The sequence below is a fragment of the Hibiscus syriacus genome, unplaced genomic scaffold, assembly GCF_006381635.1.
Source record: "Hibiscus syriacus cultivar Baekdansim isolate YM2019G1 unplaced genomic scaffold, ASM638163v2 tig00112206_pilon, whole genome shotgun sequence".
Lineage (NCBI taxonomy): Eukaryota > Viridiplantae > Streptophyta > Magnoliopsida > Malvales > Malvaceae > Hibiscus > Hibiscus syriacus.
Genome location: NW_024063267.1, coordinates 1,647,040 through 1,925,778, shown reverse-complemented (window position 1 = coordinate 1,925,778; position 278,739 = coordinate 1,647,040). Strand labels below are relative to the sequence as shown.

General features: G+C 34.6%; 30 protein-coding genes, 1 long non-coding RNA gene, 4 other non-coding genes and 7 pseudogenes across 41 annotated transcripts; 21 read left to right on the top strand and 21 right to left on the bottom strand.

Annotated features, from left to right (window-relative positions):
• Positions 1-1,099: 1,099 nt before the first annotated feature.
• LOC120175477 (ethylene-responsive transcription factor ERF113-like) lies at positions 1,100-3,820 on the top strand. The gene is made up of 2 exons (XM_039182104.1): positions 1,100-1,362; positions 2,963-3,820. Exons 1-2 carry the CDS (start codon positions 1,239-1,241, stop codon positions 3,544-3,546), a joined length of 708 nt encoding a protein of 235 aa, XP_039038035.1. The 5' UTR covers positions 1,100-1,238; the 3' UTR covers positions 3,547-3,820.
• A 21,036-nt stretch (positions 3,821-24,856) lies between these two features.
• On the bottom strand, positions 24,857-25,273 carry LOC120175539 (protein NRT1/ PTR FAMILY 6.1-like). Its single transcript, XM_039182143.1, has one exon. It carries the CDS (start codon positions 25,271-25,273, stop codon positions 24,857-24,859), a length of 417 nt encoding a protein of 138 aa, XP_039038074.1.
• Positions 25,274-26,065: 792 nt separating this feature from the next.
• LOC120175462 (probable beta-1,4-xylosyltransferase IRX10) lies at positions 26,066-27,713 on the bottom strand. Its single transcript, XM_039182091.1, has 4 exons — positions 27,587-27,713; positions 27,109-27,497; positions 26,783-27,024; positions 26,066-26,709 (listed from the first exon to the last, which is right to left on the bottom strand). The coding sequence occupies exons 1-4, from the start codon at positions 27,678-27,680 to the stop codon at positions 26,196-26,198; spliced, it is 1,239 nt and encodes a 412-aa protein (XP_039038022.1). The 5' UTR covers positions 27,681-27,713; the 3' UTR covers positions 26,066-26,195.
• Positions 27,714-28,749: 1,036 nt separating this feature from the next.
• On the bottom strand, positions 28,750-29,136 carry LOC120175584 (probable indole-3-acetic acid-amido synthetase GH3.13). Its single transcript, XM_039182183.1, has 2 exons — positions 28,999-29,136; positions 28,750-28,917 (listed from the first exon to the last, which is right to left on the bottom strand). Exons 1-2 carry the CDS (start codon positions 29,124-29,126, stop codon positions 28,812-28,814), a joined length of 234 nt encoding a protein of 77 aa, XP_039038114.1. The 5' UTR covers positions 29,127-29,136; the 3' UTR covers positions 28,750-28,811.
• A 5,441-nt stretch (positions 29,137-34,577) lies between these two features.
• Positions 34,578-35,510, top strand: LOC120175590 (ethylene-responsive transcription factor LEP-like). The gene has a single exon (XM_039182190.1). It carries the CDS (start codon positions 34,578-34,580, stop codon positions 35,373-35,375), a length of 798 nt encoding a protein of 265 aa, XP_039038121.1. The 3' UTR covers positions 35,376-35,510.
• A 1,764-nt stretch (positions 35,511-37,274) lies between these two features.
• Positions 37,275-38,832, top strand: LOC120175538 (protein indeterminate-domain 12-like). Its single transcript, XM_039182142.1, has 3 exons — positions 37,275-37,487; positions 37,617-38,016; positions 38,094-38,832. The coding sequence occupies exons 1-3, from the start codon at positions 37,382-37,384 to the stop codon at positions 38,830-38,832; spliced, it is 1,245 nt and encodes a 414-aa protein (XP_039038073.1). The 5' UTR covers positions 37,275-37,381.
• Positions 38,833-39,956: 1,124 nt separating this feature from the next.
• LOC120175612 lies at positions 39,957-53,027 on the top strand (annotated as a pseudogene).
• Positions 43,352-45,714, bottom strand: LOC120175614. Its single transcript, XM_039182220.1, has 2 exons — positions 44,996-45,714; positions 43,352-43,769 (listed from the first exon to the last, which is right to left on the bottom strand). Coding segments are annotated over exons 1-2 (609 nt in total). The 5' UTR covers positions 45,604-45,714; the 3' UTR covers positions 43,352-43,768.
• LOC120175613 (prohibitin-1, mitochondrial-like) lies at positions 48,603-51,388 on the top strand. Its single transcript, XM_039182219.1, has 6 exons — positions 48,603-48,618; positions 49,583-49,769; positions 50,026-50,142; positions 50,401-50,571; positions 50,661-50,873; positions 50,998-51,388. The coding sequence occupies exons 2-6, from the start codon at positions 49,593-49,595 to the stop codon at positions 51,187-51,189; spliced, it is 870 nt and encodes a 289-aa protein (XP_039038150.1). The 5' UTR covers positions 48,603-48,618; positions 49,583-49,592; the 3' UTR covers positions 51,190-51,388.
• A 6,653-nt stretch (positions 53,028-59,680) lies between the features above and the next one.
• Positions 59,681-60,360, top strand: LOC120175384 (glutaredoxin-C9-like). The gene has a single exon (XM_039182012.1). The coding sequence runs from the start codon at positions 59,753-59,755 to the stop codon at positions 60,227-60,229; it is 477 nt and encodes a 158-aa protein (XP_039037943.1). The 5' UTR covers positions 59,681-59,752; the 3' UTR covers positions 60,230-60,360.
• A 3,673-nt stretch (positions 60,361-64,033) lies between these two features.
• LOC120175662 (protein N-lysine methyltransferase METTL21A-like) lies at positions 64,034-82,429 on the top strand. The gene is made up of 3 exons (XM_039182265.1): positions 64,034-64,044; positions 68,121-68,125; positions 81,456-82,429. The coding sequence occupies exon 3, from the start codon at positions 81,505-81,507 to the stop codon at positions 82,192-82,194; it is 690 nt and encodes a 229-aa protein (XP_039038196.1). The 5' UTR covers positions 64,034-64,044; positions 68,121-68,125; positions 81,456-81,504; the 3' UTR covers positions 82,195-82,429.
• LOC120175661 (zinc finger protein MAGPIE-like) lies at positions 73,787-75,594 on the top strand. The gene is made up of 3 exons (XM_039182264.1): positions 73,787-73,889; positions 73,961-74,348; positions 74,421-75,594. The coding sequence occupies exons 1-3, from the start codon at positions 73,817-73,819 to the stop codon at positions 75,268-75,270; spliced, it is 1,311 nt and encodes a 436-aa protein (XP_039038195.1). The 5' UTR covers positions 73,787-73,816; the 3' UTR covers positions 75,271-75,594.
• A 1,193-nt stretch (positions 82,430-83,622) lies between the features above and the next one.
• Positions 83,623-87,255, bottom strand: LOC120175668 (receptor-like protein kinase HSL1). Its single transcript, XM_039182270.1, has 2 exons — positions 84,666-87,255; positions 83,623-84,587 (listed from the first exon to the last, which is right to left on the bottom strand). The coding sequence occupies exons 1-2, from the start codon at positions 87,238-87,240 to the stop codon at positions 84,193-84,195; spliced, it is 2,970 nt and encodes a 989-aa protein (XP_039038201.1). The 5' UTR covers positions 87,241-87,255; the 3' UTR covers positions 83,623-84,192.
• Positions 87,256-108,516: 21,261 nt separating this feature from the next.
• On the bottom strand, positions 108,517-109,368 carry LOC120175537. Its single transcript, XM_039182140.1, has one exon. The coding sequence runs from the start codon at positions 109,366-109,368 to the stop codon at positions 108,517-108,519; it is 852 nt and encodes a 283-aa protein (XP_039038071.1).
• A 5,635-nt stretch (positions 109,369-115,003) lies between these two features.
• LOC120175536 (protein E6-like) lies at positions 115,004-115,711 on the top strand. Its single transcript, XM_039182139.1, has one exon. It carries the CDS (start codon positions 115,004-115,006, stop codon positions 115,709-115,711), a length of 708 nt encoding a protein of 235 aa, XP_039038070.1.
• Positions 115,712-117,810: 2,099 nt separating this feature from the next.
• LOC120175375 (nuclear cap-binding protein subunit 2-like) lies at positions 117,811-120,356 on the bottom strand. Of its 2 annotated transcripts, none has more exons than XM_039182004.1 (8): positions 120,207-120,356; positions 119,906-120,129; positions 119,687-119,825; positions 119,439-119,472; positions 119,155-119,265; positions 118,527-118,580; positions 118,333-118,439; positions 117,811-118,127 (listed from the first exon to the last, which is right to left on the bottom strand). In XM_039182004.1, exons 1-8 carry the CDS (start codon positions 120,222-120,224, stop codon positions 118,047-118,049), a joined length of 768 nt encoding a protein of 255 aa, XP_039037935.1. In that variant the 5' UTR covers positions 120,225-120,356; the 3' UTR covers positions 117,811-118,046. The 2 variants fall into 2 exon arrangements, with proteins under 2 accessions (XP_039037935.1, XP_039037936.1); XM_039182005.1 differs by having other exon boundaries at positions 119,906-120,097; positions 120,207-120,341.
• Positions 120,357-120,501: 145 nt separating this feature from the next.
• On the top strand, positions 120,502-121,788 carry LOC120175387 (protein NUCLEAR FUSION DEFECTIVE 6, mitochondrial-like). Its single transcript, XM_039182016.1, has 3 exons — positions 120,502-120,752; positions 120,839-120,960; positions 121,575-121,788. The coding sequence occupies exons 1-3, from the start codon at positions 120,607-120,609 to the stop codon at positions 121,592-121,594; spliced, it is 288 nt and encodes a 95-aa protein (XP_039037947.1). The 5' UTR covers positions 120,502-120,606; the 3' UTR covers positions 121,595-121,788.
• A 2,493-nt stretch (positions 121,789-124,281) lies between these two features.
• On the bottom strand, positions 124,282-126,132 carry LOC120175650 (nicotianamine aminotransferase 1-like). Of its 2 annotated transcripts, XM_039182256.1 has the most exons (8): positions 126,042-126,104; positions 125,841-125,995; positions 125,420-125,759; positions 125,111-125,329; positions 124,959-125,018; positions 124,730-124,885; positions 124,551-124,644; positions 124,282-124,473 (listed from the first exon to the last, which is right to left on the bottom strand). In XM_039182256.1, exons 1-8 carry the CDS (start codon positions 126,087-126,089, stop codon positions 124,346-124,348), a joined length of 1,200 nt encoding a protein of 399 aa, XP_039038187.1. In that variant the 5' UTR covers positions 126,090-126,104; the 3' UTR covers positions 124,282-124,345. The 2 variants fall into 2 exon arrangements, with proteins under 2 accessions (XP_039038187.1, XP_039038186.1); XM_039182255.1 differs by having other exon boundaries at positions 125,841-126,132.
• A 6,794-nt stretch (positions 126,133-132,926) lies between these two features.
• On the bottom strand, positions 132,927-133,635 carry LOC120175653. Its single transcript, XR_005521266.1, has 4 exons — positions 133,513-133,635; positions 133,376-133,435; positions 133,145-133,300; positions 132,927-133,065 (listed from the first exon to the last, which is right to left on the bottom strand). It is a non-coding gene; the product is annotated as an uncharacterized LOC120175653 (long non-coding RNA).
• A 1,218-nt stretch (positions 133,636-134,853) lies between these two features.
• On the top strand, positions 134,854-149,967 carry LOC120175651 (annotated as a pseudogene).
• Positions 149,968-149,983: 16 nt separating this feature from the next.
• On the bottom strand, positions 149,984-157,003 carry LOC120175652 (annotated as a pseudogene).
• A 2,541-nt stretch (positions 157,004-159,544) lies between these two features.
• On the bottom strand, positions 159,545-160,093 carry LOC120175535. The gene has a single exon (XM_039182138.1). It carries the CDS (start codon positions 160,091-160,093, stop codon positions 159,545-159,547), a length of 549 nt encoding a protein of 182 aa, XP_039038069.1.
• Positions 160,094-162,161: 2,068 nt separating this feature from the next.
• Positions 162,162-162,820, top strand: LOC120175533 (early nodulin-like protein 1). The gene is made up of 2 exons (XM_039182137.1): positions 162,162-162,327; positions 162,432-162,820. The coding sequence occupies exons 1-2, from the start codon at positions 162,162-162,164 to the stop codon at positions 162,818-162,820; spliced, it is 555 nt and encodes a 184-aa protein (XP_039038068.1).
• Positions 162,821-162,977: 157 nt separating this feature from the next.
• Positions 162,978-163,050, bottom strand: TRNAF-GAA. The gene has a single exon. It is a non-coding gene; the product is annotated as a tRNA-Phe (tRNA).
• A 4,452-nt stretch (positions 163,051-167,502) lies between these two features.
• LOC120175575 lies at positions 167,503-168,395 on the top strand. Of its 2 annotated transcripts, none has more exons than XM_039182170.1 (2): positions 167,503-168,143; positions 168,239-168,395. In XM_039182170.1, exon 1 carries the CDS (start codon positions 167,564-167,566, stop codon positions 168,113-168,115), a length of 552 nt encoding a protein of 183 aa, XP_039038101.1. In that variant the 5' UTR covers positions 167,503-167,563; the 3' UTR covers positions 168,116-168,143; positions 168,239-168,395. The 2 variants fall into 2 exon arrangements, with proteins under 2 accessions (XP_039038101.1, XP_039038102.1); XM_039182171.1 differs by lacking the exon at positions 168,239-168,395 and having other exon boundaries at positions 167,549-167,605; positions 167,642-168,232.
• Positions 168,396-174,674: 6,279 nt separating this feature from the next.
• Positions 174,675-177,883, top strand: LOC120175392 (mannan endo-1,4-beta-mannosidase 2-like). 2 transcript variants are annotated; one of them, XM_039182021.1, is made up of 6 exons: positions 174,675-174,849; positions 175,007-175,370; positions 175,784-175,981; positions 176,744-176,866; positions 177,097-177,308; positions 177,463-177,883. In XM_039182021.1, exons 1-6 carry the CDS (start codon positions 174,815-174,817, stop codon positions 177,866-177,868), a joined length of 1,338 nt encoding a protein of 445 aa, XP_039037952.1. In that variant the 5' UTR covers positions 174,675-174,814; the 3' UTR covers positions 177,869-177,883. The 2 variants fall into 2 exon arrangements, with proteins under 2 accessions (XP_039037952.1, XP_039037951.1); XM_039182020.1 differs by having other exon boundaries at positions 174,989-175,370.
• A 3,619-nt stretch (positions 177,884-181,502) lies between these two features.
• TRNAF-GAA lies at positions 181,503-181,575 on the top strand. Its single transcript has one exon. It is a non-coding gene; the product is annotated as a tRNA-Phe (tRNA).
• On the top strand, positions 181,565-184,967 carry LOC120175364 (putative ubiquitin-conjugating enzyme E2 38). Its single transcript, XM_039181994.1, has 7 exons — positions 181,565-181,714; positions 182,581-182,718; positions 182,824-183,345; positions 183,426-183,489; positions 183,793-183,932; positions 184,047-184,358; positions 184,588-184,967. Exons 1-7 carry the CDS (start codon positions 181,661-181,663, stop codon positions 184,834-184,836), a joined length of 1,479 nt encoding a protein of 492 aa, XP_039037925.1. The 5' UTR covers positions 181,565-181,660; the 3' UTR covers positions 184,837-184,967.
• Positions 184,968-188,344: 3,377 nt separating this feature from the next.
• Positions 188,345-195,366, bottom strand: LOC120175363 (annotated as a pseudogene).
• Positions 192,249-192,329, bottom strand: LOC120175688. Its single transcript, XR_005521268.1, has one exon. It is a non-coding gene; the product is annotated as a small nucleolar RNA J33 (small nucleolar RNA).
• Positions 195,367-200,201: 4,835 nt separating the features above from the next.
• LOC120175365 lies at positions 200,202-200,912 on the top strand. The gene is made up of 2 exons (XM_039181995.1): positions 200,202-200,389; positions 200,702-200,912. Exons 1-2 carry the CDS (start codon positions 200,267-200,269, stop codon positions 200,801-200,803), a joined length of 225 nt encoding a protein of 74 aa, XP_039037926.1. The 5' UTR covers positions 200,202-200,266; the 3' UTR covers positions 200,804-200,912.
• Positions 200,913-202,907: 1,995 nt separating this feature from the next.
• Positions 202,908-203,720, top strand: LOC120175396 (annotated as a pseudogene).
• A 7,898-nt stretch (positions 203,721-211,618) lies between these two features.
• On the bottom strand, positions 211,619-212,766 carry LOC120175449 (annotated as a pseudogene).
• A 290-nt stretch (positions 212,767-213,056) lies between these two features.
• On the bottom strand, positions 213,057-215,135 carry LOC120175455 (annotated as a pseudogene).
• A 603-nt stretch (positions 215,136-215,738) lies between these two features.
• Positions 215,739-215,811, bottom strand: TRNAF-GAA. Its single transcript has one exon. It is a non-coding gene; the product is annotated as a tRNA-Phe (tRNA).
• Positions 215,812-216,663: 852 nt separating this feature from the next.
• LOC120175654 (protein STABILIZED1-like) lies at positions 216,664-220,034 on the top strand. The gene is made up of 2 exons (XM_039182258.1): positions 216,664-219,901; positions 219,987-220,034. The coding sequence occupies exon 1, from the start codon at positions 216,690-216,692 to the stop codon at positions 219,792-219,794; it is 3,105 nt and encodes a 1,034-aa protein (XP_039038189.1). The 5' UTR covers positions 216,664-216,689; the 3' UTR covers positions 219,795-219,901; positions 219,987-220,034.
• A 2,528-nt stretch (positions 220,035-222,562) lies between these two features.
• Positions 222,563-223,794, bottom strand: LOC120175655 (ethylene-responsive transcription factor ERF054-like). The gene has a single exon (XM_039182259.1). The coding sequence runs from the start codon at positions 223,768-223,770 to the stop codon at positions 222,568-222,570; it is 1,203 nt and encodes a 400-aa protein (XP_039038190.1). The 5' UTR covers positions 223,771-223,794; the 3' UTR covers positions 222,563-222,567.
• A 4,127-nt stretch (positions 223,795-227,921) lies between these two features.
• On the bottom strand, positions 227,922-242,178 carry LOC120175656. 2 transcript variants are annotated; one of them, XM_039182261.1, is made up of 7 exons: positions 241,649-242,178; positions 241,349-241,569; positions 241,059-241,278; positions 240,588-240,673; positions 240,380-240,471; positions 240,050-240,291; positions 227,922-227,933 (listed from the first exon to the last, which is right to left on the bottom strand). In XM_039182261.1, exons 1-6 carry the CDS (start codon positions 241,736-241,738, stop codon positions 240,059-240,061), a joined length of 942 nt encoding a protein of 313 aa, XP_039038192.1. In that variant the 5' UTR covers positions 241,739-242,178; the 3' UTR covers positions 227,922-227,933; positions 240,050-240,058. The 2 variants fall into 2 exon arrangements, with proteins under 2 accessions (XP_039038192.1, XP_039038191.1); XM_039182260.1 differs by having other exon boundaries at positions 241,059-241,281; positions 241,352-241,569; positions 241,649-242,134.
• Positions 232,635-233,312, bottom strand: LOC120175532 (NDR1/HIN1-like protein 13). The gene has a single exon (XM_039182136.1). The coding sequence runs from the start codon at positions 233,310-233,312 to the stop codon at positions 232,635-232,637; it is 678 nt and encodes a 225-aa protein (XP_039038067.1).
• Positions 234,734-247,780, top strand: LOC120175531 (protein EPIDERMAL PATTERNING FACTOR 1-like). Its single transcript, XM_039182135.1, has 2 exons — positions 234,734-235,108; positions 247,769-247,780. The coding sequence occupies exon 1, from the start codon at positions 234,734-234,736 to the stop codon at positions 235,103-235,105; it is 372 nt and encodes a 123-aa protein (XP_039038066.1). The 3' UTR covers positions 235,106-235,108; positions 247,769-247,780.
• Positions 247,781-272,093: 24,313 nt separating this feature from the next.
• Positions 272,094-273,140, top strand: LOC120175447 (transcription factor MYB4-like). Of its 2 annotated transcripts, XM_039182077.1 has the most exons (4): positions 272,099-272,307; positions 272,408-272,537; positions 272,631-272,726; positions 272,757-273,140. In XM_039182077.1, exons 1-4 carry the CDS (start codon positions 272,175-272,177, stop codon positions 273,121-273,123), a joined length of 726 nt encoding a protein of 241 aa, XP_039038008.1. In that variant the 5' UTR covers positions 272,099-272,174; the 3' UTR covers positions 273,124-273,140. The 2 variants fall into 2 exon arrangements, with proteins under 2 accessions (XP_039038007.1, XP_039038008.1); XM_039182076.1 differs by having other exon boundaries at positions 272,094-272,307; positions 272,631-273,140.
• A 3,220-nt stretch (positions 273,141-276,360) lies between these two features.
• Positions 276,361-277,700, bottom strand: LOC120175569 (putative cyclin-D6-1). Its single transcript, XM_039182164.1, has 4 exons — positions 277,522-277,700; positions 277,039-277,432; positions 276,838-276,968; positions 276,361-276,748 (listed from the first exon to the last, which is right to left on the bottom strand). Exons 1-4 carry the CDS (start codon positions 277,675-277,677, stop codon positions 276,470-276,472), a joined length of 960 nt encoding a protein of 319 aa, XP_039038095.1. The 5' UTR covers positions 277,678-277,700; the 3' UTR covers positions 276,361-276,469.
• Between the last annotated feature and the right edge of the window lie 1,039 nt (positions 277,701-278,739).

Genomic DNA, 278,739 nt, shown 5'->3' with positions numbered 1-278,739 from the left:
ATCTTGACTCGGGTCGGGTGGACAAAAACCCGACCCATGCCATTCCTAATTTGTACATATATCTTAATTATTAAATAAAAATGTAAAATAAAGTAAATGAAAAGCAATTGAATCCCAACCACATATTAATATATGTTTTTATTTAGGTAGACCAAAGACTCGCGTGCATATGAGAAACATGTGCACCGTCGGTTGCCTACTTGCCTTTATATCACTATTTACTTTATTTATTTGTCTTTTGTTTTAAAGTGGATTTGTAAATTCAGTGTCTGATATTGTCTTAACACCGCATTGATTTATTCCTTTATTTTTTTGGGTTGATGTAAAATTTAATACATGCAATCATTTTTAAAGTTTGAATTGATATGCACAATTTTTTTTATCTAAATCGACAATTTATGCCTTTCCTTATTCAAATTTATACTTGAATTTAATTTATGTCGCGCATATCGGTACCAAATTGAGCACCAAAATATATGACAATAATCAAATTATTGTTTCAATTCAGACAAAAAAAAAGTTCAAATTTGAACCATAGGGAGAAGTTCAAGTATCAAATATTATATTACCCCTTTTTCGAAAGGTTAAATGGTATACTTTTAGTAAAACTTAATTTTAAGGTTTTCAATTTGATATTTAAATTTTTTCTTGGTCCAATTAAGTACCTAAACTTAGTTTCATGATTCGAATTGGTACTTGATTTTTTTTTATTTTAGTTTAAATATATATAATTAAGTACTAATTTGGAAGAAAATGGTGCATCAAGTTGAAACAGAAAGTTAAGTTCAAATATCTTAAAACCAAGTTAGACCAAAATATTAGGACCAAAATGAACCTTAAACCTAAGTTTAAACACCGGAATACATATTTACGCTTTTAGAATCTGTCCTTGTAGCGCTGGAGTTGAAGTAAGAAAGTCCAAAACAAGTGTCCAGTATCCGATCCATCAAAACCCGAAAATGTCCTCTTCTAAATATCGTCCCCCTATTTCCCCTATTATATAACTTAACCCCAAATATATTGCACCCTTACTTCAATCTCACACTCTCTTTGATCCTCTCCTGTCTTAATTCCATTCATAACCATTCTTCTGACATCTTCCAACTGTTTACATAGTATTATCAGCTTCTGTTTTGCAAAAAAAGGTGGATCGAAGGCATGGGAAACGTCCGCTTCCATCCGAAACATCGGAGGAGCAAAGCAAATCAGCAGCATCTCCATGGCCTGAACTATCGGACATGACGGCCGTGGTCACTGCTCTTACTCGAGTGATGGGAACCGATGAACAGCAGCAGCAGCATAGCTTCCCACAATCATCACCGGCACCCTCATCAGCGCCACAATCTGCAGTTCGAGATCAAGGTATATACACATCTATGGCCGACTATACCTATTTAAGTTAGGTCGCAATTAGGGTTTGCTGCCAAACAAGTTTAAAAGATTACGTGTTAAAGATGGCCTTGTGTTCCTTTTGTCTGTCGGCTTTCTGATGCTTTAAATTGTTTTGTTCGTATCAGCCTCGATCTATCTCTATATATAGTGAAAGTGAGAGAGATCTAGGCAGAGGCTCGTCAAGTGATGAAAATGGAAACTAAAAAGGTCTCCACGCTAGGGTTAGTCAAGTTCAATGTATCCTGCGGCTAAGTCCAAAGCCTACTTTCCGTAAACAACCCTCTTTCTCTTTCCACCGATAAGATAAAAATCAGTGTACTGTACTGCGTTTACACTATATATATTATTCTTATCTATTTACTATTGGATAAATGGTAAAATCAACGAGATAATGTTATTGAAAAAAAAAATTCACGTGTTCCAATAATTAATTGTTAAGATAGGGTGAAATTTACAGTTCGAACATATGTCGTCAGGCGTTCCTGGTGACCAAGAAAGACGTCATGTCGTCCCTGCGAGCTGTGGTGAACTGCTGCACTTTGCATGCTTGAAGGTCGTCATGCACGTCCTGTTGAAATGGAAGTCGTCATGTTTCAGATAAAAGCCTAATTACTTAAATAGGAAATCATTGTTACTTAGGGAAATTTAGGTAATTGCCATGCGTGAAGGTCGTCACGTTGAAATGGAGGTCGCCTAATTACCGATATAGGTAATGCAAAAGCTAACCACAGTTCGCAGGGACGGCATGGAGACCTCTTTAGTCGCCCGGAGCGCCTGACGACATACGTTCGAACTGTAGATTTCACCATATCTCAACAATTAATTGTTGGAACGCATTATCTCATGAATTTTTTTTTTCCAACAACATTATCAAGTTGATTTTGCCCTGGATAAGCTCTAGGAGTTTCCGTTACGTGGGATGCTTTCATTTCTATTTTGTAGTTTCTTCTTTGACCATGGAACATATCTACAATTCCTTCGCCTTTAAAATGTGCCTAAATTTGAAAGTAACTGCTCATATGAAATCTGGGTTTCGAGATTCTTGTTTTCTTGTGGTGCTAAAACATTTGGAAACTTGTTAGCTGATTATTGGAAGAAGGAAAGTAGTGATATAAATTACATTGAAACAGTCATGATTGCATGTAGCTTTCCTTTTTTTTAATGCATTTGCAAAAGGTGCGGTGATAAACCATTGATCAGAAGTAGTGCAAATGCTTGTTTTTGAATAATATTTGTTTAGAATCTTTCTTAATTATTGATAATGTGTATTTTTTTACGAAGCAGCTATTTAAACTAGGGACTATAGGAACAACAATATTCATTCTATCGCTGAAGTTGGTATTTGTATGTAACAAATGTTTGTTTTTGTTTATTGAGTTTGGTTAACTTTAGTCCAACATTTCGACAACTCTAGAATTAAGAAAAGGAATCAAAGTTTGGTGACCAAGTTGCGACAAAAAACTACTTTCATACACATTAGAGCACTGCCTTGCAGAACTCTTGTATTTGTAAATACAAAGATATAAATTCTTTCTTCTTCATATGCATTGCCTGTTTTTTGTATGTGAAGAAAGCACAAGGAAAAGACATTACAGAGGAGTGAGGCAAAGGCCATGGGGAAAATGGGCAGCTGAAATCCGTGACCCGAAGAAAGCAGCCCGAGTATGGCTTGGCACTTTTGACACAGCTGAAGATGCAGCCCTTGCTTATGATAGAGCTGCTCTCAAGTTCAAAGGCACCAAGGCAAAGCTAAATTTTCCTGGACGAGTCCAAGGGAACCGAGAGGTGAGCCATTTAACCGGTCCTGGTGATTCAAGCACGGTCCGTTCCGAACAAAATCCTACACCGGTGGTAGTCGAACCTTCATCATGGTTGACTAAGGATTCATACCCTCACTTGTTTCAGTATGCTCAGCTGCTTTCAAGTAGTAATGATGCTGATATCTCGTATTACACCTCAAATCTCTTCAACTTCAATCAAGAATCTTTATCTCCTCAATTCTCTTCAATGTCAGCATCATCCACATTACCATCACAGTACTACCAGCCGGACCTTACAAGATTGTCGACCAATTACGATGGCTCTTCGAGTCCTGATTATTATCATCCTCAGCAACACGGCAAGGACTTCGATCCGAATAACAGAAGCGAGTAGACAAATTTAGCTTCTCAAGTTTTTCAAGAGGGAAATTGCAGCAAGCAAGGAAAAAAGTACACCCCATTCAGAGTCCCTCGCTCCCGATCTCTATGCTCTTACTAATTAATTTTTCTTTTATTCTTGTCACATGCATGATTTCAACTGGTGCCACCCTTTGTAAAAGAAATAAATATGTACACTGTAATTCAGAGATACGAATAGGAAGTGGGAGTATGATTCATGTTTCTATGAGCACCATAAGTTTCAAGTTTTATGATTTGTTTTCTTCTATTTTTATTGTTTTCTTAATGCATCAGAAGAATTAATGGAGGAGGAGAGAGACCTACGATGGTCGATCTTCTTATGTTAAACTAGCTGGAGACTTTCCTTTAATTAATTAAACTAAGATGTAATTAGCATCCCGATGAATTATTTACTCCAGCAAGTTCAAAATGTAGTTTTTGACTTGTTGACTGCAGGAAGCAGATATCTTAGCTCCTCGGTACTTGATGAAGTTCAAAGTTAGCAAATTAAGCAATCAAAATTCTTAGTTATCGATTCGATTGACATTATAATAGAAGTTGGACAGACATGCCATGACAGCTTTTGATCAAATGTTTGTTTAACTGGTTAATAAATTCTTGATTGAATAAAGGTATATTTTTTATTAATTAAAGAAGTGAGAGGACTTAAAGCTTCAACTTAGAATTTATAACCTATTCTTTATTTTTAGCTACCATCTCCTTTCTGTATACATATATAGCATAGGGTAAAAGTATAGTAATGATGATAAAACATCGAGGGAACAAATATATCTTAATTTATACCAACTTCAGCGTTGGATCGCTTCCTACTGTGTAAATAGATATAGGAATGGATATAAAAATACATCATTCATGAAGTTTTACTGTTGGTGCATGTGTACGGAGAGCACAAAATGATTTCCGATGGAATAGGAATAGAAGGCCTATCAATCAAAATCAAGAAGAAAAGTGGTGGTCACTTCATATATGATAATCTGCCGGAATAGATTGATGGCGCCTGCCTTCATGTTGCCTTTCGTCTTTATCAATTAATCACCCTCCCCTTCCGTATTGATTCTCATCACAGCCTATATCCATTATATGGGTCCATTTTATCGGAAAGAAAAGGATAATATTTATTGAATTCAATCACTTGATCAGAATCAAAACGACGTTTTCCACTAACATTATCACCGTCGTTTCACAAACTACACCGTAAACTACTTCTGTTTTTTTTTGGATTTTAGAAATGAGAATATTAAGAATGTTTTTGTTTCCAGATTATTATCAATTACAGTTTTTAATTATTGTTTTGCATGTTATTGGCAACCTTAAACTCTATCTACATGAATAGCGGTGACTTGGATTTTGTCCCATCTCCTCTTTTAACAAAGTGGGCAAGTGATTCGAAAGATGTCAAAATATATACTTTTCTAGTCTTAAAAAGTTTAAAGTGGGTCCATATTAGTTGTTAAATAATATATAAAAATGTGGTCTTTGGAGAATTTCGAGTTCTCTGCATTCTTTGGAACATGGCTGATGTGTCCGTATAATATAAGGTTTTTATACATTATTCGTGTTGACTTATTGATACCTTATTTATTATCTGCGAAGATTTTCAATATCGTAAAAGAAGTTAACGATTATAATTTCGAAATGGAAAAGATATTTTATGCATGAGGACCCTTTAATCCACTTTTGAATAAAATAGAAATGTGTTTTTCGTTTGAAAATGACATGGGGGTTTCAATGATGAAATTGACCATTAAACAAAACGCATGCAGAAGCTCGAGTGGGCCTTGGTCTAATTGTGGAAAAAAAACTATGTTTGGTGGGGCATCTTGTTCCTCCAGAGCCCAATAACCCACAAAACGACAATAATAATAATGGGATTATAGCATGAATGCCCCCTGTACCTTTTTTTAAATTCAATGTATACATCTACCCTTCTCATATCAATGGACACGTGTACTTTAGTTTTGTCCTTCAATATTGTATTTATGAGTTTTCATTTTACAAGTTCATTTATAATAACAGGCATAAATATATAAAATCACCTCTTAATCTTTACAGAAATGATTACGTTGCTTCCTTTCTTTTCCCAGTACTTCAGATCTTAATATTTTAATTTTCATATAAATATCTTATACTAAAAGAAAATTCAATTGATTAATGATTAATACAAGTCACTAAAATAATATTTTATTATATTTTTAATTATTAATGTGATAATTTAATATAATAATATGAGATATGTCATATAATTTAATATAAAAATGTAATATATGTCACGTCATTTAAAATGATAATGTATTATGTGTCACATTAACAGTTAGACACATATAAAAATATTACATTATGAACATACGTATATCATTAGTGAACTTATGATTTCCTTCCAATATAAAGGGTGTTTAGTAAACAACTTTTGGAAGAGTTTTTTTAGCTTATTTGAGCAAAAATAGTTGATTGGTAGTCAAATCCTCTATTTTTAGTGTTTGGTAAATACCTTTTTGAAATAATTGATTGTGCAAAATAAACTGAAAATGAAAACGCTGGAAAATCCAACGGTTTGGGAGAACTAATTGCAAAATAAGATGTTAAATGACATATTTAACCTTATTATTTCCATAATTACATCCTTACCGTAAAATCTAATATAATGAAATAACCTCCATCCTAATCCACTTGGTTCTCTCATCAGAGTATTCTCCATCTTCAAACTGCAACATCAAACAACCAAACCATGGAGATTGTTTTGAAGATAATTTCACCCATTAAGGTCCTTTAGTTAAGAAAATATAGCAAAACATGAAAGTAAAAAAAATATAGTGTTGATATTTTATACAAGGTTAATAGTATGTATCCATCTCATAATGTTAATATTTGTAAATATTAAATTTAAAAAACTAAATTTAAAAGTTTAAAAAATATTCACTAGTTTTCTTAAAGAATTTTTAATTCTTGTCAAAAGTATTTTATCCGAATAATTTTACCGAATAAAGACTAAAGTATTATATATATATATATATATATATATATATATATATATATATATATATATACTTATTAACTAAATATATCATACCCATATTTATCATTTTATCCATATCAATTATCAATTATCAACTATAAGATAAATTTTATCAAATATTTCTATATAAAAAGTTAATAAAATCTTTCTAAAGTCAACTAATTAAATCAGTTGGTCAAATCAACTATTGAAATCAACTGTCAGCTATTAAATATCAGTTGTTTACCAAACAAACCTAAGATATTTAAACCAAAAATTAAAATATTAAAATATTTCAATAAAAAATAAAAAATAAAATAATAATTTATACAAATAATTATAGATAAATTTTATCATTATGTCTACTAGATAATTAGAGTAGAAGAAGACATTAGATATTTAGAAAGTAGAAATATCACATAGAAAGAATCAATAAAATACAGGGGCATCAATGTGATTCTCCCAAAGAACAAATGAAAAGGAGAAGCTTCCTCCTTTTTGAAAGCCCATTAAATAACAAATAGAAAGAGAGCATCGTAACGTAACGTAAGCCGCGTGAAAAATGACGTGACATGTGGCTCCACTTCCCAAGGCCGTGAAAAAGTCTCATTTCAAGTAGTGGACCGAATACAATGCATTTTCACCATCCTGACGTGCGCTACCCTACTTTCGGCTTCTGCATGTCAATTCTTGCGGCTCCTCATATCACCCATTTCCTCCCTATTTTTCGGCCTTTTTCTCATAATATCACCTCATAGGCGTTTTTCCTGATATATCATCTATATATTATATATTTCTTTGTCAGACACCCTTCACACTACTTTATCGATCAAACACTCTTTACAGTAAGGTGCATTTCTTACAGTGCGATTTACTTTGATATGGTGTCACGTAGGGTAAGGCGCGCCCCCTGTAACACGTTTTACGTTGATATGACGCCACGTGTGGTAAAGCGCCCCCTGCAACGCGCTTTATGCCGAGTTGGATACACGTGGCTATAGCGCGGCCTATGAGGCGCACCTTACTCCACGTAAGGTTATACTGCGGTGCAGGGGCCGCGCTTTTCAATTATCACATGCTCAATTATCAGACATGCATAATGCAAGGCGCAGAGTAGGGACCGCGCCTTGCATAATTTACCCGAACTTCTCGACTTTAAAGCATCATCTCTCGGCTATAAATAGCCCTATCCCTGTATACTCTCTCACCAACAATCCTTTCAACCAGTAAATAACACCCGACAATCTTCTTATATTTGATTCAGAAGTTCGTTCGATCTTTCGTTATAAAGTAATTTTGTTATATTATTTTTTTTATAATTATATATGATTATTTGAAGAAAAAAATATTATATTAATTGTTTTCAATTAATTTCTGTGTTTGTAAAATTGGAAAGCGGGAGCATACGTCGAAATATTTTTGCGGTCCAGGTAATAATATAAAATTATATTATTTAAATTATTTACATTCATGTGTAAAAAATTTATTGTGTTATATTTTCGTTCATATATTATTTATTTAATCAGGTTTGTTTCAGTTGTTTTTTTGCAGATATAATATTGTCGCACTTTTAAACTCTAAGAATGACGCGACTTTCAACTATTGTTTGTTATGATAGAGAAATTCGAGAAGATGAAACCAGCGTTGTTTTCGTATCAAATGAGCGTGTTAAAATATCATTCAAAAGAAACATAACTCTTGAGGAACTGATAACGAAGATTTCAAGGAAGGTTCATGTTGGAAGTAGTAGAAGAATGTCGTCGTAGCAGTACAGATTTCCAACATCATTGTTGTCATTAACTTATACAGCGTTCGAACTATCGAACAATGATGATGTTGAAATGATGGCTGATTCTCAAAGTAATTATTCAGACGCCGATATTGAGATGTATGCAAAGTTTGTTTAAGTGTGTACTGTTCGGGGTCAGTCATTAAGCTCCCACAATGGGCTGGCTGAACAAGTTGATCAAGTTGACAGCTCGATTATAGTAATGTGTAATGATTTTAACGCCATAATGGGAAATCCGCATCATGGTGCCGTCACATCAACTTCAATGGGGAGACATTCATCCGCAACTCTTTACGATATGTACCGAGGTGGGTTCACAACAATCTGTATGGCAACATCGCGTCCAGTTCAAGGGGAAAACATTCATCTGTAAATTTCTTTGACCTTAATATAGAGATGACATCGACGCAACAATTTGTGCAGTTTCCATTTGACACGATGGCTTCAAGCTCCAGGGGCAGGCATTCCACTGCGAGCTTTTTCAATCTCAATGTCGATATGCCTTCTAGTTCAAGGGGAAGACGTACAAGTAGTAGGTTCTTCGACCTAAATGTAGAGAGCACAGAGGAACCATCATCTCCACTAGAAGAACCGCTTCGTGAGCCTGGTGCTGAGACTGGACTATTCATTCACCCAGAATCATCGCAATTCAACTCCGATGATGATGAAGATGAAGTTTCCTCAAATGTGGCACAAGCTGACCCTCCAGCACACATGTATGAAGCTTATTATGGTGTAATGTACGGGTTAGAATTTGCGGATATGCCTCATCTCGGTAACTATAGATATTACTCATCAATAAATAATGGTGAATTATCTTTAGGCATGAAATTTTCAAGCAAAGAAGAAGCGATGATGGCTATAAAAAATTACAATATCATTGTGATATGGATATTCGAGAAAGATCTAGACAATATAGAAGATGTGGGCATTGTAGAAACCCAGGACACACTAGAAAAACATGTCCACTTCTACTGTCATCAAGTAACAATTGATGAGGAACTGATGTAGTTGTTTAATTTGCATTTACTTCAAGTCAATGTCATTCGATCTTACAATAAGTGACAAACTGAAGAAAGTTATCAAACACAATTATTAAATATTATCATAACAATAACAATTTGGTATTTGAATATAATTTTAAATACAACAAACTTATAATAAGTATTAAATGGTAAATGGTAAACAAATTACAATAACTGATATTAAATGGTAATAAACAAAATTAACCAAAATACATTAACAAAAAGTCCAAAAAATTTAACAAAATAAATTAAAATAAATCCAACCAAATTAATGAAATAAAGTAAGTATTAAATAATAAATAAAAAAATTACAATGAAAAAGTCCAATAAATAACTAAATACAAATATAATAAAAAAATAAAATCTATTGATGTCTGTGACGCGAATGTGTTCCGCAGGTCGGTGGCTGTCGGTTTCGATGAGGATTTCTTTGAATCAATGGTTGTGACTCCTCGTTGTCATCATCATCACCAACATCGTCGTCGTCGTTGTCTTCGTGAGTAGCTACATTAGGTTGATGAGAAGCTGATGACGATGAAGCACCTCCATAGAATAAGAACCCTGGAGGTGTATGACTGACTATCCCACCGGCTTGCGAAAACTGGGAAAACTCATAAAACTCAGACATCGCTGAGTATGAAAACTGTACAGAAGGTGTCTGTGCTGCGGCCATGTAACATCCTAAATGACAGGTTAGTGACTAAATTGTAAACATTCAGAATTTGGTGATTAAAGTAGAATAATTATATAGTTTAAAAATAATTGTTAGTAAATATGAAATGAAATTAAGGACAAAATGGTCATTTACAAGGAAAAATAATAATTAAATTTTTTTTGGGTTATATTATAACCACGTGATGTTTCCAGATTCCTCTCATCTCTTCTTCCTTCTTTCTTATCTTCTTCACTCTTCTCTTCTTCCAAACGTGAAGACCCAAGTTTAAGGTAAGAATCTGAACCTTGGTAGTTTCTTTGATTTTTTAGCTTGGAAATTGAAGTTTGGATGTTATATAAGCTAAAGGAAAGCTTATATGACATTAAGACAACAAGATAAGTGTTTTAGAGATAAATTTGGAAAATGAGTTTTTAGATGAAATTTTGATATGGATGAGTTTTTGAAGTTTGAATAAGATTTTTGACTTGTTATCAAGCTAACTAAGAAGTATGAGGTGTTAGAATTCAAAATAGAACATGTTGGAATTTGGGTTAGATTCTTAAATTCTACATGGAGAATTAGATTTTTAAGTTTTAGAAGTATTTAATGGATAATAATTAGTTTAAGTAAGAGTATGCAAGTTAGGAAATAAGAAAGGGGATGATATATGAGGTATTAAGCTGAAAAGAGTGGATTTTCGGGCATAAAAGAGGATTCTGGGCAGAGTGCATCGATGCACATTCATAGTGCATCGATGCATCAAGTTTAAAACCCAGAAATTATTTGAAGGTGTATCGATGCATTGGTAATGCATCGATGCACTCTTTTAAAATAGAAACATCGAATGCAATTAGTGCATCGATGCATAAGTCATGCATCGATGCATCCCAGTAATAATACAACATCGAATGCATTTTATGCACCGATGCATCAGTAGTGCATCGATGCATACCTTCATTAAAGGATGAAATTGGCTTTTCTCTGAGTCTAAGGAATGATAGGTTAGAATATATTAATTAGTATACTGATAAGTATCATTGAATTACTATGTAGATATCGAGCCTAAACGAGTTCAGGAACAATCGAAGAGTTAGGATTGAAACAACGAAAGCGAGGCCAAGGTGAGTGCCTATTTTAAGGGTGGTACAATGGAATAAGACTTGTGATAAGTCTAATCCTATGTTGATTTTTATAGAACAATAGTTATGAACATGCATACATGATAATTATTATGATACATGCATAAGGTATATATGCTCATATGATTTGATAAATGATATATGTGAATAAATTCAAATGTATATGTGATATGATAAGTGACATGAGCACAGGAACATATGAAATATAAGAATGATGCCCATAGTATACGATATGAGAACTATAGGTATAGTTGGCATGCCAAGAGTCGAGGGTTTCATAGGTCCTTCGGGACAACTCATAGGTCCTTCGGGACAAATTCACAGGTCCTTCGGGACAAATTTCATATGCCACTCAGTGGGACTTATACGAGCTGTGGTGACAGCAATAGTGCACAACCTCAATTTACTCGAATACCTTGAGTTCTCAGTAATGTACATGGGCTTATAGAAAATTATCAAAGGTAATTGCATTATTATTGCTAAATGTTATATCATTGAATGGATAGATTACATGTTCATATTTATAAGGAATACATCATCATTATATTCATATGCCTCACTAAGTCTATGACTTAGCGTGTAAGTGATTTACACGTAGGTACAGAAAAGTAAGAAGATCGATCTTAAGAGTAGCAACGCAGCATACCATCATTAGGGGATCAAATCAGAAGTGAACAACAAAGTATGTATTTTTGTTGTATAAAGTATGTTGGCATGTAATAAGTTGTTAGTTACGAACACTCTGATCGACTTTTATAATGTTTTGAATGTAATTATGTAAGTGTATAGTAATGAATGGTTGAATTTGTTTACGAATTTTAAGTGCATTGTTTTGTTTGTTTCGGGTACTATAGCAGGTTACTGTTCACGGTACTGTAGCAGATTATTGTTTATACATATATTATTGTTCGCAAATACATTTTTTTACCTCAAAATTTTATACTGAATATATTTAATAATATGTTATCTTATTTTCCTAAAATAAGTTCAAATGTTTTCATATTTTATAAGGAAAATTATTTTAAAAAGGTAATGTCACATCTCGGACTCGTACTCGGGTCGGGTACGGGTTAGGGGTGTTACATTTAATGGTATCAGAGCAAGGTTTAGTCGATTCTCGGTATAAACCAGAGTCTATAGTGTTTTATAATGTATACATGCCAACATAATAGCGAAAACTTCTGATTTGGTATGGTAATGAGTATGTTGTTTTGCTAATAGAATGATATGTTTATTTTTAATAGATGTCCGGACATGATAGTTCTCGAAGTCAAGCAGGAGATGATCAACCCGCTGAAAGTAGTAATTCACCTACCCTGGCCAGGCAAGGTGAAGAACAGACACCTTCTAGAGTGCCTGTAGCTGATCAAGATATGTTATTTAGAACGTTAGATGCAGTATTGATGCGTTTCCAACCTCCTGTTACTTCAACTCCAAAAATGAATGTTGCAAAGGAGTTGAAGGGTTTAGGAGCTCCAGAGTTTAAAGGTGAAGCCGATGAAGGTCCTGTTGCTGCGGACCTTTGGCTTAATGATGTGAAAATTATGTTAGAAGGACTTCATTGTTCTGATGTGGAGAAATTGGACGGGATGGTCTCTTTGCTGCGTGGGCAAGCGAGAATTTGGTGGACAAATGTCACTTTGAGGATGACCAGTGATCAAGTGACATGGTCTCTATTCCTGGAAGAGTTTCGGCATAAGTATATAGGAGACCAATTCATCAAACAAATGAAGCAAGAATTTTTAAATTTGAAACAAATGAATCGCACTGTATATGAGTATGAGTGTGAATTTAATAAGTTAAGTCGCTTTGCAGCAGAGTTGGTGCCTACAGAGAAAGATTCCTGTGAGTGGTTTGTTGAGGGCTTACGTCCAAGGCTAAAAGAAATGTTGATTGTATTGAATCTGTCCTCATTCCAAGAAGTAGTAAATCGTGCTAAAGCTCTAGAGAGAGCGCAGAATGAACGGTTTGGGGAGCAGAGAGCTCCACCATCCAAAAGAACTGGAGCTTCATCAAGCTCTACACTACCAAAGAGAGGCAGAGATTTTGGTTTTCGACATCAAACAAGATCTGAATCGGTGGCATCCTCTGCTAGAGGATCGAATCAGGAAAGAGCTAGACGAACTCAATCTGTGGGGACTGGTGATGGGCGAGCACAACAGAGTCAAGTTGGGCAGTGTCAGATCTGTGGAAGAAACCATAGTGGAATATGCAGAGTTAAAACAGGAGCTTGTTTTCGATGCGGGGAAACATGACATTTTATGAGAGATTGTCCTTTGAGGGTAGAAGAGTTTGTTCCATAGGAGAGGTCGGTTTCAATGTCCCAGATGGGACGGGGTAGAGGAAGAGGTAGAACTCAACATGAATCCTCAACTCAGCAGGAAGTTCGCTCTACTGCTCGGGTGTATAATCTCAAAACCAATGAAGACCGGGATGATCCGGAGATAATTACAGGTACCTTTTTACTGTTGGATAAACATGTTATGGTATTGATTGATCCGGGGTCTACATACTCATACAGTAGTAGCAAGTTAGTTAGAGAACTGAACATTCAGCTAGAAGCCACCAATAATGAAGTAATAGTGACAAATCCATTAGGGCATAGTGCTCGTGTGAATTTGGTATGTCGAGGATGTCCCCTACGGATTCAAGAAAATGATTTCCCTGCTAATTTGATAGAATTACCCTTCGATGAATTTGAAGTGATACTGGGAATGGATTGGTTGTTTCGTTATTATGGGAACGTGGATTGTAGATTGAAAAGAGTTACGTTGAAAAGTCCGGAAGGGGTAGAAGTCGTGGTGTTTAGTGAAGGGTGGAATCCATTGGCAAATGTAATCTCCGCGATAACGACAAAGAAGTTACTACTACAGGGATGTCAAGGGTTCATTGCTAATGTGTTGGATATTAGAACCAAGGAGAAAAGAATTGAAGAAATTTCCATAGTCACAGAGTTTCCCGATGTATTTCCTACTGAATTACCAGGGTTGCCTCCAAGCAGAGAGGTAGAATTCCAGATTGAAATAATGCCTGGAACTGCGCCTATTACTATGGTTCCATACAGAATGGCTCCAAAAGAATTGCAAGAGTTAAAGATACAATTAAAGGAGTTGTTAGATAAAGGATTTATAAGACCAAGTGTCTCACCGTGGGGAGCTCCGGTGTTGTTCGTCAAAAAGAAGGATGGATCAATGCGTCTTTGCATTGATTATAGACAGCTTAATAAGGTGACCATCAAGAACAAATATCCACTTCCCCGAATTGAGGATCTGTTTGATCAATTAAAAGGAGCTTCAGTGTTCTCGAAAATTGATTTACGTTCTGGTTATCATCAATTAAAGATTCAAGACAAAGATATCCCAAAGACGGCATTTAGAACGAGATATGGTCACTATGAGTTTATTGTGATGCCGTTTGGAGTTACTAATGCACCAGCTACTTTCATGGATCTCATGAACAGAATATTCCAATCCTATTTGGATCAATTTGTGGTGGTATTTATTGACGATATTCTCGTGTATTCAAAGTCCAAAGAAGAACATAGTTCACACTTGAAGAGGGTGTTACAGATTTTGAGAGAAAGGAAGCTTTATGCCAAACTCTCCAAATATGAAATCTGGTTGAAGGAAGTGACTTTCCTTGGGCATGTGATTTCTGCAGAAAGAATTCGAGTGGATCCCCAAAAGATTAAAGCTATTTTAGAATGGGAGATTCCAAAGAATGTGACAGAAGTCCGGAGTTTTCTGGGGTTAGCTGGTTATTACCGAAGATTCGTTAAAAACTTTTCGATAATAGCATTACCCCTAACCAAGTTATTGAGGAAAGAGGTAAAATTTGCTTGGACTCCAGAATGTCAGGAAAGTTTTGAAAATTTAAAGAAGATTTTGACAGAAGCTCCCGTGTTGGTTCAACCTGAGTCTAACAAGAATTTTGTGGTTTATAGTGATGCGTCCCATAATGGCTTGGGATGTGTGTTGATGCAAGAGGGCAAAGTGGTGGCATATACGTCAAGACAATTGAAGTCACATGAGAAAAACTATCCAACGCATGATTTGGAGATGGCTGCAGTAGTATTTGCTCTTAAGATTTGGCGTCACTACTTGTATGGTGAAAGATGCTATTTATATACAGATCACAAGAGTTTAAAGTACTTGATGACTCAGAAAGAGTTGAATTTGAGACAGAGAAGATTGGTAGAATTTCTCAAGGACTATGATGTTGTGATTGATTTCCATCCGGGAAAAGCAAATGTGGTAGCAGATGCCTTAAGCCGAAAGACGTTTACAGCCTTACGAGCTATGGATGCTAGACTATTATTGAGTGAAGATGGTGCTATTTGTTCTGAATTGACTCTCAAGCCATCATGGCTAGATCGAATTAAAGAATTGCAAGCTAGGGATGAAAAGTGTTCAAAGAAGCTACAACAAACAAGGAATGGAGAGTGTACAGATTATAAGATGAAAGCTGATGGGAACCTATATTATCATGGGAGGCTAGTGATTCCAGATGATGATGAGTTAAAGAATGATGTATTAACGGAAGCTCACTGTAGTCCATTAACGATGCACCCAGGAGGAAACAAAATGTATATGGACCTCAAGAGTCGATATTGGTGGCCAGGAATGAAGAAAGATATTACAGAATTTGTGTCCAAATGTTTGACTTGTCAACAAGTCAAAGCTGAGCATCAGGTTCCTTCAGGATTATTGCAACCAATGACGATTCCTCAGTGGAAATGGGAAAACATAACGATGGATTTTGTAGCGGGGTTACCTTTAACTCCAAATAAAAGAGATTCAATCTGGGTGATTGTAGACAGATTGACTAAGTCAGCCCATTTTATTCCGGTACGAACTGATTTCTCTATGGACAAATATGCCGAGTTGTATATCAGAGAGATTATACGGTTGCATGGTATACCTGTTTCTATAATTTCTGATCGAGATCCTCGATTTACTTCGAGATTTTGGAAGTCTTTGCATGGAGCATTGGGAACTCGATTGAATTTTAGCACAGCATTTCATCCTCAGACTGATGGATAATCTGAGCGAATGATCCAAATCTTAGAAGATATGTTGAGAGCTTGTGTAATTGAATTTAAAGGATCGTGGGAAAAATATTTGCCACTTGCCGAGTTTGCCTACAACAATAGCTATCAGTCGAGCATTAAAATGGCTCCCTATGAAGCTCTTTATGGAAGGAAATGTCGTACGCCTTTGAACTGGTACGAGCTCAAAGATAAAGAAGTGCTTGGTCCTGAGTTGATTCAGGAAGTAGAAGAAAAGGTCCAAATAATTCAGAGTAATCTCAAAACTGCAGCAGACAGACATAAATCATATGCAGATCTAAAAAGGAAAGAAATTGAGTTTCAAGTTGGAGATAAAGTGTTTTTAAAAGTGTCTCCATGGAAGAAGGTATTGAGGTTTGGTCGAAAAGGAAAATTGAGTCCTCGGTTTATTGGACCATATGAGATTGTAAAGATAGTAGGACATGTAGCATATCAGCTAGCTTTACCACCTGAGATGGAAAAGATACATGATGTCTTTCATGTTTCAATGCTTCGAAGATATAGATCTGATCCCTCTCATATCGTGACACCAAAAGAGATTGAGGTTCGACCTGACTTGACTTATGAGGAAGAACCTGTTCATATATTAGCTTACGAGGTGAAGCAACTAAGGAATAAAATTATTCCTTTGGTCAAAGTGTTATGGAGAAATCACAAAGTAGAAGAAGCAACATGGGAACGTGAAGAAGATATGCGACATCAATACCCCCATTTGTTCGTGCAATGAAAATTCGAGGATGAATTTTCTTAAGGGGGAGAGATTTGTAACATCCTAAATGACAGGTTAGTGACTAAATTGTAAACATTCAGAATTTGGTGATTAAAGTAGAATAATTATATAGTTTAAAAATAATTGTTAGTAAATATGAAATGAATTTAAGGACAAAATGGTCATTTGCAAGGAAAAATAATAATTAAATTTTTTTTGGGGTTATATTATAACCACGTGATGTTTCCAGATTCCTCTCATCTCTTCTTCCTTCTTTCTTATCTTCTTCACTCTTCTCTTCTTCCAAACGTGAAGACCCAAGTTTAAGGTAAGAATCTGAACCTTGGTAGTTTCTTTGATTTTTTAGCTTGGAAATTGAAGTTTGAATGTTATATAAGCTAGAGGAAAGCTTATGTGACATTAAGACAACAAGATAAGTGTTTTAGAGATAGATTTGGAAAATGAGTTTTTAGATGAAATTTTGATATGGATGAGTTTTTGAAGTTTGAATAAGATTTTTGACTTGTTATCAAGCTAACTAAGAAGTATGAGGTGTTAGAATTCAAAATAGAACATGTTGGAATTTGGGTTAGATTCTTAAATTCTACATGGAGAATTAGATTTTTTAAGTTTTAGAAGTATTTAATGGATAATAATTAGTTTAAGTAAGAGTATGCAAGTTAGGAAATAAGAAAGGGGATGATATATGAGGTATTAAGCTGAAAAGAGTGGATTTTCGGGCATAAAAGAGGATTCTGGGCAGAGTGCATCGATGCACATTCATAGTGCATCGATGCATCAAGTTTAAAACCCAGAAATTATTTGAAGGTGTATCGATGCATTGGTAATGCATCGATGCACTCTTTTAAAATAGAAACATCGAATGCAATTAGTGCATCGATGCATAAGTCATGCATCGATGCATCCCAGTAATAATACAACATCGAATGCATTTTATGCACCGATGCATCAGTAGTGCATCGATGCATACCTTCATTAAAGGATGAAATTGGCTTTTCTCTGAGTCTAAGGAATGATAGGTTAGAATATATTAATTAGTATACTGATAAGTATCATTGAATTACTATGTAGATATCGAGCCTAAACGAGTTCAGGAACAATCGAAGAGTTAGGATTGAAACAACGAAAGCGAGGCCAAGGTGAGTGCCTATTTTAAGGGTGGTACAATGGAATAAGACTTGTGATAAGTCTAATCCTATGTTGATTTTTATAGAACAATAGTTATGAACATGCATACATGATAATTATTATGATACATGCATAAGGTATATATGCTCATATGATTTGATAAATGATATATGTGAATAAATTCAAATGTATATGTGATATGATAAGTGACATGAGCACAGGAACATATGAAATATAAGAATGATGCCCATAGTATACGATATGAGAACTATAGGTATAGTTGGCATGCCAAGAGTCGAGGGTTTCATAGGTCCTTCGGGACAACTCATAGGTCCTTCGGGACAAATTCACAGGTCCTTCGGGACAAATTTCATATGCCACTCAGTGGGACTTATACGAGCTGTGGTGACAGCAATAGTGCACAACCTCAATTTACTCGAATACCTTGAGTTCTCAATAATGTACATGGGCTTATAGAAAATTATCAAAGGTAATTGCATTATTATTGCTAAATGTTATATCATTGAATGGATAGATTACATGTTCATATTTATAAGGAATACATCATCATTATATTCATATGCCTCACTAAGTCTATGACTTAGCGTGTAAGTGATTTACACGTAGGTACAGAAAAGTAAGAAGATCGATCTTAAGAGTAGCAACGCAGCATACCATCATTAGGGGATCAAATCAGAAGTGAACAACAAAGTATGTATTTTTGTTGTATAAAGTATGTTGGCATGTAATAAGTTGTTAGTTACGAACACTCTGATCGACTTTTATAATGTTTTGAATGTAATTATGTAAGTGTATAGTAATGAATGGTTGAATTTGTTTACGAATTTTAAGTGCATTGTTTTGTTTGTTTCGGGTACTATAGCAGGTTACTGTTCACGGTACTGTAGCAGATTATTGTTTATACATATATTATTGTTCGCAAATACATTTTTTTACCTCAAAATTTTATACTGAATATATTTTAATAATATGTTATCTTATTTTCCTAAAATAAGTTCAAATGTTTTCATATTTTATAAGGAAAATTATTTTAAAAAGGTAATGTCACATCTCGGACTCGTACTCGGGTCGGGTACGGGTTAGGGGTGTTACATTTAATGGTATCAGAGCAAGGTTTAGTCGATTCTCGGTATAAACCAGAGTCTATAGTGTTTTATAATGTATACATGCCAACATAATAGCGAAAACTTCTGATTTGGTATGGTAATGAGTATGTTGTTTTGCTAATAGAATGATATGTTTATTTTTAATAGATGTCCGGACATGATAGTTCTCGAAGTCAAGCAGGAGATGATCAACCCGCTGAAAGTAGTAATTCACCTACCCTGGCCAGGCAAGGTGAAGAACAGACACCTTCTAGAGTGCCTGTAGCTGATCAAGATATGTTATTTAGAACGTTAGATGCAGTATTGATGCGTTTCCAACCTCCTGTTACTTCAACTCCAAAAATGAATGTTGCAAAGGAGTTGAAGGGTTTAGGAGCTCCAGAGTTTAAAGGTGAAGCCGATGAAGGTCCTGTTGCTGCGGACCTTTGGCTTAATGATGTGAAAATTATGTTAGAAGGACTTCATTGTTCTGATGTGGAGAAATTGGACGGGATGGTCTCTTTGCTGCGTGGGCAAGCGAGAATTTGGTGGACAAATGTCACTTTGAGGATGACCAGTGATCAAGTGACATGGTCTCTATTCCTGGAAGAGTTTCGGCATAAGTATATAGGAGACCAATTCATCAAACAAATGAAGCAAGAATTTTTAAATTTGAAACAAATGAATCGCACTGTATATGAGTATGAGTGTGAATTTAATAAGTTAAGTCGCTTTGCAGCAGAGTTGGTGCCTACAGAGAAAGATTCCTGTGAGTGGTTTGTTGAGGGCTTACGTCCAAGGCTAAAAGAAATGTTGATTGTATTGAATCTGTCCTCATTCCAAGAAGTAGTAAATCGTGCTAAAGCTCTAGAGAGAGCGCAGAATGAACGGTTTGGGGAGCAGAGAGCTCCACCATCCAAAAGAACTGGAGCTTCATCAAGCTCTACACTACCAAAGAGAGGCAGAGATTTTGGTTTTCGACATCAAACAAGATCTGAATCGGTGGCATCCTCTGCTAGAGGATCGAATCAGGAAAGAGCTAGACGAACTCAATCTGTGGGGACTGGTGATGGGCGAGCACAACAGAGTCAAGTTGGGCAGTGTCAGATCTGTGGAAGAAACCATAGTGGAATATGCAGAGTTAAAACAGGAGCTTGTTTTCGATGCGGGGAAACATGACATTTTATGAGAGATTGTCCTTTGAGGGTAGAAGAGTTTGTTCCATAGGAGAGGTCGGTTTCAATGTCCCAGAGGGGACGGGGTAGAGGAAGAGGTAGAACTCAACATGAATCCTCAACTCAGCAGGAAGTTCGCTCTACTGCTCGGGTGTATAATCTCAAAACCAATGAAGACCGGGATGATCCGGAGATAATTACAGGTACCTTTTTACTGTTGGATAAACATGTTATGGTATTGATTGATCCGGGGTCTACATACTCATACATTAGTAGCAAGTTAGTTAGAGAACTGAACATTCAGCTAGAAGCCACCAATAATGAAGTAATAGTGACAAATCCATTAGGGCATAGTGCTCGTGTGAATTTGGTATGTCGAGGATGTCCCCTACGGATTCAAGAAAATGATTTCCCTGCTAATTTGATGGAATTACCCTTCGATGAATTTGAAGTGATACTGGGAATGGATTGGTTGTTTCGTTATTATGGGAACGTGGATTGTAGATTGAAAAGAGTTACGTTGAAAAGTCCGGAAGGGGTAGAAGTCGTGGTGTTTAGTGAAGGGTGGAATCCATTGGCAAATGTAATCTCCGCGATAACGACAAAGAAGTTACTACTACAGGGATGTCAAGGGTTCATTGCTAATGTGTTGGATATTAGAACCAAGGAGAAAAGAATTGAAGAAATTTCCATAGTCACAGAGTTTCCCGATGTATTTCCTACTGAATTACCAGGGTTGCCTCCAAGCAGAGAGGTAGAATTCCAGATTGAAATAATGCCTGGAACTGCGCCTATTACTATGGCTCCATACAGAATGGCTCCAAAAGAATTGCAAGAGTTAAAGATACAATTAAAGGAGTTGTTAGATAAAGGATTTATAAGACCAAGTGTCTCACCGTGGGGAGCTCCGGTGTTGTTCGTCAAAAAGAAGGATGGATCAATGCGTCTTTGCATTGATTATAGACAGCTTAATAAGGTGACCATCAAGAACAAATATCCACTTCCCCGAATTGAGGATCTGTTTGATCAATTAAAAGGAGCTTCAGTGTTCTCGAAAATTGATTTACGTTCTGGTTATCATCAATTAAAGATTCAAGACAAAGATATCCCAAAGACGGCATTTAGAACGAGATATGGTCAAGAACAGATTATTGTTTATACATATATTATTGTTCGCAAATACATTTTTTTACCTCAAAATTTTATACTGAATATATTTTAATAATATGTTATCTTATTTTCCTAAAATAAGTTCAAATGTTTTCATATTTTATAAGGAAAATTATTTTAAAAAGGTAATGTCACATCTCGGACTCGTACTCGGGTCGGGTACGGGTTAGGGGTGTTACAGGCCATGGGTGATGAGGCTGAACCTGCTAAAATATGGGTATATGAACCCCAAGTTAGATCTACAAACATAGACCCATAATATCCTCCAGGAAGGGTCATAAAACTCTGTGACGGTGGTGGCGGTGGGGGTCATAAAACTAGGTGACAGTGGCGGCGGCGGCATCGGGTAAGGGAATGGTAATGGCGACATCACATATGACTGCGGAAGGTAAGTCACTGTAGATGATGGCTGTTGTGAAGGTTCTGCTGGTGCAGCTGAGGATGAACCGGAAGCACCTGCTCTCCGTCCACGAGTCGATGATCAATGGTGCTGTATCGGTGAACGTCTCTATCGAAGTCGCTGAAAGGTCCGCCCTCGTGCATCCTCAAAAAGTAGAAATGATTTCCCGTTACTGTTGAACCACTCGTAATAACCGTCAGCAACCATCAAGAGGTCAGTAAAAATGGACTCTCTATGGGGAAGGCGCCAATGTCAATCCTCCCACAGCACGACCCACTCGTGATGCCTCACCAGCCAATCTATATCGGTCTTGCCGCGTCTATCTGTGCTATGCAGCTCATTCATATTGCGAGGTGCTTCCGGAATTGGTTGAAAACAACCAAATTGCCGAAGCACGCGATCAGTGGAGTGCCACTCGACAATCGCATAACAAATCAAAGGGATCATCACAATCCAAACATCTAATGGGCCCCTCAACTCAGGTGGGATCATCATCCTCACATCATCATTAGAATATGACACCCATTCAAACTAAAACAAATATATATAATTTTTATCAAAATAATAATCTAATTATACAACTATAATCTAAAATCGATTTTTAAATATTAAAAGACATATATGTGTGCCAACCTTCTGATCGATTATCACCATAATTTTTTTAAATCATCAGGTAGCTCTTGATGATTTTTTCTATCAGTAGACCACATATTCAAGGAAAATAAAATTTATTATACATTGTATAAAATGATTAATATACGAAATAAATTTTATAATTACCTCAAGAGTAGTGGAAATACGAATGAGTTCTTGACAACGGGACATAAAAAAGGCAATTGATACCATGCCCAAGACTGCAGCAGTATGAGACATCCGCCGATAACATTTTTTTGTAGTCAGTGGCTCGACACATCTCCGTGTACAAGAAAGCCAAAACTGTCGAGCCCTAACTGAGTGATCCGGCCAGACGAAAGTCGTCAAGATGTCGCAACCACATACAGTGAACTTGGTTGCGCGATTTGTCCGGCATCAGCAACCCTCCTATCAGCTGCAGTATGCATGTCCGTGCATACATTTTAACTTCATCATCAGAGGCGTCCTCGCTCAACTCCCAAAAATTGACATCTAACCAATTTAACGGTATCCGACCACCGTTAAAACTTTCCGGGACACGTCCTAGATAGTCCCGGCACAAAGCAATCCATGAACCGTGCGCCATCCCCGATATCACATCTCCATCCACCGGAAGCCCCAGGTGCATAAAAACATCCTCAAGTGTAATCGTGCACTCTCCAAACGGAAGATAGAATGTGTGGGTTTCTGGCCTCCACCGCTCCACTAAAGCATAAATAAGGTTTGCTTCTATCTTACAGTGACTCTCATATATACCTATGTGACCGAATTCAACCTCTATAAAATACGGCAAGACACGACTAGGTATCACTAACTTAAGGTTCCTAAAAAAAAGATCTAATACATGGTCTCTCTCCTAAAATTAAATAATTACAAAAATTAATTTTTAAACTAATAATCATGCATTAAATAAATAAATAAATTATTACTAAAAATTTAAATTATATTAAAACGTTAAAATGTTACCGTATCAGCAAAATGTCGCGATATATTATTTCCATCCAAGCGAAGTAGACCTCCTTCCATTTTATATCTGTAAAAAAAATTAAATAAAATATTAAAAAAATTAAATACTTAAATAAATTAAAAATAAAATATTAAATATAATAAAATAAACCTTAAACAGTTAAAATAGAATATAAGAGTATTTGAGAGAAGTTGAGATGATTTGGTGTGATGAAAGTGATTGTGAAATGGGGTATTTATAGGGAGGGGGTGGGGTGTGAACGGTCAGGGGTAGGTGGGTAATTAAACCTAAGGCGCATCGCAGGGGGCGCGCCTTACTGACGCGTGTCAGATTTAAAGGTAAAGCGCGGCCCATGCCCAGCGCTATACCTTACGTGGCGCCAGATCAACGTAAAGCGCACTGCAGGGGGCGCGCCTTACTGCAAAGGGTGTTAGATCGGAAAAAATAGTTTGAAGGGTGCCTGACAGGGAAATATAAAGTCAAATGGTGATATATCGGGAAAAACGCCCCCTCATACCCATTAATTAACTATATGAACTTATGCCACGTAAAGAAAAATACGGATCGTCATACGTACAATCGCTAAACTTCTTACATATACGAAAGATGCGAATCATAAAACATGTATTTCAAGAAAAATATTGACATGACATCACATGAAATGAAGCGTTTCAATGGACACACCTTCCAAGGTCCACATATTTCTCAAAACATTTTAAAAAATATACTTTAAAAAAATTTAAAAAAATAAAATTATAAGAACAAAATCGTAATTAAATACATATTAGTTTCATAAGTTGAAGATTTTAATGGGTTAACTCATATAGACTTATTAGTGTGTTTATGTTATGTTTGTGGGATAAAAGTTAACCCTATTAAGCTATCTATTAATGAACACATGAATTGAGAGGCCATGGTAGGGTTACTTGAATTATTTGTGCAATTCTAGTGTTAAGCTAAGCTTCTTTAAACACACAGGGAGAATGAGCCATCAGCCTGGGCTGGTAGCAGTTGAAGAACGCAGAAACCTCTGAAAACCCAATGTAACCGACCCGAAAATGACCTTAGGGAGAACTAAGATAAGATAATATAAGATGAGCCGATGCCGCCACCCTTCTGGTGTGGTATTTGTTGTGTAGATGATGAAGAATTGTAGTACATTGTGATAGTGTAACATACCGGGCATAGGGAATGCATAAACATACAAGAAAAGGTAACTGACATGAATCTAAAACTTGTGGAACCCAGTTTAGAGCATTTGCTCCATTCACAAACCCAAAAAAATAACATAAATTTTAGATCCTTATTTAGCTATCCTCATTCCTCAGCAGGGATGTTTTGTTTGGTTTGCCTGACCTCGAAGGTCTGCTCTGTCCTGTACTTGTACCTATGTGCTGAATACAAGAAAATGCAGAATTGATTATAGAAAGAATTGTAAGCAGCCAGTAAAAGTAATCAAATTTCGCTTGGTTTATATCCTGAGATAGCCTAGATAGCTGCTTATTCTCCGGATTCCTTGTAGCCGATTTGGCGATACTGTTGATTATACTGGCAACGAAACAACCCAAACCGCCGAATAGAGCAGCACACGCGGAGCCTATACTCTTCATTGCATCCGGAGCTTCCTCGTAGAGGAATTCCACTAGGCCGACAATCGAAAACACTTTGGCTATACCGATAAGGCAGTATGGGATCAACAACCAGTATGCACTTAGATCAGGCATGGGAGTTAGGAAATTAAATTCGTAGCCATGTGCTATAGCGTAGCCTCTTCGAAACCTTTCGAAAGCCCTGGCCCAGGCCACGGATAAGATGGAAATAAAAAACCAATGCCTACTCCCTGGAGCTGAGAAGCACCATGTGGATGACCAGTGATGCGTCGTGATATAGGAACGAATACGGGGTAGTGGAGACACAGTATCGGTGCATTAAAGAAACCCTGAGACTTTACCCTCCACTTATCATGCTTCTACGCAGCTCCAAAGCTGATTTTAGTGCAACATCCCGAAGGGTCATATTGTGGCGACATCAACAGCAATCGCAAACAGGCTTCCTTACATCTTCAAGGATCCAGACACATATGATCCCGACAGATTCCGTGTTGGGAGGGAAGAAGACAAGGTGGCGGGGGCTTTCTCGTATATTTCCTTCAGAGGCGGCAGGCATGTTTGCCTTGGCGAACCGTTTGCTTACCTTCAGATAAAGACTATATGGAGCCATTTGATGAGGAACTTTGAGTTGGAACTTGTGTCACCTTTTACTGAGATTGACTGGAATGCGATGGTGGTTGGCGTGAAAGGAAAGGTGACGGTTCGCTACAAGAGACGCAGCTCTCTATTGATTAGGAAGAGATTATGCTTCTGTTGATTTGCAGTTTTAACTCATTTTCTTTAGCATGTTGCTTATTTTGTTCTGTTTTCAAACTTTGGTTTCTTTATGGGAGCAGTCTCTGGATTCTATTTTCTAATTGTTTTTAGGCCATTGGTATAAATACTCATGATCAGTTTGAGGCTTCATAAATGTATATATATCCAGATATGTATTTCCATTATGTAAGCTTCTATACAAAACTTCAGAAAATTTCAGAATTCAGTAAAAGGCAATGAGGTGGTTTGGTGAAACAATGAATGTCAAAGAACAGTTGCATCACCAAGGTTTTAAGTCCCCCACCGGTCCTGCTGTCCAGTTCAAAATCTTTTCACCTGGCTTCAAGTAGATACTCTTCTGATGCGGCAATTTCCGAGCTAGGCCGTTCAGTATTTGATGGAAAGCATCACCCGGCAGTGCAGGTTGTGGGAACAACATGGCCCGTTTCATGGATGGATTAGCGAGAAGCCTCTGTTTCCTTAAAATTACTTCCGGCGGTATTGACGTGAGAATCGTATCCAACTTGGGAACATCTTCTTCTGCAACAAACACTCCGATTTCCTCCCAGGGGATAGCATCAGCGAAGGGTAAAACTATATCATCAGCTATGATAACAGGAATGCAGCCAAATACCACAGCTTCGACCAGCCTCGGACTCCAGGGTGCCCACCCTAGTGGGCACAAGCAGAATACAGCTCGTTGCATATCCTCGTAGTAAGTCGTCGGATGTTCGGTGGAGATGTCGAAAAGTGGATTGTTCTTAAAATTCTCCCAAACAGCTGCCCGTGCGCCTCTGCCAATCACCATCGGAATCGGTGAGGGTTAACAATCAACCTAATAGACTCAAAGCTGCAAAAGAAACATACCTTGCATAGTAGCCACCTTCTGGATCATTATTCACATCATAAAACAATCCGCGAAAGTAAACAAAGATAGATCGAGGAGTATCGAGCGGAATCTTGCGGGCCTGCATCTTTTGAGGGGGAGCATAAGGAGGAATCGTGATCGAACCGTCGTTCAAGCACACATGGTTCCGTTGTCCGAAAGTCTGAACCAAGGTAGCACGCTGGAGAATAGGAAGGATCCCCCGCTCGATAGCTTTTTCTTCCTGTGGAAAGTTCATAATTAAATATCATAAACAACATTACAAATTTAAGCACCAAAACAGCAAAACTAGTACAGAATCAGTCACCTGATAATGAAAGCATGGTCCGAAATCATGCGGCACGACAAAGAAATGGTCGGCACCCTCGGTTCGATTCCAGTAAGGCCAGCTAGAGGAAATAAGCTGAACTGCACTTCTCACCATCCGTGGGGACTTGAAGGGCAATGGCAAGCCTGTAGGTGTAAGATCACAAGTGGCGTAGATAGGGATATAAAACCAATCAGCTTCCTCTGGATTTAGAGTTCGAACAGGACTGGATAAAAGAAACCTGTGCATGTAAATCTCAGCAGCAAACATGTGCGAAAGACATCTAGGATCTTTCTGAAGGATTTTCTTGTTGTATTTGCTCGGAAGCTCGTATACGTAAACTTTTAACTTTCCTACAGGATCATCTTCCAAGACATCACCAGCACTTCCTACAATATTCAAATCAACAACAACTTTTAAGTAACAGAAACAGCAAGTCAAGGAGAAAAAATGAAAATGAACAAGATTTGAATCTAACCAGAAATTCTCTCGGTCCGAGGGTTGCGCTCCGCGGCAATGCTTGAAGCGAAAGCAAGAGCAATAAAAAGAAAACCCCACGACCATTCCCTCATTTTTTTGCAGAATCTGAAGCACAGGGAAGACAGATGGATGAAGAAATGAAGAACATGCATATTTAAGAGAAATGTAAATGTGATGTGTTTCATCAAAGATGGTGGGACGTCATTAGGGGTAGTAGTTGGGTGAGTTTTCTTAGAGTTGAGGTTTTATTAGTTTGGGGGGGTGAATAAAAACTGAAGATTTCCGGTTGGGGAATTGAAAGTGAAAATTGGGAGGCATTGCTTCAAGGAACAGAGTTTTAAAGTGTGATGTTTGAGCTGTTGTGTAGAAAAGAAGGTAGAAATGAAAGCAGAGTTTGTTTTGCCGGTTCAACGTCCGTTAGCGTCATAGAAACTAAGCATGTCGAACCGTGTCGTGTTTTCCAGTAGAAAAATGGGCCTCCATATCCAGATAATTAAGACATTTTGGGCCTATTTCTCTGCTTTAGATCTCTCATCTGGGCTCAATTTCAAGCCTCTTTGAGAATCACAAGTCAGTCATACATATTATTGAGTATCATTTTAATGAGAGATGACCCCGAAGTCATTAAATTATGTGATATATTTTATTTTGTTCATCGGAAAAATTATTAATTAAGTTTCATTTGATTTCAATCAAGTCATCGACCGTTAATATTAATACAATTACTCACGTAAAAGTTAAATAAATGTATAATGATAAATCTGATTTTTATTGCTTATATATTCTATCAATTTGATCATTATTATCATATTTAATCTTTATTATTTATATATTTTATCAATTTACTCTTAATTTTTGTACCCGGAAAGGGCTGTAATTTTTGTTCTAGTTTTCACCCTGCCTTTCACCGACTCTTAAAACCTCTCGTCGTTGTACTAAACCGCAAAGTATTTGACAAAACATGCTCTGCTTGCTGTCGGAGGACTGGTGTACACATTGAACCGGTTGAAGGGTCGGTTCTTGAAATTACTACTCTTGTAATAACTTGTTAAAATCGGCCTCGCCATTAGACCAGAAGGAGTTTTGGTATCCGGTTTAACAAACAAAAGATACATTGCTTTCCCCTTGTCCAAGCCATCTACATAGATGCGATTATCATCTTTTTCATGAGAGAAACGACAATAAAGAACATAATATGTCAAAAAGAAACAGAAATAAGAATTTCACTTGTTCATCACGGGCACAAGCAGATTATAAAAGAATGTCTTCCTGTGCAAGTCTTCAGCAGTTGAAGGCATCATCTTCGGCCGCCCGCCCGAAGTACCGGAGCTTCATCAAAGAAAGATAAAAATGATTATTGAATTCTATATCATACATGATCTTATAGATAAAGCAATATATTATATATACCTTGTGAGCAACTCAATAATTGGTTCATCAGAAATGATGTTGGAGGAATCCCCATTGGCGATTCGCTCGATATAAACTTTGATATCTCCATAATTCACCACAGGAACTTTATTCTTGAAAGCCTGCATGTCACACTGTCCATTAAGGAAGGAAGCCCTTGAGATATTCCGTATGCGCATTTCGTGTTATTATTTCCTCCAACTGCTGTATTTGGTGAACATTTTGAGTCAGGTCCTCCAGGATCTTCATGCCGGCTTCGTTGTCGTTTGGATCATAATCCGGCAACATGGCTGGCCACCGGCAAGGATTACCTCTCGGCATTTGGTTACCGTCTTTGGTTATTCTAGAACATGTCCTCAATTGATGTTTAACCTACGAAAAACAGCATAAAAAACACACACACAATAACTTAGTGTCTTTGAAGAGACAAGAGATGACAGTCTATAAAGCAACCTTATCAACTTAAAACCAGACAATGAGAATGGTAAGAGAAGACCAGAGGCATGGAACATACCGCTGTGGCATGCACTCATATTTAAAAGGCAAGGCCGTTCTCTTTCTCTCTCTGAGAGCTGGAATGTGTTCCTAGGGAAGTGCTGATGAGATGAAGGGGGGAGGGGGGGGGAATGATTAAATAACAGATTCTTGGAGGCTTTTTAGAAATGCCGTATAATAAAAAATGGGTAAACTACTCTCATTCACCACTCAACTATATTTCCACTACTATTTTGGTCATTAAAACTTAAATTTTCTTTAATTTAATAATTATACTTTTAAACTACTCATGTTTCATCGGCTTACTTTATCAATATTTTTACGATGTGAGTTGTTTTATTTAAGAATTTTGTGGTAGGAAAGGGTAACGAGGGTGAGACCGTCGAGGGTCGAGTCTCCTATCGCCTAGCGGGAATTTTCTACATATATAAAGACTCAAACTTGAGACATTACTTAAACGATATCAAACTGCTTATTACTTGAACGAACCCGTTGATATTTTATAATCACTTTAATAAAAAAATTACTAAAAAGAGTTACTGATATTCGACTGCTACATGTGAAATCACTAGGTATTCCTCATAGTGGGTAGATTTTAAAGTCCAATATACATGGACTTGTCCGCATTTGGACCCTAAAGTTCGATAAGAAACCAATTAAAGGCTATTGCATTTAGAACCAAATAGATATCCGTTGCTATCTACATATTTAGTCATCCGACTATTACAATTTTTTCATTTTAATCACTCAATTATTAAAATCCGCTAGACGTCAAACCAATTAACTGCAACTATTACAATATTGCAGTTAAAAAGATAACGAAAATGATGAGATGACCTGATTAATCATGTATATAATTATTAAGTATTATATATTTTATCAATTTAATCTTACTTTAAAATAATTTAACAAATTAAATTATTTATATTTGTCAAATCTATCAATTTAGACGTCAAATCCGCTAGTAAAATTGCAGTTCAGAAAATAAAAAAAATGAAATACCACCAATACACCAACCGCACCATTATTTATGTTATCTTTTTAATGGTCAGTGATAAAAAATAATTAAAATATTTTTTAATAGTTTAAATACAAAAATAGAAATATAATAATAATAATTAAATGATTAAATAAATAACTTACCCTGTATTTTATTCAACCATAAACAGCTCGTATCTCGGTACTAAAAAATTAATTGACCCTATTCTCATATGTAATGAGGTGAGGAAGATGTAAGGTAGTAGGCTGCCCGCAACGTCAGATTGAGAGCAACTTCCGTGAAAGACCTCCAGCAGTCAAAATTATTATTTAAAAATATTATAAAAGTATCAAAATCCCCAAAAGGCGTAGCTTATGTTTTCAGTTTACTTGTGCTAAAGGGAGGGATATACCCCATAAGCTAGTAGCTACAGTATCTTCACATCTCTAGAACATGGATACACACTTGACCATATCAGCCTTTGTTCTCAAAGGAAAAACTATATGAAAAAAAACCCCTAAGCCTAGTTTCAATTACGACTAAAAGAATTCTAATTTATCTTATAAAATGACTCAACTTGTTCTTTTTAAGGAAAATTATAGTATTCTCAGTCAATGCAACTCATCTCAGTCTCCCATCTTTGAATAATTACACAAATCGACAAAGCATTATTCTATTTATTTTCATAAAACCATCATTAATATATTTGATAATGATTTTTCAATTCTCAAACATTAAAAAACTATCTCAAGTATCAATTTATTAAGTTGGTTAATACTATTAACATTTAAGAAACTGTTTTTTTATTAATATGAGCTTTGTGATAAGTACAAGGCAATATTTGTTTAAAAATATCTTTCAATCATTTGATATTAAACACTTATACCTCTGATATTTCTAGTGCTTGAACCTGAAACCTTAAGAAATAACAATAATTTATTTACCACTAAGGTCAGTCGTAAATGACATGATATGGATAATTTTTTTTTTCTATAATTAATAATCCTTGGTAACTTAGATTAGGTATGAGGATTTGACCTTTTTTTCAAGTAGGAATAGGAAACATGATACAAATCCTATTACTCTTAAACAAATTAACATATAGAGACAAAATAATGGGGCTAATGGAGTCCGGAAACCGAGAATGAGGAAAGACCATATTAATTCAATTGGAAAATGGACGACAAATTAGCAAAGTGGCAATTATTAGATGGTGAGAAGATAGTGCATGCATGCTCCATATCCAAATCCCAAGGCATTTTCACGTTAAATTTGGCGCCCCTTGTTATAAAATATACATTGTCTCTCCTCAAAAGTCTTTGCATATTTTTGACCTAATAGTGTGCCAAGTATATATTGGAATCAAATCGAGCCAAGTACTGCAAAGGATAAAGACTAAAACGAGGATAAATTACTTCTACATGTAATGTGTAATTTATGCATAGTTTCAATAATAACACAGTTCATAATGCGCAATCAGATAAATTAATTCCACATCATTCCAAAATTTAATAGGGATGGTTGGTATGACATCAATAACAACACATTTCATAATGCTGTCATATTTTTTTTGACTTGTCATCATAATCAAATATGTTAGATTTGTAACGATGATACTTTGGTTATGACATTATAATATAAAGCAAAATACTGGTACCGTCTATATATTTTACGTGGGTCCAATTAGGTCAAGCATACTGCTAATGCTGATTAATTACTATGTAAATAGATAGGTCTTCCTAGTGAATTGTTTTGTTCAGAAAAGCATGCCCTATGTGTCCTTCCCACATGCCTCCCCCCTTCATTTCATTTAAATGTGTTGATATACATGCTAATGCCGATGCTCCAATGCTTCAAAAGCAAAAATATCGAGAAAAAGCACACATTTTTGGTTTAAAAAAGCTGAGAAAGAGTGTGGAACGTATCATTATATTTGGGATGCACATGGCTGAAATTATATGATATTGGGGTTGTTTTATTTATTTGTGAAAAGCTCAGTTGCATTAGTCGTAGGGCACCATGACCTTTTCTACGTGTTTAGAGAACTACAAGTAATATATAGATATATTTTCTGTACATTGTTCGTATTCTGACGAAATAAAAAGCTTTGAGACTCGTATTATATGACCGAAAGATGAAAAGGTGAGGGAAAAGATACATGTGGAAATGATGGGTACTGACAAGTGAATCAAGAATGATGATTATGGGAATGATATTTGGATTCTGATCATATTGATCATGGTGCTGCTGCTTATAAACCTTTTTCGAATGAAGTTATAGGCGGAGTCATGTAGATTTTCAAATAAAGTGATAAATATTAAAAAGAAATTTTGTTATATCTCTTTCAAAATTCATCTCCATCTCAAATTTTTCAGAAGATTTAGAAATATCTTTTAAATTTTAATTTCTCATACATATTTCTGAAAGACGTGTTGAAAACGTCTCCGAAAGAAGACTAAAATACCTACCATCCAGGAAACTACGACAACTTAGAATGACTTTTGATAGGTCCAAATAATCTACCATAGCTAAATCTACCGACAATTAATCATATCCACATAGTTGTCAATTTATGAGTAATTATTATGATTTTATGTTTGATACAAATACTAAAAATCACTATAAAATCTCTCGATCAAGACCGAGAGAAAGAATAAAATCTTCTTTTCTTCATTTATCTCTCTCCTACCTCGAGACAAAACCTTCACACCAACCAACTACTATCTAACCACAAATAAAAAGAGGTGAATCACCTATAACCGTCAAAATCTACTTGTTTCCATCAACAATAATATATTAACTCTTTTTATCCGGTGTTCGTTATACTCAATTTTAGTACTATCATTTTAAGTTTAAATTCAAATTCTCTTTTTAAAAATATAAAATATTTTATGATTATATATAATATTTGTTTACTTACAAATATAATATATATAATACCAACAACAAACACGTGATTTTTAAATTAGGAGTTAGATTTATAAAATTTTAAAAGGAGATAAACATATGAAAAATAAATAAATTTTTAATATAAAATATAAAAAAAAATAAAAATATATAAAATTTTTGAAAATTTTAAAGTGATGTTATAATATAAAATAATTTTTATAATATTCAGCATAAATATGTTTTTTAAGTTAAAACTCACACCCTCTAGCTCGCGCATGTTATAGTCTTTGGGGAGAGATATTATAGTCTCGACTTTGATGATTGGAAGTCAATGAAAATTTGCAAGAAAGTTTATTGAAGCAGCACTTGTCAATCATGGTGATTATATTAAACCGGTGATGAGCCCATGATTGCACTTCCTGCAGGAGAAATCAACAGGATGCTCAAACTCATGGTCCAAAGGACATGATTGAACTCCAGGTAGATGAATCGTGAGTTGTAATGATCATAAAATCACCTGAACACTCCCTAATCAAACCCCATGATTACAGGTCAAAGTTATCAAATTTCTTAAAATTATTCAAAAAATTTAATATAAACATTATGACCATAAACTAAACTGTATTAGATATTCTATAACAGCTATAAATGATAAAATAAACTTTAATAAATAATATTTTATCGAAAGGATTTTGAATAAAAGAAATGCATACGAATGGAATCGAATCATGTCAAGCGTCCCTTTTTTCTTTACCTTGACATGACCACTAACATGCTTATATGATTTATAAGTTATATATGATCTTAACCAAATTAATGCCATTTGGATGCCGTTTAGTGCAAGCACCTCATTAGAAACAATAGCAGAGGTATAATTCTCGAACATCATGTATATCATTAGAAATACTAGAAAAGTGCCTTTTGTATTGAGCGACTCATAAATCATAATGAAGGGCAACTGTGCTCATGGGAGTTTACGAGGGTCCAATCAGAAGCAAGGCCCCACACTAGGATCATAGTGCTAGCGTGGGAGAGATTGTTCTTTGCTCACTCATATTCTAGGAATTAGAAGAACTAAACTTTAATTTCCCCCCTATTTAAACACAAATGCAAATGGCTGATAAACAAGCCCCAAGTATTATTGCTCTATTCCATTCCCAAGAACTAGAAAGGCAGCAGAAGCACAAAAGTTACATATTTTCTTTCTTTTATCTTCATGGATTTCAAAAACTCAAAAACCAACTCTCCTTCTCCTTCTCCTTCTTCTAAAACCAAAAGAAAGCAACAGCAACAGCAACCTCAGCAGCAGCTGCAGCAACAAGAGATACGATTCTTGGGAGTAAGGAGGAGGCCATGGGGGCGATACGCAGCGGAGATAAGAGACCCTTCCACGAAAGAAAGGCATTGGCTCGGCACGTTCGACACTGCCGAGGAAGCCGCCTTAGCCTACGACCGTGCCGCTCGCTCCATGCGTGGCTCCAAGGTTCGAACCAACTTCGTTTATTCCGATATGCCGGTCGGCTCATCGGTCACCTCCATCATTTCTCCTGATGAAACACACCATAACATGTCATCCATTTTCCCCATTAAACCACCTGTTAACCAACAAATGGATACTAACTGCCAGAACCAGCTTTTCTTCACTCAAGACCCTTTCAATGCCTGGAACCAAGAGAGTAGTGATACATTAGTGTCTTATAAGCCCATTACTGGGGTCATGGATACCGGAAACGGTGGTTCTCAACAGTTTAACGACGACTGTGAGCTGCCACCTTTGCCCCCCGATGTCTCCTCTACTTGTTACGCATCTGAAGTTGCTGGTTCAGATATGATCAGTTATGATTCGTGGAGTGGTTCGGGCCTTCTTGGGTTTGACACGGGAGTGAGTGAACCATATTTCGGCTTTAACTCTTACGAGTTCATGCAGCACATGCACATGCCCTCGGTTCCTGATACGGTAACTGAAGAATTTGATTTGGGTTCATCTTCATCATCCTCGGGTTACTTCTTTTAATAGCTGCAATAGTTAACAAATGGTAAATTGCAACTACAACTTCTGTCTTATGTTATTGAAGAACGTGTGGGTTTAGTTTTGGGATTTTGTTGTAATATGACTTTCGTTTATTTTTAATGGTTTTGGTGGTAATTAAGTACCGGTTTCTTGGGGGGTTGTTGGATTTGGGTCCAGTTTGTGGGGGAAATGGTCCTGCTTCCAAGCCTTTTTCTGTGGTTCATGTCATGCCTTTTTGGTCGAGGTTGTGCGGGGCCAGATAAAATCGCCCTTTTTGGTCGAGGTTGTGCGGGGCCAGATAAAATCACACCATCAGAAGCAGTAATTTTTTTGGTTAACTTTTGAATCGACCTACACATGTTCTTAATTAGGCATTGTTGTAATTGGTGTTAAGGAATTTATGGACGAAAATACGACACTAACACGAGAAAGAACAATAAGAAAATCAATCAGAATATTACCTAACTCACCCAACTCCTACAGATTACGTATGCCTTCACTGTGTCCTTTTAATCTTCCTTCATAATTAGTTTCCATAATTACAATCCCCATCCTTCCCCCATTGCTTTTATTTAAACCTGATCCAGGCTTCATCCCTACCAGCCACTTGCTGCACTTGACATCGGATAAAATGGCTTTTAGAGCAACGGTATATGTGCTTCTAACATTGGCCTCCTGCTGTTTATTTTGCTCTACATGATATGATAAAATGAATGGTGTTGCAGGGTTACTGGAAATCAATGATTACCTCATTGGAAAGGAATTCGAACCGATCCTTTGCCTCGTCGATGATGACAAATCAGAAGGCGAAACAATATTCCACTGCCTCGAAAAGCAGATCCAAATCATCGCCCTGCCAACAAGTCGGTTTAAATTTTAATCAGGATTCTTGTTTTGTTTTTTTGAATCAAGAGGGACATGGTGAAACATGTTGTGCAGGCATTGGGACAACATGCCGATTTATATGGTGATGGGAATGGTTTCAGTGTCGGTAATGATCGCGGCTCACACGGCGAAGCAGCAGTTGAGGCATCGCCCTAATGTGGTGATCACCAAGACGAGGAGGGAGTCTATATCAGAGCTTGACAATCCTGGTCAAGCTAGTGCTTCTGGCCATAAGTTCTTGGACAAGTCTTTCCTCAGAAAAGTGGCTCACCTTCAGGACCGCAAACATTAAACCTTTTCACCACATTAATCATTTAAATTTTTGGTTTGGTATTCGATCTATTAATCGATTAATCCGAATCAGATAATACCAAATCACTACCAAATGAGCTTCTTCTTCTAGGTGTTTTCACTTTGTTAATAGCTTTCATGTGTTGGTTCTAGCTCTTTTCGGCTAATTGTTAATAACTACCAAATGTTTTGTTTATAATTATAATTGTAACTTAAAATAAATAAATAAAATAATCTTTCCGGCTAATTTGTTGGCGTCTCGTACAGTAATAACATTGTTAAATCCGAAATCATGAAACCTCAATCCATGGATATGTCCAAAGACAATTGCAACAATCAAGAATGACAAACACAAACATGCCGGTTTGTGATGCTTGGTGGATCATGATGGAAGCAGGTAGATAATTAATATTACATGCATGATATCATGATATCATCTTAATAAGTTCCAACAGAAGGCAAAACTTTGTCTCTTTATTTGGAATTTCTCCTTTGGAAATGGCTTCACCTGCAATAATCTGGTTAAAATGCAAACAGTGGCTAGTAGGCGCTACTAATGATTCAGTTCTACAAGTTCACTTACTTGTCAACCACACGACAAACACACCCAACTTTCAATGTATATTTTATTGATAGGTGACGTTTACAGAATTATTTGATGGAATGATGTTGCTATCAAAGAATTCTAATTCTGGTTTAATTTTGAATACATGGACCATGGTGTTTGATCGTGATTGGTATGGAAAAACTTTCTTCTTTTTGTCTGCTACCTTATCTGATTCATATATTATCAGCTGCCTGTTAGCATTCATCAGTATCAAGTCCAGCTAAACATGTCAAACTTTGTGCAGGATTTTGGAGAAGATGAACATCACAGCACTGTCGTCTCGCAGTCGTCTAACGAGAGTCCGAATCCTCTTGAACATCCTATCCCCACAAGTTCGAAGAGAAAACGAAATCTTCCAGGGAATCCAGGCAATCATGCATGCCCTATCTTTATCTTTGATTCAGATACTTCCGGGAACTTTAATCACCGAGTTATTATTCATTTTTTTGGAAAATTTTCAGATCCTGATGCGGAAGTGGTAGCCCTGTCGCCGAGGACTCTAATGGCAACTAACAGGTACTTATGTGAAGTCTGTCATAAAGGATTTCAACGAGACCAGAACCTTCAGCTGCATAGGAGGGGACATAACTTGCCTTGGAAGCTAAAGCAAAGAACAAATACTGAGGTGATGAAGAAAAGGGTTTATGTATGTCCTGAGCCAAATTATGTTCATCATCATCCGAGCCGTGCTCTAGGCGACTTGACCGGCATTAAGAAGCATTTCTGTAGGAAGCATGGAGAGAAGAAATGGAAGTGTGATAAGTGCTCTAAACGATATGCTGTTCAATCAGACTGGAAGGCACACTCGAAGATCTGCGGTTCCCGTGAATATCATTGCGATTGTGGCACGATTTTTTCGAGGTATGTAGCATATTACTCTGTAAATGATCTGAGGGGCTTGTAATTATTTTTCTTTTCAATCCATTTGTTTCTTATAGGAAGGACAGCTTCGTCACACATAGAGCCTTCTGCGATGCACTAACGGAGGAAACTTACAAGGTGAACCGTAACTATGCTACCACAGGAGGAATTTCGCCACAAGAGACGATGCCTAGTTCCGATTCATGTTCCAATGCCAACACAAAGACGAACCTGTCGATTTCGAACGAGAAAATGAACATGTCCAACAACAATTTAAATCAAACGTTCAATCCAGGAACATCCCTGTCTTCTACTTTTGCAATAGGGTCTGCTTATACATCCGCGACGGCCTTGTTACAGAAAGCTGCAGAAATGGGTGCTAAGATCAGTGATACTACAATCGCCCCGGTACTATTCCGAGGTTTTACCGGATATTCTACCAGTACCATCATCTCAACCGTGATGGTCCAAGACGGTTCTTCCATGGTTGGTAGTCACATAGAAACGAATGGTGCCAGCACCAATGTCCTGTGTCTGGGAGAAGAAACATATAACAAAAGATCTCACAATACTCTTGCTCCGACCGCCTTGTTCCATACTCATTTTCTACAGGCAGAGAATGGAAAATCTGCGAATCTGTTGGGAGAAATGTACATGGAAGGCGGCGAAAAAACGACGGTCAATTTCTTAGGTGTGGAGCCAACAGGGGATCAGAATGTGGATACAGAAAGAAGGTATGACGGAAACGTAATGAACTTAGGGTACTCCAATGAGCAGCAACAGCTAAATCTGAACAATTTGCATGCAAACTGGTAAACTGCTGATTGTTGAACTGATATTTTCGAGTTGTCAAATTATTAGTGATGTTCTCGTTTCAGTATTTGGTTGACATAATCGGAAAGAAATAACCATTTTAATTGAATTTAGCAGTACAAGGGAGATGATGTAACATACATTGTTTCTGCTAATACCATTTTAACCAATGATGTTCTCGTTTCAGTATTTGGTTGACATAATCGATCATCCCATTACCATTCACCAAGTGGAGTCTGAGATAATTAATTACAATTATAGTATCACTTTGTCAAATAATATATATATATTAAAAAATAAAAATATTTATATAAATATATACCGCCCTCAAATTCATGTCAAAGAGAACATAGATAATAAAGTCCTATTGGTAATTCAACTAATAATTACAAATACAGTGAAAAGCCAGGATTTAAGCTTTACGAGAGGAGAACAAATTCGTGTTTATCAATGAGCCTTTATTCCCCCACTAGTAAAATCAATATTCAATTTCATATGCTCCTGAAACTAGAACTGGATTCCATCCTTTTAATTGATCACAACAATCATAGCCATAAACTGAAACCAAAAATGGCTAATCCTGATTTAACTGTTCTGGTCCTCAACCTTTCTCCTACAGCCACTCTCGGAGACCTCAATGCATATTTCTCCAACTGTGGCCATGTCGAGAAAATCAAGCTTCTGGGGTAATTACTTCAAACTTCTACACCTTAATTAATTGCTCCATATCTTTTTTCCTTACATTTTGGTCATTTTGAGCAGTGCAAATAGAGATCAATCACAGTTAGCTCTGGTATCTTTTAGGCAGCCATATGCTTATCAAGCAGCTCTTCTCCTTAATGTAAGGGAAAAAATTACGTTCAAGTTAGCATTTTTTTTTCGTTTGTATTTGATGTGTGGACTAGCACTTGGTTTGCACTTCGCAGAATGCTGTTTTTGCAGGCCAGCCAATTTGAGTTCTGCCCAAGAAGGACGATGCGGATCCTCCTGTCTCATATAGAACAATTCCTATTGTTTCTGAGGTAACTTTCTTTTCCATGCCAAAGAAAGTTTATCTGTTTTTATTTGTATCTTATACATTCGATGCAGCAACATTTAGAACAACACCACCAGAGGAAACATTCCGGTACTTCGAGCCGTGGCGGATGCGCTGCTTTAAATGCTTCTAATGTATTGGTCACTCTTAAATGCTTGTTGCTTTAATGCAGAGATTTGCTGCATTCCTGGCCCCTCTGACGATAGGTCGTGTGAGTATTGCATCCTGTGCCGTTTATCTATCAAAGGTATCTTCAGTGTTTTTCTTTAAGCATCTGATCTGATCCTTTTTATTGGCAGATGAGCATTGCAGGCAACTGATATCATTTCTCTTGGTTTTAGGTCGGTTTAACGATTGCCATTAGGTGTGCGCTAACAAGGCCGGCCTTTTCTCTTAAACCGAATGAACCTGAGGCCTTATTGCTTGATTACCCTAGTCATCAACGACGACTCTTGCCTCTTCTTGCAAAGACGTACGTATATAAGGCGCAAATGAGTTCTGCTATGTCCGCACATATATCACTTCCGTTCAAATCATGTCACGTAATAAATTACAGACTTCTGCCGCAGGTACGCTATGAGTTTTGCGTCGAAGTACTTGAAAATATTGTATGTGAAGAGGACTCCTCAGTCATACAAAAGCATTCATGTATTTTCAAGTTCGTTCAAAACTACTTTTACTTGGAGTAACCTGCACATACTTCAGGTGAGCAACAAGATGATCAAGACTTTATATATATATATATATATATATATATATATCTTAACAGTAAGTGTGTTATCAAGGTTCCATTGTCGAATGCTTCAGGAATGCCGTAAAGCTTGTGGAGGAAAAGGATTAAGTTCTGAGAATCATGTCGGTCAAATGAAAGCTGAATACGACGTGCAGGCCACTTTTGAGGGGGACAGCAACATTTTGATGCAGCAGGTAAATATGGGTTTCTAGTTTCGTGGCCATTGTGTTTCATTCCTATTCACGTAGATCGTACGCATCATTTAACTCAGGTCAGCAAGGCTCTACTTGCTGAACATGTGGTAGCTAAGAAGAGAAAGAAGGCTTTCAAGGGTCTAGGCTTAGAACACATGAATAAGCCCTGCCCTCTCATTCCATCACAGCTTACTTGCACAGCACTCCATTCGAGTAAATTCCAGGTAATATAACCAGTTTTTCCATTCTTATTCTTCCATATTAAGATTTGTGAGTATCTGACCGTTGGCATATGTCGGATGCCTTGTGCTTAAGGGAGAGAGATCTTTTGAACCGATTAGCAGTCGAGGTCTCGCACCATCAAGCCAAGGGACTAAGTAAAGAGCATGCTTTCAATATGGTGAGGAAGTAGTTATGTTTATGTAAGTTGGCTAGTCTTTTCTTCACCTTTTAGTCTAATTCTCTCAATCACTTTTGTACAACAGAGTTATCAAGTAGCAGAGGACTTGAGCAAGCTTTCACGGACCGAGCAATATTCCAAACGTTTGCCGAGGCAGAAGCAACTTTAGCTGCCGGTCCATTGAAGGTGAACATAACATGCGCATCCACTTGTTGTCCAGTCTAAACTATTAAAGTGCATTAGTCGGTGTTGAGTCTTCATTTTGGTTCTTGTGCAGGATGTGCAAGGCATGTTGAGATCATTGTATGGACTAATATGTCTCAAAGATTCCGTATTTCTCCGATACGGGTACCTATCGGTGGACAACGGTGCTCTGGTGGGGAGAGAAATAAAGAAAACATGTGGCGAAATTCGGCCACATGCACTTGCTTTAGTGAGTTCCTTTGGCATTCCTGATGCTTTTCTGAGCCCTATAGCTTTCAACTGGATTGATGCAAATTCATGGGCTTCGGTTCAGCACTGATAGGGTGTTCTCCCTACCAATTCCAGCACTGATAGACCTACTCATTTAGTAATAAGCGAGCCTTCATCGGACGTTATAGCCAATGCAGTAGTGGTGTGTACACTTTATTGTTTTAATAAATATATAGGTTACTATTGAAAGGCTGTAAGACTGTGAATGAAATGAGAAAATCAAGTTACTCGAGTTCGATTCAATCAAACCTCGTTTAATATTTGATTTAAATAAATTCAACTCGAATTCTTAACGAATTAAAATGAGTTACTTGATACCCGACTTCAAAATTTTGAGAATAACTTGAAAAAACATTAAAATGTTAAAATTTTAAATTTTTAAATTAAAATATTAATAATATTAATATTTATATGTTTTTTTAAATACAATATAAGATTTTAATATATCTATTCAGAATTTTTTTTAATCATTGACAACAAACATAAACACAATTACTTGAACTCAAGACCTCTAGAAAAAACAACATTCGTTTTAACCGTTTAAACCACTTGATAGGTTATTATCAACCTGATGAAGTCAAACATGTGTTTTTAAAATATTCACATATTAACATTTAAAACAAAATAATTAATGTTATTGATCAATTAATAACATTATAAAAATATAGTATTAAATTATGTCAAATTAAAGTATAGGGACTAAATATTAAGTGTTAGGACAATAGGGGACGAAGACCAAAATTTGGTCCGAATAAAATAGTTTCACTTCCACAACCACGATTACTCTGGACGTGGCTGGCATGAATCAAGGAAGCAGGCCCTCAACCCGCTGGGAAATACGAATGACACTTATTTGAATACGATATTTACGGTTGCAATGTGTTTGCTTTATATAGACTGGAGCTGAAGCTTGCCAATCAAAAGAAGAGTCCGAAAGCAAAAGTTCCAAAGGATTCTTGCTGATCTGCAGAAGAAAATGGGAAGGCTCACTACTGAAGGTGAACAAGGAACTGCCACCGCAAATGTTGATTCTGCCCAAGATTAAGACTGACAAGTTTGAATTATGGTTCTAATGTTCAGAACAGAAGAAAGTAGACTAGATTGTTGTGCAGTTAGGATCCAATGTCCCATCTCTATAGATAGAGATCAAATATTGCAAAGTCATTCTCTGAAATTACTTCTCCTTTTAACCCTTCTTCGGTTACTGCTTGGTGGCTTCTATTCTAAAGGGAGACATCTAGTGCATCACTCATAAACTAGATATGGAATATACTGAGAGGGCAGTTGCATCAGCCCCATTTGCTTGCCTTTCATGGATTCTCCTATTAAGCCACCCTTCACCACCACCATTGTCAAATTTCCAAGGCAAGCTTTTCTTTTTAGGGCAAAAGCAGTGCAACAAGCCAATATGTAGGATACAAAGGATGAGGAAGAGAAAGTTACAAAAAAGTAGAGCCAAGAATCTCTCTTTCTCCCTGTTTTGTTTGATTTTGAAGCAACAAGACCTAATATTTGCATTCCAAGTAATGTATACTTCCAATTTAAGAAGCAACAACATGTGATACTTGTATTCCAAGTAATTTATGAAGATATTACTTCAGTGGGGCAGCCATCTTCATTGCCTTGCCCCCCCCCCCAAAAAAATCGGCAATCAAATATTTTTATCTACCAGACTCATTGCAAAGAAGCATTGAATAAAATTTTATGACATTGAAAGGATCTTCAAAGTACAACCAAGACAAATAACAAGGAGAGAAGCAACATTTAAGCCCCTCCATAACAACAGTTAAAGTGGTTGAACACAAAAAACAACATAAGCGTATTCTACACTCCATATGAACCTATTCTTATCAGTCAGGTAAACTTCTGAGCGCTCAAGGGAGTTTGGTCCCTCGATCCTTCTTATTAATTTAGCATATTACTCATGATGGTCCTGTCATTTGAGTTTTAGAAACACCTAAATGAATCTTACCTTGCACAAAACGAGATTCTATCGAATTTCCTGAAAAATAATGCAATTTACTATGGGACAGAGACAGCAGCCATTCAGAATAAAGCATCCATCTACGCCTTCAAGAAAGTTACAAGTTCTTCAGAGTGGTTCTGCAAGACGGCAATCATTTAGTTGGCAACTTGAAGATATAAACGAAGTTAAATGCCACTAATAACAAATTTCAATCAGAGCTACTTGTACCAAAAGACAGGTGATATCTCAATTTGAAGGCTAAATGTAGGAGAAAAACAGAAAACAAAAAGAAGAGCGTCAAAGTGCATAACGAAAGAAAGAGAAAATTAGAAACCTGGACAAGTTCAACTGCACAGAATGAGAAGGATGCCAAATGCTCAAACTAGTCGAAAGGAAATGGGTGAAAAAGAAATAAAATTCCTTTCCAGGTTCAAGCACCAATAATAACTTCATTCAGCAAGCATAAAACCTCAACAAGCACTCTAACGCCAGCAGATTTCAAAAAAATCTAGACCAAAATGATAAAAATATACTCCATAAACACATGACCAACATAACCTACCATCTTTCCCCCTTTTCTTGGCAAGAAGTGAACTAACATTTCAGCAACTCCATCAAACAAAAAAGCATTCTACGCCCACAAATTTCAAAAACATCTAGAACAAAATGTTTTACAGCATGTTTAGCTCACTTGTTTAGGGAGTAATGTTTGTAGATCCTTAGATGTGCACTCTAGGTTCAATTCTGACGAATGGTTAAGAACAAGGGAAAGAAAATAACGGGAGACAACAAGCTTCCTTCAAAAAAATTCCAACAATTTATTGTTTGTTTCCACCAGTAAGTCAAAGATAAGCTATAAAACTATATACACAAGAATTCGCACACTTGCAATAGAATAGCCAGACTCGTAAGGAAAATCATCAAAACATGAAACTCAAATACACAAAGATTTAGCAAAGCCTTGTATCTTTCATCATCTTTTACACCCTTTCTGATATTCATTTATTTTACCAATTACTTGAAAATGCTCCAATCGGCCCCAAAATGCAATCTCAAGGAATCCATTTTGACCAATCCAACTCGGTTTCAACTACATGGATACACAGCACTGGCTGCTTACTACATTGTTGATTCAAACTAGAGAGGGGACCAGAGACCAAGTCGATGCTCACAAGTACAAAATAAAATCAGAACAAAGTACATATCAATCGTAAAAAGAAAAACCATAAATGTAAAACCAGTTTTGATTTTCCAATGAAATTAAAGCTGATAAATTGTTTTTTCCCCTTTCAAAACTAATGTGAAAAAACCCGTTTTCCAAATTATAACACACAATGAAATCAGGAGGAGAAATCAAACATACCATCCACTAGAACTAGGGCGGCTTCCACTGGATCTGGGACGAGGAATCAATCCCAAATCTGATTCGCCGCCTCTTTTGATTTTCTCGTAACCGCCTGATTTGGGTCGCATAACTTCACCATAGTAACCCGACGACCCAAAATGCTTTATCCCCTGTTCTCTCCCTCGAAAGACTTTGGGTTCGGGTTTCTCCTCTCTCCCCGCAAAACCCGGCCTAAGATGAGGCGGAACGAACCGACCTGACTTCGCCGATCCAGAAACGAACACACCTTTCTTCTCCGGACCGGTAATTGAAATCCCAGAACCGGGTCGCAAAGAAATCTGATCAGATGATGGATGCTTATCCGGGACTAAAGACGATCGAGGTTGGGGCTGTTTGGGCAGCGTTGGAGACAAGACAGGGGGAGTCGAAACAGGCTTCGGGGAAGGACGGGTCAGGACGAGCATGCGGCCATGGGTTTTGACATTGCTGGCGGATGAATAAGAAGCAAAAGACGATTGGCTTTGGGGATTGGTTTGGGGATTCTTGTTGGAAGAAGAAGAGGAAGTCAGGTTTTTCTCGATGACATGGTTGAAATTGATAGAGGTATATTTGTTGGTTCTTGCCATCCACCACTATCTCCTCCAGCTTCTTTCGCCCCTTTCGTTTCGTTTATAGTTTCGATAGAACCCAATTTACAAGGAAACTTTTCGTTTGATGGGAAACAATTAACTTGAAGGTGGTGTTTTTATGATTACAAATGCTTTTATATATTTATTCTCGAAAGGATGTTTTCTTTTCTTTTTTCTTTTTTATGTCGGCTTTCGTGCTGCGAATCCGACGGCGATGTCGTTGCCGGTGATGTTCGTACCAAACATGGTTTTTAGAACCGGATCGATTAACGAATCGGTCATGTTATCGGTTCATTAGTTTAACCGGTCGAACTAGTCCGACTGATCAGAAGAACCGGACGACGTCATAATTATTTAAAAAAATTAAATAAAAATACCAAAAATATTTAATAAAAAATATTTTTTTATATCATAACATATATAAGTTAAAAACCATAAAATCAAGTGAAACAAAATGATTCAAATTAACTACAACATAATATTTATGGTAAAACATATTAAATAATAAATATAATTATATAACTATAATTAAAAAATAAATTTGGGGTTAAAAAAAGCATAACAAAATTATATAACTATAATTATATAACTATTCTTTCACTTCAATCAAGCTCGAATTTTAGGCTTCAATCGAGCTTTTAATTTTTTTTTGAGTTCAAGCCTTTTTGAGTTCAAGTTTTAATATTATATTTTGAGTTTGAGTTGAACTTGATAATTTTTAGCTTGTGAGTTTGAGTTGAGTTGAGCTTACTTTTAAAGTTTTCAAGTTCGAGTCGAGCTCAACAATTCTCGAGTTCGACTTGACTCGTTTAACAAACGACGTTGTTTGATTTATTTATTTTTAAAAAAAAACAAAAATCCCGGTTTTTTCCGATTTTTCCCAGTTTTTTCCGGTTTTCTGCCGGTTCGATTCGAACGGTTCAGCGGTTCTGGCCGGTCCACTAATAACGGTTCAACCAGTTTAGATTGAACCGGACTAAACAATAATTCCCGATTAAACCGATTGAACCAATCGATCCGGTCCGATTTTCAAAACAGAGGTAGCAAGGGGGAAGCGTGAATGCGCGGGGCTTTCATGTGGATAGATCTCAGCCGCTAAATCGCTTTTTAATTAATTCACTTTTTATTTAAAGTAAATTATATAAATGATCCTCAATTATAGTATAATATTTTGTTAAATCTCTTAATTATGAAAATTTATAAAATGATTTTTCAATTAATTTTTATGTTTGTTGCCCATCTATTTGTTTTATTTGGTTGAAACAATTTATCACGTTGAAGATTATTTTGTATGTCCTATATAGATTTGGTAATGTTCGACATGACATAAAACGTATATATATATATTATTTGCACTGATAAATATGTATTTTTAAAATAGTATTTAATATATTAATTTTCTAAAGAAAGCGATGCATTGCTCAGTGCATGAGATTGTTAATTATCTCTGTTTTGAAAATCGGATCGGACCGGCCGGTTCAACCAGTTTAATCGAGAACCATTGTTTAGTTTGGTTTAATTTAAACCGGTTGAACCGCTATTAGTGAATCAGCCAGAATCGTTGAACCGTTCGAACCGGACCGGCAAAAAATCGGAAAAAACCGGAAAAAACCGGGATTTTTGTTTTTAAAAAAAAAATTAAATCAAACAATATCGTTTGTTAAACGAGCCAAGTCGAACTCGAGTAATGCTGAGCTCGACTCGAACTTGAAAACTTTAAAAGTAAGCTAAACTCAACTCAAACTCACAAGCTAAAAATTATCAAGTTCAACTCAAACTCGAAATATAATATTGAAACTTGAACTCAAAAAGGCTTGAACTCAAAAAAAAAATTAGAAGCTCGATTGAAGCCTAAAATTCGAGCTTGATTGAAGTGAAATAATAGTTATATAATTATAGTTATATAATTTTATTATGATTTTTTTAACCCCAACTTTATTTTTTAATTATAGTTATATAATTATATTTATTATTTAATATGTTTTACCATAAATATTATGTTGTAGTTAATTTGAATCATTTTGTTTCACTTGATTTTATGGTTTTTAACTTATATATGTTATGATATAAAAAATTATTTTTTATTAAATATTTTTAGTATTTTTATTTAATTTTTTAAATAATTATAACGTCGTCCGGTTCTTCCGACCGGTCGGACCGGTTCGACCGGTTGAACCAGTGAACCGGTAGCATGATCGGTTCGCTAACCGATCCGGTTCTGAAAACCATGTTAATTATGCGTGAGATGCGGTTCGGCAACGACTTCCAGATGAAAATGTTAATAAAAAAATAGTTGAACTTTATTCCCATATGTAATGGGGTAAGGGGAGGTAGAATAATAGGCTGTCCCCAACGTCAGATTGAGAGCAGCTTTCGTAGGAGACCTCCGAATTATGTAATGTCTTTCGTGAGACTCGATCCTACGACCCCAATATTAAAAACTTTGTGCTCTACTAACTGAGAAAATGTTAATAAGCTAAACTCAAATAATAACAAGTTGTGTATAGTAGATTCAGGTTTAGATTTTTAGGTTTATTTGTAATTGTTTGATTGCTCTGAGATAAATAAAATTTGTATTTATTTAATAACTAAAAATAATTTATCTCTAAATTATTTTGAGTTTATAAAAATGTTCATAATTAGTATTTATCAAAAGTTTAGGAATTAAAATAAAATTTAAATTTTTTACTAGCATATTTTGTCATCAAACTAACAAATTTCACGTCTTAATAAAAAAAATTATAAGGGACTAAAATTTTAAATTATAAATTAAGCTAAGAAAATAATAAATATTAAACAAAAGTACCGATCTTATAGTTTACTCAAAATAATATCTCGATCTAAAATTTTTAAAAAATTTAATTAATTAATTAATTTAACTCTTGTGTTTAACTAACTCCACTACCGGGTCGGATCCATAAACCATAAACCCAAAATATAAAACCCCCCTATATTTATCCTTCTTTGACCCCCGAATCGCTCTTTTCCTCTGTTCAGCTGACCATTTTGCAGGTATTCCGATCTGCGCCTACCTCCTTTCTTTCTCATTATTTTTTCAGAGAAAAAGTTTTAGATTATATTTTCTCCGTTTGCTTGCTTAGAAATTTTGGGCGGAAGTGTAGAAATCAGCTTTTTGTTGCTAAACTTAGTGGTCTCTTTTGTATTTCTTCTATTAGCTCATATCTCTCGTTCAAGACAATGCTAGCCGTCGCTGTCTAATGCGGCAACATCTTGTTCTTTTGGAACTAGATTGTAAAAGAAGTAGTCAGCTTTGAGGGTCTTACTCTATTTTTTTTTTACTTTTACTTTTGTGGTTTGGTTTGAAATCCTGAGTGGGTTTTGTTTTTTTTTTCCCTATGTCGTTGAGGGGAACATATTTGCATTTTATGTAACTACAAATTCGTGTGGACGTGTAGATGGCCATGTTGGAATAGATATGTTAACGTGTTTGACCGAATCAGATTGAAATGAATGGAAATTTTCTTTAAATATTATGTCTATATAGATTGTTTAGCAACAAATTGTATGAATCAACATGTTTTGGCTGTTATGTTCTTTTTCATTTTATAAATGGCAGTGTTATGTTCATTGTGGAGGCAATATATTGTATTTTCATGTTGAGGAAACGGTTTGGCTTCTTACCCTCCTTTCTGAAAGATATGGCTTCTTATACTTTCCAGTCTCCACTACAGAGTTTTAGGTGTCAGCTTTATTTTGGGTTGCCACTTGTAAAGATGTATGTGTATGCTTAGTTGCTTTTTCTAAGTTAGAGTTGCTTAAACTATTATCTATCCCGCATTGGGTTAATGTTGACTTAGGCCCTCTTTGTTTATCACGTGGATCTTTTGTTTCTTAGCTGTTGTTAATTGGTTGATCCTTAATTGTCTTATTCAAAGTTCCAAATTTATTTGATGCTTTGTATTTGTTTCCCCATCGGGTTTTTCTGTAATTTGACATCCAAGGTTCAATGTTTCAGCATCGACAAAATGAATCTCAACAACCTCAAAGTTCCTAAGATGCCCGGAGGTGGAGCTCTTCCTGCTCTGCTTAAGATTGGAGTCATCGGTGGGCTTGGTCTCTATGGACTTGCCAATAGTTTCTACAATGTTGACGGAGGGCATAGAGCCATTGTTTTCAATCGGATATTGGGCATCAAAGATAAGGTCATCATTCTACCAGTTGGCATGTTTATTGGAATGTATCTCCTAACCATTATCTGCCGTTTGTGGATATTATCGTACTCTGCTTATAAACAATGTATATGGCTTCTATATGGAGTTGATTAGCTGGTAGCATAATGCTATTCTTTCTTGCATGACTAGAACTCTTCTCGATGTCCTATTAACGTTCTTGTTTACATTTTCCCCTCTTTTGCCTCTGTCTAGCAGCATGTCATGCAGTTAACTCTTGTTTCTGCAGGTTTATTCTGAGGGAACACACCTTATGATACCATGGATTGAGAGGCCTATTATTTATGATGTCCGTGCAAGACCTCATCTAGTTGAGAGTACTTCTGGTAGTCGTGATCTGCAGATGGTAAATCTAAGTTCCAATTTTCAGTAGGCTTTTTTCCCTATAATTTCCTCATTGCGGTTTAGTTCTCTAAATCTAAAATGACATCAACTGGGCTTATCAACTGGGCTTTTTTCCCAATTTTCATGCTTTTCCCATGTTGATGCTACAACATTTGTGCATTTCCGATGTTATATTAGGTGGAAATTGAAAATAGAAAAATGTTGTAGGATGTAAAGCCTTAATTACACACCAAACTTGCTTCTGAACTATCCTCTGCAGGTCAAGATTGGGCTTCGAGTTCTCACTCGCCCTAGGTCAAATCAGTTAACTGAAATCTATCGAACCCTTGGTGAGAACTATAATGAGAGGGTCCTTCCTTCAATCATTCATGAAACTTTGAAAGCTGTTGTTGCTCAATACAATGCTAGCCAGCTCATTACTCAGAGAGAGGTACATATCCTGTTATGCATTTTCTATGCACTAATAATAGAATAAATCGTTTGAATTAATCATGTGAAGTTGAACTATTCTGGTTTTAGAATGTTAGTAAAGAAATTCGGAAAATTTTGACCGAAAGGGCAGCTAACTTCAACATTCAACTCGATGATGTGTCCATTACAAGTCTGACTTTCGGGAAGGAATTCACAGCTGCAATTGAGGCTAAACAGGTGGCTGCACAAGAAGCTGAGAGAGCTAAGTTCATCGTGGAAAAAGCTGAACAGGACAAGAAAAGTGCTGTTATCCGAGCACAGGTGAGATACATATAAATCGTAGAATGTCAGTTTCTGCTTCTCCCTGAAATTTGTGAGAATTCGTTTTGCCTTGTATGGGTCGATTCTTTCTCTTGTAAAGTAACTGTTTTTTTCTGGTATCCAGGGAGAAGCCAAGAGTGCCCAACTCATTGGTCAAGCAATTGCAAAGAATCCAGCATTCATCACATTGAGGAAGATCGAAGCTTCTAGAGAAATTGCACAGACCATTGCGAATTCATCCAACAAAGTCTTCCTGAACTCGAAGGATCTATTGCTGAACCTTCAGGAGATGGATCTTGAATCCCACACAAAGTAACTTGGTTTTCTTACCTTCATTTCATGCTTTGTTCAATAATTCAATTGTGGGAATATTATTATACAACCGAATGGTGACAAACTCTAGGGTTTTATGTCTTCTCATTGAAGTTGGAAGGATTTTTATTTTGTCTCAAGGATTAGAGTTTAAACCCCTATCAGTTGATATATGTTTAGTTGAGGTAAAGAGCTATTGGTTATATGTTTCCCTTCTATATTATCTTCATTACCTTATATCGTATCTTTGCCAATACTCTTTGAACTACTGCTGCCATGGCTTGAATACAGGTAGGGTTGCACAGAAGTCGGATTTCAATCCGATCCGGATCGGTTTTTATCCGATCCGGTTTTTTTTCTCATAGAAAAAAAACCGGTTTATAAAATAACCGGTTCGGTTTCTAACCGATTTGGAGGGCCGGATATCCTAACCGGTGTAACCGGTTTCAGTTTAAAAAAATCCGGTTTTTTTTAAAAACCGATTTTAATATTATTAAAATTACATCGTCATCAATTGCAACAAAGTTTACGATAATTTGTTGAAAACATTTTGATATTTAGATATAACAAATTAAGTTAAATGAATTTTAAGATTTTCTAAATGATTTTCTAAGTATATTCGATATAATTATTCGAATATCAAAACATTACTCCAAATATTTCAAAAATCATTTTTAATCCTTACTTAAGTGTAAAATTAAGTTTTAATCTTAAAACAATTTCAAAATAATCTTTCAAAGTATTTCGAACCATTTCAAAGCCAAAAATTTCAGATTGTTCAGAGGGAACCGATTCTCCCCCAAGGAGTACCGATTCCCCCCTGAATGGTTTGGTTCCGAGATTTCCAGAATGCTCGGAGGGAATCGATTCTCCCTATTCAACGGTCGAAATATTTGAATTTTACACTTAGGGAACCGATTCCCTATGAGAGGGTACCGATTCCCCCCACGCTCCAAGCATTTTTATTAAATGTTTTCACACTTAAACGGCTATATTATCTTCATTAATTATCCCTAACGTTCAGAAGTGATTCAAGGTGTATTTAAGCAAGCTTAGAAGTCATTAATCAAAGACAAGAAACATCAAGCAACTAGAATCAAGAGAGAATCAAAGAGAAAACATCAAACCTCAAGTTTGAGCATTTCAAGCATATTTTCATTCAATATTCATTTTTGTTTTCAAGAACACATATTGTGCTCAATTGTATTCATCTTTGAGTGTTCTTTTCTTTGTTCTAGAATTGTGCAAACAATCTACCTTGTAAGGATTTCCTTGTAAGTTTGCAAATTTGTATTGTTCTCTTTGGGAGAGAGTTTTCTCAAGAATTTGGGGTATAATTCTTGAGGGTTTGTAAGGTTGCTCTTTGTCATCAAAAGAAAGACAAATTAGTGAATTTGTGGAAAATCCTTAGTGTGGATAGCTAAGGTAGTGGACGTAGACTTTGATTGAGAAAGTCGAACCACTCTAAATCGCTGTGCAAATCTTTTCAATTTTCTGCAAAACCTTCCACCGAAATTTTAATTGCCAATTCACCCCCTCTTAGCCGATTCTGTCGATCGATTAACTCAACATAATTGAAATACTTAAATACTTCCAAGTTTGATAAATTCAAATACTTAAAAACTTCCAAGTTCGATAAATTCAAATACTTAAAAGCTTCAAGTTCGATAATTGAAACAAAGTTTACGATAATTGAAATAAAGTTTAAAAATAAACTACATTGCCACTCTTCTTCATCATCTTCGCCTTTTTCGTTTGGAGGGGATATTCCAAGTTCGACTTCTTCAATGTGTAAGTTTGCTTTCAAATCGGCATCAATTGCATCTTCTAGGGTGGTGATATGTTGCTTACGAGCCGCTCCATCCAAATAATCCTTTAAACAAATGCATACTTCCACCGACTCGGGACTTAGTCTTGATCTCCGTTGCGATATAACCATGCCACTAACAGAAAAAGCGGATTCCGAAGCTACCGTAGAAGCTTGGACGATTAGTAAATCACGGGCCATGGCGGCTAGAATCGGAAATTGTGCTTCTTTTTCTTTCCACCAAGCCAAAATATCCAAACTTTCAAACTCTTCAAATGTCATTTTTGATAGAAAATCGCATGACATGTAATTTCCCAACTCGCTACTTGGGGTGGTAGTACGTGATCGTTTGGATTGGGAATTTACAAGAGTGTTAAAAGATTCAATTTATGTTACTTGGACGTCTACTAGATGATTCCGCATTCATTCTCATTTGATCGTGTATTACACTACTTGATCCGTATTTAGTTAATAAATTGCAAACATGTCTCGAAAACATTTGTTAAAATAATTTATTTGGTTTTGGACAAAGTTGGGTTCATCATCGGTTAGATTAAAAGCAAACGTAATTTGTTCAATTAGTGTTTCAACCCCGCCAACATTTAACGTTGGGTTTAAAGCGGCGGCACAAGTAAAAATGAGGGGAATCTCCTTAAAATATTTTAAAAGTTTTTCCTTCATTGCAAAGCCAATTTCTTGAAAAACTTCGGTTTCAAATTCAAAGTCATTTAGTCGGGTAGCCAACAAAATATTTGATTAAGAACCAACGGGCTAGTAGGGTAATAAACACCGGATAAAAAGTTGTTGCATTTTTAAAAACCCTAAGCAAATCGGTTATTTTGGCTATAGTTTCTCAACTCGAATCCGAATAAATGTTTGGGACATGACCCCTCTCGAAAAGCCGATCGTGAAATGTTTGCAATGTTTCCCTTTGTCTTAAGGCAGTATGCATCATCATCCAAGTTGAGTTCCAACGAGTTGGACAATCCAAATTAGGACCCAAAGCTTTTTTTTAACGGACTTACAAAATCGTTTATAATCGTTTAGTCTTTTGTTGTTGTTTACAAAACCGATTTATCATTGTTAAATTCTAATCTAATCGGCTCAATAACCTCCAAACCGGCTTGCACAGATAAATTAATTATGTGTGCAACGCAACGGGTATGAAAACGCACCGTCTAAAATCGGTGAAAGTAATATTTTCAATCTTGAAACCGCGTTTGTATTATTCGATGCATTATCAAAGGATATAGAAAAAACTTTATTTTCTAATTTATAAAGACAAATTACCCTTTTAAAAGTGTAAATAAAGTAGCACCGGTATGCGGCTCACCGAAAAAACGCGATTGTTCTTTTCATCATTTGCCAATTATCTTGATCTAACCAATGTGACGTAACGGCTAAAAAAGAATTTCCGGTATTATGAGGGGAACTCCAAACGTCACATGTAAGCGACACACCATAACGGTATTCTTGGAATCCTAAAATCATTTTTTCCCTCGTCGTACGCTACATTTTTATAGCATCTCTTCTAAGGGTAGTACGACTTGAGTATAACGTGGTTGCATTAGTTTTTGAATTGTTGTCGTGAAATCTTCATCATCAAAGTGGTCGAACGACAATGCTTTTGTAATCACGAACTTTGTAAACGCTTCTCGTAATTTTTCGTTGTCGTAAATAAAAACACCACCTTGTGGTGTAAGATTCGATTGACTAGGATCCGATCTTGAGCGAAGTGCCTTGCATGATTTTGTCAAATGGTTCTTCAACGTTGTGTTTCCTTCCGATGCAAGAAACTTTAGACAAAGTTTACAACGCGCCCTCTTCGAGCCATTTGACATCTCACATAAATCGTAGTGATCCCAAATATCTTTGTTTCGAGTGTGTTCGATCACTCTCACGACTTCAAGGTTTCCCCCGACGGAAGATTCAACCGTGTTACTCATGATGAACAAAAAATTACAAAAATAAGATGAGAGATGTTTAGGTGTTGTGTAATAAGATTTGAGAAAGTTGTAATCAACCAAATACATCTCCAACCTATTTATACATGTTTAGGGTGGTAAAATGGTAATTTTTTAAAGAAAAAAACGGTCAAAAACGGTCACAAACCCCCCCCCCAACGGCTATATTAACGGCTAGTTTTTTAAACTCAGATCGGTTTTTTTCGGATAAAAACCAGTTTTTTAACCGGTTTTTTATCCGGTAAAAAAACCGGTCTAGGTTTTTTTCTCCAAACCGGTTAAAATAACTGGTTTAAAAAAATCCGAACTGGTTAAAAAAAACTGATTTTTCCCAAATCCGGTTTCGGATATTTTTTTTCGTAAAATCGGATATTCGGATTTTTTGTACACCCCTAAATACAGGCACGCTTGGGTAGGTGATGTGAACCCAGGCTAAAGGGCCAAATAGTGGGCTCATAATCGATATATGTTAAATTTCGATATTTTATCAGAAACTTTATTTTATCCATTCAAATTCAATTTGAATTGATTTAATTAAAAATATTACTTTATATTTTTCCTTTTACCATTAAATTTTATTCATCTAATTAGGTTAAGGAATGTTCGGTTCATGGAAATGTAATATTACTTTACAAATAATATTATAAAAAACAATAGAAGAACACTTGACATTATTAAAATATATAAATATTTCAAATATTTTATAACATTATAAAATCAGAAAAATAACATGTATAATCCTTAAAAATGTATAAAAATATTAAAGTATAAACATCGTTAACGGATAAGCTGAAGACTTTAAATAAATAAATTGTTAAATCTAAAGTATCACTTTCTTGAACATATAAATCTTAAATTTATATATTTTAAATTAGAATTTAATTATATTGTTAACTTCTTAAAGTATAATTTTTTTTAATTTTATAGCCCTTTAGTATTATAGGACGAGAGAAATTAAAGACTGAGATTAACAAAATTAAATAAAAAATATATTCACTGAAAAAAAAATAAAATATTTGATTTCCTTCGATCTTACACATACGTAGGTAAGCATGACTCTACTTTTACCAGAAGGAGGCGGCCAATAAATGAATCCGAGATGTTCAAAGTCGACCTAAATTTTTACAAGTTTAAACTGGCTTTGATTTTATTTAGAAGGAAATCACTGCAGTATCAACTCTCTCATTCTTGATCTAGTCCTAACTTCGTACACGCGTACGTATCTGTCTCAATGGCCGGCTGGCTGTTTCTTATTAAACTGAAATTCTAGAAGGGAAGAATAAATTGTTTTCTTTCTATTTTTTCTTCCATCATTTATTGGTCAATAACCAACTGGATGTACATACTGCTGATATCAAATGTGGTTATATGCGTATCTTATTTCTTTATAATATTTAATCTTAATTAATTAATATATAAATCAATATTTAAAATTAAAAATAAATTTTAAATTATATTAAATCAATAGTAGAAGGAATAACATTCCAAACTAAAGACAGGGGTCTTGCTTCTCACGTGGCGGGCCATACACTCGACGTCATAAAACACGTTTGCTGATGTATGCTACCGTAATCCAGTTACGGCTGCCACTTGGCTGACGTCCTCCATTCATCATTTAACTCACCGACTAGCCCCAGACGTGTGGGTCACATTAATATCCATCAACTATTTTTTCTCACATGGTACAATGGTAGGGTCGTTTGTTTACTGTTGAATGGAATTGTTTAGCATTCAGCGTGTTTGATTCTCACATCTGAATGAAGATTGTGCTGAACGATTCAGTATTAAAGTACATTATGAATTATTCAGAACCATTATCAAACATGTCAAATTCAGAATTAATTCATACAGAGCCTTTGAATCATTCAGGTCATTAAATCATTCAACGCTTAATCATTCTGATTTAATTAAACAACCCCTTAGTACATAAATTATTAATTTTGATTTGTTTTATTATTTAAATTTTTAATTTTATAAAACCATACTTAATATTTATTTATTTTATTTTATTTTAGTATCAAGCATTAAAAATTTAACGCGTTTAAACTTAAAATAAAAGTTTTTATTTGTTTTAGTATATGAGCATTCAATGTTTTTCAAAACTTAACTTTAAGTATAGTTTTTTTAAAAAAATAAAAGTTTAGGTACCAAAATGAATTAAAATTGATAGTTTAAGTATTAAACATGTTATTTACCCATATTATTAATCAAATATATATTTTCCTTTTTATAATTATTTATATTTTAATTTAGCGACGTTTAAAAATCATGATTATATGTACTTATCGCATGCATGGATGCATTATGCGTATTATTGTAGAACAACATACCGGAGGAACGCAACGATTGCGTAAGCTTACGCAAGACAAAAGGCAGGACAATTGATATTTATAACGAAGAAGCTTCTCCTGTCTACGTACATTGTTTTCTTCTTCTTCTTTGATTTAGGGTATACGTCACGGCCTGCTGACCACTCCCCTTAATTCCACAGTTTTCTTCGTTTCTCGTACATTAAAATCGGCTTTCAACTCTGCTTTTGACAACCAATAATTGGACCCATTAATATTCCCAAACCTTGTTTCACATCGGAGTTTTAAGCACGAAGAAACGGTCACCCTCTTCGAGACAATGCACCTAGGCTTTCTCATGATGATATGAAAACATTTTGGCTGAAATGATAAGTTAGTCGCTGAAAATTATATATTTTATCATATTTTAAAATAATTAAATAAATTTAGCTATTTATATTTAAATTTTTCATAAATTTTATTTTTTATGACACCATTAAATCAATTGAGTCTATTAAATTAAAACAAATATTGGATAATTGTATCATGTCATAAAATAGTAATAAGTTGTTAATAAATTATTCTTATAATAGAAAAGTAATATACTATTTATTGGAAAATAACAAAAATTTTAGGATAAGAACAAATAATAAAATTAGGTAATTTTAGATATGAATGGTTGAAGGGTTAAATTTACTTGTGATTCCTTAAAATTACTAATAAATTGAAGAATAAAATTAATATAATAGCAATCAATTTTACCATTTCATCTAATATTTGATGACAAGTGACGAGTAAAATTTTAGTTAAAGTGATGTCGTAACCGTTTTTCGGTTGGGCCCCGAATTTGAGCTTCGACTTGAAATAATTGGGTTGGGAGTCGTCACCGATCATTTATTTTATGAAAAATTGGTTGATCGGATACCTTATTTCTTACCTGATATGCGTCGTACCAAAGATGTGTCGGATTCGGGAGTCAGTTACAGTCAATGAAAGGTTAACACCCTTGAACTACCCTTTCGGTACTATGTAATTTCCAATTGTCTTTAATTAAGAAAATTGAAAGTTTAACTTGAAAGGTAAAATAACAATCCCAAATACTTACCCTTGATAGTTTTAAAAGTGTACCCTTTAGGAAGTCAAGAAACATGTTAGATAAAAATGTAGTAAAAATGAATAAAATAAAGAATGTGAAATAAAAATAAATGCAATAAAGTAGAAAAAATAAAACAGATAAACAAGATGTAAGCAAGATAAATAAAATAAAATAAAGAGGCACAAAAACAAATATAAAAAATATATATAAATAAAATACATAAAATAAAGAAGATAATAATAATAACAATACAAAAATAAAAATAGAAGATAAAAAAAATAAAAGATAAAATGAAATATATAAAATAATAAATATATATAACATATAATTATAGTAATAAAATATATATAAATAATAATGATATATGAAAAAGAATTAAAAGTATATATATATAAATAACGATAGAATATAGAAAATAAAAAAAATAAAAAAATAGTCAAATGAAGATAATTAATATATATATATATATATAATAAGAATAATAAAAATATATGCATGTAACAACAAAGGACTATTATAAAAGAAAAACTAAAATTGAGGCCAAATTTAAAAGACAATTAACGTTGATATTGCGCATTAGGGGGAAATGAATGTTTTAACTTTAAGTTTTTATTCTTTATTTTTCGAAAATCCAAATAATTTTCTAAGATCAGGCCTCGAGATTACTAGATCTACAAGATAGATCTTTAAAAAACATTCCCGTTCATCGGACAAAAATAATTTTATTTGGGTTTGACTCGAGCAAAAATAATGGAGAAACACACATGAAAGACTTAAAGCGATAAAGGTACAAGCTTTTACCTTTTCTATTTATTTTCCTCTTCGAGAATCACGTTTTTTGCTCCGATTTGCTAGTAATTTCTGTTGTTTATTTCGTATATCCTCTTACAAATGTGGAGGATTACATGTATTTATAGTAAAAAAATAAACTAACAATAGAATCCTAATGCAACTAGACTCCTTGCTCGGTTGTTGCACGTTTTGTTGGTGTGGTTGTTGCTTTAAAAGATATGGTGGTGGAAGAGTCCTCTTAAGAGATGAACTCTTGCTAGCTCTATCTTTTAAGAAAATTGATGTCTACAAGTGACGTATTTGTAATTTCTAAAAAGAAAGTGATCTATTTATTATCAAATACTTAAGCGACCTGAGTTGTATTTTTATCCAAATATTTTTATTTATTAAAACATGACATCCAATGAACGTCATCCATTAGGCTAAACCACCACAGACGCGTCAGCCTAGCTGCCGTTGACGCCAGACCCTTTCAACATCTCAAACTCATTTCCCCTCCTTTTGCCTCCACTTGCTTATATATATACATATGCACACACAATTATATATATGTATAATATTTATATCCTCTCTTCCATCTGCCATATATTTGTTTCGATACATACAATTGATTTTTCAGGATGCAACAAGCAATTCCATACAAGTCTTGGCCTCTGCCATGCATCAACACCACTTCCCATGGCGCCCCATCATCATCGACAACAACAACGACAGTTGGCCAGAACAGCAACCTCGTACTGAACAGAAGCCGAGGAGGAAGAGGCGGCAATAAAGACGTGATCAAAATCGTGTCGGAGAACGCCGTGATTGTGTTGGCGAGGAAGGGTTGTTGCATGAGCCATGTAGTGAGGCGTTTGCTGCAGGCTCTGGGCGTAAACCCTGCGGTTCACGAGATCGACGAGGAGGACGAGGCCGGCGTCTTGAATGAACTGGAGACGATGATTTGTAAAGGTAACGGAAGTGATCAAAAAATGGTTCAGCTTCCGGCTGTGTTCATCGGCGGGAGGTTGTACGGGGGATTGGACAAAGTTATGGCTACTCATATCAGCGGGGAGTTGATCCCTGCGTTGAAAGACGCCGGTGCCTTGTGGCTTTGACCTGTGTTATACGACGTTTGATTGGATAATTATTAACCCAATTGGGAATGCAACTTTGTTGCTAGAAAATACAAATATTGGTACTGATTTCCAGTTTATTGATTTTTGTTGAAAATGGTTCTCAACTGCAACTTTTGTGTTTTGTTTGGTGCTAGAGATGGGATGTTTGGCCATTGCGATCACATGGAGGTTACGGATATCTCTATGTTTTGGTACGACTGAACACCTAACGCTGACTGCGTTACCACATGCATGTGTCAATTTCGTCGTGTTCCTGCAATTCTAATCAATCAAGAAAACATAGATAAGGTGCTACCTAAATTCCTAATTTATCCCAAACAAGATCAATGGAAGAGCATTTTTTTTACTTAATCAATGGTAATGACGGACTAATCCAGATAGGATTTTGTAAAGATTTATTATGGGATGACCCTTCCAACTTAATTTACTTTACACACAAACGCTAAAATTCAAACCTTGACATTTCTTAAACTCAATTAATAACTGAGTACATGAAGTCCATAATTACAATCATAGAAAATACACAAATAATTGGACAACATTACAAGTTTTCCTTAATTAATCGTAGCTACTAAAATTAGGGTTTTTCAAATTTAGATAGTCAAAGTGAATGTTTCCTTAAAATTTGATGACTATTACTGTAGTTAATCCTTCAATTTATGAAGGGATAACTACAGTGATGGATCCATGTTTTCTTTAGATTAAGTGTTTATCTAGAAAATTAATTTTTTTTAAAAAATTATTTTTTCTATTAATTATTCATTTTATTGATTAAACTCACTTTAAAATTTTATTTGTATCAATCATCATTTTTATCCGTAAGATATTATATTATTATATTTAATTACAATAAACAACAAGAGGAAAAGTAAAAATCAAAATACAGCTTCTAAGACATTGAATGCTCGGGTGTTCCTGACTTCCTGCCATCTCAACTCCCCTACCTTCGCTATGGCTACCATCTTCCTACCATCACTGTGCTACCATTTCCCTGCAATCTCAACTCCACTGCTGCAACCTGTCCTAACAGCTCCCAAATCAGTTGAAGTTACCAGATCAACAATCACACGCAAAAGAGGAAGAAAGAAATCAAATGTAATATGGGTTGCTATAAAAACCCAAGAAAACCAATGAAAGAGAGGACCCGATTTTGGGAGGAAACAATACAAAGAAAAATCTTTCCCTTCATTTTTTAGAGAAACAATACAAAGAATCCCTTCCCACTTTTTAATCAAAGATATCAAGAACCAAGCAATCAAAACCTTACTTTTCAAAGGTATTCTGGTTTTAGCCATCTTTTAGTGTTCAAGTTTTAATGCATGCAAGTTGATATCGAAAATAAAGAAAAAGGAGAGAAGAGTGTTTTCATTACCTTAGTCAGAGGAATCCTCGTTGTCGGATTCAAGGGTTAGCCTAAGAGGTGGAATGTTTGTGTTCCTAAGCGGTGGTCGGCAAGTGGAGATGACGCCGGAACAAGACGGATAATCGACAGCGTTGGGCTTTAACAAATGCGGTCGAGAGAAGCAAAATTAAAGGGCAAAGGGATTTGGAGAAGAGATAATCGGCTAGGTTTCAAATGGGAAAGAAAGAATAAAAATTAGGTTTTGTAGTCAAACGTTTTAAGGTATTTGCCTTTAGGTCATTGAAGTTTTAGCATGAAATTCCATTTTGGTCACTACCTTGCAAATTGTATAATTAGATTAGGTTTAGTCCCTAAACTTTTGGTATGCTTCAATTTAATCATTTATTTTATCAATTAACCTTATATTTGTAAATATTTTTATGCATATACATATATAAGTAGTAAATTTTGTAACTATTAGCTTTTTTCAAAAGAGATTACATTCAATATCTTTCTAGACGTTGGAGGATTTCGAGGTTATTTAATGAGAGAACATATCTTTGATTTTTTTTATATAAAAAAACAATGTCATGAGAATTTTCAAACTTTGAGGAATATTTCTAAATTTTCTTAGATGTTAGAAAATTTAGAGATATTTTAAAGAGTTGTAAGTTCTGAGATTTTAGCATGATTCATGAAAATCGAGGTGTCTTCTTAAATGAGATTAAATTTCAATATTCTTATAAACGTTGGAGAATGCTCGAAATCACCTATGAAAGACTTCGCCATCGAAATTTTACACATATTAATTTATGGATTTTTTAGAGTTTTCGATTGTAATTTTGATTCTCTTAGCTGTTAGAGAATTTGAAGTTATTCTCAAGAATTTAAAAATTCCTTATTATTCTATAAATACATTAATTGCATACATGAGTCCAGATAAAATATTTGTGGTCAAGTAAGCGTCGTTTTTACGGGCGTAGTGAGGATGCTAACCCTTCCTCACACATAACCGTGCCACCGAACCTAATTTTAGTTTTTGTAGACCTTAAATTTTTTGGTTTTCCAATCACACCTTAAACGGATTGGTGGCGACTTCTAATATTTTTTAAGTATAAAATCAATTTTTTTATTCGTCTGGTAAAATATGATGCATACACATGTTTAGAAATTTTGTATTGTTAATATATAGTATTCATCTTCAAAAAATTATTTGAATCCAACTCTGAACAAAAACAAAATTGTACGTATTTTTTTATTAAATATATAATGTTATATATGCATTTTTATTAAATGTGTAACGTTATACATGAATTTTAATTTTATTCAAACGTATACATAGAACTTTAATTTTATTTAAGTTTTGGAAGCAAATATATATACCATTTTAAGTTTCCTCCCCCCATATTTTTTTCACTTTATTTCCTTTCTTGTCTAAGCTTTTCACATTTGTTCTCCATTGTCAGGCACCAACCACCTTTATATACAGGTGACCAATGCGTCGGTCTTCGTCGTTGACCACCGTTTGGGACAAAAAATACATCAACAAAATCGTATTGTGCTCCTCATCATGAATCCAACCTTTGATTACTCGAATACATCGTCGATCAACATAGATCTAGCGAAAACCAATCGATTTTTTCGAAACAAAATATTTCATTTAGTCGCCAGCAACCGTCCAATGGAGCCATCTTCACATTATGTTGCTCCTTGTTGCCATTTCAACCTTTTCACCGCACGGATCTTCCAACCGATGTCTAGGTTGTCAAGACCTTTCTATTTTCTCTTCTTCTTGTTTCGACTTGTGTTGATATTGAAGTTGTTACTTTTGCTTTTGCATTTATGTTTGTTGCTTTGTTCCTTAGCTACCCATTTTTTTCCTCATTGCAAAGCATTGTATTATTTTAAGCTATCATAATTTTGTTTTGTGATTTTTAAATTTATATACGTTGTTTTATTAGTTTGGATAATTTCTTAGATTGGTTAGTAGAGTTTACCTCAATTATAATGCAATCAGGAAACATAATTTCATCTGATAAAATTCAGTTTTCAACACCTCCAGCTGGAGCTGGTGTTGTTTGTGCCGCCGGAGGTGACGGAGCTGCTGCCTTCGGAGGAGAAATCCATTCAACAAAGGAGACATAGTTGGAATTCCCCGTTCCATATACAAAAAATTTTTTTGTTATTGTTTACTTAAAAAATATTTTTTTGTTATACCACATCATCCTATTAACACGTCAGTAAAATTATCTTAGGTGGAAATAGCTGGAGTCCACGTAAGCATAAATTAACGGTTCTGTTAGTTAAAACGGTCAAAGGTAGACATTGATGAAATTAAACAACTTTGAGACAAAATTGATGCGAAAATACGACAGGGGTGAAATTGATAAATTTGGTCTAATACAGGGGCAACTGTGACCCTGAAGCCTTACATTTTTATATATAGGGTAAAGTACACAAATGATCCCCTAATTATATAATATTATTAAGTCTTTCAACTATTAAAAGTTATAAAATAGTCACTCGATTATGGGGTTTTGCTTTGTGGAATCCTCGACTATTAAAAGTTATAAATGATCTCATGACTATTTATATGTTCAAAACTCGTCCTTTTCTACTAAAAAATTGATGATTGTTCGAGATGGTCGTTAACTTGCTAACTGGTATATGATAAAAAAAATTATTTTATGGATGTCTATTGGCACAACCATTGCTTTCAAGCACTGGCTTGACAACATAATGTTTTAAGCACTAGCTTGATGACATAATGTAAACAGAATCTGGATCTACAAAATACAACTCAAACAATATTGAGATCAAATTTTATCATATCATAGTGAACAATTTAACGTCTAGCACATATAGCCGCTAATTTTTTAAAGTAAATGATGAGTTTGGAACATATGAATAGTCAAATGACTATTTTGTAACTTTTAATAGTCAGAGACTCAACAAAGCATCACTTAATAGTCAAAGGACCATTTTATAACTTTCAATAGTCAGAAGACTCAACAGAACATCGCCCTATAGTCAGAAGACCATTTGTGTACTTTACCCTTATATATTATATATACAAATAGTTATATTTATTTAATATAAAAAATAAATAGATTTATGAGTTAATTCCACTAAACATCCTCAAACTATGTCTTTCATTCTAAAGTGAACATTAAACTTTTAAACATTATAATTTCATCCCTAGACCATGACTCTAATTTTAAATTGATCCCTAAACTTTTGAGCATTCCAATTCATCCCCAAACTATGACCCTCATTCTATATTAGTCCCTAAAATTTTGAATGTTTTAATTTCTACCCAAACCTTTTAAGTGATTTAAGGAATGCTATTGAATCATACAAAAGTTTAGGGGCCAATTTAAAATGAAAATAATAGTTTGGGGATAAACTTAGGACGTTCAAAATTAAGAGGTATAGTTTATGGATGAAATTAGAATGTTTAAAAGTTTGAGGACCAATCTAGAATGAGGGTCATATTTTGAGGACATATAATACAATTAACTCTAAATTTATTTTACAAATTCGTATAATTGAATCAAAATTAAACTTTTATACATACAATTAATTTAAAATAAAAATTATATCTATGTATAACATTATATATTAGATACATAGTTTTATATTTATTCCTTGTATAATGAATATTCTCTTCATAACACCATTCATTATTGTTCACTTTAAGGACTGCACTTCTTGGATATATTGCTATATAACTCGTGTCTCAATTAAATCAAATAGATGTGTTTACCCTCTCAAGTACAAATGATAAGATTATTCTCTTTAAGTGTTCATCGAAACAACTTACAAATCTTAAATATCAGTCCCTAATATTTGGATGTGTTTGAATCTCATCCTCAATGTAAAGCAAGACTTGTCGAAGATATTATCTTAAAAATAACTTATTTCCTCTTTTAGTCCTGATATAATAATAACTTTCTACGGGGATGAGTTCGTACTGTTCTCTTGAATTGTTTTAAATTAAAATAAACCCAGAAAATCACTCGAGAAAGAAAGAAGACAGTCGAAAATTGATTCCGACTATAACCTCTACGTTTCATTCTTAAAATTAAATTAATATAACTTGTGAAACGAAATTCTATAACAAAGGAGATATTAACCAACACAATTAATTATCTTAATCATTCTTGTACTACATATATGGCATGATAGATATAACAAAGATCAATAACTTTTTCCACCAAATTACCTTTTTAATTATTGATTAGTGCATGCTTTTCTTCCATTTGATACAATTGGTGGTGGTAGAGTGAGTGGAAGATGGTCCTCTTTTTGGTTGCTTGAATTCTTTGAAAGGAAGAGGCTTTGAATGGAATGAAACAGTCTAGGACCGTCCCAAATGATGTGGAGGTCTTGTACTATTTTTTTTTAAAATGAGGTCCTTAAAATATTTTTATAATAAAGATTAATATATCAAATTTAAAATTATAAAGGATCTACAAGGTCTTTTTTTATACCAAAATTCATCATGAAAAATGATTAAATATATTATCAAAATCTTCGTTCATAACTTTCTCTACCATTTTTTCAAGAACTAAACGAAAAGTTTATTTTTTTTCCATTTAAACGAAAATGTTGTTAAAGCACAAATGTTAGACATAACCGAGCCTAAATGACATTTCTGTGTAGGGCACTCTAAATTTTGGAGTCCTATAACATATCACATGTTACGCTTGTCATTGGACGATCCTATCGTCCCATCTACAAATCCATTACACGATTGAATCAATTATTGTTGTATGTGGAGTAAGCAAATTTCCCAACCAAATAATATCATCCCACACACATCATGCCTTCTTTAATGTCATTAGTGGGAACTTTTAAGTGCCACAAGTTTGACGGCGGCCTTGTTTAATCAAATACTTAATTCAATATAAGCATGATTTAAGCTCTCAATACTTAAATATTATTAATTAGTTTTTGCTTAGCCACATATTATTTGCTCTATCTCATACGCACTCACTTTCTTATTCATGTACATGGAACATTATTAATAATTTATTGATTAAAGAAAAATGAAACGGATGGATTGGTCCCTACCTATATTATCTTTCCAAAAAAACAAAGTTTTATAGCCATAGACGAGAGGTACACAAATGATTGAAACGTTAGTTGATACATAAAATTTTAAGAACATTAAAACCATTTTCTTTAATTCTAATATCATAATTTAAAATTTTGATTTTATCATTGTTGATAAGTGGTCTTTTTATATATGAGAGAGTGAAGGGGTGTGTTAAAAAATTTAGAATTCGGATGGGGTGGTTCTTTCCAAAGAGTAAATCTTGTAGGGTCAGGTTTAAATTTATGGTAAAAGATCTCTGATCCACTCGATCTAAGATAATAATATGATTATCTCTTATATATTTAGAGATAATAATAGTAATATCTCTCTTTATATATATTTTTTAATTAGATCCTATTATATCTAATAAAAATGAGAATTATATATATTTGTATTGAGTTGGATCAAATACAAGTTTTTACCTTAAAAATTAAATCAAATTTTAGATCAAATAAAACCTTCCTAAACTTAAATCAAATCAAATGACTAATGAAGAGATAAAATACTTGAATCGTATTCATTTGGATCGAAAATCTGATTCGAGCCTTACCCATCCCAAGTATGCTAGCTTTAGGTTTTCTTTACAAAGCCAAAAAGAGAATCTTTGATCTTCTTAGATGACATTAATTGCATGAGTGATTGTTTTTTTTATGGATAAAAATTTTGTGTTGTTTAGAAGAATGCAAACTATAGGTCCACTCAACGAGAAATTATTAAATAGTTCTGGTTCATCACATCATCTCTGGTTCCAACCAATAGTATTTGTTCATGTAAATTTTTTTTAAATGAATCTTCACATTTTTCCTCTAAACAAAAAATGGGTTGATATTTAGAAATTATTTTTAAATTTTAATCTCAATCATTAAACTCAATTAATCTAACAATCCAAAAAGAACTTGTAAAAATTAAAAGTATTAGACCATGTAACTTATATATATATATATATATATATATATATATATATATAAAAGTAAGATCTACTTACAATGTAAAATAAAAAATTACACTAATTTAGGACCATTTAATTAGTATAAATTAGTACGAACTAAGCGACTTCAGTGGTAAAGAAATTGTTGTTCTTTGAGGTCCTAGGTTCGAGCACTATAAATGGCAAGAGTATGAGCGTTCAATGTCAAATGATTGAAAAATTATCTTTAAATAGATACTATATTGTTCTTATCTCGGATTAATTAAAAAATAAATAATAAGTATTTATTTATTTTTCCATAAAAATCTCTCTTTTCTAATCTTTAATTTCAATAATCAATTTATATTTATTTGATAATTTTAAATTTATTATAATATTTTTTAGTTTTATATTATGTAAGAAAATATTCCTCCCTTTTTTATTAAAAAATATTCCTCTCTCCATATGGTATATAAAGACTCGAAAAATTATTTCAGTTATTTGAAATTATAACATAAAGTAAGTGTCACTAATATACTAGAATATTCATATATGATACGGGGCTACAATTTTTTTTATTAAGCTAAGGTGATTATAAAATAATATATGTCCTAAATACGAGTTATAAAAAGCTAGATTAAATGTAACGAGACCATATAGGTTGTGTCATACGTACCACAAATTATTCAAATAAATAAATAAGATTAAAGATAACTGTGTTTGGGAGAAAAGGTATATATATATTCTCCAACTTTTTATAAGCCAAAGCATGTGTAATTCTGTAATGAACGGCTCCTTAGATCCAAATCTGCCCTTCCTTAACACGTGTCTTTTATTTATTGGTTTTCAAAAGTAAAAAGAAGAAAAATAGCAATCTTAATTACCCTCCAAAAAACTCAACTTAATTACTTAATAAGATCCTGTTGTATATATCATAAATATAACATCAAATATATTAATAATAATAAGTAATGTAATTTTTTTTATTAATTTGGGTAAATGTATGGTAATATACGTTCAAAGAAAAACTTTCACTCTTTCAACATTGATCATTTACACCTTTGATATTTATGGTGCTCAAACTTAAGTCCTCAAAAATAATAACAATTCATTTATCGTGGAATTAACTTTTAGATACGAGACCCTATCTCAATGGTAATAAGAGTCAAGTTTGAAATTGAGTCAAATCAATTTCAGTTTTAAAAATAAAGGGTTATCTACATGGATGATCATTTTTGTGTTTTGTTCACTTTTGATCACCGATTTAAAAAAAAAAATAAGATATGATCACTTTAATTTTTATTTAATTAAGATATGGTCACTTTCGTTTTAATTTAATTAAGATGTGGTCATCGTAGGTTAATTGCTGTTAAAAATTAATAGAATATGTGACGTGATAGTTGGTATAATCACACATTTGACCCATGTTAATTAATATGCTCTCAATTTATTCATATTTTAAATAAATTTTAACATAAAATATTTATTTTTAAATGAAAATAAAAATATAATATTTTTAAATTAAATTAATAATAAAACATATTTAATAAGTTAATATAACAAATATTTTTACGTTAATATATATAAATATTATGAGTTTAAGTATTTATATATTAAGATACAAAATATATATACCATGTTGTCTACTTTAGACCAAGCAATGGTCTTGGATTAATGGTTGAATACATGTTTAGTCTCCTAAGTAACCAAGGTTTGAATCTTTTGTGCCTCAATTTGCTTTCCTTTGTTTTCTTTCAACCAAAGGTGACACATGTCACTCTTTGATTGATGAAAATAAATATATTAAATTAAAATAAAGTTAGTTCTCCAGCCTAATGGTGACACGTGGTATGACATGTGATCTCATTCGATTGGAGGATTAAATTTATTTATTAAAAATATGATTAAATTGAAAGAATATGTAAATATCAGGGATCAAATATGTGATTATATAAAAATATTTAACCATTATTAATGGTAATTAACTCAGAGTGACTGTATCTTAATTAAATAAAAACGAAAGTGATCATATCTTATATTTTTTGAAATCAGTGACCAAAAGTGAATAAAACACAAATATAAGTGATTATCCGTGTAGTTAACCCAAAATAAAATACATATAGTTTGAATATTTTATTAAATTAAGTTTTATTCTCAACTTTTTTTTTGTTGAATGACATTTTTTTAAAATTTTCGTTAGTTTGAATATTTGTTACTATAAACCTTTTCTCCCAAGTTATTGAATTCAAATACTTATAAGGTTCCTGTTAAATTTGAAAATAAATAATCCCACTCATTCCAATATTTAATTCTAGTATGATTCATGTATAGAAATAGTAACATTTCATCCATTCAAATTCGATTCGAATATAATATTTTTTTATTTGTCATCCAACGATATTCAAATTTAAGAAATATCAAGTTGACTCGTTTTATAAAATAAAAACTCACATCTGACCAAATATGACTTTATATATATATATATATATATATGTATATGTATATATATTTATATAATTCTCATTTTTATTAAGTAAAATAGAGACTTAACTGAAAAATATAGATAAAATAGTAATATTATAACAATTATCTCTAAATATATAAAAATTAATTATACTATTATTTTCGAATCAGTTTTAATTAAATATTTTTCACTCAAAATCTAAACATTATCTTATCTTATAAAAACTCTACAAAACACCTCGTCAAATACGAATAAAATGTCTATCCGTATTCTTATCACTTAATATTTTTTTTTTTCATTCACGAAACTCTAACTCCATACTAATATTAAGACAATAATTAGTAGTACTCCCACCTTGATTTTCAAAGTAAAAAAACAAAGAGACAAACATGGTCTTGCCTTGGTTACAACAACAATTTGGTCTTCCCCAAACTCTTCCATCCATTTACAACGTTTGTAACACAAACATGTAATTAATTAACGTAAATCTAGTGTTTTGAAAATCAGACCGGACCGATCGGTTCAATCGGTTCAATCGGGAATCGTTGCCTAGTCCGGTTCAATCGGGAATCGTTGCGTAGTCCAGTTCAATCTACACCGGTTGAACCGTTACTAGTGAACCGGCCGGAACTGCTGAACCGTTCGAACCGGACCGAATGAAAACCATAAAAAACCGCCAAATTTTTTTTTAAATTAAACCAAACGACGTCGTTTGTTAAACGAGCCAAGTCGAACTCGAGTATTGCTGAGTTCGACTCGAACTTGAAAACTTTAAAAGTAAGCTCAACTCGACTCAAACTTACGAGCTAAAAATTATTAAGTTCAACTCGAACTCGAAATATAATATTGAAACTTGAACTCGAAAAGGCTTGAACTCAAAAAAAAAAATTAGAAGCTCGATTGAAGCCTAAAATTCGAGCTTGATTGAAGTGAAAGAATAGTTCACTCAATGCTCACAAAAAAACTCCATGATTTTGAATGTCAAATTACCTCTATTATTTATAAAAGTTAGTTGAGATGCTCTTCTATGTTTCTTAGCCATGTGTGATTGTTTTGTTCTCATATTTTTACTCTTTAGACTTTTGGGATGCTCTTCTATGTTTCTTAGCCATGTGAGATTGTTTTTAAAAAAAAATTAAACCAAACAATATTATTTTGTTATGATTTTTTAGCCTCAAATTTATTTTTTTAATTATAGTTATATAATTATATTTAATATTTAATATGTTTTACCTTAAATATTATGTTGTAGTTAATTTGAATCATTTTGTTTCACTTAATTTTATGGTTTTTAACTTATATATGTTATGACATGCTTTGAATATAAATTGTGATATAAAAAATTATTTTTTATTAAATATTTTTGGTATTTTTATTTAACTTTTTAAATAATTATGACGTCGTTCGTTTCTTCCGACCGGTCGGACCGATTCGACCAGTTGAACCAGTAAACCGATAGCATGACCGATTCGCTAATCGGACCAGTTCTGAAAACCATGCATAAATCTGTGAGGTTAATTTTTTCTTTTTAAAATTAGAAGCAGAAACCGAGAGATCAGACAGGGAATCTAACAGACATAAAAATGGGTGTTGGAGAAGGAGCTAAACTCCAAAAACTTTTATGCTAAACAACCACAGACAGGATGCATTGCCATAACATGATTGCACAATTATGATAATCAAAAGCAGATCAAGACTTCACCACTGCCCACACTTCCAAATATTCACTGTCCTGTCTTTCACCCGAAACCTTCTTATACATGCCTGTATTTTAACTAGGGTTAATACCCAATTTAATCCATGTTTACTATTTTGGTACCTAAACTATTAAATGTTTCTGAGTTTGCCCAAAAATATAACAGCTAAAAACAACATCAATGTCAGCCAATAATAACATAACATTCGTCTGATTATTTATATTTCATAGATAATATCATTGTCACATTCTTATTCTTATTTATTTGAGAAATTAAATTTTAATATTCTAATTTTTTGGATAAATTTTTATAATTAATTGATGATTAATTAATTATCAATATTTTTATTAACGTAACATAACAACTTTAAGAGTTATTTTAAAAGTTAAATGTCAAGAGTTATTTCTAATGATTATGCGCTTTTCAGTCTTAATTTTAAGGTTTAAATGGTTAAATAAAAATAATGTCACGTCTTGAAGAGATAAATGACATTATTCTCACATCAAAAAAGAAAAAGGAGGTCATAGAATTTTAAAGCCGTGGTATTGTATCAAATGTGTTTTTAAAAAAAGATAATGATATTTTGATAAGTGGTGTCAGAGTGACCCTATAACTATTATTTTTATGTCAAATATCTCAATAGATGTGATAGACAGGATGAATAACTGTGACGATAACATATCATAAAATTTAGTGGGAAAAATGATGTATGAGAAAGACGAGAAACTTTAATCCTACAATGGAAGCATGACGTTGTATATTTTATCAAACATGTATTTTGAGGAATGGGTAATGATCGTGTGATTAATGATTTTGGATCCGATCTTGCACGGGAAGCAAAGGCTGGAACATTGCTAATAAAGCCAAAATCCTGGTTTATAGGGTATACAACAAAAATACTTTCTTCGTACCAAATTAAGTGCATGCAGTATACATTCACAGTCCAAAAGAGACCTAAGAATTTGAACTAAAATTCCACCAAATGAAAAGCAAAGATACACAGACTGCTGAAACCCTAAAACTAATATTCTAGTAACAAAAACAACCACTTCCTATTCATGATTTCATTTCAGCCATCAATAATTGAAGTAACCCTAAAACTAAGCCATTTTTAGCTAAATCGAAAGACCGAATAAGATGTTTATTTTAGTTTCGTGGAAGACGAGGAACAAATAAAAGTGTTTGATGACAAGTTTGACATCTCCTCTTTGCATGTCACACTCATGCATTTAGGGACACTTCTTTCGTTCATTATTGCTTTAAGTTAATCTCTTTGCATGTTAGATTACCCTAGGGCTCCTTCCATCTCAATCTAATGTATATAATAATTTTTTTTTCAAATTCGATAAAAAAATGATATTATTATTTATTGTATGGCACGATTCGTCTCAGCATCAAAGTCGATATTCAGTTATATGCTAAGACCTAAAAAATTTATAGTACATTGTTGGTCCACGAGTCGTGTACTCTTCGAACATTTCTTCAAGCTCGGTTTTTCGGAATATATGAAATTGCATATAAATACGGTAGGACGTTTTTATTACATATATAGAAGGGAATTAAAGAATTGCAGACTGGAAGGCAGCATAGATCAGAAAGATGATAAAAAAAACAAAAAGCAAACAAATTATGCGATAATGATTTCAAATGGAAAAGCATGGAGATTAGCTTTCTTAGGACCTCATCATAACTTTAACTTTTCACCGCCTCTCATTAAAAATATACAAACACACACATATATATATATATATTAGTGCTATATTCCACTCAAAAGCAAGTAATTATAATTAAATCAGTACTGCATATTTGAGAGAGAGAGAGAGAGAGAGAGAGAAGAGGTTCATTCCTTTGCATATATCAGCTTATGTAGTTAGGATTGAGAAAACCTGGAAGGGTTTCTCTTAGTCACACATTAATATATATATATATATATATATATATATATATATAGAGAGAGAGAGAGAGAGATACATATATAGTTCATTTTGGTTGACTTATCTTAGTTTTTCTGGGGGGGGGGTTTCGACAGAAGAATCGATTTCAAATGGTTTTATCATGAACCCTGTAACTGGATCCAATCCTCCTGCTGTTGTTGCAAAGAAGAAGAGAAACCTTCCAGGAAAACCAGGCAAGTATCCTGTGTAATTTTCTATTATGAGGATCATCTTCATGGTTTATTTATTTTATGTTTGATACCAGATCCTGAAGCTGAAGTGATAGCCTTGTCCCCGAAGACTCTGATGGCAACCAACAGATTCTTGTGCGAAATATGCGGCAAGGGTTTCCAAAGAGAACAAAACCTTCAACTCCATCGACGAGGCCATAACCTCCCATGGAAGCTGAAGCAAAGGACGACGAAAGAAGTGAGGAAGCGCGTGTATGTTTGCCCCGAAAAGACCTGCGTCCATCACCATCCTTCGAGGGCTCTTGGGGATTTAACCGGCATAAAGAAGCACTTTTATAGGAAGCATGGGGAGAAGAAGTGGAAGTGCTCCAAGCGATACGCTGTGCATTCTGATTGGAAAGCTCACTCGAAAACCTGCGGCACCAGGGAGTACAAATGCGACTGTGGTACCCTATTCTCAAGGTAATCCACTAGTGATCTTTGTGTAAGACATACCCTATTTGATACATGGATTGCATACTTTTCTTTATGCAGAAGAGATAGTTTCATCACGCATAGGGATTTCTGTGATGCCTTGGCCGAGGAAACAGCTAGAGTAAATGCAGGTTCCGGCATGCATAGCTTGGCCGCCGATAATTTCAATTACCAACTTAGGGGGAATCCACTAGATACAGGGATCCCACAACATTTCTCCACTGTTTTCAAACCAATTTCAAGCAATTATGAAGCAGTAGACCAAACTAAACCTGGATTTTCCTTGTGGACGGGGCAAGCATCTCAGGGCCATGACTCATTTGGTTCTTTGAATCCGGGATTGATATATGGAGATCCGATGGTTTCGATATCGAATCCTCCTGTATCGGATTATCAGCTAAACTGGGTGTTCGGAAACAAGGTGCCACCGAGTAATGCTGAAGATCATCTGCTAAAATGCACTTCACTTCCTTTGAGTAATGTCAAGGAAAATGGACCTCAGTTTGTGATTGTTCCTTCATTGTTCAGCACCCAACACCAGTCTCATCAAACACCAGTTTTCAGTATGTCTGCCACAGATTTGTTGCAGAAAGCTGCCCAAATGGGTGCAACATCGACCGACACGGCATTCCTAGGAAGCTTCGGGACAAAGTGTAGCAACAGTCTAGTTCAAGATGGGAACAAGTACAGTGATCTGTATGTTTCAAACACGCCAACAACGACAACCCAAGGAAGAGATTTAGTAAACTCAGCAGACGATATTTCCACTTTGAACCAATTGCAAATTTACCCCGTGAAACGCCGGCGTATGCAGAATGAAGACGGCGGAGGAGGAGGAGAAACAAGAGATTTTTTAGGTGTTGGAGTAAAGGGCATTTGTCACCCATCTTCAATCAATGGATGGAAATGATATTTGGCACATGAAATTTAATGACTTTGCAGGGAAGAAAAGTGTTACTAGAGAAAGAACCTACTGAATAGATGAAGGATGAGATCCATGCATATTCTCTTCAACCTTTGAAAGCCAACTCATCCCTTTTAAAAAATTAAGGCTTTTTAACTTTGATAAGGGGGGATGTGAAGTAGTGGGAACAAAGCGAAAACGAACCCTTTTGGAGCTCCATTATTGCATTAATTGTTTCATCTCTATTGTGGTTGTTGTCCTGTCATGCTAGATTAAAAAATATTTACATATCCATAAAATAAAAAAAGCTTTGATTATTCTAGCTATTTACAAAGCAAACTTTCAACTATTAGTTGAAATAATATAACGTTTATAAGAGAAATAAGATTGTAGTGATTTTTAAGTGTTCATTTTTTTATGGCGATATGGAAATGATGACAGATGGAAAGAAAGAGGGAAGGATGAGTTAAAGAATTTGATAGAAAGATTGCGAGCTCCTCTTTCTCCGATCTTGTATTTTTACACAACCCTTAATGTTGGTATTATGATTAAGGTGAAGATGACTATTTGTAAGTTGACATAATAAGTAGATTTAACTGTCGGATAATAAATTTAACTAGTAAATTACATCATCTTGTCAATGGTCACGTCAATCATTGATTAGAGGATATGGAGTTTTGGACATTTCGAAGAACTATGAAAGCTTCAAGTTCGAGAGAAAAGAGAATTGTAGTATATGTGTGACTTTCGAAAGATATTCGAAGAATATACAAAATATAAGGTAGCTATTCCCTTCACCAAACCATGTATATACATAGTTGTACCTTAACAAGATTAGCACTATAACAAACAAAATTCAGAGAATCAAAGCATCAATGTTATCCCCGGTACCAAACTGAGCTTGGGACAAAGTCATATTCATGCATAGGTAAAATGTGTAAGGGAAAAAGAAAAAAATTGTCACTTCTCTGCCTTTTTTTCTTCAATGCCAAAGATACAATGGGGTCGGTCACAAGTAAAGACATGCGAAACACAAGTGGACAATGGATAAGAGTTTTACTTTGTGGCTTATCTGTGATTCAAACAGGATACTGATACTTGATAATGCAGTATTGCAGGCCCCATATTTTGACCCCTACTACTCACATTTTCAATTTTAACTTGTAAATATTTTATAGATACTGAAATTCCAACTTTAACCTATTGATACATACCCGTAAGAGCGACTTCGACAGCAGTGAGTTCCAGGTGACTTCGAACTCTTTCTATATACGACAACTAAAGGCCATGAATGCACGAGCTTTTTCATTTCCCTTTCTTTCTTCATGGTTTTACTATGTTGCTTGAGGTTGAGAAAAAAAAGGTATGGAATTATTGGCCTATATATATATACTCTCTCTCTCATGAAAGTCCCACTTTCATGATTATGTAATGCCTTTAGACTTTACTCTTTTCTCTCCTGTTCTCAATAACAATGGGGTCAGTCACAAGTAAAGACATGGGAAACACAAGTGGAAAATGGATAAGAGTTTTACTTTGTGTCTTATTTGTGATATACTTGATAATACAGTATTGCAGGCCCCATATTTTGACCTCTAGTGCTCACATTTTCATTTGTACTTGGTAAATAGTTTATAGATATTGAATTCCGAACTTTAACTTACTGATACACACTCGTAAGAGTGACGCGACTATATTGAACTCTCGATAACTTCAAATTCCTTCGATGTAAAACAACTAAAGGCCATGAATGCTAGAGCTTTTTCATTTTCCTTTTTTCTTCATGGTTTTACTAAGTTGTTTGAGGTTGAGAAAATTAGGTCCTGGAATTATTGACCTAAATATATAGATACTCTAATGAAAGTCTCACTTTCATGACCATGTAATGCCTTTAGACTTTATTCTTTTCTCTCCTGTACTCAATAACAACTTTTTGCATCCAATAAGAGAAACAATATGAACCTTCATTGTCGAGCTGACTCTCAATTTCTACATTATTTCATAAAAAGAGGATCATTGTCATTAATATTTCATAGGTACAAAAGTAAAAGAAATATAGTACTAGCATGGAAGATAACAAAAGGCATCTTGATCCTCAGCTAACTTCTAAATCAGGCTTAATTTTGAATGTTAATCTCATTGATATATATGTTTACTGCAATAGAACAAGATAATGAAGTTGTAAAGTCAAAGTGGGCGGCTGGCAAGGGAATTCAATGGGGCGGCAGACAAATGGGGTTGTTAATTTTGTCAAAGTTAGGCATGCCATTTTTCTTGAATTTAAGCAATGATTAATTACATTTTAGTTATTACACTTTAGGGTATTTTCAAATATTAGTCCCTAAGCTTCAACTATAAATACCATAGCCCATTTAACTTCAAAATCATCCCAAAATTCTAAAAATAATTTCTTTCTCCCATTACTAGAGAGCTTTCTTGTGAGTAGTGAGTGTTTTGTAAACACCTGTAAATTTTCTTTCTTAGTAAAAGATCTGTAGCAGTACGGAGACGTAAGCAAGTTTGGTTGAACTCCTTTATCAATTTCGGGTATTATTTTTCCGCTTTTATTTCGCATTCTCACTAATCTGGTTATAAGGAAATTACTTATACTCGGTTTATTTCCCAACAACTGTTAATCAGAGCTTTTGGTTGTGATTTTTTTCAATTTTTTGCGAGGTTACTATTCATTACTATTCATGTGAATAGTGAATTTCGTGAAGAGTAAAAAAATTTCGGCGATACGAATTTATCGACGGGGGTGTTCTAATACACGATGGTTCGCAAGAATTGTCAGAAACGATCCAAACGAAACCAGATTCGAGTGGGAGCGATGGCTGCAAACAAAGGGAAGGTGAAAATTGAAAAGTTCGATGGTGCGGACTTTGGCTTTTGGAAGATGCAGATCGAAGATTTTCTGTACCAGAAAAATCTATATCAACCCCTCTCAGGAAAACAACCAGAGGGCATGAAGAATGAAGACTGTGCTTTTCTCGACAGACAAGCCCTCGGAGTTATTCGACTGACATTATCCCGCAATGTTATTTTCAACATAGCAAAGGAAAAGACCACGGCGGGTCTTATGGCGGCTTTCTCCAGTATGTATGAGAAGCCATCGGCCTCAAACAAAGTTCATTTGATGAGGCGATTATTCAATTTGCGGATGGCGGAAGGGGCATGCACAACACCTAAATGAACTCAACACAATCACAACCCAGTTGAGTTCAGTGGAAACTAAATTCGATGATGAAGTTTGAGCTTTAATTCTCTTATCATCTCTACCAGATAGTTGGAATGCTACTTTTATAACAGTCATCAGCTCGTCGAGAAACAACAAATTAAAATTCGACGGAGAGAATCGGGTGAAGCATCAACCTCCTCAGCCTTGCACACGGAGTCTAGAGGGAGAACTTCATAAAGAAATTCAAATCGTGGCAGATCCAAATCCATAAGGGGAAAATCAAGAACGGGAAAGAAAGATTTTATCTGTTATAATTGTGGCAAGAAGGGTCACTTTAAAAGAGATTTCCGAGCACTAAAGAAAGATACCGGCGCACAAGAATCTGCAAACATGACAGAGGAGACAGGTGACGCCATGATTCTAAGCGTCAACAGTCTGATTGAATCATGGATCTTGGATTCAGGGGCATCTTTCCACTCCACCCCATGCCGAGAAATCATGGATAACTATGTCAGTGGTGATTTTGGGAAGGTTCATCTAGCTGACGATGAAACCTTGAAGATCGTTGGAAAATGAGACATTCGACTAAAGCTGCCAAACCAGACCACCTGGAAGCTGACACGAGTGAGACATATTTCTGGCCTCAAAAGAAATCTGATTTCTGTAGGACAGCTTGATGGAGAAGGTTATAGTACAACCTTTTCAGGCTGTGAATGGAAGATTACCAAAGGAGCACTCGTCATTGCTCGTAGTAAGAAGACCGGTACTCTCTATGTAACCTCAAATTTAGAAAATATCATTATTACAGCAAATGCTGATGGAAAATCAAACCTATGGCACCAAAGGTTTGGTCATATGAGCGAGAAAGGGATGAAGACACTTTTGTCAAAAGGGAAGATGCCGGATCTAAAGAATGTAGATGTCGGACTATGCGAGGATTGCATATTTGGCAAACAAAAGAAAGTCATATTTGCAAAGATTGGTAAGACACCCAAGGCTGAAAAGTTAGAGTTGGTCCATACTGATGTATGGGGACCATCTCCAGTTCCATCTCTTGCAGGCACATTATATTATGTCACCTTCATCGATGATTCTACAAGGAAGGTGTGAGTTTATTTTCTGAAGAAGAAATCGGAAGTTTTTGATACCTTCAGAAAATGGAAGGCCATGGTGGAAAATGAGACTGTTCTGAAAGTCAAGCGGTTGAGGTCTGACAATGGAGGAGAGTACATAAATAGGAGATTCAGAGATTTCTGCGCAAACAATAGGATCAAGAGAGACACAAAGTCAGGGACTTTGATGTTATCACAGGCTGAGTACATCAACAAAGTACTCTCCAGGTTCAACATGCAAGATGCTAAACCAATAAATACACCTTTAGGTGTTCATTTTAGACTCTCCAAAGAACAGTCACCAAAGACGGAGGAAGAACGTACACACATGGTGAAAGTGTCGTATGCCTCAGCAATTGGAAGTCTGATGTATGTCATGGTTTGTACCAGACCAGATATTGCTCATGCAGTGGGAGCTGTTTGCAGGTACACGAATAATCCGGGCAAGATACACTGGGAAGCAGTCAAATGGATCCTCAGATATCTGTGAGGTACCACAAACAAAACATTTTATTTCAAAGGTGGAGATACGATACTGACAGGCTATGTAGATGTTGACTTAGCCGGAAATATCGACATCAGAAGAAGTACTACATGGTATGTCTATACTCTAGGAGGAACTGCAGTGAGTTGGGTTTCTCAACTACAGAAGATAGTTGCTATCTCCACAACTGAAGCAGAATATGTCGCTGTTACGAAAGCCAGCAAGGAGATGGTTTGGCTCCAAAGTTTCTTGGAAGAGTTAAGCAAGAAATAAGAAAACAATGTCTTGTATTGCGACAGTCAAAGTGTTATTCATCTAGCGAAGAATCCGTCTTTTCATTCCAGGACGAAGCATATACAATTACGATATCATTTTATCCGGTCTCTTCTGGAAAATGGGATTTTAAAACTTGAAAATATCAGTGGAGCTCAAAATCCGACAGACATGTTAACAAAGACAGTGACTACGGACAAACTGAAGTTGTATTCAGCTTCAGTTGGCATGCTAGAATAACAAGACCAGAAATGATGTTGCATTGATCAAGGTGTGAAGACAGATTAAAACCGGTCTTCAAATGGGAGATTGTAAAGTCAAAGTGGGCGGCTGGCAATGGAATTCAATGGGGCGGCAGATAAATGGGGCTGTTAATTTTGTCAAAGTTAGGCAACCAATTTTTCTTGAATTTAAGCAATGATTAATTACATTTTAGTCATTGCACTTTAGGGTATTTTCAAAGATTAGTCCATAAGCTTCAATTATAAATACCCTAGCCAATTTAGTTTCAAAATCATCCCAAAATCCTAAAAATCATTTCTTTCTCCCATTACTAGAGAGTTTTCTTGTGAGTAGTGAGTGTTTTGTAAACACCTGTAAATTTTCTCTCTTAGTAAAAGATCTGCAGCAGTCCGGAGATGTAAGCAAGTTTGGCTGAACTCCGTTATCAATTTCGGGTATTATTTTTCCGCTTTTATTTCGCATTCTCACTAATCTGGTTATAGGAAAATTACTTGTACTCGGTTTATTTCCCAACAGAAGCAACCGAACACTTTTTGTAGGCTAACTAAGGTAAGTTAAAGCTAACACTTTTGATCTTTTATTTTATGCCATTAGTATTAACCTTTCCCCCTATCAAATAATCTTCTTCTTCCTCATCTCTGCTTTTTCTTTCTTTCTTCTTTTACAAGTTTTACAAAAGGCAGCTAAAAGAAAAGGAGTTGATTCTGTTGATGTCAAAGTACGGTAATTTATTTTTTAATTTTTTAAAGTACAATAGCTAAATCTCAGCTTTACTAAGTACAAGGACTGACAGCATATTTTGACCAATAAAGAAAATTGTGGAGATTGAGCCCAATTATCTCATTGGGTCGAAAACATGCCAAGCCCTTTCAAAGAATTCACATTAAAACAGTAAATCCAGAGCTTCGAGTTAACTCGGCTGAGAATTTGAAGCAGAGAAAGAAGCCGAAATGAAATTCACGGACTCACCGGTTATAGAGCTTCAAGTGCGCGATTCCCATCTCTCTATCCAACAAGACAATGGCTCCTTCCACGTGGGCACCTCCGTCTGGCCTTGTTCGCTAGTCCTCGCCAAATTCGTGGAGCGCTGGGCACCGCCGTCGCCCGCTACGACCGGCGCTAATAACCCTTATTCCGAACTCCTCGATTTCCACAGCTTCCGCCGTCGTGCCATCGAGCTAGGAACCGGATGTGGAGCCGCCGGCATGGCCTTCCACCTACTGGGTCTCCAGGACATCATCCTCACCGACATATCCCCAGTCATGCCCGCCCTCAAACACAACCTCAAACGCAACAAACCCATTCTGGGGAAGAACCTGAAGACGTCGGTTCTTTATTGGAACAACAAGGATCAGATCAGGACCGCTAATCCTCCGTTCGATTTGGTGATCGCGGCCGATGTAGTCTACATCGAGGAATCGGTGGGACATTTAGTGGGGGCTATGGAGGCTTTAGTTGCCGACGATGGGGCGGTTCTGTTAGGGTACCAGTTGAGATCACCGGAAGCCGATCAACTGTTCTGGGAAATGTGTGAAAATGTTTTCGTGATCGACAAGGTCCCGCATCAGGATTTGCACCCTGATTACGCTTATGAGGAGACCGATGTTTATGTTTTCAGAAAGAAGAAGAACAGCAATTAGCCTGGTAAGTTTTGGACCGAATATGTATGTACACTACTGAAATTTGGCAATCGGGTATAGAAATTATCCATTTTTCTAGTGAATGCCAATATAAGCATATATAATTGAAACTTCAATAATTGCTCCTTAGACTGTTTGCAGCAGAAAAAAATGTGGGCATTGGACTTTGCAATCTTTAGTTGAACTTGTCATTTGATTATGCAAAGTCCTGAACAGGATTTTGTCTCTTGTCGAATTATGTTTTTAGTTTTCCCCTTTTTAGTTCATGCTGCATGATTCCTGTAGATGGAAAGTATGAACCTTTGTGTGTTTGTATTGGGACTTACCAGCAAATCCATTCCCTATGATTTTGAACTAGGTGAAAAACTGATGATGCAGTTTCACTATTTTTTGGTTTCGGTCTAGTTATACCTTTGAAGACACAACCTCACCTCCGGTAATATAAATCTCCACCTATTAAAATCACCTCTGGAGGGATTCACCAGAGGGAAAGAGTCTTGGACGAGACTCTTGGAAAGACCTTTAATAAACTCGAGAGATTTATCGTGACTAAATCTTCTAATGGGCGGATGCAGTTATAGACCTGTTGACCTATACATAACAATCAAACAAGCAAAATATAAACCCCAATAATAAACAAGAAAGGGTACTTCGACTATTCACTTCTTCCACCCTAGAGTAACTCCTCTGGTACCTTGCCTCCATATTTATAATCTTTACAAATCCGGCCAATATCAATCGATCACCGGCTATCGCTCTTCGTTCAAACTAGAAAGAAAAAACTGCCAACGGTTGATTTAACCTACTTGTTCCATCAACAAGCCCGGAGAGCAACCTTTACCGCAGCTTTAAGCTTTGTTTCAGAATCTCTTATTACTTCACCAATTGTCCCTCTTTCCGTTCCTTTTTTGTAAAAAAGCCGCTTCATAATTAATCTTAACCCAATCAGCCTCAGGCACTACCCACTGCTTCCCCTCATTGCTCTTCACATTACTCACCATTTAATATGGAATGTATTAAAATCTTGTATAAACTTAACCCTAAAGTAACTCGATCTACCAATAAATACATGATAGACCCATATTATGAGGCATATCATGCATGCATAAATATAAACATGCAAAAGCCAAAAACTTGATGTGGGAGAATCTGGCCTGGATAATTGAGGGAGCATAGCCTATAATCAGATTCAGGCAAGGTGCCCAAATTAATAAAATCTCGTCAACAATCTGCAATTCATTCAGCTCAAATGTCTGCATGAATTTAGGGGAGAAAGAGGCTCTTATCAGCACCGGGTGAGAATTAGGTAGGATTACTAAACTATCCCATATTTATTGAACTTGTTTTTCTTTCTTTAAAAATTGTAATTATGCTTAATTTAATGAAAAAAATTTAACCTATCCATCACCAGGATCATGGAAGTTTGGCTGGAATTAAATGAGCTACTTTTTAGCTACTTTTTCCATTGATTGAGCTAGTAAATGAGAACACACCTACAAAAACTCATAAGTCCAGGCACTGTCACTCTCAACAACAGACTTTTTTGCTACCCCAAACAATCCTAGACAGAAATAGATGCCTTGCTTAGGTCCATAATCATTCATTACAAACGTATACAATCAAAAGGCACCCTATCATTTCCTTATAGGAACCACAGCCATGAAGGAGACATTGAGAGAGACAAAAGGGCCCAATTCACTTATGAAGGGCAGCAACGTCGATCAACGGACCACTCCAGCATCTGCTACCCGATATCCTCAGTCCACCAGCAGAGCTGTACTCATCTGATATTATTCGAAACCATTGCTGCCAAAAACAAATATTTTACAATTGTCCAATGTCTCGCTGGTGGGTCTAACACTAAACTACTTGGTATTGTTTACTTTCGGAAGAGGGCACCTCTCTTGTCACTGCATCATTCCCTCTCCCCCATGAAACCCTTCAGCACGAGGAAACTTAAATTTTAGTGCGATCCACTACTAGATTCAACTAATTGAACTATACTATACTAGCTTGATCAGAGGCTTCCTCGTCGTAGCAGTAATATGGGGAGAGCTTTCCATCCTTATTGGCTGTGAACTTGTCCTCTCCGCCGGCCTCTTGCAGCAATTTGACCACCTTCCGCATCGAAGGGCGGTTAATTGGGAGAGTGTTAGTGCATAGGATACCAATATCGAGTACCCTGCAAATTTGTTCCTTGTAGGTAGAGTCTAGTCTGGGGTCAATTACTTGCTCCACACCCTTTTGGTTGTAGGTAGAGCAGACCCATTTCACCATGTCTTTCTCCCCGAATTCTGGATCCGTCGGGGTTTTACCAGTAACCAGCTCGAAGATGACAATCCCGAAACTGTAGATGTCACTCTTCTCGTTCACTCTTAGGGTATATGCATATTCTGCATACGAATGAAAAAATGAATAAACAAAGCATCAAGGAACAAATAACCAATCAACAAAAGCAACAAGGAACAAACCTGGTGCAATGTAACCATAGGAGCCTGTAATCACAGACATGGATTCTGCAGCTTTGCCAACTCTTTTAACAATCTTTGCAACTCCGAAATCTGCAACTCTGGCACTGAATTCTCCATCTAACAATATGTTGTTTGACTTCACATCCCGATGAACAATCGGAGGAACACAATCATGATGCAAATAGGATAATCCGTCAGCTGCATCTAAAGCAATCTTGTACCTAGTAGGCCAATCTAACAATCCCCCCTTGCTGCTATGCAACAAATCCCCCAAGCTCCCATTTGGCATGTACTCATAAACTAAAAGCTGTCCATCTCCAGCATTGCAACAACACCACAGTCTCACAATATTTTTGTGTCGGATTTTTCCCAGCGTTTCGACTTCAGTTTCAAACTCGTCCCTCTCTATATCAGCAGCACTCAAGGAATCCCCTTTCTTAACTCCTCCACTGATTTTCTTCACAGCCACTGCGTCACCATTACTAAGCAGAACTTTGTAAACTTTTCCGGAAGCTCCCCTTCCTATCACATTCTCTTCCTTGAGGCAACCAGCAATCTCGTACTCACTAAAACCGATCTTATGAAATGATCTCCACTTTGTTACAGTAACTCTTTTCTTGATCTTTTTGAAACTCCGGTACTTCATGAAGAACCAAACAACCCCTAGAACAAAAACCAGGCCAGCAAGTATAAAAATGGAGGTAAGAATCCACGTAGAGTTCTCATTCTTAGATCGACTTATCTTTGGACAAAGACCATCCAAGTCACCATGCAATCCGGGATTCCCGACGAAGCTGTTCCGGTAAATTTCCTTGGCATAAAGAGGGGGGATCTCTCCTGAAAGCTGATTATTCGACAGATTAAGCACATTCAGTTTTAAATTCTGCAACTCTATTGGAACTTCCCCAGAAAATGAATTACTTGAAAGATCAAGATAATTAAGTACAGGCAAGCTACCAATATCACTAGGAATACTCCCAGATAGCCTATTGTTAGCCAAATTTAACTCATTCAAGTTCTTCAGCCCCTTAAATCCTTTGGGTATCGTTCCATCGATCTTATTTTCACTAAGATCGAGCTTAACCAAGTTGCTCAAGTTCACCAAAGATCTAGGAACCTGACCCGTGAACCCGTTTCCACTAGCAGACAACTCTACTAGTGCCTCCAATGACCCGATTTCATCCGGCAATGATCCGGCGAGTCGGTTGTTGGAAATTAACAGAATAGAGAGATTATGAGCACTTGAAATCGTCTTTGGAATTTCCCCACAAAAGGAATTTTCAGCAAGCTCGAGCAAAAATACTTTGGGTAGTCCCCAAAACTGGTCTGGAATTTGACCAGAGAAACGATTGCGCTTCAACCGGACCCGGTCTAAACTAGTGCATCTGCCTAGACTTTCTGGAATTTTGCCTGAGAATGAATTGTAAATCAAAATGATGTCCTCTAGCTGCCCTTTTCCGCACAAGTTCTCTGGAATTTCTCCAGAAAACCGATTATAAGACAAATCCAAACTTTGTAATGGCGAGTTTGCACCAAGTTGACTCGGCAGTGATCCGCTGAGTTTGTTGTTGAACAATTTCAGTTCGTGCAACGTTTCCGACATAGCTATGCTCTCCGGTAAAGTCCCTTCAAGCCTGTTGTAATAAAGATTCAATGACTCAAGCTGTAATCCGCATAAGCCAGCCGGAATTGCGCCGGTTAACTCATTCATGGACGCGTCGAACCGCTTCAACGTAGTTAAATTCCCCATTTTTAACGGCAACTCCCCGGATAGAGAGTTGTTATACAACTCAATTTGCTCAATGCTTTTCAACTCCGAAATTGAACTAGGAATCGACCCAGTGAGCCGATTCAAGGACAAATCAAGGTTTTGAATGTGAACCAACCGGCCGAAACTCGAGGGAATTTGGCCGACAATATTACAACCCGCGAGAAAAAGCTGCTCGAGATTTGTTAAATTACCGAGTACACTCGGAATATGAGTAGGAAAAAAGGGGTTATAAGCAAGGTCCAACTCTTTGAGAGTCGAAATGTTTCCAAGGACAGCAGGAATGGTTCCGTCGAGGAGATTTTCCGCCAAATTTAGATACTCGAGCCGTTGAAATTGTCCGAAACTCGCGGGAATCTCGCCGGAGAAGTTATTCTCGAAAAGGATTAGCTTTTGGAGTGAGGGAATCGTGGCGAGGGAGTGAGGCAAAGACCCAACAAGGAGGTTCTGTGAGAGATCGAGGGTCGTTAGATTTCGACACTCGGAAATACCAACGGGTAGAGATGAATTAATGGAGTTATTGCCGAGAAAGACGGAGTGAAGAGAAGGGAGACGACAGATAAAAAGCGGGAAGGGCCCGGCGAGTTGAGAGTCGGGAAGGGTAACCGATTCGACTCGTCGAGTGAGTGAGTTGCAGGAAATGCCGCGCCAGTTGCAAGGAGTGTCGTCTCGGTTGTTCCAGGAGGACAGGGCATGGGTTGGGTCGGAAAGGCTTAGCTTGACTTGCAGCAAGTAGAGACCTTCCTGGTTGAGAGCAGAAGCATGCGGCAAAGAGTTGAAGAACATCAGCAAGAATACCAGAATCATTGTTTCAGTTTCTGGTTTGGTGGAGTGTGGAATTCAATCTACGGAGGGATTGTATGGAGGAAAGGATTTTTTTAAGGGAGTGAAAGGTTGGGCAGTAAAGTGGGTCCTTTGCTTTTGGGGAAGATGGTGTGCTCAGACCGGGAAAACGCCAATAATGCAGTTTCTGTTTAAAAAGTTGTTTGACGAAATGGTTCGTAAATTTTAAAATTCCGACACTCAAAAGAGGTTCAGTTTTAATCACATTGCTTTTTGGCCCATACATAACCTTTTTAATGTATGGCTTAAACTAAAAGTAGCACTCAAACTATATCATTGTTTTCTTTAAGTACTTGAATTATATTTTAGTCAAATTAAGTCCTTAATTTATTTGTCTAATCATTTTAAGTATTTAAACTATTTTTTATCAAAACAAGTCCCTAAACTATGCTTTTTTTATATTATTTTTTGGGTCAAAACAAATACCTAATTTTATATGATGTATCCAAATTTTATTGATCTAAAAATATTTTATTAAATTAAAAAAAATGACAGGACTTAAAATGAATAAATATAATAATGTAAGGGCTTAATTTGATCAAAAATAGTTTAGGTACTTAAAATAAAAAGAATACGTAGTTTAATTGCTCACTTTCACTTTAAACTTTAATTTATTGATGATTCAATAAAAAATTATAATATTTTTGAAGATGTGTGATTACTCTAAAAATTTATAAATATAATAATTTTAGTTTATCTTCATCAATCATTCACGCACCAATTTCACTTTCCTTCAGAAATCGCCATCTGATCATAATTCTACTTCTTTGGGGTTCGATTTTCCTTCACAAAATTACTGTGCACGTACAGTAATTATGGTCACTCCATGTTTCAACAGGAATTCGCTTGTTGCCTAAACGTTATTGATCTTATGAACACCGCTATGGTAAGATCCTCCCTCTTTGGGTACATGTTCATGGAAAGCAGTGTATTATTTACATGGTTAATATGTAATACCTAGTAATCAAAAAATAATTGTTAATTATGATTTTAGGAAAAATTAGTTAAATGATCAAAATAGAAAGGTGGAAATATGTGGTTGTCAAATAGCTAATTTAACCCAAAAAGTAGGAAGAGTAATTGCAGGAGGTGACTGTGTGACGCCAAATGGGCCACGTGTAACAAATACGAAAATTATTGGACATTGGAAATAAATAAAAGAAAAGGCTTAATTACTAAGTGTATAAACTTATCGATTTTCTAAAAATAAATGCTCATTTGTTTTTTTTTATTCATACACCTCACGTAACAAATATTATTACTTTAAGTGTATCGTTTGTAATGATTGTTAAATTTTGCACTTAAAAACATGTGTTAATTTGTAATAATTTTAAAACTTTTATTTAAAATTAAAAAATTGAAAATATTTTTATATTTAAAAAAACCCAAGAATTTTAAAAAACTTTGAAAATCTTATTTTAACCTTTAAACTCACGTCGACTACTGTCATTTGTCATCGATGAACCTCCACCCGCCAACTGAGGATTCCATGAAAAGCCACCGGAAAAAAAGACAATCGATGACCAATCGGCGTGAGTACACTGAGGAACCTTGACACTACAAATCGTGATCTCATGCGATCTCAATGACCATCAACAACAACAATGACAACGTCTGGCTAGGAAGATAGCAAAGACAACATCATTTGTAGGGATGGAAATTTCACCCGCATCCGACGGGTTCTGACTTGATCCGACCCAATCGGGTCAGATTTAAAAAAAATCAGGTCCGGGTTGTATCGGGTTGGATTTGGGTAGAGGGTGAAAAACTTCGATCCAACTTGACTCGAGGTTAATAATAAAATTTTTAAAAAAATTTATTATTATTTTTAATTAAATCCTTAATTTATATCAGGTCGAGTCGAGTCAGATAAATACTCTAAAAAATAAAGTCTGGTCGGAGTCGGGTTAAGGATATATATTTTTCAGGTCAGGTCAGATCTGCACGATATAAAATTTTTGAGATGAGTCGAGTTTGAGTGGAGGTTGCATATTTTCGGGTCATGTCGGGTTGACAAAAACCCAACCTTAACCCGGCCTGTTGCCATCTCTAGTCGTTGGCAATGGCCAGTAAGGACGAAGTCGACTGGCAGAGGTTTTTTGTAATTTAAAAGAAATTATGGTTATTTTTTAATATAATAATATTTTTATTATTTTTTAAAAAAAATCTTAAAAATTAATATGACATATGTCACTCAACGGAGATTTTTAATAGATGTTACAATCAAGACATTTAAAATTGTAGCATTATGTATCTGGATGAATCGAAAAAAATTTAAACATCTATTTAAAATTTGGACACTTATTTTTTATTTAAGTAAAAAAAACATAATGATAAATATCAGTGCTAAAAAGTCTACTCTCCGGTCAATGTGGAAGGGATACGAACAGATAATCTATGATTGAGATATGAAATCATCCAATCCAATCCATAGGGGGTCCAAAAAGCTTCAACACTTGTAAGGTGGGGTCTCATTTCCATCTTCTCGGTTGTCCAGTGATGAGAAAGCTTCACCTCACTAGAATCAATCACATCGGTTGTCAAGCAATTTTATCAACTTCAAATAAACCAAAACGACCATATTGGTTGAATAGGTCAAACTTGTCTTCCTTTATAGTGTGGAATTTTGTTCCATAATGCGCATGAAATAACAGTTAATTCCTAACTATGGTAGTGGGAATCATTGTCCTTGCTCCTTATTGTTGATGCAAGTGAAGTGAGAAATTTCCAAGCACGTGGATTTTGCTAAGGCAAGGGCCCCAACCAGTTAAGGACAATGCATCCATTCCTTCCCCCTAGAAACTCAAAAGCACCTTGGAAGAATTTTTTTTTTTTACAGAATTTGATACTCCAAGCGTCAGACAGCACAACCCAAGGTAAAATTCCCGAAAAATCATCGGGTGTTCGATATATTTATCGATCTAACACCGGTCAAATTATATTTTTCGATCTAACACCCGTAGCAGTAAAGCGCGCCCTATACCCTGCGATATATGTTGATTTGGCGCCACGTGGAGTATAGCGTGCCCCCTGCAACGCGCTATACGCTGACATAGATTACCTGTGGGTATAGCGCGGCCCCTGATCCGCGCTATACGTCATGTAGGGGTATAGTGCAGATCAGGGGCCGCGCTATCCTGGTTATCTGACACGTGGGATATAGCGCGGTACAGGGGGCGCACTATACCTTTAATTACCCACCCGTCCACACCTCAATCCTCCCTATAAATACCATCATCCTCAATCACTTTCATCACACCATATTCTCTCAATTTCTCTCAAATACTCTATCTGTTTAAGGTATATTTTATAATATTTTTAATATTATGTATTTAATTTATTTAAGTATTTTACTTTATTTAATATTTTACTAATATAATTCTTTTGCAGATATATAATGGAAGGCAGTCTACTTCGCTTAGATAGAAATCATATATCTCGACACTTTGCTAATACGGTAACATTTTAACGTTTTAATTTAATTTAAATTATTAGTAATAATTAGTTGATTTATTTAATGCATGATTATTAGATTAAGAATTAATTTTTGTAATTATTTATTTTTAGGAAAATGACCACGTATTAGATCCTTTTATTAGGAATCTTAAGTTAGTGATACCTAGCCGTGTCTTGCCGTATTTAGTAGAGGCTGGATTTGGTTAAATAGGTAGATATCAGGGTCACTATAAGATAGAACCAGACCTTATTTCTGTCTTAGTAGAACGTGGAGGCCGAAAACCCACACATTCCATCTTCCGTGCGGAGAGTGCACGATCACGCTTAAGGATGTTTCTATGCACCTGGGGCTTCTGGTGGATGGAGATGTGATATCAGAGATAGCTTCCGGTTCTTGGACTACTTTATGTCGGGATAATCTAGGACGTGTCCCGGAAAGTTTTATCGGATGTAGGATACCGTTAAATTGGTTAGATGCCAATTTTTGGGAGTTGAGCGCAGACGCCTCTGAGGATGAGGTTAAGATGTATGCACGGGCATGCATATTGCAGTTGATAGGAGGGTTGTTGATGCCGGACAAATTGTGCAACCTAGTTCACTGCATGTGGTTGCGACATCTTAGCGACTTTTGTCTCGCCGGATCATTCAGATGGGGCTCGACAGTTTTGGCTTTGTTGTACAGGGAGATGTGTGAAGCCACTGACTACAGGCGTAATGCTATCGGCGGATGTCTCCTACTGCTTCAGTCTTGGGCATGGTATCGATTGCCCTTTTTATGTCCCGTTGTGAAGAACTCATTCGTATTTCCTCTACTTCTGAGGTAATTATAAAACTGATTTTGTATATTAATAATTTTATACAGTGTATAATAAATTTTTTTCCTTGAATAAGGGGTCTACTGATAGGTCATAAGCTACCTGATGATTTAGAAAAAATTAGGGTGCTAATCGATCAGAAGGCTGGCACACAGGTATGAATTTTAATGTTTAAAAATCGATTTTAGATTATAGTTATATAATTAGATTATTATTTTGATAAAAATTATATATTATTTGTTTTAGTTTGAATGGGTGTCATATTCTACTGATGATGTGAGGGTGGTGATCTCACCTGAGTTGAGGGGTCTATCAGATGTTTGGATGGCGATGGTCCCTCTGATCTGTTATGCGACCGTCGAGTGGCACTCCACTGATCGCGTGCTCCGGCAGTTTGGTTGTTTTCAACCAATTCTAGAAGCACCTCGTAATATTGACGAGTTGCATAGCTTAGATAGATGCGGCAAGAAAGATACAAATTGGCTAGTGAGGCATCATGAGTGGGTCGTGTTGTGGGAGGATCGATATCGGTGCCTTCCCCGTAGAGAGCCCATTTTTGATGACCTCTTGATGTATGCTGACGGTTATTATGAATGGTTCAACAGTAAAGGGAAACCGTTTCTGCTTCTCGAGGATGCACGAGGGCAGACCTTTCCGCGACGTCGACAGAGACATGATCCGACACAGCACCATCGTCCCCCGACTCGTGGACGGAGAGCAGGTGCTTCTGGTTCATCCTCAGCTGCACCAGCAGGGCCTTCACAGCATCCACCGCAGCCATTTATGATGCCGCAGCCATATATGATGTCGCCATCGCCTTTCCATTACCAGATGTCGTCGCCTTCACCTGGTTTTATGACCCCACCGCCGCCACTGTCATAGATGACCCCACCTGGAGGCTATTATGAGTCTATGTTTGTAGATTCGACTTAGGGTTCATATACTGGATATTTGGCGGGTTCAACCTCATCACCCATGGCTGCATCACAGACACCTCCTGTATAGTTTTCACACTCAGCGATGTCTGGGTTTTCCCAGTTTTCGCTGGCCGGTGGGACAGTCAGTCATACACCTCCAGGGTCCTTTTTCTATGGAAGTTCTTTATCGTCATCAACTACTCATCAACCTAATGTATCTTCTCAATACGACGACGACGATGATGACAGCGAGGAGTCAGAACCAGTGATACGAAGAAATCCTCCTCGAGACCGACAGCCACCGCCCTGCGGAACACATTCGCGACGCAGGCATCGATAGATTTTTTATTATATTTGTATTTACTTTATTTTTTTAATTGTAATTTTTTATTATTTCTCATTTAATACTTACTTTATTTTGTTAAATTTGTTGGACTTTTTCTAATATATTTCAGTTAATTTTGTTTATTACCATTTAATATCAGTTATTGTAATTTGATTATCATTTACCATTTAATTCTTATTGTAAGTTTGTTGTATTTAAATACCAAATTGTTATTAGTTTGATAAAATTGAATGATTGTGTTCGTTTTTTTAATCTTCATCAGCGATTATCGAATGACATTAACTTGAAGTAAATGCAAATTAAAATACAAGAATTATTATTTGATAAATAAATACATCATTTCCTCATCAATTGTTACTTGATGACAACAGAAGTGGACATGTTTTTCTAGTGTGTCCTGGGTTTCTACAATGGCCACATCTTCTGTCTTGTCTAGATCTTTCTCGAATATCCATATCGCAATGAATTCGATTGGATTTTGGACGACCACGCTCCCTCAATAAACTCAGATTTGGTACAATCGGAAGCCAATCTTGAACCTCATCAGGGACTTTGTCATTACCTATAGGGGGAAACACAAATTTATATACCTTAAAAACTTCAGATAGTAGGTATACGGGATCCACAAAATGGTTATAGTCTTGACGTGTATGCGAGTAAGTTGCTATCACATGAGAGCATGGATACTTCAGAACTTGAAAAAACCCGCAGTCGCACGTTCTATCCCTTAAATTTACTCTTAACGACACATTTGTGACACGAAACATTTCATGCCTTCTAGAGAAGCTTGTTACAGACATTCCATTTGATGCATCAAATTTTTCTGTAGATCTGCAACTAATCTAGGGTGATAGACATGACCGCCTTGCATCCAAGTTTGATCTTGACCCCCGAGCTTCGCAAAAAGCGCCCCCAAACGAAAATATGTAGTTTTTACCAAAGCCGCTACAGGTAAGTGACGTGCACCCTTTAAGGTTGAATTGATTGCCTTAGCCAAGTTAGTCGTCATGTGTCCATATCGATATCCATCATTATATGTGTTCGTCCACATTTCTTTATCGATGAGACTGATATAATCTTATCCTTCCTCGTTCTTCGCCCACAAATCTTGAAGCATTAATTCAAACGTTCGAGGAAGTAGTTCGTAACCTGATCAAAAAATGTATAACTTACTAACTTGCTTTCTTTGCAAAATTAAAATGATCAAAAAATGTATAACTTACTAACTTGCTTTCACTTACCCATGCGTACAATTAATTGACGCTCATCATTCTTCTTGTACCTTCCATGATAGTTCGCAGCAATGTGTCGGAGACAATACCTATGTTGGACAAAGGGTGGTTTCCATATTGGACCTAAAGACTCCATTGCTGCTTTGATCCCAGCTCCGCGATCTGAAATAACACAAATGTTTTCCCTCGTGATAACATGTGCACGTAAATTTCAGAGGAAAAAAACCCAAGAATCTGTATCTTCTCCTTCGACAAGAGAAAAAGCAACTGAAAGAATGTTGCGATTACCATCTTGGACAACTTCCAATAATAAAACTTGCTTGTATTTTCCATACAAGAAAGTCTCGTCGATCTGGACCACAAGCTTGCAGTATTTGGCAGCATTAACGCACTGTGGTTAACTCCAAAAAACCCGGTAGAATTGGCTTCGATCGCGAAGAACTCGATCATTATGGTATACATAGGAGGTTTTGAAGTCCACAATTGTCCCAGGATTCAACGTCCGCACCAGCCTAAACCAACCTGGAAGTTCATTGTAAGATGCATCTCATTCGCCATGAAGTTTAACAATGGCATTTTGTTTTGCCAACCAAGCTTTTTTATAGGAGACAGTGTACCCATACTACGATTGTATAGCTGAAATCAACACTGCAATAGCTATATGAGAGCTTGCTTTTACCATGGGCATGATGGCTTGGCATATCATTTCAGAGTCCAAGTTGGGATAATCTTTGTTGACCCCTCCAGCACAACATGTGTGAGGACCGTTGTATACTGTTAGTTCTCATATGTTGTTTTTCCTCTTCATTTTCAATACGCGAACCATCCAATTACATCCGTTTTCGCGTCGGGCACAGTAGCATACATATTTTTTGGTCGTCGATCGGTTGACTCTGGACTGAACAGAATTATGGATATTGTAATTTTTTATAGCCATCAACGCTTCTTCTTTACTTGAAAACTCCATGCCTAAAGATAACTCACCATTATTTATTGATGAGTAATATCCATAGTCACCGAGATGAGGCATATCCGCAAATTTTGGCCCGTACATTGCACCATAGTCAACTTCATACATGTGTGCAGGAGGGTCAGTTTGTGTCACATTTCCTGGAACTTCATCTACATCATCATCATCGGAGTTGAATTGCGGTGATTCTAGGTGAATGAATAGTCCGGTCTCAGCACCATCCTTACCAGGCTCACGAAGCGGTTTTTCTGGTGGAGATGATGGTTCCTCCATACGCTCCACATTTAGGTCGAAGAACCTACTACTTGCATCTCTTCCCTTTGAACTAGAAGGAATATCGACATTGAGTTCAAAAATGCTCGCAGTCGAATGCCTCCCCTGGAGCTTGAAGCCATCGTGTCAAATGGAATCTGCACAGATTGTTGCGTCGATGACATCTCCATATTAAAGTCAAAGAAATTTGCAGATGAATGTCTTCCCTTTGAACTGGACGCGGTGTTGCCATACAGATTGTTCGTGGACCCACCTCGATACATATCGTAAGGAGTTACGGATGAATGTCTCCCCATTATGGCATTAAAATCATTATACATTACTGTAGTCGGGCTGTCAACTTGATCAACTTGTTCAGCCAGCCCATAGTGGGAGCTTAATGATTGACCCTGAACAGTACGCACTTGAACAAAATGTGCATACATCTCAATAGTGGCGTCTGAATAATTACTTTGAGTTTCAACCATCATTTGAACATCATCATTGTTCGAAAGTTTGAACGGTGTATAAGTTAATGACAACAATGATGTTGGAAATCTATACTGCAACGACGACATTCTTCTACTACTTCCAACATAAATCTTCCTCGAAATCTTCGTTATCAGCTCCTCAAGAGTTATGTTTCTCTTGAATGATATTTTAACACGCTCATTTGATACGAAAACAACGTCGGTTTCATCTTCTCGAATTTCACTATCATAATAAACAATAGTTGAAAGTCGCGCCATTCTTTGAGTTTAAAAGTGCGACAATATTATATCTGTAAAAAAACTAACACAAACCTGATTAAATAAATTATATATGAACGACAATATAACACAATAAATTTTTTACACATCAACGTAAATAATTTAAATAATATAATTTTATATTATTACCTGCACCGTAAAACTATTTCGACGTATGCTCCCGCTTTTCAATTTTACAAACATAAAAATTAATTGAAAATAATTAGTATAATATTTTTTCAAATAATGACAATAAACAATAATTATAATTAAAAAATTATAACGAAATTACCTTATAACGAAAAATCGTATGAACTTCTAAATCAAATATGAGAAGATTGCCAGAATTATTACTCGTTGACGGAATTGTTGTATTAATTTATAAGTTGAGAGGAGAGATGCGAGGAGATGTGAGAAACTTAACTGGCGGAGGAGGGTATTTATAACCATATAAGGCGCGGTACCTGCACCGCGCTATATGTAATTATTCAGATAAAAGATATAGCACGGACTAGGGACCGCGTTAAATATAATTCACCCCTATGTGGCGTATAGCGCGACCCCTGATCCACACTATACCCCTACATGGTGTATAGCGCGGATCAGGGGGCGCTATACACACATATAACCCATGTCAGCGTATAGCGCGGTACAGGGGGCGCGCTATACCCCACGTGGTGCCAAATCAGCATATAGCGTGGTTGAGGGGGCGCGCTTTACTGCTACGGGTGTTAGATCGGGAAATATAATATGACCGGTGTTAGATCGGTAAATATACCGATCACCGATGATTTTTCGGGAAATACACCACAGCCCAACGCCACTCATTTTCCCAATGCTTCTACCGCTTTGCTTTTTGAATTTTGACCGTAAACGAACGTTGGCTTTTTTCTCCTAGGATAAATTATGTGTTTAGTATATAGACTATCAATTTTAATTCATTTTAGTACCTAATCTTTTATTTTTTCAAAATCATACCTAAAATTTAGTTTTTGTTTATTTTAATATCATGCTGTTAAAAAATTACAGAACTTGATACCCCAAACGTCAGACAGCACAGCCCAATGCTTCTACCCCTTTGCTTTTTAAATTTTGACCGTAAACAAACATTAGCTTTTTTCTAGGGTAAATTATGCTTTTAGTATATAAGACTATCAATTTTGATTTGTTTTAGTACTTAAACTTTCATTTTTTTTTCAAAATCATACCTAAAGTTTAGTTTTTGTTTATTTTAGTATCCCGCCGTTAAAATATTTAGTTTTTGCTTCATTTTAGCACTCCGTTCAAAATTTAACGTTAAGTTTCGAAAATATTGAAAGTTTTGGTGCTAAAACGGATAAAAATTGATAGTTTAAGTACTAAATGCGTTAATTCTTAACGATGAGATACTAAAATGAAAATTGAACATTAAATACTAAAACGGACCAAAATTAATAGTTTAATAACTAAATGCGTAGTTAACCCAATAAGAAAAATAAAATTTGAAAACTTTACCCTTACAAATTAGAATTAGAAGCTAAACATTCCACTAACATCGTAACAAAAGAAACGATACAAGATTACGAAAGATATAACTATAACAACGATTGGGACGTAGATAAGATTTTATGTTATTGTTGAGTTAATCGATTGACGGAATTGGCCAAGAGGGGGGTGAATTGACAATTAAAAATTTGGTGGACGCTTTTGCAGAAAATTGAAAGTAATTGCATAGCAATTTAGAGTGGTTCGACTTTCTCAATCAAAGTCTACGTCCACTACCTTAGCTATCCACACTAAGGATTTTCCAACAAATTCACTAATTTGTTCTTTCTTTTGAGGCCAAAGAGATAACCTTACAACACACTCAAGAATATACCCCAATTCTTGAGAACACTCTTTCCCAAAGAGAAGATTACAAATTTGCAAACTTACAAGGAAAACCTCACAAGGTAAGATGTTTTCACAATTCTAGAACAAGAAAAGAACACTCACAAATAATTACAAATGAGCACAAATGGTGTTCTTTTAAAGCAAAAAGAATATTGAAAGGAAAATTGCCTTGATTTGCACAAACTTGGTGTTTGATGCTTTCTCTCTTGTTTCTCTATAATTTCATATTGATCAAGGGCTTCAGAACTTGTTTAAATACACCTTGAATCACTTCTGAACGTTGGGGATGATTACTGAAGATTATATAGCCGTTTTAGTGTGAAAACAATTAATAAAACAGCTTGGAGCGTGGGGGGAATCGATACCCCCTATGGGGAATCGGTTCCCTAAGTGTAAAATTCAAATATTTCGACCATTATACAAGGGGGGAATCGGTACCCCCTGTGGGGGAATCGATTCCCTCCGAGCATACTGGAATTCTCGGAGCCAAACCATTCAGGGGGAATCGGTACCCCCTTAGGGGGAATCGGTTCCCTCTGAGCAATCTGGAATGTTTGGCTTTGAAATGGTTCGAAATACTTTGTAAAAATTATTTTGAAATTGTTTTAAGATTAAAACTTTATTTTACACTTTGAGTAAGGATTAAAAATGATCTTTGAAAGATTTGGAGTAATGTTTCGATATTCGAATAATTCTATTGAATATACTTAGAAAATCATTTGGAAAATCTTAAAATTCATTTAACTTAATTTTTTATATCGAACTATCAAAATGTTTTCAACAATCTCCCATTTTTTGATATAACAAAACATTTTAGTAATTTTAAGATTTTGAAATCAAGTTTTGAAATTACTCCCCCTTACTTTAACACTTCTCCCATTTAGCATTTAGAAAACACATTTAACACTTCTCCCCCTTTTTGTTAAATCAAAAAGACATTTTAAAGAATTTAAACAAGTTTTTGAAGTCATTTAGCCAATTGATTATATATAACATAAGCTGCTAAGATCACAAGCAAGAGAAACGTTAGCCATTAGTTTCATAATCAATATTCATAATTAATGTGAAATGGAAAAATTGGTCATATATCTAATCATGAAGTAAATGATGCAATAATGAATAAATTTAATCACACCAAATAGATAATTTCTAACCATTCATAAATCCAAACAAATTCAAAAGTCAATTAATCCACAAATTCAAACATTCCAAAAATATTCAAAATGTTAAAACAATAAGTTTGGAGTTCAAAGCAAAACATAGAATCACATATCCGGATCAGGAGGAGGAAAACGAGCTCGCATAGCGACCATTTCGTTAGTGAGGTCATTAATACGTGCGTTGGTTGCTTCATTATTTGCACGCATTTTCTGAAGAATTTCTAATTGTTGAGCTCCCATTGTGGATAAATGAGACTCTATAGAAGTAAAGCGCGAATCCATAGTAGCGTATCGAAAATTGAATGTCTCCATAAAGGATTGGAAATATGGAGGCATTGGATGTGTTTGCTCTTCGGGCTGTTCCTCGGGCTACTCAGGCTCATCTTCCGCTTCATCGATGTCTCGCATTAATTGCTCAAGCTCGAGATCTTCGTCAGCTTCGGGTGGAGCTTGAGAAGAACTAGCTCCCGGAGTATTTGTAGAAGATCGAACACATTCACATGTTTCCTTATCCTTAATCCATCCCGCTCTCGTTAAGGAAAGAAGGTTAATTTGTTTCTTAAGGGGAAAACGGCATCTAGACCGACTCTAAGCCCAGCTTTGGAAAACAGATTACTCAAGATGCAATCGTAAACAAGAGATGAACAGAGTTTTTTGTTAGGAACAAGATTTACGATTTCAACAATTTCAGCAAAAATAATCTGAGGAAGGTTGATTTTAATATTGTTTTCGAAACAATGTAACCACCAAATATCTAAGGCTCTAAGAGCAGAATAACAACCTCCAGATGGTCGAAACCACCAAGAAATCATTAGATGAAGAAAATGTTCATGAAGGTCTAGAACACTTGCACTATCCCTTCTTTTATAACGAGATCCTAAAACCTATTTTTCATTTGAAATACCATCATTATCTAATCCGAATGTATTGGCTATGTAAGCCGAGTCAATATATAAGAATTGTCCTAGAAGGTAGGAACGAATTCCTATGGTTTCGGTTTCAGTTTGGTTTTTAACACAAACGGCATTAGAATAGAAAATACGAACAAGTTGATGGTAAACGATGGGTTCAAGGTCAAAGAGTTTATCAAATTTCCACTCTTGTAAAAGATGAAGATATTTAAAATTGATAGCTAACATAGCTTGACGAGAAGGAATACGTTCTTCCCGGATTTTGTAAGAGTCAAAATATTGATAATACCAAAAACGATGATTTCTAGGACCAGGATGATTGAAACACGAATTTTGGATGGTCAAGTTAGGATCAATGGGATTAGGATTAGAAATTGGAATAGGATGAGGATTTGGAGGTGGATTTGGTTGACGGTGTGAACGACTAAGTGATGACCTCGCACGTTTAGGATTGGACATGGTTTAGGGAATCGAAATAGTATGGATAACCTGCAATTTAGAAAACACATGTATGCAATTCAATCAATCCCAAAACTCAATTGAGTCCTCAATATTTCAAGGTTCTCTAAATCAATCTTAATGGGAAAAGTTTTTGAAAACCTTTGAAAAATATGGTTTTGAGAAATAATATATACATAGTTTTCATAACAACAACATAATTCAATCAAAACACAATAATTTGAAAATCAACATTGTTTTTTGAAATTTTAGAAAATTTTGGAAAATTCTTGTGTTTTTTGATGAAATTAGTTGTGATATCTAGTTTCTAATCACTAAATAATCAATGCCCGATCTAAAGTTCAACCTAAAACTAATTAAAAACTAGTTCTATGATCATAAATTGATGAAATAGAAGTTTTGGAAAAATACCTTGAAGGAATTCGGATTTGAGTGAGATTAGATGAAGTTTGCACGTTTTTAATGATTCCAACAGGTTTAGAGGATGATATTTGAAGTAAATTCCGATTAAAAACGTTGATTTGAGGCAAGAATGGAGATTTGAGAGAGTATAGGGAAGAAATGACGTGAAGGAATAAGAGAGTGTTTGAGCAAATATTGGGTTCTGCCCGTGTTAAAACCAGAACCCTAGGGGGGTATCGATTCCCCTGTGGGGGGAATCGATTCACCTTCAAAGGGGGAATCGATTCCCTAAAGGGGGGATCGATTCCCTCTGCACCAAAATGCTAAAATCCGATTTTAAACATCCAAAATGCTAAATTAATTTCCTCTAGTGGTATTGGCAACTCATATATTGAAAATTAATCATGTTCAAACAATTCAATTAATCTTTAAACGATATTTGAACATAAAATTAATTTTTCATCAAGAATCATAAACTCCCCCTAACTAATAGCAATGAATGCAATCAAAAATTACTATTATAAGCATTTTTCATTTATTATTAAAAGTGCTAAAATTATTTTAAACACTCAGTGAAGATAGATTGGTCAAACCTAATTCTCTCCTAAGTGTCCAAAATCGTTCCTTGTCTAAAGGTTTTGTAAAGATATCCACTAATTGGTGCAAAGTATCAACAAATTCTAGAACTACATCTTCCTTAGTGACATGGTCTCTAATGAAGTGATGTCTTATTTCAATGTGCTTAGTTCTAGAGTGTTGGATGGGATTTTTAGTGAGACAAATAGCACTAGTATTGTCACACTTGATAGGAATGGTACCTACTTCAATTCCATAATCAAAAAGTTATTGTTTCATCCATAAAACTTGTGCACAGCAACTACCAGCTGAAATGTATTCGGCTTCAGTGGTAGATAATGCAACACCATTTTGTTTCTTTGAAAACCAAGAAATTAGCATATTTTCAAGGAATTGGCAAGTACCGGAGGTGCTTTTCCTATCTAATTTGCATCCTCCATAATCCGCATCAGAAAAAGCATGCAAGCTAAAGCTAGAGTCTCTAGGATACCAAAGTCCTAAACTAGGAGTGTCTTTAAGGTATCTAAAGATTCTTTTAACAGCTAGTAAATGTGATTCCTTAGGACATGATTGAAATCTAGCACATAAACAAACACTAAACATAATATCTGGTCTACTTGCAGTTAGACAAAGTAGAGATCCAATCATTGACCTATATAATTTAACATCTACACATTTACCTCTTTCATCTAAGTCAAGCTTTGTTGAAGAGCTCATTGGAGTGTCATGAGGTTTCCTATTTTTCAGTCCAAACTTCTTGAGCATATCTTTGACGTACTTAGCTTGATTGATGAAGATGCCATCTTTTCTTTACTTGATTTGGAGTCCCAATAAAAATGAGAGCTCCCCCATCATGCTCATCTCAAACTCACTTTGCATTAGCTTAGAAAATTCTTGGCAAAGAACATCATTAGTAGAACCAAATATTATATCATCAACATAAACTTGAACTACTAATAAATCTTTACCTTTATGCTTCAAAAACAATGTAGTGTCAATCTTCCCTTTTGAAAAACCTTTTTCAATTAAAAAATTTGACAATCTTTCATACCAAGCTCTAGGAGCTTGCTTTAAACCATAAAGAGCTTTTGTCAATTTTAAAACATGATCCGGAAATTTTGAATCTTCAAAACCTGGAGGTTGTTCCACATACACTTCTTCTTTTATAAAACCATTTAAAAATGCACTTTTAACATCCATTTGATATAATTTAAATTCATTGAAACATGAAAATGCTAATAACACTCTAATTGCTTCCATCCTAGCTACGGGAGCGTATTTTCATCATAGTCTATGCCCTCTTCTTGAGTATACCCTTGAGCAACAAGTCTAGCTTTGTTTCTCACTATATTATCACTCTCATCAAGCTTATTCCTAAATACCCATCTAGTACCTATAGTAGATTTATTACTAGGCCTTTCAACTAATGTCCATACTTTACTTCTCTCAAATTGATTTAACTCTTCTTGCATAGCCATAATCCAATGTTCATCATTTAATGCTTCTTTAATATTCTTAGGCTCTATGCATGAGATAAATGCAACATAATTACAAATATTTCTAAGAGAAGATCGAGTTGTTACCCCTTTTGATGGATCACCTATAATTTCACCATCCTTGACATAGTTGTACTCTCTTGGATAAGATACTTCCCTTTCTTCAATGGTTGGATTCTCAAGAGGATCATGAGTTTCCTCATTTTTTGTTTCTTCCTTTTATGATGGTTCTCCAACGTCATGTCTAACGTCATTTGTATTTATAACACCTACATCATCATTCACACAAGAATCCTTCCTCAGAAGGGGATTATCATCGAAAACAACATGTATAGACTCTTCTACAACTAAAGTTCTTTTTATTAAATACACGATAGGCTTTAGAATTTAAGGAATAACCCAGAAAAATTCCTTCATCACTTTTAGCATCAAATTTGCCAAGATTTTCTTTACCGTTGTTTAAAACAAAACATTTACATCCAAAATGATGAAAATAACTAATGTTAGGCTTTTTATTTTTGAAAATTTCATATGGAGTTTTCTTTAAAATTGGCCTAATCATTACTCGATTTACAACATAACAAGCGGTATTTGTGGCTTCCGCCCAAAAATATTTTGGCAAATTATTTTCACAAAGCATGGTTCTAGCCATTTCTTCTAAAGTTCAATTTTTCCTCTCAACAACTCCATTTTGTTGAGGGGTTCTAGGTGCTGAAAAATTATGGCTAATACCGTTAGAGTTACAAAATTCAATAAATCCAAGATTTTCAAATTCAGTTCCATGATCACTCCTAACACTAGTTATAGAGTAACCTTTTTTCATTTTGGATTACTTTTGAAAACGTGATGAATTGTTCTAATGCTTCATCTTTAGTATTTAAAAATAGAACCCAAGTATATCTAGAATAGTCATCTACCAAGACAAATGCATATTGTTTTCCACCCAAGCTAGTAGTTCTAGTTGGCCCAAAAAGATCTAAATGGATCAATTGTAAAACTCTACTAGTTGATACATCATTAATGGATTTAAAAGAAACTTGCTTTTGTTTTCCTTTAGCACAAGCATCACAGATTTTATCATTATCAAATTTAAGCTTAGGCAACCCTCTTACTAGGTCTCCTTGAATTAACTGTTGCAAAACACTCATGCTAGCATGTCCTAGTCTCCTATGCCATAACCAACTATCATGTTCATCCTTAGCAACTAGGCATAAATTAGTCATATCAAAAGAATCTAAATGCACCATGTATATGTTTCCTATTCTATGACCAACAAGCATAATCCGATTAGATGCAATGTCAATGACTTTACAACCATTAATTTCAAATAAGACATTGAATCCTTTATCGCATAATTGACTAATACTCAATAGATTATGCTTTAATCCATTCACATATAAAACATTTTTAATTTGTATGGAAGAGGTATTACCTATTGTACCAATACCTTCAATGTGACCTTTTGAATTGTCTCCAAAAGTCACTTCTCCTCCATTTTTGGCATTAAGCTCAATGAACCGGCTTTTGTCTCCGGTCATGTGTCTTGAGCATCCACTATCAAGGTACCATGAATTTGAATTTGTTTCCCGTGCCTTGTAGCAATGCTCCTTTCCCTACAAACATAGATTAATTTTTTTATTTTTGGTACCCAAATTCTTTTGAGTCCATATTCATTAGTTTCCAAAATCCTAGTCCCCTTAGGTATCCATTTGTGTAGGATATTTTTATCTTTAGTAGTAATAAGTTCTTTAGGAAACCACATACTTCTAACGATTTTTCCATTAGAGGTTCTTTGGGGACCTCTATGATTGTAGTTTCTAAAACTTTTTCTAACAAAGTTGGATTTTGAATTTCCACCTTTTTCAAAATGTTTTGTTCCAACTTTATCAAAAGAAGTTTTAAGATCATCAATTTTCTTTTAATGATCATCATTGATCTTTGAAAGTAAATTTTGCAAATCTAAATTTTTCTTTTCAAACTCTTCTAGTTTGATTTGCAAATCTTTGATTTTACTTTCAAGATCATTGTTGGTCTTGGATATGAGTTTGTTTTAATTTTTCAATTTTGAAACATCATTTTTATATTTTAAAAATAATTTCTCATAATCCGAAGCCAACCCATTATATTCCTCTAATAACTCATCATAGGATAAATCATCAAAATCGGATGAGTTAGAGGTTACCTTAGAATCTTCCCCAAATGCCATCAAGCACAAGTTAGCTACTTCTTGTTCCTCTTCATCGAAACTTTCTTCATCACTCCATGTAGCCACATGAGCCTTGTGCTTATTCTTTGATTGACCCTTTTTCTTCAATTGTGGGCAATCATATATTTGACATGCCCTGGCTTTTTGCATTCGTAGCAAAATGATTGGGTCCTTCTCTTTTGGTTCATTTTTGAGGCCTTCATTTCGTTTGAATTTTCTTCCTCAATATGGTCTCATCATTTTTCTAAACCGTTTCGCAAACAATGCCATTTCCTCGTCATCGTCATCGTTATTCGAATCACTCTCATCTTTTGTGGATTTGAGAGCAACTCCAATGTTTTTCTTCTTCTCCTTCTCCTTTGGTGTCTCATCAATCTTGTCGAGGTCCACCTCATCTTCGAGCATCATTTCATGAGTGAGGAGTGACCCAATTAGCTCTTCAAGAGTTAAGGGCGTTAAGTCCTTAGACTCGATGATTTTCGTCTTCTTTGATTGCCACGATTTTGGGAGGGAGTAGACTAACTTCCTCACAAGCTTCATTTGAAATGATCTCTCCATATGATTTGAGACCATTGACAATCGTTGAAAATCTATCCGTCATAGCTTTGATATCTTCATTTGGTTTCATCCTGAAATTTTCATAGCTATGCGTTAGAATACTAATTTTAGATTTCTTTACCTCATCGGTACCTTCATGAGTGACTTGAAGTTTGTCTCATATTTCTTTGGCGGTTGTACACGATGAAACTCTTCCGTATTCATCTGGTCCAAGAGCACAAAAAATGATATGGATGACTTTGGAGTTGAGCTGGAACATTCTTGTCTCTCCTTCACTCCACAACCTTGGATGAGTGAGAGGTTTGATGTATCCTTCTTCTACAGCATTCCATGCTCCCATGTCACTTGCTTGAATGAAGTACATCATTCTATTCTTCCAATATGCATAGTTAGCTCCATTGAAGAAAGGAGGCTTGTTGACGGGCATCGAGTCGAGACTGGAGTCGAAGTTTGAAGCGGAGGCCATTGATGACTTTGATTATCGATATAACTCTTCCCGAATCGACTCAAGAGGCGATTAAACCTTCAAATGAGTTAGGCTCTGATGCCAATTGTTGAGTTAATCGATTGACGGAATTGGCCAAGAGGGGGGTGAATTGGCAATTAAAAATTTGGTGGAAGCTTTTGCAGAAAATTGAAAGTAATTGCACAGCGATTTAGAGTGGTTCGACTTTCTCAATCAAAGTCTACGTCCACTACCTTAGCTATCCACACTAAGGATTTTCCAACAAATTCACTAATTTGTTCTTTCTTTTGATGCCAAAGAGATAACCTTACAACACCCTCAAGAATATACCCCAATTCTTGAGAACACTCTTTCCCAAAGAGAAGATTACAAATTTGCAAACTTACAAGGAAACCCTCACAAGGTAAGATGTTTGCACAATTCTAGAACAAGAAAAGAACACTCACAAATAATTACAAATGAGCACAAATGGTGTTCTTTGAAAGCAAAAAGAATATTGAAAGGAAAATTGGCTTGATTTGCACAAACTTGGTGTTTGATGCTTTCTCTCTTGTTTCTCTATAATTTCATATTGATCAAGGGCTTCAGAACTTGTTTAAATACACCTTGAATCACTTCTGAACGTTAGGGATGATTAGTGAAGATCGTATAGTCGTTTTAGTGTGAAAACAATTAATAAAACAGCTTGGAGCGTGGGGGGAATCGGTACCCCCTATGGGGAATCGGTTCCCTAAGTGTAAAATTCAAATATTTCGACCATTATACAAGGGGGAATCAGTACCCCCTGGGGGGGAATCGGTTCCCTCCGAGCATACTGGAATTCTCGGAGCCAAACCATTCAGGGGGAATCGGTACCCCCTTAGGGGGGAATCGGTTCCCTCTGAACAATCTGGAATTTTTGGCTTTGAAATGGTTCGAAATACTTTGTAAAATTATTTTGAAATTGTTTTAAGATTAAAACTTTATTTTAAACTTTGAGTAAGGATTAAAAATGATATTTGAAAGATTTGGAGTAATGTTTTGATATTTGAATAATTCTATCGAATATACTTAGAAAAGCATTTGGAAAATCTTAAAATTCATTTAACTTAATTTGTTATATCGAAATATCAAAATGTTTTCAACAGTTATAATGGTAAACTTTGAGAATTTTAGGAGTGACGGATTCATAAAATTAGATAAACTACATGTTCAATACTTAAATGATTATTTTTATTTCATTTTGGTACTTAAACTTTATTTTTTTCCGAAATCATAACAACGTTTAGTTTAGATTTTATTTTGATACTCTACCTTTAAAAACTTAATAGAATTGTTGACGTAGTACCATAAGATAATATCACATCATTATTGAAAAAAAATAAAAATGTACAGTTTTGTTCAAAATATAAAATTTAACTAAACATCAGGTATTTAAAAAAATAAAGTTTAGGTACCAAAACCGAACAAAAGTAACAATTTAAGTATTAAACGTATAATTTTCCTTATAAAATTTTAGAGACGAACACGTGTTATTAATGAAAATATAAAAAATCTAAAATATATGATAATTTAAAATTTTCAGAGAAACGATATCTTCAGTATCCTCCACTTCGGTCAATCCTGAACTAACAACAAAATTATATCCAAACTTAGATCATAATAAATTTAAATAAGATCAAACAATTTATTAAATTTGAAATATGTTAACACTTATTATATTCTTTATTTTTTACTTATAGTTTTATTTACAAATAGACAATGATCATTGCCTCTAACAATTCTTTTTTTTTTGGATAAGTTAGATTTTTTTTATTTATCCAAGAAGAAAAATACAAAGTTTCAAAGAAGGTCAGAGACCACTATACAACAAACAAATTAGGCTATATTCCAATTGTTACAAAGAAGCATATTAACATTATCAAGCTTATTGAAATCTCTATTCATATGATGAAGTCCTACTGTCTTCTTTATAGAACCAAGCAAGTCTTCAATAGTTCGGAATTTGCCTCAGAATATACGACAGTTTCTCTCCTCCCAAACCTTGTAGATGAAAGAACACCAAGCAGTCTTCATGATAGAGGTTAAGAGAGATTTACCTTTCCAAGTTAAAGCGGCCCAAGCAAGCTTGATTTCCCATGGCATGTGAGGAACGGACATAAGAGACAGTTGCAAAATACCATTCCAAAGAAAAGTGATCACAGTACAATCAGCAAATAAATGATTTCTCGTTTCAAGAACATCATTACAAAATACACAATAACCAACAGTAGTGAGACCCATACGAAGGAGTCTATCCCTCGTTGGTAGTCTATCAAGAATAGCCAACCAAGTAATAACACTAAATTTAGGGATGTGAAGGGGAAACCAGATAAGTTTATGCCAAGGGACTTTATCATGTTTGTGTCTAACTTATTCCTAAATCCCTTTAGTGGTCGTAATACCAGCATTAAGAATGGGGATGGCTCCATCTTTCAGTTTTATAAGTTTATTGAATATGTAGCTAGAGGAAGCATTAGGAGACATTTGGCTAAAGTCGTTATTTTTTATAATATAAGAGTAAGTCCAAGCAATCCATAAAGAACCTTGACCAGCAAGAAGGTTGCGAATTAACAGAATCATGCAAACCTTATTACAAGATTTCAAATCTTTTAATCCCAGCCCTCCTTCAGATTTGGGTTTGCATAAATTGATCCAACTTACTTTAGCTCCAGAGGCTGAAGTTTCAGAGCCTTTCCATAGATATCTTGAGCAAAGTTGGTTAATTTTGTTAATAACAGATTGAGGTAGCAGGAATTGACGACACCAGAAGTTTGCAATGTTCTGTAAAACAGTTTTTATGAGTTCTAACCTACCAGTATAGCTTAAGCGCCTCCCAGACCACTGGTGGATTCTATATTTGATATTATCAATAAGAGGGTAGCAGTCTTTAATAGTGAGTTTCCGGTGAACTAGAGGAACTCCAAGATACCTCACTGGCAAAAGGCCAATCTTGAAACCAGTAGAGGTTTTGATGAGTTCAAGTTTCCTTGGAGAAATACCAGCTGCAAAAATTTCAGACTTAGCCACATTAAGTTGGAGACTAGAGATTTCATAAAATTTTTGAAGAACGGAAATTACTCCAACAATAGACTCTAAATTTCCCTTGCAGAAGATAAGGAAGTCATCAGCAAAAGATAGATGAGTGAGCCCTATTTTCTTGCATTTAGGATGATAACCGAATAAACCTTTGATGGCAGCAAGATTAAGGAGCTTAGAAAGAATATTCATGGTTAGAACAAAAAGAATGGGAGATAAATGATCTCCCTGCCTAAGTCCCCTTTTACCTTTGAAATAGCCAATTAAAGAACCATTAAAGGAAATTGAATATCTTGCTCCAGAATAGCAAGCTTGGATCCAAGATATGAATATGGGAGGGAGAACAATTGCATTGAGGATGGATGAAAGGAAATCTCAGTCAAGGGAATTAAATGCCTTTTGAAGATCAATCTTGATCGCACATCTAGGAGAGATTGAATTTCTACCATAGCTCCTAACAATTCTTTACATAAATGTATTAACAATTTTTATATTATTTTTTATAAAATATCTAATTTTATTTAAAATAAGTGATATCTTAAATTATAATAAAGATTTACATTTAAAATTGTAAATTAAGCACATAATTAGGAAAATTTCTTATAATCATTAAAACAAAACTAACAACTTAATATCACATAAGGACCATACAAATAAAGATGAAAAATAAAACCAATAAACTTGAAAAAATATAGATACAAACAGATCTGATTACATCAGCAAACGAACCACAAAAGAGTATTAACTATTGAAAGACCACCGACAAGTCGCAAATCAAACTCAAACGATGTGAAAAGCTATCTACGAACATAAATCTGATATCCACATCCGATCTGAGGGTCCAAAGTAGGTAAGATCAACGAGATATCAGATAAGCGTTGTCATGATCAATCGTGATAATATAAAATCAACCCTTAAAAAAATAAATAAAAAACGACCAAATGATCAAATAACACGTTAAATTGCATAAGAAAACGTGTTATAAATACATATGAAAACATATCATACATGGATACTTATTGAAAACAAAAAAAAAACAAAAAATAGAGATACAATATAAAGAAAAAACAATATAAAATTTCAACAATCGACCACCAATATTAAATTTGATATGAACAAAACAATAATAAGAGAAAACTATGTTTTTTTTCCTTCTTTCGAGCGGTTCACTTTTAATAATCATTTTTATATTATTTTTTAATAAAAACCGAATACAATTTATTGCCAACATTATTGAAGGAGACACATTTTAACCAACATAAAAGAATCTGATTGAAGTCCCATTTATCTAATTGATTGCTATTATTGAGGAAAAAAGGTGCACGCATGTTGAACCATTTTCACCCGTTATATCTAACTTCAATTTTTTTTAAAACGAAAATGGGCCAGACATCGGAATTCGGCAATTAGTTGCATTGGTTGACTACACTGTTGAATCAATCAAATGCAAGACAAAAGTAGGCAAAGACAAAGGAAAACTATGCTCCTCTTGTTTGCAGCTGGCAGATCCCTAGGCATTTTATAATATGTACCGACACTGCAAAATAAACATGGAGATGTAATGTGCTCATCTCCAGCTTGGTTCACTTTGAGATGTTGGAAACGGGGAGTCGAGCAAAAGTGTTTTCTGACCAAGAATTTACCTAAAATGAAATTACTTTTGCTCAAAGCGTTTTCGGATCATTCAAAGTGAAAGGATGAATATGAAGAGATAGAACGATCAACAATTGATCCTCGTATCATTGTCTATAGCGTACGACTAAATTTATTAATTTTAAGTTATAATATATTTTTAAAATAATTATGATCGAGGGCGGGAACAAAGTTCATGTCCATTATTTTGAAAAAATTATTAAAATTAGTTTAATTTGTTTTTGGGAGACAAATTTTTAAAAAAGTGCAAATATATTTTCATAAAAAAACTAAAAATTTGAATCTTATTTTTTAAATTTTAAATCCATCACTGATTATTGCCTAGGGTGAAAAGGAAAGAGAATTTTGCTTCTCATAACTATTGAACCAAAACGCAAGGGAGAGGAAAGATGTAAACTATAAGTTTTGCACCACTTACTAGGGATGGCAACGGGGTGGTTTCGGGCTGGGGATTGGTCCCCTGTCTCCTCTTAAAAAACTGCGGGGATTTAAACGGGGATTTCCATCGGATAATCGGGGAAAACCGCGGGAAAATGGGTATCCCCGTTTAGCATAAACGGTTATTTAAACGGGTAATTTTCACCGAGGGGATAATCGCGGTGAAAATTACCCGTTTAAATAACCGTTTACCTTATATGGTTTTTTTTCACCGCGAGGATCTCTGATACTGTTTAAATTTCACACGATGACACGAGTTATTTAAAAAATAATGTCATTATCGAATCTAAACTTACTTGAAACGCCAAACACCACCTAATCTCCTTTATATATATTTCTTAATTTAAATTACATTTATTAATATTATATATATATATATATATAATAATTATTTTTAATATTTATCGGGCCGGATATTCGGGTAATCGGGGCTGGAATTACCAAACCCGTCCCCATCCCCATTTAAAAAATTCAATTTTTCTCCATCCATGTTTATCATCTCCGAACCCGACCCGTTTAATTATGTTTTCGATTTTTTCTGACGGGTTCGATTTTTTTTGCCATCCCTACCACTTACTCTAAAGATTGTTGACATTTTAAGTAATAATACTAAATGTACTTAATTTAAGTTTAAAATTATAAACTAGATAAAGCAACCTATAATTAATTAGTAAATAACAAATTTTTTTCTTTGTAAATAACGATATATTTTCTTTGGTTGTCTTTCGGGTTTCAAGGTTCCATTTTATTAATTCGGGATGACCCTACATCGCACACCTAGTTTAATTGGTGAGTCTCTCAATGAGAACTTTTGCATAGACAATGACTCAAACTCGAGACATGCTTAAGTGATATCAAATTACTTACCATTTGAATCAATCCGTTAGTTAATTAACAATATTTTTAATAAATATACTAATTTTTTTAAACCCAAACCAAATTATGTTACACCAATTAAACCCAACCACATATATAACCAAAACCTATAATAAAAGCGTAACCCAAACCCCATCCAACACGACAAAAACCCAAATGTCATACATTAAAAACGCAAATACCTTGGAACTCAATTCATCGGTGCTCATGCATCTCTTTCAGGGTAGAGTTTTATAAAATTAATATTAAATAATTTAAATAGTAATATATAAATTTAAATTACTTAAAAATAGTATAAAAATATTCTATAATAAATAGTTTAAAATCTGTATTTTATTGAAAATTGATGTGTTAAGTAAAATAATAAAAACAAAAATGTTTTAAAATAAAAAACTAAAGGGATAAAAAATAAAATAAAATAATACAAATATTAAAACACAATATAAATTAGGGTAAATTACTTCAAATATCATTCACCTTTAAGCTCAAGCTCTTTTATGCCACTTATGTTTTAATTTTTCAAATTTTGACACTGACGTTTATGTTTAACTACAATTACATAACTCCACCGTTAATTCATTAACAACAAGATGATCTGGTAACTTTGCGCCGTGACAGTGATGATGTGACTCCCTCACCAACACACGTCGTTTTGACGCAACTATTTTGATATTCAAACAACCTAAAATGACGTCTTTTTATTAGTCATTTGATGAAAAATTACTTTTCATGAGATTTGAACAAAGGTCTTCATGAACTTAAACCTTTCACCTAACCACGAAGCTAGCATAAGAACTTGATGTATTTTCGACAAAACTAATATATATGTTTAATAGTAGTTGTATACTTTTATCTTCCTTATGGATTCAAATCAATAGAAACTTCAATTATGCAAACCAACTGCTCGACAAAATGTTGAACTCATTAAAATTAAATATCTCAAGACAATAAATTATGATTGATACTTTTCCATTTCTTAAAAGTTCTTATAAAAAATCAACTTATTATCCAAAGCTATTTTGCATTAACAATAAAATTAATTTATTCAGGCATAACAAGTATACGAAGAGAAACCAAAATTGTTTGATATCTCGATTTAGATAAAAGAAACAAAAATGAACAAGGGACATGAAAGTTGATTAATCTGTTGTTGCTGGTTATGGTTCATCTTCCAAGTTAGTTCGAAGTTCGAACAAGCAAGATATGAAGATGAGTGCTTTCAAGAATCGAGAAGAAAGTAATTTCTATGGGGTAAATTGGGATATTATATGCATATATATATATATATATATATATTGGAGCGTTCCGCTAGTGTGACCATATGTAATCGAACATAATTTATTTGTCTTCAAATATTTTATTTTATTCAGCTTGGCATTTCGTCGAGCAGTTAGTTGACATCACTGAAGTGTCTATAGATTTGAATTGATGAAAAAGATAAATCATAAAAGTATACAACTACTATTAAACATATATATTAGTTTTGTGAAGAATATAACAAGCTCATAAGTTAGCTTGTGGTTGAGTGTCTGGCACTGGTTTTTAAAGACCTTTAAATCTCATGGAAAGCAATTTTCATAAAATGACTAATAAAACGACGTCTTAATGGCATAAACGAGCCCAAATGATAATTATTTGGTAATAAATTGGCATTAGAGGCCCTTGCTCTTTTGGAAAAAAAAATTAATGTGACCATCGTATTATTTTTTTCTCTCAATGTAATCTTTTAACCTATGTTTTTCGTCGTTGATCGTTACAGTAATAGCGTGCCAGTTCACGGTGTTGATGTCAAGGTCCACAGTGCTGACGTGGCAATTCAACTGCCACGTTAATCTGTTCCCCTGGACTGTCATGTTAGCACTGTAAATTGTCACATCAACATCGTAACGGTCACCGACAGAAAAATATTAGTTAAAGAGGAGTTTATTTTCTGATAGGAAAGAAAAAGAGAGGAAAAAAATCTCAGACGGCTTCCAAATGATATTTCTTTTGAATCTGTTAAAACTAATTTTTAGTAAATATTTTACAGGTAAGTAAGCGAGTATATTTATTTATATATATTATCTACCTACTGAAAAATAATAATTTAAACTATGAAAACATGTGAAAAATATTTTTTAAAAAATCAATAAATCCAAAATTCATCAACACAAATACATACCAATAGCAAGATCGAAATAGAAACAATACAGTAAGTTTGAATATGGCTTCTGAATGCCATTTTACCCCCTTTTTTCCCCATTCTGGACGGACTTTTAAGAAGTTGAAAGTGTTAGACCCATAAAGGCAGCTCCAAAATAACAAATATTATTTGAATTTGAAGCTTTCCCACCATTAATTATGCCGACAAATTAAACATATAATTTCTTCTTTCAACATTACTTAAAAGGAAAATAAAGTAGTCATCACTAGCCTGTTCCAAACATGCCTTGTTCTTGCTAATTAATCGGGTAATGAGAACGTGGCAGATGCTAGTGATGAAGGCTATTAGTACGACACTTTGATGAAACATCTAACGAGAACGATATTATAACTATAAAACCTAATTTTACTGTTCATCTTAACTGATATTTGCCATCAGTACGACACTTTGATGAAGGCAAAAGGGAAAGGAGAATTAAAGCAAGCATGCTATCTTTTTGACCGAGCAAAATCAAACAAAGATTTTAGGTGTACCAATTGCTAGACATTCTAAAGGGAAGCAAGCACATGGTGCAGGCCCTACTACTCATCAGTAATTTCTTCCCCCACATATCTCGCTTTCCTCAATTGGCGCATAATTCCCCGGCCATGACCGCGCCAACTCCTCTCTATAAAACAAACATGGCAACTAACAACAGCTTCCCACCATTAACTCACCATGGCTTCCTTTGCACAACCCATTGCTTTTTTCTTCTTTCTTGTGCTTTCCTCCTCTCTCCATATTCAAGCTAGGGAGAGCAAGTTCTTTACCAAGTTCATCCACCTCGGTGCCAAAATTTCTCCTCTAGCCGCACCGATACTGTCTCCGGCAGTAGCACCGACACTAGCACCAACACTGGCACCCGCACCGGCTAACGTCAATAGCCAAGATCCTTATTATGGTCTTTACGGTCACGGTTCCAACATGTTCCCCCCTGCAAAAGAGGGTGTCACCACTAGCAACACTCCCACCACTACTTCCAATTTCGAAAACGATCTCTTTGCCGACCAAAGTTACGAGACCGGCTACGAGAAAAACAACAACAACAACGATGAGTACACCACGAGCAATTACAATTACAACGACAATGACAATGGCTACACCCTCAGCAACTACAAGTACAGCACCGATGGCTACAACGGCAACTATAACGACAATGGCTACGAGACCGAGAGACAAGGAATGAGTGACACCAGATTTGTGGAAGGTGGTAAGCGATTTTACGATGCGGGGAAGGAGAATTACTACCCCAATGGATATGAGTTTTCATCGAGCAAGGAAAGTAGTGAAAATGAAGGTTACTACGGAAATACAGACAACTCCATGGAAGACTTGGAGAACAAGGAATATGAGTATCAGGAGAGACAAGAAGAGTATATGCCCTAAAATATTGGTTTGGGACTTGGGAGAGTGATTCATGTGTTTAAGGAGCAGGGAGACGAAAGTTTATGGATAGGCTCTCCTGTGTTTCATTACTTGTGTTTTGTTATTTATGTTTTACAAATCAAAATGGATCCAATCCAAGACTATACAGTTTCCCATACTGGACTTGATTTCAATTAATTATTCATGGAAGAGGAAACTATTATGTGGTAAACTGCAGAACCAATGGTGTGGGTAAAATTGCAGAATCCAAATTCATTGGTTAAGTTTAATATAGGAAGAAATATTTGTCCGGTTAAGTCGGTTCAAACGTTGGCTTAAAAACACATGAGCAGTGCTGGCCTGTCAAGTACAAATAAAATAAATGTTATAAGAGAATCGATTTTTCATTTCTTAATAGAAAATGAAGGTCAGGAATTGCTCTTTTGTAAAACGGCGGGAACAGAACAGAAACTGCGAAAGTGAGATGGAAGAGAAGGAAAGTGCAGATTGCTTACTTTTGGTGTGTTTTGCAGATGAAGTGAGTCTTCCGGGAGGGATAAAATCGTCTAAAATAATCAGTTTTCAGGAATTCCTCAAATAGACTGCAACTATTCTAACTCATCGCTAGGATTCAAAGTTAGATCAAGTCGTGTTGAATCCAATTAAAAAAAATTAAGTTATTCCAGTTGACGAGTCATATTTTATAACTTGAAGTTGAGTTGAAATTTTTTTATAGTTTAGTCGAGTTTATAAAATTCGAGTCGAGTTGGGTCAAATTTTCGAGTTTCTATTTAAATTTAATAGTAAATATTTATAATATTATGATATTATTTGATTCTAATTTAAAAAATTTTTTATAACCATATACAATATATATATATATATATATTTATTCATATGTAATATACGTTTATTATAAACAGTTGAGAGACTCGACTGAAAGTTGAGTTATTCGAGTTGTATTTTATAATTCGATTTTGAACTCGAAATTTTTTCGATTCGATTCGAGTTTATGAAATTACAACTCGAAGTTAATTCGAATCGAGTTTTCTCGAGTTGAGTCAAGTAAAAAAATCGGTTTTTCGAGTTAAGTTTTGATCACCCCTACTCTTCACTTTAAATTAAGTTAGTTACATTACACATCCCTAAACTATAATTTATATTCTAAATAATTCCTCAAATTTTTGAACATTTTGATTTTATTTCCAAACTACGACTTCAATTCTATTTGATCCTCATACTTTTAAATATTCCGAATTCATCCCAAAAATATGACCTTCATTCTAAATTTATCCTAAACTTTTGAATGATCCAATATTATTCTTACAATCATTTAAAAGTTTACGTATGAAATTGAAATATTCAAAAATTTAGATATCAATTTAAAATAAGAGTCGTAATGTAGAGATATAATTAAAATATTTAAAAAATTTAAGAATCAATTTAAAATAAGAGCCATAAAGATTTGAAGTGCAATTAACTATTTAAAATTCAAAATAAATGTGGGTGTGCATCATTTCGGGCTTCATTTCATTAAATTCAATCTATCAATCAAGGTTAGGACTGTAAATTAGACCAGTCAAATTCAAGTATTATTGGGCTCAACTAGACTTAAAAGCTCGTGAGTTTAAAATTATCAAATTCGGCTCGAACACAAAAGCAAATTATTAAAATTTGACTCAAACTCAAAACCTTAAACTTGAAATATACTCAAACTTGGCTTGACTAAAGCTCAAACTCGAGCTCAAACTCAAACATGAACTTTAAGTACATGAGAATCTTATACTATATTTAAAAAATATATATATACGTTAATATTATTGATAATTTAATTTAAAAATTTAAATAGTTTATTTTGACTCATGAAGAACTTGAGTAAAATTTAAATTCGAATTAAGGTTAAAGCTATTTGAGTCGAGTATTCACCAAACTTTAGGGACGAAATCATCTGTCTTGTTAACAATAAACTATCCACATGATATGGTCCGGTAACAATCAGCTATTGTATAAACCACAAACACCTATGCCGTGGAACCTGTCCTGCTTCTATATGCGAGATGCTGAGACTTGCATTATTAAATGTCGGTAACGGAGAATCAAGGCCAGTATACCAAATATAACGAAAAAGGAAAAAAATAATTAGTTCCCTTTAAACATACAACAAATGCCTAGAACAAACATCTAAAACGGCCGCAACATACTTTCCCTAAATCACGAGGCAGGCGCTAAAGCAGGGCATTTGGTGTGCCCTATTGTACCATGAAAGCTTCATAATGTTCTACCTCTGCAGCACCACCTCTAACAAATGCATGAAAATACCTATAACTTCCTCTTCGTGAAAACATAACAGTATCCATTAAGGTCGTCGTTTACGGTCTTCTTCTTCTTCTTCTTCATCATCAGAATCACCACTCTCCCGGAAACGTGGATTCTTCTCCTGTTGAGTCGGAATTGTGGTTTAAAATATGCAACGGAAAGGAAAAGTGAAAACGTCGGGATTGGAAAATGATATTAGCATCCTATAATCTTTTCCTAAATGCGTTTTATCTAAATGAATCTATTTCCACCTTATAGCGTCTCCTGGACAATAACAACTCAAAATTTCTTGACAAAGAACTTTTCATAGTGCTGTGAAGCATTACCGGTCTAGAGTCACGGTCAGAGGTTCTCCTGGATTCATGATCCGAGTTTCTCTTTGAGGCTTCGCGTCCATGTCGGTCATCATCTCGGTGCCGCTTCCGATGGTAATCTGATTTATCAACAATCAATCAAGTCCATGAATGGTTCGAGCATGTGTCTACATAACAAGAATAACTAGTGCATCAAAGGTAAATACCTCTCCCATGACGATAAGAACCACCATGTCCATGGCCCCCGCCATGCTTACCATCTGTAATTATATAACATGTCAATATGTTTCATCTTTTCTACAAGCACATTAACATCCGAAACAACATGAGATGCCCGCTAAAGGACAGAGAAGCCCATAAACACGCAAGTAAGAAGGTATCTAGGAGATTTGCTTCGGTACAGAGGATTAATTAAACCATGTGGGGATCAAATGATTAGTAATGAAATTATTATAAACTGAGAAACAAAAGAAAAAAGTAGCATCTCGCTGCCAAAAGCAAGCATATTATCTATCAAGAATATAAAATAAAGCCTACCTTTCCAAATATGTTCATAATTTACTATAGAAGAGACTAATCATTTCTAAGAGAGCCAAAAAATTTCCTTATCCACTCATTATCATCTTCCAGTTTTCATTTGAAGCCATTAGCTTATCTTTTTCTTGGTTCTTTAATACAGAACATGCAGACTAGAGTCGATAGATCTATACTTTAAAACAAGGAGCAGAAAACAATAGGCAACTTTGTCGTTTTATGAGCCGAGAAAAGGAAAATTCCAACCAACAACGCAACTAGAGTATATAGATCTATATTTAAAAGTCTGCAGGAACTCACACTGAGGAGGCATAACCGGCGGGAATGAGCCCAAGGACCCAGCACCATAATCAACAAGCTGCCTTTGTGCTTCCAATTCTCTTTGAACTAATTTTCCGTAGCCACCTCTGCGTATAACATGTTAAGGTAGGAGACAATATATAGACAGAAAAGGCATTCTGAAGAGAACCCAACGATCGTTTTTCAACGCATAAGCATTAATATACTTAAGCATCTATCGTTTGTTTCGGAACAAGATAAGAAATTATGAGCATCAAATTTCAAACAAACATCTGAAAGGATATCAGGATCATAATCAGTTCGATATTCATCCCGCACCTGCATAAATATAAAACTTAGATGATTAATACACGAAGAATAGAAGTTTAGCAATACTCTCTCCATCCTACTTTACATATCACATTCACAGGTCCATAGTATGCAAGCCTGAACTAAACATCCAATTACACAATTCAAAACAATAAAATTTTTCATAAAAACACACACTAGGTCAAGCATTTGCAAAATTGCAGGCAAAACAAAAGTAACTTACTTGACCACCACTTCGGCCACGGCCCCATTGCCTTCCTTCAACAAATCCCCAATCGAAATCTACACGAATCGGACGGTCGTCAAGAATGGTCCCGCTGATGTATTTAACAGCATCCTCAGCATCTTCCCTAGAATAATACCTGATGAAAAACCCAATAATCAATTAAGAGCCGCAAAGTGAAAATTACCATTTTTTTGGGGGGTTGGGAAAGAGAGTTACAATACAAAGCAAAAGCCGCAAGGTGTCTTAGAGTTCTTGTCAAGCCCCATGTTTATTTTCTTAATTTCACCGGCTCTAGAGAAAAGCTCGTAAACTTGTTCTTCAGTAGTGTAAAAAGACATGTTTCCGATATAGACGGTTGTCGAATTGAGGAGGGCTTGCTCGAATTCCTCTTGAGTGCCATTAAATCTTCTGTCTCGGTACGCTGAAATCTTAGTTGGGTCCTGTAATTTTAACACCCACAGAAAAAATTATCATCAAGTAATTTACATTGAAAGCAGCTGGGAAGCAAATAATATACCTTGAACAGAGAAGCCATTGCCTTTTTCAAAAGCTCCCAAAAATTCGAAACCTTTGCATATAACGAATTATAAAGGTCGAGGCTTTTGCCCTTGCCCTTGCCCTTGCCCTTGCCCTTGCCCTTGCCCTTGTCCTTGATGAACACTACAGTGAAGTGGCTAATAAAGTATTTATTGGGCCGCAACTTTTACGAAAAACAAAGGGTTCTTTAATTGTTTTAGTCTTCGACCCATTATCGTTTTCTCACTTATGTTGTTTCCTGTTTGGTTAACTTTTTCTCTACTTCGCTTGGTTCGGAAAGACTTTCAAATCCTTAGAGCACCTGAAGGAATAAAAAGTAAATTTTTTGATATTTTGGCATCTGAAATCTCTGGACTTCATCACATCCCGTAAAGTTGCCCATGACATCGTTTGGCGTCGCTGTAAGATCAATTTTCCGATCAAGTTCAGCTCGCAACGCTGCATCTCGGCTCGCCCTACAATTCAGAGCTGCACCATCGTCGTTTCGTGTCTCATCAAGGGTTCCTCTCTCCAACTGCATTTTCAAGTCTGCCTTTAATTCCAGATTAGTGAAAAAAATAATATCTTTTTACTGTATATAAAGGAGATTCTCTCTTGGTTTTGGGTGCGAAGGTTTCCAGTTGAATCGAGTTTCTGCTTGGAATCGATGCTGTCGTATCACTCTGCCATTGCTTTGGCTTTGATGACTTCGATGCTCACTGTTTCTCGCAGCAGCGCTGCTTGGTTCTCTGAAGGTATTGAGATTTCAATCTTTTACATTATTTGCTTTCTGGTTTGTTTATTATTGAACTTTGACGAGAATTGAATTTGCTATAACTTAGGTGCTTTCCCTTTTTGTTTTGGCTCATTGATTTCTCTTCTTTGTTCTTGTTTCCCTTGGATTACTGAACGATTCTTACATGTCTTGTTGCGAGTTTAAGACACCCCTTTGTATACTTTGGGTGTATCTGAGGATCGAAATTTGAAGTCATCGGAAGGACCGATTTGAAATTGGGCATAAAAACATATATTTGTCTGTTTTGTTGTGTACTTGTGCTCAATAGAGAAGCGGCTTTGTCACTTTGTCTGTAGATTATCTAACCATGAACTTGTCATTGTTAGCTATCTAGGTTGTTACCTTGACATTGTTTTCGTTGTTCGATTTCCTTGAAGTTAGCATCTCCGAGGTACCTGTTAGTGCTGTCCTAGGAAAAGTGAAAGAACTTGTTTGTAGCCATTGTCTTGGGGAATACGCTCACTTTAGTTTTCATGTATTGAATCATGAATTTTATTTCATAACTATTGAGACAACATTCCTTTAGCTTCTTGTCACTCTTTAAGGGTCCATGTTCCTCATTTCATGTTGTAGGCCAAGAGAAGACTAGATGAAGATCAAGGCCCAAGAGGAATTACTGGATTTATTTATGATTTTAAGCTTTTGAGCTAGGGTTAATATGCTTTTAATTTCTAAGAAGTGATTGAAGACGGCATAAATCGAGGGTTAATATTTATTTTGTAGTTGCTCTCCATTCTTTGAAGGCTTTCAGTTGAATGCTTCTCTATAAAGACAAAATGTGTTCTCCAATCTGCTTTATCGGTTTCGACACATCAGTTCTAAGATATTTCCTTTTTTTTTTATTTAATTTATGAAAAACTTAATTTTCTCTCTCGTTGTATGTCATTCATCTCTTCTATTTTTCGTCTTTGTTGTTTGGCGGTGACACTAATTTTAATGTCGGTTGTCGACCACTGATATTTCTTTATTATCTTTTTCCTTTCTTATATCGTAGTTCTATTTCTTTTTATTTTTTTTTATTTTCGATAAGTCTGCATGTATGACACATTTTCATATGTCTTTGTGGCACGCTTTCTTTTGTCTTTTAGCATATATTTTAGTTGTCTGACTTTTTTTATTTATCTTTTTTCTAAGGGTTAATTTGATACTGTCACGATTGATCAATATGACACTTATTTAATATTTTATTGATCTTTACTGCTTTGGACCCTCGAAGCAATTTGGATATCCGTTTTACGTTCATAGAGAGCTTTTCACGTCATTCGAATATGATTTACGATTTTTTCGATGGTCTTTCAATAGTTTGATCCCTTTTTTTGATTCGTTTGCTGATGCGATCAAATCAATTTGTATCTATCTTTGTTCGAGTTACTTGGTTTAGACTTTTAATCTTTCATTGTATGGTCTTTATGATCTTAAGTTGTTAGTTTTGTTTGAATGATTATAGAAATTATCCTAGTTTTGTGCTTAATTTATATTTTTTATTATAATTTTATTATAATTTGAGATATTTTCTATTTTAAATAAAATTAGTTGCTTTCGTTCAAAAATATATTTTAATCAACTAATCTTAAATTTTAAAATTAAATTAGATTTGATTAATAAAAAATAAATTAAATTTATAAGAAATTATTTAAATTATTATGTTTTTTAACAAAATATTGATCAGACAGTTAAAATTTTCACTATATTAACATGATAAGTTATGAGCACTTCGTTATATTTTTTTAAATTGATCATTGGTATTGATTTATTGAAGATTAATTTGAATTTGATTTTGTAGAGACTTATTATGAAAATGACCCTCTCAAATAAATTTATTCCATACGCAAACACGATCTCTAACTTTATTTAAAAAATTTAGTACAGGTTAATCACATACTTCATTATTAATGTAATAAATTAATTTATTATAAAATTGCGTAAAAGTGACGGTGCATGTATTCCGTTAATGAAAGAGTATCAATAATGAGATAACGTAGATTATTATATTGATTATCTTTTCAACATAGTGAAAATTTAATAGCTTAGTCGATATTTTCATTAAAATATTCTAATTTGACGAAAAAGGAAATTGAAAGATAAAATTAATTGAAAAAACAGAATTAAATTGACAAAAATATAAAGGATAAGGATTAAATTTATCATTATACTAATTTTAAACTACCTTTAGATTCCAAACCCCGGAGTATGATATTATGCACTTGAGTCTACAAAAATCTGCAATCTCCTACAGACTTCAATAGTAGTAGGAATCTAAAGGGGAGCAAGGGCCTCGAACCCCCGATAAAATGGTATAATTATGTTTAAGCCCCTTCTAAGAATTAGTTGACATAAAAGTTTATTTTTTGGGATCTACAATAACAATGGCAGCGGTATTCTCATCCGTAAGATCTTCAACAGCGTCAAGATCTACCTCCTAACCTCTCCAATGGAGAAGATTGTAATGACGAGCTCCGATATAGCTAAATCTCGGCCTAGGCAGCAGAATGTTGGGAACAGGACTAGCAAGTACCGTCAATATGACTTCCATTGCCTGTGAGCAGCCTAGTGTGATGTGAACATCATCAAGAGACAAACGATCAGGCAAGTCGTGCGAGAGACGTTCGGAGATAACAATTGAAATTCGCAGAAACACGGCGGAGCATACCTCCTAGTAGGAAGAATACCGATGAATGGAGAGTGGCAATTGAAATTCGCAGAGTGAGAGCATCGGCCACGACTTGTTCAGCAATAGGACAAGTACAGAAGTAAGGGAAGATGCCTGGATCACCATGGCTAAGCAGAATCATTGGTGTTTGATATTCTTTATTGATGGTTTGGCTTGTTATGGTGAAGGTACCTGTGACAGTCGCATCAGCAGACGTGTTTAGCGGCTCATTGCCTCTAAATCTCCATCTCTCGCTTGATTTCTCCATTTTTTTTTCTACTTACTGCTCAGCTTCTCCTTTTCCAAGCACAAGCACTTGGAAATTGCTCCAAGTTTGCACTTGTGTGCAAGGACTGGAATATTTCAAAGGGTCATAAGTAAATTATAATTTTTTACAAGGTTAAAGTATAATTTTTCATCATCTATAAGAAGTTAAAATACGAATAATAATAAATAAATAACAGCAGTGGATATGCCTAAAAGAAGTAACATAAGGTCTTGAATGAAGCAGCCACATAGACCATGACATATAATATAAGTTCTGGGGTTCAAGATAACTAGAGCAACTCCCCTGTTTAATTCAAAAGATCATGTTGTTATTAAGGGAAAGGTTGATTGGTTAACACACAAGTTAACCAGCAAATCGAACTGGGTTATGGAATGCAACGCTTTGTTGTTGATCACACCACACATTTCACCTATTCAATGGCTTCTTGGCATGCCTTCGGCAAAAGTCTTTTACCCTTGCCAAGCCTTCTCGGATAAGAGACGACTCAATAGCGAAGCTAATGCGAAGCCAGTTCTTCATTCCCACTGCTCTCCCTGCATCATTAATTCTTTGTTTGTTAGTCTCAGCAAGTAAATCAACAATGAAAATAACGGAGAAGTTCCAATCTCACCAGGTAGAATAATGACTGATTTTTCTTTAGCTAACTTCAGGCAGAAATCCATATCATCATTTATGCCTTCCAACATCGATACGTTCAGCTTCACCTGCAATGAAAGCTTGCAATACAAGTAAAAATAGTTTACCAGTGTCTATTTAGCATAGATCAGTAACATCGAACAATTCCTTTACCATGACAAACATTGATCCTTCTGGTTTCTTTGGACAAGTTAAGAATGGTATCTCCTCAATTGTGTTATAGCATATATCAGCACATTCCCTAAGCACGCAGATAATGTTTGAGAAAAACTCCTCCTTTGTATTCTCTATAATTTGAGGAATCGCTGCCTGATCCATAAGCTAATGGTTAAAATTGACACATTTACATGTATGACTTGACGAATTATCTTTATTTCCAAACCTGGATAAATGTTGCCGGATCAGCAGAGAAACCAAGGAATCCTATGATCGAATCAATTACCTGATAAGAGTCAATCATATCATTAATAACATATGAATTGCATGTAGCTTCTCATCTTAAACCAGAGAAAGATAAAAGAACTAGAGGCCAACCCCAGATTTTTTAAGAATGCCATTAGGATCTCTTGTGACAAGCCACCCTAGGCGCCAACCAGGAACGATCCATCTCTTTGATATAGACCCCAGGGTGAGAACCGGGACGGTCGACCCGAATACTCGCATTGGCACATACCGAGTGCTTCCGAAGACCAGATTATCATAAGCTTCATCAGCAACAACCAAAATCCCAAGCTTTCTTGCTGTCTCTGCAACCTAGCTTCCAAAAGGAAAAGTGGTCAACATGTTGATTTCAGAACAGTCAACAAATTATTACTCTGAAAGGTAAACAAGCTGTTTTCTAACCTTGTTGAGATGTTCATAGCTGAAGACATTTCCACAAGGGTTGCCTGGGTTTATAATAACCATAGCAACAGTATTCTCATCTGCTAGAGTCTCAATGGCATCAAGATCAACTTCCCAACCTTTTTCAGGAAGAAGATCGTATTGACGCATTTCAAGATGGTTATAAGAACACCAAGTATCATAGTACGGAAAGCCTGGTCTAGGAAGCAAGATATTGGCACCAGGGCGGGAAAGAACTGCCATAACAACTTCTATTGCTTGACAACATCCAATCGTTAGATAAACATCGTCCGGCGATAATTTGTACGGAGTGTCACGGTTGAGGTAATCTGCAATTGCCCTGATGGAATTGAAACCGAACAAAGTTGACCACCATTCATAAACAAACTTCAATAGTAGCAGTTCAAGTTTTGAAACTAACCTTCTTGCCGGAAGAATACCAACGGTGGGCGCATAAAAATTATGCTTACCCGAACGTACGGCATCAACGATGGCATCTTCGGCTGCGGAGGTGGTCCTGAAGTTTGGAAAATGAGAGGGGTCGCCATGAGCAAGAGGAACGACCGAGGAGCTATTATCTTTGTTGATGTTTCCATTTAACAGGTCGAGATATCCTCGCACGGTGGTGGCTGACGCTGCATTCAGCTCCGGCTTCCCTTGAAAACCCCATTTTTTTGCTCCACTCTCCATCTTCCTTGTTGCAATGAGTTCGGAGTTGAGTTAGTTAAGTGGTGCCTCTTCATCAACCCACCATGTACGTACCTTTCAAATGGCTCTAAATTGTACCACCTTATCAAATTTGCACTCAAGAAAACAAATATTGACAATTGGGTACCGACTAATTTTGAGATAGGATCGGTTCACATCGTGTTCTTTTTTTTATTTTATATTTTTAAGATAATTAGAAGAATAAAAAATAAACACTTAAATTTAAAAGTAAAAAATAAAAAAAATCATTGAAAAAATTTAAAAAAAATTCCATAAGTATATTTTTACTCATTCAATTACCTTAAAAAAACTATAAAGCTAAAAATTTTATCCTATGTATAAATAGATCCTAACCTAACTGTTTATAATTCAGTATATACAATATTTATAAATAAATTCATGAATATTATTTTTTTATAATATCATAATAAAAACTACTAGTAAAAAAATTAGAATAAAACACCATGAAATAAAATGAATATAATTGACCTTCACAAATGTAAATATTTTTAATGTCCATATAAATGTCTCTCCATCTTCGTTTTGTTTTATTGTTAATCTTTATTTATAATTTAATATTTTTATTAAGAGATATATTATATTTTCATAGTAAAAGTTAAGATTTAAACTCGCATAAATTGAGATTATATATATATATATATATATAATACCAAGCATAGGAAATTGTTTTTAATATATTTTAAATTTTGTTTTAATTTTTATTTTATGAAAGAGAAAATCTTACAATTTTTATTTCCAAAATCTATTTATACTCTCTTAGGTTAATTATACTGATGTTAGTCAAAAAGTTTAAACTTAGATGTGTACTTATAAACGGTCATATTATGAATACCAACCAAGTAAATTTGATGTAATACAAGGACCAATTCGAATTAATCAGAAGATATTTTTTTAATAAAGATAAAAGGTTTTTGTTTTTTCTGTTTGTTTTTTTTAGGAAACGACATAAGATAAATGATATACTTGCTCTGTTCTAATTAATTTATTATTTGTTGATTATTTATAGAAATTTTAAGAAGTCAAAAAATGTATAAATCATTTTATATAAAAAATTGAAATGATGAAATTCTTTTAAAATATAGAAAATTAGTAATTAAGGGTAAAAATAAAATATAAAAATTATTTTTTATTGTTTCTTCAAAGTGATATTTTAAATAAAATAATTAATGACAAAATAATTACAAAAGGAAAAAAAAATATGGGAATGCAGACGGCTAGAAGCGTGGGCGGTCGGGTGAGGTGATAGTGATAACTCGTATTCTTTCTTTTTAGGGTAAATTATATGAATAATCCTTTTTATTTTTTGTCTGATCGAATTTGATCATTAATTTAAAAATTAAGTATCTTTGATTCTTTAAATTATCAGTTTGTTTGGTTTAAGTCTCTCATCCATTAATTCTCATCAACATCTTAACAAAGTATTACATGACAACTAGAAATTAAAATAAATCCACATGTTCATTAAAAACTGTAAATGTAGACAATTAAAATTGTATTATTCGATTAGTGATATTTTTATTTATTGTAAAGATTAAGAGAAAAATTAATTAAAAAAATAAACTAAAGGGACTAAAAAAGTTTTTTTTCTTTTTTATGACCACCAAGTATAAGGACTATATTTAAAATTTGAAATAGTATATAGAGCCTTAACATATTTAAACCCTTAGGAAACATTGACTTCACAAAATATGACATTACCGCTAAGAATGATATTATCATGATATTTTATTCAAAAAAAATAGAGCCGCCGGATTTTGGATTATTGAATCCAACGCACAGTTGGCAATCACACAACCCACTCCAGTTATTTTATTGCTTATTGGCAAACACACCACACACTCCGATTATTAGTTTGCTGATTGGCGAACGCACCGGCAACTCCAGTTATTTTATTGCTTCTTGGCATGCCTTGGCAAAAGGCTTTTGTAACCCCCTCATACCAATGAGGATAGCCCGATCTGATCTGGAGTGTCACATTTGGGTCACCGGAGCAACCCACCGTAAAAATAGCAGAAATTTTAAAACTTTTCTTTAAAACATGTCAAATCATAAAATGATTTATTATTATTCAGAAATAAAACAGGTTTTTCAAACTCAGAAATAAAATAAAATACAATTACATGCCCCCTAATCACATGTACCGTACTCTGCAAACAGCACCGGAAGAACTCCCTTATTGATGTTGATAGTGGTACGGGTACAATTCTTTTAACCTGCAATGGTGAGTAATAGAGTGAGCTTCGAAAAGCTCAGTAATACATAACTACCAGATGATGTTGCAAGACATGTCAATAAATGGAAAGCCATATCATTTCTTATTTAATCAAACGTATTTCGGTTTTCGGAATAATCTGTAGTTCCACTGGTAGTTCAACGAATAGAAGCCATTAATATCTCAGTTCATAGGAAGCATTCATAGTATCACATTTTCAGGAGATCGAATAGGATGTCTAGTGTGTTCCAAGAGTACAATAAAATCATAATAAGTACATTTATCAAATGACATTTCAGTAAATCTCATAAAATCATACTGAAGTTTAACCTTTGAAACTCATAGTTTAAACCATTCTCTTGTACACCATCCGCAGTTCCCATAACTGCGTCCATAGGGCTTACCTTAAGCACACGGCAAAAAGGAAGCCAACCTAAGGATAGGCTTTGGGGCATGTATCCTTAAGTCCATAAGTTCATAGGGCTTACCCTAAGCACACAGTAAAGGGAGCCAACCTAATGGATCATCTTGGGGCCCGTGAGCCTACCCAAGAGTCACATTAGGTCCGTAAGGTTTACCAACTTGATCAGATCTATACTCTGTAATTCAATCCATCCAAAATTAGTATTTCAAAATACAATTTATGCAGTACGCATAATTTCCATAAATCCGTAATCATCGTTATCATATATCAATGAAAACCAATAATCATATATTAGTCATAGTCCATAAACCATCACCAGTAAGTCGGTGTATCAATAAACAGTAAATCATAGATTTTAATGTACCATATTTCAAAATAGATAAAACAATTAAATAGTACTTAGGGAACACACTAGAGGATCCATGTATTTTTCAGAGGCATTTTGTAGTCATCAGTATGGATAACATGAACTTGTGCAATTTGTTCGGATTCCAGGAATAAGATCTCATTGAAGAGAATTGATTTCTAACCGATCTAATCAGACATTTCAGATTGATACTTTAGAATTCCACTAAGTTTCCATGTGCATCAGGAAAACGTTCAGGAACCTTTATACATAATAATTCTAAATTCAGATTTACTGCGAGTGATTCCATTACCCAAACAATCAGGGGTATTCAAGAATATACTTTGAATTCATAAGATTTCAGCCCAATTGAATCAAATGAGGTATTCAGAATCTTTTCCTTCTGCGTTACTTGCGTTTTCAAACATGGCTGAAGTGATTTTAGATGAAAATATAGAATCGAAGATTCAAGTCATTTACAATCTATGACTATCGATCGTATTATCAAACAACTCGAGTTACAACACTCCCAAACTGATGCATGTCAACAAGTCAATTCATTATCATTCTAGTGTATTCACTCTTTAATACCATAATACAGATCCATAGATCATCCCCATAATCATCGCTGAATAGATCTTCCAACGGTCTTTATTTCATTTCCACGTTTCAACGATATCAGGAAATACGTACGCACTTGATTCATGGTTCATAACCCATAAGGACAATTCATCATGTAATTTCAACAGTGTTTCCAAAGTAATCCAATCATCTAATTAATCCTCAGTCATTGAGGTTACTTAGTTCGTTTAGTAAGCAAGTCTATCCCGGTTACTTTAGAGTTTTCCAGAATAATTCAAACGTTTCTGAATTTCAAATACATGTTGTATTTCCTTTCAGTTCAATTTAGTCATATAATAAAGTCATTCTGGTATTCGTGATTGATTTGTCACACGAATACCCACTTATTAGTACTGTATGCGCTCTAGAGTTTAGCTGAGCCAAGTACTTCAAGAATTATCATCGATCCAAATTTGAGAAGACGAACAAACATTCAAGTGGTACTTATATCATTCAAGTAATGATATAGCACTAGCTTTGGTTGATCACTTAAGTTGCGTTCCATAACTTTTACTGGTAGCACATCATCCATGTTTATTTGGATTTCTTAATTAATCCAAGACATTTACTTATTCTAGGTCATAAGGGTATTTTGGTCATTTTGATGCTCAGTTTTATTCCATTCATTTTAAAGCTCGAGGATATCCACTCATTCCTGAGCTTGGTGATATTCTTGGTCATTTGCATTCTAAGGGTATTCTGGTCATTTTACAGATCCATTGTAGCCCAATAATTCATTCCGTCTGATCTTATTATTAAATTCAAACTTATCATTTATGTCAGTCCCATCGAACTATTCTGACAGATCCGATGTATTTCAATCTTTTCCATCCATCTGATCTTATTATTTAATTCAAACGTATCATCTTTTCCAGTCTTTTTGAATAGTTCTGACAAAAGAAACGCCCTTGATAATTTATTCTCAAATCGAAGATTTCCAGGTTAAAAGTCTTTTCAGATGTTACTAACGAATTATCAGGAATTTTCCATACAAAGGTAGGTATAAACAATCAAATCAGTAATTTATCGGTTTAAGTACAAATTCTCTGGTTACTTTCCCGTTCAGAGTCAACTCGGACTATTTTTACCTTTCAAGGGCATTTTTGTAATTTCCTAACCAAATAATTTCGGTATTAACTCTTAACGAACATACTTATAATTTAGAGATCCTATGGTTAATTGCTTCCTTGAACATTCTCTGATCTTGAAATGATTCCTTAACAGACTTCTAGTATCTTGTATAAACTCTTTTGGGGTTAAAACCAGTTATCCAGAATTTCCAAGTAAAACTAATATTTCTTATGCACATCAATAGTTTTATCAGATCAATATGTCTTTTCAGATTTATTAATCCACTTCCAGGGACAATTCTTCTCATTTTCCAACATAAGGGTAATTTCGTAATTTTACCTAATCGAAATATTCTCATAATTTATCATCTAAGTACCTTTGATGATATAAAATATAAGCTAAAAATCCAGGGCTGATTTCTTTATCACTAATCGCAAACCTGTAATTTAATTCTAACAATTCCTCAATCTCTTATATTAGTCATTTGATCTGTATTCAGTTACAGAATTTCTACCACATTCATATCGAGTGTATAAATTATTTAACTCCACAAAAGTGACCAACATTATCTTATTCATGCATTTACCAATATCAACATGTTCCATAAAGCATAAAGAGGTAGTAAAGTATTACCTCGATTTCCTGTAATACTGATCGACCATTAAATTTCATTCAAACGTCCTCAATCCTTAATTCAACTTCCAATAATTCCTCAAATACATAACAATAAAAAAATTCATAAAAAACGGGGCTTAATTCTGAAAAACGGATCGAATCAGTGATAATTTAGTGAAAAACAGCTTACCGGGTTCGAATTTGACAAAACGGACTTCAGATTTGGATTCAGGACATCGAAAAACATAAAATATTACTCTTGAATTCCAGCTCACCAACTTGATTACTAAAATCTTGTGAAGCCACTATACTATTTAATTACTAAAATCTGGGACTAAATCGATTTGATTTAAACTATCATGGCTTGGGTGATATTTTATTAAAACTAGAGAACAAAGTTGAAACCATATCAAAATGGAGGACTGAAGCTCCAATTTATCCTCCATTCATTATCCACCTTATCAAAACCCACGTGCTATCTCTGTACCCTTCATTTCTTTCCTTGGTAGTTAAAGTTTGATGCACACTTTCTCTATTATTGCAGGCTAGATTTCTTTGTAGCTATATAAAATGTCGTGTTCCCCTTTCCAAAATTTCCCACCCTTTAACGCTGGATGGCGTATGATAATATCATTGGTAAAAAGAGGGGTGCCCGGCTGTTCTGAGGCATCTTAACCTTCATAATTTGTAGAATAAGAACAAATATCCCCACTAATACATCTAGAATTATGAGACCTTCTTTGGGAACACCATCTCTGTAAATCGCTAAACCAGGTTTTTCGAGACCCATCAGAGTTGAGTTTAAACCATCAGACCGGTGGAGGTTCCCAGCGGCGAGACCTATCCACGCATAGACGATAAAAGGCAATGGCTTCCCTCCTTGCCTCCCTAGCACGAACAACCCCTGTTGTCAGTTTGCTACTACACAGTCCCGGAGAATGTGTGAAATAGACTCAACCGCAACACCACATATTGAGCAGCCCGGATCTAAAGCCATCCATCGTCCCACCCTTTCCTCGTTTGTTGGCAATATTTTCTTGCAAATAAGCCACAACAGATATTTAACTCTAGGTAAACTCTTATAATTTGATAAGAGGTTCCAGATGGGCTAGTCGATCTCCTCCAACAACAGTTTTAAGACCAAACCTTTTTACCCTTAGATAATTAGCACAACAAAGCTACACGTATATGATACAAAGTCTTCAACTTCATTTGGTTGCTTTCTTTGTCAGACTCCACATACTTTTGTCTTCATGTTTGATTTTGTATAAAAATTTCCTTCAATTATGGAATGCCAACCCAACAATTTGTCCACTTCTACCCATTATATCATTCTCAATTTGTTTAATAATATAATGATATGATAAAATAATTATTTGCCAACCAACTTCATATCATTTTCCATATCATAATTGAAAGAAATCTAACCCCATATTGGGGTGTGACACTTTTACCCTTGCAAGCCCTTCTTGTAGAAGATGAGACTCAGTGGCAAAAGTAATCTAAGCCCAATTCTCCAATCCCACTGCTCTACCTGGTGGAATGATGACAGAATCTTCTTTAGCTAACTTCAAGCAGAAATCCATATCATCATTGATGTCTTCCAACATTGATAGGTTCAGCTTCACCTGCAATGAAAGCTTACGAGTAAAAATAGTTTACCAGTTTCTATTTAACATGGATCATTAACATGAACAATTCCTTTACCATGACAAACATTGATCCTTCTTGTTACTTTGGACATGTTAAGAATGGTATCTCCTCAATTGTATTATAGCATATATCAGCACATTCGCTTAGCATGCAGATATTGTTTGAGAAAAATTCCCTCTTTGTATTCTCATGGATTCGAGGAATCGCTGCCTGATTCATAAAATTCAATTACCTTCATTGCCTACAGTACATAAACAAAGTATGTTGAATTGTTGATTGCCGAACCTAAATAAATGTTGCCGGCTCAGAAGACATATTGATGTATTCCATGATCGAATCAATTATCTGATGAGAGCTAATGATATCATAAACTCTATCATATGCATGGTATATAGTTGAGTACAAAAGGATTAGAGGCCAACCCCAGATTTTTGAAGAATGCAATTAGGACCACTTGTGACAAGCCACCCTAGGCGCCAACCAGGAACAATCCATCTCTTTGAAATAGACCCCAGGGTGAGAACAGGCACGGTTGATCCGAATACTCGCATCGGCACATACCGAGTGCTTCCGAGTGCGATACTGTCGTAAGCTTCATCAGCAATGATCAAAATCCCAAGCTTTCTTGCTGTCTTTGCAACCTAAGTTCCAAAAAGAAAACAGTGATCAGCATCTCCAACAAATCGTTACGAAAGCGAGTCAAGCGAGTAGAGTATTTTTGAACACCCCTAATTATGAAAACAGTGATCAGCATCTTCAACAGAATTACCCGATTTTTCTATGTCCCGATCGACAGATCCATGAGCTGAGTCAAGCGAGTAGAGTATTTTATAAATCTGACATAAATATTTAATTATACCTTTATATATATACATAATACTCGAATTACAGAACTATAAAGCTGTTTACAAGTGGACATGATAAACAAAACACCAGTCAATGTATGAACTTCATACTTTGTAAAACAGGAAAAAGGAAAACAAATCACTCACTGCTTATGTATATGTTGCTTGAGTTTTTGTGTTTGTTCAATTTTTTTTTAAGTTTTCGGTAATAGCTAGTTACATCTAAGTTGATGGCTGCTTAATTGTCTATTATCCTTTTTTGTAGGTTTAAGAAAGACGAAGGAGAAACACGTGACTTTTTACTGGAAAAGGTATGTGTGTTGATTTGAAGAAGAGGAAGAAGAAGAAGAAGAAGAAGAAGAATTGAAAGACACGTGAGTTTTTTCGATGAGAAGAGGAGGAAAAAGCAAGGGTGTTGATAAGAAGAAGAAGAAGACATGCGAGTTATTTTGATTTTTTAATTATCAATTTAGATTTTTGTTAATGAATTAACAAAAATTAACGGTCGAATATTTTAAATCGAATGAATCGATAATTACACTTAATTAAAAAACGATGACAAAAAAAAATAGCGGCATAGTTTACCCAAAACTAAATTCACGGAAAGTATATAAGACCGGAAACCTCTGTATATTTTTTGAGAAAAAGAGAAGACGTATTGTAGCAATCAAACCGATTAAAATTTGTAAAAAAGAAAAAGAAATGTAACGTGAGCAGAATTCATTGGTTCACGTCACGAACCGATTGAAAACTCAAACTAAAAGGATGGTTGTAGAACTCTCGAGACCCGATCTTCAAATTGACTCATTACACAAGACTCACTGCCTGGTGTGTTTGGTGTCAGTCGATACATAAACGCATTTTAAAGGTCCTAAAAGCCTGTTTTCTCAGTATAGCTCATCGTCTTGAGTTGTAAACATGGCTGATGAATCGCGGTATCCATCGGTTTTCCAGAAAATACATGGCCAGTCCCACTTCATTTCCAGGTTCTCTGCTAATATGCATGCCCGGAATTGTAATGTGATCGGTGGTGCTTACGCAAATGGAGGTGTTCACGCTGCTTTACGCCCATCACATCAAGCCATCGGGTCGGCACCGCCTTTGTGCTCTGTTTCTCCCGTATTTGTGCAAGCTCCATCGGACAAAGGTTTTTCGGGTTTCGTGATCGATTTCCTAATGGGAGGAGTGTCCGCTGCTGTTTCCAAGACAGCGGCTGCTCCGATCGAACGGGCTAAGCTTCTGGTCCAAAACCAGGACGAAATGATCAAAGCCGGACGCCTCTCGGAACCATACAAGGGAATCACCGATTGCTTTACCAGGACGATTAAAGATGGTGTCATTTCTCTTTGGAGATGTTGAAAATTGGCACACCAAATTACATCAATTGTCAACATTATGGGTGGCAATTTGGTGGTATTAATGGGGTGGAAAATTGGTTAAATTTGGCCACCAAATTGTTGAAAATTTTAGATGGTAAAACTATGTAATTAGTCATTGTAATTTAGGGTATTTACAAATTAGTCCTTAAAGCTTCAACTATAAATACCCTAATTCATTTAGCTTTAAAACCATCCCAAAGCATTCTAGCTTTCTTCCAATACTAGAGAGAATTTAGAGAGTTTCTTGAGAGTTGTTTTCTCCTTTTTATCAAGAGAGAATTATCATTTTTTTTCTCCTTGGTAGATCGAGAGAGGTTGTAATTTCTATTTTCTCATAGTGAAATTCTCCTACCGTTGTCCATGGTTTTTACCCTATATTATTCAAGGGTTTTCCACGTAAATTTTGTGTCTCTTTTATCTTCATTTTTATTTTCTCAAATTATCAGTTGCGATTTTGCTCTATCCGATAGCCGTCTTCCGCAATAATTGGTATCACAGCTAGATTAGAGTGTGTAATATCTGCTTATTATCTTTGTGGTTGCCACCAAAATGTGGATCCTCCAACATAAGAAAGTAAGAAGTTATTACCCATTCTTTGAAGGTTCCAGAGAACTATTCACGATAGTGAAATAGTGGGAGCTATCCGTAAACGAAGCAATGACAACGAAATTTGATATTGAAAAGTTCAATGGGAGAAATTTCTCATTGTGGAAATTGAAGATGAAGGTCATCCTGAAGAAAGACGGTTGTCTAGCAGCTATCAGCGAAAGGCTAGTAGATTTCACAGACGACAACAAATGGATCGAAATGGACGGAAATGCTATGGCAAACTTCCATCTAGCATTAGAAGATGAAATATTGTCAAGTATCGAGGATAAGAAGACAGCTAAGGAGATATGGGATCATCACACCAAACTGTACGAGGCCACATCGTTGCACAATAAAATTTTCCTTAGAAAATTGTACACTCTTCGTATGCCTGAATCTACTTCAGTGACGGAGCACTTAAATACACTGAACACTTTATTTTCTCAGCTTACATCCTTAAGCTGTAAAATAGGAGAACAAGAACGTGTTGAACTTCTACTTCAAAGTCTACTTGATTCATATGATCAACTCATCATCAACTTGACAAACAGTAATGTCACCAGTCTAGTCTTCGATGACGTTGCAGCTACTGTTCTACAAGAAGAAAATCGGCACAAGAACAAGGAAGACAGACAAGTAAATTTGCAACAAGCAGAAGCGTTGACAACGATGACAACGATGAGAGGGAGATCAACATAACGTGGCCAAAGCAGCAGTCACAAACATGGTAGATCGAAGTCGAGAAGCAAGAAGAATTTAAAGTGTTACAACTGTGAAAAGAAGGGTCACTTGAAGAAGGATTGTTTGAGTCTAAATAAAAACTCCAATCCACAAGGCAATATCGCAAACACTTCAGATGATGGAGATGCTCTATGCTGTGAAGCGTCAACCACCGTGGAAGGAGAAAATGATTTGCAGATATATGGCTCATTGATTCGGGAGCAACATATCACATGACCTCAAGAAGATAATGGTTCCATCATTATGAACCTATCTTAGGAGGATCTGTGTATAGTTGCAATGATCATGCCTTAGAGATCGTTGGCGTGGGAACCATCAAATTGAAGATGTATGATGGAACAATTAAAGTTGTTCGAGATGTGCGGCACGTGAAAGGTCTGAAGAAAAATTTATTATCCTACGGATTGTTGGATAATAATGCTAGCAAGATTGAAACACAAAAAGGAATCATGAAGGTGTTCCGTGGAGCGCTTGTGGTACTGAAAGGTGAAAAGATAGTTGCAAACTTGTACATACTGAAGGGAGAGACATTGCTAGAAGCAGAAGCCTCTGTTGCCTCATGTAGTTCAGATTCTGCAATGCTATGGCATAAGAAACTTGGACACATGTCAGAACAAGGAATGAAAGTCCTTGTGGAGCAAAAACTACTTCCAGGCTTAACAAAGGTATCACTTACTTTATGTGAGCATTGCATAACAAGTAAGCAGCACCGGTTGAAATTCAACACATTAAATTCTAGAGGCAAAAGTGTTCTAGAACTGGTTCACTCTGACGTATGGAAAGCACCAGTTACATCCCTAGGCGGAGCAAAATATTTTGTCTCATTTATTGATGACTACTCTAGGAGATGTTGGGTGTACCCTATTAAGAAGAAGTCCGATGTGTTTTCAACTTTCAAAAACTTCAAAGCGCGGGTGGAACTTGATTCTGGAAATAAAATCAAGTGTTTCAGAACATATAATGGAGGAGAATACACAAGTGAAGAATTTGATGACTTTTGCAGGAAAGAAGGCATCAAAAGACAGTTCACAGTGGCGAACACTCCTCAACAAAATAGAGTGGCAGAGCGGATGAACATAACCTTGTTAGAAAGAACAAGAGCAATGTTGAGGGATGCAGGCCTAGAAAAATCATTCTGGGCAGAAGCAGTCAATACCGCCTGTTATTTGGTGAATCGAGCTTCATCAACTGCAATAGAGCTGAAGACACCAATGGAGATGTGGACTGGAAAACCAGCTGATTATTCAAACCTCCATATATTTGGAAGTATAGAGTACGTGATGTACAACTCCCAAGAAATTTCAAAGTTGGATCCAAAATCCAGGAAATGCAAATTCTTGGGGTATGCTGATGAAGTAAAGGGGTATCGCTTGTGGGATCCCACTGCCCGCAAAGTGATCATTAGTAGAGATGTTATCTTTGTAGAAGATAAACTACAAAGAAAAGAAGACGCTGATAGCGCTGAAAAGTCAGAGACTACTCAGATACATGTGGAAAAAGAGTTTGAAGAAGGAGATTCTTCTGAAGCAGAACCAACACATGATGAACAATAACCAGAGAGTTCTGAAGCTCCAACAACTCGTCAATCAGATCGTGTGAGAAGTCTTCCCAATTGGTACTCAGATTATGTTATAGAAGGTAATATTGCATACTTTCTTTTAACAGAGGACGGTGAGCCATCAACATACCAGGAGGCAATAAACAGCTCAGATGTTTCACTGTGGATGATGGCGATGCAAGAAGAAATCGAAGCCCTTCATAAAAATAATACATGGGACCTTGTCTGTAACACCCCAACTCGTACCCGACCCGAATACAAGTCTGAGGTGTCACATTGACTTTTCAAAGTTTGACTCTTTTGAAAAATAGAGAAATTTAAAACTTTGTTTAAAGCAAAATACGTTAATTTACATAAAAATGACCACAAAATACAACTCCATCAGAGTACTCGTAATTAACGACTTATTACATGCCAACACTCTATACACACCAAAATACATACTTTGTCAATTACTTCTGATCTGATCTTCTAGTAATAATACTATCCTTGCTACTTCTATTCTTGCTCTTCACGTTTTTTGGTACCTACGTGTAAATCACTTACACGCTAAGTCATAGACTTAGTGAGGCAATAAATAAACATGTAACAGTAGATTTCATGAATATGCATTCTTACCATTTAATCATAACATTTCAATATGCATGTATATATTTCAATATGCATTCTTACCATTTAATCATAACATTTCAATATGCATGTATATATTTCAATATGACATATATATACATCATGTCATGCATATGTGAAACTTACCTTCTTGTATCACTTTCACTTTAATTTATCTTTCAATTGTATTGCCCATGTATATTATTGAGAATAGAGGATGTGAGTACACTGAGGTTGTACACACATATGTTGTCACCACAACTCGTATCCCGAATGACCTATCATCCCGAAGGATGTCATCTGTGTCCAGAAGGACCTGTCATCCCGAAGGATGTAATCTGTGTCCCGTAGGACCTATCATATATCTTATAGGACATATGTAACCCTCGACTCTTGTCATGCCAACCATACCTATAACTCTCGTATCATATACTATGGACATTTATTATGAATACATTTCTCATCACTTGTTCTTTCTCTTCTGTCACATACCACATGTATGTGTAACCATGTATTTCATATCATATCACATGTATCACGTATTACATATTCATATGTCATTTCATATCATATCACATGTATCACGTATTGCATATTCATATATCATTTCATACAATCACATAGCTTATCTTATTTCACATTGGTCATGTCTCATAGCATATATCACATATGTTTCATACTCTTATATTTATGCATATCATGTATTCATGTACATGTAAAAATCACATATCAAATAACATTTTAGGAGTCACTTCTTACCATAGTAACTCCATCATTGGCTCATCGCAAGCCAATGTTCATTCAATAATATAAGTAAAATTAAAATTGCACTCACCTTAGCCTTACTTTGATTCGATTATAATCCTTTGATTATTCCGGAACTTGTTTAGGCTCAATATCTACATAAATATATCATTTCAAAACAACTATCAGAAGCCTAAACTTTAAACTTGATGTTAATAACTTAAACCGATTTAATGAATCAAATTCCATTTTTTTCATTTAGGGGGGAATCGATACCCCCCCCCAGGGGGAATCTGTTCCCGGGTAATCGATACCCCCAGGGGGGAATCTGTTCCCCCTGCACATACTGGAATTTTCGTCCAAGAGGGGGAATCGATTCCCTTCATAGGGAATCGGTTCCCTCTACCCATAAATTATATTTTAACCCCGAAAATCATCAATTCTTCACTTAATTCTTCTATTTTAAACCCCTATCATGTCATTAAACTCAACTACCATTACTTAAACCAACTTATATCCATGAAAATCATCTATAACTTCAAAATTCTATCCTTCATATGTAATTCAAGAATCATACTCAAATTTCAATATGTTCTAAATACAATTCTAACACTTCATATTCCTTAATTAGCATGATGACAAGTCAAATTTAACTTCAAATTCAACTTATCAACTCTTTTCCATGATTTCATATAAAAACTCGTTTTCTTAAATCTCTTATAACTTCTTCATCTTTTGATTATAAGACAACTTAAGCTTAGTTATCATCTAATGATCAAAACCTAACCTTTAATTTAACAAATAATCAACAAATCAGAAAACCCTTACCTTTGCCTAGCTTCCACGGTGGGGAGAAGAAGAAAGGAAGAAGAAAGAGTTTTCAGATAACTCTTTCCCCTACCCCCACATGATTCATTCATTTTATTGGAGAAAAAATATCTTTAATGCTAAATGACCATTTTGCCCTTTAATTCTTTGGATAATTACTATAAACTTTTAGGAAATATTTTTGAACAAATCATTGAACTATTCAATCATCTTACTTTAATCACCAAATTCTGAAACTTTACAATTTAATCACTAACCCGTATTTTGGGATGTTACAAATCTCTCCCCCTTAAGAAAATTCGTCCTCGAATTTTCACTGTACAAATAGATGGGAACTGTCTACTTATATCATATTTGTACTTTTATATTATACTACAGATCCACCTCTTTTAAAGATCCATAAGGTCCAATGAATGTAGGACTGAGCTATATTATACAGAGAATCTTATTCGGAACAAGACATTAATAAATACTTTATCACTTATCTAGAAATTCCATTTTTTTTAACTATATATATAGAGCTTATGTTAACTATCCACTATCTTAATTTTTTTTTCACTTTTCTTCAACTTCTTTGATCCAATCCGTCCATACAAAATCTCAATATTTCTATTCATTTAACTTAATAGTTTCCAACATTTCTTTTACACAATGTCACAAAAAAAACTATTTTGATATATTTCTTTACTTGCGAACCTACTACTCATTAAACAAACTCAATAATAACTCTTCATATGACAACATTTTCTGACTTTAAATCTTTAACTTTCCCTTTGTGGTTGTAATTACTAAACTTATTTTCAATCAACAAGGAATTACATTCATTTCTATCTTTTCACTCATTCGATTCTACACCTTTTAATCTTTATAAATTCGTATAAATATAATGTCGCTCATCATGGAAATAATAAGGTTCCATCCATACGGTAATCTCAATCCTTATCACTCAACATCATGAGTCCGTTGATTTCTTTCATCAATCTCTAATGACTTACAACATAAACCAAACATTTATTCTTATACCATCTTCATCCAAATTATTATACACATTTCTTTCTAAATTTTACTCATATCAATCTTGAAATTGATGTCAATACTCTTTTTATCATCTCAAAAGTAACATGCTTATCTTTAACAACTTGATTAGAGAGAATACTATCATTCAAATATATCTCAAGTTTCCTTCATACATATAAATAAATCCTTATCTCTTTTACTATATTTACATGGTTAAGAAACACAACCTTAAACCAATACATGTTACACTTGGTTAACTTAGTCTGACATTCTTTTTTCGATCTTTTAAACTCTATTATACTCTCCCCTTTGCATTATTTTTTTTCTAATACGATATTTTAAAAAAAATTATCGTCTTCATAAAATTCAATTTATTTCTGTCTCAAGTCTGCCTAATACTTCTGTCGATTAGATGTCATCTTGAAATTATCTTAAATTATCTTTACTTTATCCTCAACCACTTTCAATAAATCCTGGAAAATAAAATTCTGATCCGTTAACTTGAACCAAATTAATGATGTCCGACGTTTTCTCCCAAATAAAACTTCATACAGAGTCATATTAATGCTCAATTGATAATTATTATTATAGACAAATTCTACTAAAGGTAAATAATTTTCCCATGATTCTTTGAACTCAATCATACATACCCTTTTTAAAGTATGAATAATCTGTTAAACTCACTATTTGTCTATGCATAGATATCAATGCTACAATTAATTTAAATTCCTAAGACATTTTCAAAGATTTCCACAACTTTGAGATAATCTTAAATCTTTATCAGATATAATTAAGACATACAATTTACAAAATCCAACAATCTTTTCATATAACCTTACATACTTATCCAAGAAATATTTACCTCGGTATGATAAAGGATACTAACTTAATCAGTTTCTTCATAAACCTCCAAATTTAGTCTCTACTGAAATTCTGATACAAAATTCATAACTCTTTATCCTTTCCACTTAGAATTGAAAAATTCTTATTTTTATACCAAACTTATAATTTACACCTTATCATAGCCCTTTTCATTCTTAAACCTTTAAACTCTATCATTTAATTTCCTTATCTCTTTATTCCTTCACAGATCAAAATCTCCTTGTAATCTAAATCATTTCATTCATTTTTTTTACTCCATTACGTTTTTCATATCTATATGAAAAACATCATAATAACACTTATACTTATATTTGATTACTAATATTTATCACATTTTCATAACCTTAATATTTAACATTATTTTCACATAACTTTATTCTTTATCCTTTCTTATACTTGCATTATTTTTATTTCTCAAAGCGACTTTTAAAACCTGTAAATACTCTTCTCATTGCCTGAATCATATATATATATATATAGGATCCACATACCTAACCATATTCAAATCCATATCATACTTGATTAATTCACTTTATATTTTCTTCCAATCAGAATTATCTCAACAATAGTTTACTTAACTTATCAAATCCACATTCATTCTCATGTATCAAGAAATTTTATTTGTTCACTCTCAGCATTTCAACATCTTCCATCTTATACAATAATTACTGACATATCTATTTTTTTTAACTTTTTCCGAAACAATATTCACATCAATAAATCTTTCATTATTCCCATTACAACATTTATTTACCATATTTTAGCTCAACTGCATAGCAACTAAATTATCTCATCTAAATTCTCCACTTTATAATAGTGAATATCCTTTAACATTATTTAATAGCACCTTAATTTTTTTAAACGAAATCTTTAATTTTTAATCTAGGGTACAACCCTTATCCACTCAATCATATACCATATTTTCAATCAAATTATTATATATATATATATATATATATATATATTTTCCAATGATATCTTACTCAACTTTTCAAACTTGGACTTTTACTCACACGCAATATTATTTCTCTGATTAAAAATCGAACATTATAACTTCCTTTATCTTATAAATTGTTCACCGACTTACTCATTCTTAAACTTTTCTATTATTCTATATCTTCTCTTGAACATTCATATCCTTATCTCACATACACATACTTAAACTTATTTATATCCCTTTAAAATAATTTTTTTCTTCAATTTTTATAACTTCTAACAGAGCTTTTAACCCAATTCACAAAGATTGTCTTTAACCCTGACTTATCATCAATTAAGTCCTTATTTAATATTCAAATATCAGACCCTACCGCTTTAGTCTGTCTGACTCTCATCTGATTTGATTCTCTGGTGGAGAATGCAACTAATTCATATCTGGTTTGAAGTTGAAAGCTAGAATCTATATCTTTCTTTAATGGTGCTTAACTCTATTAAACACTAATTCTCTTAATCATCTGAAATTTTTTGTTCTCCAATCCTTTTATTCTTAGCTCTCTATAGAATTTTAATGCGATTAATCATTTCTTGAATTGAGAACAATTTCAAAACCAGTAACACTCTTTTAATTTAAGGCGCAAGCCCTAAACAACCAATCACATGTTCTTCCTTATCATTCCTAATCAAAATTAACACAACAATAAATCTGTTTAACTTATTAAACTTATACTCATACACATGCATGTGTAACTTCTTTGTTAATCTCATATATTCGATCTTCATTTGTTTTATGAACTGATCATTCATTTACTTATTCATAAATTCTTCTACAATTGATAACCACGTCACTTGATATTTTAACATTCTTATGGTGACATTTATTCACCATACTTCTAGCTTACCTACGTAGTAATAAAACTACTCAATTTAACTTCTCCACTTTGGAGAAATGAAAATTTTCTAATATTATCTTCCTACCATTTAATCAAATTTCCATAACAATGGAACATTTCTCAAATTCACCCTTAAACTTGGGTGTTCTCAACTCTTTTCAATACATTAATTCTATTAATTATAGAAGTATAAAATTAAAACACATCATAATATCATTCAACATCATGAATCACTCTCTAATCTTATACAGACATTCCCTGAGGTTTTCGCTCTTCTCCCTGCCTGGCCAGGGCAGGTGAATGCTATTACCTTCAGGTCTATCACCTTGTGTTTCACTTTAGAAACTCTTATGATCATATATCTAATATAACATAGTATTTTAATTCTATTAGCAAGACAGTACACTTACTATTCCATCAGATCAGAAGTTTTCACTATTTTGTTGGCATGTATACCTTATAAAACGCTCTAGACTCCGGTTTATGCCGAGAATCGACTAAACCTTAGCTCTGATGCTATTAAATGTAACACCCCAACCCATACCCGACCCGAATACAAGTTCGAGGTGTCATATTGACTTTTCAAAGTTTGACTCTTTTGAAAAATAGAGAAATTTAAAACTTTGTTTAAAGCAAAATACATTAATTTACATAAAAATGACCACAAAATACAACTCCATCAGAGTACTAAAATTAACGACTTATTACATGCCAACACTCTATACACACCAAAATACACACTTTGTCAATTACGTCTGATCTGATCTTCTAGTAAGAATATTGTCCTTGCTACTTCTATTCTTGCTCTTCACATTTTTTGGTACCTACGTGTAAATCACTTACACGCTGAGTCATAGACTTAGTGAGGCAATAAATAAACATGTAATAATAGATTTCATGAATATGCATTCTTACCATTTAATCATAACATTTCAATATGCATTCTTACCATTTAATCATAACATTTCAATGTGCATGTATATATTTCAATATGACATATATATACATCATGTCATGCACATGTGAAACTTACCTTCTTGTATCACTTTCACTTTAATTTATCTTTCAATTGTATTGCCCATGTATATTATTGAGAATAGAGGTATGCGAGTACACTGAGGTTGTGCACACATATGCTGTCACCACAGCTCGTATCCTGAAGTACCTATCATCCCGAAGGATGTCATCTGTGTCCCGAAGGACCTGTCATCCCGAAGGATGTAATCTGTGTCCCGTAGGACCTATCATATATCTTATAGGACATATGTAACCCTCGACTCTTGGCATGCCAACTATACATATAACTCTCGTATCATATACTATGGGCATTTATTATGAATACATTTTTCATCACTTGTTCTTTCTCTTCTGTCACATACCACATGTATGTGTAACCATGTATTTCATATCATATCACATGTATCACGTATTACATATTCATATATCATTTCATATCATATCACATGTATCACGTATTGCATATTCATATATCATTTCATATAATCACATAGCTTATCTTATTTCACATTGGTCATGTCTCATAGCATATATCACATATGTTTCATACTCTTATATTTATGCATATCATGTATTCATGTACATGTAAAAATCACATATAAAATAACATTTTAGGAGTCACTTCTTACCATAGTAACTCCATCATTGGCTCATTGCAAGCCAATGTTCATTCAATAATATAAGTAAAATTAAAATTGCACTCACCTTAGCCTTGCTTTGATTTGATTATAATCCTTTGATTATTCCGGAACTTGTTTAGCCTCAATATCTACATAAATATATCATTTCAAAACAACTATCAGAAGCCTAAACTTTAAACTTGATGTTAATAACTTAAACCGGTTTAATGAATCAAATTCCATTTTTTCATTTAGGGGGGAATCGATACCCCCCAGGGGGAATCTGTTCCCCCTGCACATACTAGAATTTTTGTCCAAGAGGGGGAATCGATTCCCTTCATAGGGTATCAGTTCCCTCTACCCAGAAATTGTATTTTAACCCCGAAAATCATCAATTCTTCACTTAATTCTTCTATTTTAAACCCCTATCATGTCATTAAACTTAACTACCATTACTTAAACCAACTTATATCCATGAAAATCATCTATAACTTCAAAATCCTATCCTTCATATGTAATTCAAGAATCATACTCAAATTTCAATATGTTCTAAATACAATTCTAACACTTCATATTCCTTATTTAGCATGATGACAAGTCAAATTTAACTTCAAATTCAACTTATCAACTATTTTCCATGATTTCATATAAAAACTCGTTTTCTTAAATCTCTTATAACTTCTTCATCTTTTGATTATAAGACAACTTAAGCTTTCCTTAAGCTTAGTTATCATCTAATGATCAAAACCTAACCTTTAATTTAACAAATAATCAACAAATCAGAAAACCCTTACCTTTGCCTAGCTTCCACGGTGGGGAGAAGAAGAAAGGAAGAAGAAAGAGTTTTCAGATAACTCTTTTCCCTACCCCCACATGATTCATTAATTTTATTGGAGAAAAAATATCTTTCATGCTAAATGACCATTTTTCCCTTTAATTCTTTGGATAATTACTATAAACTTTTAGGAAATATTTTCGAACAAATCATTGAACTATTCAATCATCTTACTTTAATCACCAAATTCTGAAACTTTACAATTTAATCACTAACCTGTATTTTTGGATGTTACATTGTGCCACTACCACAAGGAAGGAAGCCAATTGGTAACAAATGGGTTTTCAAAATCAAGCGAAATGGTGACGATCAAGTGGAGAGGTATCGTGCAAGACTGGTGGTTAAAGGATATGCTCAGAAAGAAGGTATTGTTTTTAATAAAAAAATTTCTCCTGTGGTTCGACTAACAACAGTTCGAGTAGTCTTGGCAATGTGTGCTACATTGAATTTACATTTGGAACAGCTAGATGTTAAAACAGCTTTTCTTCATGGAAATCTTGAAGAAGAGATTTATATGCTCCAGCCTGAAGGTTTTGAAGAAGACGAAAAGAAGAACTTGGTTTGCAGGTTGAACAAATCTCTGTACGGTCTAAAGCAGGCGCCGATGTGTTGGTATAAGAGATTTGATTCCTTCATTATGTGCCTTGGATACAACAGACTTAATACAGACCCTTGTGCTTATTTCAAGAGGTCTGGTGATAACGATTTTGTTATATTGCTGTTGTATGTGGATGATATGTTGGTTGCAGAACCCAACAAAGATCATATTGAAGAATTGAAGGCACAACTGGCTAGGGAATTTGAAATGAAGGACTTGGGATCAACAAACAAGATTCTAGGGATGCAAATTCACCGAGACAGAAGTAATAGGAAGATTTGGCTTTCACAAAAGAATTACTAGAAGAAAATCTTGTCACGATTTAGCATGCAAGATTGTAAGCCAATTTCTACCCCTCTTCCTATTAACTTCAAATTATCCTCCAGTATGAGTCCTAGCAGTGAAGAAGAGAGGATGGATATGTCTCGAGTACCGTATGCATCAGCAGTGGGAAGTTTAATGTTCGCTATGATATGCACAAGACTAGACATTGCACAAGCAGTGAGAGTGGTTAGTCGGTACATGGCGAATCTAGGCAAAGAGCATTGGAATATTGTAAAGAGGATCCTAAGATACATCAAAGGGACCTCAAATGTTGCATTATGTTACGGAGGATCAAACTTACTAATCAATGGGTATGTAGATTCTGACTATGCAGGGGATTTGGATAAAAGCAAATCTACTACAGGATATGTGTTCAAAGTTGCTGGTGGAGTTGTAAGCTGGGTTTCAAAATTGTAGTCAGTTGTGGCTACATCCACAACAGAGGCAGAATATGTAGCAACTACACATGCCAGTAAAGAAGCAATTTGGTTGAAGATGCTATTGGAGGAGCTTGGGCACAATCAAGAGTATGTCTCTCTGTTTTGTGACAGTCAAAGCGCCTTGCATCTAGCAAGGAATCCAGAATTTCATTCAAGGACTAAGCACATACGAGTTCAATACCATTTCATTCGTGAAAAGGTGGAAGAAGGAACGGTAGATATGCAGAAGATCCATACCAAAGACAACATAGCAGATTTCATGACGAAGGCAATCAATGCTGATAAATTTACCTGGTGTCGATCCTCCTGTGGCATGTCAGAAACGTAAGCAACATGAAAGGTATAAGGTAGAAAGAATGGTGTGAAGATATGATTGTTCCAATCAAATCTTCAAGTGGGAGATTGTTGAAAATTGGCACACCAAATTACATCAATTGTGAACATTATGGGTGGCAATTTGGTGGCATTAATGGGGTGGCAAAATTGGTCAAATTTGGCCACCAAATTGTTGAAAATTTTGGATGGTAAAACTATTCAATTAGTCATTGTAATTTAGGGTATTTACAAATTAGTCCTTAAAGCTTCAACTATAAATACCCTAGCTCATTTAGCTTCAAAACCATCCCAAAGCATTCTAGCTTTCTTCCAATACTAGAGAGAATTTAGAGAGTTTCTTGAGAGTTATTTTCTCCTTTTTATCAAGAGAGAATTATCATTGTTTTTTCCTTGGTAGATCGAGAGAGGTTGTAATTCCTATTTTCTCATAGTGAAATTCTTCTACCGTTGCCCGTGGTTTTTACCCTATATTATTCAGGGGTTTTCCACGGAAATTTTGTGTCTCTTTTATCTTCATTTTTATTTTCTCAAATTATCAGTTGCGATTTTGCTCTATCCGATAGCCGTCTTCCGCAACAGGAGATGCAACACGGCTAATGTCATCAGATACTTCCCAACGCAGGTTCATTTGTAACTGCTTTCATTGCCTTCTCTTTCTCCTTCAGTCTGTTTCTCCTGTTTATAGCTTGATTATTTTACATTTTTTTATCCCAGGCTCTGAACTTTGTGTTCAAGGATTACTTTAAGAGGATGTTCAACTTCAACAAGGATAGAGATGGGTACTGGAAATGGTTTGCGGGGAACTTGGCATCTGGTGGTGCTGCTGGTGCTTCGTCGCTTCTGTTTGTTTACTCACTGGATTATGCTCGTACACGCTTGGCCAATGATAATAAGATTGCTCAAAAGGGTGGTCAGAGACAGTTCAATGGTTTGATCGATGTCTACAAGAAAACCATCAAATCCGACGGCATTGCTGGTCTATACCGTGGATTCAATATCTCTTGTGTTGGAATCATTGTGTACCGTGGACTCTACTTTGGAACGTATGATTCTCTCAAACCTGTTGTCTTGGTTGGTAAATTGCACGTACGTTAGTAGTAAATTTTGCCTCCGAGTTTTATCTTTTAATGTTGAGTAAAACATAGTCTCTGATGATTCTGTTTATTTGGGATATTTTTATAGGATAATTTCTTGGCATGTTTCTTGATGGGTTGGGGTATCACAATCGGTGCTGGACTAGCATCTTATCCTATCGATACCGTCCGAAGAAGAATGATGATGACATCCGGAGAAGCAGTCAAGTTCAAGAGCTCATTGGACGCATTTTCTCATCAAGAATGAAGGTGCGAAATCGTTGTTCTAAGGTGCCCGTGCAAACATTCTGCGTGTTGTTGCGGGTCCCGGTGTGCTGGCATGCTATGACAAACTGCAAGTGATCTTTGGTAAGAAATATGGATCGGATGGCGGCGGCTAATGTTATATCACATCATAGAGTATGATGATAATGGTTACTGGTATACATGAAAATGGTGGTTGAATTATGAGTGTTACATGTCTTTTAGTTCCAAGACCACATGCCTGAATATTGTAACAATGAAAAATAATGCTCTGCTTTTCAAACGCCTCGAGAAAAACAGATACTTGGGTTGTTCCAGCAACGGGCTTGGTTTAAAAAAGAAAAAGAAAGAAAATTGAAGCCATGGATGTAATCTAAAACAAATTGCATTTTCTTTTTTCCCTTTTTAATAAGGCAATTAGTACTTGGTATGAAATCTCAAGTGTATTGAAATTTATACAATTATACAATGAATACACAAGAATGTTGCCTACAGACTGTTACAGTGTCTAGATTTTCTTATGTTGTAACTCAAGTCATCTTCTGAAAATGTAACCAGGCAAAAAGTGGGCACTGGAATCTCTTCTTCACCTGAAGTAATATGTAGAAAAGAGATTTGGATTGAACATATCAATCAACGAACAAAAGTAGAACAAGATAGCAAACACGAAGACTTTATGAAAATGATATCTCGGATCGGAAAGGAACGAAAGTTTGATGTTCAAAGTTTTGCAAGATTCTGTGTAGGCTTGAAAGAAAACAAATCATCTCAAGTAGAAGTAAACAAACTTCAATCTTACAGGTCAAGGTTGGCATCAAGTCATTACCTCAATTATAAAGTGGTTGATTTTCTTAAGCTGTTGGTAATGAACGTCGGCAAATTGGGCATTCCATCTTTATATCCATCCACTGTTGCAAACAGCCGGAATGAAAGAAATGATCGCAGGGAGTTACCTGTTAGAGAAATGCGGTTTAATCAAGTCCACAGTTCAGAAAATGACCATTTAAAGATAATAAAAATACAACAGTATACCATGCAGTCTCTTGAACGTTGTGTGAGATCAATGGAAGCCATACAAATGACACAGTCTGTGGTATGATTTGTTTCTGTATCAAATTTTCTCTAGTAGCTATATTTCTCAGGTAGTATCTGCAATCCAAAAATTCAAAGTAGAATCTTAATAACACTTCTGTGGGAAAACAAAAATAAAAAGGTTATACATGAAGAGTATAAATAAAACTGCATCAGACCTGACGAGGAATAAACCATCGAGATCCAAGATAGTGCTGAAGAAGAATGGAAGCTTGAAGTCCAATGAATACACCCAGACAGATACACCAGCTCATGCTGGGCTCAATTCGCATGAAGTTGTTAGGGCATCCAAATATATAAAATGGGATTGCTAGCCGTCATGCCTAAGATGTAATGAGGATGCAAAGGTTTTCTCGAATCACGAATGACATTGACTATTATTTGAGGTATCCAAAATGAGTACAAAAGAAGTATAGGCCGCAAAAAATTATGAAACTCATACATGAACAAAACGCCTCCTAAAAGGACCCCATCTGCAAATATTTGCACTAGTTAGATCAGAATAATCCATCAACTTGACATAAATTTCGTAATCTAAGAAAGTGTCTGATTCCAAGAGCAATTCATAGGACATAGTATCATTGAAAAAGTAGACATTGAGCACTTGCACTCCCTTGATCATTTCTCACACTATTTTTATAAGTATCCCTTGTACATGATATAATTTCCTTTTAGTATGCGGCATCAAAAATCCACTTTAGATTTCTAGCATCCATTTCCTATGTCAACCAATAAATGTGGATGGTGGCCGGGTAAGTTTATGCAAGAGAAAGGGATGAGAATTGTTTTTCTATACTCCATACATCCCTTCCGGAAAATCATATATATGTATAATAAATTTCTATCCACAAATGGAAAAGCTCTTTCAGCACTTACAGAAACAGCTATATAGAACTGATAGCTCACGTCTCATTGTCTCCCAGCCCTCACCATTATTCATAGGTCTGCTTGCTTTCCACATTGTGAGAAGGTACCGCATCTCAAAAATGGAGAAGACTACAAACTTGAAGAATGCCGCAGTTGCAAAAGCATTAAATAAGGATTCTGTATAAAGAAATGCAACATTAACTTTAACTTAGTAAGATATAGACCTTTGAAAGGAGCAGGGTTTCAATCAAAGAAACCAAGAAAAAGAAAGGAGAATGGTAATAGAAGAGATTCATTGTTCTAGGTTATCAGCCTAGTATCAGGTACAGATCAGACTCAATGTGCAGTTTCAAATGAAACCATTCATATTTATTACCGGTCAAGACTTGGCCACTAGTAAAAAGAATAATCTTTGAAATTCCTAGCAATCATTTTAAACTAAGAACTATAGAGCTCACAGTCTCCATCGAGGCCAATGCAAAGATAATTCATCAAGTTCAAGTCTTGGATCCCCATTCTGGTTGCAAATAGAGTACACCACTTGAGGGAATGGATATAATTGAAAAGGAAAACTTGAGAGAGAACTAATGTTCTTTATATATTTATACTATTCCAAAGATATGGCAGAAGACTGAGTAATAATATCATTTCTTAGGGACAGTTAATTAATACTCACCAACCAGTATTCCGGCCGTGAGATGTAAGAGGAAAAGATAAGCATCCATGATGGCTTGCTGACCAATCGTTAAAATTGAAACTTTCGCAGCTCCCTGATAAGCGAGAGTCAGAAATGCCTTTATTAATAGTAATGAAGTAAGCTACAGATTAATGCAATACCAGAATATAGCATCCATACTTGTTAAGTTGTCCTTTAGAGTATATATACTTTAAATTCTTACCGATTGGGTATTGCTATGTTCCATTTGTCTAATTAACAGAAGGACTTGAAGGAATGAGACCTGATGATAATTAAGGAATACAGGCAAAACAGGCCAGTGATATAGCATTGACAATGACAAGGGACAATATATAAAGGATACAAAGGTGACCATTAAGGTGTAGTTAACTGCTTTATTGTAATAGACTTCAATGTTGACAGAAGGCACATTTAATAATAAAGGTGAGAAACAATCTCCGTCATCATCCATTGTAGGACTCTCCATCAATCCTTCAATGTGATAACGATCGTGATCTCCATCTATAAAAAGTCAAAAAAACTTTGGAATTTTATTACTTATAATGTCAATGTAGACTGTAGAGAGTACTATCCTTTTCCAATAGATATTTCTGATCAATGCAACTATCTGGTACGTCGATATTTCTTCTTCATTGATTAAATAGATTTTGGTAAAAAAAATCCCATATGCTGATCAAGAAACAGACCAGAGAAGAATGATCTAAGGAGTTGAGAAGACTCAAATACCATTTTGGCTGGATGAGATGCGCGAAATTTGGGCATCAATTTCTATATTGCAATGTTTCTCCATCTTAAAAATTGGTGCTGCCATAAAAGAAAACAACATTCACTATTTTGCAAGCTTAACTTAAGCTTAACCCAAGCAAAAATAATTATATCATACAATTTTTCTTCTCCATATTTTGTCACGTGGAGAATCTTGGAACACTTGAGATGGGAAAACTCCAAGCTGTTCAAGAAGTAAGGACATTGCAAATTAGTAATCACAATCACCATAAATAAACATTCATAAAAAAAGATAACTGTCTGGAAAACACAACACTAAATCAAACGTCTAAAAGCAACATATGGGCGTAGACATCCAGAGCCAGCTGCAAAATACATAGCTACAAATACATATTCAAAATCTTGCAAGATCCTAGAAAACTCAGGAAGAAGTGAAAAATGAAAGGAAATTATCCGTTTCAACAAGGTATCAACTTTGTTTAAGTTAAAAACCAAAAATCTAAAACATTGGAATTGGCCAGACATTCAGCAAAATACCATTACTTTAAAGAAAGACTTGTGCGGACAAAAGCAATAAGCTAGCAGAGCATTATACGTGGAATTCTGGTTCAGAATCCATTTTCAAAATCCATATGGTGTACAATCAACATTAAATGCTAGTGCCAACAACCTCAGCCTAGTTGCAAGATTCTTGTGTTGTGTTCATGAGATCTTGGGTTCTATCTATCCATAGCATCCCCACCCCCTTCCCAAATTATCAAAAATAAATAAATAAATGCTGGCGAACCACAAATGGGTATGTTATGAAGCATTACCAAATGGTACGGGTTAGATAAAATATAATCTTCTTCCTGACTGAGCTGTCCCTCCTTTCCACTGCAATAGTGTGCCAGTAGAATATGTCAGAGTTTAAATGCAGTGAGCATTACAAAATGTAAAAGAGCACATGAAAGGAAGTGAGAAAATTAACAACTATATTGCAATTGCCTTTTTATCCCGGGGGGTAATGGGTTTGATTTGAATCTGACCCCTCTCCCCCTCCCACTTCTCCCAAAAGTTTCCTGAGTCAAATGGTATCACTAAAAAGTAGGTAATGATAGTTTGGAATACTTTTATCTGCACCCTTTGGTTGCAGCTGGTCAACTAATATGCATTTCTTAGTCAAGCAATTTCCAATCAAGCTGGAAGAGCTTTTAATGAGCAAACAACGTAGTCAAGATTTACCTGTTAGCTACCAGTCGAAGCTGTCTAAAAGGCCATATATATACACCCTCTACCCTTATTTGAGCACCATCAACATTGTGTTTGTTATCAAACACATCATGGAAAATAATTACACCCTGTTATGTTATGACCACCAAAAATCAGAAACAAAGTCGGACAATAATTAAAAAACGGTATGATACAGCCTACAGCAGTTAGAAGATCAAACTAAAGAGCTTACTACAAAGAATGGAATATATATGTATGGAAAAAAACTAAAGAGTATGTAAGAAAACCAAACTCAATAAGATAGCCAGTCTATCATAAGTGTCATGGAGTTCCTTATCAGCAACAAACAAAACTTGTCTTCATTCATCAGGCTAACTATGAAAAAACATGTGTATATTTTGCATCTAAAACACAGTTCAATTGTCCTAACAAGTTCACTAAACAAGCAAAATAAGAGTGGATTTTCTTAATATGATCAAGAACACCCTTAACTGAACATAATGTACACCAGTTATCTTGGTTGGTGTGCTAACTAATTCAATGACTGAATCACCAGCCGATTTACTGAAATCGAGAAATTTGGAAGAGCTATTCATAGACTCCATAAATTTCCAATTTCCTGTAATTTCCAACTCATTTGAACAAAAATTGTCAACAAAATACATTTGCTTAATGAATTCAATTACAGTGATAAACCAAAAATATCAGAAAATTACTTTTTATAAGCTAGAAAATTTATTAGTTTCCCTCCTAAATAAGTTGTCTTCTTTTCCTTTTTAATATCAGAACTTGATCTAGGTTAAAACAACTTCGGATTCACATGCCATCCAAATACAACCGTCTTTACATCCAGAACAAATTGACACGATGTGAGTATCTATTTTGGTCAACTCATTTGCATTTCTGTTTTACTTTGAGTGTTCATGGAGTGTGGGTTTTGAACCTTTGGAAAAAGATATATTTACCAATATTTTCCAGGAAATTCATTGTCCAATCATGAGCAACCGAAGTGATAAAAAAAATAAGATACAAAGCGTAGGGAAATAAAGAGAAGATTCTGAGAAAACAAAATAAGCCATCAACCACAAAACCGCATGCTACATCAGCTATATCCAACACGATCCAGAAAAATACCCCTATGCATCAACTCCAATATGCATAAGATAGAATTTGAGAAAATTTACTCACCTCGATAAGTTCCTGTTATGTTCCATGCATGAAATGGACCCAATTTGCTTTCATCTTTTCTAACAAATAACTGCTGCAGGATACATCAAGAGTATTGAAAAACTTATAGCACCCAAAATGATGAGCGGAAGGGGTAAAAAACACATGGAAAATGCAAACAACAGTAGAAGACCCAATCTATCTTTTTCTTAATAGATTGCATCAGACAGAATCATTTTCAAACAAATACGTGATATAGCTAAAGTAAACAAATCTTTGGGGGGGGGGAAAAGTGGGGGCTTTAGATCAAGGCTATTACGATCTTCAAGAACATAGAAAGATCATACAACCCAAATACCAAATGAACGGCTTCTCATCTACCTAATTTGATTTATTTTACCCTTAATTTGTCAGCAAAATGAAAGATTAACAATTTCATGGTAGTTGAGAAAACTTCAAGCCATTGCTATTTAGCTCTCCATTATGAAAATCTACTTGTCAAGATAGCCTAATTTCTGGTTTCAACCACATATATTCCCCGAGCTACATTTCTAAATTCCATCATCAAACTTACTTGACATTGCCCAATGCCCACTTCCATTTTGCAGCATTTCATTATACAAAACAATAACTCGTCAAAACCTATCAAACTGCAATGAGTAAAGCACTAACTCGGGAAAGAAGAAAATTATATATAAAAAAACCCATTTGACAAAAATCAGAAGCACAATAACCAATTCCAACTACGAATTTGACATCCATAAGCAAAACCCAAATTTTCATCATAGCTTAAGGGGGGGAAAGAATCAAATTTAACAATGATTGACATCAATAAAGTCTGGAACTAAAAGAGCACCAACCTCATCGCCCCATGAACGAGCCCTCTCCCTTATTGGTCTCAATCCTGCCGCCGGCTTCAACATAATAAAACAAAACCATAATCCAAAAACAACCCTGAACACAAACCCTAAGCTCCTCCTCTTCGAAATCCACAAAAAATCCAAATATTCCCTGGTGATCATATCAAAACCCCAACATCCCATTTCAATAAAAAAATCCATACTAATTTTGCTTCCTCTTCTAAAAAAAGAAAAGAAACAAAGCATCCAACTTCAATTTCCCAGAAAGAAAGCAAATATATTCGGAAACCGATTTAGATGATGCATTGTCCACTGCACATTAAGGAGGGCCCCAATAAAAGAGATTGCTTAAAGTAGAATTATCTGAACCAACAAACAACCAAAGACCAAACAGTAGAAAAAGAGAGCCTCAACAAACTAATCCTCTCTCCCCTTCCTCTTCCGGTGTATATATAAAATCTAATTCTTTTAAAATTGGTTTGATTTAAGCACATAACATAAATAAACCCCCAGAAAAAGGACTTTCACCATAAACAAATTTGGACCCGGAGACACAAACAAAACACTTATACGAAAATATCAGAAAATACGTGAAGATTGCATGAGAGAAATTTTTAATCTAAAAATGGTTTGGCAAAGTGGAGGGTTGTTGTTGTTGACATGTTTACTTGAGTTTTGGTAATTAGAAGTCGAGAGAAAGGGAGTCTCCGCCCTCTAGGTTTCAGTCGGTTCCGTCACGCGTGCTGGAGATACGTACCAATGAGGGAGAGTCAGCTATGTGGTATACCTTTTTGTTGTATAAATCAAGATTAAATAATCTTTTTTACTTGAGGCTGCGACATGAGAAACAACTATCAGATTTTATTCGTACGAAAATTAAAATATTATGTAAAATAATATTTGAATTTGTTAATTTTTTTTTATTCATATTAATACTTGAATTTAAATTTTTGATTTGAATAAATGAAGCATGATTTAAAAATATCAAGTTATCTTAATGAAAAGATTATAAAAAATCAATAATTAAAATCGGCTAAAAATTCAATAATCAACTTGAAAAGATCGTTAAACGCAAATATTTATGTCATTTTATCTATAAATTCTTTTACGGAATATAATTTCAATGGCGTTATATTATCATTTAAAAAATTTATCAATTATTTTATAACATTTGAAAATTCATTAACTAAAAAAATATTTTAACATAAGTGGCCTCTTGTATATTTAACCATTTTCCTTTTTACCGTTGGTTGGAAATATCTATTAAACGGTACGAGTATTCACTTGAAAAGATTTTAAATTAAAAAAGAAAGGGTAAAGTACACAAATTCAGTTATCTCCTAGCCAACTCCAAACCAGCTGACACAACAACTCAAAACAACGCCAACTTCTCAACATTCATTCCGCTTCTCAACTTCTTCGACCAAAGAAAAAAAAAATCGACAAGCACCATTGGAAGCACAGACTTGCAGTAGAGATGGAACTTTTAGACCCTGTCGCAACTCTTGAAAACGAACAGTAGGGAGCAGTTTTGTAAGCACATCGGTAATTTGAAACTGAGCAGGGACAGTTTACTTTTAAGTTTTAACATTTGATCTGCAACTTTCTCACACATAAAATGGGCGATTTTTCTCAAAAATCACCCTACACCTATATATTTCACTTTCAGACACCGTTTAGGCTAATTTTTCGATTTAACACTCTTTTATAGAAAAATATGCCCTCGCAATGCGTTTTAGGTTGATTTAGCGTCACGTGAGGTAAGGTGCGCCCTCTTAAGCGCTCTTTGTTAAATGTGTAAAACATTCGGGTGCTAATTTGTAAATATTTTTAAAATGGTGTCTAATATGTAATTAATTTATGTTAGAGTGATATATGTGTAAAAACGCCAACTTTATCTATTTATTTTTTTTGTGGTATTATTTTTAACGATAGTTAATAATGTTTATTGACTTTTAAAATTAATTATTTAAAAATATTAAAATAAACTTTTAATTACAATTGAGAGATCAAATTAATTATTATTCACTTTTTTTTAAAAATAAATAAATATGCAATAAAATTCAATAAAATTCAATAAAAATATAATGTAAAGTTAAAAAATATCACCTATTTATTTAAAATATTCTTTCTAATATTAATTTTAAAAAATATAAAATAAATATTAAATTTTAATTTTATTAAAAATGAATAAACATTATTAACTGTTTTTAAAAAATAATAATTAATGAATAATAATTCATTTGATCCCTCAATTGTAATTAAAAGTTTATTTTAGTCAAGTTTATGATTGTTAAACAGTCGTAGGTGTGGAAAGCTACAGGAATCGAATGAAAATTCGATCGTACAAAGTCAATAACTTAAAATTGTCTAATTGTTGTCTAAATATCAACTCAATTGTACCACGAATAAACATACGATCAAAAGAGTTGATCTTTTCTGCTCAATCTTCACAAAAACTGTTTTGTATCATCATTAATTATTATTTTTTAACAACAGTTTAACATAAAGGGCATAGTTCCTAGAGTCGCTTCTGTTAATTGACCATCCATCAAGCCGAATCTGGATATCAGTTTTAATGTTCTGCATGATATCACTCACCGGTCTAAGCAATCCACCATATAACCTGCTATTCTTTTCTCTCCATATGGCATACACATAGCTCGTCAACGCAAGCTTAAACACTCTCGTAAGGAGGGACTTTCCTTTAAAGCAGTGGGTAGCCCATGAAATCTCACCTTCCCAGTGGCTTACTCTTCGGTTAACTCCACAGAGCAGAAGAATGGCCTTCCACAGGCTTTTAGCATAATCACATTCAAAGAAAATGTAGCTTATAGTCTCAGGCACCAGATCATAGAAGAGACATCGATCATTCTCTATTACTAAACCCATTCGCATCAATCTCACCCGAGTGAGGAGTCTGTCTAAAATGGCCATCCACAGAATTATGTTGTGCTTGGGAATGCGCCCGGAAAACCAAACCATATGATGCCAAACAACCTTTGGAGCCATAATGTGCAAGTCCTCCCATATCTGCCTTGTATTGAGGACACAGTCATGGTTAACAAAAAGATGGCTAACCGTATGTCTCATCTTCAACAACTTTTTGAAATTCCAGCTAAAATTAGTAGGAGGAACCATCTGCCAAAAATTTGCATTTTTAATAACATAACACCGAGTCCAAGCCACCCATAAGGATCTCTCATCAGCCAATAAGCTTCGAATCAATTTCACAGAACAAGCCCTATTCCATCCTTGTATGTCAATAACACCAAGCCCCCCTTCAGACTTCGGCATACAGATTTGTCTCTAGCTCACCCTAGCTCCCTTAGCAGGAAGATCATCACCCTTCCAAAAGTACCGAGAACATAAATGCTCAACTTTTTTTATTACCCCCCGAGGAAGCATAACTTGCCTACACCAGTAATTTGCTAGGCTAAACAGGACAACACGCACCAACTGAAGCCTGCCAGCAAAACTCAAATGTTTATTTTCCCACAAATTCAACCTAGCTCTGATTTTATCAATAAGACTAAGGCAGTCTCTCTCCGTGAGCTTATTGGTCACCAAAGGGATCCCCAAGTATCGAACAGGGAGCTTGCCTAGTTTAAAACCAGTGCCCTCACTGATGACATTGCAATGAGCAACAGTTAAACCGGCTACAAAGATATCACTTTTGCTAATATTGAGCTTCAACCTAGACATAAGATAGAAAACTTCCAACACAGCTTTGACGCCACTAATGGAGTCAATAGAGGGCTTGCAAAAGATGAGGAGATCATCCGCGAAGCAAAGATGGGTTAAGCCAATCCTTTTACACTTGGGATGGTAGTTGAAAATCCCCTTAAGGGCAGCCATGTTCTAAAGATTTGATAGCACATTCATGGCAAGCACAAAGAGATAATGTGAAAGGGGGTCACCTTGTCTAACTCCACGAGCCCCCTTGAAATAGCCAACTAAACTGCCATTTATTACACAAAAGGGTAATTTTCCTATTTTATTCTCCAGCAAAAAAAATCCTTTTAATTTCTTAGAAAATATTGAGAATCTATCTTCCATTATACGGAACACTCATGTATTATATATATTATTGATAGTGGTGGAACCTAGTGATAAAGTTTGGGTTAATTTAAAACTTTAAAAAATTTAGAAGTTTAAATTAATTTTTTTGATTGGTTTACTTTACATTTTTCCAAAAACATTAGGGTTTAATTAAATTTTTTAAAATTTTGAGAGGCTTAATAAGAAAATTTTAAAATTATGAGAGAGGATTTAATTAAGAATATTAAGGAAATTTAAAGTTTAATTTGAATTTTTAAAAACTTTGGGGGACCAAAATAATTTTTTAAATTTAAGAATCTAAGCAAAAAAAAAATAAAATTTTGGGGGTCATGACCCCACTAGTCTTGATTATGTTCCACCACTAATTCTTGATTTCTGAAAGTATTTTATACCATCTTTTCATAAAAACTTAAGTATTTTGAGGATCATATTGTAAAGGTTTAATATAAAATTAAGTGTCAAAATTATATTTAAAATTATTTTTTGGTGTCTTAAACTTTTTTTGTTAAAAACAAGTTATTAATGTTTTATTCGTTATCCTTTTAGGACTATCGTTGAAAAATCATTAAGTTAAACGTCTCATGTTCCCTTTTTTAAAAAAATATTTTATTCTTAAAAAAATAAAAAAAAATATAAATGTGGCATTTGTCACTTAACAATTTTTTAACCAAATGCACTTTTAGGTGAAACAGAGAAAACATTAATCACCTATTTTTAATGAAAAAAAATTTAGGCATAAAAAATTAATTTCAAGTATAATACACTTATTTTATTATCAAGCTTATTATTAATAATATGTGTAATTTCTTTTAATAAGATTTTTATTAAAATTTTATCATTTATAAAAAATAATATTTTTTAAAAAAATAAAAAAAGTATCAAAATAAAATTTTAATCACAGCTAATGGGTCAAATAAAATATTAATCATTAATTTAACATATCATATTATTCTCTTAACGATAATTAATTAGCGTTATAAGTGTCATGTCCTTTCTATAATATATACATTTTTTGACCATTTAAAATTCAATGTCTAAAAGAATGTTTGATATAATTTAGTGATATTTTCGAACTTCATATTTAATAAAAAAAATGGTTGTTATATTCTATTATTAGTTCAATTTGATTATAAAATAATATTTATTTAATTTTTTAATTAATTAATAATAAATACATCTTAAACTAATAAGCATAATTACTTAAACTCATAAATTTTGAAGAAAATAATATTATCTTTCACACCTAGGTTGCTCAATAAATTCTTCTTTGTTTTCCTTCATAATATTTGTTAAGCAGGGAACTCAGTAATCTTGTCTTAACCTGGCTAGGGATAGCTAGGAAAGTTTGTATGACCGGTAAATCACCTGCATGTTCGCCACGTGTAAGAGTACAAATAGTCAAGAAATAACGACTCCCAATAAAACGCCTCTGCTATTCCATTACCAGCCTACTCCATTCATCTTATAACTCATCCCAAAACTGCAGTTTGGTCAATGGACAAAGTAAGGGCTTTTTGAGATTATGAATTGGTCACATATCTTAGGTTTAAATCGCATTGACTAGAAATCTTGAAAAAAAGTGAAGAACAGAGTAGTGAATTCTTTGAGTCCTTTTGGAGGTTATCTTGTAAGATTGAATTCTTTAACCTAACTTAGAGAGGTCCTACAATATAAAAAAAAAAAAAACTCATCCCAAAGCACTCACCATTTCCATGCTTTTACAACGGAAACTTCCTCCCTCCATTCCCATTCTGTGTATATATATATATATATTCCTTACAAAACCCCAGGCTTCAATCTGCTTCAACTCTCTCATATATATAGATTTTCTTCTCTTAAGGTGTTTTTTTTTTTTGCAGTAGCAATGACGTTTGAAAGAAATATTATGGTGGTGATGATACTGCGTTTTCTCACTTCAACTCAGGGTTACAAGTTCTACGTTGGTGGTAGAGATGGTTGGGTTGTTACTCCTTCTGAGAATTACAACCATTGGTCTGAGAGGATGAGATTTCAAGTCAATGACACTCTCTGTAAGCATATATCCATTTCTCTCTCATTTTTTCACATGATTTTACTAAGAACTGATGATTTGATGCAGTATTTTTTGGGTGTTTTCTTGTTGAACTTGTTGCAGTTTTCAAGTACGAGAAAGGTTCAGACTCGGTGTTGTTGGTAACAAAAGAAGATTACTTCTCCTGCAACACCAAGAACCCGATCCAGTCCTTAACGGAAGGAGATTCGATCTTCAAGTTTGATCGGTCGGGTCCATTCTTTTTCATCACCGGCAACGCTGATAATTGCAACAAAGGGAAAAAGCTCGCTGTCGTGGTCATGGCCGTACGACACAAGCCACCCCAGCAACAGCCTCCTTCTGCTTCTCCTTCTCCCTCGTCCGCTGCGGCTCCGTGTGATTCGGCTGACGGGGTACCAGCTCCGTCGTCGGAGCGGAAATCGGGCTCAGTCAGAGCAGCATGTCCTACTTGGTTGGTGGTGGGTTTTAGCGTTTTGGTCAGCATGGTTTGAGGGGTTATAGAGGGGAATCTGTTGTTATTGTTTTCAGGATTTCTTTTGTCGTCAATAAGATATACAGAGGGGCATCACTCTCTGTAAATGACTTGTGAGAGAATAACCCAACCAAAAATAAACCTGAAAGTATGGATCGGCAAAAAAAATTAGGGACTGCGGTGAGCGTGGATCGAACACGCGACCTTCAGATCTTCAGTCTGACGCTCTCCCAACTGAGCTATCCCCGCAGTTGTTTTATTTCTTCCAACAAAGTAAATAATATTAATACAATTTAGATACTAGTTGATCAAACACTACAGCGAAGGTGCAAACTTGAGCATGTTATAATATATGGATGTTCTATTTATTCCATCAAATTCGATCTATATTATGATGAATATCAATTGAAATTTTGGAGTGAAGAGTACCTACATCTCTGTATTGATATTCATTTTCTAATCCATATAATTCTAAATCCAAGCACTAAGGCTGTGAGTGATATAAATGCAAGATCAAGGGCACATTCATAGTAGATAGTAGCTATAACCTAATTAATTATCATCTCTCTGGGCATCAAATGTTTAGCTGCTTTTTTCCCACAGCTTCGTCACCACCAGAGACGAGCAATAATGAATTTTTCTGTCAATTCAATTGTAGTTTATTAACAGAGTTTTTTCCTGCCATGCCTCGTTCTTCTTTAAGGAGCCTCTTGATTCCTACGATCTTACGGTCATGCTCTTTTAGCATTTGATCTATGTTGTTCGACAGAGCAAGTAATGTACCCAATACGTACATTTTGCTTCCCCTGAGCCCGGGACCTCCACCATGCTGCACCGGTCATTGGTTAGCATTCATAAGAAACAGTGCACGCTAAAAGCCCAAAGGAATCATTGGTTTCACGCTAACTTCGATGAAATTAAGAATGTGGTTGATGATAAATCTTAGTTATGCATGATTTGATCTATTTGTAACCATGGCCTCTGATTAAAAGTTTAAAACAACGTCCAGAAACAAACCTTAACCGGACTCGATTACTCACCGCAGGCTCTTCTACATACTGGCAGTGGCAATTATGTGGTCTTCGGCATATGTCGTCTGACATCCTGTTTTTCAGCAGACTCGAATCCGTTAAATGATCTGCGAGGCCTGCCTGCTAGGTTCACTGCGTCTAGAGTCAAGGGTCAGTGTTTCTGTTTATGGTCTTCAGAAGCCAAAGTTATGCATTTAGATTTTATTAGCATTAGGACAAAGGCTCGAGAGGTACTTCAGAGGGAGAATGATCTGAATCTGAATGAGATTGCCTAGTTCATTTTCATTCAATTATTAAGCACTCAATCATTATGTACTCAGTGAATGTGTATTGTTACAGCTTGTAGGAAAATATGCTCTAGCTGAAACATATAAGATCACTATAGAAATAGCTAAACTTTTAAGAGGTGTAATCTGATTCTTAATCAAGGTAAGGATCTTGTAGACAATGTGAATGCTTTGATTGACACTGATCAAAAGAGTGAAGGTGACATTGGAGGAGATGAAATTAAATGTGATGAATATGATACTGATGTAGAACTTATTTGTAGCTATGTTGTTTCCATATGAACTGTGTGATTGTTACTTTTCATACAAAGACGGTTGATGTTATTTATGTTGAAACTTATTGTTTTGATAATCTAAGAGTTTTATAATTTAATTTTTGTATGACACTTGTTTTATAATATTAGTTTTTTCTTTTGTTTTATTTTTATTAAAAGAGTAATATTTTATATTTTAAGATTGTTGATGTTATATGTATCTAAATATTGGAGCTTTATGGGTATTTCTATGATCAAGTATAAATATCTATTTTTCCCTAAACACTTTGATGTAACATCATGGTAATCATAGAAGTATAATAATATATAAAAAAAAATCATCTCACCATTTCTTTTTTACGATTTATTATTTTATGTTTTTTTCTAAAGAAATTTTTAAATGTGAGATAATCTAATACAAAATAATGTCAATAAAATTAAAAACACAAAAACAAATTCTATAAATTGCATTGTTTAATAATGTTTTTAAATTATCTTATTTTTTAACATTAAGTGGCATAAATTCATGACGTATTTTAAAATCGTCATTAAAAAAAAAGATAGCAATAAGTGACAAATATTGATTTCGTCATGCTAAAACTATTTTTTTTGTGGCAATAATAAAACATAACTTTTAATGTCTTATAAAATATGACGAATTAAATTGTCACGAATAAAATTTATTTGTGACAAATGTGCAACGTCACTAATTGAAATCGAATCGTCATTATAATAAATTGTCACTAATATATTTTTTTATTTGAGACGATTTTACAATGTAATTATTTTATCTAAATGTCATTAAAAGATTTCCCACTAAAAAAATTGGTGGGAAGATTTTGGCCCCAAGCATATAGTGAATAAAATCAATGATCATTTCTGAAATTGTCATAAAAATATATCATTAATCAATATATATGTCGAAAAGAAGAAAAAAAAAACATCGCATAGTATGTTTTGTGATGTTATACATAATGTCATATAGAAATTTCGTCAAAAATTGACAAATTTGTTGTGGTATCTTGCTCCGGGAAATCTCTACTTTCTTATTTTTGCAGCAACCATCAGGTGTCTGGTTAGGGGTGCAGGATGATCAAAGTACCAGAAAAGGCATCTGCTTTGCCGGTATTGTGAATCTGATGAATAACCTCCTCTCTTCCCGATGAATTAGCTCGTCGAACAAACTCGTCTAATGAATGTTTTCGCTTCAGCCTCCCTTGGTGGTTCTCACGGCTATCTTCAACAGCCGCAGACTTAGAAGTAGAACTCATGCAACCCACGTTTATAAATTATGTAAACAATTACTATCACCTACAAGTTACAACAAATAACCTCCTTCAGCAACTTGAATTCACCATTTAAACCAATACTGCCAAGGAATTCAAAAGTCCTTTATATCCAATCCATCAAACAGCTGAAAGAAATCCAAGCTGTATCCTGAACTCTTTTGAACAATTCAAGTCACCCCACATAATCAACATCTTGGGGTTGAAACGGCTTAAAAGCTTTCAGGGTCAACTCCACATGATCAGTTGTTTATTCCGACATCCGACTCTTTTGTTAGTTTGCTTCAGTTCCTGGTCGGGTTGTTGGTGTTCACGGTAGTGTCTTTGTGGGGGACAAAGAGTGTGCTGAAACTTAATAGCTGTTTTGGCCACCACCATTTTATCTTCAACCAGCCGGAGTATTCCCCTTCGACTCTCATGTAAATTGACTTTAGAAGAGCCGGGAGGAATAGATGATGATGACCTAAAGAAAGGTAAAAAAACAAAATACCTACAGTGAGCGTGGATTAAACACGTGACCTTCGGATCTTCAGTCTGACGCTCTCCCAACTGAGCTACCCCTGCGATGCATTTTTTGGTTCAACAAAACAGTAGATAGTCATACAATGCAGATACTAGTTGATTACACACTACAGCCAAGGTGCTAACTTGTGCATGCTATAGTATAGTATATGAATGTTCTATTGATAGTAGCTACAAGCTAATTAAATATCATCTCTCTGGGCATCAAATGTTTACCTGCTTTTGTCCACAGCTTCACCACCAAGACACAAGCAATAATGATTTTTTCTGTCAAGTCAATTGTAGTTTATAATAGAGTTTTTTCTTTCCATGCCTCGCTCTTCTTCGAGCAAACTCTTGGATCTCACGGTCATGCTCTTTTAACCTTTGATCCACGTTGGACAGAGCAAGTAATGGACCCGATACGTACATTAATTTGCTTCCCCTGGGGCTGCGACCTCCACCATGCTGCACCAGTCATTGGTTAGCATTCCCCAAGCATGGTGGAATAAGTTAGAAACAATGTCAAGAAACTAACCGTAACCGGACTCGATTCCTTACTGCAGGCTCTTCCAGTTCCACCTACAGGCAATTTGATCAATCAGTTGTTGATTGGGACAGCCGATGGTAATACAAGAAAAGAAGTTAAATGCTGTAAAAGGCATAATTGAAAATTGTTGGTGGGGTTGGATAGTCCATTAATGGAGGACCAAAGCATAGGCTGTCTGTCTAAACTTTATAGTAATTTTTTTTCAAAGGAACCAAGTGTCTGGTTGGATCCCACTTTATTGCTTTTTCCACAAGGAATAATAATTATTATTTTTAAAAAGAAATTAAAAATAAAAGGAGAGGAAAGTGCTTGGCAACCCCAGCAAGGTATTGTTTTTTTTTTTTTTTTTGCATTTTTGCAAGCTTCAGCCTAATTAAAGAATGAAAGAGGTTTTGTATTTATGTTTTAAGAACTGATGTAGAAATAAATCACACTTAAAAAAGGCGATTTTGTTCACGTAGTTGTTCTATATAAGAAATATTGTCATTTTATTATATTAATTTCAACTTTATGATTTATATTAATATAATTTTTTGTTCGATAAAGATAATTATTGATTAAATTAATTATTGAAATAAATTTAAATACCAAAAATATAGTTGTAAATGTTGTCCTTAGCCTCTTACTGGGTACATAGTTTTGCTCAAAGCATTCCAAAACTGTGACACTATTTACGAAGCACGTATGGACACGACCCAATAAAATAGTGCCATGTGCGAAAGTTAAATACTTTGATACTAACTGCGCTTGGTATTTCTCGTTAACTAGGTCGCTCAAATCTGATATTATCTACATTTTCATCATCTCATCCCAAAGATCCAAAAAATATAAGAGAGAATCAGAGGAGAAAGGCATGAAACAGGAGCAGGGACAAGAAGCGCCGCCGTCCACTTCCGTCACCTCAGCACCACTACCTCTTCTTCTTCCTCCTCCTCCTCCTCCGTCATCGTCACCATACACGTTGTTTCTAACGATTATGAGCAAAAGGAGAACATGGGTATTTCTGTTTGTGCTGGTTTATGCCATCCTTTTATCTTCTTCGTGGAATTCCCTGAAATCGATACTGTCTTGGTACAAACATGTCCAAGCCCAGCCGTCATCTCCTTCCTCCGGTTGGCCTGCCGTATATGCTTCCGTCCTTGTCGGTGCGGTTTTCGGGTTGCTTTCCATGGTTGCGGCGCTGGCTGTGGCGGTTCCGGCTACTTTGGTCACGTGGATAACTATTGTGGTTTTGCTCGCTTTCTTTGGGAAACCGAAGAGGACTTTAGTGGTTGAAGGAAGGAAAATCACGAGAGAGATCGCTGGCTCCGTGTTCAAGATTTTGTTGAAGGAAGGGAACCTAGTAGCTGCTGTTTGTGCCGTTTTGGGCTACTATGCACTCGTCGGGAAGAACTCCGGGGAGTGATTTTAGGCCTTATTTTAGCCGGAATCAGGTTTTTGCATTGTGGATATTTGAAGAAGAAAATGTCGATTTTTGTCGACTTTTACTCTCTTTTCTCCATCTAAGACATTGTTTTTGTTATCACAGGGCTATGTTACAGTTACTCCTGTTTTTGTTGGTTCCCTGAATAAATGGAATTACGACCTGCACATCATATATACAACACAGCTGGTCTTGAGTTTCTTTGAAGGTGTAGGGTGAGTAGGGGTGGGTAAAAAATATCAGAGTCGAATAATTTGAGCTGTTTATTCGATGATTCGATCCAAATATTTAGATGATTAATTTCGTTTTTTCAGATAATTCAGATCAAATATTAAATAAAAATTTTGAATAATCAAATACGGATAGAATAAATTTCAATTTTAAATTATCTAATTATCCGGAAAAATAAATGTACGTTTAACCCCAAGCTCAATAACCTTATATTTAATGGGGAGCTCTCCCAAAGCCCAGCCTAAAATAACAAATGCATCTGAGATCCATGCTTATTTCTAGTCTATATATATATATATAATGACTTAAACCACCTTCTAAGTGGGTATTCGATTTTTATTCAATCGATTAAACAAATATATTTTAGGTAAATTATCTAAACAGTCACCCATGGTAGGGTGTTAATGTTTTTGTAAAATATTCTTACAATTAGTTATTTTAATTTATATTTTGATTATTCAATTTTAAATGTTGGCGTTTTTATTGTTCAATTTTTTATATTAACCATTCAACCATTCAAGATGAAATATTTAAAACCAATGTATCATTTATATTCTGATATTTTTATTAGTAATAATTTTAGAATTAATTTAAAAATTTTATATTTTAATAATAATTTTCTAATTTTAGTTTTTTTTTTTTACTTTTAATAATTTTTATTTTTAATTATAAATGATATGTTCGAATCGGATATTCGAATATCTGACGTCTTCCTAATATTCAAGTGATCGGTTGTGGACCATCTACCGTATAATTATTGAAAGTGGTCTCACCCAGACCATCTTCACATTCACATGGCCATTTGAAATGAGAGCGTTTATTAAAACGTAGCTTCTCCTGCCTAAAGTAATCAAATCTTAAGTGACTCGTTTTAGGTGGAAAAATCCATGTTAAACGATATTGTTAAAAGAGACGGTCATAAATTTCGAATATATACGAAAATATTAAGATAATAATAAGAAATTATTATATATACAAGTTGTATAAATAATTATGTATGTTTGAACTTAAAATCTTAAATCTTAAATTCTAAAAATCTCACTTTAAACTTTAAACATGACACGTGACACTAAAAAAAACCTTGAGGTCGTGGGATCGAGTCCCACGGATGGCATTTCATAATTTGGAGGTCTCCCACGGAAGCTGCTCTTAACCTGGCGTTGGGGGCAGCCTACTATCCTACCTCCCCTTACATATGGGAATAAAGGTCAGCTAATTTTGTATAAATTATAGTTTACACAACCTATAACTCAGACAAACTCTGATAAAGAACAAATGCAAGATTTTATGTTAATAGATAAAATTTTTAAAATATTGAAGGTGACAAACATATAAAATTTTAAGGAATAAAAGCTTATTATTAATAAAAATATAAAAATATAAAAATATTTAAAATATATGATAATTTAAAAATTTTAAAGACGGTTCCATTCAACTTCTCACCCCTCAGTCAATTCTTGTACATCATAATAAATTCTTGACAACTAAAATAGACATTGGGGATGGGCTTAATATGTATGCGTCCTAAAAATGAAAATAATATTTTGGGTTAATAAGGAGAAACCCAGTATTATTCTTAGCCCAATTGATAAATGTTTTATCTGCCTGGTTTTGTTGCTGACATGACATGGTGGTGTTTGGTTCCCACTTCACAGTTCAAGCCAGGAGGCAAAAACATAAATAGTTCTTTAATTTTCAGTTAACATCTACATGAAGTTGACCTATGTATTGAAAATGGAACACACTAAGCAGCAGTCAACTGTACTCTGTCCTAAATCGCTACATTATTAAATTAATTAATGTGACTGGTTTAAGACTGATTCAATCTCCCTTTGCCTCTATAATAATATTATATACCCATCGTTTCTTCCGGACTAGTGGCGTTTGTAATTTTTTATTAGGTTAATTACATCATTTTTGGGTCAATTTTTTTCTTATTTTAAGCGAAGTAAGCACATTCTTACAAATGCCTATAATTACACATGGTCAACGAGTTGATGAGTGTCGATATCACTGTAAGGTCATCTCATCATTGTCAAATGATAGAAATTAAGATTCCTCATGATTTCTTGTAAAAGTAGAGCTTAACGTAAAATTTACCTTATACATATCGGTGGATGATTTTTTGTAATAATGCAGCTAAAAAAATTATTTGAATAGTATACCCAAAAGATATTTTGTTCGAATAGAGTGAATGTTATAGTAAACATCGGAGTTGCATTGGACTTTCGGCGTCTCCCTAAGGTCACATAGAACACCATGCGACTCCCCCTCCCCGAACCACCATGCATCTTTCCCAGTGTTGTTTTTTGCAATAATATATGCTTTTTACTTTGTTACATATATATATATATATATATATATTATGTAATAAATTTTTGAATTTATTATTGGGGAAAAAACATGGTGGTATGGGGGAGAGGAGGGTCGCATGGTGTTCTATGCGACCTTGGGGAGACGCGGGGGCCTAGTGCGACTCCGATGTGTACTGTAACATTCATTTTATTCGAGCAAATAATCTATCGGGTGTATTATTCGAACAATTTTTTTCTGACTGCATTATTGCAAAAAAATACCCCATCCCGGTACTCATAAACATCGAAATAATTTAATATTAAAAATATAATGACTTACATGACATCTTTTTTTTTAAGTTTATGTGAATTAAATCACCATTCGGTGGATTAAATTTAATACATATGAGATAATGTGAGGCAATGATAAAATTGTTCATGATAGACTAAAATATGCATATAAAGTCAAGGGTTCAAATCTTGGTATTTACGAATGGAACAAAATAAATTAAGAGGGACACCTTCACCTCTACAATATATGATATTGATTAATCGATTAATAACTCACATGTCAATAATTATTTCAAAAACTAGACTACATGGGAGAGAAATCGTTTTGATAAATAACCGAAAACAATGGCAACTAGGAGATGTATAAAACAGCTCTTATATTATTAAAAGGAAAAAACAATGAAACTTGTTTAAATCAATGCTAGGGTTTAGGGTCATCTTGTTTGGAGTGGAAGATGACTAAATGAATATTAAGGTGTAACTTTTCAAAAGCAGGATGATGATGGTGATGGAATGCACCATCTGCTGGTTTTGACTGAGAATTTTGAGTACTTTGAACAATACCAGAAGTGGGTTGCAAGGTCGAAATCTGTCTTTATTACCCATGGTACAATTAATATGTCTTTAACTGAATTTAAAAATTACTCACAAGATGTAAAAAAAAAATTAAAACAAAAGTATATCTATATAATTTTTATAAAATAAATATTTTAATTTAATATATATTAACGATATATAAAGTTATATCATTATCGAAATAAATTAACACGTCACGAGTTTAATAAATGAAGGATCAGAATGTAAATTTATTAAATTTCTACCTCGCCACGTAACTCTTTCTTTATTAAGCAATACTTTTAAATCTTCTCAGCTGCATTATTAATTTATTATTGTCCCACCGGATCTAATATATAGTTATAAATAAAAGCTAGCAAATAATAAACGAGTGTTTATGTCACTGCCAAAAGCTAAACATTATTATAGATTTCAATATTTATAAATATCAAAAATTAGTTTTCAAAACGATTCGTTTTTGTAATTTGTTGTAGTACCGCATGAATAAAGATTGCCGACACCTTCAACAATCAATTGGTATAGTGAGATGAGACATTATGTTCCTTAAGAAAGATCAAGGATTTGAATCCTGACCATTGTGAATGGAACAAACTGGATTGTAAGAGTTACCATTGCCTCTGCAATATCCAATCTGAATTAATCGGTTAATAGTTCGGATACTAATGATTAATTAAAAAAATTGCCGACACCAAACATTTGGTTCTAACGATCCAACTACTGATCAGTCTGCGTGCTAATTATTAATTAATCACAAAGTTTAATGATTATATATTTATATTCAAAACGTTAATAATATATAAATTACCAATGAAATAAAGAAATGATATCATCCATTAAAATAAAAATAATTATTATATATTTTTGTTAAAATTAATAATCCTAATCATAGCAAATCAACACATTAATGTGGTCCCTCACGCTGGCCAGTGACCTAATTTCCTTACCAAAATATATACAATTAATTTCTCGCCATTTTTGTGCTTTGCATAAATCTCGTTCGATAAATTTTTGCTTTTTATAGTATTCTTTTCAAGCAAATGGACAATGATATAAGGGAATCAATTTGTCGTCTCAAAATATGGGTAATTTATTGATTTCATTTATATTATAAAATTTTAATTTAATTTAATTATGTCGTTCAAATTTTATTATTAATAATTAAATCACTTATATCAATATTATTAAATCATTTAGTATATCATTTTCACTCTATATTTTCTACATATCATAATAAAATAATGTTTAATTAATAATTTAAATATTTTTTGTTATTTTTTTCTTAAATGTCTCATTTAAGTAAATTAAAAAAAATAAATTGCACGAACTGAGCGATCTCAGTGTTAAAAGAATTGATGTTATACTTGAGGTCCCGGGTTCAAGCACCAGGAATATCAGGGGATTATAAGCGTTCAATGTCAAATAATTGAGAGGTATCTTTAAACAGATATTGCCTTATACTATTTTACATAATAGGTAAAATATATATCAAGTAAAAGTATCATTTCATTTTTCTATTAAAATTATAGGTAAACTATGCATTTAGTACCTAAGCTACAATGGTTTTGGTTCATTTTAATACTTAAACTTTCAATTCTTTTAAAATCATACCTAACGTTTAACTTTTGTTCCATTTAGGTATTAAACACACTAAATTTTGAATGAGGGTAATAAAAGGAAAAAAAATTAAACTTTAGGTATGATTTTGATTTTTTAAAAAAAAATTTAAGTACTAAAATAGACCAAAATTGATAATTGAGGTACAAAATGTATAATTTATCCTAAAATTATTTAACGGTGTTAATGTGAGTGATTTAGTTTATTAATAATAAAAGTTACCAAATATAATATAATATAATTAAAGTTTGTAATCCAATTGAGAGTTAAAATTAACTTTATGGATCTAGAATGTAAAATACTAAAAAAGAGTAACTGGGATAATAGGTTGTTTATATAAACAAGCAAGAGAGCTCGTTTCTATCGATAATCATTTGATCTAGTGGAAATGAAATATTGAATTTTTTAAGCGAGTTCAGAGATTTGATTTATAACATTGTGAATAAAACAAATTAGATTATGGGATTGTCCTCTATATTAAGTCTCTATAGTACCATGAACCTTCACATCAATATCGTTAATTATCAATAACAATTAAATGATGACGAACAACTAGTTGGTCTAGTGGGCGAGACACTAGATCCTTTAAGCAAGGTTGATGGTACAAATTTTGACATTTGCAAATGGAGCAAACTATATTAGGTGAGTCGCTTTCACCTCATATCTCAGTCAATAGGATAACATACAACTTAGATTGTCGTTAATTTTTTAACGGAAAAGGACGCGTTTAGAATATAATGAATATTCAAATGATCATTTTATAACTTTTAATAGTTAATGGACTCAATAAAGTAGTATCCTATAGTTATGGACCATTTGTGTACTTTACCCATTATTTGTTAAGTCTAAATTTAATCAAAACTTTTAAAAATACCACATCTGAAAAAGTCTTCCGATTGCCTACGAAATAGTTCAAAGTAGAGGGTGATTACATGACCGAGAATTAATTTGTCAAATAAAGCAACAATCAAAGGAAAAATTCTCGCTGAGAGAAAGAAGTATAGATGTGCAATGAGTGTAGCCCACGTTGTCGGGCTCTTCACATGGGAAAACTTTTGTCGGTCATCATTCACAATTTCCCTCACCTAATCAGATTTCTCATATCAGACCCGACCATGTATCACACAACAAATGGAATCCCACTCTTATTTTAACCTATTTTAAAACAAACAACCAGAGAAAAAGGTCCAGACTTTGGCAGTTGCAAACGCCAAGAGAATCCAAGTTCCCCTTGCAAATGAGGGTTGAAATTGTTTTTCTTTATTGTTATCATTTTCGTAGTGTTTTTCTCCGGCAAATATTCATTTTTGTTTTTTTTACAGGGGGAGGTAATCACATTGGCCATCTAATCCATGGGTGTTGTTGAAATGAAAGAGACTTGTTTGTTTCAGGAGTAGCTATAGTAAAATCCAAGGAAACTTGGGGGGAAATCAGGTGCAGTGCTTATATCTGAGATTGCTGATACCAACATTCCACCATTCCCAATCTTACATTTTTCTTTGAAGCTCTCTTAATCTTTGCCCCTTCCTTTTCACTTCCTTCATGTGGTCTCGTTTTCTGGTATTAAACCCCCCAAAATCCTGAATAGAAACCCGTGAACTTGCAAATCTATCTGCCCCTGTTTGTTATGTCTTGAAAGGAGTCATCTTTATACTGTTTTTTTGTGTGTAACCTTATGAAGAAGGATCTGCGTTTGCATTGGAGTTTAAGGTACTGTAAATCTGTAATCTCCACTTTGGGTATCCTCAAATTTTGGAACTTTGTTGAAATAGAGCCAAAAGGGTACCCAAATAATCTCTTTTTTTTCATCTTTTTTATCTGGGATTTTTTTATGTTGATTGATTTTCAGATTGCTAACTATATATAGGAAGACGATGGCTGGCAATGGGATGTTATACCCAATTCTTGGATTTGCTTCGTGTATGGCTTTTATTTTTATGTCTTTTGGTGATTTGAAGCTTAGTAGTTTCCCTAGGGAACGGGGATTAAGTTTTGTGGAAAGGAATGGGACTCAGTTCTTTTTAGATGGGAAACCATTGTACGTTAATGGCTGGAATTCTTACTGGTTAATGTCCCATTCTGTGGAGGAAAATACTAGACCTAAGGTCAGTGCAATGCTTCAAGCTGGTGCAAGGATGGGTCTCACTGTTTGTAGAACCTGGGCCTTTAATGACGGTGGCTATAATGCTCTCCAGATTTCCCCAGGGCAATTCGATGAGCGAATTTTCATGGTATTTGTTCGAGATTTGGGTTTTTCTTTTTTGTAAATTTTGATATTTGCATCGCAAATTATCAGTTGTATAATCTCAATCCTATATGATCTGTGTGTTCAATGCAAGCTCCATTTTGGTTTCAAATTTACAAGAGATTATTGCACAGATGCTAATCTAAACTAGTATTGTCTTGAATATAAATATGATAGGGCTCTCTAAAACTGTAATCTAGAAAGTTGGAAATGAAATAGAATAGCAGGATAAGCTATTCGGATTTCAATTTGCTTCTATTTCTAGGCCGATTGATTAGAAATCTGTCAAAAATCATTGAATAATCAACTCAGTTGTGTTCTCGAATGTCGGTTAGTATGATAGTAGCGTACATTTTCTCGGGTATTGTTATTTATGTTGATGAATATCGGTCTTTCCAGGCCTTGGATTATGTCATTGCAGAAGCAAGGCAGCATGGAGTCAGGCTGCTTCTGAGCTTAGTAAATAATTTGCAGCCATATGGTGGAAAGACGCAGTATGTCAACTGGGCGTGGCAAGAAGGCATTGGTTTGAGCTCTTCTAATGATTCCTTCTTCTATGATCCATCAATCCGCAAATATTTCAAGAATTACGTCCTGGTATCTCATCGTCTATCTAACTTTCACCAATATCTTTTCCTCATATTTGAATAATGAAAATTTTCTTCCCCTGCATCACGAAGCATATGTATCACTGCATATCTTCTGTGAATTGCTCTTGGAGTACTGACATTACAATGTTCAAATAGATAAATCTTAATGTTCAAAGGGGAACCCGATTCTGCAAATGTCGCATCAACTTGTTTATAAATTTAGTGCTTACTGTATATAGCCCTGTAAACAACAAGTACCAGGCGTCTCGCTTGTTGATGACAAACACAAAAGTTACAACAATTTGATTGTGAAAGAGAACTGAAAGTGAAAGGAAATGTGTTGTTTCTCTGTATGAAGTGTTATGCTTTCCTTTTTCTTTTTCATCTTTGGACAAAGGGAAGTGTATAGTATAGTTCCATTTATCTTTCTTTTCTAAAAAAACTAGGGGTTATGTTAGCCTGTTGTCTTCCTTTTGAAAATGCAAAAATATTATTCATCATTGATGCATCGCTACAAGCTTGAGCATATTCGGCGGTATGGCACAAGTATGATTCTTTCTGGGTGCCGGCCAATAAGTTGGAAAACAGTATCTTTCTGGGTTCTTCTTTCTACCGATGTATAGACTGAACCTCATTACAAACTTTTAAGAAACATGACAATGTAGTTTCTTCTTACAATGCTCTTTTTCTATATTTGATGGATAATAATTTCAAAAATGCTTTTCTAAGGTGCAATGAAGTCTTATTGTGATGTATTTCTTTCTCCCAGACTGTCCTTACCAGGAAGAACACCATCACTGGAATTGAATATCGGAATGATCCCGCCATCTTTGCTTGGGAGTTGATCAATGAACCCCGTTGCATGACCGATCCTTCTGGGGATACTCTTCAAGTAAGTTATGACATCAGACCGTACACATGTTCTTTTAAGCACTAATTCTGTATAATCGTTGACCAATTATGCTCAACTTAGATGAATGCGACTGTGTTGTGCAACATGTTCATATTTCAGAAAACGGGTTTTATATGTTGTATGTGTTCATCTCAAAGAGCGAGGTTTTACTTCCAGGATTTACCGTTTTGTATCTTAATGGAGTTCAATTTTACGGCATACCATTGCAGGATTGGTTAGAAGAGATGTCCGCTTTCATAAAATCGATTGACAGAAACCATCTATTGACCATCGGCTTAGAAGGCTTTTATGGTCCAAAAAGCCCCAAGAAGAAAACTGTGAATCCGGAAGAGTGGGCCTCACTCCTTGGGTCTGATTTTATGCGCAACTCGAACATTACGCATGTTGATTTTGCCTCTGTTCATATATACGCCGACCAATGGTAAGCAATATTGACCGCTATTCATGAAATTGTACCAGTATGCATGTAAAATATCTTTTGCATGATACAGAATAAGCCTAATCATTTTCTAGTAGGCACTGCTGTGTCTTCAATAAGCATTTTCTCTAATCTTTTTCCATACCCTCTTTGATAGGTTTCATCATCTTGGGTTTGAAGAAAAACGGAACTACGTTTCCAAGTGGATGTGCTCGCACATTGAAGATTGCGACAAGGAACTGAAGAAGCCAGTTATGTTCACCGAGTACGGCTTGTCGGACCAGAACAAAGACTACCAGCCTTCCCAAAGAGAGCTGCTTTATAGAACCATTCTGGACATCATTTATAAATCTGCAAAGAAGAAAGGGTCTGGGGCAGGTGCCTTAGTCTGGCAATACTTTGTTGAAGGAATGGTGGAGTATAGCGATGATTTCGGGATCGTACCGTGGGAGTCCCCTCCTATTTACAAACTGACCGTAGAACACTCGTGCAGATTGGCTAGAATCCATGGACTTGTCGAAGAAAACAAAAACCTCAAACAACTGTGTTCCAAGAGAAGGTGAAGACAAATACAATCAGAAAATTTGATTCTTTCTGACGAAGTAGTTTGTGCGAGGTATAAAAAGTTTATCGGTATTGCATCTTTTTTTTTCCTGATATCCATACAAATTACTATATGGCTAAGTAGATATGCAGATATATATGGTACATGATTGTAAGTTTGCTGCCAAATTTTCCTAGCAGCTGTGAACTATCTTCAATGATTCTGATTCTGGGTTCATGTTAGAAATTCGAATGAATCCCATTTAATTGTGGGTTTTAGTAGAAATTTGGATGAAACCAATAATTCTTTTATTGCAAAAAAAAAAAAACGCGACTGTCTAACCAGTGATCCAAATACGTTAAATCTGAAATCGGAAGGAAGGGATGCGATTATTTACGTTGGGTTCCTTGAAAATTAGCAAAGACAACAGCGGCTAATGAACTTCACGAATGGTTTGAATCCTAGCTTCTACGAAAAATCATCTTGGTCTCTACTTAGTTTACCCTGTTGAAAAGCAGTTGAGAGTAAAACATTTCTTTAAAATTGTTCTAGGAGTTTCGAAATTTTCAAAGGGATTAACGGCTGATAGACCAACATATCCCTTATATATATATATATGTAAATATGAATTTAATTAAGAGTATAATTACATTATTTTAATTAAATTTGGTATTCATGTGTAATTAAAATTACTCACATATATATATCATATATATGTTAATAATAAATACATATGTTATTCATGTACAATCAAATTATACATATGTGACATATTTATAAGTTGCTCTTTTTTTTCAACAATTGGGTGTGACTCTGTAAGTTTCTGTAACATTAGTAGTAATAATTAGAATTATTCTAATATTACAAACAATGAGTGATATCTAGCAATATGTCATTGTTACCTAAGTTACGGGAAGTCATGATTCGACATAACATGTCCGTGACTAACTCTTTTAATGATCTCAAGTCTAAGGATTATACATATAGTTGTCACTATGAGCAATATCGTGACCATCACATAATAATCCAAGACATATGGTCATAGCAGGCCAATCCAATATATTGTTCTCTAACAATGTATTCATGTATTAATTTTGACATCTCTATGTCAATGACAACTCATTGTCATCAATCAATAACATGTTAGTCTTAAACGTATTATTACTATCCATGCTCATAATAATACTTGACTAAGGATCTTCTAATAATAATCACATTAATTTACGGACATTATTATCTTTTAGTTTATTTAATGCACAAAAATACAATAAAAGAAAACAACGGTAATTCCTTTATTTGATAAATACGGTAAATAAAATATGTCAATACAATCATCATATGATTGGTCTTTGGACATACTCTAACACTACCATCACAGACCATTCTCAACTCTTACAAACCATAATCGGGTCAAATCTAATCATCCAAAATGGGTAGTATTGATACTCTACTTGTAGTATTGATAACCCATGGTCAAGTATCGATACCAAAAATAGCTTTGAAGTCCTAAAAAATAGCCCAATATCGATCCCAAACACTTTCAGTATCGATACTCTCCCCAGCAATATCGATATCCCCTTTCTGAAATCCTTAATTTTATCCCCAATTCATCCATTATCGATACATAGCGATACTGGAACCCCGAAATGGTTTGTTTAGGCTCAGGAAACATCTAAAAATCACTCTAAAGGCCATAACTTGGTTATTAAACATGTCTTAAAGCTATAGGAAGTTATTTAGGGTCTTAAGGTAGCATAAAAACACCTTCTTTACAACTAAAATGTCCTTTGATCATAAAATTATGTATAAACCTTAAAATGCTTATTTTCACAAATCCTAGAAATTTCTCATATTTATGAAAGTTTTAACACTCTAAAGGATTAGAAATGCATTACCTTGATGTTTGAATCCCGAAATTGAACTCCTTGCTTAGCCACACACTTCTCCTTGGTGATTTGTATGGAAACCCCCGCTTTTCTTTAGTTAGGAATAAACCAAGGCTTTGATTCTTTAAAACTATGTTGCAAAGGGGATTAAGAACAAAAATGAAACAAGAAAAAAGTTTAAAACCTTACCTTGGAACTATGGCTAATTAGATAAGACGAAGGAAGAAGAAATGAAGAAGAAAATGAAGAGAAATAAATAGGATGAGATATAAAACCCTCATCTTTGCAAAATGAGAAAATTGCACAATTAGTCCTTCTTTGTTTTTCTACAATTTAAAATCTCCTTTTTAAGGTTAATTGGGCCCAAAACAAACCCAATTAAGTCCAAAAACTTTACTTATGAATTTCATGAGGACCACTTACCTGTCGGGTAAATCCACAACTACTAACCCGGAATTTAGGATGTTAAAAATAAGATAATAAATTTATAAACTACCAATAAGTTATATTGAGACCAGGATAATCTTATATTGATTACCTCAATTATTATACTCTATAAACAACTTTATCTTTTATTAGATATGTACTACTTATTTTTTAAAAGCAAATGACATTATCACTCATTCAATCTGAACTTCTAACATAATTTTTCGTAATAACTAATTAAATTTTAAAATAATTATCAACTTTTACAATAAAAAAAAATATACATTAGATCTTTGCTCTAAACCAACTCTTAATGAAAGTTTTCTTTTGTTACGAAAGTTTTTATTTTCAAGTTCGGGTTTTTTATTAAGAAAATCAGTCTCGTTAAAATCTCCCTTTACTCAACAACATTGGTCATGTGAGAGGAAAAAAGTGTTCAAACTATATTGAATTAAATAAATCATACATCGTTCAAAATCTCAGAAGAGATAATCTCGGGACAAATCGAGTCAAAAAACAACGAAGACAAAAAATGAAGAGCCCGTTTAACTAAACAATCAGTAACCACATTGTAAGAACGTTGAACTAAAGAAATATGAAAACCATGAAATGACTTAAAGCGATCTTTAGCCTACTTGAGAAACATCGTCGGCATAGGTATATCTTCATCATTGCGAGAAACTTACTAACCAAGATAGTAAAATCAGATTCAAAATGAACATTAATCCAACCTCGTTCTATGACTAAATTCATCGCAACAATGAACGCGTGAACCTCGGTCAAAGCAGTATCAGACACCACACTTGTACTGCGCAAGTCTATCCAAAACCTGGCCTTTGTGGTCCTGAGCAACAACTCCCACTGCAATAATGTCTCGACTCGGATAAAAGGAGCCATTAACAGGTGATTACTAATGAATACCCAAAGCAGCAGGAATCAAATCAACAAGACTAGCAACCCCAACGGAATTCAGGCCTTGACATGGTGCCGATAAGTTATTCAAGTTCGGGGGTTACGCTTGTATATTTTAAATACTTTTTATAGTTTGGAATAATTAAAATGTAATATTTATTTATATTTTTTAATCTCTTATAATGTATAAACACCATATAACACAATTATTTGAATTCAAGACCTTTAAAAAATAATATTTGTTTTTATCACTAAAATTGTTTAATAGATGTTATAATTATACTTATAATTTTTTTTTATTTAGGATTATCCAAGCATTTTTTTTTTCATACTTTCCCCTTTGGGTTTAGGTAACTTTGGACTCTACATTAAAAGCCATCCAGCGTTGATAAATGTACACAAAAAAATGATTCATCCGAGTGCTCTGTAGCGGGGATAGCTCAGTTGGGAGAGCGTCAGACTGAAGATCTGAAGGTCGCGTGTTCGATCCACGCTCACCGCAAACGCATTTTAGGTTTTCCCCTCTCTATAGAAATTGTTTTTTTAGCTTTTTCCGAGTGAGTAGGGAAGATCAGTCTTCTTTTTGTATGAATCTTCGTGCCGACGACGCTTCGATCTCCGAGCGACTTAAACCGAACCAGGTTCTTTCTTTTTTTAACAATTCTTTAATCAACCCAAAATATTATATATGATTTTTCCCCTTGCGTGCGTTAACGTATGATTACGTGTGTTGGAGTGGATGTAATTTGGTTTTCGTTGCTTTTTGATCAATGATCTTTTGACTTTGACTGACGGCTTTTGATCGGAATTTTCCGTGTGCTAGTGTCTCTCTTGCTAAATGAGCTTCGTATGGAATTCTTTATATGGATTTTTAAAGTCTGTTTGGTTTCTGGGAAAATTCTCTCCACGGGGGAAAAAGTGGAGGTCTTTACTCTCTGTTCAAAGAGAAGCTGAAATAAATTGGTAGCGAAGAAAGTGTTTACTAACTTCCTTTCGCTTTCTTGACATTTTTATCTGCCGCCAAGAAGAGCCGTAGGTCAAGTTTTGTTTTTTTTTTCGATTTGCCAAATTGATTTTCATTTATATTATCTGTTTCTTTCGTGTATACTAAAGAAAAAGCTTCCATGTAATATTTTTGCATGCAAATGTTGATTTGGCAATTAGTATTTTTAATGATTTGATTGTAGTTTTCTTGTTCTTTTCAAATACTGAAAGAGTTAAAATCTGCTAGTGAAGGTTGGGTTCAGCATTTTGCACGATAAACTTCTTGAGAAATGTTTTCTATGCATGAAGCTTGAGACAAAGCTATCATTCTGTTTTTTTTTTTTCCCAATCTCTAAAGAATGCTTAAAACAGATGTTGAGGATAAGCTATTGTCACTATCAATTTTCCAAGTTTTATATAATTGTATTACACTATTTGGAGCCTTGGATATGCAACTCTTTTAAGTTTTCACTTAAAATATTTTGCTTTAACTATATGTTAAGGAACCAATCTTCTTGTTTAGATTCTTCTTTCTGATGCAATGGATATTGAACAAGTTGAAGATTTGACAACGGTTTTGATTGGTTCTGAGAAAGCTGGAATGGACAGCAAGGGAAAGACAATGATATGCTGTGAAAAGAAGTGGGAAGACAATGTGAAGGTATGTTTTTGCATTTTTCAATTAGAAACTTCATTTGCCCTTGGCACAACTTTAACTTTATTTCACCAGTTGTTCTTTAATTGCATTTACGATTTTTTTTTTCAGGATTCTTCAGCCAGTGATCAGGGAAATTCTGTCAGTATAGCAGGGTCTGAGGATAGTAACAATCCTTTCAAGAGTTCTACTTCAGCATCGATCAATTCGAACAATATCAATAGTACTAACTCTTCCTATGCTGATGATGATGAGGCCTGTGATGAATATGCTGATGATTTCTCTGATTACGGTGGCAATGATGATTTCTTATATGAAGATGATTATTCAATTATCCAATCCCATTTTGATAGTGTGGATCTTCCTCCTGGGGTAGAGGCTTCAATTCCTTGGTTGAAAGACTCTGTTCTGCCTCCTTCCCTGGGCGAGAAAGCCACGACATCAAATTTGGCTGATGGCGAACTGAAGCCAGCTTCTACCTATACTTCAACAGTCCCAAGAGAGTCAGTGTCAGATTGCAAAGAAGGAAATGAAGAAAATGGGGATATGCAAAAGTTTCTCAGTTTCAAACATTTCGATGTTGTGGATGATTTCTCAGACCATCATTACAGTGATATAAACTCATCAAGAGGGGTGAGTATGCATCTTGTTTCTCTGTCATGCTAAATTTGTCCTTGTTAATATAATATGATTTTTGCACTTTCTATTGATAGCAACCAAAGGAGTGGGTGAAGCAAATACAAGAGGAGTGGAAGATTCTGGATAAGGACTTACCAGGTGAGTTCTGATATATGGATACATTCTCTGAAATCATGTGTCTTTATCATAGTAATTGGATAAGTAATTAATTGTTGCTCATTAAATTACTTTATCAAGTGCTAACTATTGCCATAACTGAAATTATATGAACATTCCTCAGCTGAATAACATCTTTAAAATTATGCATATCAAACTGTGTGGGACAGGTGCATTGATTTCTGAAATTTGTAGCTTATCTTGAAAATTACTAATTTTTGCTTCGTAAAACCTGGAGTTTTTTTGTTTGAATGGCTCATGCTCCCTCTCTCCATTCTTCTACAGAAACTATAAATGTGAGAGTTTACAAAGGAAGGATGGATCTCTTAAGGGCTATCATTATAGGACCTGCTAGTACTCCATACCACAATGGCCTTTTTGTTTTTGATTGTTTCTTCCCTCCAAAATACCCCCATGAACCGCCGGTATGTTTAGTGCGTATCTGTGCACTTCCCAAAAAAAAATTGTTCATGTTAGAGTATTATTAAGTATAAACTTATTTTACGGTGCTCAAGTGATGTGTGGTAATTTATTGTCAGATGGTTTATTACTACTCTGGTGGTCTCCGGTTAAATCCAAATTTATACAACTGTGGTAAAGTATGTCTAAGCCTTTTGGGCACCTGGCATGGAAACCTGAATGAGATTTGGGTTCCAGGGCAATCAACCATGCTACAAGTATTGGTTTCTATACAAGCTCTTATTTTGAATGCTAGACCTTTCTTTAATGAACCCGGGTATGAAAGTTTGTATCCTGGGGCTGAAGGTGAGAAGAAGTCCAGGAAGTACAATGAGGAAGTATTTATTCTATCGTTAAAGACGATGATTTACACGCTAAGAAAACCACCAAAGGTATCTTTCAATATCTAGTTTATCCATTAATTTTCTTCTATCTTTCAATATCTAGTTTAATCTTCATTGCCTGTTTGCCTTTGTTCAGTCATGTTTGTTAAGTATAATAGTTTTACTGTCCTTTTTATGCTGTCGCACTGCAAGTTTTTTTTCTATGCTCAATGTTCTGTAAAATTTACATTCTCGACATTTTTTCGTCCTGATCGAATCAGTCATGTTTTCTCTGCAGCATTTTGAGGATTTTGTTACCAGTCATTTTTGCAACCGTGCACGTGACATCCTCGTGGCATGTCAAGCATATGAAGAGGGTGCTATGATCGGCTCGGTTGTGGTTAAAGACGGCGTTCCAGACCCTAACAAAATTGTACAGGGTAGTTCTGAGGAATTTAAAGGAACAATACCGAAGATGATCAATTTGATGGCTAAAGAGTTCGTGAAAAACGGTTCAACAAACTGCAAACAGTTTCTGGCTAGCTGAAGCTGATAGATCTAAATAAGATGATGGGATGTGTTAAGCCATTATAGAAGCTAATATAGATCTCTTTAGTGTACACCTTTTGGTGAAACGTAATTTTGTCGAACTTGGTTATGACTACTTTTGGTTTATAATCTTGAAAATACGAACTCAGTGATCGACCATTGAAACAATACATCCCTGATGCTGTACAATAAGCAAGGATTGTAACAACCCAATTTTTTACAAAATAATAGTTAATTGAAATTTGAGGTTAATTGTAAAAATTAGCGAAAATTGGGGATTAAATTGAAAGATTTTAAAATTTGGAGTTTGTTTTAAAGTCAAAGAAAATTTAGGGACTAAGCCTTGAATTTAACCAAAATAATTAGGTAGATGTGGGTGTTATATGCGTGCATTTGGTTTTTGAAAACAGAAACCAAATGCTCCCAAATTATCTTCCCTCAACGCCTTTTCCGATCACGATTCCGGCGCCGTCCGAATTTCGATCGTCGTTTTGAAAACACCGTTGTGTTCATCATCAAGCGAGGAACAAACCCTTCAAATTAATTGAAGTGAAACGCTGCCAAATGTCGGGAATTTTCAGTCAAAGCATCGTCGTTTTTTTTAGCTCTATCGCCGGGAAAAACTTAAATTCACCGCCGATCGTTGTTCCGTTTACGACACCTCCTGCACCATCGTGTTCCTTGTGTCGTTGCGAGTCCGCCGGTGTCAACCTTGTTCGCCGTCAACGGCGGCGCGTGAGGAGGTGGAGCAGTCAAAGATTCGACCGAGTTGAAATACGAGCTCTCCGCCGTTCAAAAAATTTGAACCGATCGTTGTAAGTATCTCGAAATCGCTCAAAATAATTTTTAGAAATTTTTCCTGGAATTTTCCGACATCGTGGAACTGTTCACGCGCCGCACGCGCCGACGCAGAGAGAGTGAGCTGCTGGAAAACCGGTTTGACCAGTTTTGAACCGGTTTGACCGGTCTGAACCGGTTTGACCGGTCTGAACCGGGTTGACCCGACCCGACCGTTGACTGTTGACCGTTGACTTTCTTTGACTAAAACTTAAAATGGCTTTGACCAAGCATTAAATGACCGTTTATCTTTTCCGAGTATACCTATCCTGATAGTTTTCGATGTGCCGAATCCGTTTCCGCTGTCCGTTTTGTCAAATTCGAACCCTAAGGCCTCCAAATCTATGGTCAAAGTGGTTGACTTTGACTTTGACCAAGAATCTGAATTTTCGGAAAGTCATACTTTATGTTTTTCGACGTCCTGATTCCGATTCCGCAATCCGTTTGGCCAAATTCAGACTCAAAATGCCCCAAATTGATAGTCAAACTCAGAAAATGCTTATATACTTAAGAATTTTAGCTTTGAACAATTAAGTAAGATTTGGGGCTGATAAATTATTATTATTTGAAGGTACACGAGACTCACCGGATCGTTCAACAGCTCAACCCAGCTCTTCTAGATCAGTTAAACCACGTATGCCAGTATTCACCCGTAAGACTCGTAAATTTTATGATTTTAGAGATTTATTTATGTTACCCATTAGTAATATAGTGATATTATAAATTAGGTTCGAAAACTGTAGCAGAGCGTGGTGAAACCAGCAATCAGTAGATCCACGATTTGAACCTATTATCAAGGTGTGTTCCCTATTTATTACTGAACTGTTTTATTTGTTTTAATATGTGGTACACTGAATTCTTTGGTTACCGTATTGTTGATGCACCGATTTAATGTGATGATTTATGGATTATGATTGTTATCTGATATTTGTTTTGAAATGGTATATAATTACCATGTTTATGGTTTCATGGAATTTATAACACGGTGCAATTGAATTTTTGGAATATGAATTTATAAAGTACAGCTCTGATCAAGCTGGAAAATTTTACGGACTTAATGTGACTCTTAGGTAGGCTCTGCGGCCCTGAGATCATTCTCGGGTAGGCCCTGCGGCCCTAAGATGTGTTCTTAGGTAGGCCCCACAGCCCCCGAAATCTATCTTGGGTAGGCTCTCAGGCCCTAAGATGTTCCCTTAGGGTAACGTTTTTTTTAAAAGAGATTTACTGCAGTATAATTTTATGAGACTTATTGGACTATGATTTGTTTAGTGTACCTATAGTGATTTTATGGTAATATTGGGACACACTGAGCCTAGCTCACTTTTCGAAAAATGTTTTTCCCCTTTCAGATACTGTTGGTTAGATACCTTTGATTGAGCACTTGGAGGATTAACATATCACTTGAAGTATATCTGATTGTAATGTTTTTACCTTGCAAGTTGACTTTATTTTGTTAACATGAACCTTATTTTAAAGTATGAGATTTTAATATGATGACACTTTTGCTATTACTATTCGGTTTATCGTGATTTGATTTTTAAGATATGTTTTAAATTAATTTATTACCTATTGGTATTATATTTACAAGTTGGGTTTTGATAGTATGATTTATTATAATTTCATGTCATTTATAATGTGATTTTACATTGATTTAATAACGGTTTCGGAAAAATGTCTTTAAGAATCATAATGTGATCCACTAGACTTAGTCGAAACGTATAGGCAGGGTCTAGGGGGTTACAAGGATGGATCAATGAGCGGGTGTGATAGTTGTCTCCTAAAAATTTTAAATTCCTATACATATTTTTACTGAAAATCTGTGTCTTACCTAAAATTTTATAAATTTATCTTTTCTACGTTCTAACATAAAATTCTGTGTCCAAGTTAAAAGTGTGACCATTTCATTAGGTTAATCATTAAAATTGATACCACTTTATAATTGCAGCGATAGCTGCCTTTTAACTGTGATAACAGAAAGTGGAAACTTCCCTACAAGTTCTGACATGTGGTGCCACTTAGTTCCATAAGTCCAAATTTATTTATATTTTAGCTACCCCAACAACCTGCTTAACAATGTAGACCGTTCTTATTATTGTGTTCAGAAATGAATGAATAAGAAATTATGATTCGATTTGATACAATATAACATAATTTAAGTGGTAAGTAGCTTGATAATGCTTAAGAAAGTTTTGTGTTCGAGTCATTGTCTATGTAGAAAATCTTTTCTGAGAGATTCACTAACCAAAATAAAATGTATAACTCGTGTCAATCCGTGTCAAGGTAAAACCTTAAGAATCAAAAGTACAACAAAAAAAATTAAGAAAATAAAGATATGGTACTTTGGAGTTTTTTTTTAAAAAAAAAAAGGTGTTACAACACATCTGTAATTTTTTTTCCATAAAAAATCAGGCAAAATTTGTATTTTAATTGTTTTCGCAAATATTCAACACTATCCCTAACAGAATGAATAAATAGATAAAAAGAAAGGTAACGTGTGAGTGAAGAAGACCTGTTGTATTTCAGACAAAAGAATAAGAAATATCGTACAATCTCTAAGCAAAGTACAAAGCTATAATGGCTATTGGGAAAAGTTCAAAATCAACGTAGAATCGATGTTCCCCAGAAAAATTCGAGGGAATAAACAAAATGAAATGAAAAGAAAAAAAAATTAATTACAACAAATCTGATGGAGCTGGCCATTATGAACATTATATATCAGTATGATGGTGATCACAGTCGAACTAACGGCATGGCAACAGGCAGCATCTCCTCTCTCATTCAAGAACCTACCATAAATCAACTCTGGTTCGAATAGTCTCGCGATGAATACCTACCTGCAGAATATAATGCCAAGAAACCAGTAGCAATCCATGACATTGCTTAAGTGCTCACTGTTTGATTAAACTGTTCCAAGAAAATAACAAGAAGCATTTAGAAATCCGTATGAATGGCCTAGCGTGCCGCAGGTTCGCGTCTTCTATAAAAACATGGCATGTAAATAGCTTCAGCAAGCACCCAAGCTACATGGGAATACTCCCAAAGCTCCCCTACTTCTAAGCTACGACAATTCAATCAGCAATGGCCTAAGAAACTTGGAAGACAGACAGTGACATTCTACATCAAGGCTCGAGAGGACTTCAACGATAAACAATTTGTCTGATTCTAGCCTTTTCTACAGCTAGGTATTCAAATCAGAACTAAGGTACTTCTATATTCTACGATAAATTGCTAAGAAAAAGAACAGGTCTCAACCGGAAGTTCATTAGTTTGAAATTATCTTAAAACACAGCAATGAGAGCTTCACCAAGTACCACTGTATAATTGCAGCAATAGCTGCATTTTAACTGTGATAATGAAAAGTAGAAACTTCATATGGTAAGCAGACAATAGACAGGACAGGTTATGAAATGCGATTTTATGTATGTTTCCAGCGAAAGTGAACTGAGAATGACAGGAGGGTCATTACATCTCAAGCTTGTCGCTTGTTTTGGACTCTGAACTTCAACAAACATGTATAAACATGGATGGACCAACAACCAAATCAAAGCCTTTAAGGGAAAAAAAACATCTCAAAATGGAATGCACAGCACAATTGCATCAATCAAATGATTTACTAGAATTTTCAGACCACAATTCCAAAAATCCAAAATGACTGATTGAACCGAACCGAACTCGGCCCTAACAGTAAAGTAGCAAGAGGCTACAAAAGTTTGGCATTCATGGCAATATTTCATAAACCACCGTCCTCCAATTTCTATCACCCAATAATATATAACCATTATCTGCGGCCTGCTGCATGACAAGTCAAATTCAAAACAAAATTCAACAGAGCTTAGGAGCAGCATGAACCAACCTAGCTGCAACTTATTCGAACAGATGAAGCTAAAAAACTTCATGGTCCACAAACAGGGTCAACTTTACCTAAAAGAAAAAAAAAAAATCCCATAGCATGTTATATCATTATGATGCAGGAAATTAGTACCAAAGCAGAAAGAAACAATTGAATGGAATTCAGAGTTTTAAAGACAGTTATGTACAAGAAAGTGAAATTATGGACAGAAAGAAATTACAGCCTCTCATTTGGGAAATAAATAATAAAAAACTTCAGAAAGAAAAAAACAAAACCTAAGAATATGCATAACCAAACAGCATTATGCTAAAGTATAACTCTACCCACAAATCAAATAACCCCTTAGCATTTAAACTACTAAATAAATAAAGTCAGGCATCGGGGTAATTTTAATCTATGTCCGGGCAATAGAAACCATAAAAGAGACAATAGCTGGTAAGTTACCCCAAAATACTAGTCAGTGGATTTTTTCCCAGAAACAATCTGGAAAATCCGCAGGCCCCTGCTAAATGCTTCATTAAATAAGATCCTCATCTGCATTGACTGAAACCCAGGCATCCAAGACAAAAATGCAAGTGGGACCATAACAAGAACTCCAAACATTATATCATATAGCCGAGCTACAGAAACCACAGAATCTCAAAGGCGGGTGGACTCCAGAAATGGTCGAAGTACTTGAGCAATTGACAGAAGTCCCCATCCAGTGGGAATAAAAGCCAATAAACTGGTAAAAATGTCAACAAATCTGAAGGCCGTAAACTCAAGCAGTGCAATAATAAGTATTCCAAGAATGACGACCAGGAACTGAACCATCCGAAAATATATATGTTCCTTAGCAGCGTATTTGTCCCGAGCATATGAGATTACCAGATAAACTCCAAATGCCACGAAAATGTAGATTCAAGACAGCAAGTAAACAGCAATACTGATACTATGAGCAGCAATACCCAATTGGAACACAATCCCATACTGGAAAAAGAAAAATCGGAGGTCTAATATTATCTCCAGTAACTTTCCCCAGAGGCCAGTTGTCCTTAGATGATCCTGCTCCTCATACCACCACTTCTCCCAGCTTTGTTCAGCCTTTGAAAACACACCACCACGGTACCAAATCCAGCCCATAAATTCATCAAAGTCATAAACAGTCTTTAACCAATCAAAACCAGAAGGATTGAATACAAAGGGGGCCATAAGCCATGACAGAACCAGAAACCAACTTGAGATAGTCAAAGCTATGTAAACAAATGTGGCTTTAGCTACAGGGCTGTGAGATGCATAAACTGTGAGTATGAGACCAAGCTCAACAGCCTTTATAAAATGGCTACGTGCATACAGTCTATAATTTTCTGCAAAACCCTTGTGCTGAACAACAAAACCAAGGCCAGTAGCACGATACTTTGCACCACCATGAAGGACAGTCCGGCCAAAGTAGTGAGTACGGGTTCCCATGGAAAAGGTGTAGAAAACAGATGAAAGCTGAAGCTGCATTGTCAAGAAATCCCAGACAGCTTGAAGGAATCCATGCTCAAGGGAATTCTCCATTATCATTGGAAGAGCAGTGAAAAGACCAAGTTGGATGATGAACTGTTGATTTAAGATGGCACCAAGTGCTCTATTGTTGTCACTGTTGCTAGCCAAAGCAGAATTCTCAACACCACTAAGAGCCAGATAAAGTCTGCCCCACAGAAAAGCAAATACAGTGAGAATGACCATCATTGTATTGAAAAAGAAACCCACGGTAGTATAAAAGAATGACAGCATCCTAAAGAAGTCCAGTCTATGACCCAGTCGATAGACATCTCTGCTGAGAACTTGCTCACCATTCCCACTGGCAACCTTGGCCTCAAACATAGATATTTGATTCATCCCAACATCCCTTCCTTTACCAACCTGGATGTATTCATGATGTGTGACATTGCCTCCTCGCAAAGTACAATTAAAGCCCGCAAAAATGTCCTCACTGATATTAATTACTCTGGAAGCTTTACTGATCCCACCCCGAGTCAAAAACCAAAACCTGTCAAAGACATCTGGGTGGCCATAATGCATTCGGATTTTCAAAGGATTTGCCAAGACACGCTGTCCCAAAGTGACAAAACTTGTTTCTTGAGCTGACATAAACCAAGCAAGTGATGAAACAGAACCAGTAAAAATGTGCTCCCTGACTCCTAAGATAGTTGGCTTTCGTATACCATAGTTGCGCCTGTATTCCTCCAAGAGATTGCGCATTTTCAATGCCTCCTCGAAATAGTTGTCTTGGTTCATGTCAATAGTTTGAACAGCATCACCATGGGTGAAGATAAGGGCATGGTTTTGATTTTCTGGCTTGCCCTCTCCAAGCTTCAATGGTCCAGGCAATTTGACCCGATATATCTCCACCTCCTTCTCTGATTGCTGATCATACTTCACTAGAACCGAGAAATACTCCTTCTCATCCCTCCCGGTTGAAACTTCATCAACATAGGCAACGCGAAGTGCTTCATGCTGTTTCATCAGATACAGGATTTCCTCGGCATGCGGATCCTTTTTGGCCTTCTGAGCCCCATAAATCTGGCAAGCAACCACATATGTGTATTTCATTAAACACGTGCCTTGCTCATGGCCCTTGAATAGCAGACCCAGAGAACTACTTGCTCTGCTTAAACACCTAGAAGGAGAACTCTTAGAGTTGAAACTATCCAAACCACCATCCCTCCGCATAGAACCAAGTTCTCGTGCCCCTTCTCTAATATCCATCTCTGATGCAGAATCAAGGAAAGCCAGCATCTTCAGAGCTCTATAATAGTACATCATTCCTCTGACAGTGCGTGAAAGTGTCTGGCCTCTATAAGATGCCCAATACCTCAGATCTCTCATCTTGGTTGTCCATATCTCATCATCCTTTACCATTCCCTCCCGTCACATTCTTTCCATGAATTTTTTCCACTCATCGTCATATATGGTCTGCAAATAATAAAGGATCGAAATCCCATCTTCATTCTCAGTTCGGAGTTGTTCTCTGCTATATAGCACCTCTTCATTGTAGTAAGGAGTGAAGACACTAAAAGCCATCATCTTCTCTACTTGGGGAGCATAAGGCATGTTCATAAAGAGCGAATTGCTAAAGAATGCAATTCTTCGCCTAGCCTCAAGATTAACTGGAATATTCTGCATAGAATCCCTGGAGGTAAGAATTGTATGCAAACGCCTAACTTGCCGATAGAACTTATCATCACTGGAGTCAGGTAACTTTATAGCATTTTCAAACAGCAACCCAGCCATGGCAGCAGGGTCACGAGGAGCCAATCCATCCTCCCTCAGCTGTTCCATGTTCCTTTTGTCTTTGAAAAAATCACGGACAGCAATCTCGTAAAGGGCCTGCAAAGTATTAACCACCTGATTCACATCCTTCTTAGGTTTAGTCAAAATATCAACAAGTTTTATCAACTTCATATGAAGCTGGGGTAGAGCAGTCATTCTAAAGGTCTTGGTGAACTTCTCAATCTCAACAGAATGATCAATTTCTTGGAACAGATAAGTGAGGATCGAATGCTCTTCAGACTGGACACTGAGAATTGCAAGCATCACATGCTTGATACTGTCATACGCTTCAATAACTGCACAACGTCTATACTCATTCTTGCATATTTTATACCAAAGCCACTTATCAGGAGCATCAACCAACTCTTTTGCCTGGCTGAGGGCAAGCAACAGCTCGTTACATAGCAAAAAACATGGCCAGCGAACAACCCGAACATTCCAAGAATTCGGAGGCAGCTCTAGCAGCTCAACTTCATGATCAGAGATGATATCTTCTTCCCTGAAAATGGTAATTATCTCATTCCATATCAGAGCAAACTTGTGAGCCTCAACCTGGTTTGATTCAAGCTTCCTGAAAGGACGCCCAAGCCCATAACTCAGCTTCAACCGGTGGATAGCATCATTAAACTTGCTCCTGAATGTTCCTCTGGCATTCAATAACTGCTCTTCAGGCATCAGATTGAACTGAATTGCACTGGCAAAGAACTGAAACCTTAGCTTCAACTGTTGAATGTTCCTAATCTCACCTAAGTGCTGGAATAACCCCACTCCGGCTCCCACAAACGAGGAATAGATTGAATACCAAATCTGAATATCCATCAAATAAATTAAGACCACAGGCAACCACAACAAACCAACAGCGAATCTGTTACTTCTACCAAAAAACTCGTGCCACTCATAATCCACACTGATATTCAACATTAGTTTGGAAGGCCTAACCATTGGTTTGATCTGTAAGAAATAACTAAACGCAAATTTCGTAGCTAACACCAGTATCCAGAACAGGGTATACTTAACATTATCAAGTAGCCCTTCCCTTAATCCCTGGCCAACAAAACTCTTACTCTGGAACCACCAAAACAACAAGTCAAAGATCTTCCAATTCCTCTGCTCAATGAAGTTCCTAATCCAAGGAATCACAAACAAAGCCAATGCCAATAACTCAGGTAACACATAAACAAAGGCTATTTGTAATAAGAGGCGCACCCTCCTATCAGCCTCAGCAGTCCACCTTCTACCATGGTTATTCTGCCAGATCCTTGCATAACAAACAGGGAAAATCACGATCCATGCAGCAGAAACCACCACCTTTAACACCATCCTAATAACAAGACCCAATGTTTCTCTCGACACACGGCTATACTGCATCCCTGCATCTAATAAAGCCTGCAAAAACCTCATCGCACTCCATGTAATAAACAGTGTCAAAATCTTAACCCGACAATTTCTAATTGACAATGCTTGCCACGGATAATCCCTCTCTTCCCAAGCCACAATAATTGCCGCCTGAAGAAACAAAAACAGCATCACCCAAAGCCTATCAAAAGTCCTGTAAAGATTCCAAAACGATCTTTGCTCAACAAACCCAGTTTTCCCAATATGCTTACTCTTATTGGAAGTAACAAAAAAATTACTGCCCACATCAATCGGCCACTTGAGTTTCTAAAAACATCTCTTACTCCAAAAATACTCATTCAAATCATCATAATTCCTCCAAGCAGTATGCTGTGCTGTTCCGTTCTTGCTGCTCTCAACTTCAGCCCTTACAGTCTCGTATATGGGTTTCACCACGCAGTTCAAAAACGCGTTTTCTCCGGATAACGACGGCATAACGGGCTGACCAGTGTTCTCATCGATGTAATCTTCGAGAATCTTGTTCAACTCCATGGCCATGTGGTGGAAGATGTAGCAGATGCATTCGGGCATGAACCGAAGATTCGCAGATTCTCCCCAAATCAACAAATAAAGACCCACATAAAGTAACTCGCGTCGGTGATCAGAGCTAGATCGGCTGCTATCAGAGATCCATATGTTGGATTTCTTGCCTAAGTAAGAGCACCAGCTAGTGTAGTTTTTGAGAAGCTTACGGCGGAATCTACGGAGGACGCTAGCGTCGAGGGTGTCGATGTTTTCCGACGGAGGAGTCAACCGCATCTGAGCGTTGGCCAAGTGGAGCACAAGGTGTTCCCTCTGGTTCCTTACGTTGTCGTGTTGGAAACCGAAGAAGAGACCAAGCCAGTCCAGGAGGTCCATGGAAGGTTGCCATTGAGCATAAGGAGGCTTCCGTAGATCTCCCACGGCGCGTAGAGCGGCGGCGGCGGCGCGTACTTCGGGAAAACGGAGGGATGGGTGGTCGGCGAGCAAGTTGTGGACGGGGATTATGTTGTAGGCCTCATCTTCCGGCGGCACCGTTCGTGGCGGACCCGACTGAGTGCCGGGGCGGTAACGGAGAGACATCGCATTAAACCGAAAAGAAAAACTGAAATTAGGAAGTTTGAACTTTGAAGAAAGTGGCAGCCGGTTTGGATTTTTATTTTTATTTCTTTTTTGGGGAAATAGGGGATTGGGAGGCTTTCTTACGCGTTTAAATTTTTTATTACTTTAATTAAAAAAAACTTTTTTAATACTTTTTATTATAATTATTTTTTGTTTTTACTTTTGGTGGTTAATATTTTGATACGGTTTTTCTTCTCCTTTTCCCTTCTCCCTTCCCGCGTTTCCATATTTTTTTTATCAGTTTAAGTTTTATATTTCAATTTTTTCCACTGCCAGTTTTAAAGCAAATGTTATTTTTTTTTAATTCAAATGAATGATTAAATCAGTCAAATTAAATTTTAAATCCTAAAAACACACGTACTAAAATTATATATATTAAAATATAATTTAAACAATCCCAAAAATGAGTGACCAAAAACAAATATTAGGTTTCTTTTTTAGGGTCATATTAACTCCATGGATTGCCTATCTATCGTTTTCTGGCAATGATTGCTTTCAGAACCTTCCTTTGACTGCAAGTTTTATGAAGAAAAATAAAATGAACACTGTACCTTGGACAATTCAATAAGTATATTTATTCGTGTATCTTATGGTTTGATTCAACTACATATTTATTTGGGGTAAAGTCAAACGCATTTTTTGAATTTGGAGAGAGGGAGATGCAGCCTTCATATGATGTAGATCCGGCAACATGGGGACCCCACCAGCCTCTTGTAATTTAGATTTTTATAAGAAATTCTGGAGCCATATTCCTAGGAGAAATCATGGACTTCCTCTCCCACTTTCATAGTGGCAGGGAAAAAGACAAGGGTTTCAATCGGTCTTTTATCATGTTGATCCCAAAAAAGAATGATTCGACGGGCATCGACGACTTATGACCTATCTCTCTTGTAGGGAGTCAGGGTTGGCCTTAATACCTGTGCGATCGGGGTCTTAGCCCAGGGCAACATATATTGAAAGGACAGTAGCAAAACATAAAATCTCATCTGCAGTCATTGAATTTCATTCGTTAAATAAAATGTGTAAACTGTTTTACTTCTAAATAGTAACAGAAAAGGTTATCAAACGGACCTTGTCTGTTTCGTTTCAATTTGATTTAAAGTCCAAAATACTAAACCTACTACTTTCAAACTCTAGCCCTCTGGCCTCTTAGCTCTTGCTATTGCAACTTGGGCACTTGTACTGCTTGATATCAATATCATATGCTCGACCTTTGCAGGTGTAATCTTCCATCAATCTATCTCTGATACTGGTATGTTGACTTTCTTATGTGTTTTTTTAGTGAAAATGACTTCACTTGATGTGTTTACTCTTCTTGAATTTTTTATTCAAAATTTGAGTGTTTGATCTATTTTGATTTATATTCTGATTGAGAATTATGTTTTTTCGAATTTAATGAATCAAATTCATGGATTTAGCATTTGATTATGATCAGTTTTAATTGAAATATTGATGTTTCTTTACGCACACCAACTGTTTGACAAAATGTTTCTGTGAATTAGTTTTTTTTAATCTAAGTGTGTATTTCATTAACACATTGAGCACCCACAATCATAAATCAATTTAAAGTGGAACATATATATATATATTTTTACAAAGCCATAGCAAAAGAAAGGTAGCCTGCAGCATTCACTTCCAGAAATAGGGAGGATAAACTGATTCTTCAAAACAAATAAACCAGTAAAATAAACTTGTTCTGCAAACAAAGCTCCATAGAACTAATTCTGATCCCTTTGACACCCCATAGCTTACACCATCTTTCTCCCGCTGATCTAAAAACTGACGAGAAAATATTCAACCACGAAAGAAGATTATAGGGGCATAAAATTATTATCTCGCCCAGGTTATTAAAACTCATTGGACCGGCATGTAGGAAGTTTGTATAAGATATTAGCTCGGGTTCTCTCAAGGAGACTAGCACAATGTATCAATGAGTTGTGGCAACAGTCAATTCGTTTTTATGGCTAAAAAACAAATTACGGATTGTTCTTTAATCGCTAACGAAATCATTGATGATATGAAACGGAGGAAGAAGAAGCAATTGTTTTTAAAACTGATTTTGAAAAAGCCTATGACTCAGTAGATTAGGGGTTCTTGGATTTTGTTTTGAGAAATATGGAATCGGGAAGAAAAAACATATGGGTTGAATGAATAAGCTGATTGCTAATTTTATGTGGAGATCCAACGCAGGAAGAGTCATTCATTGGGTGAAGTAGGATAAAGTCTGTAAACCGATAGCTTATGGGTTGGATTTTTTAATTTAAAACTTATTAACCGATCTTTATTGAACAAATGGTTGTGGAGGTATGGGAGCGATGTTGATTGTTTGTGGAGGAAAGTGGTGGATGCCAAGTATGAGTTGGATTGTATATCGTTAATTCCTTGACACCTCCACTCGAGAAATGTCTCTTGGATGTGGAAAAATATTATCAAACATTTGCGAAGGTTGATTATCCTTTTTCTTCCAACCTTGCTTGTGTCGTCGGGGATGGTACAGGTATTGACTTTTGGGAGAATTATAGCATGGAAAGGTTTGCGACTTCGGTTCAAGAATTAATGGTATATGGGTGTGGAATATCAAAATTAGAAGGAACATATTTGAGTGGGAAGTCCGGTTATGAGAAGATTTTGTATCAACAATAAATAAAGTTACTGCTGGAAGTCTTGAATTTGATCGTTTATTATGGAACGGATTTGCCGGTGGAAGTTATAGCCCAAAGATTTTTTGCTCTCTTGTTTCATGTTTGGAGCTTATTGTGGGCGAATATCGCGTCCCCAAAGGTCGAAGCCTTCTTGTGGAAGCCAATTTATTAGAGAATTCCTTCTATAGTGGAATTAGCGAGAGAGGTGTATAGTCTGTAAAAAATACGGCATGTTTGTTGTGCCGCAAGGAGCAAGAGACTATAACTCATCTTTTGTATCATTGTGAAATAGTGTGAAAAGTATGACGAAGGTGGACTGAGCTGTGAAATCTCAAGTGGGTCGTTCCTAGGGATGTTAAAACATTTTTCATATTATGGATAGGAAGAATATGGAAATCAATGTGGAATTTGGTCTTTAAGGAAAGTTTTTGGTCGGTATGGCTGTGTAGAAATGAGGTCGTGTTCAACAATAAATCTACGATGGCGACTAGATCTTCGAGATAGTTCTCCTTAGAATTGGGTACTGGTGTGTAAAAGTAATCGGGCGTCTTTTTTTCGCCGGTTCTTGATTTCGTAAGATATCCGAATGGGGTTTTATCAGGGTGAATGTGTAAGTCCTTATTGGTGCACCTCCGATTACCTACATATTTTTTGTTGATGATAGTCTCATTTTTAGGAAGCAAATGAAGGTGAGGTCCAATCTTTAAAGACTATTATGGAGATTAAAACTGTTCTGGTTAACGTATCAATTTCGATAAATCCCACATTTTTTAAAACTATCGATGAATGCTACAATTGCTTCTGATGTTTATCGAATTTCAGGTGTTCAAATAGTTAACGATCTTGGTTATTATCTTGACTTACCTTCCATGGTTGATCGTAAGAAGAAGAAAGCACTTCTCAAATTGAAAGATAACTTCAATTGGTGAATACAAAGCTGGAGCACTCATCTTCTATTAGTTGGAGGAAAGAAGATTTTCATCAAATCCGTGCTCCAATCTATTTTCATCTGTGCAATGTCATGTTTCCTCCTTCCTAGTAGTTTCTACAAAGAACTAGAGGTCATCACAGCTTGATACTGTTGGCAACATTCGACTAAAAAGGGCATTATTGGTGTACTTGGGATATGCTACGTAAGCCTAAACATGAAAGGGGTATGGGCTTTAGAGATTTCAGCAATCTTAATATCGCGCTTCTTACGAAACAAGGGTGGTTTATCATTTCTAAACCTAATTCACTTGTGGGAAGATTACTTATTGGTGTACTAAGAATGGTTTTTGGTGCTTTTTACAACAAATAACAAAATCAAGCATACTATAATAGGCATCGCTATTTGGTTTCTATGTGGAGCACGAAATAGGTATATTTATGAAGGACAAAAACAAACAGTTTCAAGAGTACTTACCTTCATTTATAGTCACTGCTGTGAATTATCATCAATTTACCCAGCCTTGACTCACCCACATACTCATAATCAAGCCAAATGGGAACCTCCACCGAATTCGATCGTCAAAGTTAATGTTGATGCGAGCTTCATTCAGCAGGAAAACAAAAGTTGTTCAAGTATCATCATTCACGATAATGAAGGGCATATTTTGGGATCTTGTCATATCAACAATAATCCGGTCACGTCTGTCTTCATAGTCGAGGCATTAGCTGCTTTATAGGGAATACAATTTGCATTAGACATTAGACTCAGCAAGATTATAATCGAGGGTGATGCAAAAACCATCATCAACAAATTGAATAGCAACGAAATTGGCCTTTCAAAAATCAGATCTCTCACCCGAGATGCTAAGTTCCTCGTACGTAACTTCCACTCCTGTGATTTCAGCTTCATTGGAAGAAACGGTAATAAGGCAACACATGCAATGGCGGCTGAAGGTCTTACCAGCTCCATAGATCGTTTCTAGGTAGAGGAAGCGCTGAATTTAGTTCTCCAAATTGTAGCTGAAGACCGATGTCTACTTGATCCACCTTGGCACTGTTCTTCGAAGGGGATACACCATTCACACTCATCGGTGAACCCCTGCTTCAACCTTCGATCTTTGACCTTCAATTTTTTATTCTCTTTCAAATTGGAGTGGGTATCAACTGTTGCTCTCCTTTAAGAGTTATGTTCCTCGTTTTTTCTTTATTTTCCGTTAACTAACGACTCCCCAAATATATAAATGCCGTCAAACACCAATTTTTTCTAACAAATTTTCTTCCGCATATTTTTTCTTCTTGTTTTACTTCCCGTCCAAGAAAATAACATTTTTCTTAGCGTTTCTCTCTTTGAACCAGATCTCTTGTCGTCAATCATGAAGATATCGGCCCTCTTTGCTGCTTCCATGGCTGCTGCTGCCTCAACTTCCGCCGCTCTCATCTTCTCTGCCCCTTCTTCCCCTCTTACTTGTAACTCCAATCTTCAGTTTTCTAGCGAGGTAAAACATCGTTACTTTCCTTTTTGCTTTTAGATTAAAAAAAAGGGTTTCTCTCCTTTTGTCGGAAAAGAAAATTTGTTCATAATATGATGATATGATATCAATGTTGTTCGCGATTTTCTTTATTTTCAAATCCGACGTCTTTCTTGGCGGAATTTTCGATTTGAACGTTTGAGAATTCTAGTTTTTCTATTTTCCCCCGTCCCATGAAACCTTCAAATGATTCTTTGAGATCAGACCATTGTTTTTTCCCTTCAATTTATTAATTTTCGAATCTAAGATGATGATTGAACTCTTTTTAATATTTTGCAGAAGGAGAAAGGACAAGAGAATTCTGCAACCCTGACCGAGAAATTTGCACCCAAGTTTGATGGCTTACGGTTCATCGAGACTTTGATCACTGCTCATAGATAAAAGCCCCCGTCACCACAAGCTTCAATTTTTACCCGATTTGAAGATTTTTTTTCTTCTTTTAATTGTTTTGACCTTTTTGACCTGCTGTTGATTGTTAAGAAGAGATAGAATTGTACTAGAAGTTTTTTTTTTGGTTTAAAATGTATTCGATTTAAATTATTAAATATAAAAATAATGATATTTTGATTCCGAGACGGCGTTCTTGAATAGTTCATAAGATTTTTAGTATTATTATTGATCGGCATGTTTGACCTCCCTTCTTTTCTTATTAATTTAATTTGATAATAAACGTTAAATTAATCGGTTACAGTTGTTAATGTTCGAATCTGTGATCTATAAGAACAATAATTATTCTTTCAACCACTGAAGTAATTTAATTTGTATAAATTAATCAGTGTTTCATTTTTATTCTTTCGTATTTTCTTAAATTGTGATACTCTCTTTTAATTACGAGTTAGCTACAATTATTGTGGTCAATTCAACGTATTGGAGCCGACACCAACCATCACTGGACGATGGTTTGTTAGGGGGAAGTATCTCAGAAAAAAGGTCAGTGTTTAGGTGAAGGAAAGGCATGGTGGCCTTCGTTGCAAAAACAAACATGTTTAATTAATAATTTTATTTGTTGTTATGGGAATGAGGGAAACTAATTAGACTTTGGTGTTTTTCTAATGGTTTATTTAACAATTACGAATTGGTTTAAGGGCCGGGTAATCATTTTTTGACGAGCCAAGCGATGATGTTCAACTACGATAGAATTAGTCCAAACGATTTGGTGCCTTGATTTCTTTCGTGGCTGTTTCTGGTCCTATTGTGTGTAAGATTAGAATTTTTTTATGCGCATAGTCGTGGTTGTAGTTGTCTGTGTGGGAGTTTCCCCTCTCATTATTTTTTCCTAATCCCAAATTTTCTAAACCCTAATCTTATCTCTCATTTTAAAATTCCTCCAATTGTATAACCAAAATTCCTTAATTGATTTCCAAAATTCTCTTCCTAGAACCCCAATTGGAACAATCTAACCTTAATTTTTACGTTGAAACCTTTTTTTCAATCCAATTCCCGATTACCGTTTTCAAATTGTGAAGAGTGTGTCGGTACACACTGCCAGTGTACTAGTACTCGAGCAGTTATGTATGGGTACTTATAAAGTGTCGGTACCACAATTCTTTATTGTTTTTTAATACATCTTCGTGTATCGATACAACCATGTAGAGTATCGATACGATATGTTTGATTCATATGGTTTGGCCTTATACTTCAGTTTTTTTTACGTAGATGATGGATCTAAACTTAACACTCTCAAAACAAGTTAAGATGGAATGTAAACATCATATCGACATGAGTTCCGAGAATACCAAGAACGAGGTACATTCATTATAAGTAACTGAAATTGTAATGCTTGTGATGCATTTGTTTTGTCGATACATTTTTTTAAGATTATTGTTTTATTGTTTTATATACATAGGAAAAAATTGAAGTAGTTCATGAGGATAAGATTAGAACTTCTTTTCTAAGTTATCACAAGTTCGAGACACTCATTCAATCGGTGCAAAAAATTGAAAAATAATTTGTTATAATGTATGGCTAATTCAAAATTTTAAAAGGACAATTTGAAATATTAAATGACTAATTTAAGAAATCAATGAGCATATTAACATCGAGTAATGTTAAAAGTTCAATACAGGAAGGTGATTCGAAATTATTCATTTTAGGCAACCAAATAACGAAATTTAATAACCCACAATTAATCTGATTTACTGGATGATATTAAAAAATTTAACATGTTTTCTGCGTTTGGGATATGCATTTTGGGCTATCAATTTGATATGACCTGTGTAGGGTTTGGTGCTCCACCGTTGGAAGATAAATGCTCATGATTTCATGTAGTTTTAAAGGGGTTGTTGAGCACATAAAGATTTGTGTACCACTTGTGGAATTGGATGGAGAAGATGCCTTCACGCATAATCTTATGCTATATATAGTATTTTGCTTGACGTAGAAGCATGGAACTTGTAATAATTATCCATCAAACTTTGGTAGCTGAGATGGGAAACTTTGATCACACTAATTGTTAGAAATATAGTGTTTTGGTGTTTCGATTAAGATTCTCGTGATTCTAATCTGGTATTTCTTTTACAGATTTAGGTAGCAGATGTCCGTTGAACAGTGCTTAGAAGTTGCTAATGACCCTTTAAGTGGAGAGGGTAAAAATTCCTTGAAGAAGTGGGAGAATTCACTGAGTTCTGATGACAATCCCTCCGCCGGTTTCGAATGCAACATCTGCCTCGACTCGGTGCGAGATCCGGTGGTTACTCTATGTGGTCACCTGTATTGTTGGCCTTGCATTTACAAATGGCTTCGTTTTCAAACCATCTACGCTGAACACCTGAACCGTAAACATCAGCAGTGTCCGGTTTGCAAAGCTGAAGTTTCACATGCCACGCTGATTCCGCTCTATGAAAGGGGCCTAATAGCTAAGGCATCAACAAAGAATACTCCGAACCGACCTCTCGGTCCTACCAGTGGCCTTGGCATGATAAGGTCACTTAACACTACCGATGGTCTACAGTTTCGGATGCCATTCGATCACCATGGTTATTCATATCAACCACAAATCTACTACACCCAACAGGGGGTTGTCCCGATTCACCTATGCCGAGTCCTGGTGGCATGGAGATAAGTGTACCAGATCCGGTTATCTGAATGCTCGGCGAGATGGTATACACAAGGGTATTCGGGAACTCGATGACGGATTTATACACGTATCCGAATTCATACAAATCTACTACACCTATGCCTACTCTCACTAATTCATACAAGGGTCTTCTTTTGTTCTGATTTTTAGTTCTCTGCTTTTGTCGGAAGAATTATACTTGTATAGGAGAACAAAAGCATACAAAGTTCAGCCGGATGTAGTAATAATACAGTCTGAGATGTTGCCATCTCCTGTGCTGCTTATAGCATTTATATGTAATTGTAAGTTATATATTTAATAATGTAGACCCTTTGCATGGTTGTCTTTACATATATAAAATCGATTAATTCAAATTAGGTACGAAAAAGATAAAAAAATATTTTTAACTCAATTTATTTAATTTACAAACTTTAAGATTCGATATGTTAGTAGTAACAACAACTTCGTAATCTATACATCTCATGAATATAAACCGGTCTAAACCAAATATAATATAATTTCTTTTAATGTTCTAAACACACATCTTATAAAATAATATTATTTAAATTCAAATCACTTGAGAGAAAATATGTCAAAATTTCATAATCAAATTTAATTTTTTTTATATATATACAATCACATAATATAAAAAATAAAGAAAATTTTAAAAACTTATCTCTTGCTTTTTATCACATCATTTAAAATATTAAGAATTTAAAATGCACCGATCCAAATAATTTAATGTATTAGTGATATTTAACCGCCAAACTATTTTTTGAAAAAAAATATTTCAGTTTTTAAATATTATTTTTTATGAAATTAAATTAATTGAAAATAAATAATAGAATCAATTATACAGTTTTGACAAATTTGCAGTTCTTTAAAATCATGCCGGTCCATTTTTAAATTTAACAACATAAAGCTCAGTTTTTTTAAACAAAATAATTTAATCCTTCAGATAAAATACTTTTTAATTGAGTTTTTTTTTAAATAAATACATTTTTTAATTGAGTTTAAGATTTAAGATTTTACGGTGCGTTTGGTTTACGGAATGTAAGATTATCAGTGGGAATGTAAGATTACCAGGGAATAAGATTACTGAGAATGTTGTATTTTGTGTTTGGTTGGCTTAGCAGGAATGTAAGATTACTATGTTTGGTTAAAAGAATAAAATATTATTAGAATGTATATTTGATCAAATTAACCTTATTATATATTTGTTTTTTTAATAAGTTATTTATATATTTTCTTTAAAAAAATTAAATTCATAAAATTTATATAATTTTTTTACAAAATTAAAAATATAAAAAAATTTAATGAAATGGTAATTTTTTTTAACCTCTAAACTTTATATAAAATTTAGGACAAGATTCGGATACAGCGGCCGAATGTTGAATGGCACAGGCTCATTTGGTATCATATGCATATACCAAAGCATAACATGATCGTTTGGATGGCCATTTTGAACAGGTTATCTACCAGTGATCGCCTACAAAAAATGGGAATAAATACTGCTGTTATTTGTGTAAATTGCAGAAACTGTAATGAAACAAGGGATCACTTGTTTTCCATTTATCCCATGGCTGTCGATCTCTGGAAATCTATTCTTCTACTGAATGGAATGACCTTCACAGCTCTGACTTGGGAAGCAATGGTCTCTCGGGCGTGCTTAACGTGGAAAGGGAAATCCCTTACTACCACAATCTTGAAAATTTCTTGGAATGCTTTTATTTACTTCCTGTGGTAAGAACGAAATCGTAGAATGTACCAAGACCGATCGCGTATGTAACACCCCAACCCGTACCCGACCCGAATACGAGTCCGAGATGTTACATTAACTTTTAAAAACGATTTACTTTCAAAATAATCGAGCATTTTAATTTGTATTAAGAAAATACGACCATATATGGTTCACTTGTGCTTGTTATAAAATTTTGAGTTCAAAAATTCGTATTCGTGAACAGTAAAAATACGATATGAATAGTGAATAGTGAATAGTGCGATGAACAGTGGGGGTATCGATTCCCTGTAGTAGGGAATCGATTCCCCTTTAAGATACTGGAAAATTTTGTTCAAACTCGCGGTTACTGTTCATGCTACAGTAACTGCTACAGTATTTTCCGAAATTTACATATTAACTTATAAAAATTAACCTTTTCATCACTATAAAAATTCCCATCTATGTTTCCAAATTTATTTAACAAAATAAATTGAATATTATTAATTACATATACTCATTAAAACATTACAAAACTCATTCGTATGACTTTTCAAAACCGATTAAAACTTATCAGATTTGATCATTTATTTACATGCCAACCACTATCGTTATTACAAAATACACATTATACATTTCTTTTCTGATCTGATCTATGGAAAGGAGAAACTGACCTGTTTTGAGTAACTTTTATCAACCGTCATCTTCTCGTAACCTACGCGTGAAACATTCACACGCTAAGTCGTTGACTTAGTGAGGCATATAAAAACATAATTATATGTTAACTGTAACTTCCACAATGCATGAACATTTGATATTACCTTATCATACCAAAGCATATAATGTAAACTATAAATCATGCCATTGCATAAACAATTTCCAATTTCATATGACAAATACATTCCACTTAGGGAAACATACAATATCACATATGAATCTTGTAAATACTTTCAATGTCTTTTATAGGCCCATGTGCATTACTGAGAACTTAAGGTATGCGAGTACTGTGAGGTTGTGCACTATGCTGTCACCACAGCTCGTATAAATTTGCACCGTAGTGCCACGTAGAATTTTGTCCCGAAGGACCGCGTAGAAATGCACCGAAGTGCCACGTAGAATTGCACCGTAGTGCCATATAATATGTCCCTAAGGACCTCATATAAACTCCTTAAGAATCATATATATATGCTAAGGATCAAACATGTGTCTCACAAGACCTCATACATGCTCCAAAGAATACATATACGTCCCGAAGGACCACGTAGAATTTGTCCCGAAGGACCGCGTAGACCCTCTACTCTTGGCATGCCAACTATACCTCTAGATCTCATGACACATATCATGGGCATTGTTCTTTATATTATTTCATATATTCACATAAACACATAATTCACTTACACGTAGAACATTTCCATGTGATTCACATTCACATGTGCATATAATCACGTGGTTTACTTTCATGTAATACATATCACTTTTCATATGAATTTATATTCATATATCACATAGCTTATACTTTGTTCTTATGTCTTCTCATAGACATATATTCTTTCTCACGTAGTCACATAGATTCATATCATATTACCTATATATTATTTCTCATATATTCATGTAAACATGCATGTCTTATTTTGTTCACATATGTTCATATATACATCATATAATCCTATAAACTAAAATGCACTCATAAGAATCATACCAATCATATAACATTTTAGGAGTCACTTCTTACCATAGTAACTCCGTCACTGGCTCACCGCGAGCCAATGTTTTCCAATAGCATAAGTACAATTAAATTGCACTCACCTTAGCCTTGCTTGCTTTGATTCAATCCTAATCCTTTGATTATTCCAAAACTTGTTTAGGCTCAATATCTACATAAATATAACATTTCAAAACGACTATCAGAAGCCTAAACCTTAAATTTGATGTTAATAACTTAAGCCGGTTTTAATAAACTAAATTTCCATTTTTCATTTAGGGGGAATCGATCCCCCCCCAGGGGGTATCGGTTCCCTTTGCATAACCTGGAAATTTTCGTTCCAACCCAGAAAATTATTGTTCATTACACGAAAATTCTCTATTTTCACTTCAATTCTTCATATTTCATCCCCTTTCATATTCCTACCTCAAGTATACATACTTAAACTAATTTATATCTATTTATTTCATCTTAAACCTTAGAATTCTATTCCCCATATAGAATTCAATAATCATATCAAATTTTCCATGTTATCCAAACTTAATTGTAACACTTCTAACTTCTTATTCTCATAGATGGCAAGTCAAATTCAACCTCCAAAATCATTTAAACATTTCTATTCAAAATTTCACTTTAAAACCCATTTTCTTTAATCTGTCATAACTCCTTTATCTTTTGAATTTAAGATAACTTAAGCTTTCCTTAAGCTTAATTATCATTTAATGATCAAAACCTAACCTTTAATTCAACAAATAATCAACAAAATCGAAAACTCACCTTTGCCTAGTCTTCCATGGTTGGAGAAGAAGAAGAAATGAAGAAGTAGATAAAATGCATTCATCTCCCACGTTTTTATCTCCTATTAAAGGGGATAAAAATATCTTTAATGTCAATTGACCATTTTGCCCTTTAATTCATTGGATAATTACTAAAAACTTTCAGGAAATATCCTCAAATAAATCATTGAACTATTCAAGTATTCTACTTTTATCATCAAATTCTGAAATTTTATAATTTGGTCACTAACCCGTAGTTTGGGATGTTACAGCGTACTGCCGACAATTTACTTAAGGAAATTATTGAAGTTGTTGGTATACGTCTTAGGGGGAAACCTATTAATAGACTAAACTGCACTAATTTTGTCCTTTGTAATGCTTGGGGAATTGTATAACCAACCACTGATTTTTTGTGTATCTTGTTCATTTTGTTCAGTCTGCTGATTGGTTTTGGTTGTAGCATAATTTGTTATTTTAGGTAATAAAATTTTGATTTATCCAAAAAAAAAAATTTAATTATAGATTTTTTTTATAAATCTAAAATAATTTAAGAATAAATTTATAATTTCTTTATAGAATTTTTATTATTCAATAACAAAAGAATAATATTTTTGAAATAAAATTAAAGATATTTTAGTTCAAAACACTCGTAATCCAACAATACCTAAAAAAAAAAGAGATAATAATATTCCCGATAATATACCTAAAAAAATTTACTATTGATATTCTTATATTACCGAAAATGAAATTCCTGAACTAACCAAACGAAAGAATATAGATTTCGTTCTCATGAGAATCCCACGTTCCCTATCCAAACACCCCTTAGTGTTTAGAGTATAAGATATACAATTCTCAGGTAAAAAAAAAATTGTTTTAGTATTTAAGTTAAAAAATATTTATTTATAGATTATAAATTATAATAAAATTTTAATTATTTATTTATTTAAATTTAATAACTATAAATTAATATAAAACTTATTAATATTACATAATCTAAGTTTAAGTGAAAACTATCCACATATATATATATATATATATATATATACATGTCTGTCTGCTTAATGGTGAATATATATCGATGATAACAAAATGAAATCTACCCAGAAACACAAAAAAGGGAGAGAGAAACCCAGAAATAAATACATGCATTGTTCGGTAAATTGTTGCAAATGGAAAATAAAAAATCCATTAAATCATATGGTAAACAGATGTAGGAAAATAAAGCCAAACAGAAAATATAACTAAGATTTCAAATCCCAAAATAATAAGACATTCAAACAACATCAAAGCTTAAATCAAAACTTCTCAAGATGAAACCCCACAAAAGAAAGAGAAAACAGGATTGAATCCATCAAACCTTAAATAAACCCACAAAAAATAAGTAAAGCGACAGAGATCTCTACAAGGTGTAGGGGGGGAAATGAAGCCACGAATAAGGAAGACAAAATAAAAGAAATTATCAACCCCTGATGTGCTTGACTTTGTTCCAGCCCTTCTTGCACGACTCTCCCACTATTTTCACGCCCTTTTTGAAGAAAACCTTGAGTTCCTTGGCTCTCTCTTTTACTTGCTGCTCGAACCCGGCCATCGGTCGAACCTGAGCTTCAAACGAACAAAAAAAATCTGGGTTTTGGTTTCTGCGTTGGTGTAAATGATTTCTGTAACTGAGGGGAAACCCTCACGGTTGTTTTTAAGCAGGGACCGTGAGCTTAGGTCTCGTTGTATCCAACGCATCAAGGGCACGTGGCGGAGATCTGATGGTTGATGAAGTCGTTGGAATGAAAAAGATACGTGGGATGATGATGGATTGGTTTCCCGTTTTTCATGGTCCCATATACCCAACTTTTAATTTTTTTAAAAAACAATCATAAACTATACAATTCGCCCTTAAACTTTTATTATGTTTTTATTTTGAGTAATAAACTTTTATAATTTGCATTGAAGTTTAAATCACTAAGGAACTTTAGTGGGCATTGATAGAGGTATAAATGAGCAAGACGAATCATTCATATAATGTTTGTTTATATTTGTTTATTAAGTTAAATAAGCGAGTAGAATAAAATTTTTATGTTCATTTAATATACAAACGATCACAAATAAAGGTGTGTCAGTTTATTTATGTTCACGAACAAGCTTGTTTAAAAACTTATTTATCGATTAATTTACAAAATCGTGTACTCTATTCTCATTTTTATATATTTTAAATAATGGTGAAGAGATTAACTAAATTGAATATGTGATGAACTTTGGAGTTCAAAATGTGAAGCCTAAAGAGACTAAGGAATAGTAGGATAGTTTCACCATTTATCTTTAGCTTAAGGAAAAAAAGGGAGTGTTGAGCAACTTCAACCTGATAAATAAACACATTGCTAAATAAATATGTTGACGAACATATAAATGATAAAATGAATATGTCCGTTAAGGATGTTTAAACATATTCTTAAATGATAAATGATTCAAACATAATTACATTAAAAAATAACCAAAACGAACCCAAAACATAGTATCATTAGTTTAATTCCGATTCATTTGCACACCTAAACATTAAAAACCAAAGGGTCCCATTCCCCTTGAAATAACTGGTTGGCTAATTGGCTTTGCCTTTATTGGGCACAGCACAACACTAAAACAAAACTATTAGCGCACAAATCAAAGGCGCCTCAAAAGGTTTAAACTTTGCTTATTAAAAGTGACGTCAATAATCATTGATCAAATAAACCGTTGGCACAACAGCTCATTTGGCAGGATTAACATATTTTTAAGACACAATCAACCGATCATTTATGTAGTGATAAATGATTCGTATTTTCATTGTCTTTATACATCTAACAATAAGATTATTATTTTTTTAATTTGAAAGGTGTTAAAGTTAAAAAATAAAAGACTAAAATTAAATAATTAATTTATAGGAGTGGTCAAAAAATAATTTTTTCATAGTGAAAGAGTTAAAAGTTTTAAAATTTATTATTAATATTTTTGATGGACTAAAAGAATCATTTGACCATTTAATCAAGAGGGCCAACGCCACTACTTTTCCCAATTTGTCTCTATCTTTGAGTTGTCCGTCTAGCTCAGTTGGTAGAGCACAAGGCTCTTAACCTTGTGGTCGTGGGATCGAGTCCTACTGAGGGCAATTCATAACGGAGGTCTTCCACGGAAATTGCTCTTAATCTGACGTTGGGGGCAGCCTACTACCCTACCTCCCTTTTACCCCATTACATATGAGAATAAGGTCAACTAATTTAACTAGTCATCGGTAAATATACAAAACAATCTTACATTATTATCAGATATTTAGTTGATCCAATATTGCATTTTAAGCCTAAAATTATAATTCAATTTTGGTCCTGCTATATTAAAAAAAGCTCCTTTCAAGCCTAAAATAAGAAATGTTACAATAGTAACATATATTGATTGTTATTCAACTAATGAATATAGACTATTTTGATCAAAATTTGAAATTTCAAAAAGAATATGGGTCAAGGTGATAGTTTAACAAACATCGAGGCTAATTCTGTCATTATACTTAAAAAAAGAAGAAGGAGAAATCAACAACAACCATAGGATGTTTGCAATGGCAGGTAAATTTTAATGAATCATCTATGGGGAGCAAATTGGAACAGAAATGGGGGACCTTTGAAGGGACCATTCTCAGTGAAACTAACAACATTATCAACACGAAGAACACTGTCTGCAAGAGAAGTCATTCCCAGGAATTGGACGCCAAAAGCAACTTAAACTTCTCGTCTTAATTTCCTCTAACTTATCTGTATTCGAGCACAATAGATGACACATTGAGCTAAAACACTTGCTAATAATGTCCTAACAACAGGAAGCATGCACTAGAAGTCTAGAACAAGCTTCCCTGCAGTTTCAAAATCAAATTATAATGAACGAAAGAATGTCTACAGATGATGTTGCAGACTTGAAATCCCATACTTTAAAACAAATAAAAAACAAAACAAAACAAAAGACCGAGAAATTAAGGTTTGGCATCGGAAGCATCGGGATTGGCTTTAACTTTGCTATCAGCAGCCTCAGCAGGAGCTGAAGTCTCTGGTTTGGGTTGTTCAGTGCCACCGTTAGCAGCAGCAGCAGCAGGTTTACTTTCTCCAGCAGGTTTACTTTTTCATCTTTGGGTTTAGGCATCATATGAGGCGGTGGATTCTGTTTGAGCTTCACGAAGATTTGCCTCATTCTCGAAAGATCAGTAGGCTTCCCCGGCTTTGGACCATGAATCACCAAAACCAATGGTGTTTTATCTGGGTCTTTCCTTCCTCTTTTCTTCTCGATATTCGCCACCTCTCGAGGAGTGGTCTCGGCTATTGCTTTCCAGTAATGGAGGTGAGCGTCTTCGTGGAACTTGTCTTGATTAGCCAAGTATAGCCGTGTAAAGAAGAAGCAGTGGGAAAGAAATAATGATCACAATGCTCTCTATTTTCTTCTGCCTTCTCTCTTTCTCTGTTGTTAGCCTTACTGGTTTCACAATTCTGATTCCTCTTCTCGTAAAAAGATCGTTTGTACTCGTCTGCTTCGCCGATTATCTGATCCCGTTTCTCCCTCTCTCTTTTCTCCTTCTCCTCGAGATGAATGGCGTTTAAGCTGCATAGAAACGAACTCAATGACCGGAATGAGAAATTTCGAAAAGAGTAAATGTAGCGAAAACAAACCGGCGCCATTCGCGTCGCATGAAGCTTTCCTCTTGCATCTCATCAGGCGGAGTCAACATTGGACCTTCAGATAAGAAAATACCATCCATCACAGACCCTCCAAAAGGCGTCATGAATTCAGCATTAGGCGCCGAAAAACCGAAGCCGTAAACATCCGGGGAAGGCGGGTCATTATGAATGCCGATATTATTATTGATGTCGCTGTTGTTGCTAGTGGCAATATAACCTAGGTTTTGACTACAACTGCGACTGTGAGCAATGTGAGTACTAGTATCAATGGTAATATCATCGGAAGGGAAAGCTTGAGGAGGCGGGAAAGAGGAGGAATCGTAGGCTCCCATGTAGGTGGCGTCACTGTCGAAAGTCCGAGACGATGAATTATTGCCGTCTCCCCGTCTTTTCTCATCATGTTGAAGGACTCCATCGATTATCAAATGGAAGATCCTAAAAGGTTCGGTCACGTTGTAATGCTTCTGTGGCAGTGCGAGGGTTTCAGGTTTGTGCTGTTTTTGGTCAGAATACGTCGTTATATTCGGATCCAGAGAGGGAAGAGGGAGCTCGTTGGCTTGGATGATATCAACATATATATTACTCGTAATATTATTAATGAATTTAACTATTTTCTTTTTTCGTAATATTTGTATTTAAACGTGTTGGAGAAGATATTATTGTAAAAGGAAAACCAATAGACATGAATGATAGACATTTGTACGATTACACCTTGACAATCCTCAAGTGGTCATGTTTTGTGTACTAGATGCTCAGAGTCTCCTAGCTCCATTTCACTTCCTTGCCATTCATTGTGATTTTGGAAAAGCAACGCAATCTGTTCCAATGATTTCCCCTTCGTCTCCAGAAAAAAGTTTGTAAACGAAGAGAACGGAAAGAGCCAACATCAGCGAGAAGAGGAAAAACGCTCCGGCCACTGTTATCGAAAGAGCGAGAGAGAGGAACGACATGGAAACAAAGCCGCTGCTTAACCTGTTACCTACGACGCCGAGAGCCGACGTTTGAGCTCGTAACCTCAAGGGAAAGATCTCGGATTTCACGATCCAGCAAACAGGACCCATTCCCACGGAAAAGAATGCAACGTTTCCACAAACACACAACAATGCCATTGCAATTCCAAGCTGCCCTTTCCCCAATATGGCCAAGCTAAGGCTTAAGGTGAACAAACAGACAGTCATTCCAATTGTGCTAACATAGAGCAGGGCTTCCTCCCGATTCTATCAACAAGAAATCTTGCAATCAATATAAAAGCAGTCTTTCTGACACCGACGGCGACGGTTGCAGCGAGGATTTTCTAGTTATTCTCAATCCCTGCATCCTTGAAGATTGTGGGATTATAGTACACGGTTGCATCTGTTCCTGTGATTTATTGGAAGCACTGAATTCCGAAGCCGGTGATCAGCATTCGACGAAGTGAAGGTGAAGGCCTTATTAGTTCACGCCATACGGATTTCTCTTCACTCTTCTCTCCGTTTGAGATTCCAGCTGCAGCTACTATTTCTGAGAGCCTCTCGTCCACCTCATTCTCGTTTTCGTTTGTTTTCGATAGCACTGATCTAGCTTCATCGACTCGGTTCTGCATGACCAACCACCTTGGCGATTCGGGGATAACGAAAAGTGTGAATCCGATGAAGAGTGAAGGCAAAATTCCAACAGCCAGCATTACCCTCCAGTTAATATGTACTGAAAGACCAGAAAATGCATAATTGGAGACATAACCAAGCAAAATTCCTAGATTTATTCTAAATTGCTAATCTCAGGGAAGGAGGTATGATATCCTCTAACGACAGTTGGCGATATCTCGGCAATATAGACCGGAGCACTCATGACTCTGAAGCCTATACCGACCCCGGCCAAAATTCGTCCTATCATTAGTACCTCGAACGAGGATGCAACTGTCATTATAGCTGGCACCAATTTGAAACACAACAGCAGCAAAGGCCATTGTCCACTTTCTACCGATGATATCCGATGTCCTTCCACCGGCTAAGCTACCCAAAAGCTTGCACCTCGGATATCTTCAGGTCTTCCTGTATAAATATAATTGCTCCACTCATAACACCTACATCTGCACATACGAAAGGAATTCGGACCCAAAACGTGTTTGAAAACCGGTGTTTTGTGTCAAGCAAACCAACTAGTTGACAATGAATTCTGTTCTTAAGAATTAGTAGATTTACTTTTGCAGGTAATATGCTTCATGATTCATGAAGATCTGCAATAAAGTTTAAGACTTTGAGCCAAAAAGGTGGATTTTTAAGCATTCACAAAGATGACAATCAAGCATTCAGTCCAGTTAAAGTTTCTCATTTGCAGTGCTACATAAAACAATATCAACGAGCATTATAACGCTAAATTCCAAGGATTTGATTTGGCTATTCTTCTCCTGCTAAATTCATTACACGAACTATAAAAAGTCAACTTTTCCCAGAAAGAAAAACTAACCATAGCCAAGAAGTACATTGTTGAGAGAAGCAAATATGGCACAAGCAAGAACATATTTCCTGGTACTTTTCTTCCTCTCCAGTTGATCATGATGATGCGAGGCATCATCATCGAAATCATCAGATAGCTCAGAATCCATCCTCTTGTACTTGTTCTTCTTCCCCAAAGACAAAACCATTTCCTCATTCCCATTTTCATGGACACCCACCAATCCCATAGCTCTCCTTCCTCCACAAAAACCGGAGATAAAAAAAAACTGACCCTGAAGAGTTTCCTTGAATGGTTAACAACGAAGGATTAAGCCATGGGTTTGGGATTTCAGATCTAAAGCCAGGAAAGGAAGATTATAGAGATTCCAATAAGCAAGTGGTCCATTATTTTATACATTCCTGCAGGCCACTGGATAATTTTCAAAACCTTGCTCAACACATGCAAATGAAAAAGAAATGGTTAACATCACTACGTTTCTAAAGTTCAAACAAAATGTTTTATGTTTTCAAGGTAACAAAGTATAAATTATGCAAGATTCCTATGATTTGTCTGTTTTTCTAATGCAACTTGTCCCAACTTCTATTATAAGTTAAAGGCTTTTCTCTTGTACTGGGAATTCTTTTTCTCAACTAATAGTTCTCCATGAAGTTACGGTGGAACGAAAGCTTGAGATTTTTGAGGGTCAGATACGCAAAGGCCAAAGGGGACGGTGCAGTTTCGTATGAGCAAACTACTCTCTTTGGCACACCATGGACGTTGATCGGCAAGAATAAACTTAACCATCCAATTACATTCTTCATCAACATTTGGATTTAGTTCACCGGAAACTATATATGCATATAAAATATGATCATTCGGCTTTGCTTCGTTTGTCTCGCCGACAATCCGGTTTGTCGCTTTCTACATATTGGGAGCTCATAAAAAGGGAAAAGGCTAATCAAAACAATATACTGCGGTGAGCGTGGATCGAACACGCGACCTTCAAATCTTCAGTCTGACGCTCTCCCAACTGAGCTATCCCCGCAAGTGTTTCTTGAAAGCAAACTAAATTTAATTGTACAGTTTGTTTCAAATATCACCTTTGATCCATTTTAAAGAAAAATGTTTTTGTCTTTTATTATATTCATTTTATAATATTTTAAATCCCGACATCGATTTCAGGCTGAATCAATTCAAAATTTTATGCAACTATAACTAAAAAAAATATATAAACAAAAAGATCATAACAGGTTAAATTGTCTATTTTTTATTTTGATTTTTGTTTTCCTGGACGTCGTAGAGATACAAATGAGATAGATGAATCGTAAATTATTCGAGTTTAACACGAATAAAATTTGATTAATTTTTAAATTGAATAGACTCATTTCAAGCTAGAACATGCCTTAAGTTCTAAACTAGTCAAAACGTACTACATGATATCTATTCGAAAAACTCGAGAATAATTTGAGAAAAAATATATTAGAATTTTAATTTTAAAATTAAATTATTAATAATATGAACATTTATATGTTGTTTTTATATAAAAATAATTTGAGTTGATGTTCTATAATTATAAGCTTTCAAATTAAATTTAATTAAATTTTAAATTTTTTTAAACCGAATCAAATTCAACAATAATTAAACTCCACTCAAATCGTTTACATCCCTAATATATGATTCTATGTTCGATTATATTAATCAATGGAACAAATGTGACCATTAGATGCTCGTTGAACCAGATCAATTTTGTTGGCCCATTCAGTCATTCAAAATCCAAATAAAAGCCGAGTGTCTATTATGGCCCAAGACAAAATCCAACCGCCTTTGGGGGCGCGTGCTTAACACCGCCTTTCATAATCTTGAATCATATATAATGATGAGATATCAGATTCGGGGGAAAGAGCCAATTCCAAATAGGAGACAATGGTGTTCATCGCATCCCCAAATTCCAGAACCATTGCCCTAAATCTAAACCCTAAAACCACCACTCTCCTCTCCCTTCAACAATCCATTCAACACCACACCCAAATCCCAATTTCTCACCAACGCCTCCTCCTCTCCCCAAGCCCCCGTTCTTCCATTCCCGATTCCCCAAATCCCGATTCCGTCCTCCTCTCCGAACTCCGCATCACCCCTTACACCACCTTATTCCTCCATGTTCCCCTCCGCGGCGGCACCCAACCTGGTCCCAGCGGTGCCGCCGTACCCAAGCCACGCCTAGACTTTCTCAACTCCAAGCCTCCCGCTAACTATGTTGCTGGTTTGGGTCGTGGTGCGACCGGGTTCACCACCCGTTCCGATATTGGTCCGGCCCGTGCTGCTCCTGACTTACCCGATCGGTCCGCTACAACTATTGGTGGGGCTGCAGCGCCTTCCGGGGTTGGGCGTGGCCGGGGGAAGCCTGGTGAGGAGGAAGAAGACGATGAAGGCGAGGATAAGGGATACGATGAGAATCAGAAATTCGATGAATTTGAAGGGAACGATGTGGGTCTTTTTGCCTCTGCGGAGTACGATGAAGATGATAAAGAAGCTGACGCTGTTTGGGAAGCCATTGATAAGAGGATGGACTCGAGGAGAAAAGATCGAAGGGAGGCGAGACTGAAGGAAGAAATTGAGAAATACCGAGCGTCGAACCCCAAAATTACGGAGCAGTTTGCGGACTTGAAGAGAAAGCTTCATACTTTGTCAGCGGAGGAGTGGGAGAGTATTCCAGAGATTGGGGATTATTCATTGAGGAATAAGAAAAGAAGATTCGAGAGTTTTGTGCCGGTCCCAGATACACTATTGGAGAAGGCGAGGCAGGAGCAAGAGCATGTTACGGCTTTGGACCCGAAGAGCAGAGCTGCGGGTGGGACGGAAACACCATGGTCTCAAACCCCTGTGACCGATTTAACTGCTGTTGGTGAAGGGAGAGGTACTGTATTGTCTTTGAAGTTAGATAGGTTATCGGATTCTGTTTCGGGTTTAACTGTTGTGGATCCAAAAGGGTATTTGACTGATTTGAAAAGTATGAAGATTACGAGTGATGCTGAGATTTCGGATATTAAAAAGGCCAGGTTGTTGTTGAAGAGTGTTACACAGACAAATCCGAAACATCCACCTGGTTGGATTGCAGCTGCAAGGTTGGAAGAAGTGGCTGGGAAGATCCAGATTGCTAGGCAGTTGATTCAGAAAGGGTGCGAGGAGTGTCCCAAGAATGAAGATGTTTGGTTGGAAGCTTGTAGGCTTGCAAGCCCGGATGAGGCCAAGGCTGTGATTGCTAAGGGGGTGAAATCTATTCCCAATTCAGTGAAGTTGTGGCTGCAAGCTGCGAAATTAGAACATGATGATGTGAATAAGAGCAGGGTTTTGAGAAGGGGTTTGGAGCAGATACCGGATTCAGTAAGGTTATGGAAAGCGGTTGTGGAGCTCGCAAATGAGAAGGATGCAGCGACATTGCTTGAAAGGGCTGTGGAGTGCTGTCCTTTACACGTGGAGTTGTGGTTGGCGCTTGCCAGGTTGAAGGATTATGATAAAGCTAAGAAAGTGCTTAATAGGGCAAGGGAGAAGTTGCCTAAAGAGCCTGCTATATGGATTACGGCTGCAAAGTTGGAGGAGGCTAATGGGAATATTCCTATGGTGGGAAAGATTATTGAGAGGTGTATAAGAGCATTGCAAAGAGAAGGATTTGTTATTGATAGGGAGGCTTGGATGAAAGAGGCTGAGGCTGCTGAGAGAGCTGGGTCTGTTGCTACATGCCAGGCAATTATTCGAAATACAATAGGGATTGGAGTGGAGGAAGAGGATAGGAAGAGAACTTGGGTGGCTGACGCCGAGGAATGCAAGAAGCGGGGTTCAATTGAGACTGCTAGAGCTATCTATGCTCATGCTCTTACTGTGTTCTTGACAAAGAAGAGCATTTGGTTGAAAGCAGCGCAGCTGGAGAAGAGCCATGGGACTAGGGAATCGCTTGATGCTCTTCTTCGTAAAGCTGTTACGTATCGGCCACAGGCTGAGGTTCTTTGGCTTATGGGTGCCAAAGAGAAATGGCTTGCTGGGGATGTGCCTGCTGCTCGAGCTATCCTTCAAGAAGCATATGCTGCCATACCAAATTCAGAAGAGATATGGCTTGCTGCATTTAAGCTCGAGTTTGAAAACCATGAGCCTGAGAGAGCAAGAATACTTCTTGCCAAGGCTCGAGAGAGAGGAGGCACAGAAAGAGTATGGATGAAATCAGCCATTGTGGAGAGAGAACTGGGGAACACTGAAGAAGAGAGGAGGTTGCTTGATGAAGGATTGAAGCAATTTCCATCATTCTTTAAGCTGTGGTTGATGCTTGGGCAGCTTGAGGAACGGCTTGGTAACTTAGAAAAGGCCAAGGGAGTTTATGAATCAGGTTTAAAGCACTGCCCAAGTTGTATACCACTATGGGTTTCTCTTGCCACACTTGAAGAGAAAATGAATGGGATTGCTAAGGCTCGAGCTGTCCTCACGCTGGCAAGGAAGAGGAACCCACAACAACCTGAACTCTGGCTCGCTGCCATACGAGCTGAGGCTAGACACGGCCACAAGAAGGAAGCAGATATCTTAATGGCAAAGGCATTGCAGGAGTGTCCAAATAGTGGTATATTGTGGGCAGCATCTATTGAGATGGTTCCAAGACCGCAACGTAAAACCAAGAGCATGGATGCCCTTAAGAAATGTGATCATGATCCCCATGTCATTGCTGCGGTGGCCAAGCTATTTTGGCATGATAGGAAGGTGGATAAAGCTAGGACTTGGCTCAATAGGGCTGTGACTCTAGCTCCATATATTGGGGATTTCTGGGCATTGTACTACAAATTTGAACTTCAGCATGGTAGTGAGGAGAACCAGAAAGATGTGATGAAAAGGTGTGCTGCCGCAGAACCAAAGCATGGTGAGAAATGGCAAGCTATTTCAAAGGCTGTGGAGAACTCTCACCAGCTTACTGAAGCCATTTTAAAGAAAGTAGTGGTTGCATTGGGCAAGGAAGAGAGTGCTGCGGAAAACAATGGAAAACAACAGTAAACACTAATTACTTTAAAGGTTGTAGCCTTAGTAGTTTCTCTTGTATGAAAATTTGATTTTCAATGAACTAGGACAGCTGAATCAATTCTGAAGCATGTTTTCTTTGGGTTTTGGGCATTATGGTGAAAACTATGTTCTTCTTTAGCATGTATATTAGCGTATTGAATCAATTCTGACGAGTGCTCTCTTTAGTTTTTGGGCATGTACTGTGAAAATAATGTTCTATAATGATGCTTTAGCTTATGAATACTGGAGTATTGCTTCAGATTACTTATCATTTTTTCCAGAGATATAACTTTTTGACCAACTTTGGAGTTTGATTAGCTGTGGGTATTAACTTTGTTTAGGTAGAATAGAAGGATTAATCCTGATTGTCATATTAGAAAGACCATCCAATGCTCTTCATATGTCACCATAGTTCTGATCTGATGACAATTCGAAATTATCATTAGGATGTACTACTGACTCGTGCAAAGTATAGTGTATATAATATCAGGTGTCAAGAATGAACTTTGAAATGCGTTTGCTATAATCTTTGTTGTGTAGTGTGGTACCCATACCATCCATGATGGAGTTGGATCCGAAGTTCCTAACTCTTTTGTGGTTGAAACTAGAACAAAGCAACGATCTTGTATGTTTTGGTTGAAGGGAAAAAGTGATATTTTTGTTTCGTGTTATTTAGCACAACTCTTTTAGTATCAAAAAGTTAAAATTAACTGTAATATATATATATATATATATATATATAGGTTGTTGATAGGAGTAAGTTTGGCTCGTGATCGTTGTTGGTTTATTCTTTTTGGTTTGGGTTGAGAGCAGTGATCGTTGTCAGTTTATTCTTTTTGGTTTAGGTTGAGAGCAGCGGTCATTGAGAGAACGAACCATTGACCAACGTTTTTGTACTGTAAAGGGATTGTGATGAGGAGAAAGAAGAAGGGTAGTTGTTAAGGGAGCTAGCCCCTCCTTCAATTGTCTAGAGGAATATTTATAATGACCTTTAGAGCGAGCGTCAGCGTAGGTTATTATGATATTTAGAAGTCAGCAGGTTAAGATCTGTTGGTTAGGTTAGACCTTGAATTTTGTTTGACAAATCACGTGGGTTTATGAGGACTTATTTGACAACAGTGTTATAGTCGGCCGAAGTCTAGGCTTTAAGGGATAATATAGATAAGTCAGAGGCTCGGAGGTTTCCAGAGGTTGTTCCCTGTACATATACATTTTCTCTTTATGGTGCATATTTGAGCCAACCAACAAGTTGGTTTTCGAATGAATCTGAGTTCTTGTTCCGACTCCAGTAAACACCTTATTTTGAGTCACTCATGCAGCAATTGTTTGGTTAACGTACAATGTTAACACTAACCAGTGTACGTGTGAACCTATATGTTGGCATGGAGACGACAATGGTCTAACCAGTTGTCTTGGGACGCTGTTCTCCTTGCTTTCTCTGGATATTAGCATAGAACTTTAATTATTTATTGATGAAATTGTCATTTTGTAGATGTCCGAATAATGCAACAAAGAACTGTCTTAATATTGTGCTTTGAGCTATCATGCATGTCGGCAATAATTTTACATCTCACTGTTAACATGAAAACCATGAATGGGTGGAGACAGAAGGATTTGGCTGTCACCTGAGTGGCAGCCAGAAGAGAAGTTAACTTCAGTCTTGAAATGGGGATGAGAATGAAACATCGAAATGACTTGTCTACTTAACACTAGAAGACCATCGGCTTTGGGCTATTAGTGTCGGTTTGTATTCTCCTATGGGATATTTTATGTTTTGGATATGTTCTGTTTACTTATGTTTTTTCATTGGTTTGGGTATTGCCATTTGAAATCTTCCAGAAACAGATCCTTTTCTGGGCAGTTTAGCTTCACTGTTTTTTGGCAACAATCAGACCCAGGCCAGGCTACAGGACTGAAGATGATGTCACATTCAAACAAATAACATATTGATATAATACTAATAATATCAAAATTAAGTGATGAGATTAAATTTTATTAAAACGTTTTAATCTAATGTTAGATATCTTAAAAATATATTCCAATTTCGTCATAGTGTCAAAATATCTTCCCTAATACATTGGAGAGGAAAGCATTAAAGCAACCAAGTGTTATTTTATTATAAAAACTGGCACTCATACCACAGCCATGTTTGTCTTCTACTAGTCTATCCCTTTCATCATCAACAATTATATCAGATTGTTCATCATTGCACTGCCGTCGCTAATAAGAAATTCAAGTATGATCTCATGGGCCGGTGACAGTCCCACCTTTCACCCTCACATATTCTAAACCTTTCTGCATATGCTTTGATCCTGTAATAATTTAATATGGGATTAGTATGTGGGTTAATTACATTCGTTGCTTTGCATTGCCGAAATTTTAGCAATCAAGTCTAAGATTTCATCATCATTACCGATTGAAAATTCCAATACGATTAAACGTGTAATATCTTTCGATTAATTAACACTGAAAATGTGCAGAAAAAAAAGAAAGCCAGGAGGTTGATAGACCAACAGATAGATATAACAGACCCTGCAATCTGTAACATTACATAAAACACATGCGATTAACTTGGAATTACATTATCTAGTGATATATTGGATGAATACTACTAGGACCACAGCACATTCTGCAATAACAACAAGCTGAAATGGCATGAAAAATACCCAAGGGGATAAGAGAGGAATCATAGGCTGGATAGGTGAAAAATCTGCAACCAGTGCATGGTTCCTCGGCCTGTAAGGGTATACCCTTAAAAAGATAGGCTCTATTCATCTTTCCAGAAGAAGGGTTTCATTGGACCAGAAGGAGAAGAAGAAGAAGAAGAAGAAGCTGAGCTATGTTGTTGTTGCTGCTGCTGCTGGTTTTGATTGGACAAAGGAAGATTTGAGGGCAAAAGAAGGTTGTTTGTGGTATCTAAATCATCCCACACTGGGCTAGCAGGACCCCAACATGCTGGAATTGTATTGAACCAAGCTTCTGCCATATCACCCCACACCAATTCCTGAGAACCCGAACAACCCTCTTCTGTCATCTGCATCTCGTCATTGGTTGTCGCCTCGATAGACCCCATCGATGAGTCGATGTTCGGATTGTCTCCTTGAGGCAGTGGTGGCATCGTTTCGATTTTCGGTTCCTGTTCTTGCTTTGATCTTTCATGAAGTGTGTGTGGTGAAGCAACTGTTGAGATTGGGGTAGTGGAGGATGCATCTCTTTCCTTGTTGAGGAAAAGCTCAGGGAAATTGAGCTTTGCATTCTCTCCTCTCAACTTGAACGCCTCGCGATCGTAGGCTAAGGCTGCATCTTCGGCTGTGTCGAATGTGCCGAGCCAAAGGCGAGCCCTGTTACGAGGGAGGCGAATTTCGGCTACCCATTTGCCCCAATGCCTTTGCCTCACGCCTCGGTAGAGCTTGGTAGTATGTATAGGCTGCTGCACTTGGTGCTGCCCCAATCTACTCATGTTCATCATCTTCCCTCTCGGACTCAAATTCAGTGCATCGGTCCAGTATAGCAGAAGTTGCTGCTGCTGCTGAGGCGATACCGATGTTTCTGCCGCATAAAATGGCCGATAAACAGACCCTTGTTGCTGCTGATTTTGCTGCGACGAGCGGAACACCGGCATACGAGTCGGAGTATTTCCATAATGTTGAGGAAAGTAAACTGGCTGCTGAGATGCATCCAAAGCGAAAGGAAAAACCAGTCTAGAAGATGGCAAAGAAGAAGAAGAAGGACAACTAGTGGAAACAGGGCAGGGTGAAGAGAACGAAGACGAGTGACGTTCAGGGCTACATATCTTCTTGAGGGGTCTTTGCGAAATGGAAGCTTCATCAAAAACAGGCTTCCATTGCCGCCTCTCAAACCCAGAATCAAGATCCTTTCCTTTGTCGGTCTCTTGGAATGTTGTTTTCATCTTCTCTGTTTCATCAATCGCACCCTTGTTGGATTGGTAACTATTCTTCGTTTCAGCCATTGATGCTGATGATCACTGGCTTGCTCTCTCCCCTTAAATAAATAAAGCACCGATGGGTTCTAAGAAAAAAAGTATGATAACGGAAATACTCAACTCAGAATGCCAATTGCAAGAAGGAAAATGAAGATGGAAGACGATCATTAGAACCCATATTTAAATTTGGTAAGACCAAAAAAAGCAAGATCGAATTTTGGAGCCTTAAATGTTGATTTGGACTTTCTACTACACATTTCCTTTACATTTTCTTTGTGTTTATTTAACATTTTTTTAATAAAAAAAAATCTGGATATTTGAGTTTAGTTTGATTGATATTATTATTGATATAATATATACATAAGGATATGAGATCAAATATTCTTGAACGCCTAATATTCTTTTAGTACGAATCAAGGGACATCGGTGATAAAAGAATTATTGTTATTCTTTGAAGTCACAGGTAGGTTCGAACACTATGAATATCAAAGATTAAAACATTCAATGTCAAATGATTTAGGGTTATCTTTAATCAATATTATCATCTACTTATCTCATATTTATAAAAAAAAATTCATTTTAAAATTTAGATATTTATTCTCCTTTCTCATTTATCTTGTTATCCTTTGCTTGGTTAATTAAATTGGCAAAACCCTAGCTATAGACGGGCATAAACCCAACACATTGGCCGCTTTCATGTCAATGATGAAAGCTTCATTTCACCTCCCCGAGTTCGACACCGGGCATCGCCCAACTTCCGACCACCTTAAATGTTTCTCTTGTTCACCCTGAACCAAATATCTTTTCCATAATACGAGTTCAATTAGTGGTTATTTCAAACTTATATTAGCCCATCAAAATCATTTATTTTTATATAGTTATCAATATTTATTTATTGATAGATTGATTCAGATTAAATTTCGTAGATGTTCATTATGAGAATACAAAGACAAAAGCTCCTCCTAAAATTTTTGGTTTAATAGCATTTTAGGTTCTTATTTGTTTGAATTTAAGTAAAATTGAACTTTTGTCCCCGAGATTTTTAGGTTAAACACATAATAGATTCTTATTATTTTAAAATTAAATACTTTACCCCTCTCAGTATTTAATTATAGCTTCGTAGCCTTTACAATTTAATTTGTTTTATTTATAATATTATGAATCAAACTTAGGACTTTAATCTAAAAAGTTAATATCCTACCCAATTAAATTAATTAGTAATTGATGAGATTAATATTTTATTAATATGTATATGAAAAACGTGTTTCGTTTCATCCATGCACTTTCATGATCAAATTATATTTCCAGAATTTTATTTCTTCGGAGACGGTGCATATTTATACGAATGTTGACTCCTTGAGATTACTTGAAAGTTTAACACTCCCAAAAGCTAAAAAAAAATAGCCCACAGTCCCACATATAAGTAAAGGCTAAACATAATCTACGGATGAGCAATTAATTTCTCTCCTCCTGTCTAACATGCCTAGGGTAGACGAGAAAATTAGTTTTCAAGAGGATTGAAAATAAATTTATTCAATTTCATCCGCAGAGAAGCTAACACGATTGCATATGAATGATTTTCTCTTATTTGATTTTCAAGAGGATTGTATTTCGCACCTCATTGTTATGGATCCTTAACTGATGCAATTTCCAGGGATATGGAGGCTGTTATGTTATGGATAAAGTCATTCAAATCGTCTGCCGCTTGTTTACATGCATGGACTGAATACCAGTCATCAATGGCGCTTTTCATCCGATATCGGATGATGATCCACCACGACAAGTTAAATTCGGGTCTAAAACGCCAGCTTTTTCATTCAATACTTCCTTGTAGAAAGTAGAGACCTATTCGTGTAGGAGGTTAAGAAGTATTTGTCAGGTTAACTTGCGTTTGAAAAATAGTACCAGAAAAGGCTCGTACGTTCCACTTTTTCATAGGTTTTCCTTATGATATAATATTCAAATATGACTGTTTCGAGATAAATGAAGAGCAACAAATGATACTAAATGGTGCGTTCATATATTATTTTTAATAGCTCTGAAATATTATAAAATAATATACGTCTATGTGCATATCACGTAGATACAGTAAACTGTTAAGTTCGTATATCCATGTATTAAAATGTGCAGAAACAGTAGACTGTTGTGCGGCATAGACGCTAGGGCTTCACTTTCGGTGGCAAGGAGGGGGCCTGAGCAAACCAAAAGAAGGAAAAAGATAATGGTGAGGGTGGATCCATATTTGTCGTCAAAAAAGTCTCGAGAAATTAAGGGTGTCCTTCAAAAGTCGGTGCAGGTCGGCTCCTACCAATCATCTCCTCCCACATCATCATTTTCTCTTCCACGACGGCAACCAAAGTTTTATAATTTCGAAAACCTTGGCCGATTACCAAAATTATCTTTTTACTCAAACATGAAATTTAATATTAATTAAATTTAAAATAAATTTATTAAAATATTTATAAGATTTTCAACGAGTTGGTTTAACTGTTAAACAATTTGATATCGCTTAAACAAGGTTTTGAGTTTTAATATTTGTGTATGTAAAAAATCTCTATTGAAAGACTCACATACTAAAATCAGATACGCAACACGAATTGATCCAAATTAGATAAGACGACACTCTAAAACCGAGAAAAACCAAAATATATATATTACGACTAAACATGGGGTCTATCACATCATCATGTAGGGTGAGGGTCTAAACTCTACTTGAATAAATAAGAAAGCTTTGTAAGAATACCATAAGTAAACAGTAACATGTTTGAATTAAACATCATTTTCTTTATTGCATGATAACTACTCTCCTTGGGATAGGTTCGTGAATCTTAGTAAGAATTCGTTTTGGATAAGAAATCTGATATCATTTAATTAAAATTGAATATGCTAGTTTTTCAATCAAGTTTAAAAATATTAATTAATTAAACTACTTTTAATATTTTTACAATTGATAGAAGCCGAAATTTTTAGATTGGGGTATTTAAATTTTATTACATGTAAATATTATGTATCAAATTTTAATTTAAATTCATTTATTTAAATTTTATTATATATCAGCCATAACTAAATAAGTAAATATACTTTGATTATCAAACTATCTATTTATACATTATAGTTTTAAAATAAATTAATCAAATAAAATTTTAAAACTCTAATACATGCAATACTTTTTTTTAAATGATAACAAATAGGCAAAAGTAAATGAGATGTCCTTATATTATTGAAAAAGATCAATGTGACTCTCGTAATATTTTTTTTCTCGCAAAGTGGCATATCAACCCAGAAAACAAACCAATGTGACCCTTTGACCAACGCTTTTTGTCGTTGACTATTACGGTGTTGATGTGATAGTTCATGGTGTTGACGTGACAGTTAACAGTGATGACATGACAGTCCATCTACCATGTTTGAATTATCAATTTGGTCTGCCTATCATGTCATCCGACACATTATCAACCATCGTGGATTGCCATGTCGGCACCGTGGACTTCCACGTCAGTACCCTAACGATCAATTATGAAAATATTATCAAATGACCACATTAAGTTTATTTCCTGAATTAAAGGTCTATATTAAAATAAAAGAATAATATGAAGACCATATTAATTTTTTTTAAATACAATAACTTTTTATATTTTTTGCTTAATAGGTACGAATAAGAAGTGTGTTAATGGATACGTGATTCATTTATAGTCTTATATACAATTCCCCTTTCCCCCGAAATGCTACGATGACAAAAGGAGTTCCCTTTAAACGTGGGTATCCCATAAGGTTTGACATGTATTATTCTTTTTATATCCCTATTTGTATATAATTTATTAATTAATTCATTGTGATCAAATATCGTAAAATTTTATTATAGAAATGTTTTTTTTCAGTTGAATCTATTTATTCGTCGTAACTTCGATTAAAAGATTTATATTTAATATCACTAGACCAACTTATAAATAATATGAAATTGATAACATAAAATTTATTGTGTCATTATCCTTAAGAATAATAACTAAATATAAAAATATAATCATATTCATTGATGTGTCAAAATCTTTAAATTTTATGGTTTTGATCATTTAAATTATTATATAATATTTTAAAGAGGATAATATGGATTAATTACAATGTAATATTTATTGAAAATCTTTCTTGACCATTAACATTGTCCATATACTGTGCAAATGTAATTGTTTGAACTCAACCTTTAGAGAATAACACTTCCTTTACAACTAAGATCACTCGATGGATTAATCATCATAACTAAAAATTAACTAATTTATTATTTACATATATTCAACCTGTATTTTGATTGATAATTAAAGTTGTATCAATCTTAACCAACTAATATTTATTAATAACATATATTAATTACTTGTTATATTAATGTTATAACTTATATCCATAAATAATAATAAAGTTAATTGCATCACATGTCTTCAAACTATGATTTTTCATCTAAATTGATTCCTAAACTTTTAAAATTTCAATTTCATCATTAAACTATGATTACCATTTTAAATTAGTCCTCAAACTTTTAAACATTTTAGTTTCATCCTTAAACTATGACTTTCATTTTAGATGAGTCCTCAAACTTTTATAACATTTCAGTTCAATTGCAAACTATATGCATATACTAATCACATCTCTTGTTAATAAAATTGTTAGATCAAGTTATATTATTATATATTTTTTAAAAATATTTTTTTGTTAAACTATGATTGAAACTAATTACATATTTGGATGAATTTGGAGATGAAATTGGAAGATTCAAATGTTGGGGACCAATTTAAAATAAGGGTCATAGTTTCAGGATGAAATTGAAATGAGAGTCATAGTTTCATGATGAAATGGGAAGATTCAAAAGTTGGGGACCAATTTATAATAAGGGTCATAGTTTGGGAATGAAATTAAAATATTTAAAAGTTTAATTACCAATTTAAAAAAAGTCATAGTTTTGGTACATATGATGTAATTAACTCACAATAATATTATTAAATGTGCACGAATCAAACAACTTCAACAATTAAAGGGATGATGTTATCCCTATAGATCTCAGGTATAAGCATGTCGTCTACAGATATATTTGAGTGTTTACTATCAAATGATTAAGAGTCTTTTAAATTGATGCTAGCTTATAATCACCTCATATTTATAAAAAAAATATTATCAAATATTTCATACTTTATCTATTAGTTATTAGGCTTAATTATAAAATAAGTGCCCAAATTATACCGTTTTTCCTAAATAGGTGCTCAAACTATTTTTTTGAATCACCCAAGTGTCTAACGTTACAAGTGTCACCATTTTAAGTGCCCAGGACATAACGACCGTTAAAAAACTTTGTTGAGTGACATGTGTCACACTCTGGTAATTTTGAATTTTTTTTATTTAAAATGAAAAACTTAATAATTTTAATTTTAAAAAGTCCAAATTTTTTTAAAATATTAAAAAAACCCACAACTTTGAAAAACCTTTATTCCAATCCCTATACCCACAACGGCCACCCCTGCTCATTGTCGTTGCTAATGACGAACCTCCAATAGACCGAACCACCATCAATGACACAACCACCCGACGACACATCCACTCGACGACACATCCACTCGAAGAACCCTAATTGACTATTTAAACTTCACGAACCCTAAAGCAAAATTGCAAAATTAAAGCTACCCGACTACTCTGACGACAACCACGACGACAAGGACAAATATGACTGACAATGGAGACATCAAGGACGACGTCGACGACAGCGGTCGTGGTTGGAAAGGGAGATTAGGGTTAGGGTTTGAGATTTTTAGGGATTTGAGGCTTTTTTTATAATTTTAGAAAAAATGATTTTTTATAAATATAATAAAATTTTAACTTTTTTAGAAAAATATCAAAATTACCAGAGTATGACACGTGTCACTTAACGGAATTTATTAGCAGCTGTTACGTCTCGAGCACCTAAAATGATAACATTTGTAACGTTAAGTACCTGGATTATTAAAAAAAAAATAGACACCTATTTAGGAAAAGCGATATAGTTTGTGCACTTGTTTTATAATTAAGCCTAGTTATTAATATATAACTAATAATGACAATAATAATCATAATTGATAAATTAGTTTTATGCATGAATAGAATAACATAATTGAAATCAATAAAAAAAAGTATAAATAATGAATTGAATCATAATCGTATGAAGAAAAAAAATCTTGAGGCAATCAAGTTGAATTACATACGGGGGACAGAGGGCGACAAAGCCGGGGACATCCTTGTGTCCCTTTGATCCCGAACAAGCATATCTTTTCTTCTTTGGACACAAATTTTTAGGGACAACTTTCATGAATGTGTCATACAATAATATCTAATGCTCTTTCGGCACCAACAATCTTTAAGAGACGGAAACATGCACAAATGTGTTCCGAATTATAGGGCTCTTTTCCCATCTTTTGATTCACAAATATCAAATTTGTTTTGACAAGGAAGCAGCATCTATGTCCCTCTCACTTTATCTCCTTCTTGTTTTGAGACATTGGGAAATGGTTCTACAAGAACATTCTCATTATGTTGGAAGCTATTGTATTAGTTCTTTTTAAATGGTTGTTTACATGCACTAATCAAGATTCATTTTCCATTAGAAAAAAAGACTGTCAAAGGAAAAGATTTATATCTAAAAATTGTATATCAATATTTAAATTTGAATTTATTATAATTAATAATCAGAGATGGATATAGGTCAAGTCGAGTTTTTGGTCCATCTAACTAGGGTGTTCAAAGTTCAATTTTAATCGAATTAACCGACCGAACTAAATTTTTTTTATTAATCGGTCGGTTAATTTTTGGTTCGATCGATTAACGGTTAAGATTTTTTTTCAAACTTTGTTTATCGGTTAATTCGGTTCAAAATCGGTTAATTAATCGAAATTTTAAATATTTAATATATTGTATATATTATTTATATATTACTTAGCCTTATGAGTGTTTAAACTTTGGTTTTAACCAAATTAACCGACCGAATTAATCGAAAATATTAAATATATATATTATTTATATTTATTTATAAATTTTGGTTAATTTGGTTAACCGACTGATTAATTGAATTTTGTTCGATTCGATTAAAAATTTTGAAACAATCATTTAATAATTTTTTGGTAATTTAGTTTATTCGGTTAACCGAACCGACCGACTGAACACCGCTACACCTAACTTTGACCCGAGTAGTACACTCTGTCACCTGTCATCCAACCCAACTCAGTTTAAGAAAACTCTACTTGACTTGAAATTTGATCCAAATTTTAAGGGTAAAAACTCATATTCGATTGACCTGACTCAATATATATATATAATTTTCATTTTTATTAAGTAGAATAGGGACTTACTTAAAAATATATAGAGATGAATATATAGAGATGAATATTATTAAGTAGAATAGGGACTTATTTAAAAATATATAGAGATGAATATTATTATAATTATCCATAAATATTTAAGTGATAATTATATTTTTATCTTGGGTCGGTAATTTCTCATCATAAAATCATACCCTATCTAATTTAACTTCATCCTTCAAAAGACTTGACCTTAATCATCCAAAATTCTAATTTAAAAAAGAACTTAATTTTATAAGATAGAATCAATTCAAAACAAATCAAATCAAATTCGAGTCAAATATATATTTATATTAATAATAGGCAATCATATGTTCAAAAAGTTAGTATAACTAAAATTTAAATTCAAAACCTTCATCGTAAAATTATATTACTTTAGATTATAAATCTTTACTTTTATAAACTTATAATTATATGATTTATTTTTTATTTAATGTCAGTTCATCTTATCCTTATAATCTTAAAGTTTCATATAAATTATGAGTAAAGAAAAAAAAAACCATTTTCTTGTTATCCTATAAATACAATATGCGCGTACGTTAAAGCAATCAAAGAAAAATCACATGTAGTAGAGGTGTAATTTTTATTCTCACGTTTTTAAGTATTTTCTTTTTTATATATGAATCGAATTTTTGTTCCATATGAATTTAGTTATAGGGTAAAGTACACAAATAGTCTCTCGACTATAGAATATTATTTTATTAAGTATTTTGACTATTAAAAGTTACAAAATAGTCCCCTGACTATAGGACGTTGCTTTCTTAAGTTCACCGACTATTAAGAGTTACAAAATGCTCACCCAACTATTCATTGTGATACAAAATCGTATTTTTTAGTATATTTTTATGGTAGTTTGAATTGGATGTTAACCTCTTGACTGGGATATGATAGTAGTTTGAGATTCTGGGTTTATATTATATCATATCTCAGTCATCAGGCTAACGTCTAACTCAAACTGACATCAATATTTAATAGAAAATGACGAGTTTGGAACACAATGAATAGTTGGGTGACCATTTTGTAACTTTTAATAGTCAGGGAACTTAAAAAATCAACGTCTTATAATCTGGGATCATTTTATAACTTTTAATAGTCAAAAGATTAAATAAAGCAACACCCTATGGTCAGAGACCATTTATGTACTTTACCCTTAGTTAATTTATTAATTCTTTTTATGAACGGCTAGAATTAAATCTGTTGCAGATTTCTTACTTTCTTTGAAGTGCTTGTTTATCCTTTAGCCAGTCTTTAATGAGTTTAGTTCGTATGAATGAATGAATGAATGGATACAAATTTGGTTAAATTAGATTACAAGAGGTTGAATGATTATAATTAAAACAATTCAGTACACGACAAACTATACAATACAATACAACTGCATATACGTATGTTTTCTTGCTCTGGGAACTGGAAAACAACGTTAAGCGAATCAAAGAAATGAAAAGACATTGCTCTATTTCTTCAACTAATCTCCCCTCAATCAAAGTTCATCCGGAAAACAAAAACAAGAGAGGATATATGATATTAGGTCATCTCAAGCTTAATCCCACATTTCTTATAAAAAATCTTGGTTTTTTTATCTGACTTCAAACTGTCAACGACTAAGATGCACTTCATCTTCGTCTCCATCTTACTCCAATTAATTCCTTCAATCACAAATATTGTGGACACTTCTATCTCTACATCTAATGGGATCCTCCCCTCCATCTGGTCTTTGTCGATTGAGTCCTGGAAACTTTGGCTCACCTCGGTCTTCCCTCCCAACGACGCGTGCACCATCGTAGTGTTCTTCGTCTGTTGCACGAAAGACGGGAACGAACCCGAACAGATCTTCATATCCCAATACCCGACATCGATGGAGTTGTCCTTGGCGTACCTCAGCTCGATTTTGGTGTTGGTGTTGGTCGCCTGGACCGAAACGGCGATGTCGGTTTCGAGGATGTTGCCCTTGATATCGAATTTCTTCACCTGGAAATCCTTGAGTTCGTAGACAGGTCTTTCGGGTTCGTAATACACGAGAATGAATATGGATACTGCGAAAGAGGCGAGAATCAAACACACAAGACAGTTACAGCAGCAGCATATACAACGCAGGCAACCGCTGGATCCCGGACGCTTGGCTTTAGGGTCGGGGTGAGGTTGATAGTAAACCGTCGGGGGAGGATGACCGTAGTAAGGCTGCGGCGGATATTGGCTGCCCATGTTCTCCGGTTGACTATCTAGGGTGGTAGTCAACCCTCGATTCGTGTTTGTTCGTTCTTGTGGTACGAGTTATGTTACGAACAAATCGATGAACGAGAAATTCGATAACTACAAGGGAGATGCCCCGTCTCCCGTCTCCCTCTATTGTTGGACGATGGAACATGGGGAGAAGATAAGGAGGACGAGGTTGGGGCTTTGCTCCCTTTGATTAAGGACATTGTTGCAATATGGATGGATGCCAACCAATTTGCACCGAATTTTGTGGATGTCAATTGTATAAAATTGTAATCCGCCTTCAACAAGCCCAAAGTGTCGCACTGTCTTCCATCATTCTTAGTCACGATGTAACTGAATAGAACGTTCCATTTATTTTTCGTCAACCGTCGTGCAATGTTCGTTTATTAAGTAAAATAAAAAATGCGAATAAAATTTTATGTTCATTTAATAAATGAATGAATACAAACAAAAGTGTATTCAATTTATTTATATTAACAACAAAACTAGATATTCATAAATATTAAATATTTATACAAACAAACTTATTTATCGACTTGTTTATAATCTCGTTTACTATGTCCTCCTTTTCCTTATAATTTTTAAAATTTTAAATATTGATGAAGATATGAGCTAAACTGAACATAGAGTGAAATTGGAGTTCAAATTGTGAAGACCAAGGAGTTAAAGGACTTGTGTCATAATTTTACCATTTTTAAGTATATAAACGAACATACTCACAAGCGCTATATAGATTTGTACATGAAGATATTCATATATATTAAACAAACATGTTTGCGGACAAAATAAACTAAAAATGAATACATTCAAAAGTAAATAAACAAACATAAACGCATTAAAATTTTAAACAAACACAAACTATATATGAATATCTCAAAAAAAAAATACAAATACAATTTTATTGGTTGAACCTCGTTGATTTACGCCATTAGTTTTAGCCCACGGGCTTATGCGCATTGCGGAACAAATCTGCAAACATTAATGGCAGTCACATAAGATCCTCAGTACCAAATTTATTAGCTGCAACATCATTAATCAAAGCATAAAACCAGTGTAACTAATAAAAACATCTTCCCAAAATCTTACAAAACATTCATTTATTGTTTCATGTTTCGCCGAGCAAATATGGAAATTCAGGATTCACGCAGAAAGGAACACTTCCGATTCCAGTATAACACCTGTGAGTCTCCGTGAGCAAAAACTTCATCATCGGTACTTCCCCTTCCACCCTCTTTCATGTGACTTTTCTCTTATGCCAATCCATCATCCCATACTTCTGCCTGTGATTTGCTTCAATACCCTTTTCTTTAACCCACCCTTTTTAAATATGGCTCCTCCATCTCACCATTTTCCCTCGTATCCAGTACCCTTTTCCCCACTTACAATAACATAATCGAAAGCCAGCCATGAAACCTTGTGTTTGTGCTGCTGCAATTCTGGTTTTCCTTCTCTTGTACGTTCCTGTTTTCACGTCTGCAAGGCATGCAAGGCGGCTGCAAACTCGTACCGATCACGGTGAACCGAGAACAAGAGAAGGGTTGATGTCGGAATCGAGTTCGGACCGGAGAAGAAGCAGGCCGATGATGATGAAAAGAAAGAGAGCAGACACACTACAGGTTGCAGGGTCGAGATTGCCCGACTGCTCACATGCATGCGGGTCGTGCACACCTTGCAGGCTAGTTATAGTGAGCTTTGTATGTGCGTCGCAGCAGGAAGCTGAAACATGTCCCATGGCTTACAAGTGCATGTGTAACAACAAGTCTTACCCAGTTCCATGAAAAGTTTTCACTTCGTCTTTCTCTAATTTTTCGTTGTGTTATACTGAGGTTGTCATTCTTGCTTTTGTAATGTAGTTATTGCATCCTGTTATGTAATCAAATAGAGCTTATGTTTTCTTCTGATTCTTGCAATCGCCTTTCACTTCACGCTGATCACGTAAATTATTAACAGTTTTATGTTACTGAAATAAATTAGTACGCTTGCAAATGCCCATTGTTTACATAATAATATCATATTTTTATAATAAATATGATGTACATACATTTCTAAATATTTTTAACCTAAGGAGGTCCTTGATATTTCTTTCAACTACTGGAACGATGAAGTTCGGAACGGCACGAAATATGTGAAAGATAATTTCGTTAAACGACTTCAATTGTAAAAAAATAATATTTTTATAGAGTATATGTGTTGTTAATATATTAAGAAAATTTTAAATAAATTTTATCTTATAATCATTCCAAATTAATAAAAAAATAAATTTTATAATCAAGATATATTTTTAAAATTTCATAATATATAATATTGTTTTAGATAGTCATTGTGGTACATCCACTGGGTATTTTTCGGAAATCATATTCAGTTGTTATTTTTTTTATCTATTGAATATTAAAGATTTTAGAGTTCCTCAAAATTTCACATTCTTTAACAACTAGAATCCTTGGACATAACCAAACTGATAAATTATATAAATTTATTGAATTATTTTAAATTATAAACAAATTGATAAACTATATAAATTTTAAGGACTAAAATTACTTTTATATCATATCATATTACTATCTTATCTCATCTCATCTAATATTTAATAGTAAATAACATATTTATAACTTAAAAAAACAATTTATTTGTGGTCAAATACGTAGCAAAATAGGCCCAACAATGGCGGTCGTATACCACTACTTATCCAATTGCATCCCGATGGTCTCCTCATTACATAGCTTAAATAGTTAAATTGCCTTTTTTTTTTAACTCTGAAATTTTATTTTCTGAGAAAGACATTTATAGTGCAGTCCTGATTGCATATTTCTAATTGCATAGGAAAATTGTATTTTCAGTCACCTTGCTTTATACATGTTATAATGAAGTCCTAATTTCACATGAGTTAATTAATAGTTAATTTGAGAGTCTTATTTCTTTCAATTTAGTCTCTTTTAATGTGAATGCTGTTATTTTTACCTTTAAATTCCTTTTTACAATTTTTTTTTATTTATACTATATATTTAGAAAAAAGATAACATGTACTTTTAAATAAGGTATTAATTTTTATTTTATTTATAATCGATTTTTAAATTTAACTTTAATTCTAAATTAAAACGTAAACACTAAAATTATTCTTTTATATAAAAATAATAATTTTATATATGTATTCGGTCATATCTAATTAATTATCTGAAATAATTAACGATAACATTGATTTTTAAATATACAAATAATAATTTTCATAATACTATTTTTAAACCTAAAATGATTTCAACAGTTATATTAGGGATGGTAGTATGACCCGAAACCCGACGGGGAAACCCAGTCAAGTTCGGGTCGGGTATCAGAGATTTTTTTGGGTCGGGTTCGGGGCAAGGTATCCCCGCCCCGACCCACCCCGATTATATATATATATAATATTTTATATTTTTATATTAATTATATATATTATATTTTATATATTTTATATTAATTATATATAATATAATATTTCGGGTCGGGTTCGGGGACGGAGCAAAAAAAATCCTTGACGGGACGCCCTGATAAAAAACCCGTCGAGGTCGGGGATTCATTTTGGGTTCGGGGACGGGGCAAGCAAAACCCGCCCCGAACCCGACCCGTTGCCATTTCTAAGTTATATTATAATTACGGATGTGAAATTAGGTAATCGTTCAGGTTTCAGTCAGATCCTGTTGGATTAGGTCAAATCAGATACATATCGTATCAGGTCAAATGGATGGTTTGACTTGGATTAGGTCATGTTCGTGTCAAATCAATTCGGGTCATTTTCAGATTGATTTGACATCAGATTCAGTTCGAATTCAGATCAGGTTAATTTTAGTTCAGATCAAAACGGTTCATATTTGAATAAGTTAAATACCGTGTTAATTCAAGTTCGGTTGGACTTTAGGTCGGATCTCGTTCAGATCGGATCACATAATTGACAGACAAAATTCAGGTTGGGTCATTTTTGTGTTGATTATTTTTCGCCTTTCATGAACAACGAATTGTAATTATATATGATTTGGAGTATATTACAAAAAATATAAATAATTATAACTCAATTTTAATAAAAATATAATTTTAAGGACTAAAGTGAACAAACATGAAATTAAAAATTAAAATTTAAATAAATTAAACAATACGAATGGACAAGGGATCAAATATGAAATAATTATAAAATGTTAAGTTGAAATTAATATAAAATGAATTAAATTGAATCCATTTAAAAAGTTGGTAAAAAGTTTATATGGTTTGAAATTAATCTTATATTCATCCGACCAAACACTGTAATCTTTAAAACTAAACATGATAATACAAAATTCTCATAGTAATGTGACATTTCGATAATCTTATTCTTAAAGATAATCTTATATTCTGTAAACCGAACGAAATGATTGCCAAATCATTCCAACTAGAGGGTCGGACTAAAACTTTGTACCAACTGAATCATAATAAAATATTCGGAGAACTTGGATAATCATATTTTGTTTATTTGTTTTGATTGGATAAATATTAAATTATATATTAGTTTTATCTAAATATAAAACATTATATGTAAAATTTGATTTTATATAATTATACACATAAAATTCTAATTTCGTTAAAATAACAAAGAAATTATATACATTAGAAAAACCATAATTCATGCACTAATAAGAAGCCTGGCCAACAACCAGAACAAGTGGGAGGTTTTCGATTTTTTTTTTCTTCAACTATAAAAATAAATGAAAATTCTATTTTATCATTTTTAATAACTTTTTTATAATCATTAGAAATTTTATAATCATTTTTATTTTTAAATAGGTCTTCTATTTTTTTTATTACTAAGCTAAGGTGATTATAAAATAGTATATATTCTAAATAGTTTCAACCATTTGATAGTGAACACTCAATCACCCTGCTACAGTTGCTGGTGTTTGAACTCGTGACCTCTAGAAATAATAACGACTCTTTTAACCACTTAGGTAAATTAATTTATGTTCTATTATTTTTTTTAAATTTAATTAAACATTGTCACATTCACATATTTAGTGAACAAACATAAAGTTGTCACATCAACGTTGAGATTATTATTATCTATATTTAAGAATTTTTAATTATAAAAAAATATTTTATTGTGAATAATTTTAGATACAAAAAAGTATAAATCGGGGTGACTTCCCTAGTTCATGGTCAAAATATACTTAATACTCAATTGTGATTTATATAATAATTTACGGATTACCCACCAAGAGTGACAGTGGTAGAATTCGAACTTGACATTGTAAGTTCAAATTCTTAAATCTCAATCACTTATACCAACACTCGTCGGCTTTTATTGTAAATTTTTAAGAAAAGGGTTAATTAACTTGTCAAGCAAAAAATTGTTAATTAAGATGTCATTTTATGTAAAGATTTATTTGATTATCGTTGAATATCATAACAGTCTATTTCTTAATTTAATATTGATTATCCAAAAAAATATAAGTTTAATTTTATTCTATTTTTAAATTTATAGTGAATTTGAAAATTAAATTTTAGTTTTACAACAAAATATCATTAAACCAAATATAATTTAAATCAACAAAGAGTAAATACAATCATAGAATAAATTGCATTCTTAGTATGAAATCAAAGTTTAAATTTTTTAAAATAATAAAATTGTAAAGAAAAATGCCAAGAAGGAAGAGTTATCCAAACATAAATTATGCATTCCACTTGAAACTGAAAATTCGAACTTGGAAAAGGAATTGCACCCAATGATGAACATGCAACAGCATCCCTCAAATTAAACACCTGGCTCCCTTCTTTCCCACCTGTAATGGGTGTTGGACTTCATCTCTTGATGACTGCCAGGTACAATCCAAGTGTTGTACTAATCCAACTCCAGCTCAACTTCAGCTTTATTTTCAAAATTTTATCTTGATTTAAGTTTTTCTTAAGGAAAGTCAAAGACTCAACAATGACCGAACTAATTTGATTATTTTTCTTAGTTAAATCTGAACATAAATATTGTATGAATGAGTGGAGCCAACATAGAGCCAAAAGGCCCATGTGTGGTGCAGGTGATGTTGGTTACATGTTGCACTCTCAAGCTCTTCTTTTTACTTCGTTGTCTGGTAATTAATTACACTTAGTTAGTGGTTGGCCCTTTATGAGATGAAGTCTGATCTGATGTTATGTGTCCGGTGATGGATATGATGATGTTGAAATTCAGGGTTTCCATTTTTTCTCTCCTCATTCCCTCTATTTTCCAAGTGGGAAACAGTCCAAAACTGCATTATGGTTGAACCAACAAGATTATGTTCACATTCATTTGTAAACTATGCTGAGACCTCGTTGACAAAACCAATTTAGAATCATTATCATGTTCTAATGGAACGCCCACTAGTGCAAACCGAAGACAATAATTGCAGAGGGGGCGCCGGGGGGGGGGGGGGAGGTGAGAGAATTGGTGAAATTGTGGGGGGCTTTTTTATAATTATGGTCAAGATTAACACATGCCATACAAGCCAAAAGAGTTTCAAATCAGTCCGCTTTCTGCACTCTCTTCAGGCCACACCCCGATTTCTTTACAATAACACATACCCCCTCTGCTATGAAGGTTGGCCTTGGGGTGTTGTTTCTGATAACAAGTGCCAATCACAATCCTCAATTTTACTCCCAAGTACAAAACCAAATATTTTTTCTTTCTTTTTTTTTGGTAAATTAGTGATCAGTCACTTCCATGGGGTTCTCAAAGCTATACTGCAAGCAACTTAAAGGTCTTAGCCACGCCGAGTGCCGGTGAAGTAGTTGAAGTCATGGTGCTGGACTCTAAGTTGCTTTAGCCACGAGTCGGCGACGCTTAAAAGCGACACCAGCCTTTCTTGGTCGCGTCCGGAATTCCAAACGTTTCCTTGCATCTTATAAGTTGCCAAGCCAAATGGTGGAAGGGAGATGCCTTCCCCTTCCTTTCGCTTCCTTTCAAGACTATCGATGTCATCTTCCAGGTCCATATCTGAACCAACAATAAACACAGACAAGCATATATAAACATCGACTCGACACTGATATGCTTTAAGCAAGAACATGGACAGAAAGAGCACCTTGGAAAGAAGATGATAGTGTGTGGTAAGTAAGGAAGCACGTGGACAAGTCTTTTATAGTCCTTCCCATGGGAATGTGATAAATCGGGTACCTATTATCATCGATATCAAATAACAATCCATCGTCAATAATCCAAAATTATACAGTATATCGAAACAAGTTTATGAATTGTTTAACATAATCAACGTGGAAGGGATAGAAAAAGACCAGGAAACTGCCATCCAACTGGCCGGAGAAAGATCGACACTCCTCAGTGACATCAAACCAGGGTATCTTCTTGATAATCCATTAATCTGTAAATAAGAGAGTATAATATAACTTATTCTTCTCTGTGGCAAGAAAAAATATTCAAAATCAATTCCATACGAAAATGCAAGCATTTATGCTCATGAAGGATGAGATATAACTTGATAATATCATCAAAGAAAAGGAAAATATGAATCTTTAAAGAAAATAAAAGACAAAAGAAAAAGGAATTTTCATACTCAAATGTCAAAAGTTTTATCTCATCTTTACAAGATGCTTATATTCTGACAAGTACACAGCAGAAATTTTCTTGGTCTAGCCAGTTGCATATAGCATAATCAATCAGATACTATGCAAAATCAAAGCAAGGAGACAATGCAATCAGTTAAAAAAGAAGATGGAATAAGCAAGGAAAGAGACAAAAATGGTTACCTTATCCATGAGTGGAACTCTTCCATAAGGAGTTGATCTCTCGAAATACTGAAAGTAAAGGTAACCCAACCGGTTATTCGCATGCCAAAGGCTGTCCTGCTCAGAGCCGCCTTCCTCCGACGAGCATCCGTCCCATCTCCATAGCTTGTCACTCTCGCTCTCATCACTCAATGAATCACTAAACGAATCCCTCTCGCCATCACCCGATTCAGTCTCCTCCCTGTATAAGATTCCAATAAGATGCCTTCACATTTCAAAACCAACCAATAGAATGAAGAATAAGATTTTACTTAAAGCTGTTGACTGAAGAGTTGCTGGTGAAGATTTGAATGGCGGAGAGATAAGGAACATAATATTGAACTAAAGTTTCGCCGTTGTTCAAGGCAATGGGAACACCAGCCCCATACGCACTCCATTCGTCATAACAATTCCAAAGATCACCCAATGTGAAAAATTCAACCTTTTCTCTCTCCCAAGGGTGCCATAAACGATTAAGGTTCCTAATCTCACTCTGCAAAACAAACATCATAAACAATCAAAATCATATAAGAAGAAGAACAACGAAGAGGAGAAGAAGAAAAAGGGTGAACCTTGGGGAGGAATTGGGATCTGACGGTCGGAGTTGTGCATTGGAGGAAGCAGGCAAGGTTAGATTGTGTCGACCCTGTTTCAAAAATCATGATTTCCGAACAAAGGAGACGGAGAGAGAGATTGGGTCTTTCTTCTTTTCTTTTTTGTCTCTCGACCTCAAAAAAAAAAAACAGAGGGAACAACAAAGAAGAACACAAAAGAAAAGAGAATGGGGAAGGAGACGAGGGATAGAGGAAGAGAGAGATTGTCGCTGATTTGGTTATATAATGGGAATTTGTGACTGGAGAGAAATTCTAAATGTTGACGTTTAGGCAGCTAAATTTAAGGAAACAGAAAAGGAAGAGAAAATTAAGATCAAATTCTCGCTGTTCAACCGAGTCTTTCTTGCTGGTTGACAATGTTTCCAAATTCAACTCTTTTCCGGTCACCTGTCGATTTAGTTTACCCTTTTAACTAAAAAAAAAAAATCAAAAGGCTTCAACTTTTATCTTCTCCTTTGTAAGAAAACTCAACCCTACTCTGCTGTGATCAACAATTCAGAAACAAGTTTTCTTCCATCTTTTGTCAATAAAAAAAACACTAGCAAGTGTTCAAAACACTCATATTCCAACACCAAGAAACAAAAAGGGGATGCCAAAGAAAACAAAAGGAAAATTTAATGAGTTCAAGCTCTCTTTATATAAAATTTCAACAGGAACCGATGATTTCTGGGTAAAAGATTTGTTTGGTTCCGGGTTTTTCACTCGGATGGAAAGCTCTTATCTAACAGAAAATTATAGAAAAAAGGAAACAAGTTCTATCACAGGGAAATAGAAACCAGAGCACAACCACAACAACGTGTAGATTAATGAAGAAACAGAGAAGAACAGAGCGAAAATGTCGAATTTATGAACAGAACTATCGGTCTCTCTATACTTCCTAGAAACGACTATCAAAAACGAGATATCAAAGTCGATAATAATTATGGTATCTGATTTTTCATATTTATTACTCCAATTTATCACTCTTGTGAAAATATAAAATGTAAAATTTATTTTTTTCAAATAATAAATTAATTACATCAAGATTATTTAAATTTATTATGCCAATTTTATTATTTTATTTTTATTTTTAACTTTTATTATATGATTAAATCATTATTTAAAAATAACATTGTATTTAAAATAAAATAAAAAACTCTAGTCTCTTTCTTTCTCTTCCACTCTCTCCCCCTTTTTTATTTATAATTTATGTCAATTTTATTGATTAATCTAATCTTTTTTCTTTAATTTATTTAACCGACGATGACATTAGTTTTTATGTTGGTTGTCACCCGTCGGTTATCTTTTTTCTTTGTTTTTTAATTTTTTAATAAAAATAATTATATCTTTATAATATGTTCTTTGCTTTTATAACACGTCTATTTATGTTTTTGTGTCACATTTTTCTTTGTCTTTTGGTAGCTTATGATTTTTTTGCCCTTTTTTCTTTTATCTTTTTTTCATAGGGTAGGATTTGGCATTCTCACGACTGATCAAGATGACACTTATTTGTTATCTTGTTGATCTTCCCTGCTTTGGACCCTCGAATTAATTTGGATACACGTTTTGCGTCCGTGGATAGTTTTCTCACGTCGCTTGCCTATGATTTGCGATTTGTCAGTGATATTTTAATAGTTTCATCTCCTTTTGTGGTTTATTTTCCGATGTAATCAGATTTGCTCATATATTTATTTTATTCGAGCAATGATTAGTTTTTAACCTTTTTCTTTTATGGTCATTGTGTGATCTATGTAGCTAGTTTTTGTGTTAATGATAATAGAAAAATGTACTAATTATAATTTAGTTTATGTTTACGGTTATACTCCTAAATTTTCATTATAATTTTAGATATTTTCTATTTTTAATAAAACTAACGGCTTTCTATAAAAAAATAACATGATATTATAAAAGATAAATAAGCCAATGTGATAATAATTAAAATGAAATTATTTTTGATGCAATTATAGTAATATTTAAAACCACGTCGTATTAGAGGATTTTATTTTTATTTCTTATCTCTTTTCTATTTAGGGTCTGTTTGTTTGTAATTGGTTTTTCGAAAAATGAATTACTGGAATTTGAACTACTGAATTTGAATTACTGGAAAATAAATTCCTGGAATTTGAATTATGGAAAATGAATTACATTTCTAGAAAACGTTTTCCGGAAAATGTTTTCCGTAAAATGAATTACATTTTTTTGAAAAATATTTCGAAAACGTTTTATGATGTTTGGAATATGTTATTTAAACATTTTTTTCACTAGTTGAAGAGTTCTTTAAAAAATTATTTATTACAAATATTAAATACAATAAATAATATTATTTATCATAAAACTTATTTATTATTAAAAATAATTTATTTATTATTAAATAGTATTTTTATAATTTTATTAATAAAAATATTATTTTTTGTATATTATAGTGAAATAAAAATATTATAAATTATATTAATTATTTATTAAAGTAATAGTGTTATATTATATTTTAAAAATATTAATTAGTATATTTTAAATATCTTTATTAAAATATTATTTAAATATATAAATAATATTATTCATTATTAAATATATAAAACTTTATATTAGATATTATTAAAATAAAAATATAATATCTTATATTATTATAATATAATTGATTATTTTATATAATATTAAAAATATAATATTATATTATTATAAATATTAATAAATAAATAAATAATATTTTGATGAAAATGATATTAAAATATTTTATTAATTTTAAATTCATAAAATAAAATTATTTTGAGTATTTATTCTTTAAAATGAAAAGTTTAGAAAATGATTCCGTAAGTCATTTTTTAGAAAACACAAAGGAAATTTTGTTACTAAGAAAATGAATTACTTTCCGGAAAATTAATTACGTGAAATAAGCACTGAAAAAATATTTTTCAGAAAACGAATTACGTGAAACAAACACGAAAAAATATTTTTCGAAAAACGAATTAGGTGATACAAACACGAAAATTCAAAAAAATCTAATTCTGTAATTTCAATTACAGTAAACAACCATACCCTTAATTTAAATTGTACTTCAATAATATAAAAATATATATCAAATGTCATTTGTCGTTACTAACTGATTGTTTTAAATCGTACTAAAATTTATATTAACTCCCATTTGTCGATATTAACGGATCGTTTTTAACGATCACTATCGTCTGTCATCAAAATTTCATAAAAATATATCTTTTAATTTATTATTCTTTTCCAAATTGCAGCCTAAATGATGATTACTCATTAAACAATATGAGCTCATGAAACAATTAACAAAGCAATGAAATCCAAACTAATTAATTATTATCCCTAAACAGAAATTTAAATGGTAAAATTCTTTAGATAATGTAGTGAGAGAAAAAAACAATTTATATAAGATGTTAGATAAATTATTTTCTCAATTAAGGTGAAATGAATAATGTAGGGACATATGATTAAATCACTTGACATCTTTAAGAATATTTCTGAAAGATATGACATTTTTTTTAATTACATGCCATCTGAACGTTAATTTTAACAAAATAACAACTTAAAAGACGCCATATCTTTTAAGAATCTTCTTAAATTATTAGATGATTCGTTATCTTCTTTATATACTAATTATTATACCATAATTGAATAATTATCTTAATATACATACGAGTAAATTTTTTAACCGTTATCCAATCAATTTTATCGATCTAAAGAGAGAGAAATCTTTAACTTAAAAGGTACTAAAAGATGAAGCTAAGTTTCTTTGGCCTCTCTCCAGTGAACAAAACTTTAAAATCCAAAAACGATCAAATAATTATCGATAAACAAAATCTAAAAAATGCGCATCTCGTCTCTCTCTAAAGTAAAATCTTCAAATTTTATCATATATTCAATTTAGTCTCTACTTTCTCTCTTAATATTTAAAATATATAAAAAAAAGAGAACTAGGTAAACGAGCTTCTAAAATAGTCATTAAAAGAGCTTACAAACGAAATTGTTTGTGAACATAAACGAACGAGTTAATAAGCGAGCTCGTAAATAAGCTTATTCATGAACATAAACGAATGAGTCGATAAACGAATTTGTTCGTGAACATAAACGAACCGAACACACCTCTATTCGTGTCCGTTCATTTATTAAATGAACATAAAAGTTTTGTTCATATAGTTTAACAAATGAACGTTATTCGAATGATTCACGAACATTTCACCGAACACTACGTTAATTTATATCCCTAGATAAAATCACTACTGCTGAAAAGAAATGCACCTCGTTTCGTCTCTCTTGATCTAATTAATCGAATCTGTTCAAAATAAAAAAATACATGAACAAATTAAAAGAGAATAAAAAGAGAAAGTATCGATAAATCACGGAGGTAATCGGTGAAGTGAGGAGCATCTTCAAGCATGTAACTGTTGGAGCTAGTGGATTACTTCATCTGTGTATCGTCGGGATTTCCCATTGCTAGCTTTCCCTACATGAGTATATTTGATTCTTTGTTGTCAGCGAATGATAGTGGTGGATATATGTAGAATTTAAGATGAATACGTGTCTTTCGTAAAATTCGAATTCTTTTATTTTTATTGAAGATGTTGTTGAGAAAATTCAAAGGTTTGGCCAAGTGGCCAACTTGGCCATTCAATAATTGTGGGCTATTTTCTGTGGAAAAGCATCGAAAGTGTGGAAAAAATACAGCTAATTGGTTGAAATTATGTAATGGGTAAATGGCAAATTTAGTCATTGTAATTTAGGGTATTTATAAATTAGTCCTTAAGCTTCAACTATAAATATCCTAGCTCATTTAGCTTCAAAACCATCCTAAAGCATTCTAGCTTTCTTCCAATGCTAGAGAATTTAGAGAGTTTCTTGAGAGTTGTTTTCTCCTTTTATCAAGAGAGAATTATCATTGTTTTCTCCTTGGTAGATCGAGAGAAGTTGTAATTCCTATTTTCTCATAGTGAAATTCTTCTACCGTTGCCTGTGGTTTTTACCCTATATTATTTAGGGGGTTTTCACGTAAATTTTGTGTCTCTTTTATCTTCTTTTTTATTTTCTCAAATTATCAGTTGCGATTTTGCTCTATGTGATAGCCGTCTTCCACAACAATTGGTATCCGAGCCAGATTAGAGTGTGTAATATCTGCTTATTATCTTTGTGATTGCCACCAAAAGGTGGATCCTCCAACATAAGAAAGTAAGAAGTTATTACCCATTCTTTGAAGGTTCTAGAGAACTATTCACGATAGTGAAATAATGGGAGTTATCCGTAAAAGAAGCTATGACAACGAAATTTGATATTAAAAAATTCAATAGAAGAAATTTCTCATTGTGGAAATTGAAGATGAAGGCCATCCTGAGGAAAGACGGTTGTCTAACAACTATCAGTGAAAGGCCGGTAGATTTCACAGATGACAACAAATGGATCGAGATGGACGGGAATGCTATGGCAAACTTTTATCTAGCTTTAGCATATGAAGTATTGTCAAGCATTGAGGAAAAGAAGACATCTAAGGAGATATGGGATCATCTCACCAAATTGTACGATGCCACATCGTTGCACAATAAAATTTTCCTTAAGAGGAAATTGTACACTCTCCGGATGTCAGAATCTACTTCAGTGACGGAGCACTTAAACACGTTGAATACTTTATTTTCTCAGCTTACATCCCCAAGATGTACAACAGGAGAACAAGAACGTGCTGAACTTCTACTTCAAAGTCTACCTGATTCGTATGGTCAACTCATCATCAATTTGACAAACAGTAATGTCACCAGTCTAGTCTTCGATGACGTTACAGCTGTAGTTCTACAATAAGAAAATCGGCACAAGAACAAAGAAGACAGGCAAGTAAATCTGCAACAAGCAGAAGCGTTGACAACGATGAGAGGAAGATCAACAAAACGTGGCCAAAGCAGCAGTCACAAACATGGTAGATCGAAGTCGAAGAGCAAGAAGAATTTAAAGTGCTACAATTGTGGAAAGAAGGGTCACTTGAAGAATGATTGTTGGAGTCTAAATAAAAACTCCAATCTACAAGGCAATACCGCAAACACTTCAGACGATGGAGATGCTCTATGTTGTGAAGCGTCAACCACCATGGAAGGTAGAAAGAGATTTGCAGATATATGGCTCATTGATTCAGGACCAACATATCACATGACCTCAAGAAGAGAATGATTTCATCATTATGAACCTGTCTCAGGAGGATCTGTGTATAGTTGCAATGGTCATTCCTTAGAGATCATTGGCGTGGGAACCATCAAATTGAAGATGTATGATGGAACAATTAAAGTTGTTCGAGATGTGCGGCACGTGAAAGGCTTGAAGAAAAATTTATTATCCTACGAATTATTGGATAATAATGCAAGCAAGATTGAAACACGGAAATGAATCATGAAGGTGTTTCGTGGAGCGCTTGTGGTGCTGAAAGGTGAAAAGATAGCTGCAAACTTGTACATGCTAAAGGGAGAGACTTTGCTAGAAGCAGAAGCCTCTGTTGCCTCATGTAGTTCAGATTATGCAATGTTATGGCATCAGAAACTTGGACACATGTCAGAACAAGGAATGAAAGTCCTTGTGGAGAAAAAGCTATTTTCAGACTTAACAAATGTATCACTTACTTTGTATGAGCATTGCATAACATGTAAGCAGCACGGTTTGAAATTCAACACATCAAATTCTAGAGGCAAAAGTGTTCTAGAATTGGTTCACTCTGACGTATGACAAGCACCAGTTACATCCCTAGGCGGAGCAAAATATTTTGTCTCGTTTATTAATGACTACTCTAGGAGATGTTGGGTGTACCCTATTAAGAAGAAGTCAGATGTGTTTTCCACTTTCAAAAACTTTAAAGCGCGGGTGAAACTTGATTCTAGAAATAAGATCAAGTGTTTCAGAATAGATAATAGAGAAGAATACACAAGCGAAGAATTTGATGACTTCTGCAAGAAAGAATGCATCAGAAGACAGTTCATAGTGGCGAACACTCCTCAATAAAATGGAGTGGCAGAGCGGATGAACAGAACCTTGTTAGAAAGAACAAGAGTAATGTTGAGGGATGCAGGCCTAGAAAAATCATTCTGGGCAGAAGTAGTCAATACAACATGTTATTTGGTGAATCGAGCTCTATCAACTGCAATAGAGCTGAAGACACCAATGGAGATGTGGACTGGTAAACCAGTTGATTATTCAAACCTCCATGTATTTGGAAGTATTGTGTACGTGATGTACAACTCCCAATAAATCTCAAAGTTGGATCTAAAATCCAGGAAATGCAAATTCTTGGGGTATGTTGATGGAGTCAAGGGGTATCACTTGTATGATCTCATTGCCCGCAAAGTGATCATCAGCAGAGATGTTATCTTTGTAGAAGATAAAATACAAAGAAAAGAAGACGATGATAGCACTGAAAAGTCAGAGACTACACAGATATGTGTGGAAAAAGGAGGTTAAACAAAGAGATTCATCAGAAGCAGAATTAACATATGATGAATAAGAACCATAGAGTTCTGAAGCTCCAACAACTCGTCAATCAGATCGTGTGAGAAGACGTCCCGATTGATACTCAGATTATGTTATAGAAGGAAATATTGCATATTTCTTTTTAACAGAGGGCGGTGAGCCATCAACATTTCAAGAGGCAATAAACAGTTCAGATGCTTCACTATCGATGATGGCGATGCAAGAAGAAATTGAAGCCGTTCATAAAAATAATACATGGGACCTTGTGTCACTACCACAAGGAATGAAGCCAATTGGTAATAAATGGGTCTTCAAAATCAAGCAAAATGGTGAGGATCAAGTTGAGAGATATCGTGCAAGACTGGTGGTCAAAGGATATGCTCAAAAAGAAAGTATTGATTTCAATGAAATATTTTCTCCTGTGGTTCGGCTAACAACAGTTCGAGTAGTTTTGGCAATGTGTGCTACATTGGACTTACATCTAGAGCAGCTAGATGTTAAAACAACTTTTCTTCATGGAAATCTTGAAGAAGAAATTTATATGCTCCAGCCTGAAGGTTTTGAAGAAAAAGAAAAGAAAAACTTGGTTTGCAGGTTGAACAAATCTTTGTACGGTCTAAAGCAGGCGCCGATGTGTTGGTATAAGAGATTTGATTCCTTCATTATGTGCCTTGGATACAACAGACTTAATGCAGACCCTTGTGCTTATTTTAAGAGGTTTGGTGATAACGATTTTGTTGTATGTGGATAACATGTTGGTTGTAGGACCCAACAAAGATAATATTGGAGAATTGAATGCACAACTGGCTAGGGAATTTGAAATAAAGGACTTGGGATCAGCAAACAAGATTCTAGGGATGCAAATTCACCGAGACAGAAGTAATAGGAATATTTGACTTTCACAAAAGAATTACTTGAAGAAGATCTTGTCACGATTCAGCATACAAGATTGTAAGTCAATTTCTACTCTTCTTCCTATTAACTTCGAATTATCCTCCAGTATGAGTCCTAGTAGTGAAGAAGAGAGGATGAAAATGTCTCGAGTACCGTATGCATCAGCAGTGGGTAGTTTAATGTTCGTTATGATATGCACAAGACCAGACATTGCACAAGCAGTGTGAGTGTTAGTCGGTACATGGCGAATCCAGACAAAGAGCATTGGAATACAGTGAAGAGGATCCTAAGATACATCAAAGGGACATCAAATTTTGCATTATATTAAGGAGGATCAAACTTTCTTATAAATGGTATGTAGATTCTGACTATGCAGGAGATTTGGATAAAAGCAAATCTACAACTGGATATGTGTTCAAAGTTGCTGGTGGAGCTGTAAGTTGGGTTTCAAAATTGCAGTCAGTTGTGGCTACATCCATAACAGAGGCAGAATATGTAGCAGCTACACAAGTCAGTAAAGAAGCAATCTGGTTGAAGATGCTATTGGAGGAGCTTGGGCACAATCAAGAGTATGTCCTTCTGTTTTGTGACAGTCAAAGCGTGTTGCATTTAGCAAGGAATCCATCATTTCATTCAAGGACAAAGCACATACGAGTTCAATACCACTTCATTCGTGAAAAGGTGGAAGAAGGGACGGTAGTTATGTAGAAGATCCATACCAAAGACAACATAGCAGATTTCATGACGAAAGCAATCAATGCTGATAAATTTACCTGGTGTCGATCCTCATGTGGCCTGTCAGAAACGTAAGCAACATAAAGGTACAAGGTAGAAAGAATGGTGTGAAGATCTGATTGTTCTAATCAAATCTTCAAGTGAGAGATTGTTGAAAAAATTCAAAGGTTTGGCTAAGTGGCCAACTTGGCCATTCAACAATTGTGGCTATTTTCGGTGGAAAAGCATCGAAAGTGTGGGGAAAAAATACAGCTAATTTGGTTGAAATTATGTAATGGGTAAATGGCAAATTTATTCATTGCAATTTAGGGTATTTATAAATTAGTCCTTAAGTTTCAACTATAAATACCCTAGCTCATTTAACTTCAAAACCATCCCAAAGCATTCTAGCTTTCTTCCAATACTAGAGAATTTAGAGAGTTTCTTGAGAGTTGTTTTCTCCTTTTATCAATAGATAATTATCATTGTTTTCTTCTTGGTAGATCGAGAGAAGTTGTAATTCCTATTTTCTTATAGTGAAATTCTTCTACCGTTGCCTATGGTTTTTACCCTATATTATTTAGGAGATTTCCACGTAAATTTTGTGTCTCTTTTATCTTCATTTTTATTTTCTCAAATTATCAGTTGCGATTTTACTCTATCTGATAGCCGTCTTCCGCTACAGATGTTCACTTTCAAATTTTATTTACATTTATTCATATAAATTATTTTATTACTAATATATATGTGTTTGCCTAAAAATATTTGTAAACCCATATCGTAGCTAGACATTTCGTTTTGTAATATAAAAAGAATGATCCAAATGTTTATATTCTCTTAAGAAAAAATTGACCAAAAAAGGGGCGATCGAAAAGTTTATATACAGGTTTCACGTTAGTATATCCATATAATATCTTTTTCTAATATAAAACTTTAATATATTTATTGATCAAATAAAATATCATCAACAACGTTTTCTCATATACATATAAGATAAATTCATTTGTTTATTATAAACAAAATATATCGATAATAAATATTTGATAGTCTGATAAACAAGAGCGTGAACAATTGAAATAACGACATATAGAGATATATGATTCTGACTTCTCAAAACAAAAGACATAGAAAAGGAAAACTTGAATAATATTCGAAGTGAACGAATGAAAAACGAATCCTTACATAATGCATATTTAATTACAATAATTTTGTCTAAGATACCTAGCAGCTACTTCGGTGAAACGTGTTAACGTACGAGCAAAGTACGGTTAAATATAAATAAATACTAATAAGTTGTAAAAATGTTGAGAATTTAGCAAATAGGCCACGCAATAAAATAGAAATTAAGGATCTTTATATACAAAGTACAATAAATGGACACGTGGGTTCATGCCCACGAGATAGCCAGACAGAACTTGATGGGTTTAGCTGTCTAAAGTTGGGATTATTTATTTTAATATTTGAATGAGGGAAGAATAGAAAATGAAGATGTGTCGGGAAGTGTCGTGTGATATTATTATGAAACTGTTTTGTTTGTAAAGGAGATAAGGTGAATGGTGTTTTGTTCTGTCCAATGTAAATAATCATATACCCCAGCTAGGGCACGTAAACTAGTAGACTCGAGAAAGTTTAATTCGAAAACTCGTAAGTAATTTTAACTCGATTGAAACTTAAAATTTAAATTTAAACATAAATTTTAAATACATAAAAATATTATATTATATTTTAAAAAATAACATGATTTTTTTTTTAATCCAAAGATATGGCAACCATCCCACCTCAGAGGAGCCCAGACCAACTCGACACCAATATCAATCCTATTACCCTCACTAAGCTCTCTATCCCCTTCTCACACCCATCAACTCCATCTCCCAACACAGGAAATTCTCCTAGCCCAACTCCAAAGGTCGTTCAACAATTGCACAAACCGCCGTAGATAGATCAACCATGAACAAACACACAGAAAATCCACTCAATCCAAACCAAAACAACTAGCAGAACGAAATCCACCAAAAAAAGAAACAGAGAAAAGAGAGAACAAAACAGACCCACCAGAGAAAAAAAAAACGAAAGCAAGCAAAGACCTCCCCACCGCCAGTCAAAACGAAACCCTCAAACCCCATCAGACTTGCTAACGAGCGTCGCGAGAGAGAACATTTTGACTATTACAACCAATTATTCAAACAACACAAATTTTAATATTATTAATAATTTAATTTTTTAAAAAATAAAATCGTAATATATTATATTTTCAAGTTGCTTACGAACTTTTCGAATTGAATATAAAGTAACTCGTTTAAATTGATTAAGAACTTAAATTGAGTCCATTCAAATCGAGTATTTATAAAATTTTAACAAACTTAATCTCAAATAACTTAAAATCTATCTCTTCTTATTTACCTCGTACCCAGAACACCCAAAGAAATCGATAAACATAAATATCTCAAAATCTAAAAAAATCATTAAATATTTTAAAAAGAAAGTAGGTATATGTGATAATAAAAAAATAAAAATACTGAGTCTGAACTGACTCGGTTGCCTGTAACTGAGGCCACAAAAGTGGCAGTCCCCTCTCGCAGGGACCACCCTCATAATCTAATATTTGATTTTATTTTCTCACGTTTTCTGGACCATCTCCCTCTTCGGACCTGCCTTCCGAAAAGAAAAGATGAGGAGGAAAATGGTTCATAGTTTGTTTTAAAAAAAATAATTGAGTTATAGTTGAACAGACAGGTTGAGCATTTAAAGTAAACAAACAAATTTACGAATATGAAGCTGACTGTTCCTCTCGTCTTCTGGGTTTGTACTATTATCTATCAACTACAAGCTTCGAGTTCGACTGGCCACGTCCCAAATGGTCCCCTCTCTCCCGATATTTTTTATTTGACTTAATTAGAAAATAAGTGTCTAAATTATACTACTTTTCCTAAATAGATGCTCAAACTTTTTTCGATTCATCCAGGTGTCTAACATTACAAACGCTACCACTTTAGGTGTCCCGACTGTAACGCCCGTTAAAAAACTCCGTTAAGTAACACATGTCACATTTTGATAATTTTGATAATTTTTTTAAATATTATTATATTTAAAAAAATAACCCTAATTTTTCTTAAATTATAAAAACCTCAAATTCCTAAAAATCCTAAATCCCTAACCCTAACACACCAACATTGTCCTTTCTGGTTATGGCCATCGTGCGCTGACATTGTCCTTGCTATTTTTCTAGTCAAACATAATCATCCTTGTTGCCAATTGATAGTCGAGATCAAGTGAGGTCGTGATTTGTAGTGTCAGGGTACACACATCAATTGGTCTTTTATTGGCTCTTGTTCCGATGGCTTTTCATGGGATTATTGGTCATCAAGTGAGGTTCATTAATGACAAAGGTCGTCGACTGACGTGAGTTTAAGGGTTGAAATTAGATTTTTTTAAAGTTTTGGGTTTTTTTTATTTTTTCAAAATTTTTGGATTTTAAATATAATATTTTTTTAAATTTTAAATAAAAGTTTTAAAATTATCAGAACATGACATGTGTACTTCAACGGAAGAATTTAACGAACGTTAAAACCAAGACACCTAAAGTGATAATGTTAGTCATTTGGATGAATTGAAAAGTGAACGCCTATTTGAGGAAAATAGTATAATTTAGATACTTATTTTCTAATTAAGACTTTTTATTTTCAGGTCCGATAAATTAATATAATTTTTTATATTTTGTAATTTTGTGATGGAAAATTTATTTTATAAATTTATAATATATTATCCATGATTGAAGTAAGAATAAATTCTCGCCATGAAATATATGTCAAACTACATGATCATGTTCGTTTAATTTTTTATATTTTTCTTATTAAATTAAAAAGTATAATATTTAATTATTTTTATATTTATTTAATTAATTTTTTTTATTTTTTTAATTAAGATGTGATTACTAAGAGTTAATAGTCGTTAAACCTTTGATGGATTGTTGACTGTTGATGTGGTATGAATTTATAAAATTAAAAAAGGGTATACTATACAAATGGTTAATGTTTGAGTAAAATTTTGTTTTCCCCACTAAAGTTTCAAAAATAACAAATTGGTCAATGAAATGTCAAATAGATCATTGAACAATGATATTATATCGAATTTATTCTAAAAACTTTCTAATTTTTTGTTTATCATTCAAAATATTCTATTGTTTCGTGTATAAAAAAGTTAATTTCTAAGTTTTATTTTTAAAATTTAAAAAGTATATATATACAAATTGAAAAAATTAGAAAGTCTTTGAATAAATTAGATATAAAATCATTGTTCAAAAGATCTACTTGATGTTTTAGTGACCAATTTGTTACTTTTGAAACTTTAGTGGAGAAAACTTACTCAAATGTTAGTGATCATTTGTATAATTTACCCTTTTTAATTTATAAAGTCATGTACCACATCAACAATCCGATAGGGTCGAACGACCATAACTTAATTAAATAAAGGATAAATTACACCAATGGTCACTAAAGTTATCGATTTGTAATAAAATGGTCACTAACGTTATCGATTTGTAACAAAATGATCACTCCATCGTCATCTCTGTTAAATAGATGGCGTGACACCGTTAATAAAAAAGTTAATATTTAGTTTGACCCCTAAACTATTACTAAAACATCAAATAGGTCCTTAAACAATGATTTTATATCTAATTTATTCTAAAGCTTTCTTTTTTATGAATTAATCACTGATATCCGATCTATTGACCAACTAATTTAAATCGGTTACTGCAGAGGCGAGGGTGACCCTCCCAACCCAGTTTGCTCCATTCGCAAACGCCAGGATTTGAACCCCTGACCTTGCTTAAGGGACATAGTGTCTCATTCCATTAGACCAAATGGTTGTTGATATTCTAAAAGCTTTCTAATTTCTAGTTTTTTTAAACACCCCATCATCTCAATTACATTCTAACCACTTTTCTTACGAAACGAAAACCACCCTAAAAGCCTTATTTTTTTTACATTAAAATTAATTGAATACATTGCTTTAAATACTAATATATTTTTTAATGGTAAAACTCCATTTATTTATGCAGTGTGGTTTTTGTTTTGTAAGGAAGGTGGTTTGAATACAGTTGTGGTGGTGGGGTGTTTGAAAAAGAACTATAAATTAGAAAGCTTTTGGCATAAATTATATATAAAATCATTGTTTAAGGACCTATTTGATGTTTTAGCAATAGTTTAGAGGTAAAAGTAAATATTAACCTTTTTATTAACTTTGTCACATCATCAGTTTAATAGAGATAACGGTGGAGTGACTATTTTGTTACAAATCGATAACATTAGTGACCATTTTGTTACAAATCGATAACATCATTGACCAATTTTTTACTTTTGAAACTTCAGTGGGGAAAACAAAAACTTACTCAAATATTAATGACCGTTGGTGTAGTTTACCCTTAAATAAAAAAGAAATTGAACAACTGTTATATTTTTTTGAATTCAAGTATATAAAACTTAAACGAAAGTGATCAATGTTGAAGTTTACCCTATATATATATATATATATATATATGTTTATGTGAAATTATTTGTATGATTTGTATTTTGTTGTAATAATATTTAATAGGATTTCAAAAAGAGCATGTTTTATTATAAAAGCTTCTCAATAACCACCTGCAACTCTAAGAACTATTAGTTGCCCGCTGGCTCATCCGCACTCATTCAGGGAGCAGACAGGTGACCTATTCCAATCCGCTACCAAGAACACCCATCATGTAACTTTCGCCATGCAGGCAAAGATACGTACTTGGTCACTCCCATAGAGCAAGTATATAAAAAATATGTAGAAATTTGCCCATAATCACGGCAGTATCTTTCTCAAATGTATTCTAAGTTGCTGCACTTTTGACTAGGCCTTAAAGATCATATGTTCATCTAGTTGAGGCCCTATATCTATAGAGTGGAGATTTGTATATGACAGGTCTCTGTTTCAATAACTCAAATGAGCGAACCACCATATTCAACTTGTAGTTGGTTCTCTTGGTGTCAAAAGAGGAAGCTGAAGCTTTTCATATTATTATCCCTAAGGCCCCCAAAATTCCCTCAGATTAGTTGAATTGCCCTTGTCTTTCTTTTAGAATCTTCATGATTGAATCGAAATTAATGAATGGATTCCTAGATTCTCTTATTGAGATCCCTTAGGGCTATTTCAATAGTATGTTAACTCTTAAAAGTTCATTGTTTCATGAATGTGACCTTTTCATCTGGTTTTATTATGCAATTGTCACCAAGAGACAGTAAAAAAATAACAAGAACAATGGCATTTGATGAAGTTGAACGACCATTTTCTGATGGGGGTGTTATGAGAAACATGATGATAATTATCCCATAACGAGAACAAGAAGATCAATAATAATTCCAACTTTTTATGTAGATTATATGAACAAAACAGACAAAAATATCTCATGTATCAAGGACAGGGAAGGGGCATTATTCTTTTGGTTTCCCTCTTCTCCATAAAAGTTAGGCCTAGGATCATATACACCCAACACACTAGGGAGACAAAACAAGAAAAAAACTTGGATATTTCCCCCCTTGAGATCCAAAAACATGATCCAATCCTCTTTACCAATCACATTCTGGATAACATCGATGCCTATCCTTGCCTTGATTTCGTCCGCCTGATTGCCTATAACTTCCCCTTCAGGCCACAAATTCCAACTCCCCCCTCACTTCAAATCGACAACGACAACCTTCTAAGCTGCCCATGGTTACTTCATGGGTTCGATTTCGCCTCTGTTATTGCCTTCTGACGCAGCCGAAAACCCTTTTGCCAATTATCGCATCTACACTTCTTTTCGTTCCAATGATCTATTGTCCAATTGGATCGAATGTTCGACACTACTACCAACTCTTGGCATTGTGTGGATAGAGTTCCGGAGCTGCTCGAAAACCATGTGCAAAAGGATTTATCCATGGTCTCCATTGGTGACTTCATCTACATTATTGGTGGAAGGCTTTGTCACAAGGCTCTAGGCGATGGCCCTTACGAAATCGTCGAGGTTGGTATTGAGATCCTCTCGTCTGCCATACGCTATGATGTTCACAATGGCGTTTGGTCCAAGTGTGCACCACTTGGTATCCCACGGTTTGATTTTGCGTGCATCATGCGCGACAGAAAAATCTTCGTGGCGGGTGGACAGTGCACATTAGGCGTCGCACGTGGCACCTCGTCAGCTGAGATGTACAATCCGGTTCTGGACGAATGGAAACTGTTGCCCGATATGAGCGTGATGAGATACAAATGTGAGGGTGTGACATGGCAAGGGGAAATCCATGTGATAGGGGGATTTGCTGAGAAGGCGGATATGGATAAGCTTCCGTGGAACATATTTGGGAGATGTTCGGCTGAGGCAGGGCCTGTTCTGTCTTTTTCTTGACCCGGGATAAAATTAAAAAAATTAGGCCCTAATTTAAAAGAATATTAAAAAATATGCAATATAAAATTTTAATTAATTTTTTATTAAATTAAATAAATATTAATTCATTACAATATCAAAAATGTCAAAAACATATTTAAGCATATAAATACTTATAAAAAACATTGTCTTCTAGCATTTCTCTATGCAAAATCATTGATGATAATGTCAACATCAATGTTTTTCAACATAGTTTTCTCAATATATAACATAGTTAGCCCATTCAATCTTTCTTGTGCATTGTTGACCTCAAGTAATTCTTCAATAATTTCAGCTTTTAAAAACTTTTTTCCGCGGATGCTACCGTTACCAACATTGTTAATAAAATTCGATAAACAATTGAAACATTAGGATAACAATCTCTAGCTTTAACAAACTCAAGAACTTCAAGCGCTGACATGAATACATTTGGCAAAGTCAATTGCAACACTTTATTTTCAGGAAAAAAAAATCATCTGCATCAACATCCGATAAATTATTATGAGAAAAAATAATCTTAAAATTATTACAACATTTTTTTAATAAGTCAATAAGAAATAAGTTTATGGGCCCTACTTTTAATTTAATTTATTAATATTTATGGGCCCTGCTTTTAATTACGTATATTATTATAGTTTTTAACGTTATGATGAGAACAATAAGTCAATAAGAAATAAGTTTATGGGCCCTCTTATATTAATATAAAAAAATGATATATTAATATTTATGAGCCTTATTTTTAATTTAGTCTATTAAAATATAATAAATTAATACAAATTAAAATTATGGGCCTTGTGCGGGTGCCCCTCTTGCCCCTGCCCAGAGCCGGCCCTGGGCTGAGGTGTACGACTTGGAGAACGCCAAGTGGGATCTAGTGAAGGGAATGTGGCAATTGGACGTGCCACCTAATAAAATCGTAGCCGTTGATGAAAAGCTTTATAGCTCAGGGGACTGTCTAAATACATGGAAAGGTCACATAGAGGCGTGCGATGGGCAAATATGGGATGTGGTGGACGGATCACACCTGGAAACACTAGCATCGCCTATTTCCACATCGGATGCAAAGTGGCCTCCGATTAAACGAGCTTACATGACAATGGCAGCAATCGGGAGTCACTTGTTTTTCATGGCCGGATACAGTCAGGCCAGGGAGGTCGTCAAGGTTGACGTCGATAGTCCACGGGTTCGACACATCTGCAAAAAAAAAAACGATGCATGGAGGAGTTTGGAGCCCATGGAAGTGGAAGGAGAAAAGAAGCATTGTTGTCATGGCTGCGTTGTTTTTATTGGCAACAGCTAATCGTATTCACACATAATTGTCTACTTTTTATTGTATTTTGTTTTGTTTTTCTCGGCTTGTAAATAAGTTTCAGTTGAACTTTCTTTTGAGCAATTACGTAGAAAATACGATTATTCAATGATTTGTAATATAATGGTTGATGGTTTTTTTAATCTGTGTTTATGATTTCAATTTAATGCTTTGCTTTGGTTTGGACGATGTCAAAAGATTTTTCATTTCATTGGTCATCACTAATGTATGCTATTGAATTTAGATATAATGATAAATTTTATTTTTAGTCTATAAAAAAAGTTAAATCATTCTTTAATAAAGGTGTTGATTCAATGGTGGTCACAAATCTTCATACGAATCCAACAGTATTATCTTTGTATTGTACACATATATTTCTATACCAACACCCCAAAGCTATATACTAAAGAATAAAGTAATGCAAGTGCAACCATTTCTACTTTCATGTGGACTTGTAAGTTCTTTTATTTATTATTATTATTTTTTTTTATTCACGCCATCTTTAGTTTTTTATTTTATTTTTTGGTTTACACGTATCGCATTTTGTTCAATAATTATTGTTGTTACTGCAGGCACCAAGAACCCTGAGTTATCTTGCAGTTGTAGCCATGAAGAGCAGGAACATCAATCCCAGGTGGTTCATGGTTTCAGTGTTGTTCTTGTTCATGTGTTTGTCACGTGTATCCAATGTCTGCTTTGCAGTTGAAAACATCTCCACTGACCAATCTCTTTCCGTTAACCAAACCATTGTCTCTTCTGCCGGAGTCTTCGAGCTTGGTTTCTTCAGGCTGGGAAATTCCTCCAACTACTATATAGGGATGTGGTTCAACAAGGTCTCCCATTCCACTACCGTTTGGGTTGCAAACAGAGATAAACCAGTCCACGATATATATTCATCTGTTTTGAAAATCTCTGATGGTAACTTGGTTTTGTTCAACGAGTCCCGAGTGCCAATTTGGTCTACAAATGTAAGCCGAAACACAAGTTTCGCTGAACATCCATAAAATACGATAGCTAAAAGTGATCTGGAATGCAAATCTACCTGCCTAGAGAATTGTTCTTGTACAGCTTATGCTTTTGAGAACAACCGGTGCTCGATTTGGATTGACGATCTATTCGATCTGCAACAATATAGACAAGATGATACTACGGGAATAACTCTGTATATCAAGGTGGCAGCTTCTGATATTTCTAGCGAATCTATCCCCACAGATAAGAAGAGGGTGATTGTTGTTGCAATTGCAGTTTCAGCAGGACTACTCTTTTTAGGCCTTATCGTGTTCATAATCATGAAAAAGTTCAGGAGGAGGACAATTATTGGTCAGAACAAGGAAAAAGTTCACTTGTGGCTTTTAGATACAGATATTTAGAGAAGGTAACCAAGAACCCTGAAAAACTGGGAAAAGGAGGCTTCTGTTCTGTTTTCAAAGGGACTTTGCCAGATGGAAGTATTATAGCTGTGAAGAAGCTTGAGAGCATCAATCAAGGAGAGAAGCAATTTCATGCACAAGTAGGTACAATCGGGAAGATCAATCATGTTAATTTAGTTCGTCTTCAGGGCTTCTGCTCTGAGGGTTCGAGAAAGTTGTTGGTATATGATTTCATGCAGAGAGGCTCTTTGGACAGGCTTCTTTTCCGCACAAAAGTATCTCACCAACGCCAAGGCCTCAAAGACGGGTTACAAACCATATCAGCGCCGGTTGGGAATCTGTTTCAACTTCCTTATCTTTGAATTTGAAAAGAGTTATGCAATTCACCTTGAAAACAAGCTCACTTGAACACAAAACTGTTTCTCATCAAAGACGAGGCATTCGAATGAAGTGTGTAACAACTCCAACAATTTTCATCTTCAACTACTTTTTTGCATTCGAACAACAAAAATAATGTTGACACTATTCCCCAATAATTCTTCAACTTTCAACTACCCGCTGCTTAGACTTCAAAAGAAAAACATCCTCAAAACCAGCTTCAGCAATGGCTACATGATCCACTATTCCCCAATAAATCCCTCTGCTTCAGTTTTGCCTACTCTAAAGCAGCAATCAACCAGCTTCAACAATGGCTACATGATCCACTATTCCCCAATAAATCGACCCACCTCTGCTTCGCTTACACTAAAGCAGCAATCGACAATAAAAAAAAAAGATACAATTACCACAGACCACAAAACCTCAATATACAAACTTACCCTCGAACACTAGAACCCAACTAAAAAACCTTAATACACTTTTATCGCTACACCACCAGAATCGACTTTTGCCAACAAAATAGCCTCTTGTCGATTTGAAACATCTTTAGAGCCCAACATATCTCTTCAACAACAAAAGTTCATTCCAAAGCACTACTTGCTCAGAAACGATACACAGCCCGAATACACAAAAAGGAAGGAAACATACCAATTTAATGTGAAGTTCCATGCGCTTCCAACATAACTTGATTCCTGAATTAAAAAAACGATATCCACCCAAAAGCGACAAATGCCAGACTCGTCTAATGCCTCATCTTCACACTCATGCAGCAGCAACATCTCTACTCTAAACTCCTACAATAACAAGCATCAAACAATAGATTTTGCTCCCACCTTAAACGTCTAACAAACCTAGAGATGATTATCATCACAGAATTACTAACTGCTAGCAGACGCTAACACTGTTCAAACCAACTTTAGTTCATTTCTAACAATGCTAATTCCTTCACCACCTCAAGCTCCTCGCCGATTATTTGGATTCCTAGACTTTTTCCCAAAGACAAAGTTTCCTCGCCTTCTTTATACGCAGTCATCTTCCTTTTAAATCTGAATCAGATAACAACCTTCCTGATAACTCTTGAGGACTCCAAATCTTTTATCTTCAATTTGAGCTTCTTAATCGCTCGATCCTTTTTTCTTCTACTTGGAACCGACAAAACTTGATCTTGTAGCTTCAACAGAGACCAATACCTCTTCCATTTTTTGTTTTTTCTCAACTGCTCTAATTCTGGAAAGATATTATCTAAATCATCCGTCACAAAATCAATTTTGCTCGTTCCCGTCGACATAGAATATTCAGGAAGATTTTCTTCAGGTCTTTGATTCTTCAACCCATCACATTCTAAAACCCACAAATTCTTCCCAAGGACTTGCTCGTTGTTAGATTCCTCACCAGCCAAACCCACAAAGCCCAAGCCCTTTATGTCCTTAAGAGCCCTCGATTTGTAATGATCTACTATTTCTTTTTCGTTAACAACTGGATCCATAAGTTTTGACCCAACTGAACCAGCAGCCACCTTTGAATTTACACCAGCCACTCCTTTTAGATTCCGCAAGTGTTTCATAACAACATTAGTTTCAGAAGAAACTGTGCCTCTACCGATATTGAAACCAGCGTCTCCAATTTTCAAGACACTAGTCTCGACATTCTTGCCAGCTTCTCGATTGTTTTCAAAGGGCTCCTCAAGAAAAGCTGTAACCTTCCCTATTGAACCTTCAACTCTTTTTGCTTCAGCTTCAAAAGGACAGCCCGACTCCCCATCAGACTTGGATCGATTTTTGCTCCCAAGTTTTTCAGTCGAAAGCCCATCTTCAGAAACAATCACTTCCTTGACCCAACTTGAATCTAGCTCGGACAACTCAATCTTCTCGTCATCCTTTGACCTCTTTATGGATTCGCGATTTCTATCAGTTTAATAATTCCTCCGCCACTCAATTCTGTTTCATTCAGATGGCGTGTTTTCTCGGGTGAATGAAGGTCGTCATTTCTAATGAATTCGTTCCCTTTGAATCTCACAACTAAATTATAACTATAATGATGAGCAAATAATTTTTCATATATGTCAGCAACAGACCTATGCAAAGTTTCGATAACCTGTCCGAACCTTGATAAGGAAAAATCAATGTTTTTAAAATCGGACCGGACATTAAATCGGTGAAGGTACTGGTTCACTGGTTCAACCGGGTTGAATCGCGGTTGAATCAGATTTTATATAAAATAATATATTTTTTAAATTTTACATAATATTAAAAGCAACATTAATATATATGTAACATTTTTTTTAAGTTTACAATATTAAAAGTTATAAAAATATCACAAGTCATAACATATATAAATTAAAAACCATAAAATTAAGTGAAACAAAATGATTCAAATCAACTACAACATAATATTTAAGGTAAAACATATTAAATAATAAATATAATTATATAACTATAATCAAAAAAATAAAATTGGGGCTTAAAAAAATCATAACAAATGATGTCATTTGGTTTAATTTAAAAAAAATAATCTCACATGTTTAAGAAACATAGAAGAGTATCTCAAAAGTTTAAAGAGTAAAAATATGAGAACAAAACAATCTCACATGACTAAGAAACATAGAAGAGCATCCCAACTTACTTTTATAAATAATAGAGGTAATTTGACATTCAAAATCATGGAGCCTTTTGGTGAGCACAGAGCGAACTATTATTTCGCTTCAATTGAACTCAAATTTTAGGCTTCAATCGAACTTCTAATTTTTTTTGAGTTCGAGCCTTTTCGAGTTCAAGTTTTAATATTATATTTTGAGTTCGAGTTGAACTTGATAATTTTTAGCTTGTGGGTTTTTGAGTCGAGTTGAGCTTACTTTTAAAGTTTTCGAGTTCGAGTCGAGCTCAGCAATACTCGAATTTGACTTGGCTCGTTGAACAAACAACATCGTTTGGTTTAATTTTTTTTAAAGAAAAAAAGTGAACCGGCGGTTCAAATCGGTTTTGCTGGTTTTCAGCCGGTTCACCCCGGTTTTACAGGTTTTCAGCCGGTTTATTGTCAGACCGATTTTGTGAGGTAACCGGACCAGACAGGCCACCGGTTCACGGTTCAACCGGTTGAAACGATTGATCCGGTCCGGTCCGATTTTGATAACCATGGGAAAAACAAAGCAAAATTTCTTTAGAGTTTTTTAATATCAAATTAATAAATTAGGGTTTTTTAATATTAAATTAAGGCCTCCAAACACAAATATAAACAAATCTTAATACATATACATTAGCTGACTCTATTCCCGTATGTAATAGGGTAAGATGGAGGTAGGATAGTAGGTTGCCCCCAATGTCAGGTTGAGAGCAGCTTCTGTGGAAGACCTCCGTTATGAATTGCCCTCAGTGGGACTTGATCCCACGACCACAAGGTTAAGAGCCTTACGATTTACCAACTGAGCTAGACGGGTATGATTCGAACTCTAGTATAAGGGTAGATATTCATTTTTGTCTGATATTTTATTCAAGCTTTTAAATATTATTATTTTTATTTTCAATTAGTAATAATGTTAATTAAGATTTGTTACTAATTAGTATAATATATACATATATTATATGCGTGTTCATATATATACATATTATATACGTAAATATATTATATACATTAATGATAAATATCAAGTATATACATTGGTTAAATTTCATTAATTAATTTTTATTAATCTCTTAAGTACCGATTTTGAGGCGTTGTGGATTGTTCATTATTCCTCTCGTATAATAGATTCTCAAACCCTTTTTCAAAATATGTTTTTGATTAAATGCATGTTAATTTTATCTTTTAAATTGATTTTTTTTCTTAAAAATATTTTAAAAGATATTTGTAGGTATTCGACCAACTTAACACAAGTTCAATGATAACTCTAAATTCCTTTGTTTTTCCAAACACGGTCTTTAAAATTAAGTTAAATTGTTTCCCGCCTAACTAAAAAGTTTAAGGACAGTTCCGACATATAGAGGCTCACATATTAATTTCACTTGATCACTAAAACATCATCACATTAACGGAGCTATTGATTGGTTCAGATATATTAATGGTATGCATAGTTTATGTTGTAAGAGTCTTGATAACATATAAGATACGGGCCTCAAATGACACTTTCGGGACTGTAACTTTCCCTAGTATGAACGTTTTGAATCAATAGAGCAGTCCAAGTTTAGAGCAAGATTGCATGGTTTGTACACTTGTCTGGGAAAAGGGGGAATTATACATTAAATAGATTGATTTTAATTCAACTTTCCAAAGTGTGAACATTTCTATTCAACATCTTTATTACATTAACGTGTGGAAACACACTCAAAACAGTTACAACTTCCCTCGGATATTATATTTCTGGGACTACCCTATCAGTGCATTAAAACTGGCCTTTGTTTGTCGGCCAATAACAACGTCCCATGTACAAAAACTGAACTTGGGGTTAACGGGTTCAAAGGTCCCACATCTAAATTTAGACTAAACATAGTGATGATATTTTTAACTCAGAAAAGGAGGACAACCCAGATGGCTGGTACATGGACATGGATGCTTCACTGCTGCATTGGGAAGACGAAGACCAAGACATCATCGTCCTTTCTATGGCATATAATGTGCTGACTAAATTAAGGCTACTGTTTTAGTATTATTATATCTAATAATTAAAGCTAAGGTAAATGTCATTCATCACATCAGCAAAATAGGCAAAAGAAATAAATAATAAAATGAACAAGCCTTGTCTTGTTCTAAAATTTATTAACCATTTGACAACGTTTAAGAGTAACTATTCTTTTAACTATTAAAATAACAAAGTATTCAAAGATTAATTACTGATAGTTACAGTAAAAAATTCTGCTACTCATAGGTCATATCATACTTGTATGAAAGTTAGTTTTATATTAGTTTAAAAGTTAAAATATGTATTTAGTCACTCAACTATTCTTATGGTTTCATTTTAATCACTCAACTAATTTTTTTATTCAAAATACACCTAAAAGTCATTTTTTAATGCGAAACGAAAGTCTCCTGAAGTGTAACAGTGTGAATCCAGAAGTAAGTTTAGCAGCTTCCCCACTTGGATCGTTACCTTCCTTTTCCTCAACTCTCCAAAGATTTCACAACTTTCTTTTCTTTCTTATCACAACTTTTCAAAGCTTTGAATTTAAGCCACACTTGTTGGTTTTTCCCTTTGATTCTGAACCATTCAACAAGTGATTGGAAAATGCTGTGAGCTTGAGGCCACTCACTGCTGGATTTAAGGGGGAAAAAGTCAAACCCTGAAAACTGAAGAAAACATAATCTGATAGTACTAACAGTGTGGGGGGGATTGTATTTGTGGAGCCCGTTTGTCTCTTTCTTTCTTGTCTGATTTGTGGTTGGTTCCTTCTAATTTCCTGGGTCGAGTCTTGCTAGGGTTCTGGGTTGACTGGTGCTAAACGTGAGTCAAAAATCATATTGACTGAATGCCCAAGTTCACACGTGGTGAGGAAGGGGTTGTAATTAAAAAGTAGGCACAATACCAAAGTTATTCCTCAATGTTTATCTAAATTGTCATTTTACCCCCATGTTCTTTTTTAGATCATTTTTTTCCTTTAACGGTTCATTTTGGGGGAAAGCCCTTCTATATACGAAAATCGTTAGTTAACATACGATTAACACTCTAAAATGATAATTTCATAAACGTTGAGGGCTAATTTTGATATTGTGCCTAAAAAGTAATAGCGACACCCCTCTGTTTTATTTCAAAGGTTTAATTTCAAATATATTGTAATTTTAATTAGATTATATATTATAATGATAAGAACAATTATATTAATTAAATGAAATTTTCATTAGCAAAAAACACAATGTTCATATAGTTGTATCATGATAATACTTTTATGTCGATGATAATAGGGTGAAAATATTAAAAACAAAACTATATAAACAAATAAGACAAAGATTGTTCATGTTTGTAAAAAAACAAGACAGATTGTTCATGCAGTTCTAACAAATTATACACGACAATTTAAAAGTTTGATATAAAAAATAATTATTTAAAGTTTTAGAATAAAATTATTATATCATTAAAATTCAATGCCTAAAATAACATCATTTTGTGTATCAATAACCAAGTCAAACCAATGTAATTTTGTTCACAGCATCATAGTGACGAAAAAACTATCTATGTTATTGTGTCGTTAAAATTTTAATAGTTCAATATATAATTGAAATCAAAATCAAAATTTAAGGATATAATTAAAATAATTAAAAAATAATCTAAATAATACACAGCCTAAAATTCAATAGTATTTATTGTGATTTACCCATTATTTAATTATCATTTTGTATAATAATTATTTTCATAATATATGGTGTATAATAAGACATTAAGATAATATTAATCATAAAATTCAAAATGATGGTGAATATCCTATTAGAGTAATATATATATATATATATATATTTGACAAGGTCGTTGCTTGTATGCATGAAATTTCAATCATAGTACTTCAGTGGAGTAATAATTATGCAATTAATAGATAAAAAATCAGAATTAATTGCATATTATTTTAACTTACAATATACAAGTTTAAACTATTCTTTTATTAACTCATGAACGATATATATGTTAAAATATGAGATGTTGGATAAAATATTTAAAATAAAGAAATTATATAGAAATTAATTTAATCATTTTAGATTGATATTTTAATTTAAAGAGATGGAAATTAAAACAAAAACTAAATAAGTTATACATATATTCTAATATGGTAAAATTATTTAATAGAATTAGATTTAAGTTATATAAAAATATTAAACGGTGAAATATAATTTTATCTTAATTTTTATTTTAATCATGAATTAAATAATATTTTAATTTATTTTAAATATTTAATTTTTTATTTAAATTTTAAATATTTAAACTAAATAAGCTATGAATTTTTATATAATTTGTGTACTAATTTTCTCACCATAAAAATTGTATGTCACTTTAAATTGGAGAGTGTTGTTAATTTATTGATAATATCAGTATTTATCTTGTCTAAAATTTAAATCTTATTCCACCTCAATTACAGAAAGTATGAGGGTAAAGTACACAAATCATCTTTCGATTATAGAGTTTTATTTTATTAAGTCTTTCGATTATTAAAAGTTATAAAATAATCCTATGATTATAGAATGTTATTTTATTAAGTCTCTCAACAATTAAAAGTTACAAAATGGTCACACGATTATTAATTATATTTCAAACTCGTATTTTTCCATTAAAATTTGACAATATTTTGAGTTGAACGTTAGCATGTAGATTGTGATATGAAAAAAATATGATCCCAGATTCTCAAATGAAATCATATCCCAGTCATCATGTTAACGTCCAGCTCGGACTACTGTCAAATTTTTAACGAAAAAGGACGAGTTTGAAACATAATGAATAGTCGGGTGATTATTTTATAACTTTTAATAGTCGATATGCTCAACAAAGCAACATTCTATAATCAGAGGATCATTTTGTAATTTGTTAATAGGTTAGATTTAATAAAACAAAATCATATAATCAGAAAACATTAGTATACTTTACCCACACTAAAAATTACAATATTTTTTTATATTATTTTTTCTTTTTTTCGTTGACATTTAGGTAAAAGAAACTGATTTTTTATGTCACGAGGAATTAATTACCTAAGAAATAGTTCCAAAGCTATTCAGACTTGAAAATTTATTAGATTTATCATATGATTTGATTTATCATGTTATTTGTGGTTCAATTAATAATATTTTTTTATTTTATTTTTTTTGTTAAGATGAATTTTTATTTTTTACGTGTAAATAAAGAATAGATAATTAATTAAAAATTATTTTAAAATTAATAAATATAATTTATTGAAATTATAAATAACGTGATAAAACAAGATGATGAAATAATTTATTATTCAAAGTCCTAAAACTTTGGCCACATGGAGCAAGAATTTCAGTCGCAACTCGCAAGTCCACTTTTTTCTCTTTATTTATTTTATTTTATAATATTCTATCTTTTCTTTATTTAGAAATGACCATTCAGCTCAGTTGGTAGAGCACAAGGTTCTTAACCTTGAGGTCGTAGGATTGAGTCTCATGGAGGGTATTTCATAATTTAAAGGTCTCTTACGGAAGCTGCTCTCAACCTATTATTGGGGCAGCCTACTATCTTACCTCCCCTTACCCCATTACATATGGGAACAAGGGACATCCATTTATTTATCTTTTCTTTATTTACTTTTGCTTTTCGTCTTATTTTCATTGGATTATGTCAGGTGAAAGAATCCTGAATGTGCTAGAGGCGATCTTAATAGTCATAAATCTAATATGAAATTTTAAAGTTTTTGTTTGATTTAAATTTAATTTAATATTTAATGATTTCTTATCTAATTAAAATTTGATTTTAATTTTCTCCATCTTTCTCTCTTTACAATTTGTATAAATTTTTATATATCATATTAACTTTTTCTTCTTCGATATTGTTTAGTCGACAACAACACTAATTTTAATGTTGATCGTTGATCATCGATTATATTTTCTTTTTCTTTTTTTAGTTTTTAAAAAGAACAATTATGTCTTCATGACACGTTTGTTTATGACTTTATGACACGTTTATCTATGTCTTTGTGACATGTTTTTCTCTACCTTTTGGTAGTTTTCGATCGTTTGACCGTAATTTTCGTTTATCTTTTTTCTCGGGGTTGGATTTGACATCGCCATGATTGATCAAGATAACACTTATTTATTATCATGTTGATCGTTCTGCTTTGGATCCTCGAATTGATTTGGATACGCGTTTTGCATTCGTAAATAATTTTCTCACATCATTTGACTCTTATTTGTAATTTGTCAGTGGTCTTTTAATAGTTTCATCTCTTTTGTGGTTTGTTTGTCGATACAAACAAATTTGTTTATATGTTTATTTTGTTGTTCGAGCGTTGGTTAAGTTTTTTTTAACCTTTTTCTTCTTTGGTCCTTGTGTGATCTAGGTGGTTAGTTTTTATGTAAATGATTATAGGAAAATATCTTAATTATAATTAGCTTATGTTTACGATTATACTTGTAAATCTTCATTGTAATTTTAAATATTCTCTATTTACGAAGGTATTGCATTTGTTTCTTAAGAATTTTCTCTAAAAAGATAGTATTCGCGTGGACGTGTCGAAGACACGTATTACCACGACCACGACCACGACCCCGAGACGAGACGAGACGAGACGGCGGCGGCGGCGGCGCGCGAGAGTCCCCCTTGTTCTCTATCACTCAACAAGGAAGTGGGAAAGCCAAGCCTTAAATACCATTCCCAATAGTGTTTCCAACACTATGTGGGATTGAGCATTACCAACACTTGTTCCCAATACTATGTGGGATTGAGCCTTAAATAGTGATATTATTTTTGAATGTTTTGCTTAAAATTGCAATAATCGCGATTGATTGTAGATTGACATTTAATTATGACATATTTAATCGTATAATACTAATGCAATTGGTTGCTGATTTAGTTGTTTTAAGGTGCATGATTGTTAATTGTTTCCTGAATAATCACATTGTATTGGAAATAAGTGTTGGTAATGCTCAATCCCACATAGTATTGGAAACACTATTGGGAATTGTATTTAAGGCTTGGCTTTCCCAATTCCTTGTTGAGTGATAGAGAACAAGGGGGACTCTCGCGCCGCCGCCGCCGTCTCGTCTCGGGTCGGGTAGTGGTCGTGGTAATACGTGTCTTCGACACGTCCGCGCGAATACTATCTTTTTAGAGAAAATTCTTAAGAAACAAATGCAATACCGTCGTTGCGATTTTGGACTATCGCAATGTGATTTACAAGTTCGCATTGCGATAGTCCAAGTTCGCATTGCGATAGTCCAAGTTCGCGTTGCGAATCTGGAAACTTATTTGCGATACCGGAGATCGCGTTGCGAATTATCGATCGCATTGCGATTTAGTTGGTAATTTTGGCAAATCCAAAAAAAGTTGGTTAAAATCGTATATTATAAGGCATTTTTGGTCAATGAGGTTATTTTCTCTTTTAATAAAACTAACGACTTTCTATTGTTAAAAAACTTTATTTGAATTTTCAATTAAAGCCATATTTAAAACAAATAAATAAAATTTCTTATTTTTATTTAAAAATAGAGAGATAATTAAAAATGTATTATAATAATCATTCCTATATATATATATATAATTATATTATTATTTTAGGTATGTAATATCTGATTAATTTATGATATCAATTTAATAAAAAATTATAAATTTCTATACATGTTATTTCGCTATCTTATTAGTTATTACCCTGTGTATACACTTTGCACCAGCCATGAAAGTCCCCGTCGTCCGTATGGACGATGTATAAGTATTGTGTGATAACTGAATGCCACGATACTCGTGCTTATCCATTCAATGTCCTACTCTTTCAAGGCAGCCTCTACTCATCTACACCACACGATTTATAATTTTTTGTTTTTTTCACTTTCCCAGATATTTCAGATTTTATTTCTTGTCCGTATTTTGTCTGTAGACTATGAATAGAATAGCACAGAATTACCCTAATTTTCTTACAGCTGTTTAAATATTTACGAACTTTCGAATTTTTACTGGATGAAAATTGAAAGTTCATCTGACTTTGCAGACATCACGTTTGATTCTAACGTGTTTCATCATAATCATGTTTCGTCCAGCTACGTGAATTAAGGGTCCATGCCAAATACGTTTGATTCCATGGAGTGGACTCTAGAAAGCGGTTTCCTGGAATTTGACCGTCTCCGTATAATATAACGATTTTTGGTTTACAAAATAGGAATGAAAATGGATGTGAACATAAAACATTTGTTCATAATATTAAATGAGACCGGAAAACGTGTAACACTTTTGGTCTAAAGATGGTAGATTATATAAAGAGCTGCCACTTTGAAGACTCGTGACTGGTGTCCAGGGAGATCGTTAGAAAACAACAGAGAGGGGGGGGGGGAAAGATGGTGAGGACGCCTTGCTGTGATAAAACTGGACTGAGGAAAGGAACCTGGACGCCCGAGGAAGATCGAAAACTGACGGCTTATGTTACCCGATATGGCTGCTGGAATTGGCGTCAACTTCCCAAGTTTGCCGGTAAGCTAGCCACATCTTGTTAATCAATGCTAATGATATTATTTTGCAGCAGTATTATAACTTGATGTTTGTTTGTTTATGTGAATCTTTGGGTTTTCAGGTCTGGCAAGGTGCGGGAAGAGTTGCAGGCTGAGATGGTTGAATTATCTAAGACCTAACATCAAGAGAGGAAATTACAGCAAGGAAGAAGAAGAGACTATCATCAGATTACATGAATCACTGGGAAACAGGTACCATATCACATGCATTTGAGTCATGAATTCGTATTTGTTAAGGACCATTTTTCATAATTAAATGGTTTAATTAGCGGTTTTACTGCGCAGATGGTCTGCCATTGCTGCAGAGTTACCTGGAAGAACAGACAATGAAGTGAAGAACCATTGGCACACAACTCTCAAGAAGCGGTTCAAACAAAAGTCTTCTTCAACTTCAACACCAAATGATGGGAAAGATAAGAATGGAGCTCCGGAGAAAGAAGGAACAAAGCTAAACAACAACGCCAATCGTCTTGTAATAAGTTCCCCAAATCCTCCATTGATTCTTGAAAGCTCAATGTCATCCCCACAACCAGCCTCGAGCGATCAAAACTCCTCCATCACTGCAGATAATAACACGGTTGAATCCAGCAGATTAGACTCAGTTTCAGATGACAATTTGTTTGAAGCATACGAGGCGGATAGTGGAAGTTTCTGGACGGAACCTTTCTTCTCCGATAGCTCTTACACGTGGAGTGATATGTGGGCTGAGTTTCCATTACTTGATGGTGAAATCTTATACCCTTTCGGGTTCAACTATCTTGAAGGCTTCAACCTCTGATTAAAGACATAAACAAAACCAGGTTTATTTGGTGTTTATCTTAGCCTGTCTTTGTTTGAAGTCATGTTTGGGGTTGTAAAGAGTGTTTTTTTTTTATCTTTATCGGATAATGAAAATCTAATGAAATAAACAAAACAAAACAAAACAAATATCTAAGTGTTCTTCTATCTTATAGTTAAATAAATCTAAATTATATTTTAAATTAAATTTAATAAAATTGCTAATTGTGAGTTATACTCCTTCATATTTTTTTCTTATTTATAAAATCTAAACTTAAAGATTTGTCAAAATTTTATTATTTGGTATTATTTATTTTCTACTTACATAAAATTATTATTTAAAATTTTATATTATCACTTGAGTTCTCATGTGAGCGTTTATTGTCAAATGAATGAGAACTATCTTTGAATATATATTATTCTCCACTTACCCCAAATTAATAAATTACCATAAATTAAGGTGAATAACCTATACCTCAAAATACAGATATAACAGCCTTGCACCTTTAATTTTTTTTCTCCCAATATTTATTTTTCATTAGTTTTACCGAATTAATCACTTTCATGGCATGTGATTTAATATATATATATATATATATATGTGATTCCATTATTGGAAATAAATTAGGAGAAAATCAGTTGAATCTCGTATTAAATTTATACAAGCGTCGTGCATGCATAAGCAATATAACATCATCATTTTTTTTATAAAAATGTCATGATTGATCCATATATATATATTCAAACTTTCAAAGATGTCATTAAACAGAATAAGACAATCATATAACAGAAATAACAGCAAACACGAAATAACTACTGTTTTATTTGCTTAATAAAATCTACTATTTTATTCAACCTTGTCCGTTGGATGAACCCAAAAATACGTCTCGAAGACGATCAATTATTAGAAAATTGCATACCCACAAGTTGTCTATAGATACTATTTTTAAAATTATAAACAAATATGCTAACTGAATAAATCGATTCACAAAACAATAAATATTCTTTTAAATAAGATATTAGTTTCAAGTTTCAACCCTAATGAATAGAGAGAAAAACAAAAACACTAATGCTAGTTTCTTATAAGAATATTTTTTTTTCCTTGTGTATTGCATCAACTAGTTGATTTCAGTGGTTAAAGGAATAATTACTATTTCTAGAGGTCACGAATTCGAGCATCAACGACTGTAGGATATTTAAAAGTTAATTGTTAAATGGTTGAGAGTCTTTATAATAGATACTACCACTCTTAATCATCATAAATTAATAAAAAAAGTTAACAATAAATTATTTTCACGTGATAAATTTTAATTATTTATAGACTTTAATCTAAATAAAGAAAATAAATAAATATTTATTTTAAATAAATATTTATTTTAAATAAATATTATTTTCATATTCTAATAAATTATTTGAAAATTCATAAAATAATTAATTTTTTATATTATTTCCTGTGTAACGAAATGCAATATTATAACTACCTGTCTACCTAGCATGAAAATTAAGAATAAATAGAAATTTTGGTCTATTTGCATGTGATACATGTATTCATTTGATTATTCAACGCTCTCATCCAACGGTTTTGGTTGTTTTTTATATTATAATAATATATTTAATCTCCAACATTTACATATTATGGTTATTACATATAACTCCCATCGAACACCCGTTCCCCAAAAAGAACAAAACCCTTGCCTTGAATCTCATTAGCCTAACCAGAAAACCAACAACCATGGAAAATGAATATCCATTAACATGGTAAAATACATTTTTTTTTATATGAGCTGATAGCATTAACGGTTAATTTGAGAGAAAACGATTAAATTCAGACTAAATTGATAAAACTTACAAGTGTGAAGGAGTTTTTTGGACCAAATTGTTAAAATTTATAAACATGAAGAGTTAAGCTTGTTAAATTATTTGAAATTAAGATCAACTTGTTACAGTGCATATATTATTATGTTAATTTATAAACATTCACATCAACAATTTTACTATCATCTTAACAGCCTGTTAATAAACATAACTAATTTGTAACTTTAGTAATTTAATTTACAAGAATTTTAGTTTAGTGACTAAAAAGGAACAGACTCGATAATTGAGTGACTAATGGAATAATATATTTAATATATTTTCTTATGGTAATATATTTTTGTCTCTCTTAAAATTTTTAAAATTCCTCTTCTAACATAAAATCTAAGAGAAATGATTGACTATCAACTCAATGATAACAATACGAAGGAAAACCCTAGGCGTCGGTAGGGGTGTAAACGAGCCGAGTCGAGCTTGAATATTGCTGAGCTCGACTCGATTTGAAAACTCTGAAATGGAGCTCGACTCGATTCGAAAACTCGCGAGCATAAAATTTTTAAGCTTGACTCGAACTCGAACTCGAAATCCTGAACTGAAACTCGTGAGCAGCTCGAAAACGCTCGAAATGAAAAAAAATTCTTAAACTTAACAAGATTGAATCCTCAAACTCAAACTCGAACCTGAATCTTAAATACATGAAAGCCTTATTGTATTTAAAAAAATCAACACATAAATATTAATATTATTAATAATTTATTTTAAAAAAATAAATTCTTAATATATTATATTTTCGAGCTGCTCACGAGCTTTTCGAGTCGAGTATCAAGTAGCTCGTTTCGGCTCGTTAAGAATTCGAGTCGAGTCCATTCGATCCGAGTATTTATCGAGCCTTGACCGAGTCGATTTTGAGTAGCTCGCGATCTGTTTCGTCTCATTTACAGCCCTAGGCGTCGGGGATTCAACACCAAGGACCAACCGTGGGAAGCCGTCGGCGAAATGTTGCTCATTTATTATGGTAAGCTTTATCAATATGAATAATTAATGTGCCCTTTAGAGTTTCCCTCATCTCTCTCGGCTTCCATGTGACCGTACGCAGCATGTCGATTGCAGAGGTTTGGAATTTTGCAGTTAATCACCGTCGTTAACATTGCACTAGGCCCCAGCCAGTGAACAGAACACATTCCACGAACCTTCTTTCAGATACAATAATTGAAACAATTTCTTCGTTTTTTGTGATTAAAGAAATACATATAATAATTTACGACAAACGAGATTGGAGACGAAGTCCGTTTCATGCAGACCTCCAAGAGCACAACCAGCTTTCCAGGATGTATGCAAAAATTTATGTTAGGAGATGGGAACTTATGAAGTTATGATAAAAAAAATTAGAGGTGGGGAGTTATAAATTTTTAGGGGTGAGAAATTAAATAATCAATAAAAAATCTAAAATATAAAGGAATTTGAAAATTTTAAAGGTGCGCCCGCACCCCAACACCCCTCCGTCAATCCCTGGGTGCCATGGTTATTTGTCACTCTTACAATGGTCTATGGATTAAAACTTTTGATTTGGACCTGAGAGAAGTGGAGCATTTGATAATGGTTCCGTAATCATTAATTTTTCTTCTCTTAGTGTCTCTCTGTGTTATGGAAGTTACGGCCGTTGCACTGGCGGAGCACGTTTCATTTCCCGAACAGGAAACATGCCGGTCAAGCACATTGACTGGCGTGTTGGAGTTCGAAACCATGTCTAGTATTGATTCGTAGCCCTCCTTGGCTATCTTTTGCACCGAATTGAAGCATTTTATCACGTTTTCCTGCAGCCAATTTGCTGTTAACCCATTGGGGAAAAAACTCGTGATATTCATGTTCAAAGCAATATTTAATGGAAAACTATATTATTTACCTCATTCACATATAAACACTTGGAAATTGCTTTTCTAAAGCTGGGGAATTGCAAGGGAAAGAGTTCATGGCAAGCAGAGAGAAGTGCCGATGCTGCAACTATCGATGGCTTGAACTCCAAAAGCTTTGTATCTGTTAATTACACCCAATGGCTAAGTATAAGTATAGATTGTGTCATATTTAGTGAAGCTGACAAACATACCGATTTGAGCTTTGAAGATGAGTTCAACAGCACGAGCTTTAATGGCTTCAGCTTGACTTACTGCAACTTCTTTGAGCTTGAACAATGAAATGAAAAAGGAGAGGAAAGAGAATGGAGTAATCGAACGCATTCGCCATTTTAATGCTCCCAAGATCAAGTATTCCATTCGCTCTACTGTCTGTGCATCAGACACGAAGCCTCCACCTACCTGAAAGTCGACGAGACCGAGCTCTGGTTTGGTCATCTTTGCAGCTAAAGAGACACAAGAGATTGAAACAAGTCTCAAAACCCATGTCCTAGGCTGCTGTAGAACCAGTTTTCCATGGCTTGATAAGAATCGGTCAAGATAATTGATAGCAAGGTACGATGGAAAGGAACCGAGCTTGCAAGAAAACTGAAATTAACCAGAAAGCAAATCCAGCATCAGCGGAAATGAACACACAGCAACATGACTATTTAGTTACTCCATTTGAATACTTATACCAGTGAGATTGAAGAGATAGCTTCTCGTCTGAGCGAAATATGAAGATGACAAGCGTCCAGAGTGTTTATGTAATTCTGTGTGGGCATGTGATCGGATTCAAGCAGGAAGAGGGAAGAGTTGAAGTTTAACAAAGGGTTCTCAAGATCCAACTCCATGAATTGGTTATAGAATCAAAGCCTCAAAGGTCAGCCTAGTGGCGTTGGAGAGGGCTCAGCAATCTCTATATATACAAATTCCACCGTTAAAAGAGGTGCGAGAAAGTTTACTGCTGCTCAAGTTACATAGGATCCACGGGTAAGTGAAAAACAATTTAATTATTTTAATTTTAACCAAATATAGTTATTGTTTGCTGTTGATAATGATTTTCTTTGGACTCTATCCTTCCATGCATAGTGCGAATTACATATAAGTTTTGCACTTAATATTGCGGTTAGGGGTTAGTAGGCCATCTACTTCATTGTTAACATCGTTGTGTATTAAGTAATTGATCAACAAACTTGTTTATTACTCTCTCGTAAAACCATCAAAACTTTGCGTGTATAGTATTGGTACAACCACTCCAATTTTATGTGTAAACATTTTCACCCAATTTGGTGGCATTTTCATTTTCATTTTCAGTGGTTAAATTAACTGATTCTTATTCCCATATGTAATGGGATAAGGGGAGGTAGGATAGTAGGCTGCTCCCAACGCCAGGTTGAGAACAGTTTCCGTTAAAGACCTCCAAATTATGAATTACCCACCGTGAGACTCGATCCCACGACCTCTAAATTTTCAGTGGTTAATACCCTTTAATAAAAATAATGGCGACCACGTCCTCCTCCCATGAAAACAAGTTAATATATATTTTGTCCTAGGTACAAAATCTTCAAATATTTAATTTCCCAACTGTGGTCCTTTGTACAAAATTAAATCAGCCATGCAATAATTACTGTGGGTAATCTACCGTGGACCTACTTTAATTAATTATATATCACGGCAGGCTAGCTGTCGCCGGGGGACTACTTTGGTAAAATGCACAATTGATATATGAACAAATAGTAATGACTTATACTTTCAACTTTGAAATAGTGCCCGGATAAACCATTTCCTTTTATTTTATTTATCAAGATGTAAAATAAACCTTAATTACACAGTCGAAAGATACCATCAAATCTTATTCGGTTCGGTCCATTTAGTTGGACCCTGACCCCAACTGCATATACGTTAGGGATGGT

Excerpts from the sequence above, each read along its gene's own strand:
- LOC120175590 (XM_039182190.1), top strand. The coding sequence starts at position 34,578 with ATGGATTTCAAAAACTCAAAAACCAACTCTCCTTCTCCTTCTCCTTCT.
- LOC120175650 (XM_039182255.1), bottom strand. The coding sequence starts at position 126,109 with ATGGAGAGTGGAGCAAAAAAATGGGGTTTTCAAGGGAAGCCGGAGCTG. Across the intron at positions 125,019-125,110 it reads GCATTCTTAAAAAATCTGGG|GTAATTGATTCGATCATAGG; the intron begins GTTGGCCTCTAG and ends GACTCTTATCAG. Across the intron at positions 124,886-124,958 it reads ATCCGGCAACATTTATCCAG|GCAGCGATTCCTCAAATTAT; the intron begins GTTTGGAAATAA and ends CTTATGGATCAG.
- LOC120175533 (XM_039182137.1), top strand. The coding sequence starts at position 162,162 with ATGACGTTTGAAAGAAATATTATGGTGGTGATGATACTGCGTTTTCTC. Across the intron at positions 162,328-162,431 it reads TCAAGTCAATGACACTCTCT|TTTTCAAGTACGAGAAAGGT; the intron begins GTAAGCATATAT and ends AACTTGTTGCAG.
- LOC120175535 (XM_039182138.1), bottom strand. The coding sequence starts at position 160,093 with ATGGCTGCCCTTAAGGGGATTTTCAACTACCATCCCAAGTGTAAAAGG.
- LOC120175375 (XM_039182004.1), bottom strand. Across the intron at positions 119,826-119,905 it reads TGCGGCTTTTGCTTTGTATT|GTATTATTCTAGGGAAGATG; the intron begins GTAACTCTCTTT and ends GTTTTTCATCAG. Across the intron at positions 118,581-119,154 it reads GCCGGTTATGCCTCCTCAGT|ATGGTAAGCATGGCGGGGGC; the intron begins GTGAGTTCCTGC and ends ATATAATTACAG.
- LOC120175537 (XM_039182140.1), bottom strand. The coding sequence starts at position 109,368 with ATGAATATTCTTTCTAAGCTCCTTAATCTTGCTGCCATCAAAGGTTTA.
- LOC120175531 (XM_039182135.1), top strand. The coding sequence starts at position 234,734 with ATGAAACCTTGTGTTTGTGCTGCTGCAATTCTGGTTTTCCTTCTCTTG.
- LOC120175384 (XM_039182012.1), top strand. The coding sequence starts at position 59,753 with ATGCAACAAGCAATTCCATACAAGTCTTGGCCTCTGCCATGCATCAAC.
- LOC120175662 (XM_039182265.1), top strand. The coding sequence starts at position 81,505 with ATGAAATTCACGGACTCACCGGTTATAGAGCTTCAAGTGCGCGATTCC.
- LOC120175584 (XM_039182183.1), bottom strand. The coding sequence starts at position 29,126 with ATGCAGGCTTTCAAGAATAAAGTTCCTGTGGTGAATTATGGAGATATC. Across the intron at positions 28,918-28,998 it reads ATTATTGAGTTGCTCACAAG|CTCCGGTACTTCGGGCGGGC; the intron begins GTATATATAATA and ends TCTTTGATGAAG.
- LOC120175538 (XM_039182142.1), top strand. The coding sequence starts at position 37,382 with ATGTCAAACTTTGTGCAGGATTTTGGAGAAGATGAACATCACAGCACT. Across the intron at positions 37,488-37,616 it reads TGAACATCCTATCCCCACAA|ATCCTGATGCGGAAGTGGTA; the intron begins GTTCGAAGAGAA and ends GAAAATTTTCAG. Across the intron at positions 38,017-38,093 it reads TGTGGCACGATTTTTTCGAG|GAAGGACAGCTTCGTCACAC; the intron begins GTATGTAGCATA and ends TGTTTCTTATAG.
- LOC120175477 (XM_039182104.1), top strand. The coding sequence starts at position 1,239 with ATGACGGCCGTGGTCACTGCTCTTACTCGAGTGATGGGAACCGATGAA. Across the intron at positions 1,363-2,962 it reads ATCTGCAGTTCGAGATCAAG|AAAGCACAAGGAAAAGACAT; the intron begins GTATATACACAT and ends TTGTATGTGAAG.
- LOC120175655 (XM_039182259.1), bottom strand. The coding sequence starts at position 223,770 with ATGGCTGAAACGAAGAATAGTTACCAATCCAACAAGGGTGCGATTGAT.
- LOC120175536 (XM_039182139.1), top strand. The coding sequence starts at position 115,004 with ATGGCTTCCTTTGCACAACCCATTGCTTTTTTCTTCTTTCTTGTGCTT.
- LOC120175539 (XM_039182143.1), bottom strand. The coding sequence starts at position 25,273 with ATGCCTGATCTAAGTGCATACTGGTTGTTGATCCCATACTGCCTTATC.
- LOC120175614 (XM_039182220.1), bottom strand. The coding sequence starts at position 45,603 with ATGGCAAGAACCAACAAATATACCTCTATCAATTTCAACCATGTCATC.
- LOC120175462 (XM_039182091.1), bottom strand. The coding sequence starts at position 27,680 with ATGAGGGAATGGTCGTGGGGTTTTCTTTTTATTGCTCTTGCTTTCGCT. Across the intron at positions 27,498-27,586 it reads TCGGACCGAGAGAATTTCTG|GAAGTGCTGGTGATGTCTTG; the intron begins GTTAGATTCAAA and ends TGAATATTGTAG. Across the intron at positions 26,710-26,782 it reads GAAGGTGGCTACTATGCAAG|AGGCGCACGGGCAGCTGTTT; the intron begins GTATGTTTCTTT and ends GGTGATTGGCAG.
- LOC120175364 (XM_039181994.1), top strand. The coding sequence starts at position 181,661 with ATGAATCTTCGTGCCGACGACGCTTCGATCTCCGAGCGACTTAAACCG. Across the intron at positions 183,346-183,425 it reads ATATAAACTCATCAAGAGGG|CAACCAAAGGAGTGGGTGAA; the intron begins GTGAGTATGCAT and ends TTCTATTGATAG. Across the intron at positions 183,490-183,792 it reads TCTGGATAAGGACTTACCAG|AAACTATAAATGTGAGAGTT; the intron begins GTGAGTTCTGAT and ends ATTCTTCTACAG.
- LOC120175365 (XM_039181995.1), top strand. The coding sequence starts at position 200,267 with ATGAAGATATCGGCCCTCTTTGCTGCTTCCATGGCTGCTGCTGCCTCA. Across the intron at positions 200,390-200,701 it reads ATCTTCAGTTTTCTAGCGAG|AAGGAGAAAGGACAAGAGAA; the intron begins GTAAAACATCGT and ends AATATTTTGCAG.
- LOC120175569 (XM_039182164.1), bottom strand. The coding sequence starts at position 277,677 with ATGGAGTTGGATCTTGAGAACCCTTTGTTAAACTTCAACTCTTCCCTC. Across the intron at positions 276,969-277,038 it reads CATCTTCAAAGCTCAAATCG|ATACAAAGCTTTTGGAGTTC; the intron begins GTATGTTTGTCA and ends TGTAATTAACAG. Across the intron at positions 276,749-276,837 it reads AGTGTTTATATGTGAATGAG|GAAAACGTGATAAAATGCTT; the intron begins GTAAATAATATA and ends AATTGGCTGCAG.
- LOC120175392 (XM_039182020.1), top strand. The coding sequence starts at position 174,815 with ATGAAGAAGGATCTGCGTTTGCATTGGAGTTTAAG. Across the intron at positions 176,867-177,096 it reads CTTCTGGGGATACTCTTCAA|GATTGGTTAGAAGAGATGTC; the intron begins GTAAGTTATGAC and ends ATACCATTGCAG. Across the intron at positions 177,309-177,462 it reads CATATATACGCCGACCAATG|GTTTCATCATCTTGGGTTTG; the intron begins GTAAGCAATATT and ends CCTCTTTGATAG.
- LOC120175654 (XM_039182258.1), top strand. The coding sequence starts at position 216,690 with ATGGTGTTCATCGCATCCCCAAATTCCAGAACCATTGCCCTAAATCTA.
- LOC120175532 (XM_039182136.1), bottom strand. The coding sequence starts at position 233,312 with ATGGGCAGCCAATATCCGCCGCAGCCTTACTACGGTCATCCTCCCCCG.
- LOC120175656 (XM_039182261.1), bottom strand. The coding sequence starts at position 241,738 with ATGATTTTTGAAACAGGGTCGACACAATCTAACCTTGCCTGCTTCCTC. Across the intron at positions 241,570-241,648 it reads GATCCCAATTCCTCCCCAAG|AGTGAGATTAGGAACCTTAA; the intron begins GTTCACCCTTTT and ends TTTGTTTTGCAG. Across the intron at positions 240,472-240,587 it reads AGTTGGATGGCAGTTTCCTG|GTACCCGATTTATCACATTC; the intron begins GTCTTTTTCTAT and ends CGATGATAATAG.
- LOC120175613 (XM_039182219.1), top strand. The coding sequence starts at position 49,593 with ATGAATCTCAACAACCTCAAAGTTCCTAAGATGCCCGGAGGTGGAGCT. Across the intron at positions 49,770-50,025 it reads TATTGGGCATCAAAGATAAG|GTTTATTCTGAGGGAACACA; the intron begins GTCATCATTCTA and ends TTGTTTCTGCAG. Across the intron at positions 50,874-50,997 it reads GTGCTGTTATCCGAGCACAG|GGAGAAGCCAAGAGTGCCCA; the intron begins GTGAGATACATA and ends TCTGGTATCCAG.
- LOC120175668 (XM_039182270.1), bottom strand. The coding sequence starts at position 87,240 with ATGATTCTGGTATTCTTGCTGATGTTCTTCAACTCTTTGCCGCATGCT. Across the intron at positions 84,588-84,665 it reads CTATGGTTACATTGCACCAG|AATATGCATATACCCTAAGA; the intron begins GTTTGTTCCTTG and ends ATTCGTATGCAG.
- LOC120175575 (XM_039182170.1), top strand. The coding sequence starts at position 167,564 with ATGAAACAGGAGCAGGGACAAGAAGCGCCGCCGTCCACTTCCGTCACC.
- LOC120175447 (XM_039182076.1), top strand. The coding sequence starts at position 272,175 with ATGGTGAGGACGCCTTGCTGTGATAAAACTGGACTGAGGAAAGGAACC. Across the intron at positions 272,308-272,407 it reads TCAACTTCCCAAGTTTGCCG|GTCTGGCAAGGTGCGGGAAG; the intron begins GTAAGCTAGCCA and ends TTGGGTTTTCAG. Across the intron at positions 272,538-272,630 it reads CATGAATCACTGGGAAACAG|ATGGTCTGCCATTGCTGCAG; the intron begins GTACCATATCAC and ends TTTACTGCGCAG.
- LOC120175661 (XM_039182264.1), top strand. The coding sequence starts at position 73,817 with ATGAACCCTGTAACTGGATCCAATCCTCCTGCTGTTGTTGCAAAGAAG. Across the intron at positions 73,890-73,960 it reads AAACCTTCCAGGAAAACCAG|ATCCTGAAGCTGAAGTGATA; the intron begins GCAAGTATCCTG and ends GTTTGATACCAG. Across the intron at positions 74,349-74,420 it reads TGTGGTACCCTATTCTCAAG|AAGAGATAGTTTCATCACGC; the intron begins GTAATCCACTAG and ends TTCTTTATGCAG.
- LOC120175387 (XM_039182016.1), top strand. The coding sequence starts at position 120,607 with ATGACATCGTTTGGCGTCGCTGTAAGATCAATTTTCCGATCAAGTTCA. Across the intron at positions 120,753-120,838 it reads CTCTCCAACTGCATTTTCAA|GTTTCCAGTTGAATCGAGTT; the intron begins GTCTGCCTTTAA and ends TTGGGTGCGAAG. Across the intron at positions 120,961-121,574 it reads CGCTGCTTGGTTCTCTGAAG|GCCAAGAGAAGACTAGATGA; the intron begins GTATTGAGATTT and ends TTCATGTTGTAG.